The following is a 286,386-nucleotide window of genomic DNA, read 5'->3' on the forward strand; positions in this document are numbered from 1 at the left end:
AAAAATGAACCAGACTGTCTCCCAAAAAGTAGAAGCAAGCAAACAATTGAGCAAACCCAAAACTAAGCACCAAGACGTATGGTACAATGACAACTGGTCCAACCCATATGTAATGGAAGTCCCAGAAGAAGAGGGGAGACTGAATGGGGCAGAAGAAATACTTGAAGAGATGATCACTCAGAATCCCAGATTAATGAAACACAACAAACCACAGATCCAAGAAGCCCAGAGAACCCCAAACAGGATAAATGGAAAGAAAAACATAACAGCATATCACAGTCAAACTGTTGACACCAAAGATTAGGGAACATCTTGAAAATAGCCAAAAAAAAAAAAAAAAAAAAGAAAAAGGAAAGAAAGAAAAGAAAAGAAAAAGTAGCCAGAAAGATGCAGCGCCTGGATGCTTCAGTCGGTTGAGTTCTGACTCATTTTGGCTCAGGTCGTGATCTCAGGGTCATGAGATATCCAGTCCATTGTCTGGCTCTGTGCTCAGTGGGAAGTCTGCTTATGATTCTCTCCCTCGGCCCCCCACCCCACTAGGGTATTCTCTAGGAAGGAAGGAAGGGAGGGAGGGAGGAAGGAAAAGGAAAGAAGCCAGAAAGTAAAACAAATTACATAGAAAAACAAGAAACAATCTTATAAGCATCTCAACCAGATGGTTCCTGAGGCCCGGCTGTATCCCTGCTTATAGGTCCACAAGACACCCCAGGAGCATTGCAGGACGTTTCCCCATTTGGAGACTGATAGTAGCTTAGACAGGTTTCTATTACCTGCAAAACACAGTGGGCTGCCAGCGGGCAGCTTCCTGAAGGCACCAGTCCTCCAGTCCCCAGCCTGCAGCCGCTATCACTCCCCACCCCATGCCACACCCAGACCCTCCCCTCTTTCCATACACCCCGCCTTGAGCTGGCTGTGGCCATGTCACCCCTCAAAGACTGTTGACTGGCTGTGAACTGGAAAGAGGCAGAGCAGGTGGAAGCCAGACATACTAGTTACTGGCCTCACTGCCCTCAAGGGAGGCCCTGGAATCTGACTGTCGCTTCAAATCCTTTCCTCAAACAGGACCAGCTTGGAACAACCAAAGCCGGAGTCCCGCCGGGACCCCCGTCAGGGCTCTGCAGAGGGCACGGTCATGATCACTGGTGGCCATGTCTGTGAGAGGCGGAGTGTTGCCAGTAATTCAGGGTCGCCATGGGATCAGGGAGAATCAGGTTTCCTCCCCCGCAACCCCTGTTCTGAGCGTCCTTGTGTTGGCTTCTGGGGCCTCACTTTCCAGAAGAGAGGTCCTTTCCTAGAGAAGCCACAAGGAGGCGCCAAAGAGCTTGCTTCAGGCCTCAGCTGGCCAGGAGTCAGAGGGGTTGGATTTACAATATGGCAACTGCCCAAAGACACAAGTGAGGCCGGTGGGCTTCCCCTGAGAAGGTGATCGGCTGAGTGCAGAGAGCAAGCGTGGCAAAGGTAGGGGAAAGAGACAAGGGATTCCTGACTCACCTTGCACATCTCGATCCTGCAGACAATTCCTGGTAAAGCCGGAGTCCTCTCCCGCAGTGGGAGAGGAGCACTCCGGCAGGGTCCTGAGCTCTGCAGTCCCGAGAGCTTTCCTTGCAAATGATTCTGCAGGCAACTGTTTGTTAGGAACTCTGCCAGGAGGCCCTTCGCATAGACTTCCTCAAGCCTGCGACACGTCCGCATTCATTCATTCATTCATTCATTCAACAGATAACCAATTGGCCACTTACTACTGGGCACGGTTCTAGGCATGAAAGATACAGTTCTGAAGAAAATAGATTTTTTTAAGTGCTTTCATGGAGTCTACATTCCCTTTGGGGAAAACAGACTAGAAATGAAAAATGAATACAATATACTGGATGTTAGAGGGTAAAAGATACCATGGAGAAATATGCGTTTCAAGAGGGTACAGCACCAGAATAAAGGGGTTACCGTTTAAAATAGGTCACATCAGGCCTCACTGAGGTGACAGTGGAGTAGTCTTGAGGAGGTGAGATGCGAGCCATGGGGTAAGGACAGCATGCTGGGCAAGGGAACAGCCAAGATGGGAGCATGCCCACCAAACTCAGGCTCCGGCAAGTCTCCAGTGTGGCTGGTACCAGGTGAGGGAAGGGGATAGAAGGAGTGATGAGGGAGAGGTGACGGGGAGAGATCAGCACCCTGCAGGCCACGGGAAGGACTTCTTTTTCATTCTGAGGGAACAGCAGCCATGTTTATTTTGAATGAAATGGGAACCACTGCAGAATTGGGAGCAAACGAGTGACATGATCTGAGCCACACTTCAAGGGCATCGCTCTGGTACACCTGAAAATCATATAACATTGTGCATCCACTATATTTCAGTTCGAAAAAAAAACCAGACGGGGCAGGGCGGAGGGGACAAAAGCATCGCTCTGGTTACGGGGACGAGAACAGTGATGGAGGCTGGGAGGGGGAAGCAGGGAGACCAGTCGGAAGCTATTACAATTCCCATCCCATTCCGGAAAGCTTAGTAAGGGAGCTCAAGTGCCCTCCCCCCAGGAAGCCCCTCCTAATCCTCCCTAAGACCCCCTTTATTAGGGCAGTTACCTTCACAGAGCTCGCTCTCCCAGCACAGAGGGCTGTGCACACAGAAACCACGTCAGACCCTCCCTGAGGAATGAGGGATCCGGCTCCTCTATAGTTGCTCGGCCTTCTCTTACCTTAGAGGCTTCTTCTGGGCTGTGGTTCTGCCCGGAGAGCCACATCTTCGTGTCAAATGCTTTACCACTGTAACAGCCCTAATCCGGTTTGTCGGCCACACTTCACAGTCCCTCAGTAGTGCCATGTTTCCAAGACACATTTGTCACTGCCCTGCTAAGGTGGGCTCTCAGAACTGGCAGGAAACACATACAAAACATTGTTTGCCAAAGCCATTGGCCTCTCTGGAGGCTTCTGGGAGCAAATTAAATGAGTAATTATTTATTGAGTCCTTAAACATTTATCGAGCAGCTACTGCAAGGCTGTGCTCTACACTAGGCAGTGAGAGTATCAAAGTGAATAAAACAAGCTTCTGAGGATCTTACTAAGAACACAGGGTACAGACCATATGCAAAGCACTGGCATGCTCAAATAAATAGGATTAAGTCCTTGTACTGCACCAAGGACTTGCCGTCCACTCATCCGTCTGTCACTCATTCAGCAATCACCAAGGGTACTACCCTGAGTCCCGATGTGTGATGATGACCTCGAGACAAAATCCCTCTTCACACTCCAGAGTGGAGACAAAGGAGTAAATAGCGAGGAGCTGGCATATACAACAAACACAATTCGGGGCAACTGATCCAGTAGTACAGGTGCAGAGTAAAATGGAGAACAGGGGAAGGAGACGTTCTTTGCAGTGAAGATCTGGAAAGGCCTTCAGGGCTAAGAGGGATTTCAACAGAACATTGAAGGATAGGTAGAACTACCACGGCGGGGCAGGAGTAGGGGAACCAGGGAGAATCCAAGGGAACAGAACACTGTAAGCTTCCTTAGACCATGTTTATGGGCCCGAAAGTGATCCCTGGGGCTGTGGTTCACTGGGTAGAAGCCAGGTGTTATAGGAGCTAAGCTAGCCTGGGATTGAGATTGGATGGGCTTGATGATTTTCAAGGCAAGGAGTGGTAGTTCCAGATCTGTGCTTTTGAGAGGCAGCCGCAGCAATGTGGAGACATTACACAGTGGCTGCAGGGAAACCCAATTAGGGAAGCAGCTACAAAGTTTTCAACCCAAGTGGTATAAAAACCAGCTTTGATTGAATTTACTCATTTGTGCCCTTAATTATTCACAGACATATCTATTATGTGCAAGACCTTGTATTGATTGAAGATAGGGATGGAGCAGACATAGAGGAAACAAAGAAAAATAAAACCCAGTTTATGTCAAGGATATAATGAAGAGACACCATGAAAATGCTTCCACATTCTTCCCTTGACTTCTGTCCTGTGATATTTGGTTTCTCTCCCATGTTCCCTATACTCCTGTGGCCCCTCTAGAAGCTCATTGTCTTCTGCTGCCATAGCTGTGGGTTGCTCCAGTACCTGGACTCTCTCCTTTCCTCATGCCATAGGATGTCCCAAAATGACTTCATCTTCCCTATGGCTTTGAACATCAGCTATATGATCATGATTCCCAAATTTATCCATAATTCCAGTCTCTCTCCTGAGTCCTAGAGCTGTGTATCCAAACACCTACCTGAATGTGTAAACTGGTTGCCTGTTAGCACCTCTAGCTCAAGTCATCCAAATAAAACTCATCTTTCCTTCCCACTCAGACCAACTTCTCCACTGGCACTCCCTATCTCAAAGTATAACCACCACTCTCCATCTACCACCAAAGCTGGAGACCGGCCTATCATCAGGGGCTCATCTCCTGCACCTCTACACCCAGTCCATCCCCAAGCTCTATCCAGTCTATAGATGTCTTGTCTTTGGTGACCACCCTAGTTAAGGCCACTGGCTGACCTCCCTGACTGTAGTTCTACTCTTACAATCTATGTACCATACTAGGCCAGAGAGATCTTTCTTTCAAATCCAGAATCTAATACCACTGCAGAGAAATTCTTTAATGGCTTTTCAAGTTTAATCATGGCCTACAAAGATGTTTGTGACAGCTCTTCAGCCTGGTTCTATGATACACCATTGTATGGATGGGCCATAACTTTGTTGTTGTTGTTGAAGATTTTATTTATTTGACAGAGAGCACAAGTGGGTAGGCAGAAGGAGAGTGGTAGGCAGAGGGAGAGGGAGAAGCAGGTCCCCCCCACCCACCAAGCAGAGATCCCAACATGGGGCTCGATCCCAGGACCCTGGATCATGACCTGAGCCAAAGGCAGACGCTTAACCCACTGAGCCACCCAGGTGCCTCAAGGCCATCCTTATTTAACTAGTCTTCTAGTGATAGATGTTTGAGTTGTTTGTAAACTTTCGCTACTCTAAACAATGCTATAGTTGATAACTTTGTACATACTTCATCTTGTATGTGTGCAAATATAGTGGATCAGAAATTATATGCATTTTTAATTTTGACAAGTACCAACAATTTACAGTTACACCTAAGAGGGCCTACTTCCCCACAACCATGCCAGAGATGTATAATCAGATGTTTGGATTCTTTGCCAGTCTGTAGCTTAAAAATGATATCTAAATGTAGTTTCAATTTTCTTGTGAGGTTGACTATTTTTTCATATGTCTAAGAGCCATTTATCTTTCCTTTTATGTTAACCATCCGATTTTCTTATTGGATTTTTGTTCTTTTCATATCGATTTGCAGAGATTTTGTATATATTAAGCAAATTATTCCCTTTGTCTATGATAGGATTTGCAGATACTTCCCCTGCATACCATTTATCTTTGTTTATGGTGGTTTTTGCTCTGCAGAAATTATGGATTTTCATGTTGACAGAATTTGTCTTTTTTCTTATGCTTTGGGAAATTTTGTGCTATTCTGACAAATGCTTTCTCCACTATATTATACATCTATGGTTGTATCCTTTTCCATTTATTTAAACACAATTGATTCATATGGATTTATTTTAGTGTAAAAACCAAGGCAGAGATACATTATTTTGGTTTCAGGCAGTTACATAATTGTTTCAATACCACTTATTGTATAATCCATTTTTCCCTGCCGATAGACAATGCCATCTTTATCAGACACTAACATTTTAAATGTCTTGAGTCTATTTCTGGATTCTCTGTTTGGTTCTCTGGATCAAATTGCCTACATATGTGCTGGTGTCCCGTGGATTTTACTATTTTAATTATTGTAGCTTTTAATGGTTTTATTATCTGATAGAACTATTTCTCTCACTAACCTTTTCAGAATGTTCATGGCTATTCATGATGCAGAAATTTCCTTGTGAACTTTATATTCAGATTATGTAGTCTGTTTGTATTTTATTAGATTGTGTTAAATTTATAGATTAATTTATGGAGAGTTGACATCTTTATGGTAGTGAGTCTTTCCACCCCAAAATAGAATATGCTTTTCCATTTATTCAAGCCTTCTTTTGTGTTCTTTGTTAGCATTTTAGTATTGGGGAAGGATCTAGCACCTTTATTAAGATTACTCTTGGTTAGTTTACTTTGTTGCTGCTATTGTAAAGGATATATTTTATTCCCCTATATTTTCTAATTGGCTATTGTTCACTGGCTTTTTGTATATTAACTTGTACCTACTTTGCTAAAATGTCTTATTTGTATCAGTTTTGCAGTTGATGTCCTTGGATTTTCCAGGTAGGCTATGATTTCATAAATAAATAATGATATTTTTTACCTCTTTTCCAGTTTTTTTTAACCTCATTCCTTTTTCTTCTGTAATTAAGCTGGCTAGTACTTCCAAAGCAATATTAAATAAATTGTCACAGGGGCTATCCTTGTGGCATATCTAACTTTAATGGGAATAATTTAGGTATTCTCATTAAGTGTGACTCTGGCTTTTGGACTGTGATGGGTAAACCCTGTCATGTTTGAGAAGCTGGGTGTTTCACAGTGTGTCTGTGGTTCTCTGCCCTGGGAACTGCTGTTTCAGAAGGCTCCAGTATGTGTGTAAGGCTTTTTGTGGGCAGATGGTTTCTCTTCCCTTGGGAAAAAAAAGTGTACAGATATCAAGTATATGTTGACTTATTATGAATCCAAAGGTAACTTTCTGCTGGTCAACAGCTTTATTAAACTTGACTTCCTAAGACTATAGTTGAGCCAACAGCAGATCCTTTGGTCCTCTGAGTGCTCAAGAGGTAGTGGCTTCAGATGAGAGGGAAACTGGACCTTCTCTAGTGGACAGAATGGGGACAGGCTATGCTATCGCAATTTGGGTCCTATACTGATGACCTGGCAGGTGACAGTAAGACCTAAGCCCTAAGAACAGTACCAACCACTAACATTTTCAAACATTTGCTATATGCTGCTTGTTTAAATAGTAATTTACTCCTCAGAACCCTCCTATGAAGTGGGGACTATCATTTCCCCACAGATGATGAAACTGAGACAAAGAGATGTAACTTGTTCAAGGTCACAAGCCGGTAGATGATAAAACTACCAGGTTTTAATGAGATTTAAAATGAAGTTTAAAATAGACAGTTTGACTCCAGAGCCTGTGTTCTTTTTTTTTTTTTAAGATTTTATTTAATTTTTTGACAGAGATCACAAGTAGGCAGAGGCAGGCAGAGAGAGAGAGAGGGACGCAGGCTCTCCGCTGATCAGAGAGCCCGATGCGGGACTCGATCACAGGACCCCGAGATCATGACCTGAGCCGAAGGCAGTGGCCTAACCCACTGAGCCACCCAGGCGCCCCCAGAGCCTGTGTTCTTAGCCACCACTTTCTAATCCCCAGGGGGAGCAAGCAGCCTGGGGCCCTGAGTGGCTGAACAAAGATCCAGGGGAAATTAGGAAATCTCTGTAGTGTATTCAATCAACTTTTATCTCTTCTGTTCTGCCTTGGATGAATCCCTTTCTTCACCTGTGCCACCCTCTGGCTTCCACTTGATGGGTTGCCCCAAATTCGGGGGTGGGGTGGGAAAGAGCCATCTGATTGGAGAGACAACACACTCCTTGTAAAGGTCAAGAAGTTAACGATTTCTTTGGAGTCTTCTAGCACAGTAGATAACATCTAGGGAGTGACTGGGCGGGATGTCATGAACACTTTCCAAGACCACTGACTGACTCATTAAGACCCCTAGCTCCAGGGCATAAGCAACTTATGGAAGACACCTGAACACTTGGCTTTGTTCCTGGATGCAGGAATACCAGACCACCATCCCTAATAAAAACCCCAAGCCCCAATTAAGGAGAAGATTCACTCTTTGCTGACTCTCCTGGATGCTATGTCCATATCTACACTATATATCTTTAATAAACCACTCTCATTTCCTCTCAGCTGTTGTTTGATTTCTATCCTGTGCAAAGCCAAGGATCCTCTTGGCTGGTCCTGCCAAGAGGAGAGATCCTATGGGTCTTCAGGCCCAGCCATCCGGCCTCAAGGGGTCTTGGGTCAGGAGAGAGTGGGCCAATGAGACAGGGCCAGATTCTGGATTCTGAATGTAAGACCTAGGTCTTATCCTTGGAAGGGAAGGGAGGGAGAGTCCCCTTCCCTCATATCCCATATCCACTCCATCAGCAAGTCCTTGTGGTTCTAGCTCCAAAAAATAATCAAAGCCACTATTTCTGTCCATCTCCCCTTGCCCCCACAACCCAGCTAACCACCTAGACCTACCTCTCACCTGGATTGCTACAAGGTAGTCTCTTATCTGATCTCTCTACTTCCTCTTTTACAATCCTTCCCCCAAAACAGCCAGAGGAATCATCTTAAAAATTAAATCATATCACAGCAAAGATGCCTTCACTTGTTTTCCTTTAAGAGCTTTCTAAAACATTAGGAAGAAATTCAAATCCACAGCATGAACTATAAGGGCTAATGTGATCTGGCCCTGATGACCTCTGTTCTCATCTCCTTCCCTCTTTTTCTTGATCATCCTTCTCCAGCCGTATTGGGTTCCTTCCTGTTCCTCAAACTCACCAAAGTCATTTCTGCTTTGCAACTATCTTGTCCCCCCTTACTAGTTCATCATAACCAAGCTCTTTGCATGACTGACTGCCTATCAATTGTCAAATCTCAGCTCAACTGTCCTCTTCTTAGAAATTTCCATGGTAACTCTCATCTGAGATATATACCATATTGTATCTTGAAGTCTCCCATGGTCTACTCACCTCTTATCAGAAAACACAGTCTTTCAGGGAAGACAAAATAGGTTATTACTCATTAAGTAAGACCACAGGCCAGTAAATGAGGTGGGTACTTTTTTTTTTTTAAAGATTTTATTTATTTATTTGACAGAGAGAAATCACAAGCAGGCAGAGAGGCAGGCAGAGAGAGAGGAGGAAGCAGGCTCCCCGCCGAGCAGAAAGCCCGATGTGGGGCTTGAACCCAGGACCTGGGATCATGACCTGAGCCGAAGGCAGCGGCTTAACCCACTGAGCCACCCAGGCGCCCCGAGGTGGGTACTTTTGAAGCAGAGAGCTATCATACACTGTCAGAGCCAGAAGGGCTAGCCTCCCCTCTGACACTAGCATCCACTGGCAATGTCCCCATGACATGTGGTTGACACCTACATTAAAAGCACCACTAACTCCTGGACAGCTTTGGAATTGGGATTTTCCCTATTCTGTGCTGCGATATGATTCCCTGGAGCTACTATACTTTTGTGCCTTCCAAGGAAAGGCAAAACAAATAGGAACCCTCTTGAGAGGTCTGTTTGGTTTCTCATCCCCAAACTTTGCCTGTAGGCTTGTCCTCCCACCCCAAGCTTCCCTCCAGGGCAATATCCTCTGCACTTCTTTCTTACCCACCGGGGTCCACAACTGCCTCCAGCAGTCCTGGTGGGATCTGGCTGACACTGGTCTTCCTCAGGGCCTCTACCCTCTAGGAACCAGGCCCACGACCCTCCATCCTTCCCTGAGACATCAACCTCCCCAACTTGGGTACGCCAAACCTCTTGGATGGAGCGAGTTACACATCGTCTCCCTCCTTGTGTTGTGCCTAGCACAGAGCCCCACACAGAGGGTTTCTCTAAAATCGGGGGGGGCAGCAAACAATGCACAATCGCTCCCAAATTAAGATTCTTACATCCTGTGGGAATTCAGAAGCCGAAATAGAGTTCCCGGCCCAGCCCTACCCCAGACCCGCCCCTCGCCTATCCCGCCCCAAGTCTCGGCTTTCCCTTTAATCACTCTCTCCAAGCTAGTGATCTTTCTGGGACCCGGAATCCCTAACGCTTCCTCCTATGTTGTCCCAACTGGAAAACCTTTAATTTCGGTTATTAGCAAACCTGTGACTCAGTCCCCGCTGTGACCACGCCCCCTTCGTCACATTCCCGGAGAGAACCGGAAGGGATCGCGCAGCCCCTAGTTCGCAGACCCGGAAGTAGATGTGCCTCACGGAAGCCGGGTTTGGCCCTGCGGCTGCTGCCGTCGCCGCGGAGAAATTGTTGGAGCTGGCAGCCTAGGAATGGTGAGACTTCGCGGTTCGCTTCCGAGGGTTCTGAGCAGAGTTTGGGCGAAATGGAGTTTTCCAGAGTGCCCCGGGGGAAGACCCCCCACAATGTTTGGGGCCCCGCCCCAGTAGCGCCCCGAAAATCTGCGCATGCGTGGGCCGGACCGGACCAGAATTTGGTCCGAGATGTTACGCATGCGCAAAGGTGGCAAGCCGAAGGTGGGGTGAGACTTGGCCTGGGAGTTACTCCCCCTCCCTCGGCACCAGCCCGTGGGGCTTAAACCAGGGCTGCGAAAGCATCGGGGTGCACTCGGTGCTTTGCTTTTGAGTTGCAGGGCTGACTTCACCTCTCTCATCCCGAGCTCCAAAAACAGACCTGCACTAATCCCCCACCTTGGGTGTGCACTCGTGGGAGAACGGGAGCGGGAGAAAATAGGGGGTGGAGACCTAGCCTCAGTCAGCCCGTGGAATCAGTTCCTTCACCTGCTCGCCAGGTGTCAAGATTTCCAGCCGTATTCTGCAGAGCGGAGCGACTCGACTAACGCACCTGGGGGCAGGGCGGGAAAGCTGTGCGGAGTGCCGCCCTGGTCTGAAGGGGCGGGGCCCGCAAGCGCCACGCCCCAGAGCGTCCCCAGTACCAGAGTTCTCCCGGGTTAGTTAGGAGCAGGCGCCCCAGGGCGGTTGATGACTTATATCAGTTATCAAACCGCGCTTTTTTAGCTTCCACGCGGTACCACCCACTAAATCTTCAGCCAGAGCTGTGGCGGAGGGGGGCGAAAAGAGCGAGATGGACTAATCGGAGTTCTATCTCCGTTTCCCTGCTTTGGCTTGGGAGGGCAAGGGGGTGCCGCAGAACTGAGTGGGCAGCGACGATAAAAGTGAACTAGTAATCCCTTGTTTCGTGTTGGTTTATAGTCGAGGCCCTTTACCTAGCAACTCTGAGTAGAATCATAGAGGTCCATGGACCCACTAACATGCTATGTGTACATTTTTTTGGAGGGCGTAGCTTTTATATTCTCAGAGATGCTGGTGACCCTTAGAAAGCTGTTGGTTTATCAGCATCATACTGGCGAAATAGAGCCTCGTGTCTCTTCTTGTGTCTTCCCTAGCTTGTGGGATCCTGGGGGAGCCTTTCCAGTATAAGGAGGTGAGGCTGGCCCGTTGGAAACCTGTGCCTCAGGGAGCCTCATTTCTCCTTTGCAGAATCTCCTCTCAGCCTCTAAGCTCACCTGGTCAGAATCCTTGGATGAGCCTGTGGGACCCTTCCTCCTAGCCCTGTGGTTTGGAACCAGTGGCTTTGGGACTGTAAGAGGATGGACAAAGGTAGTATGAGGCCAGGCCAGCTCCCCAAACGCTCAGGCGCCAAGCATCTGCTGATTCTACCCCGTGCCTGGCACGTATGTCTTTTCATCCTGGCTGGGCATTGCCACCTCCCCCTGGGCCAGCACCACCCACGTACCTCTCGGCAGAGGCCGCAGTTGACTGACTTGCTGTTGAGCTGCCGCTCTTTGGCCTGGCTGCATTTTGATGGCAGAGGGAGCAGTTATGCCCAGAGCCCGGTGTGTCGGCATCACCAGTCTGACCTGAGCACCATGTGCTGCACGACATGACACGTGGCACCGGGAGAACTGCCCAGCGAGGAAGGTCTGGGCCAGGTCTGAGCCCAGATGGGATCTGGATGGCCAAGGAACTCCCACCAGAAAACTTCAAATGTCAAGAAAGCAGGGGAAGGGTCTGGAGGGCTGGTAGAGGGTCGGGGGAAGAGGGGCAGAGGAGGGGTCCCATGTTCGGAGGCTAAGGGCTCTGCTAGGCACTTAGGAGACCTGAGTTCACCGCTTCTTGTTTTCTAGATTCTCAGGGGCTGCTAGATTCATCTCTGATGGCATCAGGCACTGCCAGCCGCTCAGAGGATGAGGAGTCGCTGGCAGGGCAGAAGCGGGCTTCCTCTCAGGCCTTGGGCACCATCCCGAAACGGAGGAGCTCCTCCAGGTAGTAAGGGTTCAGAGGGCCAGGGTCTGGGCAACAGCATTAGGTGCTGCGTGCCTTCACCTCTGTTGGGAATGGTTGCTTGAGCCCCTATGGGGCCTGGGTATTGGCAGAGCTTTGTGCTTTTCCTGCCAAGTCCCTCTCTGTGGGATGTGGGCAAGGGAGGGAGATCTTAGGTCTTTGACGTGAAATCTGTGGTGTGGTATCCTGTCATCTCAGCGGCAAGGAATAGAGCAGTTCCGTGCCCTGTCCAGGGCGCTAGAGCGGTTCACACCCAGCCGGGACCCGCGCCATTTCAGGGGCTGGGTGTGTGTGAGTGGATACAAGGGGAAGGGACAAGGGGTGCTCAGAGGAGGACTCTCCACAGGTTCATCAAGAGGAAGAAGTTTGATGATGAGCTGGTGGAGAGCAGCTTGGCCAAGTCCTCTACCCGGGCAAAGGGGGCCAGTGGTGTGGAACTGGGCCGCTGTTCAGGGAGTGAACCTTCCTCCAGCGAGAAGAAGAAGGTGAGAGATTGTGAGATGCGGGGGCAGAAGCCAGATTTTGTGTTTCCCTATCACCTTTGCCAGCGGGCAGGAGCCCTGCAGAGGAGACTTAGGAGAAAATCTGGTGGCCCCAGCCCCAACCTCAGCTGCCTCCCTTCTGGGAGCCCTCACTTCTCCCTATTCCCCCTTTCTTCCCGCACCCGCCCGCCCATACACACACACACACACACACTGTCAGTGCGTCCTGTATCACATTCTGTGTGGGAGGCATAGAGCATGCATCTATTCTGGGAGCAGACAGCCTGTTCCCAGCATTGCTGGGTGTAAAAATAACCCCCAGGTGGCATCGCTCTGGCCCTAGACACCGTACCAGGCAGAGTGGGTTCTTGGTATGCTCCCCAGTCGCCCTCCACTCTGGGGTTGAGGGTCCCACCAGCAAAGAGAAGACCCCGTAAGGTCAAGGACCATGTGGAAGTACTTCGGGCATGGAGGGAGCTTGAAGGCTGAGCTCCTGCCTGTGGTGCTTATGGCTGGGTGGGACTGGGGTTGCCACGCATGGTACAGGAAGCTCAAGGCCTGAAGCCTGAGCTGCCCTGATGCTGGCTTTGAGCTCGTTCTCTTCCCGTTCCCTGCCCAGGTGTCCAAGGCCCCTAGCACTCCTGTGCCGCCCAGCCCAGCCCCAGCCCCTGGGCTCACCAAGCGTGTGAAGAAGAGCAAACAGCCACTTCAGGTAACCAAGGATTTGGGCCGCTGGAAGCCTGCGGACGATCTCCTGCTCATCAACGCTGTGCTACAGGTAGTGCTTCCCACCGTGGGTTGCACGGTCCCCTCCTTCCCCCAGTCTGCAGTCCCCAGGCCCCACACTAGCCCAGCAGCACCCTGGGGGTGGCAAGTGAAGGGTTCTTGCCAGCTCTCAGGCTGAGGCCAACCCATCTGGGGCATTGCAGACCAATGACCTGACATCGGTCCACCTGGGCGTGAAGTTCAGCTGCCGCTTCACCCTTCGGGAGGTCCAGGAGCGCTGGTACGCCCTGCTCTACGATCCTGTCATCTCCAAGTGAGTGAGGCTGGCTCCAGCAGCAGGGAGGTACAGGGAGTACCAGAATTTGGCTCTTGGAACAGACAGAATTATACAAGGGCCCAAGGGAGGGGTCCGGGAGGCAGGGCTCATGGGACCTTGCATCCTCTGGGATGTTATTGAAACCAGCCAGGCTTGGGAGGGAAACTTCTTCCTGCTGCCAACCCTACTGGTCTTGGCTTGATGCCAGCAGCAAGGGGATCTGGAAACTGAAAAAGCAGCATGGTAGAAAACACCAGAATGAACACGAGGAGCCCTGGTTCCACCACTGTGTGCATTGTGTTTTAGGGCAGGTCACTTCCCAACCTTTCCACACTGACCTCCCATAATTTCTTCTTCCATAAAAGGGAACTGGAACAAAAGAACACGAAGGCCCCTAAAAGTCTAAGTTCCAAGTAAACCCAGATGCCCATGCAGTACGCTCTCTTCCTCCTTACCCACTTCACTTATTGTCATCAGAGTTGGTCAGGTCCTTAGCACCTATCTTCTGCTCCACCGTCCCTGCACCCCTTAAGCTGTAGCCTGGGCCCTGATAGGCCAGGAAGTGGACTGGGCTCAGTTTTGGGAAGAGGATGTGCTGGGCAGTGGGTGACAGCTTTGGCCATGTAAAGAGGGAGGTCTTAGGGCAGCTGGTCTCGGGATGTCCCTCATCTGGCCTCTGGGGGCTGTGCCTTTGAATCTCTTCAGGGGGTAAACACTGGAAATTCGGTTGACTGAGTAGCCTGTGTTATGCTCTCAGTAAACCCATGAAGCCGCAGGTGCTGTGCTAAGCCTTGGGCTCTTCCTGTTGAGGGCCTGGCTTCTAGTTCTGAATATCAAAGGTCTCCAGGAACCCCAGATTGCTTGACAACCGCCCTTCACCCTGCCCTCTTTCTCACCCCTGCACTCCCTAGGCTGGCCTGCCAAGCCATGAGACAGCTGCACCCAGAAGCCATTGCTGCCATCCAGAGCAAGGCCTTGTTTAGCAAGGCTGAGGAACAGCTGCTGAGCAAAGTGGGATCGGTGAGGCTGAGGGGTAGGGTGGAGGCCTGACCACGGGGGAAACTACTGATACGGGAGGCCCCATTGCCTGAGAACATTCCCTGCTGGTGCTTGTGTACCTGCGGGGGCTTTTGTGGATGGGGTCTCAGAAAGAGAGTCAAGACTGGCTCCCTCTTCTGGCTCCTGGTGGGGACCGGGGGTGTGGTTGGCAGACACAAGAATGAGAAAACCCAGGTGCTGAGAACAGGCTCTTACCCTCCAGACCAGTCAGCCCACCTTGGAGACGTTCCAGGACCTGCTGCACAGACACCCTGATGCCTTCTACCTGGCCCGTACAGCCAAGGCTCTGCAGGCCCACTGGCAGCTCATGAAGCAGTATTACCTACTGGAGGACCAGACAGGTAACTGGCTCCGGGAGCTGACAGGGTGGGTGAGGGAGCCGGTCTGGGCACGGCTGCTCCCAGGTCCCCAGGTACAGATCCCTTAGTGGCCGCTGGTGTCTTGCACTTCTCTTTGCAGCAAAACCACTGCCTTCCAGAAGGAAGAAAAGTGGTTAGAATGATATTCAGGAGCATGGTAAGGGTAGCCTTCCCTGGAATCCCGAATGGGATTCCAAGTGGCAGAGTTGTATCCCACTTCTTGTTTTGTCGTTTTTGACATAGTTTACATTATGTAAATAATATATTTTTCATGAGTGACATTGAAACATGAGTAAAATGTGAAAGTTCCCTTCTTTGCTTACCCTGCCTCATTTTCCTCCCTAGAGATGCTATTGTCCTAGAGATGGTACTTTTTCTAAGACTTTCTGCCTCTTCCCTCTGTGCACATTCCTTCTCTTTCCCTTTCGCTGTTTTAGAGCCATTCAGAAATCCCCGCTGGGCCTTCATAGCCAGGCCCTCTGCCTTCCTCCTCTCCCAGGGGCCCGAAGGCCCTCTGCTTCCCCTCCCTCACCCGCAGGCTCTCCGAATGACAGGTACTGGCAAGGTCAGCTGACTAAACTGCAGGCCATTCTTCAGTTCTGCTTGGGCCCTGGGGTCAGCCTTTCATTGTATGTTATGGTACAGACACTCTCTGCTCTCACTTCTGGATGGTATTGCCCATCATCGTCTTCAGAGTTGTTCACGCTGTTCTGGAAACGAGGCTGTGCCTGTGCCCTCCACCTACTCCCAGTGTCCTACTGCTTCTGGTTATTAAGAGATACTCCTGCAAGAGGATTTTAGGAAATCTTGTCAGGGAGAGCTGTGTCTTCTCTTCCTGAGGATCTCTGCATTTAGTGGGCAGCTCTCTTTATTCCTACAACTTCCACATCTCTGCTTCTGCCTCAGGCTCAGGTGTCATTGAATTCCCACAGAGACTGGATTCTGGGTAAAGTCTATTTTTGCTGCTAGAGCTAACTTCTTTGAAAGTTATTTTGTGTAACTTCGAGATTTAATTTTTCTCTTCATGAGTCTTGGCTGTGGGGATTTGATTTCTCCTTGGCTGGCTAGTGCTGGGAGGTCCTGAGAACAGGGCTATGCGCTGCTTAGCTCTTAAGTCAGCTGACTTTAGGTTAGTGGGATTATAGACTGCTGTGGCCGGGGGAGGAGCCGGTGGGGGTGAACACCCCAGTCCCTTGTCTCCCACATGGTCTGACCTCAGGGAGTTGGGGGGACTGGAGAATTTGTGGCTCCTATGTAGCCCCCCTCGCTTCCCTGGTGGGCAGTGATGACTCCCCCTCCCCCCGGGTTTGACAAACTCCTCAACCAGCAGTGTCCTGGCCACCAGTTAGCGGTTGCTGCCACCGAATGACACTCGGTCATGGAAGCAGCTGGCAGAAGTTGTCAGAGTTTGAGGCCCCGGTCCCTTTGTAGTTTGACCAGAGAAAAACCTGAGAAACTTTCATGAAACTATCCTCAGTATATCTGATGGACTCTTAATACTCTATTCCGTTTCACATTTTTGCAAAAAATGAGAACTTACCTTGTGACCCTTAAGACGTCTTGGCAGCAGTTTGAGAGTGGCCTGCAGGGGGCGTGGCGGCTCTTCCGGCACCTCCGTGGAGTGGGGGAGCAAGCTGTACCCCTGCCTCCAGCCCAGAGTGGCAGAAACTGTCCAGGGAGTGGGTGATGTGGTAGAGGAACAGTTTGTATTTGGAATCAGGAGAGCAGAGCTTGAATACGGAGTCTGTCCTAAACCCGAGTCCCATCACGAGCCCTCGTTCCTGGAGGCCTCTCGTCACGTGTGCAGGGGAGCTAACAGCAGCGCCTGCCCCCCCTTGTTCATGCCCATGGGAGAGCCTTTGTGCTCTGAAAAACCCACCCAGGTGATCAACTTTAATTCCCTTTTCTTTCTAGACCACCTCGGCCCTTAGTTCATGTCAGGAATCCTTTGTGCCAAACTAGCTGGCGGCCTAATCTGGCTTGTGCTCTGTTACCTGTTGCTCTCCATGCAGAACTGTCTCCACAGGCCCCACCTTCCCTGTTGGTCCCCTTAGTTTAGTCATTGTCCACAGCATAGTGTGGAGTAGGAGCAGCGGCGCTGACCTTCTCTCCGTGCTTTGTTCAGTGCAGCCGCTGCCCAAGGGGGACCAAGTGCTCAACTTTTCCGACGCAGAGGACCTGATTGATGACAGTAAGCTCAAGTGAGTGCTTGGGGCCCCAGGCAGGGTACAGAGTGGGGTGTCTCCCGGGGACAGAGCACTTCGGGCTGCCCGGCCCTGCCTCCTGCCTACAGAGAACTGAGGCCAGCCCACACTGAGCTTGTTGCTTGGTCTCCTTGCTGAGCTGCCCTGCCCCTGCCCCACCCTAGGGGATGGAGGTTAGTCCAAGGCCAGAGGAGCAGCCTCCTGGGTTCCTCAGCTGAGGGACTGAGGGCCCCCAAATGAACTGAGTAGCCCCTCCTGGTAATGGCAGGTGAGCCGGAGGTGGATCCTGATTTGTCCTCCCCCTCCCCCCCACAGGGACATGCGAGATGAGGTCCTAGAACATGGTAAGTGTACCCCAAGGGGGAACAGTTAGGGGATAGAAGCTCGTGCCGGCATGGAGGACCAGTACAGGGTGCTGGTGGCCGCAGAGTGTCCCTCCTTGCCACCCCCCTCACCCCAGAGCTGACCGTGGCTGACCGGCGCCAGAAGCGAGAGATCCGCCAGCTGGAGCAGGAGCTGCATAAGTGGCAGGTGCTGGTTGACAGCATCACAGGTGAGGAAGCCAGGGCCGGCAGGGCTGTGCCTCTGCTCCCTCCTCTCCTGTGGCCCCATCCTGAGCCCCTGTGCTTCTGGGGTGGGGACCGCCCTCCTTTCCCCGGCCCCTGGATCCCTGCCGTCTGCCCCATGTCCCCAAGGGGTGGGCTCTGCCTGATTCGGTGCCTTCCTCCACCACAGGCATGAGCTCTCCAGACTTTGACAGCCAGACGCTGGCGGTGCTGCGGGGCCGGATGGTGCGGTACCTGATGCGTTCTCGGGAGGTAAGGCGGCCCAGCCCATCAACTCCCCTCCCGCAGGCGGCTCCCCTCCCGAAAGCAGCCCTCCACCGCCAGCCCTGCCCCCACTGACCTTTCCATGTCTGGTCCCTGATGTTTCATCTTTCCCTTGGCTTGTGTAGACCCATTCCTCAGGTCCCTGCCCTCACCTGCCCCATTTCCGCAGATCACCCTGGGCAGAGCCACCAAGGATAACCAGATTGATGTGGACCTGTCTCTGGAGGGGCCGGCCTGGAAGATCTCCCGGAAGCAAGGTATTGGCAGGAAGCCATGTGAGGGTGTCCCTCCCAGCCTCGCGCCACCCTCTGGCCCTGTGGCTTGGTCTCCCTGGGAACCCTCCTGGAGCAGCTGGGGTGGAGCAGCTGGCATTTCAGGATCTCCAGCTTGAGAGTCAAGGGTGCCTGCAGGCCATCTTCTGGCCTTCCCTGTCTCCTCATCTGCCTTCATGTCTCCATCCCTACAGGTGTCATCAAGCTGAAAAATAATGGTGACTTCTTCATTGCCAACGAGGGCCGGCGGCCCATCTACATCGATGGACGGCCTGTGCTGTGTGGTTCCAAATGGCGCCTCAGCAACAACTCCGTGGTGGAGGTGAGCTGGGAGGGAGGCGGAGGGAGGTGGAGGGGTCGGGATGAGAGCAGGGGCATAGGGAGCCGCGATGGGGGCCTGGCCCAATCCCACCTGTCCTTAAGCCACTCTTCTCTCCTGCCCATAGATTGCCAGCCTGAGATTCGTCTTCCTCATCAACCAGGACCTCATTGCCCTTATTCGGGCCGAGGCTGCCAAGATTACACCACAGTGAGGAGTGGTGGCAGGACCCATGTGCTCTCTCTGGCCTCAGTTTCCCCTGCCATTCCAGCCCCTTGGAGCTGGGCACTCAGGCTCCTGTCAAAACCATAGTGGGCAGGAGGAGACCCAACTGCTAGCCCATTGATCTGAGCCTCTGGGAAAGTAGGGCTGGTCCTTGGGAAGCCCCGGAGGCTGGGACCCTCCGGCTTCCTTGGAGCCAGAGCCCCTCCCCTTCTCTCTCTGCAGGCCACCGTTCTCTTCTCCTCAGATTTCCACCTTTGTCCCTTTGTCTCCAGCTGATTAGCTTCAGACTTTTCCTTTATTATTTTTCTTTTGTAAATAAAAAGCACCAAGTTCCAAAGTAGCTCTTTTTATTTATTTTTTTTTTTATATAAAAAATGGGACTGGTGAGGCAGGGACACATGCAGGGGATGGATAACTAAATGCCTCCCTGGCCTCAGGCCTCTGTCTCCCATCCTGCAGAGGGAAACAGGAGTAGGCTGAGGAGGGGCCCAGAGAGTCCCAGCCTGGGGGCTGCCCCTGAGGCTCCAGCCCACTGAAAGTCAGAGGCTGGGCCCTGAGCCAGTGGGCAGCACGGAGTCCAGGGGTGGCTGCCACCCTCCCTCTGCCCCGAGGCCAGGCAGGGCAGCAGATGACAGCATGTCTGGCAACACTGAGTTCCTGGGCCAGCAGTCAGACCCCTGTGCCCTCTTCTTGGGTCCACTGGACTGTGCCAGAGCCATGACAGCCGATAAGCACCATCTCTAGGCTATGGGGTTCCCAAGGCAAGGCCAGGCCCCCGGACCCTGGCGGGGGCTCTCCAGTGCTAGCAGCCTCGGCCTGGTGCGTGGGCTCTGGGGGCCCAGTCCTAGCCCCTTCCTCAGCAGGTGGGGAGCCAGGGGTGCTAGGCTCAGGGCAGAGTTCTCCTGAGCCCGGGGGCTCTGAGTCAGAGGTGGAGGTCCAGAAAGCTGTGGCCCGAGGCCAAGGGGAGCTCTGAGATGCCGGGGGGCCCCAGGGCCAGGGGGCCACGAGGGGCGGGGGCCCTGGGCGAGGGTGAGGCCAGGTCCCACTCAAGACAGAGCCAGCTGGGGGCTGCAGGCAGTAGGAGGATGTCCCGGTGTCCACACACAGAGGCTGCAAGAGCCCAGAGGCGCTGGACAGGCATGGCCCCTCTCCCGACACCCGAGGGCAAGGGCCCTCCCCATGGGGCGCCAGGACCTGCTGCACAGCCTGGCGAAGGGACTGCAGGCCCTCCCGCATCTGCAGCACCTGCTCAGACAGCTCTGTCACCTTTGGGGGTTGAGGGAGGAGGAAAGCACATACAGTTAAAGGAGATTGGCCCTCGCACAGCCTGCAGTGGCCACCCCTCTCCCCTCCCGCCTCCAGCTCGCCCCTCACCCACCGCCTGCCGCAGCTTATCCAGCGTGTCTGTGTTCCTTGCCTCACTGGGTCCGAGGGGGACAGCGAGCAGGCCATTCTCTGCAAACAGGAGGACGGAGTTACCAGCCGGCGCTGGGAGGAGGAGATGGTATGGGGTCCAGGCCTTGGCCCCAGTTAGCACAGACTGCATTGGCCTGGCAGGACTGGCCTGGCCTTCCAGCCTCGCCCCAGTTGGGGAATTCTGCCCAAACTGCCAGGGGACGCAGGGCGTGCTGCCCTGCGCTTTCCCCAACAGGAAGCTGCTCTTGGTGCCTGTCCAGCCACGCGACCACGCCGGGGAGCTCATTCCCTGGTCCACTCTCAGGGCTGCAGAGCCTGGCTGGGGGCCACTTATACAACCCTGCTTCCCGCATAGCCCTCTGTCCTCCCCAGGGTCCCAGCAGCAGCATCTGATTCAACACACACATCCACCGGATTACAGGCTGGAAGCTGGGCAAGAACCAAGATCCCGCTGCCGGAGAGCCGACTGCAGGGATCCAAATGCCATCTCCGGCCGCCTTCTGACAGCAAGGTGCTGGTCTTCACACCCAAACTGCCCCTGCCAACCATGTAGATTGAGAAGGGCAAGAGGGCAAGAAGTCTGGACCCTGCTGCCTTCTCAGAGGTTCACAGGGCCAAGAGGCAGCCCTGCCAACCTCCCCCTGCCCCCTCTGGGACCCGGTCCCCAGTACCTGGCCCCGGGGAGGGGCTGCTGCTGCACTCTGGACCCGACTGCCCCACACGGAAGGAGAACTTGGGCTGGTCAGAGCCACAGCCGTCCTCAATGCCATCTACTACCCTGCGGACACAGGGGCCAGGGCAACAGATCAGTCCACAGGCAGCCACTGCAGGGCCCAGCGGCCACACACACATGCTGCAGGAGCCTGGCGCTCAGGGCCTGGGACAGGTAACACAGGTAGACCCTTTCCCTAGGGGCTTGCAGTGTCACTAGGGATCTAAACTTGAGCAACATGTACATAGCAGGAACTCTAGGCAGTGAATGGCCAGGCACCAAATGGTGGGGTGAGGGGCCACAGGAAGGTGGGGCCCAAGACGGTTTCCTGGAGGAGGCAGGGATGGGTTAGGATGGAAGGATGGGCACCTGAGGGCAGAATGTGTCCTGCCGGGGCCCCAGCCCCATCCCCACCATCTCTGCCAGAGTACATCGGCCCAGGGTCTGTTTACCTGGGGCTCAGATCCGGGGGCATGTTCCATGGCACAGAGGGCAGCTGCAGACCCTCTAAGCTTCGAGGGTGGACAGAGGGGCCAGCCTCAGCCTGCGAAGCCCCTGCCCTGCCCGGCCGTCCTCTGCCCCGCAGCCTGGGCCGGGGGGCTGTTCGACGCGGGGACAGCAGCTTAGCCGCTGAGGAGGAGGAAGTGCAGCCGGGGGACAGCAAGGGGCTGGAAGGCTCATCAGCTGGGGCTGGGGAGACTGCGGGGCCCTGCTCCCCGTCCGTCTCTTTCTCCTCCAGTGTGGACATAAGGGTGTTGTCGCCACTCAGGGAGCTGGTGTCTGCCTGCGGATTGTGGGGGACAGGGAAACGGTATGTATAGCCCCTCCTGTGCCCCCCTCACCTGCCCCACCCCAACCTCATCTCTCTATAAGGAACCATCTTTGTTAAACTGGATGCCTGCTATCTCCCACCCTCAGAGGAAGAGGCTCAGGTGTGTATGTGTGTTGGGGGGGGGACAGCTTTTCTGCCACCACGAAGCCACTGAGCCCTGAAGGAATTTGCTGTCCAGCCAAGTGTGGATACACCACCCATCAACTCAGTCCCTTAGGCTCACCTACCTATCCAGAAGAACACCGTGCTAAAGACAGGTTTGGAATTAGTGGATAGAAGCCAGGAAAATTCAAAGCCCCTCAGAGCAGTTCTCCCTCATGGGGAAGAAGCAGGGGAGCCACAGGGCTCTTCAGAGGCAGCCTGGAGGACTAGTGCCTGGCCCTACCCAGGCCTCCCATCCCTCATGTGTGGCCCTCAGTCTCCACCGCTGAAGACTTCACTGTGGCCCAGGCCAGGCCATCTCAGACGGGCCAGGGAGAGCACAGCAGGGCTGGGAGCTAAAGGACAGTGTGGGTGTGAAGGGACAGGAGATGGGAGAGTGTAGACCCCCCCACAAAGTGTAGTGTTGGTACACCAGGCCAGATGTTGCCGCCTCAGGGCCCTGGTGCCCCAGCCCCTCGCACACATTCCCAGCACCCTCACCTCTGCAGGGCCACCACCGGCACCCAGGTTGTAGCTGAGCTCCCCTCGGAGGCCCCGGCTGAAGCGTGGGGCAAACTCGGGGTACAGTGCAAGGCTCTCGTGCAGCCCAGCCAGCTGTAGACACTGTAGGACGCAGTAGGTCAGCCCCTTTACATCAGCATTGGCCTTGACCACCTGCTCCCGCCGAGGCAGCTCACAGCCAATCAGATCACCCTTCCCTGGGAAGTGGAAGCACAGGTCAGCGAGCCCTGCCCCTCAGCCTGCGGACAGGGGAGTGGAGCAGAGGCAGCTGAGCTTTCCCTGCGAGTTCAGTGGGTCCTTCCTTGAGAGCCAGCGGAGAGAGGAGCAGAGGGGCTCGGGCCCCAGCAGACCCATGTTGCCTGCCTCTGGCTCCTCAAACAGTGAAACACATGGACACCCGGGGACTCAAGGCACATCTGGGATCAAAGCCACCATGCTGGACCCATTTGAATTTTAGCCCTGAGACAATTGGGCAGTCACCAGTTCTCGTGATAGCTCCGAAACCCCTACGAATGTTAAGCCAATCACTCCTAGGCCCCATCTCTACCTACGGAATCATAGTACCTATAGGAGACCCCACAGTCTGACACTTCGAGCCTCACAGGTGATTCAGGTGGGGCTTGTCCAGGAACCTGGAGGTTAGGGCCCTGTGGAGCATAGTGATGTCCAGCAGCCACATGACTTCATCTCCTGGAGCCCTGATGCTTGCAGGACAGATTTTGTGTTGAACTGAGTCGTGGTGCTTTCTGGATCTTACCAGAAGGTGTCAATGGAGGGTTTTCCCACCAGCCAGCTGAGGCTGCCACCTGGCTGACAGCATTGTAAAATGGCATCAGAGTCTGCGTCCCAATCTCAGAGATGTTAAATTGTAGGGAAAAAATGTGCATCTTAGAATCAATGAACTAGGGTGTCTCCAATAAGGGACATGTGAAGATTCAATGAGTTCATGTAGGTAAAGTGCCTGACCTAGAGACGAGCAACCAAAGCTCATTTCCTTTCTCACCCTCTGGACTAGAGTTCCCTGTAGATGACTCCCAGCTGGTGTGCTGTGGGCGCTGCAGCAGCACTCACCGCCCTCACAACACAGCTCAGTCCACAGTCAGAGTTCACAAGACTGGAAAGCCTTTCCTTACTGTCATGGATCACAGCCACCAACCCCCACCCACCCACCCCACCCTCACCCCCAGCCACGGGCTGCCTCCTGCCGCCAACATAACTGAGCTTAGCTGCCTCTTGTAAATGTTCGTGGACTTTTGCTCAGACTTAAGTGTAGAAGGCACTGCTGTTAGATCATATTTTCTTGGTTTGGGGCCATCCTTCTGGTTCCTTCTGAGAGCTGTTGGGATCTTAGTGTGCTCCTCTGATGAATGAGCTCTCTCTCCTCGTGTGTGTCATCTGGAAATAGGAGAAGTGTGTATTTTTGGTCTTCATCCAAAAGGTGAGACAGAATCGAAAAACATGACAGGACTGATGACAGAGCTCCATGCCACTGGTCTCAGACCAGAGCCCGCTCTCCAGGCTGGCCTCCTGGCTGGGACCTCTAGCTCAGCTCTCCAGCCCCCTCGGGTCTTCCTGGCGTGGGCCCCCAGTCTGCCTCTCTTCTCTTGCCTCCTGCCCCGACAGCCAACTGTGTGTACTTAGCTGTCAGTCCATACACAGAGGTCAGGGCCAAAGTAGACACTGCTCAAGGCACCCTGAGCCTCAGCAGCCGCAGCAGACAAGAAGCTGTCTGCCCCGCCCAAAATTCAGATAAGGAGGCAGGTGGGGGTGGTCTGAAGGCACAGCAGGAAACCAGCGGGTGGGGAATCAGGCATTCACCAGGGTGTCCAGACCCATCAAGTCCACAGCTGAAAGTTCATCTGGAACATATGGACAGGGACAGGATGGATCCAAGGGGCAAAATCCTGGTGCCAGGTACACAGGCAGTGAGGCAAAGGCCTGGGGCGCAGGTGGTGGACACTCTCGAGGCTCTGTCTTCATAGTGAACAGGATTCTTCTGCAACCTGGAGCCTGGCATCCATGAAGAGCCACTCTTGCAGGACGAACGCCAGCTCCCAGCCTCACTGCTGCCTCAGTTCTGAGCTGAAAACCATCTGTTTAATAATCTGGTCGACAGTCTTGACCAGTCTGCGATTGTCAAAATCTGTTTGCCCTTCTGATTCTCTCCAGTTCTCCATCACTTCTTAAGGCCTGCCAGCCCTGCGTGAGTGGCCACAATTCCACCTGCTCAGAGTCCTGGCATAAGAGGCATCTAGGTCCAGAAGCCAAAGTCACAAAAGACTCAAAGTGAAAGCTGGGACAGCCTCTGGCCTCTCTTACCTCCAAGACCCCCCTTGAGGGTATTTTTCCTGTCAGAAGATCACTCTCCTCAAGACAGAGGGGAGGGACACCCAGTAGCTACTGGGCGTCTGGTCTTAATTCTCCTGGTGAGTGACAAACTTCAGGCCCTCCAGGGCTCAGCCATCTCCACAATGGGTCTCCGAGCCCTTGGCTGAGGATTCACCTCCCTTTCATCCCCCAGGCAAGGCCCTCTAGGACCCAAGCAGATCAGAGAGTTCCCACCTGCTGGGGCCACTGCTGGGAGCCCATGCAGCCCTGTCTCCCAAGCATTGCATGTTCCTTTCTAGAGCCTTGAGTGTGCATCCTGCCACCCTGAAATCGTGCCCTTTCTTTGGGACACAGCTCTTCCTCGAGCAAAGCACCTAGAGCACAGTGAATGAAGGCTGAGGTTGATGGCCTAGGTTCTAACCCCTCCTGCCCATTCATGAACCTCTCCAAGCCTCCCACTCCTTCCACGCAAAACAGGCGCAACACCAGTGCCTCTGTCGTGGGCTTTGTGAGGTCTGTGTGTGTGGAAGCACCCAAGGGCCAGCTCAGCTGTGAGACTTAGCATCAGCGCTGTTCAGATGTCCATTCCACAACTGCGACCTCTAATTCCTTGACCAGGGACTTGACCCATCTCGGCCTCCTTTTGCCATGAAGGGAAGTACACAGGCAGAGCCTGAGCCCTGCTGTCATGCATTGGAGCCCTGGGCCTGCTGTGTGACAGGCCTTCTGGCCTGAGCTGGTGCACGGGCCACCAGGAGAGCGCTCACGGCCCCCTCGCAGTCCGGCACTCTCACCAGCGCTGCCGTTCCCCTTGACGGGGAAACTGGAAATGCTGATCCCACAACCCCTACTCAGCTACCGACTGCTCCAGCACTCAGGGAGCCTTGCACACCTGCAGGCTAGTTTCCTCCTCCTTGTGTTGCCACCTGGTGGTGGCTGGGCCTGCTACTCGCTCTGCCCGGGACTCCGAGGCTCCTCCCGACCCCATCCCTGCTGTCCCTCGCGCCGTTCTTAGGGTGGCCTTGCCTGCGTCCTCTCTCCTTGTTTCTGCTGAGGGGGCCCCCGGGCCCACCCACCTCCCACAAAGGACTGCTTCCCCTCCTGCCCGTACACACCTAGGATTGCCAGCACAGTGCCACCCTTGAGCACCTCCATGGAGCCGGAGCAGACAAAGTAGAGGGCCTGGAGAGCGTCCCCTTGGTGGATGAGGTACTCGCCAGGCGTGCAGAAGGCGGGCCGCAGGGCCAGGGACAGTGCTCGCAGGCAGCCGCGGCTCGCCGCCTCAAACAGGGGCAGCTGCAGAACCTCCTTGTGCAGGTGCATGGCGATGTCTGCCCGGAGCTCGTCGGGGAGGCTCTGCAGCAGCTGGGGAGCAGGGGATGTGGGGAGGTCAGTGGTGGCAGAATGGAAGGCAGCCTCCAGCCAGCCCCTCTCCATCCCCACAGGCCCTGGGAGTGAGGCGGAGGCGCGGGAGGGACCTGAGGCTTCACAAAGGGGACAATCAGTGAGGGGGACCGTCTCTGCCTTCCTCCCAATCATTTCAACCCGAGGCCAGCAGCTCCGCTTTCCTCCTGCAGGCCCCCAGCTGGAGGTCCGTGAGTTAGGGCCTGCGGGCCTAACAAGGGTGCAGAAAGGCCTCCAAGTCTTCTTGAGCGCCCTCCGCCCCAGACTATGGTCACCCCAGTGGAGCATGGAAGCCAGGATTCCGCATTCCTTGCCCCCAGCCCGCTGCTGGGGGTTTGAGGCCGGGCACGGACTCCTGAGGGAGCGAAGTCCGGAAGGGCCCGCCCTGAGACCCGCGCGCGCACCTCGGTGGTGTCGATGCCGTTGTTCACCGCCCAGGTGGCCTGGAAGTACTCGAGCATGCGCTGCTTGAGAGGCTTGGGGATGCGGTGGATGCGGATGTAGTCGCGCAGGTCACGGGTGCGGCTGTGGTACAGAAAGCGGCGGGCGTACATGCGCTGGATGATGGCCGTCACGTTCCCAAACACCACCGCGTGCATCAGGGCTGGGGAGGGCGGCGAGACGGGGTCACTCCGGGCCAGCCTGATGCCGCGCTGGGCGCGTGGGTCCTCTGTCCCCGCCCCCACAGGCGCCTGGGCCGGGCACTGAGTCCTGCAGCCACGTGGGCTCCCCTGGCCCTAGTTCTGTGTTCCTCCGGCCACGTCCCCCAAAGCACAAGAAACTCTAGGAAGGACTTCGGGCCCCTGGGGCAGGCGGGGAGCCAGGCCTGCCTGGGGCCAGCAGGGGAGCGGGCCTCACCGCCAATGAGCATGGTGCAGATGGAGAAGATCTTCTCCGTGTCCGTGTTGGCGGACACGTTGCCAAAGCCCACGCTGGTTAGGCTGCTGAGCGCGAAGTAGAGGGAGGTGATGTAGGCGCTTCGCAGAGAGGGGCCGCCCAGGAGCTCCAATCCGGTCCCATTGGCCTCCCCACTGACGCTGCTACAGTTGTCGCTGCGGCCTGAGCTGTTCCCCGAAGCTGGGCTCTGGCCTACCAGATAGTAGGGCGTCTCCAGGCGGCGGGCCAGCTCCTGCAGCCAGCCTGGGGGCAGGGATGGGCGCATCTAAGCGGGGGCGCAAGGCCTACCCTGCAGGCCCAGGTGTGCCCACTGTTGCCCCCTCCCGCCACCATGGGGGGACATGTGGATGCGGATCCACCCCCCAGGTTCCTCTGCTACTTGCCTCCCCTGCCGTCCAGCACAACCCAGTCTACACTGCCCACCCCACCAAAACAAGCACGGGAGGACGAGGTTATCCTCTCCCCAGCTGGGGTCTGGTGGTGCCAAGCAAGGAGCACCAGCCCCTCTTCCCTGTGGCTGGCACGACTCCCAGGAAGCAGGACCAGCTGGAGGCTGCCTCCTCTACCCTATACCCCAGACTCCTCTTGCTCTCTCTCAGCTCACCTGCTCTGAAAGCCGCTTCACCCTCACCTATCCTCACAACCACACAGACCACGCAGCCCCACGTATGCGTTCTCAGGCATGCTGACGTAGACGCGTGCATACGCACTATTAAGGCCACAGACAGGCTCCGCCAGACAAGAGGATGAGGACACACACGTGTGAGCACACTCACAGGTGCACAGCCACAGCCACTCACACGGAAAAAGCCTGCGCGCACTTGGGAGACAAGGGCACAGGGGCTGGCACTCGAACACCTGGGTAGGAGAGGCGACCACAAGCACACAGGTGATCACACTCAAAGGCCACAGGGAGGCAGGCCCCTGGAGATACACTGAGGCTCTTGAGCGCATGTGCAAACAGGGACCAGCCTGGGACACCGGCAGAAGCTGGACACTGCTCCAGTCTCCATCAACCCCATGTTCTCTGTCTGGTCTAGGCAGGAAGTAGGGCTGTGTACTAGGTCTCTCAGGAGCTTTGGCTACTCCAAGTGACTGGGGAGCCTAGCTGGAAGGTTGTGGGAGTTGTCGGGTATTGGGCGGGGATTCCTGGGGTCCACGGGGGCTTCAAGGGTCCTGGCAGAGCTGGGAGTCAGAGGAGCAAGGGAGGGAGGGCAGATCTAGAGCAGAGACACGGAGGGCAAGTGCAGAGGCTGAGGCTGCCTCTCTGTGTGCACTCAGCCCCTCCCTCCTGGCCATACCCAGCCTCCCTGAACCACACTCTCCCTAACCCCTTACACACGCTGCCACCCCCCTTGCTGGGAGCCATTCATTCAGCAGTCGCACAGACATGGGCCTCCTGCACAACACCAGCGTGCCACGTGATGGGGCTCAAGCCAACACTCTGTGGGTTAGGGCCAGAGGCTTTCCTGAAAGAGGGGATATTGGTGCTTGGTCTCAGCGGATGGGTAGTATTTTGAATCAAAGAAGCTGAGAGAAGGTTGTTCCCGATCTAGGGAAAGGCCATAGTGGGTCAACCCTAGAGATGGAGACAAGTGCAAGCAAATAGCTAGAAATTAGCTGGAATTAGCTAGAACGTGGGGTCCGCACTAGGGGTGTCAAATTCTTGCCTAAGGAATTTGGGAAGATATGTTAAGTCCTGAGCCAAGGTGAGGACTCGCCCTCCTGCTCAAAACTCCTCAGCTGCTATTCAGTTGGGCCTCTGACCTGAAGCCAGTTGTCAGGTAAGGAGGGTGGGGGGCAAGGGTGAGAAGCAGAAGGATGAGGGAAGGCGGCTGGGGGGCCTGTCCTCTGTTCTGGCTATGGGGCCCCGGAAGCTCCCGAGCTGGCGATGTGGGCAGGCTGCTCTGGAGGCTGGTGGAGGAATGCCCTGAGTGATCTCCCCTCAGTATTTCGCACCATCTTTGAAAATCGGACCCATTGCTACTGGGCTGATGGGAATCGGGGAAGGGACTCTGTGTCCACATCATGCCCACAGGAGCCCCAGAACTAAGGCAGGGAAGCCAGAGAAGGCACCTCCCACCAGAGCTGGACCAGGAGGGGCGCCACTCCCTGCTCCAGACAGCCCTTCCGAGGATGGGGTCTGGGAGGTCCCGGGTGTGGCTCTGACCCATCTGGGGAGTCCTTTCCCTGCGGAAAGGAGGAGCAGATGATGTGAAGGACTTGGAAACTCCCCTAATGTGAGCTAGAACCAGCCCACAATAGAATGAAATTACTTGAAAGCTTGGGGTCAAGGGTGCTAGATTTAACAGGCAAAACAGCCTGCCTCCCACTTGCCCGTGTTCTCCACGGTGGGATCCAAGCCCCTCCTGGAGCCAAAGATACTCTTCATGTCAGCTGAGCGCCCCCTGTCAGGGTGTCAGAACAAAGGAGCCATTTGATGCATGACTCAGAGCATCTGGGTCCCGTGTAGGAGTGAACTGACCCAGGGATCGGGTGTCTGAGCCCACTTCGGGATCAGGGTTATCTACCTTCCAGCCCACTGACTGTGTTTGCTGGGTGGCCATCTGACCCCCGGAGCCGCCTGCACCACAGCCTCCCTCTGGGAAGGGCAGGTGCCAAGGAGCCAACACTGCCTGGAGTATCCCGGTTCCATGTGCTCGGCAACTAGAGCTCGGGGAATACCCGCGTGGGCCTCGGGCCACGCACCAGTCTCCACTGGGTTTGGCAGGGGAGAGAGGGTTTGCAGGAGCCTCCTCGTCCCTGGGAACCGATCAGAGCACGTTTCTAAGGCCCACCTGCCCTCCTGCTGATCCCACCAAGGAGCAGATGGCCGGCCAGGTGAGCCGCTGGCCTGTTGCCCATTGACTAGAACAGGCACTACAGGCAGTTCCTGGGAAGCCACCAGAAGGCTGGAGGGCATGGGAGGAAGGAGGGGTGTTCGGTTTGGGGGCCTCAAGGTATGAAGAATTAGAACAGGTGGGCACGAAATGGTTTGGAATTAGGGGAAGGAGAGAAGCTGAGATGGTGTTGTGGCACCGTGGGATCACACAGCACGAGGTGAGGGGAAAGAGACAGGCCGGCACGAAGGAGGCTGGTGAGGGCCGTGTTGCTCAGGGCGGAGAGGGAGAGGAGTTCAAAGGAGTGTGGTCAGCAGGGTTGGGTGCCACGGGACACCAAGGAGATTTGGCCCCAGAAGGTCCCCATGACCTGCTAGCTGTCATTCTGGGTGGAGAGTTGGGGGTGGGAGCCTTGCTGGCAGAAGTGAAGATGTGAGTGGGAGGCAAAGAGGGGGAGGAGTGGAAGTGAGGTGAAGTGAAGGAGGAGGAGGCACCCGCGGGGCGCAGAGAAAGGCTGCATTTTAGGCCCGGGGGAGGGAGAAGCCGCAGCTAAGAGAGCGGGCCTAGAGGTAACTGGAGTGGGGAAGGGCTCGGCAGGCCAGGTGCTTGGGGAGATTGTCGAGAGGGCGGTGGGAGGGCACCAGGCCTCAGAGGTACCCAGGAGGGCAGCAGCTCCCTGCATGGCTTCTCCTGAGAGGGGTGCGGTTCTCGGCTGGGCAAGGGCCTGGAGAAGGTGACAAAAGCTAAGGCCACAAGGAGGTCGTGACGGGTGAAGAGGATTCCCCTGGCAGCCTATGGAGCTCTCACAGCTGTGCCCAACTGCTAAAGAGCAGGCCTGCCTCAGAGTGTGGCTCTGTCACACTCCTCCATGCAACACACACATGCCAGCACCCGCATTCTCCTCGCACACACACACACACACCACGCACTTGCCCGAACCCCCCAAATACCCTTGCCGAGGCCGACTTGCACGCACATCCCTGACTCCTCGTATCAGCTCAGAAACACACACCGGGACTCCTGTTTCCCTGACACACACACCACACACACACCACACACACACACACACACACACAGACACGCTCCTCTGGCACACACAGGGGACAACTCGCCCCCGCCCTCCAGGAGCCTCCAGTACCAATCTCTGGCAGCTCTGAGGCACTGCTCTCGATCTCCCGCTGGCCGATGTAGAACCAGACGCAGGCCACCCAGTGGGCGAGCAGAGCGAACACGGCCATGAGCAGGGTGAGCACCACGGCGCTGTACTGGGAGTAGCGGTCTAGCCGCGGGAGCAGCCGCAGCAGCCGCAGCAGCCGCACGGTCTTCAGCAGGTGGGGCCCCAAAGTACTGGGGGATGGGGAGAGACAGGGAGGTCATCCTGGCCCAGGCCTACCCACCTGGCCCCAAAGCACACCCAGCCCGGCTGCACTGACCACATTGACCTTGAAGGCATGTAGCAGGTCGAAGGGCAGAGCAGCGATGACATCCAGCAGGAACCAGGTGGTGACATAGTGGAGGCAGATGGACTTTGGGGGCAAACACCACCTGGCCCGACTTGGACACGAACGTGGTACGGAAGTTCAGCACGATGTCTGCAGGAAGTCCGGGTGGGACTCAGCGCCGGGTACAGGAGGACACCCTGCTTCCTGGGCTCCTGCTTCCTGGGCTCCTGCTCAGTATCTGACAGTATCTGACCATCTTACTTCGCACAGAACTCTAAAGGGTGGACACTGTTGTGCATCTTTGATGGAGGGAAAAACTGAGGCGCGGAGAGGCAATGATTGGCTCAGGGTCCCATACCCATTAGCAGTAGAGACATGTTTGGAACCTAGATTTGCTTTCAAAGCCCACAGGTCACAACAGGGGGGATGGCATGGGGGACATTTGTCAGCAGGCACGGAAGCCACGCAGACTCTTCCCATCAGACCCTGAGGGGTGCCCGCACAGGGTAGGGTGGGAGGCACGGGGCACACATACCAGAATAAAGAGGACCTCCACGGCCCAGATCACAGATGCTGGGGGCCACTGCGGGCGAGCTGGGCTCCCGGGCTGTGCTCACACACACGCTGTAGGGCACGGTGACAGCCACGTAGAGGGTCGCAAGCAGGATGAAGCCGTCCCAAGTGGCCCTTCAGTGCCCCACAGTGCAGCAGGATGAAAGGCGACTTTCGGATGGCGGCTACTTTGTACTTCGGGCAAGTTTGGCTTCTCCCCGAATACCCCCTGAGTGCGGCAGGGCAGGTCAGGCCAGAAGGACAGGAAATTGGCAGAAAGCTGGAGTTGGATGGGGTGTGGGGCAGGCATCCACCTCCTTTCTCTCCCTGCATACTCAAAGCTACCCCGACCCAGGCATTAGAGTGCCCATGTTACAGATCAGAACACTGAGGATCGGAGAGGCCACTGACTTAGCTGAGGTCACACCACTGCTTGGGGGAGGAGCCAATATTGATCTTGGCCCTGAGGAGCCAGGACCAAGATTGTATCTTTGATGGATCAGATATCTGACATTCCTTCCCTCCCTCTGTCCCCACCCCCAAAGTGCTGTGGGGCCTGGGTCGTCCCCTGGACATCCTCTCTCTGGTGGGCTTAGTTCCTCTCCTCCATCTCCTCAGCTTGCCCCTACCCTGCCCTCCAAACACACACCCTTGTGCACAATCCACCTTATTGAGCTTGTGCTGCCCTTGGGCTGTTTCTGAAGGTGCCCCGGACAGGTGTAGAGCACAGCGCGGCTCCGCCGCCGGTTGGCATTGAAGCCTTTGGCTCCTCCCCGGCCATATCGGCGCAGACCACCACCTGCAAAAGAGGGACCCATGAGGTTGATGGGGGGAGTGCCTGCACACCCCAGCCAGGGTCTTGGGTGTAGGACACCAGTTGCTGGCCCATGAGCTGGACTGACTCAGGGACCAGTTAGTCTGTTTAGAGCTGGGGGGCTCCAGCTTCCTTCATCTCTGGGGGCACTCGCCAGTGCCAGCAATGGGCTAGTCCTGTGGGTGCTTCTAGACACGCCTCCCCATGCCTGCTTCCAGCAGAAGGAGGTCTGGATCAAGCAACAGGCAGGAGAGGACTCCATAGGGAAAGGCCTGAGAAAGGAGTATGGAGGTGCTTCCCAGGGCTGGGTGGGGGGAGTGGGGAATGGCAGTACCCAAGGCATCCCCAGGGGTAAGGCCAGCTTCTGATGACAGCTTTCTGAGCTGGTCAAAGGCCTCCACCAGCTCTTGGGCTCCCAGTCAGGTCAGTGGGAGGGAGAGGAACCAGGTGGGTCTGCGCTCAGCCTCACTAATTGGTCAGGAAATGGTACTTCACCGGCACTAGGGGAGTCTGCTTGCTTTCAGTTTCTTAGTAAAGTGGACTTTAAAACCCCAACTTTGTCTCAAGGCGTCTGTTTGGAAACAAGCTTTCCATACCTGGGCATGTGGAAATGAGGAGCAGCCCAGGCCTCTCACCCAGCAAAGGAAGGAGTTAATGAATGCAAGAGGGTTGGGGGGGACCCATGAGTGCAAGCTGGGTGCGAAGGCCCCTGCCCAGGCCTGAGGTAACCAATACACCAGCCAGCTGTGGCCACTAAATCAGCAGGCCCCACAGGCACCCACCTCTCTCCTTCCAGTTGTCAGGGCCCCCTCGGTTCTTGGTGTTCGCTGATATCCTTGTGAGAGACCAGGAAGAGGGCCACCTCCCCTTTCTCATTCTTTATGGGTATCACATCCAGGAGACACCAGAATGGGAGCCCTGGGCACAAAGACAGACTCAGCCCAGCTCCTATTTGCCACCTTGCCCAAGGTGACAGAGGTCCTACTGCCAGCCTGGCCAAGACACAGGCAGGATCAGGGCTTTCCTGGGAGGGGAGGAGCAGCCTGGCTCCATTCAGGACAGGGCTTGATGGACAGGGTCAGGGAAGGCAAGGGAGAGCAGAGATGGCCATTAGACATGTGTGCTCATAGGTCTGTCTGCTGAGACGGGGACATTTTTCTGCTCGGGTGAAAAAACGAAGATCGGAAATTGAGTAGAGGCTGAGGTGAGGACAGAAGAGAGAAGCCAGGGGCTTGTGGATGGGGTGAGAAGGAAGTGGGTAAGTGGTAAGATGGGGTGAGATGGGGAGATGGAGATGATGGGGATGGAACACTGGGGACAGTAGATGGAGTGGGTGCCAGGCTAGGTGAGACCTCCAGAGTGAGGCGGGCTGGCCAGGCGGCCCCTCACCGCTCTTTCCGGTACAGGATCAGCTCAGCCTTGAACTCCTTGTGCTCATCCAGGGCCTTGCGGATCTGTTGGCGGACAAGCTCACTGGTGTCTGGCCCATAGAGGAAGGAGCAGGCGCAGCCCCGCTGCATGACCTCGGCCCGGGAGAAACCCGTGAGGTCGCAGAAGCCATCAGAGCAGTAGACCACGGGGAAGAGCCCCGTCACCTGGGCGTTGCCCAGCACGAAGTTACTGTCTGCAAGAGAGCACCTCTCAGAGAAAGCATGGGGTGAAGGGGCCCAGGGTCTGCCAACCCCCTTTCCTAAATGCCTGCAACCAAAGGGTGGGGTCACGAAGCCCAGAACTGTGTGTGTGTTGTGTGTGTGGGTGTGTGTGTGTCCAGGGGTTAGGGCAGGCGCTGTTTATAAACAGGAGTCAGTGTGTCACTTATGGACAGAGACCACTCCTAGCAGTGGAATCAACACATGTGAACACGGTGTTGGTGAATGCAGCCCTGTGTGGGAACGTGGTCCTCTGCACTGTGTCCTGAGGCAGCTTGGGGTAAGGCTAGGGTTGGGGAGGCCCAAGGGGGCCACTGCATAACCAGCTCTAGGCAGCCTCAGCCCTACTCCTACCTCTGCCAGGTTCACTCACCAGCTAGGTTACCCAGGGTGGCTATGGGGCTCCTCTCACAGGGGACTCCACCTGGATGGGAGGCCAGTCCAGGCCACCACCCATTCTGCTCTCCCTGTGTGAGCCCCAGCTGCTGGACCTGGCTCAGGAATTAGTGAGTGTGATCGAGAATGGGGGTGTAAGGATGGTAGCTGAACAGCACAGCCTGGAGCCAGGAACGTATTGGGGAGTGGGGGGCACTGAATCAGCAGGCTGCGGGAGCCAAGCGCAGGGCAAAGCAGATGGAGAAGCCAGTGTGTGTGTGTGTGTGTGTGTGTGTGTGCGCGCGCGCGCGCGCGCGCGCAGGGGGGTGCTCAGTGATGGGTTCCCACCCCCTATAAGGAACTGCAAGACCGTGGAGGACGATAGGCAGAGAGCTGGTAAGCCCCACTGGGGGTGAGTGTGAAGGAGGAGAAGAAGGGAGGGGGTTTGCATCACTTTCCCTGTGTTCAGAGCCCTGGGAACCCAGGATCCAGAAGCTCGGGTCCCTACTGCAAACTTCCGCATCTTGGTGGGAGTATCCAAACCTAGCTTTTTGGGTCTAGAGGGGCTCTGCAGGTTTAGGCTGGGGAGTTAGGCGGTGAGGGAGCTTGGACTAACAGTGCGATCCTAATCCACCTACTCTACCTCCTTTGCAAACCTCTTTTCTAAATCGGGCTTTTGAACCCTCTGGGTTCCCTGAGCACCGCTCCTCTGCCTCACCCCACCGGCCACTTTCATGGTAGTAGGTAGGGCAGCGCCAGACACAGGGATGGGGGGAGTTAGACTGACTAAGTCGGGGTGCGCGCCCTCGCCAACAATGGCATCCTGGGCCCTAACCCGGAGACTTTTGGCCGTTTTGGCCCAACCTGGGCAGACTGCACCCTGAACCTTGAGAAACGGCGTCTGGAAGGAGATGGTAGTCCAGGCTGAAAGCCGGGCGTTTGGGGAGGGAAGGTGAGAACAGAGAGAGGGCGCCAAGCCGAGATGTTCGGGGTGCGGGACCTGCGGGGAACCCCTGGCAGGAATCGGCTTCCCTGGGAGCCAGTGGGGCGGAGGTCAGACTCACGCGTGCCGTCGAAGCGCGTGGCGATGGTGTCCAGGAAGGTGTTCTGCGGCGCCAGGGTCACCGCATGGCCGGCATCTTAGGCGGCCGTAACCGCCCGCCCCATCCCTCCGGGGCGCGGGGGCTCAGCACCGGGGGAGGGCGCCCAGCTCGGCCGCCCCCCGCCGGGCCCCGCGCCCGCTAGCGCAGCCGTCGGAGGCCGAAGCCCACCCCGGGTTGGCAGGGCCCGGCCAGCAGCCGGTGCGCGAGGGGGCGTCCCGCCGTCGGGGCCCGCAGCATGGCGCGCGGCCTCTCGCGTCCCTGGCCGCCACGAATCCCGGGCCCCCGGCTCGGCGCCCGCTGCGCTCTCCGCACCTTCCGCTCAGGGCGGCGGCTGCGGCGGCAGCAGCGGCTCCCGTTTCGGCCGCGGGTCGGCTCCCGCTCGGCTCCGTTCGGCGCCGGGTTCCCGCAGCTCCCTCCGTCTGTCGGGGAGAGGCGGCAGCCTCCCTCCCTCCGGCGCCCGCCGCCTGCACCGGGGTAACCATGGAGACGGGCACACCCAGGCAGGGCCGCCTCCTTAAAGGGACAGGCCTCCCGCCTAGGGGTCCCCTCCCCTCGGGACCTCGGTGGGGGCAGGGGGAGGCGGCGGCCCCTCTATCCCCCGCCGCGGCAGCCGCCCGATCCGCCCCAAGCCGCCCCGCCCGCCCCTCGGAGGAGACCGGCGAGCGCCTGGTCCCGCTAGGGGCTGAGTCAGCGCAGGGAGAGGCGGTCTTTCTCTGCAGCATGGGGGTTCGCACAGAGCCTCGCAGACTCTCCTCCCCCGGAGGGACCAGAGGAGAGCTCCTGCGGGGGGTGAGCGGCGGGGCGGGGGGTGTGCTTAGAAGACGCTTTCCCCGAGGAAAAAATGTACTGGGAAAGGGGACTGGGCATCTGGGCGGAGGTGGGGGAAGGCCGGGAGTTGGTGGAGGTCGCGGGCCCTAGAGGGACCCCGACTGTACAAGGAAAGTCTAAAAGGAGATGGGGAGGGTGGTGTCTAAACACAGCCTCTGGGCATCCAGGCCTTTCTCTGCCTCAATTTGACCCTCATCCCTGGGAGGTGCAGCTGCTGGCGGGAGCTGTCAGGAAACTGGACGGTGGGTAGCCCTGGAAGTAAGGGTGAGAAGCTCTCGGCGAGTGCCTGTGTGTGTGTGTGTGTGTGTGTGTGTGTGTGTGTGTGTGTGTGTGTGTAAAGGGTGTCCGAGGGAGGGGAGTAGCCCTAGGTCCTTCGTCCCGCCCCTATATTTCTATTCTTTGTCGCCTTTGGCCCCTCAGGCTGCCCCAGAGGGTCAGGTTGCAAATTCAGCGGACGGGTAGGACGTCAGACACTGGGAGAACTTCCCAACCCGGTGCGTGCAGGTCCTTGCGAGCGGGGAGGGAGTAGGACCCAGCCTCCGGGCGGCAGCACCATCTCCAGTCCCCGGGAACTGGTCTCTGCGCTGTCGGTGGCCGCAGGGACCCCCTCCCGTGAGGGGGTGGGTGGGTGGGGGAAGGCCCGGGCGGCGGTCTGTAGCTTGTCTTCGCGCTGCCTCGGTCCCCCCAGGCTCGCTCTGCCAGCGCCGCTCCTCCTCCCTCCCACGATTTGCCAGCGAGCGCGGCTACCGCCCGCGCCCACAGGAGCCGCCAGGGCCAAAACAGCAATTTGTTCCCTGAGTGAAGCGGGAGGCCCAGCACCCCCACCACTCTAGGAGACATATCCACAGCCGCGGGCGTCGGAAAGAAAGGAGTGTCGCCTGCCCCATCCACCCCTCCATCAGCAACAAGGGCCAAAGCCCCAGACACCTGTATTTAAATGAGCTGGTGCTTTGGGAGAAAGGGGAGGAAGGGCCCTTCTCCGCAAGTCCTCTGAATCCTGGAATCCCGCTCCCAGGAAGAATGACCCCAGGGAACCTGCAGATAATGCTCCCCAGGCCACCTCCACAAGCAAAGTCAGCCCTCCCCCAAACCCATGAACGTGCCCTTCACTCTACTCAAACATTCTGCTAGGAGAGGGTGCAGTTCAGCAGTCAGCTCCCTTGGAGACCAGACAAGACTGTGGTTGAAACCGTGCACTTGGTCTGACAATAGTTCTGCCACTTGCTGTCTGTGCGATTTTCCTTCTGGGACCCCATCTTTTCCTCTGAAATGGGGATGATAATACATGCTAACTACCCCAGAGGCTTGTCAGGAAGATTACATGAGCAAAGGAGTTAGAACAGCGTGTGGCATTTGCATCATGTAAATGTTTGCCATCTGACTTTGAAATTCATAGGGTTCCTGGGAAACAAACAAGGTAGATACTATTTACACTTCATTCACAAATGAAGAAACAGAGGCAGACAGAGAGGAAGAGAGAGAGAGAGAATGGGCAAGGGGGAGGACTTGCTCAAGGTAATCAGGTTGGCAATTGGCAGAGAGGAAGAGAGAGAGAGAGAGAGAATGGGCAAGGGGGAGGGACTTGCTCAAGGTAATCAGGTTGGCAATTGGCAGAACCAGGGTTCCAAGCCTGACAGCCCTCCCGGTCCAGAGTCGCCTCTCCCCTCCTCCCCACCCTCGGTCCACCCCCTAGCCCAGCCACTCAGCCATCTCCCACCAGGGGCCCAGAAAGCAGCTCAGGCTAGCTGTGTGGACACTCACAAGGACTGGTTACCCAGGACTGTGTAAGCAGATCCTGGTGACCCTCCTGTCACCCATTTAAACCCCAAGTGTTCAGATTTTCAGGCTTCCAGCTCATCAGCCTAGGCTGATTTGGGGTTATTAAAGACACTGGTTTAGATATTAAGACAAACCCAAAGCAGGTATCTCGGGTCAGGGTGAGCAGGGGATAGATGGAATACAGGGTGCTGCAAAGAATTATAATGTATGTTTCCGGAGCATTAACTTTGTGCCAAGCGGGAGGAGTGGGGCTGGGGACACTGCCCAAGTCCTTCAGTCTGACCTGATTATGGCGCCCTTTCAGCCCAGAAGCAAGTAAGTGTTCAGGCATAGGGTCTCCCGCTCTCTCCCTCTTCCACCTCGCCTAGTCTCTCAGTCTTCCTGCTAGACTTGGCCTATAGGCCCCTTCGCTAACAGTAAGAGATTCCTTGCCTCCTCCTTCCATGCCTCCCCTCCCCCACCATACATTTATGTGGGGGTGGGGACCCACATCTAGGAGACGGGACAGATGGGGTTGGGGAGGAGCTGAGAAGTGAGCAGGGGTACTGGGAGGTCAGGGAGCACAGTAAGCCCCTTTTCTCTTCCATCCCCCCAACTCTTAAGTCATTGGGTCATGGTGAGGAGTCACAGGGAGGGGAAGGTCGAGGGAGCCCTGTTCAGAGACAACTCAAAGCCATTATCAAGAAGAAACTCAGGAGGCTGCATTTTGGAGCTGCCGTGGGAGGCCTGTGGGAGTATTATCTACAAAGGAACTAGGAGAGAGAGAAGGGAAGAGCAAAGCAAGGGAAAAAACGTTCAAGACACAAAAGATGGAAGAAGCACCCCGCCCCCCAAAGCGCAGGCGGAGTCAGTCACTGTGTGCAGGGGGTGAGAGCAGGTGGCTGTCGAGGAACAGAGCCCAGGGGCCCTCCCGTCTCCTCCCCTCTTCCCACTCTCTCCCTCCTTCCTGGAGGTCCCCAGGTCTGTTTCCAGCCCCGCTTTTTCAGCCTGTGGCCAGGCTCTGCTTCCAAGCCTGTGTTGAGCGGTGGGAAAATCTCAGGTTTCCAAGTCAGGCAAATCTGGATTTGAATTGTAGCTCTGCCACTGATGACCTTGGTCGGGAAAGGAGTGAGGTGGGTGTGAATCTCCAAGAGCATCTGTTCTTCATTTGTGAATTGATCTCTCTTCAAAGGACTGTTGAGATGAGTTTAGTAGGTGGTTGGGATTGTTATCAAAGTCCCCCTAAGTGCTCTTCCTGGCCGTGGGGGCTGGGAACGCAGAAATGAGCTCAGGAGGAAGCCTCCCGGAAGGTTCCCCAACTCCACCAAAACAAACATTTGGGGGAAATTTTTGAGACCTCCAGTACTTGGCCACTCCTTGGCTATCTCATTCTAAGTGATTCCTTTTCTGTTTGTGGAGGATCCCAACTTGTGTGAGTAAACCATAATACATTTTCAAAGGAGGGAATCCTGGAAGATGGATGGTTTTATGTACAGATGTGGAAAATGCTGTGTATTATATGGCTAGTAAGTGGAGGAACCAGGCCTGAATTGAGATTTGACTAGGCTGACAGTTTGTTACGTGCCTTCTTGCTGGAGTGCTTTCTTCTATCCTTTGGTAAACAGCCTATTCAAAGGGGACAGCACGGCCCTTTGATGAGTATGCAGATAGTGACCTGTCCGAGTGCCCACTGTGCCCAGTAACCCAGCCCCCAAACTATGGGGAGCTACTGCGGGGGACTGCTGGCTCCCCAGCCCCGTGGGGAGGGGACTTTACCAGGGTCCGGACTGTGTCAGGCAAGGGAGTCTGAGCCATCTCAATGTCAATCTGCGTGTTCTAGCAACACCAGAAAACGGATTTGTTTGAAAGTAAGGTATAGAGAAAGCCTAACTGGGTTAAATTGAAGAGAGACATAAAAAGGAGACCTGACTTTTTCCTTGAGGAATCAGAGTGGGTGGTATTTGTTCCTGCTGTTTTGACGGCAGTGAAGGGGCGGGGGCGGGCGGCTGGGAACAGTTGTGCTGGTGGTAGTGATGGTGGGTGGGTTTCCTTACCTGGGAACATCGTCACATAGCGTCTCCCCCTGGGTGAGGAGCAGGGCAGGTAACAAAGCAGCCTTGGCACCTGGACAGAAGGAATGTTCCCCCGCTCTCCCCTGGGCATGCTGCTGTGCAGCTGTTCACCCAGGCCAGCCTCATCAGCCTCTGGCTTGCCCCCTGCCCGCCCCCCACCACCACCGAGAGCTCAGAAATGGGGGGTGACAGTAGGCTTCTCAGTGTGTCAGACAGGCAAGAGAGGTCCAGAGCGCACTGTGCTGGGGGGATAGGCACGCAGGAGAAAAACTACAGAAGGGACAGAATAATGAAGTCATTCTTTTTTTAAACATTTTTTAACAGGTCGGTCTGGCTGGAGATAGGGGAAGTCTTTCAGACACTTTTGAACAGGGCAAGAGAGAGAGAAGCAAAGAAGTTCTGGTGAGTAAATGTTCAGTTTGTCACTGGTTAGCTCAGACACCAGGATACTGACCTGCAGCTCCTGGTTAGCTATCCCCTGCTGTCTGGGAAATAGTTACCATTGGGTCCACTTACAGTTCAGGAAGAGGCTCACAGATGGGACGTAATTTGCCCAAGGCTAGTCGGTCACAGAGCTAGAAGGCTGGGAAGCCAGAATTAAAATCCAAGTAGGTGTCTCCAAAGTCCTGGGTCTTCCCACTCCTCTGCATAGCCACCAGACACGGCTTCCAAAGGTTTAAAGAGCTAAGAGCTCTGTTTCCCTCCACCTGCAGAGTGGCTGAGGAAAGAGCTGGAACCATTTATCTTTGCCTCAGAACTCAACATGGTGCCCTGCATACAGTAGGTGCCTCAGTGTTTGAAGGAAAGAATGTGCTCCCGTGGCTACCAGAAGTCGAGTTTGACCGACGGAACGGTTCTGGCTACGAGGATTTGCTCTGGTACTCTGAACCGGCCGAAAACAGTGACAAAACAGCGACAAAACAGCTTCTTGGTGGGTGATCTCCGATTATGTGATTTGAACAACTGTTTCTTCCACAAAGTGTGCTACCTTGTGGATCTAATCCCCACCAGGTGGGAGAAGAAGGTGGGTTGAACCGTATGCATCAGGCAAGCCAGATCCTCATTTCGTTGGGTGAGGTGGCAGAATTTCCAGGGGGCAACATAACATTACTTCACTGATCTCCAAAAGTACAGGTTCATTCCCGGACTGGAGATGATGACTGCTGGCTGGCTTCTCCAGGTCACGCCCAACCCAAAAGAGCTTGTTTCGCTTTTCCTCATGCATGCTTTTTTTTTTTTTTTTTAAAGATTTTATTTATTTATTTGACAGACAGATCACAAGTAGGCAGAGAGGCAGGCAGAGAGAAAGGAAGGGAAGCAGGCTCCCCTCTGAGCAGAGAGCCCTATGTGGGGCTCGATCCCAGGACCCTGGGATCATGACCTGAGCCGAAGGCAGTGGCTTTAACCCACTGAGCCACCCAGGCGCCCCTCCTCATGCATGCTTTAAACGCTCATGACTGTACCCTGGCTGGGGATTCTGAAATTGGAAGTCACCGTATCTGTAAGCCACTGAACAAAGGCCTGACCATTCCTTGGTGTAGTCCTACTGTAAGCGCAGGTCCCAGCCCTCAGCGTGGTCTGTCCTCCGCTGTCCTCACACCAGATTGGGGGGGGGTTTCTTTCATGCAACGCTACCACCTCCTAGCATTTATTCATTGTGTCAGTTCCCCCAATTAGGGTATCAGCCCCTTGAAGGTCTGTAGTTCACTTACCTTCACCCCTCTTAGCTTCCAGCTTAACAAACTGTATAAAGCACCCCAAAGGTTGTTGATGAGAGTGTGAATCCATATATCTCTAAGAGGGCTGTTTCTTGCTTTTTCTTTTTTAAAGATTTTTTAAAATTTATTTGACAGAGACCAGTGGAGAGGGAACACAAGCAGGGGGAGTGAGAGAGGGAGAAGGAGGCTTCCCATGGAGCAGAGAGCCCGATGTGGGGCTGGATCCCAGGACCCTGAGATCATGACCCGAGCAGAAGGCAGACGCTTAACTGACTGAGCCACTTAGGCGCCCCTAAGAGGGCTTTTTAAATCACTATATGCCCAGCAATCCCATGCTAGGAATCTGCCCTGAAGATATATGCTTCACAAGTAAAATTTATATATGTATTACAAGATGTCATTTCAGCAATACTTATAACAAAAAACTGAAAACCATCATTAGCATTAGGGACTGGTTAATTATGTTAAGTTTATATAGTGTGATATTATGCAGCCATAGAAAGAACAAGGTATACTTAGGCATACTGACATGGAAGAGATCTAAGTTGTATACTTTTTTTTTTTTAAGATTTACTACTTATTTGAGGGAGAGAGAGGGAGAGAGCGGGGAGAGGTGCCGAGGGAGAGAATCCCCAAGCAGACTCCCCGCTGAGAGCCCAAAGCAGGCCTGATCCCATGACCCATGAGATCATGACCTGACCTGCACTGAAACCGAGTCAGAGGAGGCCCAACCACTTAGCCATGCAGGCCCCACAACCCTGAGATCGAGAGTCACACACTCTACTGACTGAGCCAGCCAGCACCTCTCTTCAAAGTGGTTTTGACAAACATGTGGGCCTCCCATTTGCCTAGGAGGTTAAATACAGTCCTCGCGTGGATACAGGATAGACCTCATAATCCTTCAGGTCACGTCAGTCTCTGGATTTTCTATCAAGTATAGGGGAGCAGTTAATCAGAAAAGGAGGGCTTCTCCCTGACCCCCAGCAGGCTGGTGGTGGTGTTGGACAAATGCCCCGAAATGAGGTGATCAGCCCTTTAGAAAATGGCTTCCCAGTATTCCTTGACTACTGTTTTCTTTACTGAAAGACAGACACACACACACTCGCTCTTTCTCCCTCTCTCAATCTGTTCATCCAACCTGAACCCCCGCAGCCGAGCTGCAGCCGAAGAGCCAAGGGAAGCCCCAAGGCGGCTAAGTTCTGCACCACTGCCACTCATGGTCTGGACTGCAGACTCCGGAGGAGAAAGCTCTGCTGTCATTCGATCATGGATGCTGGGGGCGGTGTAGGGTGGAGGGGTCTGGCCCCTGAGCCACCTGCTACACGCAGGTGCTCAATTACACTGTCACATTCACCATGCCTGTCAAGGGACAGGCAGCGGAGGGGAGGGCTTGCCCGGGAGAGCTGCTGGCAGCTGTGGTTTTTCTCAACTGGTGAGCTCCCTTTGGAAAGTCACTGCTCCCTGTACTACGAATCTGCTCCCACGAGGAACAGCTGAATTTGCTCATGTTGGCCTTCCTGTTTTCACCAGGTGCTGCTTGGCGGACAGATGACTTAGGAATCAGCTAGCCTCATTTAAGCCCCGAACAAGCTGCCCGACTGACTCCCACCCCATGAGGCCCAAAGAAAACCGGATAATGAAATGAAGGCATTTGCTGCCTTGAAACAAAGATGGGAACATTCACGCAGTTGTTTTTATTTATTCAACTATAAAGACCGCAGCAATTTTTTGATGGGTAACACCTTAGATCAACACTAATTATATTGCTATAAATGTGGTTGAGGATCAGAAGAGGATTCGGGAAAAAAGGGAGAACAATAACAACAAAAGTCTTCAAACATTGAAACAAAGAAATACTTTTTTTTTTTTTCCTTTAATTAAACGCTACTCTCCTGTAGGCTTCCCTAGACTGGTCTGCAGTCTAAAGAGAGAGAAAAGCCTCTGGGCATTCTGAAGCGACCGCAGGTTAAGCTACGATGCCAAGCGGGAGACTGAAACCCTGATCTGGGGGGTCTATCTCAGGCACGCTCTGGGAGCACAGGCAGATTCTCATGTTTTCTAGTGTTCCTTCCTTTTCACCAATTCAGTATCCCCTTCTCTGGCTAATTCAGTGCTGGACACAATCCCCTCCCTGCCTTTCCTGGTTATACTGTCGTGTAGGGGGCACCTGATAGCAATGTGCAGCTTCTACTGAGCCTGGAGAAGCAGCTGGACTAGCTCTGACCCACCTCCTCCTCCTCCTGAGAGCCTGAACGGGAGGGAGGTGCTGAGGAAGGCCTCCTGGGCGATTGAAAGGTCTGGTGCACCAGGAAGGGCACTGCTGACCCTGGGGAAACCTGGGCATCGGTGGCCTGTGAGTCCGGGTGGAAATGACCAATCAGAATCAATCCATATCATTGGGAAAGGTCAAGGGAAAAACAGCTTCCCCTCCAAAATAGTAAAGGGGGAATGAGGAGAGAAGAAACCAAAAATATTTAGAATGGCATAAAAAGTGATATGCGTAAACTTTTTTGTTATTACATCTAACTATAAGTTTCCTAATAAGTCCAGTTACCAAGTTGAATTGTGTGGGATAGAGGAGAGAGGCCAAGCAGAACTGCCCTCAAGAGTTCACAGCCCCAAGCTGAGAGGTCCTAGGTTTGCGCTGGGGGAGCCCCTTCTTGAATGAGGGCTTGGGTGTGCTGGGCTCCATGCTGGCTCCAGTTCCATTGGTCCCTGCAGAGGGGGCCTGGCCCCGTTCGCTAACGTTTCCTGATGCCTGGGATGTAGTGCTCTGGTACCTGGAACCAGATGAATACCAGGAACTATTTCTGTAACGACCCACACTGTCATGTCGCCCTTGGTTCATGGCATCATTGGACTTTTGGCCTTGTGGCCTGTAGCCTTGTCCTCCTCGTCTGTTCCCCGGCAATACCTGAGGATAAAAGAATACAATATTCAAAGCACTGTGGCATTATGGCACCCTGTTCCAGTTCAGCTTACAGGAATACTCTGAAATCCTAAATTGTGGTATCCCATACTCGGGACTCCGTTATCTCTCAAGACTCCCAGAACTGTGTCAGCCAATCCGACCTAGTGCCTACCCCAGAATTAAGAAGTTTTTCGCTACTTCTGCCCCACCTTCCACCCCTAGGCTCTCCACTGGAGAGGAGTTCACTTTTCTTTAGCTAGGCACAAGAAAAAAGCTAAGAAGGAGGAAAGAACATTCTCTGGGCTGTTCCAACCCTCAACTGGGTAAGCATCTTATCACGTGACTGAACTCTGTGGATCACAAGCCATTTGTAAAGATAACAAACATCTGGAAAAATAAAATAAACATCATTGTAATCTGCTTTGCTATGTATCATCAGCCATAGATTAAATCCCGCTGCTGTGACATTCAGGCCATCTTTCACGTTACAACCCAGAAGGCTTGCGGCACGGGGTTTATTTTTGTCCTCCTCTTCCAACATAATCCCAGTTCTGCACAGCACTGTCTTGGATGGCCCTGGTGTACATTCTTCAAACCAGGAAAAGAAACTATGGATCACGCTTCAGCTTCCTGGTGCTGGCCCCCCATACCACCAGGTTCATGCCGTCTCCCCGAGCTACTCCACACGGGGGCTTCTAGAAAGCCCTCCGCTGAGCTTGCCACTACACTGTGCCTCCACCTCGAGATGGGGGCATGGGTCCCGGTGACTAATTACCAGGCAATCCTACCTACAAAAGCTAGGACGGCTGCCAACTTCAGAAAGTCAGCCGTCTTGGCAACAGGAGACCTAAGCTAGCTGCTGGTTTGGAACAGACGTACCAAATGCTTTCTCTGGAACTAACTGGGGCTGGAGGGATTCAAAATAGGTGTGGAATGGGCATCAAGAGAGGAAGGTAATGGACTGAGCTGTCAGCATTCGAATGGCGGCAATCCGGTGACTTTTCTCCGTCACTGGCTCCACGGGGCTGCCGGGTTACCTCTCGATGAGGCTGATAGGGCCTGCCTCCGGAGCTGACTGGGGCTGCGGGAGTCTCTCCTGGTGCCGAGTTTTTCTTGTTAGCGCTTGTAAGGCTGGAAGCAGAGGCACAGGTGGAAGAGGAAGCAGCAGAGGCATCACACGGGCCACTCAAGGACACAGATGTCACTGAGCTACACCGGGATCTGGTTGAATAGCTGTTCTTTGGGTGGGACACTGAACGAAAACATGAGAAGTATGTCGTCATATGACGGAAAAGCATGATGGGTAAGGTTTTCCCTATTTCACTGTTTCACAATAAGCAACTTAAGATAAAGAACTGTCTACCTGAGCAGTTGTAAAGGTAAACTTATAAAATCGGTAACAGGAAGCAAAATGTCCCTTCTGCTCTCTTCTTCTACTCCTTCCAAATCCCCATTGCTTTGGGTTGTTGTTGTTGTTGTTTTTCAAGTTTTTATTTAAATTCCAGTTAGTGAATACCCACTGCTTTGTAAAGGAACTCACAGAGAAAGGAGAACAGTGTAAGAGCGGAGTAATCGTTCCCCCACCAACTAATGACTTCTCAGCGTTTCCTACTAAACTCCTGGCTACGGCTCCAGCAGCTGACTAAGCCTAGGAACAATAGTATGGGCCATATGTTCAGTTTCCTATGCAGGAACATTCTCAAGTACTGACTTCACAAAGAAAGAAAAAAAGGTAAATAGAAAGCTAAATCCTTTTTTAAAAAAATTGTATGATGCAAGATATAATCAAGATTAGTTAAACATGAACAGAACTTGTCTTTTAACAAAAATGTATCATCCCAAGGTTTTTTCTTCAAAAATAACCCCAAATTCAAAATACCAATGTATCTGAGATATATGAACATTTTCACTTCAAATTTTGTCAGAATTCAATGACTTAAAACTACCTCTTACATTTTTTTGTCTTGGTTTTAAGCCCGGACTGACGCTGAGTTCACAATCACGGCTCTAGGTTCAACCTTTCACTTTATACTGATGCAGAAAGAACAAAGGAGCTGAGCTCAGTGTTTAACTGATGTGTCCCTATAAGCTCTCAAGTTAGGGGAGGGCTCCCCATCCCCTTACAGCTATTATTTAAGCACCTATTATCTCCATTTGGGAGAGGAGTGAAATGATGCCTTAGAGGTTAATGTAAAGGCAATGATTCAAATTTGGTCTGACTCCAGAGCCCCAAAACACTGCAAATTTAGGGAGCTGGAAAACACCCATCTTCTGAGTCAAAGACTCTGCATCTGGTGATTTCAGAATTACTTTTCCCAAAAACAAGCAAACAAAAACACAAGAGGCACTAAAGACGAATCAGTGGAGAAGCCACAACTTCAGTCTCTATGAGTAGGGTCTCCCCATCACCATTGCCAGCGCCCAGAATCCTGCACCCTCTTACCTTGTCCAAATGACTCAATGTCCTTCTTTAGGGTCTCTACATCACAGGTGAACCGGGCTACTCGTCCCAGATCCTCATCATATTTGCGCTCACTGACAAAGTGCTGGAGAAAGGACAAAGGAAAGCCTCCAGGTGAGACAAGCGGAAACCGCAGCTTGCCATATAGAGATGAAACAGAATTATTTCCCGCTGCCTTCTTTTTACTGCTTCAAATTTTTGCAAAATGGCCATCATGTTACCTATGCTGGGTGACTGATGAAATCCAGTCACTTTCTTAAGGCCCAAAGAGAAATCTATTCTTTATGAAATGCTCTGTGATGGCCAAAGCCCATTAGGTATAATCAAGAGAAATAAACTGTAGAGCTAGAAGAAGAAGTTCATAGTGGAGAGGGTCATCTTTCCACTGCTGGCCACTCTCCACACTGTTCCATTTTATACAGAAGTGGAGACAGCAGAAATGCTCCTAAGTTACAACAGGGATCCCGTGTAAATAGATAGCTTGGTGTTCTGTAACAGGAACTTCCTCAGGAAACCCACTTCAGCCCTTTGTGAAGTAGGATTTGTTATAGTCCTCAAAATGGGGACAACTTCCCGAGACAGAAAATCACTCATGTAAAAAGACAACCCTGCAAATGAGAAGGGTTTGTGCTGCAAGTAATTTAATCCTTTAAAGCAGTCGAAGCTGAGAAGTAACCTTGGATCAAAACTAACCAGAGACTGTGCGACTAGAAACATGTCAGGAGTAAAGTGCTTCTGGGGTTACCCTTCAGTAAATCATCTCCAAAGTAGCCTGGGATCTTCCCCCCTCCCCCAGATGAAAAGGAAGCCAAAAAGACAAGTTAAGGGCCTAGATAAAATTTACAAGGACTGAACTCCTCAGAGCAGCCCTCTAGCAGGTGGTCTAATTCAATTTTGGATAGTCAAGGGCTACAACAAAATGCATCAGAATCCTTGCGATGAATCTAGAAGCAATAGATGGGAAAGAAGACATCAAAATTCCCTCTGAGCCTAGAAGTCCTCAGGCTTCAGAGTACACTGTGGCTTAGAAAACACCATGAACCTCTGACATAAAGCCTTCAGACATGTAATATCAGTCGGAGAGTAATTTCTGAAACAAATTCTAGGGTTTGTGGAGCCAGAGACATAACAGGAATGACGGAAATAAAATGATCTGGAAATAAGACATTTAAATTGCACAGCACCCACTTCGGTACACTGAAAACGTGGAGAGAAACAGATCCTTAGTCAGCCTGCAGAAATATTTCTAGCAGCTTTCTAACCACGTGGGAAGGAGAACAGATGAAGCCTGTGAGAGCCAGAACTCTCATCTAATTCCAAAGGGGTTTCCGGCTTCTCCCAGATAGTTGAATGAGACTGACTGGCATCAATGTGAAGATGACTTTTTATAATTTTTAGTAATATAGTTCTAGTTAATCAGAAACGGTAATTTCATCTGGGCATCGTTGTGTTATTTTACCCCAACAGAGTCTAACGGGGAAGGAGTGAAAGACTGGGTCAGGATGGTGACAAGGACACCTGGAAGGACTGAGAGGATCTTCCACCTGTTTTTACTTTACAAAAACTGTGAAACAGCCTCTGCAGCAAGTCCTCCTTGTAAAGATGGCAGGAAGTCTCATGGGTTCCGAGCAGAGGTGAAGGGCTCAGGAGGAGGGATAGCCGATTCCCCTTGTTCCCACAGCTCACAGGTTATGAGCAATCATTTAGAATGCCAGTGTCTACGACTCCCCACGAACACCTCAACCTCTTGCAGGTTTCTACACTTAATCTCAGAAACACTGTTCTTTGTATAAGAATTTAAAATGTATGATTGCTCAACCTAGGCCATTGTTCTAAACAGATTATAATAAAAGCAACATCTCAAACTGCTCACTTTGCTCTTATAAAATCAGAATTAACCAACCATTTAAATATTTACTGAATACCTACTATGTGCCAAGGCACTATGCTAGGCACTAGAGATGCGCCAGTTCCTGCCATTGTAAAGTCTGCCATTTGGCTGGGGAGACAGATCAGTCAAATGAACACTAAATGGTAACTACACTAGGATGACACAAAAGAGGGGATATGACAGGGAAGTCAGGAAGCACGAGTGGGTCATGAGTTATCTGTGTGCTGGGAGTGGGTAGGGTGTGTGTCTTATACAGGTCGAAAAGCACATGCAGTAGTCCTCTAGCAGGAGGAAACAGAATATGTTTGTGGGAAGGAGAAGCTAAGATGGCCAGAGTACAGAGAACAAGGCGGGCGTGGTGTGAAATGAGATGGTGGCAGAGCCAGACCCTGCAGAGCCCACTGGCCACGTTAAGGATTACAGTCTTTATCCTAAAAGCAATGGAAAGTTTGAAGCAGGTTACTAAGGTGTAGGAGGACTGGGGAAGGTGGGGGGCAGTAGCAAAGTGGAGGGGTGGAATCAGTTAAGAGGCCATGACAGAAGTCCAAATGAGAGATAACAGTGGCTTGACCATGACGGTGGTGGTGGAGATGAGGAGAAAAGGTCAGAGCTGAGATTCAGTAGGAGGTCAAATGGACAGTGTCTGTTGATAGATTTAATGTGGGAAAGGAGAAATGTCCTAAGGTTTTCAGCTTGGACATCTAGATAGATGACAGAACCGCTTGCAGAGAAAGGGAACATGGAAGAGGGCCAGGTTTGAGAAGGGAAGATCTTGAGTTCAATAGATTAGATATGGCCATGAATTATGGAGATCTGCTGCTTCAGTCCCTGAGGGTAAGAAGAAAGGCAGAAAAGAGAAGGAAGTTTTACCTTGATATCAGCTCTGAGCTCAACCAATTGCTCCTCTGACATTCGAACAGCCACATCAGTCATCTTCTTTAGAAGTTCGGCTTTCTTTTGTCGGCTGAGCAAAATTTCCACTGTGGAGAAAAAGAGAGTAGGACTCTTATGTTCTGCTAAATAGGATACAGAAGAATTGGAAATATGGGCCTTGCAGTATGTATTTGGACAGCCAAAGGCTTAGCTGCCCACCCATCCAGAAAATGAAATACCAAAGGTCCAGTTCCCACCTTCTTGAGGGACTCTGAAGGCAGTTAAATGGTAAACACTTTTTATGAATCATAAAGACTCATAAATCATTTGTCATTTCTCTTTCTCTTCTTCCCAGTTGAAAAAATATTCTTTTTATCAAGAAATGTATGAATTAAAACAGAAATATGTATTCAGGGTAAAAAATTTCTCTAGAATAAATGGGTGTAAGATGAAAAGTAAAAAGGTCCTTCCTACTTCTGACTTTGTAGTTCCCTCCCCAATAGAAAGCGGTGTTAACAATCTCTTGGCATCTTTCCAAAGGTATTCTGTGCACACACAGCAAATCTCTCTCCCTTTCTCCCCTCTTCATGAATGGGAGTACACATACATATGACCCTCTCCTCTACCTTAGCTATTTTTACTTAACGTATCTCAAAGTTCATTCGCTACTAATACACTGGATCTCCATCTCTGGTTACCAGCCACACTGCAGTCTCCTCTGTGGCTACCCTATCATTATTTTTTTTTTAAAGATTTTATTTATTTATTTGACAGACAGAGATCACAAGTAGGCAAAGAGAGGAGGAAGCAGGCTCCCTGCTGAGCAGAGAGCCCAATGTGGGGCTTCAATCCCAGGACCCTGGGATCACTACCTGAGCCGAAGGCAGAGGCTTTAACCCACTGAGCCACTCAGGCGCCCCTACACTATCATTATTCACCAAGTCCCCTGATGGTGTATATTTAGATTGTCTACAGCCTTCGACATGCTCCCGGATACAGAACTCAGATATGGCCATGGAAGATGAGAGACAATATGGGGGAAAATCTCTCAGAGTAGAGAACCAGGGGCTACAGAGGACGTAAGCCAAAGAAATCCTCCAAGGAAGCAGAACTAGGCGCTGCCATATGAACCAAGGAACTTTCCCTGTTAGAAGGGCAGGTGCTCTACTATTCCTGCCCGGTAAGATTAGATCACTGCTTTTCCAGGTGGGAATGTTCTACTATAATTATCCTCTTCTTTCTCTATCTGTATAACATCGGAGGAGGGGGCATTTAACTTCTAACTTATGGGACCCCAGACCACAACATGCCATATCCAGACCAGCTGAAAGACGTGAAATTACCCAGCAGTCCTGGACTTTCAGCTGAATATACGAACTAGATGAATCTTTGGACGTGTTGCCATTGAGGATGAGGGGAGGGTGTTCCCATTTTTTAAAAAAGAAGGATGTCAGGTTGCTGAGGGGTGGACTGTAGCAAAGACTGTTAGCCACTGCACTCTCCTCTTCTTCCTACAGGAAGTCTGGTGTTTTGGATACCAATCTGCTTAAGTAAAAATCTACCTTTCTTGGCTTTGCTACAGGTAAGATAGTCATGTTATCCCATGACTCGGTTATGCTATCACACGGTTTGGTCACTGAGCTCTAAGCGGAAGTCACAGGGCGGGGTTTACAGGACAGCGACAGCTCTTTAAAGGAGTCTTAGCCAGCAGGTAACATTTGGCCTCTCCTCAGCTGGAGCCTTAGGAGGTATCTTGAAAGACGGTTGGGTACAAAGACAAAGAAGCCTGGGTCCCTTGTGTCATTTTGAAAATGTCCTGCCAGCCCCGATCCCTTACCTCCGGACCTTTCATTTCATGAGAGAAAAATAAACTCACATTTATTTAGGGCACTCTGTTACATGCCGTCAAACTCAGTTCCTAACTGTTAAACATAGAATCTTGCAACCTACTTAGAAATTAGTCAGATTTGTGTTAGAAAGTAAACAGAATTTTCTAAGAGCTACACCAGGTATTCCAGAGAGCTGAATGTCTTGAGCAATTTTACTGAGCCTAACTGCTCAGTAAAAATAGGGCGCCCCTATCCATGGCAGGTGAACCTGTAAGAACACACTTTCCCAGGAAGTGAGGAATGTGCCTATAAGAGTTTCTTGACACCAAGGCCCAACAGTTACAAATGATCTACTTGATCTGGCTTCCAAGATAAAACCTGTCTGCCAGATTCACTTGCTTCTCAGCTCCCGGCACTCTAGCATTCTAAGACAAAAGCACAGATCTCAACATGAAGGAAATGTGTCAAGTCAAGATCTCCACATATATCAGAGGACCCAGTTACATAACTCAGGACCAGTCAGTTTTTCCAAAGGACTAGTTTCTTCATTTACTAAATGAAAACAAAAATAGGAAAACCTAATTACCTCATAAGGTTAATGTGAAGATCATAGATGAATGAGAGAAAATCTCTAAACTGTGAAGTACTGTGAACATGCAAATTAATAAAACGATTATGTGTAAAAAAGAAAATGAAGCACCTTCTTGATAGTATCAGTAAATAATTACATTTAGTGACACTGAGAACCAGGATTTTCAGCATGAGAGAAAGGAGATACAGATGTACAACCAATGAAACTAAGTAAAACTCTGTAGCTCTTAATTTGATAAGACTGCTCAAGAATTGATGATAATTGGGGCACCTGTGTGGCTCAATGGGTTGGGTGGCTGCCTTTGGCTCGGGTCATGATCCCGGGGTCCTGGAATCAAGCCCCGCATCGGGCTCCCCTCTTAGTGGGGAGCCTGCTTCTCCCTCTTCCTCTGCTGCTCCCCCTGCTTGTGTTCCCTTTCTTGCTGTGTCTCTTCAATAATAAATAAAATCTTAAAAAAAGAGAGAGAGAATTGATGATGATTAGTTGAAACTGGATGATGGCAGTTAATTAGCCTCTCTATTTGAAATATGTTTGGAATTTTCTATAAAAGTTCTGTTTTTAAAAAGTACCTTCTCAAAAGTAAGGACTATGTCCTCTCACTAGTTTTATTTTATCTGAAACTTCATCTTCAATATAGAACACATAGGTACATGAATGGACCAAAATTGTCACATTTAGACATTTCAGGATATACCATTCACTTTAAATGAAATCTCACCTCTGAAAAACAGTGGAGAGTACCTGTTCAACATTTCGGGTCAAAATGGAACTCAGCTCCATGTCTCCCCTGGCCCATGATCATAAACACAAATGGTTTAATTGTGAGTCATCATCTCAGCCTATTTCCATTCTTACCAGTTTGAGAGCAGGTTAAAAGAAACAACCCTGCTAATTACAAATCTAGCATTCAACACATGAAGATAAAACCCGCTGCTGAAAAGCCTGGAATCAATGCCATTGTAGAAGCTGCAACTGACATTCCCTTCTTTCCATACAGCTGTGTATCTTTTACCTAACTTTTCAGAAATGACCAAAAAAAAAAAAAAAAAAAACCCCCAAAACCAAACCAAAAACAGATCATCTGGTTCTTTGCTACAAAAACCCCCACAAATTACCCAAGTTAGACTCTACTCTTCCAGAATGTTTTAGTAGGCTTTCAAGGAACCCTAGTCATGGTATCCTACAACCTCCTTTTATTGAATTCCCCGACCTAGTGACCACAGACGCTGAGTGAAGACTGTTCGAAAACTGAGAAAACAAATTTCAGGGATCAGTAACCACAATAACGGTTACACTAATGTGTAGGGAACCTAGTGAGGTCACCTCTGATGATGCCAAACATTTTTTGCCAAGTAGAAAAAACCCCCATAATCACTGGAAGCTAAAAACAAAATAAAACAAAGCCCAGTCACCTGCGAGGATACTTTTATTTTCTGAACTGAGGCTGTGGTGGCAGAAACTATGAAGCAGTCCTCCAGACACTGCAGTTTACATTAAAACGCTGACATCCAAAAATATTAAAAAACAGTTTCTTGTAAAGTTGTTTCACCTGAAAGGATTCACATGACAGGGCAGTACAAATGCTCGAGACATACATAAACTCTTCTAGTGGCAATTGGATCGAGCTTTTGTTAAGAGATTTGAAAGGCAGATGCCTACTAACTGGTAACAGCTTTAACTACAGATCAGTCTTACTTGCTTCGGCTTTCACTTTGTCCATTTCAGCAAGCAATGCCACTTCTCGATCCATTAAACTAGGAAAAGATGACAAAGGAAAAAAATGTTGGTCAGAAACTCAAACAGAAGTAGCACACTGTTAACAGTGGAGAGAGACTTAAGACTTTGTTCACTAAAAGCATACGACAAAGTAAACCCTGTGTGGACTGCATAAAAATTCTGTCTCGCCCTCAGCAAAGAATATTTTAAGGATTCCAATAAATAGACCTAATTTCCTTTTATTTCTATGGATTACAGTAAACCAGGAGGTGAAGGCCAAGAATGGAGAACCAGTAGGTGGCAGTAGCAAGCTACAGAACAATTCCCACTAAATTTGTGCTAAAGCAGAAGTCCTTACGGAAGGAAGTTCCGTATTTCCACATTCATGCTCAAATCTTTCTTATTTTGGTCTATAAAATTGGACAGCTTTGCTTCTAATGCATTTTACAAGGCAACACCCCTTAGAGGGCACGGTAAATTTATTCACAATAAGGATCTGCATATTCCAACATTTTACCACCGTTACATCAAGTCACTGGCACTTTAGTCTATTTTTTTTTTAAGTTTTTATTTAAATTCTAGTGAGTTAACATATAGTGTAATATTTTTTTAAACTCAATTTTTTTTTTAATATTTTATTTATTTATTTGACAGAGTTCACAAGCAGGCAGAGAGATAGGCAGAGAGGCAGGCAGATGGGGAGGGGGAAACAGGCTCCCTATTGAGCAGAGAGCCCAATGTGGGGCTCGATCCCAGGACCCTGAGATCATGACCTGAGCCGAAGGCAGAGGCTTTAACCCACTGAGCCACCCAGGCGCCTCCATACAGTGTAATATTAATTGCAGGTGTACAATATAGTGATTCAACACTTCCATACATCGGCCTGCGCTCATCACAAGTACTCTCCTTCATCCCCATCACCCACTGAGCTCCCCCTCCCTCCACGTCCCCTCTGGTAACCATCAGTTTGTCCTCTATAGTTAACAGTCTGTTTCTTGGTTTGCCGCTCTCTTGCTCTATTTTTTCCCTCTGCTCATTTGTTTTGTTTCTGGCGCTTTAGTTGTCAGAAGACAAAGTAATTAAAAGAACACATATACATTTTGCTGGCATCAGGTAAACATTTAAGAGTAATCCAGAAGAGAGGAAATTAAAGGTTTCTGGTAGGCTTTTTACAGAAAAAGAATATTAAATGGGTAATTTGTATCTTCTCCATTGCAAATATAAATGGTTTGCAGGCACATAAAGCTTCCTGTGTCCTTATAAAAGAGCCAACCACCTTCAATGTACAGAGAGGCAACAAGTCTGCCCTAGTCTTCAACCTCCTGATACCAAGTAATTTCCCTTACCATATCGATTTGTTAGTGGTAAAAATAAAATCTAAAATTTTAATACCTATGTAGACATGAAAATTTCCAACTCTCTTTAAATTTGCTATTCATTCTGATTTCCCCTTTTGTTTTTTTTAAATATTTATTTATTTATTTATTTATTTGACAGACAGAGATCACAAGTAGGCAGAGAGGCAGGCAGAGAGAGAGAAGAAGAAGCAGGCTCCCTGCTGAGCAGAGAGCCTGATGTGGGGCTTGATCCCAGGACCTTGGGATCGTGACCTGAGCTGAAGGCAGAGGCTTTAACCCACTGAGCCACCCAGGCGCCCCTGATTTCCCCTTTTGAATAGGACTGTATCTATAGGGTTAATAAAAGTTGTACTCTTCTGATTGTGAAACTAATCACATACATATATAAACACATACACATATACATATAAACATATATATATATATAAATACTGATTCCATTTAGTTCAGTATGTAGTGACGTTAGCACAAAGTAGTTAATACAGAGACTACAGGGTGAGGAATCCAAAAAAGGACAAGGTGCCGCCATTCCTCAAGGAGCAAAATCCTTTATAGTGAAGTGCCAGAGAACATAGGTCTGATCACCATTACGTGTGATGTTAATAAACAGACTTGTAATGAAACAAATTTGGTTGGTATATTAATCCAAAAGCCCCAGACTGGAGAGAAGATGCAACCATCGTAGGGCAGCAGTACTCTGCTAAGAAAGCATTTCCCACACCTTGGCGGTGTCTTGCTCCAAGAGCCCTAGCAGCATTGGGCATACCTAAAAGCGAAACAAAAGCACCACGGACAGGAGCTGCCAGGCCTCAGTTTTGACATCACCTCTTTTCTGTTGCTGAATCACCTTAAGATGCAGACACTGTGTCCACCAGATGACAAATCTGTCTCTGGCAAAGCTTGTAAAATATTTATTAAAAGACTTCAGCAAACAAGTAAGCTTTTTGCAGCTTACAATCTTTATTATGAAAATGCAGAATGTCATGTGATGCGCTTAGCAGGAAAAAAGTTCTGCACCGTCACAGTCAGAATTTCTGTGGCAGTAGGAGCTAGGAAGTACATCGTGTGGGCTTTTTTTCTCTTGAAGGAATGACGAGTATCCATTTAAATAAACTCTGTTTTCCAACTGACTCACTGATGATTGTAAGAAATTCAGAGGCAGTTGCGTGGACAGCCATCCAAACTCACCATTAAAAAAAAGTTTAACTTTTTCATGCCAGAAGCCCCCCTCATTGAAAAGCAGTGGGCGCTGCTATTCCTTGTTTGTCGTTTGTAGTGTCTTGCCATCTACTGATCGCATGTACTGAGAGGTCCTGTGACGGCAGCCGAGAGTCAGACAGAGGAAGCTACTCATTCATTGAAGCCGCTGGGACCCTGTCTCAGAAAAAAGCCTGATACAAATTCCAAGCTTCCTTAAATTTTTCACAAGTCTTTAAGATATAAAAATGAACAAATGCGAAAATATAAATGCCCGACAGTTAGCTTTTCTGATTGTAACGTAAGTTCCTGAACTTAAGCTTTTGAGACTCCATTGCAAAGACATCTCAAATAAACAAGACTGCCTGCTACATACCACGGCCAGGCTGCCCCACACAGGAAGTCTCTCTTTTAGAAAGCCCCGAGTGACCCACAGAACTTGAGGGCCCTACTTTTCCCTTCCCACCCTTTAATTCTTTTTTTTTTTTTTTAAGATTTTATTTATTTATTTGACAGAGAGATCACAAGCAGGCAGAGAGAGAGGAAGGGAAGCAGGCTCCCCGCTGTGCAGAGAGCCCCACGCGGGGCTCGATCCCAGGACCCTGGGATCATGACCTGAGCCGAAGGCAGCGGCTTAAACCACTGAGCCACCCAGGCGCCCCTCCACCCTTTAATTCTTGCTCTTACGTTTTCAGTTCACCAGTTCACCAAAACCTTAGGCAGCCCACTGTCAACCCCAATCTGTGCCCTGTTGAAGCACCCTTTGTTCTGTGGTCTGGGGTGTGTTGTGTACCCTCTAGGGCATGTAAGTGATAAACCTTCAAAGTTCCCTGATGGCTGTTGCTGAGGTGTGTCTTGCGACCGTAACCAGTTACAATATGAGCTCAAATACGGGCTCATCACAAGTAATGTGGGACAAGGTGAGTGCCCCCCAACAGGCGCTCCCAGCTGATAGCATCACCACAGACAGACTGAGATGGACAAAAGACAACATAATAACACCTTTCTTGTTAAAAGCTGTTGTGTAGAATGACCTCGTGTTTAGGTCACCTATGCTAAAGCATTTAGAGGTGACATGTCATGATGCCTGCAACTTCCAAGAGTTTCCACCAAAACACACACACACACACGCACGCGCGCAGTACTATCCTTTCATCTTTTTTGTATGTTTGAAAGTTTTCATAATAAAAAGTTGGGGAGGGGGTGCCTGGGTGGCTCAGTTGGGTAGGCGGCTGCCTTCGACTCAGGTCATGATCCAGGGTCCTGGGATTGAGCCCCTGTAGACTCCCTGCTCTGTGGGAAGCCTGCTTCTCTCTCTGCCTCTGTGGCTCCTCCTGCTTGTGCTTTCTCACTTGCGCTCTCTCTCGGTCAAATAAATAAATAAAATCTTTTTTTTTTCTTTTAAAGATTTTTTTAAAATTTTACTTTTTATAAACATATATTTTTATCCCCAGGGGTACAGGTCTGTGAATCGCCAGGTTTACACACTTCACAGCACTCACCAGAGCACATACCCTCCCCAATGTCCATAACTCCCCTCCCCCCAGCAACCCTCAGTTTGTTTTGTGAGATTAAGAGTCACTTATGGTTTGTCTCCCTCCCAATCCCATCTTGTTTCACTTACTCTTCTCCTACCCCCTTAACCCCCCATGTTGCATCTCCACTTCCTCATATCAGGGAGATCATATGATAGTTGTCTTTCTCCGACTGACTTATTTCGCTAAGCATGATACCCTCTAGTTCCATCCACGTCGTCGCAAATGGCAAGATTTCATTTCTTTTGATGGCTGCATAGTATTCCATTGTGTATATATACCACTTCTTCTTTATCCATTCGTCTGTTGATGGACATCTAGGTTCTTTCCATAGTTTGGCTATTGTAGACATTGCTGCTATAAACATTCGGGTGCACGTGCCCCTTCGGATCACTACGTTTGTATCTTTAGGGTAAATACCCAGTAGTGCAATTGCTGGATCATAGGGTAGTTCTATTTTCAACATTTTGAGGAACCTCCATGCTGTTTTCCAGAGTGGTTGCACCAGCTTGCATTCCCACCAACAGTGTAGCAGGGTTCCCCTTTCTCCACATCCTCGCCAGCATCTGTCATTTCCTGACTTGTTCATTTTAGCCATTCTGACTGGTGTGAGGTGGTATCTCATTGTGGTTTTGATTTGTATTTCCCTGATGCCAAGTGATGTGGAGCACTTTTTCATGTGTCTGTTGGCCATCTGGATGTCTTCTTTGTAGAAATGTCTGTTCATGTCTTCTGCCCATTTCTTGATTGGATTGTTCTTTGGGTGTTGAGTTTGCTAAGTTCTTTATAGATTTTGGACACTAGCCCTTTATATGATATGTTGTTTGCAAATATCTTCTCCCATTCTGTCAGTTGTCTTTTGGTTTTGGTAACTGTTTCCTTTGCTGTGCAAAAGCTTTTGATCTTGATAAAATCCCAATAGTTCATTTTTGCCCTTGCTTCCCTTGCCTTTGGCGATGTTCCTAGGAAGATGTTGCTGCGGCTGAGGTCGAAGAGGTTGCTGCCTGTGTTCTCCTCAAGGATTTTGATGGATTCCTTTCTCACATTGAGGTCCTTCATCCATTTTGAGTCTATTTTTGTGTGTGGTGTAAGGAAATGGTCCAATTTCATTTTTCTGCATGTGGCTGTCCAATTTTCCCAACACCATTTATTGAAGAGGCTGTCTTTTTTCCATTGGACATTCTTTCCTGCTTTGTCGAAGATTAGTTGACCATAGAGTTGAGGGTCTCTTTCTGGGCTCTTTATTCTGTTCCACTGATCTATGTGTCTGTTTTTGTGCCAGTACCATGCTGTCTTGATGATGACAGCTTTGTAATAGAGCTTGAAGTCCGGAACTGTGATGCCACCAACTTTGGCTTTCTTTTTCAATATTCCTTTGGTTATTTGAGTTTTAAAGATTTTTATTTATTTATTTGACAGAGAGAGATCACAAGTAGGCAGAGACACAGGCAGAGAGAGAGGAGGAAGCAGGCTCCCTGCTGAACAGAGAGCCCAATGAGGGACTCGATTCCAGGACTCTGGGATCATGAACTGAGCCGAAGGCAGAGGCTTAACCCACTGAGCCACCCAGGTGCCCCAAATAAAATCTTTAAAAAAAAAATGTTGGGGAAATATGTGTATCACCAAACAGAGAAGGTGGGAAGAGTTCAAAAGTGGAAAGTATGTTAAGCATAAAGATAAATGGCAGAGGCTTTTTTTTTTTTTTTTACAATTAACAACTATAGTTAATTTTAATACAGCTTCCTAACAATGTGAAAACTTAACCTCAAGTTTTTCATCTGTTCCTAAGCTAAACGGTAGTCCCTGGATAGCTCTGTGGCCAAAAGATTCAAAAGTCCCTGTGGTTTGAGGGAACAGTTTAGAGGCCTTACTGCAAGCAATGAGTCCTCTCAGAGAGTGCTGAAAGGCTCATCCAGAAGCCCAGACTTTCTGTTACCTTGCTCCTGCCAATACAGGAGGGCAATAAGTTTGCAACTGTTTTCTCAAGGTTCTCTTGAATGTTAACACCCCAAAATAAGCATCGGATACACTCGATTCTGAAACTGCTAACGAAACTCAGCTGAATACGGCTGGAACTTTGTTTAGAAAGACAGTAGGTCTTATTAAGCCCGAGCCTCCTAACAGTGTAGAGAACTTCCAACTTTTCTTCAATCATGAAAAATGGTTTTAGATGACTTGTCACTGTCACTAAGGGAAAAGACTGGTGAATTTCTGAAGTTCTGTATCTCCTTCCCTCCTTAGCAAGACTTTCACTATCTTCCCATTTGCTCAATTTATTCTAAAGATTCTAAAGCTTTTATGTAATTTCTTTAGTTGTTCAGAATAGTTTTTCCTGTAGTATTGCCATTTATACCTCTCACATATATTGTATGTCCATCATCTGAAGCAAGCCCTTTGGTTAATATATCTAACACGTAGATTACTGATTCTAGCTACTGCATTTGATATTCCTTGGTACCAAAAAATTGTTAAATATCATTTGCTTATGGTTATTACGTTAGAAAACAATGTTATAACGAAACACATCTCTGGCAATTCCACAGCTAATCATTTTAAGGAACTATCTCTAAACCACTTAGTAATGTTAGAAAATATTTGTACTTGATTACATTTGCTGAAAACCTAGAACTTGTTTATTCTCACTCCACCAGCCAATCAAAGCAGAAATCTAAGCAAAGTCAAAGCAAACACCTTTATTTTTCCAAAGGCACTTCCTTCTCATAAAAACAATCAAGAGAGAGAACTGTCAGTAGTTTTTATTAGCAGAAAATTAATTATGTTTCATAGGTTTTGGAGAGCCCCATATTCCCAAGCACCACATGTGAGCTTACACATGTGAGCTCAGAATGAAACAAAAAGCCCCAGTTAGGTAGCCAGGTCATCCCCCCGGGTTGAATGAAAGAGGTTAAAATTAATTGAAAGAACTAGCTTACTAAATCAAATTTGGTGGGTTCCTTTTTGCTAGGAGTCCTTTACAAAGCATGTAGACATAAGATTTCATATTTCAACAGTCTGAAGTGGCTTTTAAGAAGTCAGGATGTGGGGCACCTGGGTGGCTCAGTGGGTTAAAGCCTCTGCCTTCGGCTCAGGTCAAGATCTCAGGGTCCTGGGATCAAGCCCCACATCTGGCTCTCTGCTCAGCAGGGAGCCTGATTCCTCCTCTCTCTCTGCCTACTTGTGATCTCTGTCAAATAAATAAATAAAATCTTAAAAAAAAAAAAAAAAGGAAGTCAGGATGTGAATATAAGCTGTTTGTCTGAAACAGGCCCTCAATGGGTAACTTTTCTTCCTGCTCCTTTCCAGTGGTAAAAAGTATCTCAATTCTAAAGTAATAAGTACAGACCATATAACTTGATGATACTCTATAATATATTTAGGAAAAAAGAACCAGTAGCAAAGTAGATTACTGACTACTAGTTTACTGTTCATGTTTCTGGTTGGTAAGGAATAATGGTTAGGGTGTGTTAAGCCATCTAGCCAGTAGTTGACTAAATCCTCATGTGAAACAGTATGGTTGTTTTTTTTTTTTTTTTTTTTTTAAATCCTCTCTCTCAAATTATGATAGCAATGTCTAAAGGGAGACAGGTATAGCCTAGGATGGCAAAGGCTGAAAAATAAAAGCAAACAGAGAAACCTGGTAAGACACAGAATAAGGAAGCAGGGTATAGTAGAAAAGTGTCACTTAATACCAAATATGACTTCGGGCAGATTATTTTTTTCTGTGCCCATCCTTTCTCATCTATAAAATGCGCATAATACTCCAAGTGATATTATTATACAGATGAGAGATATGTGCATAAAAGCTTCTGACATACAATAACGGCTCAATAAATGGCAACAGCAATTATTATTCTAATTTCTGTACTCATCTTGATTCCTCGGTTTCAGCAGAATATCTCCCTTAGCAAAATGCTTTCATATTAACTTTGGTAGATCCCTATTCTTTCCAGATCCATTGTTCGAAATACTTAAATGAACACGCATATACACTAGCATAGCGTAGGCAGTTATAGAGATGTGAATCAAAGATAACTTTAAGTGAAAAGAATGTTACAAAATTATGCTCACGATGATTACAATTATTAAGATTATGTATGCGTGTAGATGGGGAACACAAGGGAACACAGAAATAAAAAATTAATTATGTCTTAAGTTGGTAGAGTTACAGGACTTTTACTTCTATTTTTAAAAACTGTTATAATGATGGGATATACAGTAAACGTAAGAAAGAATCATGGAAGGGGCGCCTGGGTGGCTCAGTGGGTTAAGCCTCTGCCTTCGGTTCAGGTCATGATCTCAGGGTCCTGGGATCAAGCCCCGCATTGGGCTCTTTGTTCAGCAGGGAGCCTGCTTCCCCCTCTCCCTCTGCCTGACTCTCTGCCTACTTCTGATCTCTATCCGTCAAAAAAATTAAATAAAATCTTAAAAAAAAAAAAAAAAAAGGAATCATGGAAGCTTAAAGAAAAAAAAGAAACACAAAATTCAGATTCCTTCATCAAATGCTCTCATTTTACCTTGGTCTCTGACTTCATCCCTTATTACTTTCAACTACGGCCCCCTGAGCTGTAGCTACACGATAGAGTCCCTACACGTCCCTTCTGTGCCTCTGCTTAGATCAGCCTTCCTAAGTGCAGTGTTCTAGTCCCATCCTTTCTGCCAATGTAAATCCTATCTGGGGGCGCCTGGGTGGCTCAGTCAGTTAAGCATCTGCCTTCAGCCCAGGTCATGATCCCAGGGTCCTGGGATTGAGCCCCACCCCACATCAGGCTGCGTGCTCAATGGGGAATCTGCTTCTCCCTCTCCCTCTGCTCCCCCCAACACGTACTCTCTCTCAAATAAACGAAGTCTTAAAAAAAAAAAAAAAAACCTATCTGTCATTCAAAGCTTGATAATGATTCATTTCCTTTTAGAAATCTTTGCTAATTAACCCCACTCCATAGTTACCTTTCCCTGAATCTTCATACTTTCCCCACAACTAGGATCCCAACTGAAGGATATGTGAATCACAAGTCATTCCGTTTGGTGACTTAAGAAGAGTGATTTAGGACTTCTGAATTACAAAGTAATATTTGGATGGAATATTCTCATAGATTTATTTTATTGAACTGAAAAAATACTTAAAAAGGCTTTAATAGGCTCAGTCAAAATCTTGGTCTTCCTCATTCTAACCCTATTCCATAATGATGAAATTTCTTAGTCCCTAAATTTCCTCTGTCACATAGTCTTTATAAAAGCTGAGAAGGGGGGCGCCTGGGTGGCTCAGTGGGTTAAAGCCTCTGCCTTCGGCTCAGGTCATGATCCCAGGGTCCTGGGATCGAGCCCCGCATTGGGCTCTCTGCTCAGCGGTGAGCCTGCTTCCTCCTCTGTCTCTGCCTGCCTCTCTGCCCACTTGCGATCTCTATCTATCAAATAAATAAATAAAATCTTAAAAAAAAAAAAAGCTGAGATGGAAATAATATATGTGACAAGTATCAAGTCTCTAGCATTCTTCCCAAGCTTTAGTGAGAAGTGGGCTATCAGTGGTAGATGGGATGATAATCACAGGTTACTGGGAGTCAGAATACAGAGATCCGAACACTGAGCCTGCAACTTATGATGTCAAGTTAGACAAACTGCTTAACCTAAGATTCAAATCCCTTATAAACAGCAGGTTGGATTTAAAATTCCTACTTTGCAGGATAGAAATCCAGATAAATAAATCATATATGGCTGAATATGTTTGGTAAACTATAATTTTCATATGTGACTAGTTATTTTCACAGATGATTAAAGAGTTAAAATTTTAAATTAAAGAACATCGAAAACCATGCAGGCCAAGTACTTGTAGAAATAAGGTACCAATGTACTAAACATGCAAAAACTGAAGAATAATTTAAACTTATGGAGTGGTATGGACATTTTTTTGGTAACACATTATTACATTAGCCCATTCCTTTATTTCTATGCTTTTTAGACATTTTTGAAAATGCTTTGGTTCATAAAATGATACCTAAGTTTCCACCATCTTAAATGGACTTTAGATTTAAGCATCTAAAAGCCTTAGGTAAGACTACTGGAAGGTTAATATGAGAGGAGAAATGAAGTTCAAATAAAAGGAAGTAATTTTTCTAAGATGAATGAGGAATCAGCTAGGAAAAATCTCCATCTTAAGCATAAACTTACAATGACTTGATGAGTTATAAAATTTTAAATTTCTTATGCATTTTCTCCTTTTAGATGAGTATGTTTTGATTTTTAATAAAATAGAAGTTTTCATTTAAAAGACAAGTTGAATGTGTATCCTGTTGGCATTTTCACCTACACATTATATGACAACTATCCAAAATAACTTATCTACTTTAGCTTCATGTTCCATTCCATATCCTGTTCCTAAATAGCCTCAAACTTAAGTCAACCATCAGCCCCAACAATTTAATTCAGACATATTTTATGAATGAATAAGAAAAGTAAACTTGGGTCTAGAGGTGATTTTAAGTTTTACATACTGGAAAGCCTCTGACTTTACCTTCCTACAGGTATGTGTCAGCTTTCATTTGCCCCCAAAATGAAAGCAGTTATCCATATAATTCCCCTAGTGCCCCTTCAGGGGTAATGTAATCTTACTGTTGCAAATTTGCTAAAATACTTTGCTTTTCTTTTATACTATAACCAACACAAAAAAAATGACTCTTCCTAAGTGACATTAACTCCAAGTTCTGGTTTGGTGCCAAATGGAGTTAGCTCACCTGCCAATTATGTCCTGAAGTCGTAACTACAAGGGGCACTGAAATAAGGTAGTACTATAAAACCCAATCAGCCAGAGAGAAGGGCACCAGAAGGAAAGGGCAGATAAATCTCTTTCCTCAAGTTAAATTGACCTGGTTGCCACGTCTGCTAATCAATCCTAAATACACAGTTCCCAGGCAGGAAACCATTTCATTTGTCATTTATTGAAGGAGGCTCCCCCTGGCTGGGTTCAAAGTCAACAGGAACTCACAAATCTCTCTCCCGGAACTGTGTTTCCTGGTTCAGGCTGTTTCGGAATAGAATCAGATCCTGTGGCTAAGCAATCAGTAAGCTAAACAATCATGGAGACCAGAGGCTTATCAAAGCAAAGTTGTGATGACCTACTCTTAGCTCTTTATTCTTTTCAAAATGAGTCAATAAAATCTGATATGATAATAATCCAGGGCAAAGGGCATGATGCTTCCTCCCAGAAGGATCAGAAAGAGTAGAAACCAATTACCTAGAAATATTTCCAGAAGAAGTTAGAGCTAAATTTAAGTTTGAGAGAACTGGTTAGATTGAGAGAAGTATGAAGATATAGAAGAATATATTAGGATAGAAAAGTGGCATTAACAATTATACGGAAGAGGAAATGTGAATGTTAAGTCTTGAGACAAGTAATTTGGCTGAAATAAACATGTATGTAAAAAGAAAAACAGAAGGGGCGCCTGGGTGGCTCAGTGGGTTAAGCCGCTGCCTTCGGCTCAGGTCATGATCTCAGGGTCCTGGGATCAAGCCCCACATCGGGCTCTCTGCTCAGCAGGGAGCCTGCTTCCTCCTCTCTCTGCCTGCCTCTCTGCCTGCTTGTGATCTCTCTCTTTCAAATAAATAAATAAAATCTTAAAAAAAAAAAAAAAAGAAAAACAGAAGATATGACATTAAGTTTCTAGCTATAAAACCTGAAAGGGAAAACTTGGGATTCGGGACAAAGGATGGGTAGACTAGCAGATGAATTATCTATCTTGAAGGACTTTTTGGTTATGATGATTTAGTGGACCACTCTACATTTTTCATATGATAAAAGTAGGTGTCAGCAACTTTATGGAGGCTTTGCTCTACATCTTCATTAATTCACCCCCTCTTCAATCCCACTGGAGGACTGGGGCTAGCTACACTCTGCCTATCTCTTGTTTCCTGTGGCACGAAGTGACCAAACTAAGTTTATGAACAGAGACATGGCTGACTACAACCACAGAAAAAAGAAAAAAGGAGGGTTGGGAGGAAGAGGGGGGTAGGTTCTCTGTACTCATGAACCCTTCCTCTCATCTTTCAGATCTAGGTAGGTTTTACAAAGCAGCAGAGCAGACAGTCTTAAAACCCCAAACATCAACCTAGCTGCTTGTCTTTCCACCGCTTTACTGAATTTGGTTCTCAGGGCTTTTCTATTTTCTATTTCTTTCTTTCTTTCTTTTTTTTTTAAAGATTTCACTTAACCTATTGACAGAGAGAGAAATCACAAGTAGGCAGAGAGAGGAGGAAGCAGGCTCCCCGCTGAGCAGAGAGCCCGACGTGGGACTCGATCCTAGGACCCTGAGATCACGACCTGAGCGGAAGGCAGAGGTTCAAGCCACTGAGCCACGCAGGCATCCCAGGGCTTTTCTATTTTCAAAAAAGTTCCTTATAGGGGCGCCTGGGTGGCTCAGTGGTTAAGCCGCTGCCTTCGGCTCAGGTCATGATCTCAGGGTCCTGGGATCGAGCCCCGCGTCAGGCTCTCTGCTCTGCGGGGAGCCTGCTTCCTCCCCTCTCTCTGCCTGCCTCTCCACCTGCTTGTGATCTCTCTCTCTCTGTCAAATAAATAAATAAAATCTTTAAAAAAAAAAAAAGTTCCTTATAAAATACAAATACTGGGAAGGAGTTAGGGTTTCAGTATTAGTTAACACCTTAATATATGATAGTTAAAAGAGCTTCAGTGTTTGGGGCGCCTTGGGTGGCTCAGTGGGTTGAGCCTCTGCCTTCGGCTTGGGTCATGATCCCAGGGTGCTGGGATCGAGCCCCACATCGGGCTCTCTGCTCAGCGGGGAGCCTGCTTCCTCCTCTCTCTCTACCTGCCTCTCTGCCTCCTTGTGATCTCTCTCTCTGTCCAATAAATAAATAAAATCTTAAAAAAAAAAAAAAAAACAGCTTCAATGTTCAAAAACATTAGAATACACTTCTCCCCCGCAAAGATTCTATAATCAAATACACTTGGGAAACAGCATGATATATAGCTTCCTCTTGTAGATTTGCAGTGCACATCAGCATTGGAAAAGCACTGAAGAAGTCCAGTAGTCAGGGGCGCCTGGGTGGCTCAGTGGGTTAAGCCTCTGCCTTCAGCTCAGGTCATGATCTCAGGGTCCTGGAATCAAGACCCTCGCATCAGGCTCTCTGCTCAGCAGGGAGCCTGCTTCCTTCTCTCTCTCTGCCTGCTTCTCTGCCTACTTGTGATCTCTGTCTGTCAAATAAATAAATAAAATCTTAAAAAAAAAAAAAAAAAGGGCGCCTGGGTGGCTCAATGGGTTAAAGCCTCTGCCTTTGGCTCAGGTCATGATCCCAGGGTCCTGGGATGGAGCCCCGCATAGGGCTCTCTGCTCAGCAGGGGGCCTGCTTCCCTTCCTCTCTTTCTGCTTACCTCTCTGCCTATCTCTCTGCCTGTCAAATGAATAAAAATTAAAAAAAAAAAGTCCATAGTCACATGTTTTAAAAAGTACTTTAAAATCTCTTTAACTACCAAACCCTATCTCCCCTACAAAAGCATATTAATATATTTTAAGATATGACTATTTTTTAGAACACAGCTTGAAAAGCACAAAATTAAAACAAGTCAATGACTAGTAATAAGGCACAGAAGAGACAATTTGGATAGGCTGCATTAGGAAGGATGACAGGAGGAAGGAAAGCAAAAACAGATCTTTTCTACTTCATAACTTTGTTCAAAAACATCATGTCGGGGCGCCTGGGTGGCTCAGTGGGTTGAGGCCTCTGCCTTCGGCTCAGGTCATGATCCCAGTGTCCTGGGGTCGAGCCCCACATCGGGCTTTCTGCTCAGTGGGGAGCCTGCTTCCCTCTCTCTCTCTGCCTGCCTCTCTGCCCACATGTAATCTCTGACTGTCAAATAAATAAATAAAATCTTAAAAAAACAAAAACAAAAACAAAAAACAACCATCATGTCATTGGGGCGCCTGGGTGGCTCAGTGGGTTAGGCCTCTGCCTTCGGCTCAGGTTATGATCCCAGCGTCCTGGGATCGAGCCCCGCATTGGGCTTTCTGCTCAGTGGGGAGCCTGCTTCCCTCTCTCTCTGCCTGCCTCTCTGCCTACTTGTGATCTCTCTGTCGGATAAATGAGCAAAATCCTTAAAAACAAAAAATAACAAACAAAAAACATGTCATTTGTTGCAGGTTCCTGCAACAAGAGACAGACCCTAAAGTTAGGACACATGATCTATTCTATAATTATTTGTCCCTTTCTGAACACTATCAACCTCAGGCCCATTCCTAGAACATGAGTTCTCTGTACCAGCCATTCCCGCACTGTGACCCAAAGGAGCTGAATGAAGCAGAAAGCTAAATATACCACTGGACTTCTAAGTTCCTCCCTACTATCAAGAACAGTTAAGAGTCTGGAATTAAAGAACCTGGCGAGTGGCTGAGCATCTTCGTAAGTGACCCTTTTTGTACCGTTGTGATCAAAGGCAACTTAACTTACCAGCTCTGCAACTCGGCAAAAGCTTGTTTCATTTTCTTAATGGAAGCATCCATCTCTTCTTTAACTACAACTCGATACCGTGCAAGAGATACTGTGCAGCGCTGGAGGTCTTTCACAGATTTTTCAATATTGGAACCTTGGGGAAAAAAACCCCAAGAATTAATACAAAAAAGGAGCACAGGTAACTTGAAAGATGAATATGGACACCCACGCATGTAACATAGCAAATATTGGTGGACTAAGAATATTCCCTAAGGGGCCACACTCCTTGACAAAAAATTGATGTTTTCATAGATTAAAAACAAAAAAACAAAAAAATAAAAAACAAAACAGTATTCCTGGTCAAGATGGAGTAATAGGAGTTGGGTTTATCCTCCTGTCTTAAACAACTAAACATATACACACAGAAAAAAACATATGAAACTTGGTTCTCATAAAACAGACATTAGGAAGTACTTTTTCCCTGAGAAAACAGAAACCTGAGGACTCTGGATGCCCCACCCTACTGCCACAAAAGTTTCCAGGCTGCAGGGCAAGGAGGAGAAATCCTAATCCTGAATTGAGGGGGGAGAGTCGAGAACTGGGGAGGCCAAGGTGGGAAGAATTCTAAGGGCAGAATACTGGGAAAGAGAGAGGTACACAAAGATGAAAAAAACTGTAGAGATCTACAGAGGATTCTGAATGCATCAGTGTGAGGAAAACAACTGAGACAGGAAAAAGAACCAATGGAAAGGAACAGGTAGAACAATCCCCAGACCTCACCCAGACCACAAACAGTTCTTGTTTACACCCACCAGAATGGGGGACCAGTCAAGCACTTGGAAGGCTACTGCCTTTGTAATGAGGCAAAATTATCTCTAAAGGATACTCCAGTTCCACCTAACAAAGCTTAAAAGCAAGCCTCAGACTGTTACCAAATAATAGTCTCAAAACAAATCGTAAGAATAATTAAATAGGGCTCCTGCCTGGCTCCGCCTGCTAAACGTCTGGCTTCCGTTCAGGTCATGATCCCAGGGTCCTGGGATGGAGCCTGAAGTCCGGCTCCCTGCTCAGCAGGGAACCTGCTTCTCCTTCTCTCTTTGCCCCCTCCCCTTGCTTGTGCTCTCTCTCTTAAATAAATATAATCTTAAAAAAAAAAAAAAAGAATACTTAGATAAAACACAAAAATATCTAGCAATCAAAAAGAAAAATTCAGGGCGCCTGGGTGGCTCAGTGGGTTAAGCCGCTGCCTTCGGCTCAGGTCATGATCTCAGGGTCCTGGGATCGAGGCCCGCATCGGGCTCTCTGCTCAGCAGGGAGCCTGCTTCCCTCTCTCTCTCTCTGCCTGCCTCTCCGTCTACTTGTGATCTCTCTCTGTCAAATAAATAATTAAAATCTTAAAAAAAAAAAAAAAAGAAAAAAAAAGAAAAATTCACATGTCTGGCATCCAAGAAAAAATTACTAGGCATACAAAGAGGGGGACAAATATGACCCAGAGCGAAGAGAAAAATCAAAGAACAGAAGCAGATGCAGAGATGTCACAGATGTAGAATCAAATAAACATGGACATCAAAACAGCTAATGTAATCAGATACCATATGGTGAAGAAGACAGAGGAAAACATAAACATGTTAAGGAGAGACATGGATTATACTTTAAAAAACCCCAACTGAACCTCTAGAGATGAAGAAAAGACAATGTCCGAGATGAAAATACACTGGATGGAACTAACAGATTAGAAACTGTTAAAAAAAAAAAAAAAAAGATTAATGGATTTGAAGATAGCAACTTCAAAAACTATCCAAAATGAAATCAAACAAAGTAAGAAAAAACGCTAAAAAAATATTTGTATTTGAATATGTACCAAAGTTTCAAAACTAAGTGACAGGATTCAGTAGAATATAATTCACCATGTAGACACTGTAAAATTAATAAAACTCTCTCTGTGTAGTACAATTTGAAACATTATATGTGGATAAGCCGACTTTGTAGATAAAGATGAAATATATTTACCTACCCAACACATTCCAACCAGTTTCTAAGAGTTCTACTGACCTTTCTATATTCACCAATGTCAAAGTTATATGTACAATCGATAGGTGGAATCATGGATCTAAGTTTTTAATGTGCCAAGATACAGATTTTCCATTTTGTATTTAAATTCCTCTTGATTTCTTTCCAAATCTACTTAAAACCTTTCAAGCCTCATCCTTTTCTTTTTGTTTGACTGAATATTTTTTGATGTGCTTTTCTGCACCAAGCTGAGTGTTATACTAGATTTAAAAGGAAAGCTTCACTAATTAAATTTAGTTCATGTGGAATTAAATAATTCAATGAAGAGCTACAGGTTACAAGTGTCTTACATTTCTGTTTCTTTGTGGAGTAGACCACCTTCCTTGCTTAAATGTGTGACACTCAGAGAGGCTGTCATCTCTACCAGTTTAATTACTGCCTGATTATTTAAATGATTATTACAGTTAAAAAAAAAAAAAAGCAAAGAGCTACCACCAGTCAATGCTGAGTACTTAAGAGAAAATGATCTTGTTTAAAGCTCGAGTCTGACAGATATTACCAAGAACGTGAAGTTGTGAAGAGAAATGAAAATATATTTTTAAAATGTCATGTCAGAGATGGCAGTGCTTTTTACTGTTAAGTCAACCAGGAGATAAAAAAAGAAGGAAACAGTACAAAGATGTTGCAGTAAAGCAAATAAACAAGTTAATTTTACCAGAAAAGTCATTCTTGACCAGTAGAGTTTGACTTTCATTCACTAAAAGGATCCCCGTCATTGTAACAAGACTGCACAACATCAAAAATGCTATCAAACTCCAACTGTGCACACGGAGTTAGACAGGGGTAGTTACTGCCTAAACAACAGAAAAGTATTACCTGCTACCATTCTGAGACCTTATTTGTGGGAACAAGGAGATGATCTGCCCTCACTAGCCAAAACCAGATCTTTTTGTTTTGTTTTCTCTCAAAGGTAGGCTTCTGCTTTACCTAGCTTTTTGTTGGTGGAGGAGAGCGGAACATCTTCCATCCCCAGATTTGCAAACTGAGGTGCTGTGGTTGGTCGTGAAAGAGTTCTGGCAGCATTCCTATTTTGTTGAGAATTCTGAGTAGACTGCATAGTCAAAGACTTGGGCTCAAAATCAGAGATGCCATTCTCCAGCATGGACCCTGTCAAAGAAAGAGGCCAGTATTTTAGAGTAAAATTTAGGGGGATATCAATCAAGCTGTCTTAAGTATAAACAAACAAGAAAGGTAAAAATGTTCCAGGCAGAACTATGCCTCTTAAAGGCCGTGAACGAAAACGACTGACAAAATAGAACAAAGAAAGAAGCAGTTGGAGCGTCTGGCTCAGCCCTAAGCTGTGTCCTGAATGAAGACAAGTCTGTGTTAACCCACTGTGAGATAAGCTAGCTTGTTCCCTGTATCTTGGTAGCTCCGGGCACAAGAAGTGCAGAGAGTCAATAGCACTAATTTCTGATAGCTTCTGTAAGTTATGTTAAGGAAAAAAGAGTTTTACACTGTTCCAGGGAACAAAGAATTTTAAAAGTTTTAGGAAAAGGGCAAAGAGGAAATAAGAGAAGAGCCAGCTCAGGAAAAAAAAAGGAAGCCACTGACTGCTTTTGCTTTGTTTGACGTCAGCATAGGTGCTGTATCTTTCTCTAAGTCTCTGCGCATGAGCAAACTCCTCAATAAAAGAACATCAAAGAAGTACAGGATAATTCTTAAATCGTCATTACATTAATAAGGTTAGCAGCAACAGAGCAAAGGGAAATGGATTAACAAACAAGTAATTAAAAACCAATTTTAAAAGAGATATTCCCCGGGCACTTGGGTGGCACAGTTGGTTAAGCATCTGGCTCTAGGTTTCGGCTCAGAGCCTGATATCAGGGTGAGGAGCCTGAGCCCCATGTTGGGCTCCATGAGCAGCACAGAGTCTGCTTAGCTATCTCTTTCCCACTCCCTCTGCCCCTCTTCTAAGTGTGCATTCCCCTCTCTCTCTCAAATAAATAAAAAAATTTTTTTAAAGATTTTATTTATTTATTTGACAGAGAGAGATCACAAGTAGATGGAGAGGCAGGCAGAGAGAGAGAGAGAGAGAGAGGGAAGCAGGCTCCGTGCTGAGCAAAGAGCCCAATGTGGGACTCGATCCCAGGACCCTGAGATCACGACCTGAGCCGAAGGCAGCGGCTTAACCCACTGAGCCACCCAGGCGCCCCTCAAATAAATAAATCTTAAAAAAAAAAATAAAATAAGGGGCGCCTGAGTGGCTCAGTGGGTTGAAGCCTCTGCTTTCGGCTCGGGTCATGGTCCCGGGGTCCTGGGTTTGAGCCCCGCATCAGGCTGGCTGCTCAGTGGGGAGCCTGCTTCCCCTCCTCTCTCTCTGCCTGCCTTTCTGCTGCTTGTGATCTCTGTCTGTAAAACAAATAAATAAAATCTTAAAAAAAAAAAAAAGATATTCCCAATACCTTCCCAATATTCATCAAAATGGTTAATAAAACAAAATATGTGCAAGATATGTGAATTTACAACTAACACTAATCTTAAATCTTTACTAGAAAACAAATGTGGGGCTATAAAAGCCGACAGTCTACTGCTCATTAAAGCCATTGAATTATAGTTATTATTATAAATTCCTCACTGTGTTGAGTCTTAGAATAACATCATTGACATCAACTCATCATTTTCTTAGTAACTACACAATTAAAAAAAATTTAGGTCACCTTTTGTAATCTCTAACTACTAAGGGATTATTAAAATGGAAGATTTCCACAAGACTGACTTAAACTGGGCACCTGGGTGGTGGCTCAGTTGGTTAAGTGACTGCCTTTGGCTCAGGTCATGATCCTGGAATCCCGGATTGAGTCCAGAATCAGGTCCCCTGCTTGGCAGGAAGTCTGCTTCTCCCTCTGACGTTTCCCCCCTCGTGCTTTCTCTCTCTTCCAGATGGGTGAATAAAATCTTAAAAAAAAAAAAGGCGGGGGGGCGCAAGGGTGGCTCAGTGGGTTGGAGCCTCTGCCTTCGGCTCAGGTCATGGTCCCAGGGTCCTCTCTGCTCAGCAGGGAGCCTGCTTCCCTTCCTCTCTCTCTGCCTGCCTCTCTGCCTACTTGTGATCTCTGTCTGCCAAATAAATAAATAGAAGTCTTTAAAAATAAAAAAAAGGACTGACTTAAAATTAAAATATGAGACAATGAAATAAAAATTGTATTTTTCTTTGCTTTTGATAATTACAGTTGACCCTTAAACAATGTGGGTATTGGGGCCCTAACCCCCCCGACCGTCCCCTGCAGTTGCAAATCTATATATAACTTCGACTCTCCCAAAACTTAATAGCCTACTGTTGTTGACCAGAAGCCTTACCGATAACATAAACAGTTGATAAACACATATTTTATACTTTATATGTATTATATCCTGTATTCTTACAATAAAGTAAGCTAGAGAAAAGAAGATGCTATTAAGAAAATCATTAGGGCACATACTGCATGGAGCACTGGGTGTGGTGCATAAACAATGAATTCTGGTACACCGAAAAGAAATTTAAAAAATTAAAAATTTTTTAAAAAAGGAAAATCATTAGGAAGAGAAAATATATTTCCAGTACTGTATTGTATTTTTTGGGAAAAAAAAAATCCACATATAAGTGAACCCACACACCCATGTTGTTCAAGAATCAGCTATACAAAATGTGACTCTTTCATATAAAAGGCAACAAAAACTAAAAAGTAAAAAGCTAAAATTGAATGTAATTTGACTGCTTTCTCAACCAGGAAGCCCTTGTATTTTTCAACAGAATACAACTTTTCAAAGACCTGTTAATAAACTCACCTGTTCTATCCAGCATATCTGGTGTGGCAGACTCAGGATCTTCCAGTTCTCTGGCATCTATTGAAAGTGTCTCCATACCCTCACTGAGAGAGTCCACAGACTCAGTATCATTGATGGTGCCGTTGACATGGTAACCATTAATACCACCTTTCTCTGAAGAAGCCACAGACTGTTCCTCTTGAATGGAAACCGATTTACTGGAATCTGGGATACTGTTACTTGGTTCTGCTGAAGGCTTGGGTTTGCTTTTCTTCTTTTTGTTCTAATGATTATTAAAGATTTGGAAAAAAGAAAAGAAAAAGAACACACCCCCCGCCCCGGGCCAACGATCCAGTGTGGTAACTCTAGTTACCAAAGATAGTCAATGTTACCAATTTCTCATATGCTCTTCCAGAAACTGAACACATTTTTGTCTATCTTAAGCTACTGACTAAAATAACTACGTAAAATGCCTTGGATGAACTCAAACACATAAATATAAAAAATTTATGTATGGTAAAACCTACCATAAGCAAAATCAAAACATAAATTTTAAAATGTGAAATACATGTCCAACGTATATACAAAACATTAAATGTATACAGAGGTCTAACAAAAACCAAAGAAAACAATAACCCAATAGAAAAAACTGGTATAGGACAGAAACTTATGTAATGAAGTGGAACCTCAGTCTAATAAGAGACAGAAATTAAAACTGCACTGGAGAGGACTCTGGGAAGATGACAGAGGAGGAAGCACCAGTAATCTGTCTTGCTAGACAACAATTACATGGTAGAATCTGTCTGATATAACTATTTTGGAACTCTGGAGTCTATTGAAGGCTTGTAATTTGCAGGTGAAGACCTGGACAGTAAATTGTGGTTAATTTCAGTTAGTGTCGGCTCCTCCTATAGAAGCAGTTCCCTTAGGGGACAGGCAGCTGTGCACCTGTTCTTGGAGCAGCTTGCACAAATTATGGGAGCCAGGGTAGACAAAGAGAACCCTGTCCTCCAAATATTGGGGACCTGTGCTCTAATCACTGATTGCTGCTTTTGATCACAGAAGTGCAGACAAAGAGGCAGGCATCATTGCTGTCGCACCTCCTCCCATTGTTCCAAGCCCCACCCTCTTTGGCTGAAGGACTTCCAGGGGAATAGAAAGAGCAGTACCCCAGGAAACTAACGATAATAAAAAATAAGCAAACCCTGAGGAATGGGGAGAATCTGATTTCCAAAGTTACCACACTGTTAGATTCAAAGGTCCAGTTTTCAAAAAAAATCCCAAGGCACAAAAACCACACAAAAAACAAGTATGGTCTATTTAAAGGAAAAAACAAAAATAAAAACAAAAAACAATCAACAGAAACTGCCCCTGAAAAAGATCTCTTGGCAGATACATTAAAGACTAAAATAACTGTCTTCCTCTTAACTGCTGGTCACCATGTGGGGGTGGGGAGGGGGAAGGGTGAAATGGCTGATGTGGATGAAGGAGGGCCCTTGTGATGAGCATGAGTGTTGTATGGAGTGTTGCATCACTATATTGTACACCTGAAACTAATATTACACTGCATGTTAACTAACTGGAATTTAAATAAAAACTTAAAAAAAAAGAAATAATTCTCTTAAAGTTGCTCAAAAAAACTATAAGATGTAGAGAAAAATCAAGAAAACAAAGTATGAACAAAATGAAGAATCAATAAAGAGATAGGAAACCTAAAAGAAATTAATTAAGAAATACTGGAGCTGAAAAGTAGAGTAACTGAAATTTTAAAATTCACTAAAGAGAGTCAAGGGCAGATTTCATCAGATAAAAGAAAAAAAAAATCGGTGAACCTGAAGATGGGAGAATGGAAATTGTTGAGTCTGAGGAACAGAAAGAAAAAATACTGAAGAAAAGTGAACAGAGGGACGCCTGGCTGGCTCAGTCTGCAGAGCATGTGACCCTATCTCAGGGTCATGAGTTCAAGCCTTAAATCATGTGGAAGAGACTGTGTGGTACTCTACATACACAACTGTGTTTCAGTGTCACCGAAGACTTTTTAAACCAGAGGAAGTGAAGTCGCATATGTAAAATCTTTTCTTTCAAATATTTTTGCAGGGCCTAAATTTTTTTAATAATACAAGTGCCAATATTAAGGTCTTAAATTTAAATAATTTTTACCTTTTTCTTGCCTGTTACTGTCCATTCTTTGAGTACTTCACTGGCACTACCTGTAAAAGAAACCACTTAACAGATTTTTTTCTCCTACCACATGCCTGGTCAACAAGGAATTAGTGTCCCGGCATTATGTAATTGCTGGACAATTTCCAAAGTTCCTAATAGGGAAAGGTTAAGGTTCAAGTCTGAGCTAATGTAGTAAGACAATCACATTATACTTAAGGAATATCTCTCCATTTAGATCCCCCTTCTCCACGTAATTTCCTTAGTAAGTTCTTCTAAGAAGAGAGTAATGTAGCCTGAACATTTTGAAGATACTTTTATTTATAAAGTGTAGACAAAACACAAAGATAACTGGTTTTAGCCCAAAGATGCTATGCCCTCCCCTCTAGAAGATCATGTACCACCTTGGCTATGTTGTTTTATTTTAGTTTTATTATTGTCTTTTATTTATTAAGATTTTATTTATTTATTTGACAGAAAGAGACACAGCGAGAGAGGGAACACAAACAGGAGGAGTGGGAGAGGGAGAAGCAGGCTTCCCGCTGAGCAGAAAGCCTGGTGGGGCTCCATCCCAGGACCCTGGGACCACGAACTAAGCTGAAGGCAGATGCCTAACACTAAGCCACCCAGGCGCCCCAAGGCTATGTTGTTTTAGAGCTATACACCGCCCTAGACCCAAATACCAACATTAAAATGAAAACAGATGATGATAAAGAAAAACCTTACTGTATTTGGGTCTGTTTCTTATACACTGAAAAATCCAGAAGAATAGAAACAGGAAGACCTAATTTGGCGCTGCTGTTCAATGAAGTAACAGCTGCAGGCCAAGTTTTTCTCAAACAAGTCATGTAGAAAGTTTATAAAACACTCGTCAACTCTGTAAACTGAAAGCTGAGCTAAACACACCATTCTTCTGTATGTTCGATAAGGAAACTGGGGCTCCTGGGTGGCTCAGTTGCTTAAGCATCTGCCTTCGGCTCAGGTAGAGATCCCAGGGTGCTGGGATTGAGCCCCGCGTCAGGCTCTCTGCTGGTCAGGAGCCTGCTTCTCCCTCTCCCTGCCCCTCCCCTGCTACTTGTACTCTCTTTCTCTGTGTCAAATAAATAAATGAAATCTTAAAACACACACACACACACACACACACACACACACACACACACACACACTTCTTTAGATAAGGAAACTGAAACCCTTACATTTGAATCACTTGCAGGAACCAAACTAAACAGTCTAGAAGCCTGGAAGACAATGTTGAATCCCTGAATTTTTCATCTGTCGCTGGACTGCTGGGTGTCTGGTTTGTCACTAGGAGTTTCTTAAATTTGTATTCAACCCAGTTCCAGGCAAGTCTCCTATATCACTAGCCACACAATTTGTTCTTAAAATTAACAGAAAACATTTTGAGTAAAATGAGCTTTCTTAGCTTGTGTCCTATTCTAAGATATCATACAGCTTATGAATGAATTACTTCTAGGGCTGAAAGGTATCTTCAAGAGGTATCTTAAAAAAAAAAAAAAAAAAGCCATGTTATCGTGGGGTCTGCTGTATCACCTTTGAAACACCAGACTTCCGAATGAATGTTACAGAAGTCTGAAGCAACTTCTATTTGAACAAATACAAACTTATTTAAAAACGGAACAAGGATTACCTTCCATGAATGCTTGTACTGTTTTGTCCACACAATTATCAAAGTGCTGCAAAACCAGGATGATTTCATTATTGCTCTTATTGGGAACTATTGCACGCACCGCATTTATCTGGAAAAGACAACAGGATCATTTAATTCTAGCATCAGTTAATCAGTTGGCAGCTGACGCCTAGTACAGAGAGTAATGGAAAAAATGGTATGTATCGCTCTTTAATGTCAGTGAGAGTATATACAACCATCTCACTGGACATGACTAATAGATGAGTGATAACAGCCATAAGAAGTTAATTTCAAAACTCAGAAAAGCAGAACATTTCTAGAAATAGAAGATATGTGCTAGATTTTATTTCAAGAAAGGGTGGTTTAATTGGATACCAGGTATTAACTTAGCATCAATATTTCCTCATCTTAGCCTACCATGGAGAAAGGTAGAAAGCTGAATGTGAGTAACAACTTACATTTTTCAGTAGTATTTTTCAAAACATTATTACTTCAAAAAAGAATTTTTTTATTTCGTAACACTGCATTGTATAATAACACTATAATTTATTATAAACTGTGTCAGGCATACAAAACATAATGAACACTCACTACATGACAGTTGGTTTAATACAGTAAAGCAGACGGGCATTGAAGTCCCCATGAAGTCCCACATAAAACTCATCCCTCTCCTCTTCACAGAGATTTCTGCCTTGAATTTGGTATCATCTTGATACAGGTTTTTACACTTTTATGATGTATATATCCATAGGTAATATATACTATCATTTTGCCTGACATAAATATATCGTACATATCTATCTTCAATTTGTTTTTTTCACATAACATCTTTTTTTAGATGTTTTGTGTGTAGATAAACGCATCTCTTATTTATTTTAACTGCTACATAACATTTCCGTTGTATGAATATAGCCAGTTTATTCATTCTCCTGTTGATGGCCACTTACATTATTTCTAATGTTTGGCTATTATGAAAAATGCTGGAATGAACATTCCTTTGCTTATTTGCTGCTGAATCTTCAGTGCTTTTAACAATGTTTATCACATTGTAAGCAATTAAAGAAGAAAAAAAAATCACATCGGTGAAGAGTGAGAGAATGTCTCTATTGTGTATAATCACTAGAATTCTTGAATATTAGGGCATCTACAGATTCGTTATATAACAACAAGTTATTCTCTAAAATAGACATGCCACGGAGCGCCTGGTTGGCTCAGTTGGTTGAGTTGGAGGACTCCTGATTTCAGCTGGGGCTATGGTCTCAGGTCATGGGATCTAGCCCCTCCCAGCAGGCTTCACGCTCAATGGGGAGACTGATGGAGGTTCTCTCTCTCTCTCCCTTTCACTATACCCTTTCAACTGTTTGTGTATGCTCTCTCTAAAATAAATCTTTTAAAAAATTTTTTAAAATAAAACAGAAATGCTAATTTTGCTGGATTTATTCCTAAGGTTTTCTCTTTAATTCAAGTATAATTAACATACAGTGTTGTATTAGTTACAATATAATGATTCAATTCTATACATTATTTTTTAAGATTTTATTTATTTATTTGACAGACAGAGATCACAAGTAAGCAGAGAGGCAGGCAGAGAGGAGTGCGCGGTGGGGGGGCAGGGAAAGCAGGGTCCCTGCCTAGCAGAGAGCCCGATGTGGGGCTTGATCCCAGGACCCTGGGATCATGACCTGAGCTGAAGGCAGAGGCTTTAACCCACTGAGCCACCCAGGCGCCCCTCTATACATTTCTTAGTGCTCATCAAGATAAGTGTACTCTTTTTTTTTTTTTTTAAGATTTTTTTTTTTTTTTTAATTTATTTGACAGACAGAAATCACAAGTAGGCAGAGAGGCAGGCAGAGAGAGAGAGGGAGAAGCAGGCTTCCCGCTGAACAGAGAGCCCGATGCGGGGCTCGATCCCAGGACCCTGGGATCATGACCTGAGCCGAAGGCAGAGGCTTTAACCCACTGAGCCACCCAGGCGCCCCAAGATAAGTGTACTCTTAATACCTTTTATCTATTTCACTCATTCTCTCCCCCGGCCACCTCTGTTCTGGGAGCTTTGAGAATAACTGCATATTTTTTCATTTTTGTGTATCAATTTATTTATTTTTTAAAAGATTTTTATTTATTTATTTAAGAGAGACACAGCAAGAGAGGGAACACAATCAGGGGGAGTGGGAGAGGGAGAAGCAGGTTTCCTGCTGAGCAGGGAGCCCGATGTGGGGCTCAATCCCAGGACCCTGGGATCATGACCGAGGCCGAAGGCAGGCGCTTAAAGACTGAGCTACCCAGGTGCCCTTGTATATCAATTTAATATCCAGCAACTTTGATGAATTCTTGTAATGGCTCTTTTTGTTTGGGAGTAGTACTTAGAAACATGATCTAAGAGCTGGGTGTGCTCATTGTTACTGGGAGTCATTATTTCTAGGTTTTTGTTTTGTTTTGTTTTTTAAATATAATTTTTTTTAAAGATTTTATTTATTTGACAGACAGAGATCACAAGTAGGCAGAGAGGCAGGCAGAGAGAGAGGAAGGGAAGCAGGCTCCCTGCTGAGCAGAGAGCCCGATGCGGGGCTCGATCCCAGGACCCTGGGATCATGACCTGAGCCAAATGCAGAGGCTTTAACCCACTGAGCCACCCAGGCGCCCCTATTTCTAGGTTTTTTTCAGAGGACAGAACTAGGAGATTTTGTTTTTTACAACATGAGTTCGTAATAACATCTTCAATTCAAATATAACATTAAAGGGCTTTTTCTTACATAATTTTTTCTTATATAATTTTATATATGTATCTCTTTTCTATCCACTAAAAGTTTTGCTCATTTGCTTTATTCTATAATATTCAAAAAATATTACTAATAAACTACAACATAATATTACTAATGCTAAAACACTGAATACAATTAAAGATGTGCAATTCTTTTTGTCTTTTAAAATATCCCTCTAAATACATACAGATGAATACTGTGTTCACAAGGCAGTTGGAAGATTTGTTCTAGTTCACCCTTTCCCTGAAGGTGAAATATTTTTAGGATCTCAACTTTATATAAGACCTTAGCCCCAAATCCTAACCCAGGACAACCCTTGGGCTTCAGGGCCCTGTGTGGTAAAACGCAATTTTTATTGAGACTGCCAACAGTGGCCTAAAGGACAAGGCACTGGCCTCCTATTGAGACTGGCAAAACACATCAGAGTTACCTAGCTTAGGCTTACCAGGCTGGTTTTTAGCGTCCTCTATATCTTTAGTCCCTAGGGATATCCTTTACTTCTTGTGTTATGGTATGCATTTTAAATGATGCACGTTATTTTTCATTCTGCATTTCTAGGTATTTTATAACAGGAATGTTTCCAGGTTCTTTAGTCAGCCATACTGCTTAAAAAGGAAGTACTTTTATATATGAAGAGAAATAAAGTATCTTGTCTAAATAATAATCAGAGTCTGCATTAGAACCTAAGTCTTCTTTAGTATAATTGCTTTTATATCATTCTACCCTTTTTTTGTTTCAGGCTTACCTGAACAATGATAAGGTTTAAAACCACACAAAGTGGGGAGGTATATAATGTATAATCCAAAGAGGGCTAATCTGTAATACACATTTTTTTTTTAAGATTTTATTTATTTATTTGCCAGAGAGAGAGAGAGAGAGAGAGAGCGAGCGAGCGCACAGGCAGGCAGGGTGGCAGCAGAGACAGAGAGAGAAGCAGGCTCCCCGCCGAGCAAGGAGCCCAATGTGGGACTGGATCCCAGGATGCTGGGATCATGACCTGAGCCGAAGGCAGCCGCTTAACCAACTGAGCCACACAGGTATCCCTGTAATATACATTTTTGAGATGAGCGAAAAACTTAGTACTGATCACTATAAAATGGACTGTAGGCAAAACTTATTCAGTGATAAAAGATCCTGATAACTTAAAATGTGAAAGTGTTTATATTAGTCAACCAATATAGTATATCTATGACTTCATAATCAACAATATACTTTTTTTTTTTTTAAGATTTTATTTATTTATTTGACAGACAGAGATCACAAGTAGGCAGAGAGGCAGGCAGAGAGAGAGGAGGAAGCAGGCTCCCCGCCAAGGAGAGAGCCCGACTTGGGGCTCGATACCAGGACCCTGAGATCATAACCTGAGCCAAAGGCAGAGGCTCAGCCCACTGAGCCACCCAGGCGCCCCAACAATATACTTTTCTTAATAGAGAAAGCACATAGAGCGTTTATGTTTTTCTCAATAAAACTCATTAAGGATTTATTACTAAAAACACCTGTTTTTCTTCCAGAGGATTACTACTTGGAAGGTCTATTTCTCTTCTTGCTCTGAACTCTCCAAATGTATGGAAAGATCCTACTCAGATTATTCCTTAAAGAACATTGCCAAATGAGATACATACTTAGCCATCTACTATATATTATTTGTTATATTAACTAATATTTATGATATTAATTATACAAAATCATACTTTACTTTCTTAATGAGTTTGTGTAGGCACTGATTGTATTAGCATCTAAATTTTACTGACATTCAAGCTTACTATCCATAGTAACTAGTCATACCTTCTCTTTCATGTTCTCAAAAGCTCCTCCCTGGGCCAATACAGTATTGGACTGCAAATCAAAAATGAATCCTGATGTATCTGCAAGAATAAGAATGAAAAAATATATTCAACAAGATCCAAAACTAACATGTGATCCATCCCCCAAATGGAAGGGCCATTCCAGCTGCTTTCCTCTCATCAACAGTTAACAATTTAGTTGCTATTTTGTACATTCTATTCTATATATAACTGATAACTACACTTGAGTTAAAATTATAACATTTGACTTTAATAGAAACTGTCAAGAGCTACAAAAAGACACTAAATACATCAACTATATAAGACTGTCCAGCAAACCTTGACATCTTTGTTAACTTCCTAATTTAAAAGGCCCTTTAGAAATGTTGCAAGTGAATAGTTCCCAAAGTGAAATTTAACACTAATGAATCTGAGAATGTGAATATGAGAGCTTCTATACCATTATTAACAACACACGAAACTAATTTCCATCTTCTGGACCGCACCACACACGTTCTTTGACTAAAAAATCCCTCAATACATTCATGTTTGTATCCCCAACATATTGCTTAACAAAGCAATGTACCTGAGCTTACCCTATGAGCACAAAATGGGAAAAAAGTGCAATGTGACTGATTACAAAAAGTTTGGCTTCCTTGAGCTTACTTATAAAGAAAAGGCTATCTGCAAATTTAATCAATTTCTTTACCTTGGCTATGTGATCCATAAATTACCTCAGCTTTAACTCTTGACAACCTTGTTTTAATCTAATGAGATGCAATGGCGGGACATGGTTAGAGTACTTAAGTTCTGATGTGGATACTTATCATCTGGGGAATCTCAGGTTAAAATGCGGGTTCTGATTTGGTAGTTTGACTTGTGGCCTGAGATTTGTACTCTCAGAGGTATCAACACAGCTGATCCATGCGCCGTACTTGGGAATAGCTTGGGAGTTAGAATTTCAACAAAGCAAGCAAAAGGAGAAATTTTAAGAAAAGAGGTTGCTATGGTTTAAGCGTTTGTGTGCCCACCCCCTACTACCTCCTGCTACCACCCGGCACTAAATTCCTATGTTGAAATCCTGAAGTGCTAGTGTTGTATAACGGTATTAGCAGTGGGACCTTTGAGAGATGAATAGGTCCTGAGAATGGAGTCCTCATAATGGGATTAGTGCTTTTATGAAAGAGACCCCCACAGAGCTCTCCAACCCCAGGCCATATGGTGGGAGCTCACAATGAGAAGCAGTCTGCAGCCCAGAAAAGGACCCTCACCTGACTATGATCTTAGACTTCCAGCCTTGCAAACTGTGAGAAATAAATTTCTGTTGTTTCTAAGCTATCCAGTGTGTTATGGCAGCTAGAACAAAATAAGACAGGGGTATAAAAAATATAGTAATATTCTAGTACACTTTCTAAATTCTTTTGCTATCATTATAAATGTGTTTTAATTAAAGCCTCTTTTCAGGGATGAAAGGCACAGCATAGGGAATACAGTCAATGGTACTGTAATAACATTGCATGGTGACAGATAGGAGCTACACTTGCGATGAGCACAGCATAATGTATAAACTTGTCAAATCACGATGTTGTACACCTGAAACTAATGTAACACTCTGTGTCAGCGATACTTCAATTAAAAATAATAAATACTCATTTACAATTTAATCCTGGTTTTCAAATACTTCCTAGTTCCTATGAAGACTGGTAATTCATAAGTTAGAAATGTAACAGCATTTTGGTACTAAAAGTGGAAAAGAGGACATGAATAGAGTCGATGTTACTCCAAGAGAAACTATGACTGCCAATTGCCAATATAACAGTGAATTATTTTTTTAAAGATTTTATTTATTTTCAAGAAAGCACAGATTGAGAGAGATCACAAGCAGGGGGAGGGGCAGAAGGAGAAGCAGACTCCCCAACGAGCAGAAGCCGGATACAGGACTCAAGAGAATACCAGGACTCTGGGATCATGACCTGAACCAAAGGCAGACGCTTAACTGACTGAGCCACCCAGGTGCCCCAAAACCATGAGTTAATTTATATTTAACATCTGTAATACTGGCAGTTTTCAGACTGTTGCCTAAATTAAAAATTAGGTTGCACTTCAGGCAAACTCAGTATTTAAGTCTGAGTTTTCCAGATGACTATATAACATGGTTAACTCTCAATTATCTTCATTAACTGAGAAAAGTTTTGAAAATCCTGTATCGTCAAAATACTTTCCAGCAACCTACTCAATTGCTACAGGTTAGCCAAATGATTTAACTTGGATGTTATAAGTTCTCTCCCCTAAAGACAAATTAATGAGCAATGAGATGATTCAAAGAATGTAATAATCTCATTAAAGAATCAAACCATCAAACTCTTTTAAGGTGGAAGCAAAAGAGCATTTTGGCGTCTGTATTTAAATGAACTATCAGTATTACTAGCTCCTTACACATCATCTAACACTTTATTTTTATCCTTTAACAACACATTAGATTAGACAAAGCACAAAATTAGCATAAGTATTATTAGGGTTTATCTGGCATACATACCGGTTAGGGTAACGATTAAAAAATACACAAAGCAGTCAGGATCGCAGTAGGAAACAAATGGCACACTCAACTTGGGAAATCTGAGCAGAGTTTAATAAAGGGAACATTTTCTTTCTTTATTTTATTTTATTTTATTTTATTTATTTATTTGACAGAGATCACAAGTAGGCAGAGAGGTAGGCAGAGAGGGAAGAGGAAGCAGGCTCCCCGCTGAGCAGAGAGCACGATGTGGGGCTCGATCCCAGCACTCTGGGATCATGACCTGAGCCGAAGGCACCACCCAGGTGCCCCAAAAGGAACATTTTCAAAGGTGCTAGTAAGGAAGAGGGAAAGCAAAAGATACAGTGCAGTATTCTTGGCTAGTAAGAGCAATGCACCTGGCTACCCTGAAGTCATAAAGAGGTGTGGGGAACAAGCAATTCCTGGAACCCAGAGACTCAGGCTCTTTCATCTGTTTCATCCGGTATGGAGAGGGCCACAGGACCGTAGCTATGACCTTTGGTCAAAGGACAGTGACCTCCCTCAGGGAAAGACTGGGAAATAAAACCACCACCTCACTCTCCTCCCTGTCTCTGATCTCCTGCCTCCGGTGCCTGCCTAATGGCCAAACCCAACTAGAAGCCGAGAGCAAGAGAGCCACTGAGATAGTGCATACAGATCCAGCCTCTCACAGCACAAATGCAAATTTCATATTTATACTCTAAATCAGAAGTTCACCAAAAAGGTAAAGCAGTAATTCAACATCTTAACTTGCCTACTCACCAGCTAATATTGCCTCATTTAACTTAAACCAACAACTCAAGTAGATTCAAAACCTTGCTTCGGGGGTCCCTGGGTGGCTCAGTGGGTTAAAGCCTCTGCCTTCAGCTCAGGTCATAATACCAGGGTCCTGGGATAGAGCTGAGGATTGGGCTCTCTGCTCAGCAGGGAGCCTGCTTCCCCTCTCTCTCTGCCTGCTTCTCTGCCCACTTGTGATCTCTCTCTCTGTCAAATAAATAAATCTTAAAAAAAACAAAACAAAACAAAACAAAAAACCTTGCTTTGATGAACTGGTTTTCAAGTGCCTCTCAGCATTATAGATAAAGTCATTTTTTGTTCCCATCAATAATATTTAGTAACTTAACAATTTTCTTATTTTTTCAAGCAAAGACAGCCTAAGATTTACTTAATTCCAATGGTAGGAAATGAGGATCTCAACCTTCGATATCTATCCTATGATAGAGAACGTGTGTACTCTGCAAGAAATAAATTTTTTTATAGATTTTATTTATTTGTCAGAAAGACAGCAGGAGTGCACAAAACAGTCTCCCACTGGCAGGCAGAGGGAGAAGCAGGCTCCACGCTGAGCAAGGAGCCCATATGGGGCTCGAATCCAGGACCCTGGGATCATGACCTAAGCTGAAGGCATATGTTTAACTGACTGAGCCACCCAGGTGTCCCAAGAACTAAATCTTAAAGAACAGTTCAGTTTGGGGCGCCTGGGTGGCTCAGTGGGTTAAGCCTCTGCCTTTGGCTCAGGTCATGATCCCAGAGTCCTGGGATTGAGCCCCACATGGGGCTCTCTGCTCAGCGGGGAGCCTGCTTCCTCCTATCTCTCTCTGCCTACTTGCGATCTCTCTGTCAAATAAATAAAATAAAATAAAATAAAATAATATAAATATAAATAAATATAATAAAATAAATATAAATATATAATATTTATATTATATAAATATAATAAAATAAATATAAATATAAATATAAATAATAAAATAAAATAAAATAAAATAATAGAAAGAACAGTTCAGTTAAATACTACCCTCACATAAAGGATATATATCACATAAAGGATACCAGGAAATCTGAACTTTCTTACCATTTATTTCACTCTATTAGGAACCACCTCTGAAGTTTCTTAGAATTATTTCAAATAGCACAATTATTTCAAATAGAACATTTTGGGCAAAGTATGTTATTTACAGTATCACTGACATATTTGCAAATACTGCAGGCTTTGTTTTTATTGTTTTTGCTGGCTTCAAAAATCAGACAAAAGTTGTTTTAGGCACTGAGGATGACACAGAAATATCTGAGTCTGATAATACCATGTGTCAAACCAAACCTGAACAAGTTTTTTTTTTTTAAAAAACTGAGGTATAATTGACATATATATAAAACACTACATTAGTTTCAGGTGTACGACATAATGGTTCACAATTTATATATATTGTGAAATGATCACAATAACTGTAGTTAACATCTGTCACTATACATAGCTACGAAAATTTTTTTCTTGTGACAAGAACTCTTAAGATCCACTCTTTCAGCAACCTGCAAACATGCAACGTAAATGAACTAGGGTTACCATGCTGTATATTACATTCCCATGACTTATTTTTACAACTGGAAGTCTACTTTTTGACCCCTTTACCCATTTTCACTCCCCCTCCTCTCTGGTAACCACAAATCTGTTCTCTGTATCTACGAGCTGGTTTTTGTTTTTTAATATTTCATGTATAAATGAGATCATTGGATATTTGTCTTTCTCTGACATTCACCTGGCATAAGGTCCACAAGGTCCATCCATATTGTCACAAATAGGAAGATTCCCTTCTTTTTATGACTAAATGATATTCCATTGTGTGGGAAGTTTCTTTGTTTTTAATGCTGAATAATATTCCAGTGTGTGTGTGTGTGTGTGTGTGTGTGTGTATACACATTTTTTTCATCCATCCATCTACTGTCACTGAACGGTTGTTTTGTTATCTTGGCTACTGTAAATAACGATGCAATAAACATGGAAGCGCATATATCTTTCTAAGTTAGTGTTTTTGTGGGATAAATACCCAAAAGTGGAATGGGTAGATCACGTGGTAGGTCTATTTTTAACTTCTTGAGGACCTTCCACACTGTTTTCCATAGTTGCTATACCAATTTACATTCCCACAAAAAGTATGCAAGGGTTTCCTTCTCTCCACATCCTAGCCAACACTTTTTTTTTTTTTTTAAAGATTCTGTTTATTTATTTGAGAGAGAGAAAGAGAGTGAGTGAGCAGGGGCAGGGGGAGGGGACGGGGCAGAGGGACATGACCTGAGTCGGGGGCAGATGCTTAACTGACTGAGCCACCCAGGTGCCCCAACGCTTGTTATTTCTTGTCTTTTTGATAATAGCCATTCTAATAGATGTGAGGTGTTATTTCATTGTAGTTTCGATTTCATTTCCTTGATGATTAGTAATGTTGAGCACCTTTTTTTCCCAATAAAATTTTAATTTAAATTCAATTAGTTAACATAGAATGTATTATTAGTTTCAGAGGTAGAGTTCAGTGACTCATCAGTCTTATATAAAATCCAGCACTCATTACATCATGTGCCCTCTTTAATGTTCATCACCCAATTATCCCATCCCCTCAACTTCCTCCCCACCAGCAGCCCTCAGTTTATTTCCTATGATTGAGAAACTCTTATGGTTCGTCTCCCTCTCTGATTTCATCTTGTTTTGTTTTTCTTTCTCTTCCCCTATGATCCTGTTTAGTTTCTATGAATTCCACATATGAGTGAGATCACATGATAATTTTCTTTCTGACTGACTTATTTTGCTTAGCCTAATACCCTAGCTCCATCCACATTTTTGCAAATGGCAAGACTGAAATTTTTGATGGCTGAATAGTATTCCATTGTATAAATATATCACATCTTCTTTATCCATTCATCTGTCGATGTACATCTGGGCTATTTCCATGGTTTGGCTATTGTGGACATTGCTGCTATAAACATTGGGGTGCAGGTGCCCCTTTGGATCACTACATTTGTATCTTTTGGGGTAGATACCTAGTAGGTTGAGTGCCTTTTTATGTACCTGTTGACCATCTACCTGTAAGTCTTCTCTGGAACTGAACCTGCATATTTTTTTTAATACACGTATCTTAATAAACTTTGAAACAGTCTGAATCTGTTGATAATCTGTAATTTCACCTGAAGACCATACTGTATTGAATGTTTTAAAACTCATTTTAAAGATTTTATTTATTTATTTGTCAGAGAGAGAGAGAGAGAGCACAGGCAGACGAGTGGCAGGCAGACGCAGAGGGAGAAGCAGGCTCCCCACAGAACAAGGAGCCCAATGCGGGACTCGATCCCAGGACGCTGGGATCATGACCTGAGCCGAAGGCAGTGGCTTAACCAACTGAGCCACCCAGGTGTCCCTAAAACTCATTTTATTAAAAGTTCTGATTATATTCATACCTATCAGAATGACCATCAACAAAAGAGAGAGGGAGAGAGGGAGAGAAAAAGAACAAGTGTTGACAAGCACGTAGAGAAATTGGAATCCTCATACACTGCTGATGGGAATGTCAAATGGTACAGCTGCTGTGGAAAGCTATATGATGGTTAATTAAATGTAGAATTATTATGACCAAGCAATTCCACTTCTGAGTATACACATAAGAGAACTGAAAGCAGCAACTTAAACAAATATTTCTGTATCTATGTTTATAGCAGAATTGTTCACAATAGCCAAGATATAGGAACAACTCTTAAGTGTCCATCAATAGGTGAATGGATAAAGAAAATGCTGTGTGTTTATGTGTACACACACACACACACACACACACACACACCATGGAATATTATTCAGCATTAAAAAAGGAAGGAAATTCTGACATATACTACAATATGGATGAACTTTGACAATGTCATGCTAAGTAAAAAAAAAAAGCCAGTCATAAAATGACAAATGCTGTATGATTCATGAGAAAAAAACAATTTCAAGAGACTGGTTATTTTCTTTTAGATAGTTGAATATTGACTGGCTGTGTTCAGGCTAAAGGAAAACTTCAGGTTATTCAACTGCTCATGAGATACATTTCTGTAAGAACTGACACTTAACCTCTTCTCTTGAGTCTACCTTTTAATTTTTAAGAGGAAGTTGATACAATTTGAGAAAATATGACAAGTGATTGTCACCCTTCTTAGGTTATCTGTACATCTAGGCTTTCTTACCTGTGGGCTTACTTGCATTTAATTGGAGGATGGCCTCTCTTTGACCGTGGTGAAATATGAATAATTTTGTTACCCAGCTTGTTTTATGTATGTGTAAGGAACATCAGTGTGTAATAACAAGAATCTGAGATCCTTAGAAGAAAGGTGATATACAGGTACTGTTAAAATAATGGCAACTTGAGAACTAATCTTTGGTGAGTTCAGCACTAAGGTTGTACAGCATTAAGCCTGGACTCTGTCCTTGATTCTGCTGTAGGTTTCTTATTGTGTGACTTTGGGTAAGAAATGGTACCATGACTGATTTTTCTCATCAATGTAAAATTAAGTTAAAGTATTTTGGAAGAGATCATAATTCCATCTTTTTCTTCACTTGTCAGAAGGGATAGTGCAGTAATTTGCCGTCATCTATGTTTTTTTTTTTTAAGGATTTTATTTATTTATTTGACAGAGATCACAAGCAGGCAGAGAGGCAGGCAGAGAGAGAGAGAGAGAGAGAGAGAGAGAGAGAGGAGGAAGCAGGCTCCCCGCTGAGCAGAGAGCCCGACGCGGGGCTCGATCCCAGGACCCTGGGATCATGACCTGAGCCGAAGGCAGAGGCCCTAACCCACTGAGCCACCCAGGCGCCCCTGCCGTCATCTATGTTAATGGAAAAACATGTAAACAATCAAGAATCCTAAATTTTTAGTTGTTATATTCAAAAATACAAATTCAGTAGCTCCTATAAGAATCCATGCCTGGGTCTGAGTCCCCTCTATACTTCTCTTTACTGTAAGCAGACCAGAATGTGGGAGATAGGCTTTTCCAACAATGTAGACAATCTGCTCATAATCAGATTGAATTCACTTCAGTACTTTTCAAAGAGACTTACTGAGGGACGCCTGGGTGGCTCAGTTGGTTAAGCCACTGCCTTCGGCTCAGGTCCTGATCCCAGGATCCTGGGATTGAGTCCCGCATCGGGCTCCTTGCTCCGCAGGGAGCCTGCTTCTCTCACTGCCTCTGCCTGCCCCTCTGCCTGTGTGTACTCTCTCTCTGGCAAATAAATAAAATCTTAAAAAAAAAAAAAAACCCTAAAAAAAAAAAAGAGTCTAACTGTGTGTTCATAATATCAGCTAGCCTAAACCATTTTAGGACCCTAACTAGTAGAGCTTTTAATAATCTCCTCCTCATAGTAGTTTATTGCAGGGGACTATTATATGTATTTTGTACTGTGTAGTTTCATAAACTAATGCACTGTTGCTATCCTATTGAGATGATTTTTATTTTTTTACTGGTCTCTTGCACTAGACTATAAAACTCTAAGAGAACAGAAACCATATATGTCCTGTTCTCCAGTGTATCCTCAATGCCTAACTTGGCTCACAGTAGGTGTTTACCAAATATTTATTGCAGGAATTTGGAATCTCAGTGAAGGATCCCTACATTTTAAATTTACATTAGAAAAAATACTATTTTCTTAACATCTTTTTTAATCAGAAATTTTTAAAATTGATCTTATTTATTTGTCAGAGAGCAAGAGATAGAGAGAGAGAACACAAGCAGGGGAGAGGCAGGCAGAGGGTGAAGCAGGCTCCCCACCAGACAGCCCAACATGGGGCTCAATCCCAGGACAGACACTTAACAAACTGAGCCACCCAGGCATCCCTAATCAGAAGTACTTAAAAAATTTATTTGTGCAGAGCATCTGGGTGGCTCAGTCAGTTAAGCATGTGCTTTCAACTCAGGCCACAATCCAGCGCTGTGGGACCGAGTCTTGTGTCAGGCTCCCTGCTCAGCTGGGAGTCTGCTTCTCCCTCTCCCTCTGCCCCTCTTTACGCTCATGTGTGTGTGTGTGTGTGCATGTGTGTTCTCTCTCTCTCACTCTCAAATAAATAAATGTCTTAAAAAAAAATCCATCTTGGTTGCTGATGGCCAAACACAAAAATCTTCTCAGTAGATTGCAAGGATACAGAAAGTTTTATCAACTGGCCTTCCTACGCATCTCAGATGACTACTGTTATGTTTTACGTGTCCAGAAAAATCCACACTTCCACTATCAATCTGCTAAGTGGGTCTTCAATGAAAGGAAGTAGCCTTTTATTTTCCTGCTTCATTTTCTTTCATTTGTCATAGTCTGAACAGCTGTTTAAAAATTTTTTTTTCTTTACTTTGCCCCTTTGAGTGCTTCTCCAACTACATTCTGAAGGATGGTGTGCCTCTTCTTCTAAGACAAAGCAATTACATGGGGAAATTTCCAAACTTCTAGAATGAGTTTTAACTTTTTCAGGTAGAGCTTGCTGTAAAGTCAGGGTTTTTATTAAGGACAGAAACAAGCAACTGAAACCTACCTCACTCTTACCAACAGATTTTCCTAGGTTCCTAGCAAGTGCAAAAAAAAAAAAGCCTTTTTTTTTTTTTTTAAGTTCCAAGAATTCTTGAGGGTCTTGTTTAAAAGGTTTACTGGTTCAAATGATAAATTCCTCCATGAATGGCGATTGGATAGGAAATTCTATCCACCTTTCAGAAACCTTCTTAGTAATGTACTCTAGAGAATTGCCAGGAGGCAATGATATTGATTTTAATGCCCAGCCTCTTCTGTCTCAATGCCATCTTCCATTAGTTTGGAATTAGTTCTCCCACATATGAAATTAAATGCACAGCTTAAAACAAATTCTTTCCTACTCCTTCCTGTCCTTCAGATTCATAGGAATTCTACTAGCTTTTCCAGGAAAAAAAAAAAAAAACTGAATTTCATAAATTAAAAATTAAAGCATTTGAGAACTATGATTTTTTTAAAGATTTTATTTATTTATTTGACAGACAGGGACCACAAGTAGGCAGAAAGGCAGGCAGAGAGAGAGGAGGAAGCAGGCTCCGTGCTGAGCAGAGAGCTATGGGAAGGCGCCCCGAGAACTATGATTTTTTTTTTAAAGAACACAAATAAATCTTCAATTACTAAGATCACTACATATTCTTCGCTGATTCTAGATCATCTCTGAACTAATGTCTTAGTCATAATATATCTATAGTTCCAGAAATTACATGAATTCAGTTACTTAAAAAATTATGAAGCCACATGATGATTATTTTTATATCTATTTACAGCCAACTTGCAAACTTTTTAATGGAATGGGGCACTAAAATAGAATAAAAATTAAATATGTAGTTAAGTCTTTATTTCCAAGTAGCGAGAAAGGCTATCATGAGTTTTATGTTTCTACTTGTTAATCTCTCCCTGCTTTTGGGGAAAGGGAAAGATAAGTTGTGGAGCACCTGGGTGGCACAGTTGGTTGGGAGCTGACTCTTGGTTTCGGCTCAGGTCATGATCTCATGGTCTTGGGATTGAGCCCCACATTGGGCTCCGTGCTTATCCTGGAGTCTGCTTAAGATTCTCTTCCTCCCCACCTACCCCTCCCATTCATGCTGTATCTTTCTCTCTCTCTCTCTCTAAAATAAATAAATAAAATCCTTAAAGAAAAAAATAAATTGTGATGTGATTAAAAGATGAATAGTCAGTAAAAACAGGAGAAAAAAGAGAAAGCATGGAATCTGGATAATCTAAAAACCAGAAAATCAGTCCACAAATGAATCAAGTCTTACAAAATGCCTCTGGTGAGCTGGTCACTTAAGTCTGAAGTAAAAAAGAGTTTTAGCTACCAATGGCCTATTTTCTGTCTCTCTTACAAGTCAACCCTCATTTTTAGATTTTGATAAAATTTATCTAATTAATGAGATTGTTAATTCCTGTTTATTGTATAATCCATGCCATAGTTCTGGGCTTAAGATGGACTGGGTGAACTGAATGTACCATTAAAAAAAGAAATTAGTGGGGCACCTGGGTGGCTCAGTGGGTTGAAGTCTCTGCCTTCGGCTCAGGTCATGATCCCAGGGTCCTGGGATCAAGCCCCGAATGGGGCTCTCTGCTCAGCGGGGAACCTGCTTCCCCCTCTCTCTGCCTGCCTCTCTGCCTAATTGTGATCTCTGTCAAATAAATAAAAATAAATAAATAAATAAATAAATAAAATAAATTAGCTCCTACTCCTTACTGTCCTTCAGATTTTCAAGAATTCTACCAGCTTGGGGTGCCTGGGTGGCTGAAATGGTTAAGCATCTGCCTTTGGCTCAGGTCATGATCCCAGAGTTCTGGGATGGAGCCCCACATTAGGATCCCCGCTCAGCAGGGAGTCTGCTGCTCCCTCTCCCTGACACTCCCCCTGCTTGTGCTCTCTGTCAAACAAATAAATAAAATCTCAAGAAAAACAAAAAAAAAACCAAAAAAAACAAAAAAAACCTCTACCAGCTATCTTAGGAAAGAAACTCAATTCCGGTAAGTCAATAAAATTAAAATATTTAAGAACTATGATATTTAAATGTCAAAGAAATCTTTAATTACTAAGCTCAGTACAGACTAGATGGTAGAATTCCTGAGAATCTGAAGGAGAATGAGGAGAAATAATTTTTTAAACAGTGTGTTTCATTTCATATGTAGGAGAACTAATTTCAGTTAGATCTGAGAAGTATTCTTTTGTCATTGTAAAAGACCTTGCTTTGGATGTTCCTTCTAGCACTGTAAAACAGTGAACATCTTCCTCTTCCAGCCCATCCCAATCCCCGTGCTTCAAATGAACAAGTAATCGTAACTGTGTAATCTATCTCTAACAAAACAGCCCTTCTCATAAAATCACAGCACTGCAAAATCTGTCACTCCTTACTCATTAGCCTTCATGCAAGTAAGAATTAAATCTGTCTGCTTCTTCTTTCTTAAACTAGAAAAATCATGTATCAGTTATCTACTTTGATTATAAATATTTCTATTTCCAAACAATTGTTACAATTACCACAAGGCAGATACTAGCTTTTAACTGTTATACTTGTGAAGGTAAGACACACGTTACCTAAATAACACATTTAAGCTCATTCTGTCCTAATAGAACATCTTTTAAAAAAGTTTTTTTACTCTGGGGGTGCCTTGGTGGCTCGGTCGATTAAGCACCCAACTCTTGACTGCAGCTCGGGTCATGATCTCAGGGTTGTAAGATCGAACCCCGCATCAGGCTCCACATTCAGGAGGGAGTTGGCTTGAGATTCTCTCTCCTCTCCCTATGCCTTCTCCCCTACTCACACTCACTCTCTCTCTTGAAAATAAGTAAATAAATCTTTTTTTTAAAAAAAAGTAATAATTTTTATTGTGAAATATAACACATTCATAGTGCACACACACACAAATAAAGTATCACACTTTAATAATTTATCACAAAACAAACACTCAAATACTACTACCCAGGTTAAGAAATAAAACTGAGCCAACTGAGCCACCAGGTGTCCCTAGTTATTAATTTTAATGTAATACTGCATTGATATTAATTCTTCTCCTTTATGATTAGTACTTTTATGTCTACTTAAAAACCCTTTCCCTGGGATGCCTGGATGGCTCAGTTGGTTAAGCATATGCCTTCGTCTCAGGTCAGATCCTAGGGTCCTAGGATCGAGTCCCGCATCAGGATCCTTGCTCAGTGGGGAGCCTGCTTCTCCCTACACCTGCTGCTCCTCCTGTTTGTGAGCTCTCTTTCTCTCTCTCTGACAAATAAATAAAATCTTAAAAACAAAACTCTTGGGCACCTGGGTGGCTCAGTTGGTAAAGCAACTGCCTTTGGCTCAGGTCATAATCCTGGAGTCCCAGAATCGAGTCCCGCATCAGGTTTCCAGCTCTACGGGGAGTCTGCTTCTCCCTCTGATTTTCTCCCCTCTCATATAAATAAATAAAAATCTTAAAAAAAAAAATCTTTCCCTGGGATGATTTCAGAAACTTGCTACAAAATAATCCACTGTCGGGACTCCTGGGTGGCTCAGTGGGTTAAGCCTCTGCCTTCGGCTCAGGTCATGATCTCAGAGTCCTGGGATCGAGCCCCACAACAGGCTCTCTGCTCAGCAGGGAGCCTGCTTCCCCCTGCATCTCTGCCTACTTGTGATCTCTCTCCCTGTCAAATAAATAAATAAAATCTTTTAAAAAATAAATAAATAAATAAATAATAATAAAACTATAGTACTCAAGGCAGTGTAGTATTGGGGGAAAAAATAGACAAAAAAAAAAAAAGAATCAATGGAATAGAATAGAGAGCTAAGAAATAGACTCACATAGATTTAAGGCAACTGATCTTGGAAAAGGAACAAAGGCAATATAATGGATGTAAATCTTTACAACAGTGCTGCTAGAACAACCAGAAATCCGCATGCAAAAAATGAATCGAGATAAAGACTTTATAACCTTCTCAGAAATTAACACCAAATGGATCACAGACCTACGTGTAAATTGCAAAACTATAGAACTCTTAGAAAATAACAGGATAAGATCTAAATATCCTTGGGTTTTGGAGTGACTTTTTAGATGCAGCGCAAGGCACAATCCATGAAAGGAAGAATTGATAAGCTGGATTTCATTAAAATTAAAACTTCCTGCTCTGCAAAAGACACTGTCAAGAGAATGAAAAGACAAGCCACAGACTAGGAGAAAATATCTGCAAAAGACATCTGATAAAGGACTGTTACTCAAAATATACAAAGAACTCTTAAAATTCAACAATTAAGAAACAACACAATTTAAAAATAGGCCTAAGAGCTTAACAGAAACCTCCCCAAAGAAGAATACAGAGACGGCAAACAAGCATATGAGATGATGTTTCACACCATATGTCATGAAGTAAATGTAAATTAAAACAATGAGATACCACTACACATCTCTTAGAATGGCCCACATCCAGAACACCGACAACACCAAATGCTAGCAAGGATGTGGAACAACAGGAACTCTCTCATTCACTGCTGGTAAAAAAGCAAAATGGTATAGGCACTTTGGAAAACAGTTTGACAGTTTCTTACAAAACTTACCATGCGATTCAGCAATTACTCTTTTTGGTATTTACCCAAAGGAGCTGAAAACTTATGCCCAAACAAAAACCTGCATATGGATCGACCGATCTATTTATGTATCTTTATTATTATGTTCAGTTAGCAAACACATAGTACATCATTAGTTTTTGATGTAGTGTTCAGCAATTCATTTGTTGCGTATAACAACCCAGTGCTCATCACAACACATGCCCTCCTTAGTACCCCTATCAACTCTATTTATAATTGCCAAAAATTTAAAAAAATTGCCAAAAATTGGAAGCAACCAAGATGTCCTTCAGTAGGTAAATGGATAAAATGTGGTACATCCATACAATGCAATGCTATTTAGTGCTAAGAAATTACCTAACAAGTAGAGGATACATGTCATAAAACATTTGTCCGAATCCAAAACATGTACAACACTAAGAGAGAATCCTAATATAAAGTACAGACTTTGGGTGATAACACTGTGACAGTGCAGGTTTACCTATTGTACAATGTGTCACTCTGGTGGAGGATATGGATATGGATAATGGGGGAAGGCTATGCATATTTGGGGGTAGAAGGTATACAGGAAATCTGTACCTTCTCCTCAACTTTGCTGTAAACCCAAAACTGCTCCAAAAAACAAACTCCATTAAGACATTGTAAAAATGCTACTACGGAAAAAAGTTTAAAAACAAAAGAATACTTCCTTCTCTGGGGTTTTGAAGATATTTTTCTAAATTATCCTTTATAAATGTTAATTGTTTTACCTCTCACATTTAGGTCTATAATCTAAACCTTGAATTGCTTTACAGGTATGAAGTAAAGAAAAAGAGTTATGTTTTTTTTCCATATGGATTTCTAAGAAAAAAGGCCACCTTTTCCTCAAAGCTCTGCAGTACTACATTTTAGGTAAATAAAATCTCCATATAAGAATAGCTCTGTTTCTGGCCTCTATGTTTCATTTGTCTATATTTCCATCTTATGGTGATAACATATTGTCTTAATTACTGTAGCTTTATGATAAGTCTTGGTATCGAATTCAACGAGTTTTCTGTCCATGCTGTTAAGAATTCTTCAGCTATTCTTGGCCCTTTGCATTATCATATACATTTCAGAATCATTTTGTCAAGTTCCACAAGAAAATAACATTGGGGGGGGGTGCCTGGCTGCTCAGTCAGAAGAGCATGCAACTCTTGATCTTGGGGTTGATTTTGTAAGGATTGCATTAAATCTATAAATCCATTTCGAGGACAGTTATCTTCAAAATATTGGGTCTTCGGATCCATGAATATGGTATACCCTTTAAGTGTTCTTTCATTTCTTCCAATGATGCTTTGTCATTTTTAATAGTGTTTTTACATACCTTTCATTGAATTTATTTCTTATATTATACTTTTGGTACAATTGTAAATGGCTTGTGCTTTTAAATTTCATTTTCTAATGACTTATGCTTGAATAAGTAGGTGTGATTGATTGTTGCAGAATGATTTTAGTGACACTGTTAAAATCACTAATTCTAATAGTTTACATTTTGGGGGCTTCCTATGTAGGGTACCTACAAAAATCATACAGCAAACATCAGTATAATGGTGAATGCTAAGACCTTTTCCTTTAGGACGAGAAAACAAGACCAAAATGTTTGCTTCATTACTTTTTTTCCTCCCAAACTTACTGAGAAATAATTGACAAATATAATTATATAAATTTAAAATGTACAATGTAATGAGCTCATACACATATCTACTGTTGGAATAAAGACCAAGACCAAAACAATTAACACATGCATCACCTCACATAGTTAACTCTCCTGCTTCATTACTTCTAGACAACCGAAGATCTAACAACTACAATAAAGCAAGGAAAAGGGAAGAATATCATAAATATTGGAATCCCACTACTCAAAAATCATTTTATTTCCTCTCTTCTACATTTTTTGGGGGATTTAATTTTCTGGGGCTTTTTGCCCTAACTTCCTTAGAACTTCGCTCACTGGTTCGTAACCTATCTTCTTTTTCTCTATATACATTTAAAGCTTAAGAGCTTTAAAAACCCCTCTAAACATGGTTTCAGCTGCACATTTTAAGTTCTTATGTATAAATTTCTATTATTGTTCTATTTAAAATATTTTCTAATTTCCATTTTGATTTTTTTAATCCAACTGTTATTTAGACATGTATTCTTAATACCCAAATATTTGGAGTTTTTCTAATTGACTTTTGGATAACTAGCTTAAATGCACTGCAGTCAAATAATAATCTGTATGATTTTAATTCTCTAAAAATGGTGGAAATTTGCATTATGGCCCAGCAAATGGTTAATTTTTGAAAATGTTCTAGATGCACTTAAGAAGTAATAAACAGGTGTCTGGGTGGCTCAGTCAGCTGGGTGTCCCAACTCTTGATCTCAGTTCAGGTCTCTTTTTTTTTTTTTAAAGATTTTATTTATTTATTTGACAGACAGAGATCACAAGTAGGCAGAGAGGCAGGCAGAGAGAGAGAGAAGAGGAAGCAGGCTCCCTGTGGAGCAGACAGCCCGATGTGGGGCTCGACCCCAGGACCCTGGGATCATGACCTGAGCCGAAGGCAGAGGCTTTAACCCACTGAGCCACCCGGGCGCCCCTCAGCAGTTCAGGTCTTGATCTCAGAGTCCTGAGTTCAAGGCCTACACTGGGCTGCTGGGCACGGATCTACTTTAAAAAAAAAAAAAAGAAGAAGTAATAAACATATATATACTTGTTAGATATACTGTTCTAATTATGACAATTATATCACATTTGCTAGTCATGTCATTCAAATATCTTATATCTTTATTAATTCATCTGATTCTTTTACCAGTTATGGAGAGACCTGTATTAAAATCTCCTACTATAATTATGTATTTCTCTCCTTTTGATTCTGTAAATCTTTGTTCTGAATCTGTTATTAGAGGGGTGCTTGGGTTGCTCAGTCAGTTTAGTGTCTGCCTTTGGCTAGGGTCTTGATCCCAGGGATCAAGCCCCGCTTTGTGCTCCCTGCTCCACAGTGTCCACTTCTCCCTCCCCTTCTGCCCCTACCCCCACTTATGCGCTCCCTCTCTAATAAACATTTTTTAAAAATCTAAATCTGTTATTAAAATAATTTTTTGCTAAATTAAATGGTTTATCATTTTGAAGTGCCCCTCTTTTATCCCTAATCATGCTTTTTTTTTTTTTTAAAGATCTTATTTATTTATTTGACAGAGAGAGATCACAAGTAGGCAGAGAGGCAGAGAGAGAGAGAGACAGAGAAGCAGGCTCCCCACTGAGCAGAGAGCCCGATGTGGGTCTTGATCCCAGGACCCCGAGATCATGACCTGAGCCGAAGGCAGAGGCTTAACCCACTGTGCCACCCAGGGGCCCCCCTAATCATGCTTTTTTGCTTAAAATCTACTTTGGCTGAATATTAATATATCCACATTCAGAACAGTTTTCTTTTGTTTAGTCTCTGATTCTTTTTTTTATTCTGGTAAAAAAAAAAAAAAAGCACAGCATAAAACTTACCATCTTAACCATTTCTAAGTGTATGTAGTTCATGTTAAGTATATTCATATTATTATACAACTACTCTCCAGAACTTTCTCATCTTACAAAACTAAAACTCTGTATCTATTAAACTCCCCATATCCCATTATACCCCAAAACCCCAAACTCCTAACAATCACCATTCTACTTTCTGTGACTTTGACTACTGAAGATACTTTCTATAAGTGGAATCATGTATTTATATTTTTATGACTGGCTTATTTCACTTAGTATAATGGTTCTTAAGGTTTATTGCTTGCATGTTGCAGCACATAGTGACTATTTTTTTTTAAGATTTTATTTATTTATTTGACAGGCAGAGATCACAAGTAGGCAGAGAGGCTGGGAGAGAGAGAGGAGAAAGCAGGCTCCCCACTGAGCAGAGAGCCCGATTCGGGGCTCAATCCCAGGACCCTGAGATCATGACCTGAGCTGAAGGCAAAGGCTTTAACCCACTGAGCCACCCAGGTACCCTCATAGTGACTATTCTTTTAATACCTTCCCTGGAGATTATGATATCTATTTTTGACTTGCAAAATTCTAGTATTAATTGGCAGTTTTACCTCTCTTCCTTGATAAAACAAGGGAGTTTATGCCCCTCCTAATTTTTATTTAAGATGTTATTTATTTATTTGCCAGAGAGAGAGAGCAAAAGAGCATGAGAGTACAAGCAGGGAGAGTGGCAGACAGAGGGAGAAGCAGGCTCCCTGCTGAGCAAGGAGCCCAATGTGGGATTCAGTCCCAGGACACTGGAATCATGACCTAAGCTGAAGACAGCTGCTTAACCAACTGAACCACGCAGGTGTCCCTGCCCCTCCTAATTTAACGGCCATGACTACCATGTATATTAATTCTCTATGTGCTTTTTTAAAGTCATTTATTTAAAAAATAGTGAGTCAGGGGAGGGGCAGAGGGAGAGAATCTTCAAGTAGACTTGCCACTCAGCAGGGAGCCCCATAGGACATGGGGCTTGATCTCACAGCCCATCAGATCATGACCTGAGCTGAAACCAAGAGTTGGACATTCACTCAACTAAGCTACCCAGGTGCCCCCATCATTCTCTGTGCGTGTGTGTTTATGAAACATGTATTTTAAATTATTTATTTGTGCATTTTTACAAGAGAGAGAGCACACGCAAGCAAGAGAAGGGGAAGGAGACTCCTGTCAAGCAGGGGGCCCTACACAGGACTTGATCCCAGGACCCTGGGATCATGACCTGAGCTGAAGGCAGATGTTGAACTGATTGAGCCATCCAGGCGCCCTCTCTCTGTGTTTTTAAATCCTAATAAAACATTCTTGGGGTGCCTGGGTGACTCAGATGGTTGGGCATCTGCCTTTGGCTGGGGTTATGATCTCCAGGTTCTGGGATCGAGCCCACCACTGGGCTCCTGGCTGGCTCATCGGGGAGCCTGTTTCTCCCTCTCCCTCTGCCTCTCTCTCAAATGAATAAATAAAACCTCTTTAAAAAGTTCTTATTGTGGGGCGCCTGGGTGGCTCAGTGGGTTGAGCCTCTGCCTTCGGCTCGGGTCATGATCTCAGGGTCCTGGGATCGAGCCCTGCATCGGGCTCTCTGCTCAGCACTGAGCCTGCTTCCTCCTCTCTCTGCCTGCCTCTCTGCCTACTTGTGATCTCTCTCTCTCTGTGTCAAATAAATAAAAACTCTTAAAAAAAAAAAGTTCTTATTGTTTTATACAATCAATATTCATTTAGACCTATGTATTTGTGGTTTGCACTGTTACTCATGCATTCTTGCATCTCCAACCTTCCAACTGGGTCATCTTTCTTCTATATTCAGAATACCTTTAGGATTTTTTCAGTGGGGTTCCAATGGTAATGACTTCTTTTTGGTTTTGTTTTTGTGTTTTGTTGTTGTTTAAAACTGTGTTTATTTCGCTTCATTCTAGAATGATATTTTCACTGTATATGATGTGTGTAGAATTGCAAACTGACAGTTATTTTTATTCAGACCTTTAAAGATATCCTCCCACTGTCCTCTGACTTCTATTGTTCCTGTGGAGAAGTTAGCTCTAGGTCTGACTTTGATCCTTTCAAAACTGTTTGTTAAGATTTTATTTAGTGGGGCGCCTGGGTGGCTCAGTGGGTTAAAACCTCTGCCTTCGGCTCAGGTCAAGATCCCGGGGTCCTGGGATCGAGTCCCACATCTGGCTCTCTGTTCTGTGGGGAGCCTGCTTCCTCCTCTCTCTCTGCCTGCCTCTCTGCCTACTTGTGATCTCTCTCTGTCCAGTAAATAAATAAAATCTTTAGGAAAAAAAAAAAAAAAAAGATTTTATTTAGTTACCTGACACAAAGAGAGCACAAACAGGGGGAAGGGCAGAGGGAGAGGGAGAGGAGGGCTCTCCGCTGAGCAGGAAGCCCAATTCGGGGCTCGATCTCAGGCCCCAGGATCATGACCTGAGCCAAAGGCAGACGCTTAACCAACTGAGCCACCCAGACACCCTCAAAATTGTATATTTTCTTCCTCTGCCTGCTTTTAAGATTTTCTGTCTTTGTTCCTAGAAATTTTACTATGATGTTCCTAGGTGTGTATTTCTTTATATTTATTTGCTTGTGATTTGTAGCACTTCTTGAATCTGTGGCTTGATGGTTTTCATGAATTTTGGAAAGTTATCAACAATATCTCCTCAAATACTCTTCCTTATTCTTTTTCTTCTGGAGTTCCCATTACACATATAACATACCTAATCTCTGTTGCCTCTAAGTCTTTCACCTCCTCTTCTGTGTTTCCTAATCTTTTGAATTTCCATGCATGACTTAGGTCCTTCTAACTTATAATGCAGTTCAGATTCTTCTTAAATACAATCAGTTTTCATTTTATTTTCTTTAAAAATTTTATTTTTTTTTAAGATTTTGTTTATTTATTTGACAGAGACCACAAGTAGGCAGAGAGGCAGGCAGAGAGAGAGAGAGAGAGAGAGGAGGAAGCAGGCTCCCTGTCAATCAGAGAGCCCGATGTGGGGCTTGATCCCAGGACCCTGGGATCATGACCTGAGCTGAAGGCAGAGGCTTTAACCCACTGAGCCACCCAGGTGCCCCTAAAAATTTTATTTTTTTATTTGAAAGAGAGCGAGAGAGCACAAGCAGGGGGAGCGGCAGGCAGAGGGAGAGGGAGAAACAGACTCCCTGCTGAGCAGGGAGACCAACATGAGAGTCCATTGCAGGACCCCAGGATCACCACCCAAGCCAAAGGCAGACACTTAACCAACTGAGCCACGTAGGCACCCCTGTTTTTAAAATATACACTGTCGGGTGCCTGGGTAGCTCAGTCGGTGAAGCAGCTGCCTTCAGCTCAGGTCATGATCACAGGGTCCTGGGATTGAGCCCCACATCGGGCTCCCTGCTCAGCAGAGAGTGCTTCTCCCTCTCCCTCTGTCTGCCGCTCTGCCTACTTGTGCTCTCTGTCAAATAAATAAATAAAATCTTAAAAAAAAAAATAAAACCATACATTGAGTTCACAGTTTCAATTACTGTATTTTTCAGGTCTAAAATATGCATGACAAAATAGTTTGCCAGTTATCTGTTGAATTTCCCCCAAGTTGTCTTTATTTCCTTGAATCTCTTAAGAATAGTTATTTTATTTTTATATTTTTATTTTTTGAAGAATAGTTATTTTAAATCTGATAACTCTAATATTTAGATCTCCTGTGTATTTGTTCTATTGTCTAATGCTTCTTGTTCCATATTCTTACTGTTTCATCCCCTCATGTTTCCGATTATTTTTTTTATTGTGTACTAAACGACCCATTTAAAAAAGTGATAATGAAAGTAATCTGTGAGGATTTTCAGAGAGGATCTGTTTACTTGTACCAGGGTATCTATGTTACCTCAAACCAATTTCAGGTATTGAAATAATTTGAAACTAAGTTGCAATTCCTACAAAGGTGAGTCTATTTCCACTCATCTTTACTACTAGGACTCAGTCTCTTGGGGTCCTATGCCAGAGTAAGGGGGTGGTCACTAGTCCCCCCTCCTACCCCAGAAAGCCCTGAACATCAATCACTATTCTCTTGGCTCCAGGAATTTGTCACCATTCAGCTTTTCAACTGCTCTATCCTATTTGTTTCACCCAAGTAATTGCCTATGTTATTCTCCCTTCAAAATGTTTACTTTCCCTATCTTTGGTCTAATGGATTCTTACATGCACCAACAAACCCTTCTGGACTAATTTTGGAAAATACATGTTTGAAAAATGTGGTTTTTGTTTTTGTTTTTGTAGTAAGCTCATAAATGAGCACTGCAAGAAACAACTTAAATTGCTTCTAAGAATAACCTATTTTTTTAGTTGCCCAGAGTAGAAAGATAAGCCACATCTACTTACTTGTTTCCCACCTTTATATTAGGTATTTTAGATTTATTATTTTACTCCTAAAAGGATAGAAAAAAGAGAGAAATGTGGCCAATTACTCCCAGTTACGTTTTGTAGAACAGTCAGCTAGAGCCTAAAATAAAATGTTCTCTTCACTGAATTTCTAAAAAGAGATGACATTTTAAAAGTATATTAAGAGTGAGTAGATGACTTTCAACAAAAAGAATGTGGCTGAGAACAATGAACCTTTTAGGCCCAAAGACTCGCTTTGGTTCTGTATTAGTTTCCCATGACTGTTATAACAAATGAATCCAAACTTCATGGCTCAAACAATAGAAATGTTTTCTGTCATAGTTCTAAAGCTTAGAAGGCCAAAACCAGTTTCACTGGGCTGAAATCAAGGTAAAGGCAAGGCCACACACCCTCTGAAAGCTCTAGAGGAGAATGTGTTCCTTGCCTTTTCCAACTGCTGGCAGGTGTCGGCATTCCTTGGCTTGCCCTATCACCCCAGTCTCTGCCCTCATAGTTGTAATGCCCTCTCTTCTAACTGAAATCTCCTTCAGCCTCCCCCTTATAAGGATACGTGTGAATGCCATTTAGGACTCACCTGGATTATCCAGGATAAGCTCCCCATCTGAAGACTCGACAGATGTAGCTACACCTGCGGTGAACATATAGCATTATATATAGTTTTCTAAACACTATGTTGTACACCTGAAACTAATGTAACAATGTGTATCAACTATACTTCAATTTAAAAAATTAATTAAAAAACAACTGAGGGGTGCCTGGGTGGCTCGGTGGGTTAAAGCCTCTGCCTTCACCTCAGGTCATGATCCCAGGGTCCTAGAATCGAGCCCCACATCGGGCTCTCTGCTCAGCGGGGAGCCTGCTTCCTCCTCTCTCTCTGCCTGCCTCTCTGCCTACTTGTGATCTCTGTCAAATAAATAAATAAAATCTAAAAAAAAAATGAAATATTTTTAAAACTATAAACTAGCATAATTTGTTTCTAGACAATCTACAGTGTATCAAAGTGACAAGCTAGTTGTTGGAAAGACACACAAGAATAAAACCCAGTTATTATAACAGACTCAAGAGTCTAATAGGCCAAGAGAAACAGGCATACAGTGCATGTTTGTAGGTATCACAGATGAGGTGGGAGGCACAAAGAATAAAGAGGTCAGTTCTAACAGTTATCAAGGTTCCTTTAAATTTAAGAAGTCTATGATTTTATAAGAACAGTTTGTAGGAGCTCCTGGGTGGCTCAGTGGGTTAAGCCTCTCTGCCTTCGGCTCAGGTCATGATCTCAGGGTCCTGGGATGGAGCCCCTCACCAGGCTCTCTGCTCACCAGGGAGCCTGCTTCCTCTCCCCCACCCCCCACCACCTGGCTCTCTGCCTGCTTGTGATCTCTTTCTCTATCAAATAAATAAATTTTTAAAAAAATTTTTAAAATCGGGGCGCCTGGGTGGCTCAGTCGGTTATGTGGCTGCCATCGGCTCAGGTCATGATCCCTGAGGGTCCTGGGATCAAGCCCCACATCGGGCTCTCTGTTCAGCAGGGAGCCTGCTTCCTTCCCCTCCTCTCTCTCTCTCTCTGCCTGCCTCTCTGCCTACTTGTGTCCTCTATCAGATAAATAAATATATTTTTTTAAAATTTAAAAATAAAAACAGGTTGTAGCTCTCTAAAAGGAAGTCCTCATATCCATTAGGATAGCTATTTAAAAAGTAAACAAATAGAAAACAGCAAGTGTTGGAGAAGATGTAAACAAACTAGAACCCCGTGTACTGCTGGTGGTAATACAAAATGGTACACCTGCTACTGAAAACAAAATGGCAGTTCCTCATGAAATCAAACAGAATCACCATTAATCCAGAAATTCCACTTCTGGCTCTAAACCCAGAAGAAGTGAGAGCAGGGATTTCAAAAGCTATCTGTACACCCATGTTCACAGCTGTATTATTTACAATAGTCAGGGACTGGAAACAGCCCAAGTGCCCAACCACAGATAAATAAATAAAATGCGGTAATAGATACAATGGAATATTATTCAGCTTTAAAAAGAAGGGAAATTCTGACACATGCTACAACACGGATTAACTCTGAACACATTATCCTTAGTGCAATAAGCCAGTCATAAAAGGACAAATACTGTATGATTCCACTTGTATGAGTTATCAAGAGTAGTCAAATTCACAGAAACAGAAAACAGGAAGTAGGATGGTACTTCCCAGGGATTAGGATAAGGGAGAGTGGGGAGTTACTGTACAGAGGTTTTCAGTTTTGTGAAATGAAAAAAAAGTTCGGGAGGGCAGAGGAAAGGAAGAGAGAAACATTTAGGCAGAGCTACATAAAGCAAAAAGCAGTGAAGCAATGAAGCTGTAGCACAGTACTGAGATAGAGAAACTGTTCATGCATGATCAACTATGAAATTTAAGTCAGCTGTTTTAATGTTTCAGAGGTTTAAATATCAAATGTGAAAGTATTTTGTAGCTGAATAGTTTCACAAGTGGGAAAAGAGGAAGAGAAAGAACTAAAGCGCAAAATGAAGTCAACAAAATAAGTACAATACTTGTGAACTTGCTCTTATCATTGTAACTTGATAAATATGGTTAGACACTGACAGGCAAACACAGTTTTTATGTCTAGAAAAATATTAGCTAACCTGACTGTTGAAAAGAGTCTTTAAGTACCATTTCCAGAGACAGTGATTAAAAAAAAAAAGATTTTTTTTTTTAAATTACCACAATGATTCTGAGACTTAGTCAAGTTTGAGAGAAGGAGATTACCTGACCAAAATCAGGGCTCCTAAAATTTTAAAAATTACAAATTTGGTCTCATCCTTCTCTAGTCTCTAAAGACTATGTAGGGAGAAAATTAGATCATTACTAATCTGTGAGAATCAGAACTAAACCTATTCCTAACCTTGGATTACTCCCAGAGTTGGTTTTCTTTTATCTAGTGCTGAATTCAGACGTCAGGAAAAGGTAAAAAAGTGATATGTAATTATGCCACTACAAATTCATATCATGAAACTAACAGGTTCCCAAATATCTGCTATGGGTTCGTTCAAAAGTTCTCTTACTTGATTTTCAATATTTGGGTGCCCAACAAACACTTCAAGTAATCCAAGGGTAAGGCCCACAAAAGATTTTTGGCAGAAGCATTTCTTACATAATTAACTAGTAAGCCACATGAACCAGTAGGTTACTTAATGTCTAAAGACCTGTCTCCTGTTGCCACTATTTAATTCAGAGCTATTCAAACCACCAGGTATAAAGAACTAGCTGTTGATCTTACTGTTTTAATTTCTAATCTTTGAGGACCAGTGCTTCCATAAAATAATAAAAACTAGGCTTAAGGGTGGTGGGAAGAGGTTAAGCAAGTCTTCTTAAAACACAAATATAACACTGAATAAAATTGTGAAAAACAGCTGTTTCAGAGCTCTGGAAATCAATCAAAGGCCACAACAAATTATTGAGAAACTGCTAGAGCCTTAAGTAAGAACAATGCAGTCTCTACCCTTCTTGCCTAGGGCTGCTCCCACTCATACTTCCAGCTCTGTGGAGGAAAACAGCTTTACCAGGGTGGGGATTGCCAAAGAAGGCTAACTAGAGAGGACGGAGTTTTGCCCTAAAGTAGGCTAAAGTAGAGAACTCAGAAATTTGTTTGTTTGTTTGTTTAAAGTGAATTCTTGACAGACAGAGATCACAAGTAGGCAGAGAGGCAGGCAGAGAGAGAGAGAGAGAGAGAGAGGAGGAAGCAGGCTCCCTGCGGAGCATAGAGCCAGATGCGGAACTCGATCCCAGGACCCTGAGATCATGACCTGAGCCGAAGGCAGAGGCTTAACCCACTGAGCCACCCAGGCGCCCCAGAAATCTTTTTTTTAAAAACCTGCTGCTTTGCCAGCCTGAAGTTGAAGTCTTGGTTCAGTGTGGTAAACAAACAGGAAATTTAACAGGGAAATCCTGGAAATGAAAGAACCATAGAAAAGCTAGATTAGTTCTCTACACATCCCTAGCTAAATGAGAAACCATGCCCATGCACAGGGCAACCCAGGAGGTCAGTGGAAATTAAAAGTGAAAACAAAGTTAAGAACTGCCTGAAAGTATAGATTGCTCTAGGCAGTACTGACATTTTAAAAATGTTTATTCTTCCAATCCATGAGCATGGAATGCTCTTCCATCTTTTTGTGTCTTCTTCAATTTCTTCCATTAGTGTTCTGTGGTTCCTCGAGTACAGATCCTTTACCTCTTTGGTTAGGCTTATTCCCAGATATCTTATGGTTCTTGGTGTTATAGTAACTGGAAGCGATTCTCTAATTTCCCTTTCTGTATTTTCACTGTTAGTGTGTAAGAAAACAACTGATTTCTGTGCATTGATTTTGTATCCTGCCACATTACTGAATTGCTGTATGAGTTCTAGTAGTTTGGGGGTGGAGTCTTTTGGGTTTTCCATATAAAGTATCATGTCATCTGTGAAGAAAGTTTTGACGACTTCTTTGACAATTTGAAATGCCATCCCTATCAAAATTTCACTGGCATTTTTCAAAGAGCTGGAACAAACAATCCTAAAATTTGTATGGAATGAGAGGAGACCCCGAATTTCTAAGGAAATGTTGAAAAAGAAAAACTACAAAGCTGTGATCACCAAGACAGCATGGTACTGGCACAAAAACAGACACATAGACCAGTGGAACAGAGTAGAGAGCCCAGATACGGACCCTCAACTCTATGGTCAACTAATCTTCGACAAAGCAGGAAAAAATATATAGTGGAAAAAAGACAGTCTCTTCAATAAATGGTGCTGGGAAAATTGGACAGCCATGTGTAGACGAATGAAACTCGGCCATTCTCTTACACCATACACAAAGATAAACTCGAAGTGGATAAAAGACCTCAACGTGAGGCAGGAATCTATCAAAATCCTAGGGGAGAACATAGGCAGTAACCTCTTCAACATCAGCCACAGCAACTTCTTTCAAGTATGTCTCCAAAGGCAAAGGAAACAAAAGCAAAAATGAACTTTTGGGACTTCATCAAGATCAAAAGCTTCTGCACAGCAAAGGAAACAGTCAACAAAACAAAGAGGCAACCCACAGAATGGGAGAAGATATTCGCAAATGACAATACAGATAAAGGGCTGATATCCAAGATCTATAAAGACCTCCTCAAACTCAACACACACAAAACAGATAATCACATCAAAAAAATGGGCAGAAGACATCAACAGACATTTCTCCAAAGAAGACATACAAATAGCTAACGGACACATGAAAAATGTTCATCATCATTAGCCATCAGGAAGATTCAAATCAAAACCACATTGAGAAATCACCTTTACACCAGTTAGAATGGCCAAAATTAACAAGACAGTAAACAACAAGTGTTGGAAAGGATGTGGAGAAAGGGGAACCTCATACACTGTTGGTGGGAATGCAAGTTGGTGCAGTCACTTTGGAAAACAGTGTGGAGATTCCTTAAGAAATTAAAAATAGAGCTACCCTATGACCCTACAATTGCACTACTGGGTATTTACCCCAAAGATACAGATGTAGTGAAAAGAAGGAACATCTGTACCCCAATGTTCATATCAGCAATGGCCACAGTCACCAAACTATGGAAAGAGCCAAGATGCCCTTCAACAGATGAATGGATAAAGAAGATATGGTCTACACATACAATGGAGTATTATGCCTCCATCAGAAAGGATGAATACCCAACTTTTATATCAACATGGATGGGACTGGAAGAGATTATGCTGAGTGAAATAAGTCAACCAAGAGAGTCCATTATCATATGGTTTCACTTACTTGTGGAGCATAAGGAATAACACAGAGGACATTGGGAGATGGAGAGAAGTGAGTTGGGGGAAATCAGAGGGGGAGACAAACCATGAGAGAGTGCGGACCCTGAGAAACAAACTGAGGGTTTTGGAGGGGGGGGTGGGTATTGGTGGTGGGTATTGTGGGAGGGCACAAATTGCATGGAGCACTGGGTGTGGTGCATAAACAATGAATTTTGGAACACTGAAAAAAAATTAAATTAAATTTTAAAAAAAGAAAGAAAGAAAAGAACTCCCTGAACTTTGAATGTCCTCCTCAACCCACATAGTTCAATCAGCAGAGGATAAAAGCTTATGTATTTGAGATATTTAGCAAAAGCTCAGTCCAAATCATTGGCTGACTAATAAACACTGCAGACACAGGGACGGACAATCCCTAAAAGCAAAAATAAAAAATTAAGATTAAAATAAAAAAACTGTGCAGATATATTTGTGATGTACACATGGGACAGGTAGAGTGGTAGATGCCTCAATTTATGTCCAGGCTAATTATTTTTTTTATTAACATATAATGTATTATTTGCCCCAGGGATACAGGTCTGTGAATTATCACGCTTACACATTTCACAGCACTCACCATAGCATATACCCCCCAACAATGTCCATCACCCAACCACCCTATCCCTACCCTCCCCAACCCCCAGCAGTTTTGTGAGATTAAGAGTCTCTTGCGGTTTATCTTTCTCCTGATCGCATCTTGTTTCATTTTTTCCTTCCCTACCCCCGACAAGCCCCGGCCCTGCCTTCTCAAATTCCTCATATCAGAGAGATCATATGATAATTGTCTTTCTCTGATTGACTTATTTCACTTAGCATAATACCCTCTAGTTCCATCCATGGCTGCAAATGCAAGATTTCATTTCTTTTGATGGCTGACTATTTTTAAAATACCCTCAAGAAAATAAATTAAGAATGAGGAGTTAATATATTACCTTAATTATCCACTTTAAAAAAAAGCCAAGAAAGAAAGATTCATACATAGGAAAACCACCAATCAATAGAAACTGACTCTGAAAGGGTCCACAAGTTGGTGGACTTAACCAACAAAAACTTCAAAACAACTAATAAAAATATATTCAAGGAATTAAAGGAAAATATAGTCATACTGACTTGACAAATACACAATCTCAACAGAGAAACAGAAACTATAAGATAAAACTAAAAAGAAATTCTAATTGAAAATATAATACCCAGGGCGCCTGGGTGGCTCAGTGGGTTGGGCTGCTGTCTCCGGCTCGGGTCATGATCTCAGGGTCCTGGGATCGAGTCCTACATCGGGCTCTCTGCTCAATGGTGAGCCTGCTTCCCTCTCTCTCTCTCTCTCTTTACCTGCCTCTCTGTCTACTTGTGATCTCTCTCTGTCGAATAAATAAATAAAATCTTAAAAAAAAAAAAAAAGAAAATATAATACCCAAATGAAAAATTCACCAGATAGACTTAATATTAAATTTGAGATAGCAGAAGAAAAAAATCAGTGAACTTGAAAAGCAATCAAGAGGAATTAGACAACCTAAATAAGGAAGAACGCTATGAAAAAATAGTTTGAAGAAAAAAGAAAAATGGGGTGCCTGGGTGGTTCAGTCATTGGGCGTCTGCCTTCAGCTCAGGTCACAATCCCAGGGTCCTGGAATGGAGCCCTGCATCAGGCTCCCTGCTCAGTGGGAAGCCTGCTTCTCCGTCTCCCTCTCCCTCCGCCCTTGCTCCCCCTACTTGTGTTCCCTTTTTCACTGTGTCTCTCTCTGTCAAATAAATAAATAAAATCTTAAAAAAAGAGAGAGAGAGAGAGAAAGAAAGAGAGAAAGAAAAAGAAAGAAAGAAAGAAAGAAAAAAGAAGAAAAATGATCCTCAGTCACCTGTGGGGTAACATTAACCTTACCAATCAATACACACATCACAGGATTCCTAGCAGGGGAGGAAAGAGGGAAAGGAGCAGGAAAAAAAAATTTTTTTTGATGAAATAATGGCGAACATTTGATGAAATTCCCAAGAAATACATACCAAATTGCATCAGTCAAACTGCTAAAGATAAAGAGAACAACAAGAAAACAACGAGAAAAAAGGACTCATTGCAAACGGAGGAACAATATGACATATTCAGTGGAAAAGTGCTGAATTCTATAGCCAGCAAAACTATCCTTCAAAAATGAAGGCAAAATAAAGACATCCAGATTAAAGAAAGGAAAAGAGTCTGAAAGAATCCATTCCTGTCAGACTTGTGTACAAGAAAAACTAAATTCTTCAGGCTAAAAGGAAATAAAACCAGACACTAACTCAAATCCAGAGGAAGGTATTAAAAGTACTCAAAATGGTAAATATTTGGTAACTATAAAGACTACATATATATTTATCTCTTTTTTCCAAATTTCTTCAAAAAGCATAATATTGTTTAAAACAATAATTATAACAACATATTGTAGTTATATATGGATGTGATGTATGTGAAATAATAGTACAAAAGCAGGGGAGAGGAAACAAGACTATATTGGAACAAAGCTACTATATCTTATGAGTATTTTTTTTAAAGCTTTATTATTTTTTTTAAAAATTATTTTATTTATTTATTTATTTGACAGAGAACACAAGTAGGCAGAGAGGCAGGCAGAGAGAGAGAGGAGGAAGTAGGCTCCCCGCTGAGCAGAGACCCCGATGTGGGGCTCCATCCCAGGACCCTGAGATCATGACCTGAGCCGAAGGCAGAGAAACTTTAACCCACTGAGCCACCCAGGCGCCCCTCTTATGGGTATTAAGTCAGTATTAACTGGAAGTAGCTTGTGCCGAGTTAAAGATGCATACTGCAATCCTAGAGCAACCACTAATAAAATAACTATTTAAGAAACAGCTTTAGGGGCACCTGGTGGCTCAGAGGGTTAAGCCTCTGCCTTCGGCTCGGGTCATGATCTCAGGGTCCTGGGATCAAGCCCTCTATCAGGCTCCCTGCTCAGCAGGGAGCCTGCTTCTCCCTCTCCCTCTGCCCTCCCCCCCCACCCTGCCTGTCCTTTCTCTCTCTCTCAAATGAATAAAATCTTTTTAAAAAATTAGAGGAATTAATACACTAAGAAGAATAAAATGTAAATGTAAATATATACTAAAAATATATTAAAAAGAATGCAATAAAACAGTAGCAGAGGAACAAAAAAATAAGATGTAGAAAATAGCAAATAGGGAGCCTGGGTGGCTCAGTGGGTTAAGCCTCTGCCTTCAGCTCAGGTCATGATCCCAGGGTCCTGGGATCGAGCCCCGCATCGGGCTCTCTGCTCAGCAGGGAGCCTGCTTCCCCTCTCTCTCTACCTGCCTCTCTGCCTACTTGTGATCTATCAAATAAATAAATAAAATTTTTAAAAAAAGAAAGAAAATAGCAAATAGGAGGCATAAACCCAATCATGCTGATAAATACATTAAATGTTGAATGGAAAGAGGATAAAAACGATAATTCCTGAAAACAGTAAGTATAAGAGTTGGAACTACTATATTAATATCAGAAAAATTAAAATTTCAAAGATATATTCCCAGAGACAAAGAATATTTCATAAGAAAATTAACCTATCAAGATAAAAATTATAAATGTATATACTTAATAAGAATACTCAAATATATAAATTAAAAACTGACAAAACAAACAAAAAATACACAATTCAACAATTGCAGCTGAATATTCAATACTTTTCTCTTAGTAAATGACAGAACAATTGAACAGAAAGTTAGGATATAGACGACTTCCATCATGATCACCCAGCTTGATCTAACATATATAGAACACTCTCCCAACAATAGATCAATCCACATTCTTTTCAAGCATACATGGCACCTTCCAGGATAAATCATATACCAGACAAATACATCACAAGAACAGAAAACTACAGACTGATATCCCTCATGATATAAGTTTTAAAAATTTGTACCAAAATATTAGCAAACAGAAACCAGTAACATAAAAAATGACCAAATAGGATTTATTTATTTTATTCATGAGAGACAGAGAAAGAGAAAGAGGCAGAGGCAGGGAGAGAAGCAGGCTCTCTGCAGAGCAAGGAGCCCAATGTGGGACTTGATCCCAGGACCCAGGGATCAGGACCTGAACCAAAGGCAAACACTTAACCGCCTGAGCCACCCACGTGCCGCCCGAAGGGATTTATCCCAGGAATGCAGAATTGTTTATCCCCTTTAAATTAATCTTCTATATTAATAAAGGACAAAATCACATGATTATATTAATAGACCAGGGTTTCCTCAGCAGTATTGACCTTTGGATCAGGCAATTCTTCGCTGTGGAGGGCTGTCTTGTGCATTGTAGATGTTTACAGCACCTGGGGCTAGACCCACTAGATGCCAGTAGCACCCTGCCCCCACAAGTTGGGACCTCCACAAATGTCTCCAGACATTGGCAAATATCCCCAAAGGATAAAATCATCCCTGCTTGAGGAGGACTGAAATAAATGCAGAAAAAACATTTGACAAAAATCCCAACACCCCAGTCATGTAAAAATTCAGCAAAATAGGAATAGAAAGGAACTTTCTCAAACTGATAAAGGGCATCTACGAAAACCCTACAACGAACATCGTACTTAACAGTGAGAGACTAAATGCTTCTCTCCACACTTTTATAAGTACTTTGTACTTTTTTGTTCAACTACATTATATATATAGCTTTATCTCAGCAAAAGTCCTAACAACAAATAAACTTTCTTTTGTTTCCAACTACATGTAAATCCAGACTATGTTCAATCAAAATTTGTTAGCACTTAATGCCTATGATATGGTCAAAAATTCAAATTCTTTTTTTTTTCTTTAAAGATTTTATTTATTTGACAGACAGAATTCACAAGTAGGCAGAGAGGCAGACAGAGAGAGAGGAGGAAGCAGGCCCCCCGCAGAGCAGAGAGCCCCATATGGGGCTCGATCCCAGAACCCTGGGACCATGACCCGAGCTGAAGGCAGAAGCTTTAACCCACTGAGCCACCCAGGTGCCCCTCAAATTCATTTTATATAAAGTAATTAAATACCAATTACAAAAAGCAAAGAATCCTTGTTACAGCTCTGGCAATACAGACACAAATTAAAGACTCCAGTTTTAACAAGGTCGAAGCATTCTGCTGAAGTCAACCTTTTAAGGAAAAATTAAGTGCTAATCTTTTTATTTTATTTTTGTTTTGTTTTGTTTTTTTTTTAATTTGTCAGAGAGAGAGAGAGAGAGCGAGAGTGAGCACAGGCAGACACAGAGTGGCAGGCAGAGGCAGAAGGAGAAGCAGGCTCCCTGCCAAGTAAGGAGCCCAATGTGGGACTCGATCCCAGGACGACATGGGATCATGACCTGAGCTGAAGGCAGCTGCTTAACCAACTGAGCCACCCAGGTGTCCCAAGTGCTAAACTTTTTAGATGAAATTGTTTTATCTTAAAGTCTGGAGTCCTATTTTTACTATAGTATTTCTCATTTCTGGAGGAAAACAGATAATGTTTCGAACGTAACTGGGAAGAAAGCAAACTGAATCACAAGGATTAAGAAGAAACAAACTTTGGTTATAAAAACTTTTTAGTTGATAATCTCATTCTATAAAACAGTTCTTTAGTAATATAATCACTCCTTAGAATTCAGATTCCCTTTATACATATTTACTATACAATGAGTACAGTAACTACATACTTTCAAAACCACAAGCAGCTCTGGCATGTTATTTTCTTAAAAAGAGGTGTGTGAGTTACCAAGTCAAAATTAAGTTTAAAAGCATTTCCCTTCATACTTAACACATGACACCTGGATCTACACCATGGTTCTGAATTAAAGAACATTAACTTTAAATTGAAAATTAAATTCAATGAGGGGGAAAAAAGCCAGGATAGCTCTGGTCATTCTTTTAACAAATATATTCCAGTTATGTGTAATAGTTCAAGTGCTACTGCTTAATTTGTCCCTTTGCATTGTTGTACCTCTCTAAAAAAGGTGAAAAAGTGATTTTATAATCTTTATTGTCTTTGCCCTTCTTGAAACTATTCTTGGCATTTCTTAATTCCTTGTATCTTATATTTCACTTTAGACAAGAAGCTAGAGTAATAATACCGGAAGGAAAGCTAAAGAAGGAATTGAAAACTGGAAACATTTACTCTTGCTTCATTTCCTGTCTCCAATGAAAAAAACATCAACTCACAGGATATAGAATATCCTGCAGTAAGTTATCTCCCACCATGCCCCCAACATATGTTCACATCCCAGAGAGTGTATTTTCTGGATGCAGTTGGCTTTCCTGTAAATATATTCCAATTTAGTACGTTTATAAAAGGAGAAAAGCAACTGTTATATGAATTAGCTCCCAAACTAGTAACACACAAAACTACAATCTAATATCCACAACTTAGATAATTAAAGAGACAACAGATAAAGTTGTGAATGTTCTAAAATTAATTGCAGTCGATCGCTTCTCGGCCTTTTGGTTAAGATCAAGTGTAGTATCTGTTCTTATCAGTAAAATTAATTGCAGTCGAGACAAAGAGATAAATTATACCTATCAGTAGTACCACACTGGGTAAGGGAAAATGTAAGTGTTCAAAATACATTAAAGAGAACCTTTTAAAAATATATAGATCATTATTTCACAACTATGCTTTTAACAATTTATGCCCACATGTAATCTTACCCTTCTGGTTTTGTTTCCTAGACATTGTGGTTTCTTTGATCTCAAAAACTACAGATGGAAGTATCCTTCTGCCTTGTCTGGATTTTGACCGTAGTTATCTCTGATTTAAAAGTAGGCAACGGAAGTCTGCAGTTGGAGGTGATAAATACCAAATCGTGGTTATCTGAAATTCTGCTCACTAGCTGTTGATCTCCTTTTCTTCTCTTATATGAACTTCTTGTCAGGAAATATCATTGCAGACATTCATGTCTCTTTCCCCAGGGAGATTCTGGAGGGAAAACACACAAATACATTCACTATTATAGTAACAGCTATCTGTACAAAATTTCTAACAGATACCCACAGGTTTTGTGTTTTTTCTAAACAAAACTAGCTCTTAAAACAAAAGTTCTCTAGAAAGAATGTAGTCATAAAAAAACAATATTTTGCTCCATAAGAAACTTTAATCTTAGAGAAAGAGACCCAACCAAGAAAACTCTGAACTATGGAGAACAAACTGCCAGTTACCAGAGGGGAGGTGGGTGGGAGATGAATGAAATAGGGGATGGGGATTAAGGAGGGCACTTGTGATCAGCGCCATGTGTGGTATGAAACTGCTGAGTCACTCTATCATACATCATACATACAAACTAACGTGACAGTGTATATTAACTATACTGGAGTTAAAAGAAAAAGAAACTTTATGGGCGCCTGGGTGGTTCAGTGGGTTAAGCCTCTGCCTTCGGCTCAGGTCATGGTCTCAGGGTCCTGGGATCAAGGCCGCATCCAGCTCTGTGCTCAGCGGGGAGCCTGCCTTCCCCCTCTCTCTCTGCCTACTTGTGATCCCTCTCTGTCAAATAAATAAATGAAATGTTTAAAAAAAAAAAAAGAAAGAAACTTTAATCTTAAAATCAGACCATCTTCTTAGTGCAGAAAGAAGTTGTCTTACTCTTATCTTTTTTATCTATCTCAAAAATCTTACTACCGCTTATCACTCCCTAATAAGATCTTTCTTACCACCTGCCCTTCCTGCCCAAATCAAGGGTCTTTTTTCTGCCTCTAGAGTTTCCTGTATCTAACCTCGCTTCATGTTTTCCAGCTCAAATACACTGGAAGAAAACTAGGGAAGGGGGGGGTGAATGGGGAAAGCACAAAGGAATTTTAATAAGAAAAACTGGAAACAGCAAAATTTCAATTAGTCAATAGTGCAGGAAGCAAGCTGTAAAGATACAAACGCCATTTTTTCCCATATATTACTGAACTTTAAAAAATATATGACCAAGATTTCTAGGTAAAGAAAGAATGATCAAAGGACTCATATCTGGACACCTGATAGGAGAAACATTTTACAAGATGCAACCCAAGAAGGAAATGAGAGCAACCTTATGTAAAATACTTTCCAATACGAATGGAGGAGAATAAAGGATTAAGTAGACAGTCCTGGTAAAGTTTAAAAAAAAAAATCCACCAAGAATAAGAGCCTCTGTGGATATATAGAATAGACTGGTGGTTATCTGAGGCAGGGGTAGTAGAAAAAATGGGCAAAGGGGGTCAAACAATTCCAATTTCCAGTTATAAATGAATAAGTCACAGGGATGTCACATACAGCAAGGCGACTAGTTCATACCATATTCCATATTTAAAAGTAGCTAGGAAAGTGGATCTTGAAAGTTCTCAACACAAGAAAAAAAAATTTGTATAGTGAGAAATTTTAACTGGACTGTGGTGATCATTTTGCAATATATACAAATACTGAGTTATTAGATTTTACATCTGAAACTAATATGTTATCAATCATATTCCAAGAGTAAGATTCTCTACAAACCACTATGGGACTTGAGGAAAGACTGGCTGAACCTCTGCGGCTTACTATCTTTCGGAGAATTGAGCCAAATTGGGAGAATCAGCCAAAGCCTATGGAATTAGATGGAATTTACCACTGGATGGAGTGGATCTGATAGAAAACACTTTATGAAATTTTATTTTATTTAAGGTTTTATTTATTTATTTGATAGAGAGAGAAAGAGAGAGAGAGAACAAGTGGGCAGAAGGGCAGAAGAAAAGGAAGAAGCCTGCTAGGCCAGGCTCCATCCCAGGACCCTGAGATCATGACCCAAACTGAAGGCAGACGCTTCACCAACTGAGCCACCCAGGTACCCCAACACTTTATGAGATTTTAGAAGAACAGAATTTAGATAGATCTATCACAAAGGATTAAACTCTTCAATGGCAAGCTCCTCTCTACCCTCATGTCCTCAGCTTAAAGAAAAGAGAATGAAGGGCAGCTGGGTGGCTCAGTCAGTTAAGTGTTCGACTCTTGACCTCAGCTCAGGCCTTGATTTCAGGGTTATGAGTTCAAGCCCCGCACTGGGCTGTATGCTGGGCATGGAGCCTCAAAAAAAAGATAAAAATTGAATAGAGTGGAGGAAAGCCTTCAGAAGAAAAAAAGAGATTGCAATGAGAAAATAATATTAGAGGATTAATATGATCCAATATGAGCATAATTAGAATCAATATAAGGAACTCAAAAAATATAGAACTCAATAAAAGGAACAAAAAAGCATTCACAGATACGACACAGGAAAATTCCCTTGAAATAAGCAATCTGAATCTGTTCACTAGCCCCCCTCCAATCTATCAGAAGGAATTGGACCACTTCTCACTACCTCTCCTGCTATTACCCTCATCTAAGCCACAATCATTTCTCCCTTGCATTGCTATAATCAGGACTATAATGGTCTCTTAACTAGCATCCTGAGTCTTCTATCCTGCCATGCTTCAGCTTCCATTTCACTAAAGCTGCTTTTAAAATGATAAGATGAACTGTCTCAACTCTGCTGCTCAAAGCAGATCTGCTCAGCAGCTCATTTCATTCAGAGTAAAAGCCAGTGGCCTAAAAGGGCTTATCTGCCTTTCTTTACCTGTCTGACGTAATTTCCCACTACTCTCCCCCTCAGGTACTCCGTTCTAGCCACACCGGCCTCTTCACTGTCCCTTTTATACCCTAGATATACTCTCACCTTCAGGCCCTTAAAGTGTTCCCTCTGCCAGGAATGTTCATCTTTAGATAGCTACATGAAATAATTCCTCACCTCTTTCATGTCTTTTCTCAAATGCTACTTTCTCTGTGGCTATTCATGAAAACCTACTGAATTTGGGGTAAGAAGGGCAGGACTCTCTGGCATTATTGCCCAAGGCTGTTCCCATCACCCCCTGGTCAGTGGGAAAGGTAGTTCTACAAAGGTAGGGAAAGCCATAAAAACCAGCGGCCTCAGTCACAGAGAGGGCTGACTTGCCTTGAAGCAAAGCACAGAATGCCATACCCATCATCATGATCAGTAACAACGTGTCTTCTTGGTGGCAAATGAACAAGAAAGACAAGGGACCAGAGGATGCTGTCATAGTTGCAATGGACCAGCAGACTAGACAGAATTGAAAGGGAAATCTGGAAAAAGGGCTATAAAGGATAAGTGCTCACCATCCATACTATAGAGACCAGAGAGGACCCACAAGGAGCCTGCAAAAACATGAAAAACAAAACAAAACAAAACAAAACAAAAAAAACAACAAAACATGAGAGGGCCCAGTGAAAAGTACAAGTTTGAGCAGACTTTTAAATAAATGTCTGAATTTTGGAGGAGCTCCCCTTCACACACAAAGATCTACTGGCAGAAAGTGGAAACCCTACTAGCTCAATGTGCTTATTAGCACAATCTTTGAGAAGTGGCTAACTGACCATTAAGCTATACAGATACAGGTGTGATTCCAGGAAGACAGACTTAAAAATAAAAACAAATCAAAAAACCACAAAACACTAAGCAGGTATTAGCAGCCACACACTCTGGAAAAACATTCCACAGATTTAGTCCAGGCAACAAAACAAAACAAACCTCCAAGGGAAAAGCAAATCAGAATCCAAAGTTGCTACAACGTATTATGTAAAAGATCTAGTTTCAACAAAAATTTATGAGACATGTAAAGATGCAGGAAAGTATGGCCCAAACTGAAGAGGGGAAAAAAAACAGTCATGGAATTGGAAAGGCCTCTGAGTAGGTCCAAATGCCAAACTAAATAAACAACCAGCTTTAAAGGACTAAAGAAAAATATGAAGACAATGCCTCAAACAAACCAAAATATTAACAAGAAGAGAAATCAGGGGCGCCTGGGTGGCTCAGTGGGTGAAAGCCTCTGCCTTCGGCTCAGGTCATGATCCCAGGGTCCTGGGATTGAGCCCCACGTCTGGATCCCTGCTCAGTGGGAAGCCTGCTTCTCCCTCTCCCGCTCCCCTTGCTTGTGTTCCCTCTCTCACTGTCTCTCTCTCTCTCTCTCTCTGTCAATTAAATAAATAAATAAAATCTTTTAAAAGGGGGGGGGATTTCTTTGGCTGGAGTTCAGAAAGACGTATCTGAGAAGGGCGCCTGGGTGGCTTAGTCAGTTAAGCCTTGGACTCTTGATTTTGGCTCATGTCATGATCTTAGGATGGTGAGACTGGGCCGGACATCAGGCTCTGCACTCGCTGGGAGTCGGCTTGAGATTCTCTCTCTCCTTCTCTTTCCATTCCTCCCCGGCTCCCATGCACTCTCTCTCAAATAAATAAATAAATCTTTTAGAATAAAAAAGAGAGAAAGATAACATCTGAGAAATGTGAAAGAAGGAAACCAGAGAGATCTGAAGTATAAAAGGAATCTGACCTATCATTTCTGGCTTTGAAAGGGGCCATGAGGCATGAAATGCGGGTGGCCCCTAGAGCTCTTCAGCAGATGAATGGATAGAGAAGATGTGGTTCATACATACAATGGAATATTACTCAGCCATCAGAAAGGATGAATACCTACATGGATAGAACTGGAGGGTATCATGCTAAATGAAATAAATCAATCAGAGAAAGAGAGTTAGCATACGCTTTCACTAATATATGGAATATAAGGAATAGCGCAGAGGACCACAGGGGAAGGGAGGAAAACTGAAGGGGAAGAGATCTGAGAGGGAGACAAGCCATGAGAGACTCTTGACTCCAGGAAACAAACTGAGGGTTACTGAAGGGAAGGGGCTGGGGGAATGGGGTACCTGGGTGATGGACATTAAAGAGGGCACATGATCTGACAAGCACTGGGTGTTATGCAACTAATGAATCATCAAACACCAATTATGTACTATATGTTGGCTATTTGAATTTAAATTTAAAAAAGGGGGGGGGTGTTAGGTGAAAAAAAAAAAAAAAAAAAGACACTGGGGCCAAAAAAAAAAAAAAAAAAAAAAAAGAATGACACTGGGGCCAAGAGCCAGCAGGGAAACAGTACTACAACCTCAGCCCTACAACCATACGAAACTGAATTCTGCCAACAGCCTGAATAAACCTGTGGGGTTGGGGGGGCACCATCTCTTCAGAAAAGACTTCTCTGACTACCCTAACTAGAACAATAGTTCCTGACACTCCCATTCCCTTACCCTGTCCTATTTTTTCGACACCTCATTACTACCTAGCATATAAATTATTTCTTTATTGTCCTTCTTCCCCAATAGAATGTAAACTTTTTTTTTAAAAGATTTTATTTATTTATTTGACAGAGAGATCACAAGCAGGCAGAGAGAGAGAAGGAAGCAGGCTCCCTGGCTCGATCCCAGGACTCTGAGATCATGACCTGAGCCGAAGGCAGCGGCTTAACCCACTGAGCCACCCTGGCGCCCCAAATGTAAATTTCTTGATGACTACAACTCTTACTATCTGGATCATTCTTTTTTTTTTTTTTTTAACGATTTTATTATTTATTTGTCAGAGAGCGAGAACAAAAGCAGGGGGAGTGGCAGGCAGAGGGAGAAGCAGGCTCCCTGCTGAGCAAGCAGCCTGATATGGGACCCAAGCCCAGTTATGAGCCAAAGGCAGATGCTTAACCAAATGAGGCACCCAGGCTCCCCTAAAATACAGATTGTTACAAAAATCTACCAACAAAACCAGGAAAAAAGGGAGGACAAGCACCCCTGAAAAGACTAAAAAGTCAGTATAACCATGTTATTCAGAAATATGGAGATTAATACCAAAAGAAATGCTAATGAATATCCATGGAAAGCTAGAAATGGGAATGGGCTGAAGAGAGAGGTAGGGACTGTCTTTTAAAATTATTATTATTATACTAAAATATATTGTTAAATGAATGTGATGGAGAAGACTAGAGTTAAACTGTGTTGCATATAAATAAATATTGTATATCTGAAAGGATAAAAAGAAAGTTGCAACAGTGATGATCCACTGAAGAATGGAAACTGAAAAAAATAGGAAACTAAGAATTTTCAAATATACTTTTAATATATTTTTTTAAAGATTTTATTTATTTATTTGACAGAGAGAGATCACAAGCAGGCAGAGAGGCAGGCAGAGAGAGGAGGAAGCAGGCTCCCTGCCGAGCAGAGAGCCCGACGCGGGGCTCGATCCCAGGACCCTGAGATCATGACCTGAGCCGAAGGCAGCGGCTTAACCCACTGAGCCACCCAGGCGCCCCTACTTTTAATATTTTGACACTGTAATAGTATAAACATCTCTTTGAAAAATTTTTTTTCTTTGAAAAATTTTAATACCTTTTTTTAATGACCCCTTTCCAAGAAATTAAATCAAAGCTGAAAACTCTCAGTTGAATCTAAATATTTATTCCAAATCAGTAATCCCATCAACAGGTTCAAGAAACGTGTCAAGGGGCACCTCGGTGGTATAGTCGGTTAAGCAGCAGACTCTTGATTTCACCTCAAGTCATTATCTCAGGGTCATGGGATCAAGCCCTGACTTTGGCTCTCCGCTCAGCCTGGAGTCCACTTGGGATACTCTCTCTCTCCCCCTCTCCCTCTGCTCTTTTCCCCACTTTCATGTTCTCTTTCTCTCTCTAAAAAATAAATAAAATCTAAAAAAAGAAAAAGAAAAATGAAATGTGTCAATAAAGAACCTACAAACAGGGACGCCTGGGTGGCTCAGTTGGTTAAGCGGCTGCCTTCAGCTCAGGTCATGATCCTAGCATCCTGGGATTGAGTCCCACATGGGGGCTCCTTGCTCAGCAGGGAGCCTGCTTCTCCCTCTGCCACTCTGTCTGCCTGTGCACTCTCTCTCTCTCTGTCTCTGACAAATAAATAAAATCTTAAAAAAAAAAAAAAAAGAACCTACAAACACGAACTCTCTAGACCTGCATAATGATAATGAACCAAAAACAAGAAAATGGGAAGTTTCAAACAAAAACACTTTTTCTGATTTTTAAAGGGTTTTGGATACAAGAAAGTAACCTTTTCCACAATGTCAACAGTTTCCCAATGAATGTCATTCCCATTAGCTTTATAAATGAATACGAAAAAGGAGACCCAAAATAATACACTAATACATTCTAAAAAATAACTAAAAACAAAGATGATATCTTCAGGTCAAAAATGTGAATGTAAGACCTCTCCGTAAGTCTGTTTTCTTAACAAATGTCTATTCATTGGCACTAACTTTCTAATCAATATGCCACTTTAATCTAAAAACTCTCCCATAATTATAAGCCCTGATCACCATAAATTTTACTTTGGAAAATGAACTTTTCATTTAGAAAAACAGGTAAATTCTTTTTAAAAAAAATTAAAACCTCGATTTGGAATAACACAGAATTGGATATTGGAATAAAACAGAATTTCTGGAAGCGTATTTTAAATTTATTTATTTAAGTAATCTCTATACCCAATGTGGGGCTCAAACACATGACCCTGAGATCAAGAGCTGCATGCTCTTCCAACTAGCAGGCATCTCAAATTTTTGGAAATGCAAAATACATTCTAAGTGGAAAATCAGAAACCATGTGATACCACAACTCCTCTTTACTACTATTAAAAGACACAGGACCCTCCAAATTGCTTAACATTAGTCATCAGTGGCAGCTGTTTAAGTGTGGGAGTAGATAGGACTTGAAAGGAGTAGAATAGGAATACATATCTGTTTATCTCTTCCCATTTCACTGCTAGCTGGGTGGTTAAGAATTGTCTGTACTCTCCTCCTCAAGCAGGTGGCTGTAACCCAAACTCAATCAAGCCAAATTATTCTCAGCTGTGTAAATTCTTCAGTAATGGTTTTAAACAATACTGATCATTTCATCTGCACCCCCCCAAACACACGGAAACTCCATTTCTCCCATCTCCCCAAAGCACAGATGTGTAAGTAGCTCAAGGGAACAGAGGCAGCTACTAGGCAAAAACAAAACAAGGCAATTAAGGGCAACTTTATTCACTGATTCTAATCCATAAAAGGAGATTCCATGCATATAGAAAAAGTCATTTCTAATACCCTTGCTAACTTAAAAAATACATTAACTGATCAATTAATAAGTATTTAACATGAATTACTATGTGCTCATACTTGAAATAAAAAATTATGAAATATGGACTATTATTCAGCCTTAAAAAGGAAGGAAATGTGACACATGCTACAACATGAATGAACCTTGAGGGCTTTATAGTAAGTGAAATAAGTCAATTACAAAAAAACAAATACTGTGTGACTCTACATATATAAGATACTTAGACTAGTCAAATTCACAGGGAGAAAGTAGAATGATAGTTACCAGGGCTGTGTGAGTGGAATGGTTGTTTGGTGTTTAATGGGTACAAAGTTTCAGTTTGGGAAGATGAAAAAGTTCTGGAGATGGACAGTGGTGATGGTTGCACAACAGTGTAAATGTACTTAATGCCACTGAAACTGTACATTTTAAAATGGTTAAAATGGTCAATTTTATGTTATGTGTATGTTACCATAATTTTTAAAAATCTAAGTGCAATAAAAAAAAATTATGAGGAAAAAAATGATTTACTGTCCTAGCAAAAAACCTCCAGAAATACTGGTCAAGGAAAAAAACTAAAGCACAAATACTACTATCAGGAATTTTTAAAAATAATCAGCATAGATCTCACAGATATTAAAAATATAAGACAAAAATACACAAAACCTCATATCAATACATTTGAAAATTCAGGTAACAAAAACTTTTTTAAGATTTTATTTTTAAGAGCCTAAACCCACAGGAGAAGAGAAAATAGTAAAGATTAGGGACGCCTGGGTGGCTCAGTTGGTTGAGCAGCTGCCTTCGGCTCAGGTCATGATCCCAGGGTCCTGGGATCGAGACCCACATCGGGCTCGTTGCTCAGCAGGGAGCCTGCTTCTCCCTCTGCCTCTGCCTGCCTCTCTGTCTGCCTGTGCTCACTCTCTCTGACAAATAAATAAATAAAATCTTTAAAAAAAATAGTAAAGATTAGAGCAGAAATCAATGATATAGAAATTAAAAAAAAAAAAAAAGAACAGATCATTGAAACTAAGAGGTGGTTCTTTGAAAGAATTAAGATTGATAAGCCCCTAGCCAGACTTATCAAAAGGAAAACAGAAAGAACCCAAATAAATAAAATCATGAATAAAAGAGGAGAGATCACAACCAACACAAAATACAATTATGAGAGAATACTATGAGCAATTATATGCCAACGAATTAGGCAATCTGGAAGAAGTAAATGCATTCTTAGAAACATATGAACTACCAAAACTGAAACAGGAAGAAATAGAAAACCTGAACAGATCCATAACCATCAAAGTAACTGAATCAGTAGTCAAAAATCTCTCAAAAAACAAGATGGTCTACCAGCAGAATTCTACCAAACATTTAAAGAAGAATGAACACCTATTCTTCTGAAACTGTTTCAAAAAATAGAAATTGAAGGAAAACTTCCAAACTCATTCTATAAGGCCAGCATTACCTTGATCCCAAAACCAGATAAGGACCCCACCAAAAAGAATTACAGACCAATATCCCTAATGAACATGGATGCAAAAATTCACACCAAGATACTAACTTAAAAGGATCCAACAGTACATAAAAGGATTATTCACCTCTGACCAAGTGGGATTTATTCCTGGGCTGCAAGAGTGGTTCAACATCCGCAAATCAATCAGCATAATAGACCACATTAGTAAAAGAAAGAACAGGAAGACAAGAACCATATGGTCCTCTCAAATGATGCAGAACAAGCAGTTGACAGAGGACAGCATCCTTTTTTTTTTTTTTAAAGATTTTATTTATTTATCTGACAGAGAGAGAGAGCACATGCAGGTGGAGCAGCAGGCAGAGGGAGAGGGAAAAGCAGATTCCCTGCTGAGCAGACAACCTGATGCGGGGCTCAATTCCCAGGACCCTGGAATCATGAGCATTAAGCATTAAGCATCAAAGGCAGACGCTTAATCAACTGAGCCACCCAGGTGCCCCTATAGCATCCTTTCTTGATAAAAACTCTCTGAGTGTAGAGATAGAAGGAACATACCTCAATATCATAAAAGCCATATATGAAAAACCCACAGCAAGTATCAACCTCAATGGGGAAAAACTGAGAGCTTTTTCTCCTAAGGTCAGGAACACCACAGGGAAGTCCACTCTCACCACTGGTATTCAACATAGTACACTTAAATCCTGTAGCTTCAGCAATCAGACAATAAAAAGAAATAAAAGGCATTCGAATAAGCAAAGGAGTCAGACTCTCTTCACAGACAACATAATACTCTAGGTAGAAAACCCAAAAGACTCCACCCAAAAACTGCTAGAACTGATAGAGGAGATCAGCAAAGTCACAGCAAAATCAACAACATAAGTCAGTTGCATTTCCATACACCAACAAGGGAGAAGAAAGAGAAATCAAGGAACTGATCTCATTTATAATGGCACTAAAAACCATAAGATACCTAGGAATAAACCTAACCAAAGAGGTGAAGGATCTGTACTATGAAAACTACAGAACACTTATGAGAGAAATGGAGGAAGAAGCAAAGAGATGGAAAAACTTGCCATGCTCAAGGATTGGGAGAACAGATATTGTACCCAAAGAAATCTATGCATTCAAAGTAATCCCTATCAAAATACCATCAGCATTTTTCATAGAGCTAGAAAAACAATTCTAAAATTTGTATGGAGGCAGAAAAGACTCTGAGTAGCCAAAGGAATGCTGAAAAAAGAAACCAAAGCTGGAGGCATCACAATTCTGGACTTCAAGCTCTACTACAAAGCTGCAATCGTCAAGACAGTATGATACTGGCACAAAAACAGAAACATAGATCAATGGAACAGAACAGAGACTCTAGAGATGGACTCTCAACTCTATGGTCAAGTAATCATCAACACAGCTGGAAAGAATATCCGATGGATAAAAGAGAGTATCTTCAACAAATGGTGTTGGGAAAATTGGACAGCCATGTGCAGAAGAATGAAACTGGACCACCTTCTTTCGCCACATACAAAAATTAACTCAAAATGGACAAAAAAACTTAAATGTGAGACAGGAATCCATCAAAATCCTAGAGGAGAACACAGGCAGTAACCTCTTTGACCTTGGCTGCCAGACATGTCTCCTAAGGGAAGGGAAACAAAAGCAAAAATGAACGGTTAGGACTTCATCAAGATAAAAAGCTTTTGCAAGCAAAGGAAATAGTCAAGAAAACTAAAAGGCAACTATAGAATGGGAGAAGATATTATCAAATGTCTTATCAGATAAAGGGCCAGTATCCAAAATCTATAAAGAACTCATCAAACTCAACACCCAAAAAACAAATAATCCAGTCAAGAATTGGGGAGAAACATGAACAGACATTTTTCCAAAGAAGACATCCAAATGGCCAAAAGACACATGAAAAAATGCTCAACACCACTTAGCATCAGGGAAATACAAATCAAAACCACAACAAGAGGGCGCCTGGGTGGCTCAGTGGGTTAAGCCGCTGCCTTCGGCTCAGGTCATGATCTCAGAGTCCTGGGATCGAGTCCCGCATCGGGCTCTCTACTCATCAGGGAGCCTGCTTCCCTCTCTCTCTCTCTCTCTGTCTGCCTCTCTACTTGTGATCTCTCTCTGTCAAATAAATAAATAAAATCTTTAAAAAAAAAACAAAACACAACAAGATATCACCTCACACCAGTCAGGGTGGCTAAAATTAACAACTTAGGAAATGACAGAGTTGGCAAGGAAGTGGAGAAAAGGGGAACCCTCTTACGCTGTTGGTGAGAATGCAAACTGGTGCAGCCACTCTGGAAAACAGTATGGAGGTTCCTCAGAAAGTTAAAAACAGATCTCAGCAATTACATTACTAGGTATTTATCCAAAGAATGCAAACATAGTGATTCAAAGGGGAACATGCACCCCAATGTTTATGGCAGCAATGTCCACAACAGTCAAAATATGGCAAGAGCCCAGGTGTCTATTGACAGATGAAGAGATAAAGAAGATGTGGGGTGTGTGTGTGTAGTGTGTGTGTGTGTGTGTGTGTGTGTGTGTGTGTGTGTGTGTGTAGTAACATTCCATGATATATATATCATGGAATGTTACTCAGCCATCAAAAAGAATGAAATCTTGCCACTGGCAACCACGTGGGTGAAACTAAAGGATATTATGTTAAGCGAAGTTAAGTCAGAGAAAGACAAATACCATATGATTTCACTCATACGTGGAATTAAGAAACAAAACAGATGAACAGGGGGAAGGAAAGGAAAGGAAAGGAAAGACAAAACAAGATGAAAGCTGAGAGAGAGGCAAACCATAAGAGACACTAAACTCCAGAAAATAAACTGAGGGTTACTGGAGGGTAGGTTGGTAGGGGGAAGGGATAATTGGGTGACAGAGACTAGGGAGGGGACTTGATGTAATGAACACTGGGTGTTATATGCACCTGAACAAAATGAATCACTAAACTCGACCTCTGAAACTAATACTACACTACATATTAATTAATTTTAAATAAAACAAAATTAAAATTAAAAAATAAACAGTAGGGGAGCCTGGGTGGCTCATTGGGTTAAAGCCTCTGCCTTCGGCTCAGGTCATGATCCCAGGGTCCTAAGATCGAGCCCCACATCAGGCTCTCTGCTCAGCAGGGAGCCTGCTTCCCACTCTCTCTCTCTGCCTACTTGTGATTTCTCTCTCTTTGTCAAATAAATAAATAAAATCTTAAAAAAAAAGGAAAATTGTAATATTGTAACCAATCACTGTAAAGAATAAACATTCAATGCCTTCAGACTATATAAGCTGCTGTATAAAAATATGCCTCTGAGCGTCATTCCATGTTCTGATCTGAGTGCTCCCAGTTTGCAAACTGTCTTTTTAGTATGTGCACAATAAACTTTTACTACTACTTCAGGGATTTGTTGCTTTTAATTTTTTTTTTAATGAACTTTGACAGTTAACAGTGTCAAAAGTGGGATCTTTAGCCAACAGACCCACTGCTTGAGGCTGGTGAGCAAACCACACGTGGTACCCACAGAGCACTGTGCACTCATTGAATTCTCTCCGACTACAGACTTCTTGGTTAAGTCTTTCTAGAATTTGAGCTCTACTCTCTGAGTTACAAGCTCTCCAACTTTATTGGGCACATTTGCTTTCTGTCTCTCTTGAAATTTCTTGGTCAGCTACCCTCCTGTCTGTAAGAGGAAAAGCTCATGATTCCTTGGGTTTCAGGCAATGACAAAATTCCAGGATCCTACAGATTATTTGTTTCCAATACCGTAAAGGCAGAGATAGTTCCAACTAGTCTAAATCCTCTTTTTCTCTTATCTTAAAAAAACTCCTCCTTCTTTATTTATTACTATAAATTACTATAAATTAATAGAAAGAGCTTTGAGCCTTTCTGAAAAAATGGGATGTTACAAAGGATAATTTTGAATTGTAATGACCATTTTGGGAAGCCTACCATTTTAAAAAAAGATCCATCTTAGGGATACCCATGAGAAAAAAGCGGATCCCAAATCTCCCAAAAACAATGAAATGCACTCTTTGATTGGTTTACAGAGGAATTGAGAAGGCAGAATGACTCAAAATAGCCTCTCTAAAAGATTCATTACAATAAGACAGTGAAAAACTTATGACTAAAGCCCTGAGTCTAAAGACCTGAGTGACTCTCCAAATAACCCCTCTGTGCCTATCCTAATTCTAACAACTTGTTTGATCTTTTACTCTTTCCCTCGAACCTCCTAGGCTCATAATGCCGTTGAGAGTAAGATCTTACCATGAACCAGAGGTCCTATCCACACCAGAATTTAAACCCTGGTTTGAAGCTGAGCTCTAAACCATTATAAACAATTTTCCAGACCCAAAGAAGAATCAAACTAAATTTACAGAAGAATTTAAGATAATTCTTGGGGCTCATGACCTGGGCTCCTGGATTTGCCCAACTCGTAGGTGCTAAGTCCAGGAGATGCTCAAAGGTAGTCCATGCAGCAGACTGGAAAGATACTTTTGAAGTCTTTGAGGACAAAAAAAAAAAAAAAAAAAGACTCTGAAGACGCTACCAAGTATGCCTGAAAAGATGGAATAAAAAGAGAGAAAAGTAGGTCAATTGCTCCTTGAAGCTACACCCAGTGTTTTTCCTGTGAGAACAGATTGAGCCTTAATATACTCCTGTATATAGAAAAGAAATAAGTCAATTGCAGACCTTTGAATTCACTTAGGAGAAATATTTAGACAGCATGCTGGTCTTAGGGACTCTGAAGCTAACATCACCTTTTCTGCTTATTTTGTTAATGGGCTTCTCCCTGAGCTTAATGATTTATTAAAGAAACATAAATTAGAATGGGAGATTTCTCTCCTTTCTGAGCGCCAACATTTTGCTGAGCATTTTGGAAGAATTTTAGAACAGAAAAAGGGTTATCAAGCAAATAAACTCATGGACCTACAATTTCAACAACTATAGAACTAACTTAAACTTATGACTAAAGCCCTGAGTCTAAAGACCTGAGTGACTCTCCAAATAACCCCTCTGTGCCTATCCTAATTCTAACAACTTGTTTGATCTTTTACTCTTTCCCTCGAACCTCCTAGGCTCATAATGCCGTTGAGAGTAAGATCTTACCATGAACCAGAGGTCCCATCCACAGCAGAATTTTGCCCCTGTTGACAAGCATACTTGTCAATACTGTAAACAGAAGGGACACTGATAAAGGGACTGTCCCCTCAAAAACGTAATTATCCATGGAAAGAGAACACTCAACCTTTAAATCCTCAAGAGTAATAATCAACACTGATGGGGCTCTAAGGTACTGCCCAGTAAGCTACTCCCAGTAATTATGAACCATCTGGGTGAAATGAAATCTGAAATAAATGGAGAAAACTATACTGTGCCAGCACACTCTTTCCACTTTAAACTCCACCATGACACATCGAGAACTTCCTCAAAGTAGTAAAATTGTTTTGGTGGTCGCAGTGTCTAATCAAGTTCAAACGGTTCTTTTATCAGAGCCCACAACTTTACCCTTGGCCCCTTCTCTGCACAACATCCCTTTCTTTTTTTTTTTTTTTTTTCCACAACATCCCTTTCTTATGTGACAATGCTCCTCAAATCTCCTGGGAAGAGATTTACTTTCTAAATAAAGAGACAAAATATATTTATTTTGGAATTTTCAGACTCACCAGACTCCAAAACATTATGTGTTCTATAAGCCCAAATTAATGGTACTGAAGAAGCTAACAAACTCCATGATGAACCAAGTATTGTAGACCTCCCTGAAGCTCTTAACATCCTATGGGCTTCTTCTTCCACAGATCCAGGAAAAATGAAGAGTGCTTTCCCTATTAAAATTCAGGTTGATCCTTCGAAAATTCTTCCAAAATTGCCTCCAATATCCCTTAAAACCCTAAGCCATACAAGGGCTCATCCCCATTACAGATGATTTAATAAATCAAGGACTAATAAAAAATAAAAATTAAAAAAAAAAATAATTCAATCAAAGACTATTCCCTGCACCAGTTCTTTCCAGCACTCCTATCCTACCCATAAAAAAGCCCCAGGGCCAAGGATGGAGATTTGCACAAGATCTTCAAACTATAAATAAAACCATTAATTCTAAGACTTCCTGTAGTACCCAACCAAATACTCTACTGTCAACATTTCAACCTATTCTGAATGGTTTATGGTTGCAGATCTACGCCCTGCCTTCTTTAGCATTCTGGTAGATAGGAAATTCAATCTTTGTTTGGAAAAATCAACCATATAGACAATTATGCCTCAAGGAATCACTGAGGCCCCTTCACATTTCTCACAAGTTCTACATCGAGATTTAAGTACGCTACAATTTCCAAGAAATTCTACCCTGAATTCAGTATGTAGATGATTTACTTCTTTGCTCTTCATCCAGAGAGAACTGAAATCCACTCAACTGCAACAGCTAGCTACATTACAAGGGCCATATGGCCTCTCGAGATAAACTGCAGTTTTCACAAGAAAAGGTAAATTACCTTGGTCATGATTTATTAGGAAAAGGACTCTTTCTGTTTCCAGAGAGAGTAAGTACCATCCCAAATCACTCCAGACCTACAACTAAGAGACTACTCCAAGGCCTCCTTGGACTTGCAAGATATTAGCGATCCTGGGTCACTAGTTTTTCCTTATTGCACTCTCCACTCTACGAACTAAAAGTAATACTCAGGAACAGCTTCCTTAGGAAACAAAAGATGAGGAAGCCTTTACTGAAATGAAACAGTCCTTAAAAGCTTGCTTTGGCTTCCCTAACTATACCAAACGTTTTACATTATTCATGAATGTTGACACTGGGAGTCCTTACACAAGAACATGGAAGAAAAGACAGACCTGTAGCTTATGGTTTACAACTGGGCCCCCTAGCCAGGGCACAGCCAAATCGTTCACAGGCAGTTGCTGCAGCTGCTAAAATTGTAGAATCCTCTTTAGAACTTGTTCAAAGAAATATTTTAAATCTGCAAGTTCTTCCTGATATACAAAATTTAACTGAGCAAACTCAGCATTTCTTAGCTAGTAGACTAACATGTTAGAAGATTCTAGGGGCGCCTGGGCAGCTTAGTTGGTTGGGCATCTGCCTTCAGCTCGGGTCATGGTCCCAGGGTCCTGGGATCGAGCCCCGCCTCAGGCCCCCTGCTCAGTGGGGAGCCTGCTTCTTCCTCTCCCTCTGCCTGCAGCTTCCCCTGCTTGTGTGCTCTCTCTCTCTCTGTCAAATAAATAAATAAAAATCTTTAAAAAAAAAAAAAAAAAAAAGGATGATGATTCTATTCCTGTGTCCTTCTCACTGCAACTCCTTAAATTCTGCTACCCTTCTACCCTTACCTAATAAAGAAGAAACTAGTAATTGCATTGATCTGGTCTCTCAAAACCTGACTCCTAGACCAAATTTATAAGAAACTCCATTAGCCAATCCAGATTTAGTACTCTATGTTGGTGGCTCTTACGCCAAAAAATTCTAAAGGGAAATATCAAGCTGGATATACTGCAACCACTCGATATGAATTAACAGAAAGAGTAGTCCTTACTCGGTTTAACTCAGCCCAATCTGCAGAATTATATGTCCTCACTTGAGCATGTACATTAGCAAAAAGAAAAACTGCAAATATTTACAATGACAGCAGGTGTGCTTTTGGAGTGGTCCGTGACGTTGGCATGCTCTGAAAACGGAGGATTTTTAACATCAAATGATACACCTATAAAAAAAAAAAAGACCTCACACTGCTGATTTCCTTTCTACACTGTTATTACCTTCACAAGTTGCTATTATCAAAACTGAGGCTCAGACCCACTAATCACGCCCCGAATATCAGGGAAATGTTATGATTAACTTTCATGCTAAGGCTATTAATTCAAGAAATTCCTAATATACCAAAACTCTGTAATTTAAATACACTGTCTAAGATAGATCCAAATCACATTACTTGTGACAGCTTGTGTAACAGACAGAAAGTTGTGTCAAATAAGAGAAAATAAAAATGGCACCATAAAGGATGTGAGTTTCATGAAAAAAAGAGAACCCTGGAAGGCCCAAATGTCTGGCTGGTGCTTTCTGAATTTCTCAAACTGCCACTCTTATGAGCACTGCACCTGACTATCCACCAAGAATCAACAAAATGACCCAAATTGTGAAAAAATATTGGTGGTGTGATTGTTCTAAATTGGCATAATGGGTTTATAATCAGTGCTTAATCTGTTAATCAGATAACCCAACTAAAACTACTGAAGTAGCTTTGGGGGTTGCTCCCCCACCATCCAAACCATTAGAAAATTCATAATTGGACTTCACTGAATTATCTCCTTCTATGGGTTATCAGTATGTACTGATAACGATATATGTTATAACGTATGTTACGATGTATCTATTTTCTGGATGCATTGACTTTATCCCCTGTCAGAAAGCTAATGCTGCTACTGGAGCAAATAAATCATTACAAAATGTTTTCCCAGGAGCACCTGGGTGGCTCACGTGGTTCAGCTTCCAACTCTTGATTTCGACTCAGGTCATGATCTCTGCGTAGTGAGAGAGAGCCCTGTGTTGGGCTTTGCACTCAACAAGGAGTCTGCCTGAGATTCTCTCCCTCTCCTCTGCCCCTCTCCCTGCTCATGCGCAGGCATGCTCTTGGACTCTCTTTCTTAAATAAATAAATTATTGTATTTTTTTTTTTTTTTTTTAAAGAAGGGTGCCTGGGTGGCTCAGTTAGCTAAGCCTATGTCTTCTGCTCAGGTCATAATCCCAGGGTCCTGGGATGGAGCCCCACATCAGGCTCTCTGTTCAGCAGGGAGCCTGCTTCTATCTCTGCCTGCTGCTCCCCCTGCTTGTGCTCTCTCTCTCAAATAAATACATACATAATATCTTTAAAAAACTAAGAAAAAATGTTTTCCCACTATGGGGAATTCTAAGCAAACTTTCAAGTGATCAAGGCACTCACTTCACTGGACAAATTATAAAACAGTTTAACAACGTTATTCAGACATTGTGACACTATCATGTCCATACCATCCTCAGTCTTCAGGGAAAGCTGAACATACCAAAGGCATTCTGAAAAGCAAACTGGCAAGACTGACTGAAACCACAGGATTATCATGGCCTAAAGTGTTACTCTTGGCCGTTACAACTTTAAGGTCAACACCTTTTGGGGAACCAAATGGATACCTTATAAATTCATCACTGGACGCCCCATGCTCGTGATGACAGGACCCCATGCACATCCCTCCCGTGTAAATTCTAATGTGACCTAAAACTGTAAAGCACTAATACAGTATTCCGAAGCTTATTTTCAATAGGTCAAGGAGGCTTCCAGAGACCCTCCACCAAATGAGGACTTTGTATCCCTACACTTTGGAACCCAGAACAGATGTTTTGGAAGAGACATCAATGAAAAACAGCAATTGAATTTCAATGGAAAGGGCCCAACCACAGTACTTCACTTCTCAAATAGCAGTTAAATTACAGGGTATTGAACATGGGTCCACGACTCTCAATTAGATGGAGTTCCTCCAACTCTTGAACTTGTCAGCCTACAGCTGACTAAAAATGAAGGATTTCCAGGAGTAAGTCTTCCCCTGAAGCAAACAACAGCATGGCATAGATAGCCTCTGCCCAAGATCACAGAATAAGATACAACAGAATTCTCATTTATTTCTAGAACTTAAGTATATAACAATTGTTCTACATTACTACCTTGTAAATTAACTCAAAATGTTTAAACTTAAGTTTCTCTTTGCGTTAGAAATTTTCCCCTCCCACACTAAACACCTACTAAAGTCCACCATCCAACAAACACTTTCTTTTACAAATCGAAATTATCGTTGATTATGCAGCCATTTAAGTGCTCAGGAAGGGGGCGCCTGGGTGGCTATTCAGTTAAGCAACTGCCGTTGGCTCAAGCCCTGCATTGGGCTCCCTGCTCAGTGAGGAGTTGGCTTCTCTCTCTGCCCTTTGCCCCACACTCATGCTCTCTCACTTTCTCTCTCTCTAATAAACAAACAAATAAACATAAATAAATACACGCTCAGAAAGACTCCCAACTAATATTAGAACCAGCTTCTATACATACCTGAATGACTAATTCAGGAACTGGCCTTATGAAAAGGTCTGATATCCTTCCCTTGGCCATTCAACTAATACTTATGGCCATTTATCTGACACTGGGAAGAAGCATTAGAAGCCAAAGTCTGGCCCATAACCACTGTCAATTTCATTGCTGGTAACCTGTTCTTACACATAGAGAACCTTAATGGTACTGGACCTAATATGGGGCACGTTCCAGACTCACTTTGTAATCAAATCCTTTAGTTTGACTCAGATGAAGAAGACTAGACTCCTAAACATAATGACCCAGATTTAAAATTAGAGAATGATGATACCTTTGATTATTTTTTATACCTTTAATTATTTTACCAAAGAAATTACTGAAGCTATACACCAGTTCAATCAAAAAAATCTGTAGGCAAACGGAATGCCTCCATAATCCCATTATATAAAATAACAGTTTCACCTACTGGATAAATCAATATTTTAGGCACCACCAGACAGGAAATCAATCCTTTATCAACAAAAACATGATACATGGACTGCAAAGACAAATCCATAGGAATGTTTTTTGTTCCCATCTAAATTTAAGCCACAGCCATTAAAGATGGGAGTGCGCTAAGGCCTACAATAACAAAGAATAACCATGACGTCCACATTGCCCCTGATTGGGGGTCATGGGAATCCTAACTCTCTCTCTTAATAATACTGAGTGATTCACCCTCTGTGGTAATAACACAACACACAAAGGTTTCCCACCCAAATGGTCTGGATGATCTGGGACGGCATATGTTATACCCCAAATGACTAAATATGATTCTCTGAATGCAGCCAGATTATAAACTTAGGATGGTTTGTACATAAAGTAACTCTTCATAAGTGAGCTTCCCATGTACTTTTGAATCCTATTATTCAAAAAAGTTCTGGTTTTCATGTTTGTCAGAATATTTTTTCCCCCAGTCGAGAGTTAATGAATTAGAAAAATCACTTTTTAGTGCTCGCTTCGGCAGCACATATATTAGAAAAATCACTTTTTAGTATTTCTGCAACTATTTTTTTTAAAAAAAGCTTTAACAATACCCTAACTGCTCTTAAAGCAGTACAATCTGAAATAAATGGTTTGTCTCCAGTGGTACTCCAAAACAGGATCATTCCTGATGCTCTCACTGCTCAACAAGGATGTGCACGTGCTAGAACTGGTAAAAAATGTTGTTTCTATATTGACAAATCAGGAATTGTTATCCAAAATGTAAAGGACCTTAAATACCTGATAAAAATTTTTCACCAAATAAGTGACACCTCCTCCACAGACCTGTTCTACTGTTAAACCCCGGCTCCTGGGAATTTTTCAATCCTTGGCTATTTTTCTCTTTATAGTCATTATGTTAAACCTTCCTTGTGTGTTGCATGTTCTCTAGATCCAATGCCTGTCAGCAGCCACTTGTACACCAAATAGTATGCAGAAGGATAAAGCAACTGGATGAAATCAGCAGTAACTATAAATGATGAAGATGGTGACTACGTGGCCCTCTGGCCTGACGACTCATTTAATGGAAACAGTGAATATGTGATTCTTCAGCCTGACTACATCAACACTGGTAACTGAGACTAACACTACAGGTTGGTCCTGCTCTTAGCCTGCTGAGAGAATAACCAAAAGGGTGGGAATTATTAAAATCAAACACACATGGGGACCAGACTTGACAATGCCCTGAGCAGACAAAACCAGTTAGTCATAGAAGCAAAGCTTAATTTAGCTTATTTTGCAAGACAAGCGAGGTTAATTTGACCTGGATCATTTCTTGATTATGATTCCGTAAATCAAAAGCAAAACTTAAATGTTCCCCAAAATTGTTATGAGATAACCACTAACCATTTTTCTTTCATTTGAGAAAATTCTAATACTATGACCAATCACTATAAAGAATACTCATTGCCTTCATACTATATGAGCTGCTTTATAACCATATATCTCTGAGCCTCAATTCCATGTTTTGGTTTGAGCGCTCCCAGTTTGCAAACTGTCTTTTTGGTGTGTGCACAGTAAATTTTTACTAATTACTACTTCAATGAATTGCTAATTTTACTGTTTCTTATGAACTTTTGACAGTTAAACTTTTTCTAAAACACAGTATTTAAAATTTCTTTCCGAATCTGATACAAAGCCATGGGATCTTGGAAAAACAATAAAATGCACACTATACACAGGCATCCAGTTAAATTGAATTTAGGTATAATAGTTTCTTACCAGATTTCCTTAAAACCCATGATTGAAAGTATTAGAGAACTCTCAGTGTTAGTACTCTAAAGCTTCTCATTTCATTCATTATTCAACTAATATTCATTGAATACCTACTACATTTCAGCCTTGTGGAAGCCTGAGTGGGAGGGTGCTGTTTCAGATGCAGGAGAAAATTATGGTATATCAGAATGCAGAGGTTTAATATGAGAGCAGGTGGTGGGAAAGTGGAGGCCAAACCCCTTATCTATTCAGCTGAGAAGTGGAACAATAAAGGAATAAAAGAAATAGGGTATTATAACAAGGCCAGGCAAAAGAGGTCCCCCCCAGCCCCGGCAAAATAGGGAATACTTTTTGAAAGAAAGGCTAATCACACATACTAGGGAGAAGAGTAATACTTGCAGAAATAAAAAATATCAGAAGTAAAATTAACCTTACATTCAGATTCAATTAATCTATGTAATGCCTAATATGTTCTAGGAAATGCATTGAACAATTTCATACACATTATCTTTTTTAATCCTCACAACATCCTTGTGAGATAAACTTCTAAAACAGAAGACAAAAAGAAATAGAGATACAAGGAAGATGAGGAAAGTCACACCAAATGCCTCCAATTATTTTAGTAATGGAAAGAGAATAGAAAGCAGGAGGGCTTGACAAGAATAGATAAGAAAACTAACATTTATTGCCTGCCAGTGCCAAGCACAGTTACATCCTTCATACATAAATTCCATATAATCCTGTTTAGTATTTATTATTCATTTAATTGTAGAATTCATTTAACTGAAGAATTTGAAGAATTGTGAGAGTTTCCCAAGATCTAACAGCTAGTGAATAATGAGGTAGTGATCAAACCCAGGCCTATGAAACTACAAATGCTATTTCTTTCCACTATACCACACTGCTGCTTCAAAATCAGGAATGTGCAAGGGAATAAAAAGTCACGAGGCTGTAAAGGTCCAGTTAAACTAGACAGCATGAATTTGGAGTAGATAATGACAACTCCATGCCCTCCCCTCTGTGGGGTCAAATACCCAAGCAAAAAAGCATTTAGAATGGGACAAACCATAAGAGACTCTTAATCTCACAAAACAAACTGAGGGTTGCCAGGGGGAGGGGGTTCGGGAGAGGGTGGTTGGGTTATGGTCATTGGGAAGATATGTGCTATGGTGAGTGCTGTGAAGTGTGTAACTCTGATGATTCATAGACCTGTACCCCTGGGGCTAATAATACATTATATGTTAATAAAAAATTAAAAATTTTTTAAAAAGTATTTAGAATGGAAAGTTGCTGGAGCTGCAGTAAATTAATATGTACTTTTAAGAACTGTAATAGGGGGGTGCCTGGGTGGCTCACTCAGTTAAGTGTCTGCATTTGGCTCAAGTCATGATCTCAGGGTCCTGGGATCAAGCCCTGGCATCAGGCTCTCTGCTCAGCAGGGAGCCTGCTTCCCCCTCCCCCACTCCTCTCTGCCTACTTGTGATCTCTGTCAAATAAATAAATAAAATCTTAAAAAAATAAATAAGTAAAAATAAAAATAAAAAATAAAAACTAGGGGCGCCTGGGTGGCTCAGTCATTTAAGCGTCTGCCTTCTGCTCAGGTCATGATCCTGGGGTCCTGGGATCAGACCCCACATCAGGCTCCCGGCCCAACGGGAAGTCTGCTTCTCCCTCTACGCTTCCCCCCTGCTCTTGATCTCATTCTTTCTCTCTCACTCAAATAAATAAATAAATAAAATTTTTAAAAAATAAATCAAAAAATAAGAAATAAAATGATAATAGGGCAGGTGAATTCTACCTCCATTCAAATTATTACTAATGTTCTTTATTTATTGAATATCTACAAAATATTAAGCACTGAGTAGTCATAGGACTTGTTACCTAACCACTTAAAGCCACAATTTAAATATCTACAAATAGTTCAAAATTCACTATAGTCCAAATATTGTAGCACATATTTGAAACTTACTAAGAGAACAAATCTTTAAAATTCTCATCACAGGAAAAAAATTTTTTTTTTACTTTGTATGGCGATAGTGGGTAACTAGACTTATTGTGGTGATCATTTTGCAGCATATACATATATATATGTACATATACATATATATGTATGTATACATATATATACACACACATATCAAATCATGTTGTACACTCAAAACTAATATGTTACATGTCAATTATACTTCAATTTTTAAAAGTCCAAAATTCAACACTAACCTAAGGAAGTACTCTAATGTTGATCAAAATATCAGAAAATGACCACGTAAGAATAACTTAATTTTCTCTCATTTTGAAAACTGACTTTATTTACAAGGAATAACAGTAAGGCCCTAACAAACAATAAGGCCCTACTAACAGACATAGAATTGTTGTCAAAAACTAGAATACAGACCCATTTATTTTTGTTCTTTTATGACAACTGCAAAAGACTGAAATGGATCAAAAAGATCACTATGTATCTTCCATGGAAAACTAGGCATTGTGTAATGTGCACCTTTCCTAGATAACCGATTCTATCATATTTGCATCCTACATGATCTCTGCGCTATCACAGAACTGTAAGCTGTAAATAACTGATAGCAATGCCAAGGATTCTTGTCCATGCACATGCAAATAAATACTGTCTAGTGGAGGGAGGTATGATTTCCTTCACATCCCTATAAAATAAAGCCAGTTTTGTGTCAATCTGTAAATTCATTTCAGCATTCTTGATCCTATGAATCTGTGGTACATGAATTCTTTGAGCCACTTTTAGCATCTTACAGGCTCTCCAATTAATTAACGTGTACATTTCATATTTGTGTAAAAATCATAATTTGCCTAATTTTTAATCCCTTAATAATGAATTTCATACAGTATGTAGTAAATGCCGTGGAAAATCAACATTTTAATGCAAAAGCTCAAGGAAGGGAAATATCCTTTTTACTATATATATATTTAAGGAAGGCCAGACAAAACATGCTTTGTCACTTCTCAGTTCTGAAATTTTAAGACTCTAAAAACCAGTCATTGTCATTGGTCATTCTTGAAAGACCCTATAACTGACAAAAAAAATTATCTGAATGATATTCTCAACTTTTCCCCTGATGCATAGTGTAAATACAGCACTGTCTGAAAAACAGAAGCTTCATCATTTCAGAAATACTTAGAATCTTCTGTGTGAACTGCTTTTGTTAATTACAGTCACCAATGAAATAAATGGTACATTTTCACACTGAACTAAAAATCTACATTTAACAATATTTTTTCTTACCTAAAAGAATTTTTTTGCCAGTCAACATCTGTACAATCATAAGAAAATAAACTACATCTGTTGTTTTCAAAATAATAGTTGTATTGGTGTGTGTTGCATTAAAGGACAGAATGATTAAATAAAAACTAACTTGATCCAAATATACACATGCAGCTTTAAAAAGACAAAGCCAGAAAGCAATACCCAAACGAAACATTAAATCAACAACATGTTTTGAACTCATTAATACATTGGGAAAAGGTGTATTAATGCTCAGGTCTTCTGGCTTCCTAAGACCCAAATTAAAAACATCTCTAATACTACCAGTCTCTATGGAATTACGGATTTCACAAAGCAGCTTTTTTCCTCATAGAGGATCAAACTAATCCCCTGACACTCCGAGGAAAGAAAGAGTAAAATCAAGTTGTACCAAAAATCTTTATACTCGGCATTCATTCAGAGCCTTCCAAACTACTCCCTGGCTTATAACATGCCAGAAAAATATTGCTCTAGCAAGTAATTATTTTGTCCAAAAATGAACAGGGCAATTTAGGTTGGAAGTAATTTGCTGTCCATGTCATTCATAAATCCATGCTGCTATATTATAATTCTCAAAATTAATGCATAATGCATACAGTGTATCATGCATTAAATATTTTAAAAGATAAGGTTTCATCGAGTTGAAATTAGTTAAGTCATACTAGCGGATTTAAAAGCATGAAAAATTAACTCTTCCTTCTCCTCACCTCTACTCCCTCCAAACCAACAGGTACCCTTCATTTGGTAATATGTGCCAAATAGGGGAAAAAAGGGAATGCAGACAAACAAGTGAAAATTATAGAAGGCTAATCCCAAAAGGAGACTTGCCTCTTCCAAATTGTAACTGAAGTTAAAAGACTATATAGTGAGAAGTCTTTACATTTTCAGGAGTTCAAGATAGCTATGTACTGTGCTCCTTCTTGGGAATGTAACTCATTCCAAAATGTTCTTTCCTGACTCTTCGGAAGGTTCTTATACCACCAACAAATGGCATGTGTTTAGAGGATTCTATTAAAGCTTCATAAAAGCATCTTTCAAGTTCCAAGTAAAAAAATAACTGAATCATTTAAAATAAAAGCTTTTTCTCTCTACCCTCAATTCAACAACGTATATAAATCTGGAAACCAAGAAAAATAAAACAGGTAAGTGATTAAATACAAGCACTTGTTCTCTAGAAATGGGAAGAGTATGGCAGGCAGTTAATTCTATAACAACTTCCTATTCCCTAAGCTATCTTCTCTTTTCTGATCATCAGAGAATTTCGGTGAATCTCTCATGATGTACAAATCCAGAAAGAAAGATGAAGAAAGAAGCAAAAGGGGAAGAAAAAACAAAAAGGAAAGAAAATGCAAAATACAAAAATGCAATATTCACATTGGTTCTTCGACCATAAATAAATACAGCAAAACATACTCACTGCCACCCTCCTTTCATCTAGTGAGAAAAGGCGGCGGGGGGTGGGGAGGGGGGGAGATAACACAATAGCCTCTATAAACACATACCATAAAATACCCCAACTTTTCTGAATGTTTTAACTCCAGAGCCAGCTCACTATATAAGGTGGGCAAAATCTCTTCAGATGGGATCAGGCAGTAGGCAGTTCTAGAGACCATACCTTAATGCTATTCAAAGTCTCTTATAACCTGCTTTACCACTTGCTCTGGAGTCCTCAAATTTAAAATCATTTCTATCATTTACCCACTTTTCAAATTTTCCCTTAGAAGTATCCCTGCCAGCATTAAGAGAGCTAGCTAAACTAATCCAAATGAAATTGAAAATGACAAACAGGCACACCTACTCTTTATCCCTTATAAAAATGTTACCCAGAGAGTCAAACAAATCTGTAATGGTAGAATTTTCTACAATTTGATAGTTTTTCTTCTTTGTTTCTTTTGTTTTCTCTTTTGGGATGGAAGCACCATTACGCCTACTCTCACACAAAAGGAAAAAGAATGCGAAGTCCAAAGCTTCCAGGACTTATCTCTAGAAGAAAAGAGTTATTTGTTTCTTTCTGTAAAGAGGTGTTTGTTGCTGTAAAGTCTCCTTCCACAGCTCTCCCACACCTCCATTCTTTTCTTTTTTTTAAAAAGATTTTATTTATTTATTTGACAGAGAGAGAGATCACAAGTAGGCAGATAGGCAGGCAGAGGGGCGGGGGGAAGCAGGCTCCCTGAGGAGCAGAGAGCCCAATGTGGGGCTCTATCCCATCATGACCTGAGCCAAAGGCAGAGGCTCAACCCACTGAGCCACCAGGCAACCCCCCCCCCCTTTTTTTTTTAAAGATGTCCTTCCTTCTTTCCTTTCCTCCTTCCTTTGTCAGAAAAAGAGAAAGCACAAGCAGGGGAGCAACAGGCAGGAGGAGAAGCAGGCTCCCCACTGAACAGGGAGCTGGATGCGGGACTCCATTCCAGGACCCTGAGATCATCACCTGAGCCAAAGGCTGAGGCTTAATGGACTGAGCCACCCAGGCATCCCACAGCCGTCCATTCTTGAACATTAAATGAAGGCACGTGTTTACCTACCTCTACCCCCATGAACAGGGAAAAGAAAGCCTGCTCTAACAAAGTATAACCTTCTATATTCTAGCTTCCAAAACTTTTTGATAGGTTTATGTGTGGAACATTTTGTGTTTTAAAACAAGTTTATACATTCTTCGATCCTACTCCCATCAAACGTAGAGTCTAATTCTCCTTCCCATGAAGAAAATGAAGCAGAAGTGACACTGAGTAAGGTCATAAAAGGTGATTTTAGGTTATAAAAGGTGATAAAACTTTTGCCTGGCACTCACTCTCTGAGGATAGGAAACTTTGGACTCCGGAATCACCAACTAAGATATCCAACTACCCTAAAGCCCTCATGCTGGCCTGGGTAGGAGACAAGATGTCACAATTATAGAGATGTCCAAGAAGTGCCAGCTGCTTGAGTCTTTCCAGCCCAGCAGCCTGATCTGTGGATGAGGAATCCCAAAAGATGACTCCAGGCCCAAGTACCATCTGCCTCCAACTGTGTAAGAGAGGAAGCCTTTTAAATGATTCCAACCCAGCTATCATCTGATTGCTTACTCATGAAAAACACTGAGAAGAAACTGCCTAGCCAGATTCAAACATCAGAACCATAACAGATTGAAAAAAAAAGATGTTGTTTTATACCACTAGGTTTGCGATGATGTATTACACAGCAGTAGACAACCAAAGCAGATTTTGGTTATAGAGTTGCTTCCAAAAAATGTAAACATTTGGCTTCCAGATTAGAGGGCAGGACAAAGTCAGAAGTAGCAGAAAGTGTTAGTGAGAGCCTGAAAGGGTCTTAATGTCACTCTTAGGAAAAGCCTCAAGGAAGCTGTCAATAAAGACTTAAAACAGGGGTCAGCAAACTATAGTCTACCAGCAAAATTCAAACCGCTACCTGCTTTGGTAAATAGTTTTTCTGAAACACAGCCCCACCCGTTCATCTACATATTGTCTGCAGGTGCCTTCTCACTAGACAGCAAAGTTAAGCAGATGTGCCAGTGACCACAGGGCCCCAAAGCCTAAAATATGTATTGTGTGGCCCTTGACAAAATAAAGTTGCTGATCCTTGGCTTAAAAGAAAGTGAGAAAAGTGTTACTGAAAGTTGAAGGAAAGAAAAATCCTATTAGATAAGTGGAAAGTTTAGCAAAGCTGTCACCTGAAATAATGTTGAAAACAGAAAATATAACCAATGAACTGATGAATATGGGTAAGGAAATTTCCAGGCAGAATATCAAAAGTGGGGGCACCTGGGTGGCTCAGTCGTTGGGCATCTCTGCCTTCCAGTCAGGTCATGGTCCCACAGTCCTGAGATCCAGCCCCACATCGGGCTCCCTGCTTGGCTGGGAAGCCTGCTTCTCCCTCTCCCACTCCCCCTGGCTTGTGCTCCCTCTCTTGCTCTCTCTCTGTCAAATAAATAAATAAAATCTTTAAAAAAAAAAAAAAGAATATCAAAAGTGTCAACTGGTGTTTTTCAGCTAAGTATCATAAAGTACAGGTACAGAGATGAGAAGAATTATATAATTTTCAAACAATAGAGGAAATATAAAAGAGTCAGGACTTGGTAGGTCCAAAAATAAAACTGTTTCTTACTCCCATATAGCAAACATTTCTCAAATTAAGAAATGCCCAGGGGCGCCTCAGTGGTTTAGTAGCTTAAGCGTCTGCCTTCAGCTCACATCATGGTATGGAGCCCCACATCATCCAGCTCCTTCTCCCTCTGCCTACTACTCTCCCTGCTTGTAATCTCTTGCTATCTCTCTCTCTCTCTAATAAATAAAATCTTTTTTAGAAAACTAAGAAACACCTTCTGGAGAAAGATCAAACCCAAGGCAGTATCAGGGACACATGGCCTAAAGATTAAACATTTGTTTAGACCAAGGACTGGCATTTTCCATAAAGGGGAAGATAAATGTTGTAGACTTTGAGGGCCATATACAGTCTCTGTTGAACATTCTTCTTCTTCTTTTTTTTTTTTTTTACAACTCTTTCAAAAATGTAAAAGCAAATCTTAGCTCACTGGCAATAGCTGAGCAACCCTAGTGTAGACTTCAAAAGAGATTTAATTTAAGGTGGTACTTCACAATTCCTTTCAAACAAAAAGACTTCTAAGAATCTTAAAGGTGTTGTCCCACAAAATGTTTAAATGGAGCTGAGAGGGTTCAGGACATGCTGCCCTAAAATAAGGTATATTGACATACTGAATATTTTAAGCTGAAGATGCTTGAGAAAATGGCAGAAGCAGGAAAGTCATTCTGACCTTTCCCCTGCTCTTCTGCCCTGAAGCAGGTCATAAAACTCTCATATGAGAGACGTGGAATAAGGGAGCATTCTTACCTCCAAAGGCACAGGGACACAGAGAAGAATCCTAACAGGCCTTGCTAAATTTCCCCCAGTTCACTATACTTTCTTCATACTCTTTGTCTTACATTTCTCCACAACTGCCCACGCTTAATCAAACACAGCATAAAAATACTAAGGCTTAAACATTTCTTCAGGTTAAAAATATAACTACCCTACAACCCAGCAATTGCCCCACTAGGTGTTTACCCAAAGAATACAAAAATACCATGGATGGAACTAGAGGGTACTATGCTAATTGAAATACGTTAATCAGAGAAAGACAATTATCATATGATCTCACTCATACACGGAATTTAAGAAACAAAACAGAGGATCACCCGGGAAGAGAGGAAAAAATAAAACAGGAGGAAATCAGAGAGGGAAACAAACCATAAGAGATTCTTAATCAAAGGAAACAACAGAGGGTTGCTGGAGGGGAGTGGGCTGAGGGGATGGGGGAACTGGGTGATGAGCTTCAAGGAGGGCACATAATGCAATGAGCACTGGGTGTTATATACAAATGATGAACCACTGACCTCTACCTCTGAAACTAATAATACATTATGTGATAGTTAACTGAATTTAAATTAAAAAAATAAAGTCCTAGGAAGCAAGCAAAAAAATAAAAACATAAATAAAATTTCAGAGAAAAAAATAGAATACGAAAATACTAATTCAAAGGGATACATACATTCACCCCAATGTTTAAAGCAGCATTATCTCCAATAGCCAAACTATGGAAACAGCCCAAGCGTCTATCGATAGATGAATAGATAAAGAAGTTGTAGTACACACATACACACACACAACGGAGTATTTCTCAGCCATAAAAAAAGAATGAAATCTTGCCATTTGCAACGATGTGGATGGAACTAGACAGCAATAAGCTAAGTGAAATAAGTCACTGGGAGAAAGACAAATACCATATGACTTCACTCATATGTGGAATTTAAGAAACAAAACAAATGAGCATGGGGGGAAAAAACAGAGAGAGGCAAACCAGGAAACAGACTCTTAACTACAGAAAACAAACTGATGGTTACCAGAGGGGAGATGGGTGGCAGCAATGCGGAAACAGGGAAATAGGTGATGGGGATGAAGGAAAGCACTTGTAATGAGCACCAGAGGGTGTGCATAAATGTTGAATCACTATATTGTAACCTGAAACTAGTATTATACTGTACGTTAACTGGAATTTTTTTAATTGGAATTTAAATAAGAACTTAAAAAATAAACATTTCGGGCGCCTGGGTGGCTCAGTGGGTTAAGCCGCTGCCTTCGGCTCAGGTCATGATCTCGGAGTCCTGGGATCGAGTCCCGCATCGGGCTCTCTGCTCAGCAGGGAGCCTGCTTCCTTCTGTCTCTCTGCCTGCCTCTCTGCCTACTTGTGATCTCTGTCAAATAAATAAATAAAATCTTTTAAAAAAATAAATAAATAAATAAATAAATAAACATTTCTTCAGGTCTTCATTTACTAATAAAAGTACCCCTGCCACATAAAACTTATATTAAATACATGTGTATCCTTTTAATCAGTCTTTGTCAATTTAATTTTCAGACCCAGCCAGGATCTTAAGAGGTCAAGGAAAACTTTTTCCTCTTCTACAGAGCCTAAGGTAGAGAAAGACATATGATTGTCTGAGTGTGGCTTTTGTCTAACAGAGTGAACCCCTCAAAAGGATTCACAAAGAATTCTATGTTGAGAAACACTGTCATCTTGGACTAAAAAAGGACAGTACAAAATGAAAAGAGGTTTTTGGGACAAACACCCCCTTCATGTTCAAACCCTATGGTTTAGGAAATTACTCAGCTGCAAACAAAGGATACGTTTTATGGAAAAGGAAGGCGAATTCAAAGGGCAAAACCAAGAACTATGAAGGATGGTTCCCCGGCAATACAGCAGAGCCCTAATCACAGAAGTGATGATATGGGGCCTGGGTGGATTTCAGATTTGCTGTGGACCAGCAACTATTGTGTTCCTTACATTTTTCTTTTATTTTTTAACAGAAGTGTCCATAGTGGTTATCTTGTGCCTGTCCACGGTTGCATATTGGGTGGCTAGGGAGAGATAACATTTCTCTTTAGCTTACAGGTCCTCAAAGTCAAAGTAATGGTACCCAGGGAGCTACACATGAGGAACACTATCCAAATAGCCTAACCTGCACCGGGATCTGCTTTAGATGACAAGATCCTAGACTTCAAGCCTGAGCATGAAGACACACGAGGTAAGACCCCTCTGTTTGGCAGCACAGATACTAAAAATTGGAACAATACAGAAAAGACTAGCATGGCCCCTGCCCAAAGAGGACATGCACATTCTCAAATTTGTGAAGTGTTCCATATTAAAAACAAAAACAAAGACACATCTGAGAAGGGGTAAGTGTGTTTTGCACTTGGGAGGAATGTAAATCTGTGGCCAGAAGAACAACCAAAGTGGCTTTGAAATATGTCTGCATATTCTTGACAATCTTCCCAGAAAGACGTGGAGTCTAATTCCCTTCCCTTTGAACATGGGTTGGCCTTAATGACTCATTTCTAATGAATAAAATGCAGCAGAAATGACACTGATTCTGAATTTAGGTCATAAAAGACAATACACCACCCTTATTCTTATTCTCTTATTCAGAACAAGTGCTTTTGGAGCCCTAAGCCTCCATGTAAGAATTCTGGGTGCTATGAAGCCCCTATGCTGGGACTACACAGAAACAGAGACAGTGATGTTCAAGGAGTTATTTCAGATCCTAGTTATTTGCACTTTCCTGCTCAAGGGCCAGAGCTGTGAGTCTAGAAAGAACGCAAGGCCCATCAGACACAAGTGCATGAAAGAACTTGTACAAGAATCACTTAGAAAAGCCTAGTCAACACCCAGAACCTTAGGAGTTCTGCACCAAGTTAGAAGTGGTTTTATCCCTTGGCAATAGATAACTGCAACAGCGTGCCTGGGGACACCAGCCTGAAGTGCTGGAAGGTCACACTTACTTAGACTGCCTTGCTGTATATACCAACCAAATGACACCAAACAACATTTCAGCTCATCCAGCTCCTACCAAAATATTTGATTTGATCTTCATTTGATCACGCTAAAAGATATTTTATGACTGATCTAACATATACACAATTACAATGTGACAATTATGTTTCAAATTGTATGCCAATGTTATTTAAAATCACCTACATTTGGGCGCCTGGGTGGCTCAGTGGGTTAAGCCGCTGCCTTCGGCTCAGGTCATGATCTCAGGGTCCTGGGATCGAGTCCCACATCGGGCTCTCTGCTCAGCAGGAAGCCTGCTTCCCTCTCTCTCTGCCTGCCTCTCCGTCTGCTTGTGATCTCTCTCTGTCAAATAAATTAAAAAAAAAAAAAAAAAAAAAAAAAGAGGCCAGAGGGTCTTTTAAAATCACCTACATTTATACACACTAGTCCATGTTTCTTACTCTTTCAGTTTCATATTATTTTAGTTATTTTATAATTATTTTTGAAATGATTAAGTAATTTGAGACTGCTAGTCATACCACCTCCTCTACAACATAACACTAATTTGTAGTGTCGTCAAATGTGGTTATAGGGGCGCCTGGGTGGCACAGTATTGGGTATCTGCCTTCGGCTTGGGTCTTGATCCCAGGGTCCTGGGATCAAGCCCCTTATCGGGCTCCTGGCTCAGCAGGGAGCCTGCTTCTCCCTCTACAGCTTCCCCATGCTTGTGTTCCCTCTCTCGCTGTAACTGTCATAAATCAAATCTTTTTTTAAAAAATGTGGTTATACCAGCAACAGAACTAGAATAATCATCACTAATATATAATAACCACTGTTTCTATGGTCTCATTTTTTTTTTAAAGAGGCATTTTTGCGGGCACCTGAGTGGCTCAGTCCGTTGAGCATCTGCCTTTGGCTCAGATCATGACTCCAACATCCCAGAATCAAATCCCGTGTTGGGCTCCCTGCTCAATGGAGAGTCTGCTTCTCCCTCTCCCTCTGCCCTCTTCATGCTGTCTCTCTCACTCTCTCTCAAATAAATAAATTTAAAAAAAAAATTTTTTTAAGAGACATTTTTTTAAAGAATTTATTTAATTAATTTATTTCTTTATTGAGCACAAGCACAGGGAGGGGCAGAGGAAGGAGGAGAGGGAATTTCCAGCAGACTCTGTGCTGAGGGTGAAGCCCAATCTCATGACCTGAACCAAATCATGAGTCAGACACTCAACTAACTGAGCCCCCCAGGCTCCCCAGGTCTTTCCTTTTTTTTTTTTTTTTTTTTTTTTTTTTAGATTTTATTTATCTATTTGACAGACAGAGATCACAAGTAGGCAGAGAGGCAGACAGAGAGAGGGGGGGAAGCAGGCTCTCAGAGGAGCAGAGAGCCTGACGAGGGCTCGATCCCAGGACTCTGGGATCATGATCTGAGCCAAAGGCAGAGGCTTCAACCCACTGAGCCACCCAGGCACCCTGGTCATTCCATTTTTAAATGCTATGATCTAAATCCCAGGAAAATAAATCATCTGCATTTGAAGATACCCAATTCAATGTGTTTTAGATCACTGACATAGAATTAATGTTCACAGATTATAAACATGGTTAAGCTCACCTTCCACAGAGAAACTAAAACCACTGAGCCAAAACTAATTGGTCCCAGTAGAATGGAAGAAGATACTCTGGAACAGGAAGAACAAGGAAGCCTGAGGTGAAGACAACTTACTCTGAAAATTCTCCATTGTGAAAGCATTCCCAATTAGACATTTTAAGGAAAAAAGCCTTAATCGTCCATGCCACCAAATAACTAAAACATCCTAAATTATTTAGCAGCAGTTTAATTAACCTTTTTCACTCTTCCCTAGACTGTCAAATGTTTGATTTTTTTTTTTTTAGCAAGCAAGCACTGAGAAGAAAAAGTCAAATATAATCACAATCAGTTTGAGAAGAAATTTTAAAAAATAAAATATGTGTTCTGCTTTAGATGTGTGGGTTTTTTTTTTTAAAGATTTTATTTATTTATTTAACAGACAGAGATCACAAGTAGGCAGAGAGGCAGGCAGAGAGAGAGGAAGGGAAGCAGGCTCCCTGCTGAGCAGAGAGCCTGATGTGGGGCTTGATCCCAGGACCCCGGGATCATGACCTGAGCCAAAGGCAGAGGCTTTAACCCACTGAGCCACCCAGGCGCCCCTAGATGTGATTCTTTGACCACTGAATATTATATATACCCAAAGCTTGGGTAACTAAAAGGAAAGAGGTTAGTGTGAAAAGTCTATTTAACCCACAATATGGCTGATTTTAAAAATCAGCCTGGGTTCTAGGTCCTGATAGCATAGCTACTACAAAGAAAAAAGGTTCTTTCTTACTTACAGGGCAAAGGTTTAGGCTCTATACAAATTTTTTTTGATATTTTTTAAAAAAGATTTTTATTTATTTATTTGGCAGAGAGTGACACAGGGAGAGAAGGAACACAAGCAGGGGGAGTAGAAGAGGGAGAAGCAGGCTTCCTGCTGAGCAGGGAGCCCGATGTAGGGCTCGATCCCAGGACCCTGGGATCATGACCTGAGCTGAAGGCAGATGCTTAACACCTGAGCCACACAGGTGCCCCACAAATTCTGAAATAAATAAAGGTTACTTCCCACAGAGAATCCATAACCACTTCGTTCTTCCTTCCTCATGCAAAAGTCCCAATTCTTCAATAAAACTGACTTTGGGTGTCAGAAAAACACTAAACTTACTGAACTCAGTCACCCTGAAGAATCAATATTTGAGAGCTCCTAATCTTCCTATGAGATTAAAGACTGTAAATAGTATAATGCAACATAGTGGAAAACATTCTGGATTCCCCCTCAAAAAATTCCTTTTAAGCTCTACATCAAGAAAATGTGCCCTTCAGGGTGCCTGGGTGGTTCAGTGGGTTAAAGCCTCTGTCTTAGGCTCAAGTCATAATCCCAGGGCCCTGGGATGGAGACCCACACTGGGCGCTCTGCTTGCCAGGGAGCCTGCTTCCGCATCTCTCTCTCTGCCTGCCTCTCTGCCTACTTGTGATCTCTGTCAAATAAATAAATAAAAATCTTAAAAAAAAAAAAGAAAGAAAAAAAATGTGCCCTTCTACTTACCACCCTATCTTCCAGTAGTGAATACAGGGATAAACACATTAGTGAGCACTCAAAACTGTGCATAAATGAATCGATATTTTGCCTTTATCTCCCATGTAAGAAACTTGCTTCTAGTTCCATTCTACCACTAACAATCTCCAGAACCCTGGGGAAACACTTGCTCTCTCAAGCTTTAGATTCCAATATACAACATAAAATGAGGTGAGGTGGAGACTGGGGAGGAGGATTAGACATTAAGTCTCATGAGGGCAACAACTGTCTTATTCAATACCTCTGTAACCCAATCTAATAAAATGGCTATTGTACATTCAAATATGTACTGAATGAAGTTTCTTCCAGCCCTGACTCCATAATTCTTAATCATTTGCTTAAATTACATTTATTTTCTAAGCATGCAGTATATAGTCCAACATTCCTTCTCTATACTCAGCTCAATTAATAGTAAAGGACTTTTAAAACTAGAATACTGGGACAACTGGGTGGCTCAATCAGTTAAGCATCTGCCTCCAGCTCAGGTCATGAGCCCAGGGTCCAGGGATCAAGTCCAACATCAGGCTCCCTGCTCAGCAGGAAGCTTGCTTCTCCACCCATCTGCTTCTCTCTGGGCTTGTGCACTCTCCCACTCGATCACTACTCTCTCTGACAAATGAATAAATAAATCTTTAAAAACTAGGGGTAACCTGGGTGGCTCAGTCATTAAGCATCTGCCTTTGGTTCAGGTCATGATCCCAGGGTCCTGGGATCGAGCCCCACATCAGGCTCCCTACTCTGCAGGAAGCCTGCTTTGCCCATTCCCTCACTCCCCATCCTTATGTTCCCTCTCTCGCTGTCGCTGGGTCTTTCTCTGTCAAATAAATAAAATCTTTAAAAAATAAATAAAAATTTAAAAATAAATAAATAAATAAATAAATAAAACTAGAACGCTTCCAAAATCTTCTCCACCTCTTCACACAGGTGCTTTGCATGATGGATATTATTTATCCCCTAGATGTAGTTTTTAAAAAGGTAAGACTGCGGGGCGGGGGGGGGGGGGGGGTGCTCCTGGTGGCTCAGTCAGTTAAGCACCCAAGTCTTGATTTCACCTCAGGTCATGATCTCAGGATTGTGAAGTTGATCCCTGTGTCTGACTCTGCCCTGGCTCTCCCTCTGCCACCCCCATCATGCTCTCTCTCAAAAAAATTAAAATAATAAAAATAAATAAAATAAAAAGGTAAGATGTGGACAAAGACGGGATGCCAGAAGCAATACAATTTTCTAGATTCTTCTGAGCTGGGTTTTACAGTTTACTTTTACTGTGCTACTTAAATACACTATTAGAAGTACCTGGAATAGGGGCGCCTGGGTGGTTCAGTGGGTTAAAGCCTCTGCCCTCGGCTCAGGTCATGATCCCGGGGTCCTTGGATCGAGCCCCACATCGGGCTCTCTGCTCAGCGGGGAGTCTGCTTCCCCCTCTCTCTCTCTGCCTGCCTCTCTGACTACTTGTGATCTCTGTCTGTCAAATAAATAAATAAAATCTTTAAAAAAAAGAAGTACCTGGAATAGTGAGGCTAATCCATTGCAATCCAAAATGTATTCCAAAGTCAAACACAATGTATTATCTATTCTGTATGTCCATCCTTTAGCATAAGTGATTGAGAACTGTACACATTTATTTAGGCTCATGCTTTTCACAGTATACAACCAACAACTCCCACCAACTCATTATCTAGAGTTCTTTCTGTACACCATATAAAAGCTGGTATTTAAAAGGATCTTACACCTCTGGAACACTATCATCTCCAATTTGGGTGTAGCGTTCAAAAAGTTGGCCCATCTCTGCTATCGGGTAGTAATGCCTGCAATAAATTCAAGAACTTCAGCTCAAATAAGTTATTACAGTTGACATATTCCCAAATCATCCTAATTATTAAAATCTAGTAACAATTTTTGAAATATTAACCCATATCCTCACTAGTAATTTACAGTTTGTACCCTACCACTTAGCATTTACTTTATGTTCACTCAGTCACCTACTGTGTGCCAGATACCGTTCTAGTCTAAGGGTCAGCAAACAAAATTTCTCAATAAAAGGCCAGACAGCAAACGCTGTAGGCTTTACAGGCCATACGGTCTCTGTCAATAGTACTCAGCTCTGCTGTTGGTGTGTCAGAGCAGCCACAGACAATGCACTGATGTATGAGCGTGCCTGTGTTCTAATTCAAGCTTATTTACAAAAACAGGCAGCTGGCCATTTCTTTGGCTTACCAGTCCCTATTCTACATCTATGGGGAGACAACAGTGAAATAAATGTTTATAAAATTAAAATTAAGGGCGCCTGGGTGGCTCAGTCATTTGAGCATCTGCCTTCAGCTCAGGTCATGATCTCGGGGTCGAGGGACAGAGCCCCACTTTGGGCTCCCTGCTCAGTGGGGAGTCTGCTTCTCCCTCTCCACTGCCCCTCCCCTTGCTCATGGTCTCTCTCACTCTCTATTGCTCTCTCTCAAATAAATAAAATAAAATAATTTCAAAGTTAAAATTAATTAATTAATTACACATGCATAAGCACACGGCCTATAGCATGTTGGTAAATGCTATGGAGAAAAAGAAAGCAGGGTAAGGGAAATAGAGCCAGGACCTCACTGATAACGGTGACATTTGAGCCTTACACCTAAAGAAAGAAAGAGGAAAGGCCATGCTACCAATACAGGAGAAGCATTTCAGGGAGAGGTAATAGGAAGCATAAAGGCTTTAAAGAAGGAACAACCTGGATCTTAAAAAAAAAAGCAACAATGTCACTGTGGCTGAAGGGACATGGAGAGTAAAGAGTCATAGGTAATTAGGCCAGAGAGGTAAACTAAGAACAAACTCTACAGTCTTTTAGGCCACTGTCAGAACTTGGTCTTTTACTCTGAGATGGAAAACCACTGGAAGGTTTTGAGCAAAGGACTGACAATCTAATTTGACTTATTAGAGGATCATTCTGGATGTGTACAGAGACAAGAGCAGAAGCAGGGAATAAGCCAGAAGGCTAATTGTAGTAATAATCCAGGAAAGAGAGAATGGCAGTTTGAATCTTGGTGGTAGCAGCAGAAATGGTGATCAGATTCAGTATGAATCCTGAAGATAAAAACATGATCAGATGGGAAATGCTGCAGAGACAGAGGCATCAAGGATGATTCTCAGGTTTTAGGCTCAAGTAACTGGAAGGATAGTCTTTATGTCCTAATAATGGGGATGGCTGTGGGAAGAAGCCGGGCAGAAACATTAAGTTTCAGATGCATATTAGACATCCACGTAGAGACATTAAGTAGACAATGGAGTATACAAGTTTGAAGTTAATATACTTTTACATTATGCCTATTCCCAGTATGTTCAAACTCTCCAACAGATACAAAATCCTTAAGAACAAAAACACCTTACTTTTCACTTTACTCACAAGTATTATCCTCAAGACTATCTGCTCCTACTTTATATACAGTTCTAATATGATTAGATTTCTAGGTTCTGAATCTATAAAAGACAGCAACAGCAAATTTAAAGAAGGGAGAAGGAGCTATAACTGACAGCTGACAAGGAAAAGATATTACAAAAAGCTGACAGAAACTAGAAATGTCCAGCATTCTGAGATTATTTACTATACGATCAAGCAGCTGTATATAAATGTCAGTAAGTTAGTAGTCCCTGAAGGTCTTTTGCTATAGCACAAAATATTCCTAATTATCTTTTTTTTAAAAGATTTTATTTATTTATTTGACAGAGATCACAAGTAGGCAGAGAGGCAGGCAGAAAGAGAGGAAGGGAAGCAGGCTCCCCACTGAGCAGAGAGTCCGATGTGGGACTCAATCCCAGGACCCTGGGATCACAACCTGAGCCAAAGGCAGAGGCCTTAGCCCACTGAGCCACACAGGCGCCCCCCTAATTATCTTAAATTCAGTTGAAAAATCAACTTTTCAATGACATCATACTTTTTTTTTTTTAAAGATTTTATTTATTTATTTGACAGAGAGAGAGAGATCACAAGCAGGCGGAGAGGCAGGCAGAGAGAGGGGAGGAAGCAGGCTCCCCGCAGAGCAGAGAGCCCGACGCGGGGCTCGATCCCAGGACCCTGAGATCATGACCTGAGCTGAAGGCAGCGGCTTAACCACTGAGCCACCCAGGCGCCCCGACATCATACTTCTTAAAAATATTGCTATTATAAGTGGAAGAAATGGGGATGCCTAAGTGGCTTAGTTGGTTAAGCGCCAGCCTTTGGTCCAGGGTCCTCGGGAATGAGTCCCGCATTGGACTCCTAGCTCAGCTGGGAGCCTGGTTCTCCCTCTGCCTGCTATTCCCCCTGCTTGTGCTCTCAGGCTCTCTTTCTCTCTGTCAAATAAATAAATAAAAACCTCTTAAAAGCAGGGAAGGGCACCTCAGTGGCTCAGGTGGTTAAGCGTCCACCTTTGGCTCAGGTCGTGGTCTCAAGGTCCCAGGTCCCTGGGTCTCAGGATCCAAGGTGGTCCTCAAACTCCACCTTGGGTTCTCTGCTCAGTGGCAAATCTGCTTCTCCCTCTCCCTCTGTGATCACTTTCACTCTCTCTTAAATAAAATCTTTATAAAAAAAATAAATGAAAGAAATGGCTGGCTTAGTCAGTAGAGCATGTGACTCTTGATCATGGGATTGTGGGTCTGAGCACCACATTGACTGTAGAGATTACTTAAAAAAATAAAATAAAATCTTAGGGGCACCTCGGTGGCTCAGTTGGTCAAGCGTCTGCCTTTGGCCCAGGTCATGGTCCCAGGGCTGGGATGGAGTGCCGCATTGGGTTCCCTTCTTCCTCTCCCACTCCCCCTGCTTGTGTTCCCTCTCTCACTGTCTCCCTCTGTTAAATTTTTTAAAAATTAATTAAATTTTAAAAATAAAATTAAGGGGAAAAGGGAGGGGGAATACCTGGCTGGTTCAGTCAGAGAAACATATGACTCCTGATCTTGGGGTTAGGAGTTGGAGCCCTATGCTGGGTGTAGAGATTACTCAAATAAATAAACTTTAAAAAAAAAAAAAAAAGCTGGGGTAGGGGAGAAATAGTATGTAAGAGTTAATATCAATTATCTGAAAATTTGATGTATGTGTTATTCTCATAGTATTTGTTCCAAGGGAGCAAATGAAATTACTTACATGAACATCACTGAATAAACATTTATTTTGGACTCACCCTGTGCTGGAAATGATGGATATAAGAAAAAGCAACCTAGCATTCAAGTTTAAGCCTCTTCTTGAGGGATGGAAATATAAACAACTAATTGCAGTACAATGTGATCGGTAGACTGAAAACAGAATTTGAATTCAGATATCTGGGTTTGAATTTTGCCACTAGTCTTGGCTTATGGTTTGAATTGCTAACCATTAACTTGCCAGCCATTCAGAAGAGGTAGCAGGCCACAGCTGACCTATGAGCAGTGTCTGCCACCCCCGGTGTACAGGAATATTGGGGGTGTATATGGTGATCAGAACAGATGATTCTGTTCCCTATTTCTTGGGTAAGAAAGGTTTTGAAGTTGAAGAGACACAGAGAGTCGAGCTGTGGCTGCTGGACATGTAACTCTCCTCCCCATTCTCTTCGCCTAGCTAACTGCGGCTCGTCTTTCAGGTCTCTGCTCCCAGGTCACTAACCTGTACTCTTCCCCTCCCTACCCTACCTGAGACTAACCTTTTTTTTTTTTTTTTTTTTATTTTATTTGTTTATTTGACAGAGAGAGAGATCACAAGCAGGCAGAGAGGCAGGCAGAGAGAGAGGAGGAAGCAGGCTCCCTGCTGAGCAGAGAGCCCAATGCAGGGCTTGATCCCAGGACCCTGAGATCATGACCTGAGCCAAAGGAAGCGGCTTAACTCACTGAGCCACCCAGGCGCCCCGGCCTGAGACTAACCTGATGCTTTTACTACAGGCTTCCAAAGAACCCTCACTATAAAGCCTTCACATTAAATTATAATTTCTGGTTTAACTGTCTTTCCTGCTAGATTGTAAGTCCATGTAAATGGGAACCTTTCTACATGCTCAACACGATATCCTGAACATCTGGCCCAGTGCTTGGCGCATAGTAAGTGCTGATAAATATCTACTGAAATGAATGAATCAAACAATAGCTAAGTCTCCCGTCCAGCAACAGCTCTGTCAAAACACAAATCCTTGCAGGCACTTGGGTGGTTTAGTTGGTTAAGTGTTCAACTCTTGATTTCACCTCAGGTCACGATCTCAGAGATCTCAGATTCGTGAGATCAAGTCCCATGACAGGCTCTCTGCTGAGCATAGAGCCTGCTTAAGATTCTTTCTCTCCCTCTCTCTCTCTGCCCCTCCCAGCCAGCCCTCTTTGTACTCTCTCAAATAAATCAATAAAACAAAACAAACAAAAAACACAGAGCTTGGGCAGATTCCCTCCTTTCAGACAGAACTTTTACTCTTCCCTCCCAGGACATGGGTCAAACTCTTTCCCTCATCTAACTCCGTTTCCTAGGTCCCATTTCAGGAATCTAAAGCGAAGTCTCTCTGAAACTTCTTCCCTCCTCTCCCTTTCCAACCCTGATGGTAAGACTCCCTAATTCCTTATTGTAATTCTGCTGTCATTTCCCCAGCAAGCTAGTAACAGCATCATTTATGAGTTTCCAGAATATCTAGGCTATTTAAGAACAGGGTACTGAAAACATCTAGATGTTGTACTCTAAGTGATCAATAAAAAAGGGTGAAAAAATAGAGGCAGGGCAGGTAAACAACAGGGAAAAGAACAAGAAATTCTGGTTTTTGACTAGCTGCATTAACAGCTTCTCACTGGACCACCTTAGCCCCAGGAGCAGAGAGCAAGTAATGGAGCCGCAGCCCCTCTGCCCCTCCCTCAGGCTCTACGCCAGCACTAGCACGAGAAGGGAAGGGACCCCTTTACTCTGTGGAGCATCTGCACACACCTCTATCCCTTATCTGCTTACACTACAATTTGCCTGAGACATCAAGACTAATCTCCTTGCAATCTCTCCCTCTTTCTATCACTTACCACAAGAATCCCAGGACTCTGGAGTCATTCCAAATCCCTAAGCTCTCATTCCCATATGGCTAAGTATATCCCCTTTAATGAACTGCTCCCCTCTCCTACTCCTCCTCAGTTTCTGCTCCAGTTGAAATCAAGTTGCTCTGAGGCCACCGCTCTCTCTACAGTCCTGTCTGTGGTCGCTCCTCTGCCGCCCCCTTACACTACTGGGCCTTGGGCAGAAGAGGTGGGTATTCATGTTGTCCTCTGCTTCTGGATTATTCCCCTTTCTTCCTTCCTAAAAAAGCTTCCTGTCAGATGATGCCACCACATCCCACCCCTCTGCTGAATTCATGGGGCTATGCCTGGATCCCTTTTTCTCAAGCCTCCCAGACTTCAGTTCCTATCTCACTGGCCTATCATAATTCCAAGTGATTCACTCCCTCACCGAGGTGACAGCTGTGATACTTGGCCTCAGTTTCTTGACCTCCTCATGTGCAAACACCCTGCCCTCTACCCTACTGTAGCCACTCACTCCCTCAATCAATATCCTGTCCTAGAACTCGCCAACACAGTCAAGACAGTCCCTCCATAATCTCTACTTCATCTACACCCCACCCATCCATCACCACTCCCTGTCTTTTCAGGTTGCTCCCTCCAGCACCCCAACTCCAACAATACTTTGACCCCTCCAGGAATTACAAGCCATTCTGATCTTCATCTCCTGCCTTAGCTTAGAGTTCAAAGTCCATTATGGCTTGACTGAGGTTCACTCTCCCACAAGCACTTCAGGTGTCCTGCACCCTCCCTCGCTTCATCATACCCGCCTGGCAGAACACCTACCCTTATTAAATACAACTCCCTGTCAAACAACTAAACACTTCAGGACATTCCAGAGACAAATGGAAATTTGAAAACTGCCAGGAAACTGGATATTAAGGAACTCTTAAATTTTTTGGTATGGTAATGGTATTTTTTGCAAGCATCCATATATCTTAGAAATATGAAATATTTGTGCATAAAACATGATGTCTGGAGTTGCTCCAAAATAATATGGAAGGGTGGAAGTTGGTAAGTGTACAGATAGAACGAGACTGGCCACTAGTTTGTATCTGCTGAAGCTGTGGAAAGAGTACATGATGGCTCTATTTTTATATTTGTATTTGCATATTTTTTTAAAGATTTTATTTATTTATTTATTAGAGAGAGAGAGAGATCACAAGTAGGCAGAGAGGCAGGCAGAGAGAGAGAAAGGGAAGCAGGCTCAAGCAGGGAGCCTGATGCAGGGCTTGATCCCAGGACCCTGAGACCTTGACCCGAGCCCAAGACAGAGGCCCAACCCACTCAGCCACCTGGGCGCCCCTGTATTTGTATTTAAAGTTTTCCCTAATAACATATTAAAAACAAAAAAAATACAATTGTCTCACTACTCTGCCTACACCACGCAGTTAAATGTGGCTTTGAAATGAAAAAAAAAAAAAAAAAAAAAAATGTACCCACACATCCATATTAAACAATCTCACTTAAAATTCACAATCACTAACTTCAAGTGGTGCCTGAGCTCAACCCAACAATCCTACGACTTCTGCCTTATCCATTCATTCTCCCACACCCTCATAGGTCCATTTCATGTCATCTCCTTTCTCCTCAAGCCATCAATACCTGTTCTCCATCTTCATTGGCTGCTGCCCTTCCTTCCATTTTCTCAGTGGAAAAGGAAGTACTCACTACCACTACAGGCATGGGTTCCTGCTTGCCCGGTCTTCCCTGTTATTTACTGTGGATGAACCAACCGCTCCTGTCTATAAGGCCAATGCCTCCACTTGGATACCAGATTCTAAGCCCATTCCCCGTTGCCCAACCTCTTCCCATTCCCACCTCTATAACAGCACTGTTTCTTTCTCTGTGGACCCTCTCCATCAGCATTATATAAACACATTCTTTGGGGAGCGCCTGGGTGGCTCAGTGGGTTAGGCTGCTGCCTTCAGCTCGGGTCGTGATCTTGGGGTCCTGGGGTCAAGTCCCGCGTCGGGCTCTGTGCTCGGCGGGGAGCCTGATTCCCTCTCTCTCTCTCTGTCTGCCTCTCTGCCTACTTGTGATCTCTGTCAAATAAATAAATAAAATCTTTAAAAAAACAAAACAAAACAAACACATTCTTTGGGATGCCTGGGTAGCTCAGTCAGTTAAGCAGTTAAGCGTTTGCCTTCAGCTCAGGTCATGATCCCATGGTCCTGGGGTTAAGTCCCACATTGGGCTCTCACTCAGCGGGGAGCCTGCTTCTCCTTCTGCCTGCCATTCTCCCTGCCTGTTCTCTCTCTCTCTCAAATAAATAAAATCTGGGGCACCTGGGTGGCTCAGTGGGTTAAGCCTCTGCCTTCGGCTCAGGTCATGATCCAGAGTCCTGGAATCGAGTCCCACATCGGGCTCTCTGCTCAGTGGGGAGCCTGCTTCCCTCCCTCTCTCTGCCCGCCTCTCTGCCTACTTGTTATCTCTGTCAAATAAATAAATAAATAAATAAATAAAATCTTAAATAAAATCTTAAACACACACACTCTTATTTCTATTTTATTTTTATTCTTTTTTACTGAGGTATAATTGATACATAACATTATAGCTGTTTCAGGTATACAATTATTTCTTCCATTTTAAAAGACAACTCCTTAACCCCAATTTCCCCTCCAGTTATATATCCATTTCTCTGCTCTCCATGACAGCAGAACTCTTAGAAGATGTCTATGCACACTATATCCAAATTCCTCTCCTCCCTTTCTCTTTCAAAATCACCCCAATGGCCTTTTATTTCCTGATTATTCCACCAAACCCTCTCCTATCAAGTTCAGCACCAACTTCCAAATTGCTAAATCCAATGGTCATTGTTCAGTTTTCATCTTATTTATATACCCACAACATCTGGCACACCATATTCTTATTTTGTCTAAACGTTACCCTCTCCAGAACGTCAGCTCAATGAGGACAGGGACATTTCTTCTGTTCACAGTTACCTTTTCCCCCACATTTTAACATCTCTGAAATCCAGACACAACTGATGATATATTTGAATTGTTATATTTCTTCAAAGCACCTATGACATTACCAACCCAAAACAACCTTTTTTATTTTTTAAGATTTTATTTGAGAGAGAGAGAGAAAGAATGAGAGACAGAGAGCATGAGGAGGGAGGGTCAGAGAGAGAAGCAGACTCCCTGCTAAGCAGAGACCCCAATGTGGAATTCGATCCTGGGAGTCCAGGATCATGACCTGAGCCGAAGACAGTCACTTAACCAAGTGAGCCACCAAGCCACCCCCTAAAACCACCTTTAATTAAAATTTCTGCTTGACTGTTTTGTACACGTGAGTATCTAGTGTGAATTCTGACTGAGAACCAGTTCAAATCTCCAAGAAAAATTTTCCCCTCCTACACAACACCAGGATTGAGACATGCCTTCTGTCACTTTCTGTGTGGTGGGTTTATTTCTCATCTACATTTTCATGTAGTTTCCCAGCTTTATGTAGGGCTTTGTAGAGCCTACCCATCGTGGGCCTATTTTCTTTTTTTAGTAGTACATAAAATAGTGATGTATCTTACAACTGATAGTACCAAAGTAGCAATACAAGCATATTATTTACAGAAATAGAAATAAATACAAAAAAGTGTTAACTAAAAAAGTTAAAAGTGCCTCTGAGGAAAGCAAAATAAGTGAGGAAAGGAGCTTTTTTTAAAAACAAATTTTACAGAACTATTTGATTTTACACACTATATACACATGTAACTTTGATAAAAATGAGCCTTAAAACTTAACAAAAGAAGGGCGTCTGGGTGGCTCAGTGGGTTAAAGCCTCTGCCTTCGGCTCAGGTCATGGTCTCAGGGTCCTGGGATGGAGCCCCACATTGTGCTCTCTGCTCAGCAGGGAACCTGCTTCCTCCTCTCTCTGCCTGCCTCTCTGCCTACTTGTAATCTCTGTCTATCAAATAAATAAATAAAATCTTTAAAAAAAAAACCTTAATAAAAGAAAAAAGTTAATCTTTGTGAAAAACAGAGGAGAGAGGAAAATGTATGTGGACATGGGGGGAAAAAGCAGGGGTCAGAAGGTAGGAAGCCCTTGCCTATCTATCTAGCAAGGGCAGAAAAATGAGAAAGGACAAAAACAAGGGAAGAACAGCTTTGCAAGGAGGACTGGACACAGAGCATGCTGAAACCACAAAAATAAAAAAATAACAAAATAAAAAAAGCCAAAATAGGTTGTTTAATTGAAATTGTAGGGAATGATACAGGAATAGATCTTTTCAACTGAGCTCTGTATTTCCCGTATTACCTAATGTCCATCTCCATTTGGATATCCATTTTTCATATCCATTTGAATATACAAGTAGGATTCCATTTATTTAAAATAGAAGATACAAACTGAACTAGTAACAGAAAGCAAATCTGTGGTTGCCTGTGAGGGGACAAGGGAAGTAGAGGAGAGGGCATGACAAAGGAAATGAGGAAGTTGTGGGGGGTTATAGATATGTTCATTATCTTGACCCCAACGATAGTTTCACAGTATATATCAGAATATATCAAATTTGTCCACCCTTAATACATTAGTTTATTCTATCTCAATTATACTTCAAACATAACACCTATTGTTATAAAGTTGGTTTATGAAAAACAAGACAGGGAGACCCACAGATCAGAAGAACATTTGCAATGCCACAACTACAAAGGATTAGTATCCAAATGTATTAAGAATACGTATCAGTTTAAAGCAAAAACAATTCAAAAGAAAAATAAGCCATGGCAATTAACAAATAATACACAAGAGAGGAAACTTAAAAGACAATAAACAAATTGAAATGTGTTCAAACTCACCAACAATGGAGGAAACGCAACTGAAAACTAAAATAGTATGATTCTCATAAGATCAGCAAAAGTTATAAAGAACCAATAAAATTCAGGATTGTCATAGAGCAAAATGAATTCTTATATACTATTGATGAGTGTATTGAAACAACCTCTTTGGAAAACATTTTGATGATATCTAGAAAGTTAAACATGCATAAGCCTTAAGACCCAGAAACTCTACTCTCACTCATCAGCACAATGAAACATGTAGAAGGTTCATACTACAACATTGTGATGGTTAAAAATTGGTTAAAAAGGCCGGGGGGCATCTGGGTGCCTCAGTCTGCTAAGCATCTGACTTCAGCTCAGGTTGTGATCTTGGGGTCCTGGAATTGAGCCCCATGTTGGAGTCCCCGTTCAGTGGGGAATCTGCTTGGTCCTCTCCTTCTCCCTCTGCCCTTTCCTCTGTCATGCTTGCTCTCTCTCAAATAAATAAATTCTTTAAAAAAAAAGAGAGACAAAAAACAACAACAAAAAAAACCTTGGGGGCATCTGGGTGGCTCAGTCAGTTAAGTGTCTGACTCTTGATTCTAGCTCAGGTCACTATCTCAGGGTTGTGAGACCAGGGCCCTGTATAGGGCAGGGCTCCATGCTCAGTGGGGGAGTCCGCTTGGGATTCTCTATCTCCCTGTCCCTTGCCCCCCGCAACTTGCACACACATGCCCTCTCCCTCTCAAATAAATCTTTAAAAAAATTTTTTTTAATTTTATTTACTTTTTTTGATAGAGACCACAAGTAGGCAGGGAAGCAGGCAGAGAGAGAGGAAGAGAAGCAGACTCCCCGCTGAACAGAGAGCCCGATGTGGGGCTCGATCCCAGGACCCTGGTATCGTGACCTGAGCCGAAGTCAGAGGCTTTAACCCACTGAGCCACCCAGGTGCCCCTAAACCTTTTTAAATTTTTTTAAAAATTAAATGTAAGGGGGCGCCTGGGTGGCTCAGTCGTTAAATGTCTGCCTTCAGCTCATGATCCCAGGGTCCTGGGATTGAGTCCGCATGGGTCCTGCTCAATGGGATCGAGTCTGCATGAGTCCTGCTCAATGGGAAGCCTGCTTCTCCATCTCCCACTCCCCTGCTTATAAACCCTCTCTCAGCAGAGTGCGCAGCGGAAGCGTGCTGGGCCCATAAACCCTCTCTCATGGTCTCTGTCTCTGTCAAATAAATAAATAAAATCTTTAAAAAAGAATAATAAAATAAATTTAAAATTAAATGCATAGCCACATAATCAAACACCTACAGAAAACTTAAAATAAATTAGAGCTACATTTATTGACAAGAAACAAATCTCAAAAACCATTGCTGAGCAACAAAAAACAAACTGCCAAAAGATAAGCACAATATGATGCTGAATTTATAAAATTTAAAAATTAAAATACTATTTTCCTTCTAAGAAGCCATAGATAAGACACATTATCCGACAAACCATAAGAAAAAACTCTCCAGTTAAACTATAATCAGTTGTAAAAATACATCACAAATGCAAAGATTAAATTGGGGAGATTAAATTGGAGATTAAATTGGAGTTGGGGAAATACGCATCTTAGAACCAATGAAATACTCTTCTGTATAGTTTGTGTACATATATATAGCGAAAATTTTAAAAGCATGCAAGAGACTAATTGTCACTGAGTATGTTATAGTGGCTACCTCTGGGGAAAGGGGAGCAACATAACTGCGATGTTTTCTTTATAAAAAAGAGATCTGGGGGCACCTAGGTGGCTCAGTTGGTTAAGCATCTGCCTTCCACTCCAGTCATGATCCCAGGGTCCTGGGATCAAGCCCCACATCAGGCTCCCTGCTCAGCAGGGAGCCTGCCTCTCCCTTTCTTCTGACTGCCACTCCCCTTGCTTGTGTTCTCTCTCTGTTAAATGAGTAAATGATATGTTAAAAAAAAAATCTAGGGCATCCTGGGTGGCTCAGTTGGTTAAGCATCCGACTCTTGATCCAGTTCAAGTCTCGCTCTCATGGTCATGAGTTCAAGCCCCACACAGGGCTCCAAGCTGGGCATGGAGCATATTAAAACAACAACAACAACAAAAACCAACTCTGATGCCCAAATTGTGATCTTTAAATACCATTTCCCAATAAAGAAATTAGGACTTCTTAGAGAAATGGCTGATTCTAGATTTATAGAAGGAAATAATCAGATGAAACTGGGATATTTTCTTGTGTCTACAAACAGGAAAGCTATCCAATAGCTATTGGGGTCTCATTAAAAGAACACAGGAGTCAACATAAATGGGTCCCACTACACTAAGACAATGTGAACACCAATAAGAGTAATGTCTATAGTGCTTGAAATATATCATATACATAAAAATCCCGAATCATAATCATGCTCTAAAACACAAAAAACTCATTGGTCACTTCTGGAGTTTAGTAGGGATTAACTCATTTCCTTATTCTAAATACTGACGAAGAGAACGAACCAGAGCATTTATTCTGCCTCTTCTGTATAAATCATGTTTTACAGTAATCAAAGAGATAATGAAGGAAAATTCCACTTTATAGAAGGATTCCAGCTCATAAATACAGAATAATAACATTAGAAAATTGCCATTTTGCAAGCCTTTTTTTTTTAAGATTTTATTTATTTATTTGACAGAGAGAAATCACAAGTAGGCAGAGAAGCAGGCAGAGAGAGAGGAGGAAGCAGGCTCCCTGCTGAGCAGAAAGCCCGATGCGGGGCTCGAACCCAGGACCTGGGATCATGACCTGAGCTGAAGGCAGCGGCTTAACCCACTGAGCCACCCAGGTGCCCCATTTAGCCATTTTGCAAGCCTTAATGAAAGAATGGATCTAGGCAACAAAGACCATGGCTGCAAAAACCATTAGATAAAAGACTCATGGAAAACTTTAAGAAGAGGATGGATCATGATGACAGTACCCAAACCCACTGATCAAAAGAAGAGAGTGGAAAAGATAGATGATACTAAGAATGGAAAAAATGTTGATAATTGCTAAAGCTAAATGAGAATATATGGGAGTTCATTATATTCTTTCTGCATGTATGGAATGTTGAAAATTTCCACAATAAATTAAGTCAATTTGAAAAAAAGATATGAAGCAAATTGGCATAAGATGAGACAAAGCACAGGTGTTTCTATATTATTCTTTTTTTTTAATATTTTATTTATTTATTTGACAGAGATCACAAGTAGGCAGAGAGGCAGGCAGAGGTGGGGGGTGGGGAAGCTGGCGCCCCACTGAGCAGAGAACCTGATGTGGGGCTCTATCCCAGAACTCTGAGATCATGACCTGAGCTGAAGGCAGAGGCTTTAATCCACTGAGCCACCCGGATGCCCCTCTTTATTTTTAATCTGTGCATTTGAAATACTTTACAGTAAACAAGATTTAAAGTAAAACTAAAATACCAAACAATAAAAACAGACTGGGGTGGAAAAAAGGAATGTGAGTTAAGGCATTCTAAGGTTCTTGTATTGTTCAGAAAGGCAGGGATATTAATTTTAGAGATCAATATGTCTGCATGTTAAAATTAAAGAGTTAATCACTAAAGAGAGAAATACAATGTTCAACTTCAAAATCAATGAAAGAAAAAAGGACTCTCGGGACACCTGGGTGGCTCAGTTGGTTGAGTGTCTGACTTCAGCTCAGGTCTTGGTCTCAGAGTCCTGGGATCAAGCCCTTGCATTGGGCTCCCACTGGTCAAGAGTCAGCTTGTACGTCTGCCTCTCCCCTGCTCATGTTTTCTTTCTTTCTCTCAAATAAATAAAATCTTTTTTTTAAGATTTTTTTATTTGTTTACTTGTCAGAGAGAGAGAAAGTGAGAGAGCACAAGCAGGGGGAACAGCAGGCAGAAAGAGAAGCAGACTGCTTGCTGAGCATGAAGCCTGACACGGGACTCAATCCCAGGACCCTAGGATCATGACCTGATGCTTAACCGACTGAGCCACCCAGGCATCCCAATAAATAAAATCTTAAAAAAAAAGAAGAAGAAAGCAAAAAGGGCTCTCTCTATATATGTGTAACAGAAACCAAATAAGAAGCATGGTTAAAAAAAAAAAAACTAAAATGGCAGGCGTAAGTCTAAAAGTATCAGTAGTCACACTAAGTAAGAAAAGATTAAACTTATCAAAAGACAGACTGTCAGATTGATTTTTTTTTTAAATCCAACTATGGGGACGCCTGGGTGGCTCAGTCTATTAAGCTGCTACCTTTGGCTTGGGTCATGATCCCAGAGACCTGGGATCAAGTCCTGCATCAGACTCGTTGCTAGGCAGGGAGCCTGCTTCTCTCTCTCTGCCTCTGCCTGCCTCTCTGCCTGCTTGTGTGCACTCACACTCTCTCTCTCTGACAAATAAGTAAAATCCTTAAAATAAAAAATAAAAATCCAATTATGTACAGATTACCAAAATACATGTAAAGGAAAGTGAGCCAGAAATCTGGGAAATTAAAACATACATTCCACAAATATTAATCAAAAGAAATCTTAATATTATTACTATCAGACACAATAAGACTTAAAGCAAAAATCATTAACATGTAGTCATTAGGAGAGAGCCCACAGGATTCATCACAAGAAAACTACTTACTGGGTGCCTGGGTGGCTCAGTTGGTTAAGCGACTGCCTTCGGCTTGGATCATGATCCTGGAGTCTCAGATCAAGTCCCACATTGGGCTCCCTGCTCAGCAGGGAGTCTGCTTCTCCCTCTGACCTTTCCCCCTCGTGCTCTCTCTCTCTCTCATTCTCTCTCTCTCAAATAAATAAGTTAATAAAAACATTAAATTTTAAAAAAAGAAAGAGGGACACCTGGGTGGCTCAGTGGGTTGAGCCTCTGTCTTTGGCTCAGGTCATGGTCCCAGGGTCCTGGGATCCAGCCCCGCATCGGGATCTCTGCTCAGTGGGGAGCCTGCTTCCCTCTCTCTCTCTGCCTGCCTCTCTGCCTACTTGTGATCTCTCTCTCTCTCTCTCTCTCTGTCAAATAAATAAATAAAATCTTTAAAAAATAAAAAGAAAGAAAACTACCTACGTAATTCTGGAGTGAGACATCCCTCCCCACCATGCACAGGGGATTTATTTAAAAAGAGGGTCTAACTACTTGGAACAAAAATGTCCTTCCTGAGATCCTACCACTTGCATCAACATGGATGAACCTGAAGGACATTACATTAAGTGAAATAAGCCAGAGGCAAACAACAACCTGCACGATCTCACTTACACATGGAATCTAAAGAAGTCAAATACACAGAAGCAGAGAGTAGAATGGTGGTTACCAGGGGCAGGAAGGTGGGGGGGAAAGGAGAGATGTTGGTCAAAGGGTTACAAAGTTGCAGTTACATAGGATGAATAAGCCCAGAGATCTAATGTACAGTAAAATGATTAGAGTTAATAGCACCATACTGAATACCAGAAATTTGCTAAAAGACAAGATTTCAGGTTTTCGCATCACATACACACACAAAAGATAATTACGTGAGAAAATGGTGGTGATTACGGTAATCATCTCACTGTCTATATGTATACCAAAACCTCATCATGTACACCTTAAATACTTTAAGGGCCTATTTAGCCAGAGTGATTCCATCTGGTTAAACAGTGATTTTGTTGCTTATGCAGTAAAATGTAAACTGACCCTCCCCCACCCCTTAGGGAACTTACTTAAAAGCAGTGGGAACCCAGTCTCAGGTAACAAAGCCCAAATACAAGGGCGCAGGCCAGGTGGAGACATCCAATCAGTGGGGCAGCATACTGTCTCCCTAGCTACCAAGAAGTGTGGGTACCGCCTTTTGGGTGCCAATTCTGATCAAAGTGATAGGCTAGTTCAAATATCTACTATAGGGTAAATTGTAATTCAATTGGCCACCTGTGTGTGACCTAGCATGATTGTGCAGCTTTCTCTGTGTGTTACAATCTCATTGGTCACCTGTGTGTGGCCAGGCCCAACCACATGGCCTTTGCTCTATAAAGTTAGTCTGTAAGACAGGGAGGGGTCGCCCTCTCTGTAAGAGGCGACCCTGAGGGGCACCTGGGTGGCTCAGTGGGTTAAAGCCTCTGCCTTCGGCTCAGGTCATGATCCCAGGGTCCTCGGATCGAGCCCCACATCGGGCTCTCTGCTCAGCGGGGAGCCTGCTTCCCCCTCTCTCTCTGCCTGCCTCTCTGCCTACTTGTGATCTCTGTCTGTCAAATAAATAAATAAATTAAAAAAAAAAAAAAAAAAAAGGCGACCCTGACCCGTCAGTTTGATTCTCCATGCTTGGCGCAAAATAAAGCTTTCCTTGACCTTCGCTTTGTATGAGTCTCGCTCCTTTGATTACGGACCTAACAATACAATTTTCATTTTAAAAACTAATTAAAAATTAAAATAAGCATGCTCTTTCCTAGCACCAGGACTCCTTGCCCTTTCTTCCCTCCCAACACTTACCCCCTTAGCTCAGAATCTGCCTATCAATCCTAATCTCTTCATGTACTTTATCTCTGTTTCTGTGATCCATCAAAAGAAGCCCCAGACTTTCAGACCTCTCATCTCCCATATTCTAATCCCCAAACAGTTCTTACACATTCCCTGCTCTGTCCTCATGTGCCACACATCTCTCTCCAAATTCTGAAACCCTTCCACTACATTTTCCACTTCTACTCTCAACATTTTCTTCAACTTCTTGTTCTAATCTAGTTCTCTTCTGAGGTCATACTTCCCTCACAGCCCTCAAGTGGTTCAAGTTCTCTTCCCCACACCCTTCATACAACTGGACCTGGGGGTCAGGAAAGTGTACTCCTCGCTCCTCACCGATGCTTCTAAGTCAGTCTCCTTCCCTTTTCCCAAAACAAAAACAAAAACAAAGCATCTCCACTTTGAATATCACGTGAGGGGCGCCTGGCTGGCTCAGTTGGTTAAGCGTCTGTCTTCACCTCAGGTCATGATCCCAAGGGGCCTGGGATCAAGCCCCGAATCAGGCTCCCTCCTCAGCAGAGAGCCTGTTTCTCTCTCTCTGCTGCTCCCCCTGCTTGTGTGCTCTCTCTTTCGGTCAAATAAATAAAATCTTTAAACAAACAAACAAAAGAATGTCATGTGAACACTCTATTACCCTCTACCTGGCTGTGATGGTTAATTTTATGTGTTGGCTTGACTGGATCATGGGGTACCAGATATGTGGATACAGACCATAACTGCATGTGTCTGTTGAGGGTGTTTTAGATGAGATTAGCATATGAAATGGCAGACTGAGTTAAGCAGATGGCCCTCCCCATTGTGGGTGGGTATCATCCAATCCATTGAAGGCCTGAATAGAATAAAAAGGTAGAGGAAAAAATAATTCCTTTTGTCTCTGCCTGATTGCTGAACTAAACCACCTGTCAGTCTTCTGCTCTTGGACTGGGACTTATACCACTGTGTTGTTCGTAGTTCTCAGGCCTCTGGTCTTAAACTGGAATTTATACTGCCAACTTTCCTGAGTCCCTAGCTTGCAGACATCAGATCATGGACTTCTCAGCCTCCATAACTGCATGATCCGATCCTTATAATAAATTCCATTCTAGACAGATACAGATATAAATGCAGATATAAAGATACAGATGAGAGAGAGAGAGATCAATCCTACAGGTTGTCTTCCTCTGGAGAACCCTAACACTCTCATTCTCCACAACACAGATCCTGTCGTTAAATCTCAGTGATTTCACACACATGATCTTTCTAATACCTCATGTCTCTGAATTCCTTGATTCCAATGATTTTGTCCTCACCCACGCAGCCCATGCATGATAATGCCTCCATGATCTCTATTTCTGTATCCTACTGCCTGACCATGACTTAAAATCTTTACAGCTCTGTCTCTCACATACCCAAATTACAACACCCTTTGATCTCAATGGGACCTTCAACTCACTGATTCTACCATCTTTTCACCACCTCTTAGCCACTTCATGTCTTCCCTTTCTTACTTACCTGGTTTAAATTCCATAATTTAAATCAGTATATTATCATAATCACTCCCTTGCATATATGTTCTATTCCCTTGACCCTCTCATGTTTTATTCCACTATCATGGTAAAAATCTCTTTCTGGTTAAATCCACTCCAAACATACACCCCTCTCTTTCTGGTTAAATCCACTCCAAACATACACCCCTGCAGCTCAATATGGTTGGAAGGAAAAAAAAATACTAATCTCACTTTAAATTCATGACCACAAGCCTCAAGGGCCCCCTAGTGCCACCTGGAAATCAAACACTACTTCCCTGCTACTATCATTCTCCTACCTTCCCCTCTCTCCACAAACTTCCATCATTTCCTCCCCACCCTCACTCTCAGCTGAGCACTCCGATTCCTAACTCACTGAGAATATGACAACAATCAGAAGAAAACTTTTGCAAACTTCTACTACCAAATCAATCCACCTACTTGATGGGTGGGTCTGAGATATATTTTGCAGATGTAATCAATAAGATTTGGATACGGATTTGATGTGAGGTATGAGGAAGAGAGAGGAATCAAAGATGATTTTAAAGTCTATGCTAAAATATTACTTTTTCAAAAAGACTTTCCCTACCACCTTCAGTCTCTCTCTCTCTCTCTCTCTCTCTCTCTCACACACACACACACACACACACACACACACACACACAGTTACATGCTTATAGAGTGTCCCTTATCTCTTTTCTTGTTTTTTTATTTGGGAGGTGTTTTTAATACCAATATCACCAATTTAAATACTAAACATCCTAATCCTTTGTTTAATATCTGCCCTCCCCAACTACAATATAAGGCAAGGATTTTTATGTTCAGTTCATTCCTGTGTATCAGACAGACAGACATTCATTAAATTTTGTTAAATGAAATGTCTCTAGCATAAGCAAATAGATAAATGGTGTCATTTGCACAGGAAAAAGAATACCTTTAGTTTTTTCTTTTTTAAGTAGGCTCTATGCCCAGCGTGGAGACCAACATGGGGCTTGAACTCCCAACCCTGAGATCAAGACCTGAGCTGATGATATCCCAGAGTCAGACACTCAACCAGATGAGCCACCCATGAGCCCCCAGAAAAATTAAACCTTTAGAGTGGGAAGGAGCATGGTCTCTGTACAAAGGTGCTTGTAATCTAGTAAAAGACAATGAAACATACATTTCAACACATTAGAATTCCATAATTTGTTAAATGTGTGATAAAAGCAAAACTGAAGAATATTCTATGGTTCCATTTTTTTTTTAAAGATTTTATTTATTTATTTGAGAGAGAGACAGTGAGAGAGAGCATGAGCGAGGAGAAGGTCACAGAGAGAAGCAGACTCCCCGTGGAGCCGGGAGCCCGATTCGGGACTCGATCCCGGGACTCCAGGATCATGACCTGAGCCGAAGGCAGTCGTCCAACCAACTGAGCCACCCAGGCGTCCCTTTATGGTTCCATTTTTATCAGGTGTATGTTTTCTATGCACATACACACTTGCACACACACACAACACACACATATATGTTTCTGCTCTACAGAAAAAGTTCTGGAAGGAAAAATACCAAACTGTTAGTCCATGAGCTAAGAAAGGTAATACGCATGGGGAATTAGAGTGAAGAGAGGGTAAGGAGACTTTTACTATTCACGTACACGTTTTACAATAAACATATTACTTTTGTAATTTAAAAGAGAGAGAAAGAGGGGCACCTGGGTGGCTAGGTCAGTTAAGTGTCTACCTTCAACTTAGGTCATGATCCCAGGGGCCTGGAAGGGAGCCCCATATCGGGCTCACTGCTCAGTGGAGAGGGAGAAGCAGGCTTTCCCTAAATAAAATTTTTTTAAGAAGAGAAAGAGGGGCACCTGGGTGGCTCAGCAGGGTTAGGCCTCTGCCTTTGGCTCAGATCATGATCTCAGGGTCCTGGGATCGAGCCCCGCATCGGGCTCCCTGCTTCTCTCTCTCCCTCTGCCTCTCCCCACTGCTTGTGCTGTCTCTCAAATAAATAAAATCTTAAGGGGGCAAAAGCAGCTTAAAAAAAAGAGAGAAAGAGAAGGAAAACAATTTCTTCCCAAAAGGAAAAAAATTATATTTAACAGAGGATTAATATCCACAGTGTAAAAAACTTCCATAAAACAAACCAAAAACCGAATTTAAAAATGAGCAAAGTACAGAAAGACAATTCACAAAGAAACATAGTCAATAAACATATAAAACATACTCAACCTCATGTTCAATCAGGAAAAAAAATGCTTTCATTCATCAACCAATGTTGTAAGTGTGTAAGTTTGTTATCTACAACTATTGGTTGGAGTGTAATTTGGAAGGTTTTTTAAAGTAATTTAGTGAGTGACAAAGTAAATAATGTTACCAAAGAATAAATTCCTGAGCCCATAATGATACAATTAAACTACATAAATAAACGGGACAAAGCACAAGTTACCTTATGGAAAATTTCTAATTAGTAACGAAAGAAACAGAAAACTATTTCAGTATCACAGTAATAGCTGCTTTAGGCAAGATCACCACAGAATGCTAAAATTAATATGTGGAACTTTTAAAGAGAAATAGTATATTTGGATAGTCTCAAAATATCTCCATAAAATAGTTATTTATGACTGTGGAGGTTTAAACATGTGTCCAAATTCTTTGGTATTTCTCCCTCCAAGAAATGAAACTTAATTCTCTCCCCATGAGTGTGGGCTGGACTTGGTGGTTTGCTTTTTAACAACAGAGCATGCAAAGAGAAAAGCAGAAATTTTCCAATGAAGAAACCTAGCAGACACCAAATCAACTTATCAAGGTTAACATCATCAATAATAAAACATGTAGATATCATCTACCCCCCCCCCATACAATGCAATGAAATGGGCACATCACTTCTATGGTATTCTTACCCAAAACCTATAACCTTTGTCTGGGTATCAGAAAACATCAAAAAAACCTATAGGGATGGCCAACAAAATACCTGATCAGCACTCTTCAATGTGTCAAGATAGTGAAAAAGACACAGAAAAGACAGTGAAAACTGTCACAGATTGCAGGACACTAAAGAGACATGCTGGCTAGCTGCAACGTGGGTTCTTGGACTGGATCCTAGAACTTTTTAGGACATTAGTGGAAAAACTGAGAAAATCCAAATAGTTTATGTAATTTAATATTACTCTACCAATGTTAATTTCTTAGTTTTGATAAATGTACTACGATTATGAAAGATGTTAACATTAGGGGAAGCTGGGGGAAGAGTATATGGGAGCTCTCTGTACTATCTTTACTCTTCTGCAAACCTAAAATTATTTCAAACCAAAAAATTTTTTATTTTTTATTTTTTTTTTAAAGATTTTATTTATTTATTTGACAGAGATCACAAGTAGACGGAGAGGAAGGCAGAGAGAGAGAGAGGGAAGCAGGCTTCTTGCCGAGCAGAGAGCCCGATGTGGGACTCGATCCCAGGACCCTGAGATCATGACCTGAGCCGAAGGTAGCGGCTTAACCCACTGAGCCACCCAGGCGCCCCAAAAAATTTTTTAAAAGCAATTTGGCAGGATTCACTAAAATTTTTAGAAGAATATACCCTCTTATACCTTTTCATCCAGCATTTCACTTCCAGCAAACCAGAGAAACACTCACATAGGTCCAACAAAGAGTTTATAAACAAGTGTTCATTGATGCATTGTTAGAAAACTGCAAGAGAGGGCTATCTGGGTGGTTCAGTCGGTTAAGCATCAGTCTTTGACTCGGGTCATGATCTCAGGGTATCAAGTCCCATACCCAGCACCCTGCTCAGTGAAGAGTGCTTCTCCCTCTCGCTCTGCCCTTCCCAACCAGCTTGTGCTCATTCTCGCTCTCTCTCACATAAATAAAATCTTAAAAAAAAAAACTGCAAGGGACACACACACATATATATCCATCAACTGAAAAATGATTACATAAAATGCATATTCATATTATAGAATAAACACCTTACAGAATAAAATGGGTCTGTATATAATGATGTGAAAAAAAACCTCCAAGACATATTAAGAATAACAAAAATAATACATACCTAAAAAATGTTTTATGTAAATACATAGGTGTAAATGGAACAATCTGAAAGAGTACTCAATAGGCTTATGATAGGATTGCCTCTGGAGAGAGGAATGTTCTTGAAGAAGAGAGTTATTCTTTAGTAAGGACAAGAGTAAAGGATCAAGATAAAGGGACCTTTCATTTTTTGGTCTGTGTATTTCTATAATACTTGAATTTTTATCAACATTTCTAAACTACTCTGAAGTAAAAAATAAGGAGGTAAATAAGGATTTCATATACTATTAAATCTTGTGTCAGCCCAGAAAATCTCTGGAAGGATATATAAAAAAAGGTACTATCAGTGATGGCCTTTGGGGAAGAGAACTGGAGAAACTGTTCTCACCATTTACCTCTGTACTGCTTTATTTTGTTTAAAATTTAACCCATTTTTAGGGGCGCCTGGGTGGCTCAGTGGGTTAAGCCGCTGCCTTCGGCTCAGGTCATGATCTCAGAGTCCTGGGATCGAGCCCCGCATGGGGCTCTCTGCTCAGCGGGGAGCCTGCTTCCTCCTCTCTCTCTGCCTGCCTCTCTGCCTGCTTGTGATCTCTCTGTCAAATAAATAAATAAAATCTTAAAAAAAAAAAATTTAACCCATTTTTAAAAATTTAATGTACATTTTTTGGGGGATGCCTAGGTGGGTCAGTCAGTTAAGCATCCAACTTTTGATTTTGGCTCAGGTCATGATCTCAGGGTCATGAAACTGAGCCCTGCATTGGGCTCTGCACTGGGCATGGAGCCTGCCTGGGATTCTCTCTCTCCCTCAGCCCCTGTCCCACATTCCCACTCTCATTCTCTCTAAATAAATAAATAATAATAATAGTAATAATATGCATTTTTTAAAGTACACTATGACAAGTGTTATTATGAAAGTATGTAATAGATTTCAAAGCTCAAAAGAAGGGGTGCTTAGTCTGCCCAAGAGACTTAGGAAGAGTCACCAACAGATTTATTTAGAAAGCATTCCAGGCAGCGTTTATGGAATGGGCAAAGGGAGAGAGGCAATTGAAAAGATAGGATGGTTCAGAGCTGCAGCAAATAGAACATAAAGCTTGAGAGTATAGGGGGAGAGTGCGTTAGGCTTCTGAATAATCACCAGTCCCTGGAAGCATACACTTCCCCTTGTTACCTTTCCTAAAATAACCAAATTTAGACTTGCATATAGTTTTGGTCTGTTCTACCTAAAGCTACTGCCCCACTCCAAATCATGGCATACTGAAATAAAATACTATAAACCTGCCAGAATATATTCATCAGTTCAAGACAGTACAATTCTGACAGGAGGGTAATCCTAAATTAATTACTTTGATCTCCTAGTCTCATCAATCTTCTTTTGACTGCTCCATAAAGCCTAGTTGCAATAAACATAAAAAAAAATGACAGTATATCAGCTACATACAAGTAATCCCTTGCTTTTCAAAAGTTCGCCTTACACCACCTTCTCTTTTACCAAAGATCTATGTTAGTACCTGTTTCCACTGATGGAAGAAAATCCGAAGAGGATTTTCACTTTTACAAAAACAGGTGAAAAACAAACACAGCATTCGGCCTTTGCTTTGCAGCCAGCTCTTAGAAAAGCCGTGCACAGCCCAGCAGTGAGGATGGCATCCTTAAGCTCCTTCCTACACTCAGCATCTGAACGTCAAGCTTCCACAGCTATGAACTGTGTCTGTGAGCATCTGTGCTTTATCTTGATTTATTTTGTGTGTCCATTAGCAAGATGTGTCCTAAGGTAGCAAAAAATCCTAAGAGACGTTATTTTGAGGTCCAGAAATGCTCAAAAATTTTTCTATATAAATTAATGGTAAATGCTTCTTCACTTTATGTCATTTAGACTTTTAAAAAGTTTCATAGGAGGGGCGCCTGGGTGGCTCAGTGGGTTAAAGCCTCTGCCTTCGGCTCAGGTCATGATCCCAGGGTCCTGAGATCGAGTGCCACATCGGGCTCTCTGCTCTGCGGAGGGCCCACTTCTTCCTCTCTCTGCCTGCCTCCCTGCCTACTTGTGATCTCTCTCTCTCTGTCAAATAAATAAATAAAATCTTTAAAAAAATTTTTTTTCATAGGAATGCTCCACTTTCAGATAGAAGGGGAAACCCACAGCAGTAAATATAAAAAGAAGGTTTCCCTGACCCAGTTTTCAAAAAATTTTGATTGCGGCATTCACAACAAATGTTTCATAACACGGTAGAATGAAGAAAGATGATCTAAACCTGGTATAACTAGATGGCACTACTGCTTTATAGTTCTTAGGAATACATTAAACATTGATGATACACTGGTTTCTGACAAAGATAAACTGATTTTTGCCTAAGTGTTTCTAATTTCTTGATTTGGGGGCATCAATTAAAAGCAAAGCATCAACACTGACATAGTCAAAACTTTATTGACAACAAAGTCTTTGTTGCTTTTGCATCCCTATTTACAAAAGCTAGGCAAAGTCCCCTTCCAATTCAGGCCACAAGTAGCAAAATACTTTTAACTATATTATTAGCTACTATTTATTATTGAGTACAGACTACGTGCACTTACTGAACTATTTTCTGCCCATTAAAATTCAATGGTTATTGGGGCACCTGGGTGGCTCAGTGGGTTAAAGCCTCTGCCTTCGGCTCAGGTCATGATCCCAGGGTCCTGGGATCGAGCCCCGTATCGGGCTCTCTGCTTGGCAGGGAGCCTGCTTCCTCCTCTCTCTCTGCTTGCCTCTCTGCCTACTTGTGATTTCTCTCTGTCAAATAAATAAATAAAATCTTTAAAAAAAAAAAAAATTCAATGGTTACAACTCAACAAAAAGACAATCCAGTTAAAAACTGGGCAAAAGGGGCATAAGGGTGTCTCAGTGGGTTGAGCATCTGCCTTTGGCTTGGGTCGTGATCTAAGGGTCCTGGGATGGAGCCGCATGGGGCTCTCTGCTCAGCAGGGAGCCTGCATCCCCTCTCTCTCTGCCTGTCTCTCAGCCTACTTGTGATCTCTATATGTCAAATAAATAAATAAAATCTTAAAAAAAAAAATTGGGCAAAAGACTTCATAGGGATTTCTCCAGAGAAGATACATAAATAATCAACAAGTGAATATAAAGATGCCAACATCAGTAGTCACGAAGGAAATGCAAATCAGATTCACAATAAGAGACCACTTCAGGGGCACCTGGGTGGCTCAGTCGCTAAGATATCACCTCATAGGTACTAAGATCACTATAAGCAAAAGGAAAAATAAAAGGAAAATTCCAAGTATGGACAAACATTGCTGGCAGTTCCTCAGAAAGTTAAACATAAAAATTCTACATGGGGGCATCGGTTAGCATCTGACTCTTGATTTCAGCTCAGGTCATATCTCAGGGTTGTGACATGGAGCCCTGAGACACCCTCCCTTGCCTTCTGCCCCTACCCCATCTCCCTCCATCTTTTAAAAAAAAATAAAATAAAATAAAATAAAAAATCTACATGACCCAACAATTTCATTCGCAGCTATAGACCCAAAAGAAATGAAAACAGACATTCAAACACTGGTATATGTGAATGTTCATGATAACATTATTCACAACAGCCAAAAGTGAGAATGACACAACTGTCCATCAGCAGACAAAAGCATAAACAAAATGTGATATATCCATACAAGGAAACTGTATTCAGCTATAAAAAGGAAGAGATTCTGGTACATGCTACAACATGGACGAACCTCAAAAACATTATGCCAAGTGAAAGATGCCAAACACAGAAGATCACATGTTATACGATTCCATTTATTTGAAATAGCCAGAATAGGTAAATTCACAGAAACAAAAAGCACATTGGTGGTTACCAAGAAATATGGCAAGAGGAGAATGAAGAGTAACTGCTCAGTGGGTATGAGGTCTCCTTTGGGGGTGAGGCAAAAGTTCTGGAACTAGATAGAGTGATGGCTGTACAACACTGTCAATGTACTGAATACCACAGAACTGTATAAAGGGTTAATTTTATGTTATGTGAATTTCACCTAAAAATATTCAACAGTCATGACAACTCGGTTGTCATGGGATTACTACTGCACCAATTTTACAAATTCAGAAACACAGGCTCAGAGAAATTAAAAGACAACCAAGTCCACAGAGGGTAGAGGAACAGAGATTCAAAGCCAGATCTGTGTGCCAGATTTGTGATCTTTTTTTTTTTTTGATGTTGACAGAATATAGCCCCTCTCTCCAACAACTAATTTTATGCTCAGCTATCGTTAATCCAACAAATTAGCAACTTCTATGTGACAAGACAGATTTACACTCTTAACAAACACGTTATATAGCTTCCCTATTTTAATAAGAAATTAGAAGAAAAATAACACAACATTAAAATATTATAATTATCAGTATTAGCCTGATCATAACCAACACTATTCAGCAGATCCACATTTCAGACATCAAAAAGTTCAGCTGCCAAGAAGTTTAATAATATGCTTAAGGGCTATTTCACAATGGAAATAATTAGCCGTAAAGTGTGAAAGGATCATGTGTTCTCAGCTTTACTGTCCAATCAAAAATGTAGTCATGTAAAAACTGAATATAATTCTAATCTTACTTAAATATTAAGATTTCAGGTAACAAGTTATCAGGATGAAAAGTACGAAATATCCCTCCATTTTCAGGAGCTTTTTCTACTTCTTCAGGTTAGATGCCTAAACAAATTTGGTAATCACTGTCATTGCACTGTTTCCTATGCTCCCAAATTACAAGAACATGAAATAATAATACCTTGTAGTCTAACTTATAGAATCATCATAACATTACATATCGGCAGGCAGACAAATAACAAATGTCAAATAGACTTTTACTTCTTTTATTATATTTTTTTAGAGAGAGAGAACATGCATGAGAGCGGGTGAGGAAGGAGAAGGGGAGGGGGAGCGTGCAGAGGTAAAAGGGGAGAGAATCCCAAGCAGGCTCCATGCTCAGTGCGGAGCCCCGACATGGGGCTTGATCTCACGACCGTGAAATCATGACCCAAGCCAAAATCAAGACGCTTAACTGACTGAGCCACCCAAGTGCGCCAAATATCAACTTTCAAAAAGACAACATAGGGGCGCCTGGGTGGCTCAGTGGATTAAGCCGCTGCCTTCGGCTCGGGTCATGATCTCGGGGTCCTGGGATCAAGTCCCACATCAGGCTCTCTGCTCAGCGGGGTGCCTGCTTCCCTCTCTCTCTCTCTCTCTGCCTGCCTCTCCATCTACTTGTGATCTCTCTCTGTCAAATAAATAAATAAAATCTTAAAAAAAAAAAAGACAACATAAAATACAACATTTGCATAGTGACAGAGATGAAAAAGATTACTCAACTAAACCTTGTTTAAAGCATTGCCAACAAGGAATAAGATAACCATCTCAAGAAACCTAGTGTGTACTAACCAGTAAGATTTAACACAATACCAAGCTTGCATCTAAGCTATAGCTGATTTAGTGTGTGATGGTTCTGTATCCCTTGCCATTCAGGTACAATACTTTATCTTCCTGTAATTCTGTCTTAGTTATAGACGCATTTCACTGCTTTCATCAAATACAAGAGAGCTTCTCATGATGAGATCCTTATGCTGAGGACTTGTGCAGGACATGCAGGTAGGCAATGAAAGCAATTTACTATAAAGATTGAGAGGATGACCAAACAAAGTAAGCAGAAGAGTCACTGCCACTACAAACAAATGCACATCTCAAATCAATGTCAACAGAAGATAACCAGGAAGAGCCAGCCGTGAGCGGACCACCGTGACAGGTATCAGAGACCAAGTGAATAATTTTTTTTTAAGATTTATTTATCTGAGAGAGAGAGAGAAAGCAAGCGAGCATGAGTGGGGGGAAAAGAGGGGCAGAAGGAGAGGGAGAAGAAGACTCCCTGCTCGGGAGCCCGACGTGGGGTTCGATCCCAGGATCCTGAGATTATGACCTGAACCAATAGCAGATGCTTAAACAACTGAGTCACCCAGGCACCCCGCAAGAGGATAATTTAAAGACAAATATTGCTCTACTACTGATGGTAGCCTTAAAACAGCAGCAAATAGTTTACTACTGGACCTACCATGTGTACTCACGAGAAGAAAGATTTCAAGTTGCACAAATTGGTGTTTCCAGTCCTTTCTAAGGTCAGTGGGAAGTAACAGCATTGACAGCGTCTTCACTTACCTATTATGACTCACCTAAATCATATAATGGCCTCATCACAAATCTTTTCCTCAGGCCCAATATCCTTTAGCCAATTTGAAAGAAGAACACACACACTCCACAACTAGTAATCATGTTATATTGCTAATTAAGTAATATAAAAAAATCCTCCTTCTTACCAGTAATCCAATGTTGTTATTTAGGGTTTGAACTAGCACAAACCACTAAGTAAGCCCTAACCACAAATTAGTCACAGGGCAATGACTGCAGAAGTGCCTTTACGCTAATGGCTATATCCTCAAACCCTGCAGAATCTGTGTAGAAGAGGATGTATATTTCACGCAACCCCCCACCCTGAAAGACCACTATGGTAGATTTGAACACCCTGAGCAAAATGCTGGCCTCTGACCAATCCTTAATACCCAGTAACTTAAACGTAAGGTGTTTACAAACTTTACATCTTTAGAAATACAATGACCCTGAGTGCCCAGGTGGCGCAGTGGGTTAAGCCTCTGCCTTGGGCTCAGGTCATGGTCTCAGGGTCCTGGGATCGAGCCCCATATTGGGCTCTCTGCTTGGCGGGGAGCCTGCTTCCCCTACCCCCACCCCCGCCTGCCTCCCTACCTACTTGTGATCTCACTCTCTGTCAAATAAATACAATCTTTAAAAAAAAATACAATGACCCTTGAACAACATGGGTTTGAAGAGCATGTGTCCACTCATACGTGGATTTTTTTTTTCAATAAATACAGTACTGTGAACGTATTTCTTCATCCTTACAGCCTTCTTAATTGTAGGAATACTTTATTGTAGGAATACGATATATAACACGCAGTTAAGTATTTGGAAAGTCCAAAGTTATACACAAATTTTTCACTGCATAGGGATCAGTGCTCCTAACTCCCACATTGTTGAAGGGTCATCCGTATTTCAGAACCAACAGACCCCTCCAAGGTAAGTGTGGACTAACTCTTTTATGAAGCTTCCAGGGGCGCCTGGGTGGCTCAGTGGGTTAAAGCCTCTGCCTTCGGCTCGGGTCATGATCCCAGGATCCTGGGATCGAGCCCCACATCAGGCTCTCTGCTCAGCAGGGAGCCTGCTTCCTTCTCTCTCTCTCTCTCTCTCTCTCTGCCTGCCTCTCAGCCTACTTGTGATCTCTGTCAAATAAATAAAAATCTTAAAAAAAAAAAGATTATGAAGCTTCCAGAAAATGGCATGTGAACCTAAAGTCCCTTTGTAACACAATAATCTCAAGAAGCAAGATGCAGAGATAATTAACCTCTTTGTGACATTAAAAAAAAATGAATTGGGAGGTTAGATCTATCCTTAAGAGATAGTCCACTGCCAGTATGCAGCTACAGCAATCTACTTTACTTGGTACTACAGAACTCATTCGTGTGTGTGTGTGTGTGTGTGTGTACACAAATAAACACATATATACACACACAAATAGAAGGAAAAATGGAGTCAAATAATGACTTGAGCCAATTTTACTTCCTGCATTACAGCTACCTTCTTAAAATACGTAAAGCACATAGCAGGCACTCAAACTTCTTCCAATAAATGAAAGGATCCGCAAGATAAGTGGTAACCAGCAGCTCATACATGTAAAACACTTTTAAATGAAAAAAGTACCCTGGATTTCAAAGGCAACAAAGTGAACTGAAAATGCTCTAAACTACTGACACATTCTTCAAATGCACATACAGATAATTTTTTTTTAAAGATTTTATTTATTTATTTGACAGAGAGAAATCACAAGTAGGCAGAGAGGCAGGCAGAGAGAGAGGAGGAAGCAGGCTCCCCGCTGAGCAGAAAGCCCGATGTGGGGCTCGAACCCAGGACCTGGGATCATGACCTGAGCCGAAGGCAGCAGCTTAACCCACTGAGCCACCCAGGCGCCCCCATACAGATAATTTTTTAAGGTGATTATCCACCTTTACAGGTATGACTAGAAAGATCTATATATAACAAATGGTTCCTTCCACATTGGATATATTTCACACTTCAGAACAGATACTCTGATTTTCTTCATCAGCTGAGCTGTCTGAAAGATTTTCAAAAGTACTTTATTGCTAAGTTGAAATGTATTTTAATGTGCTTGCCAGATGTCATGATACATAAATATAAACAGGCAGAAGCTAAGAGAGAGCTGTGAAAACTAGGTAAATCATTTCCTTTTGAATCACTTCCAGTACAAATGTCCTATGAACAGTACAGAAAGTCAGTAGAGGAAACATCATCCCTCAAACATAAGGCCAAGTACTACCTTAAGGTGAACACAAATAAAACCACCATTTAAAAGTTAACAACAGGGACGCCTGGGTGGCTCAGTGGGTTAAGCCTCTGCCTTCGGCTCAGGTCATGATCTCAGGGTCCTGGGACTGAGCCCGGCATTGGGCTCTCTTCTCAGCAGGGAGCCTGCTTCCCCTTCTCTCTCTGCCTGCCTACTTGTGATCTCTCTCTCCCTCTCTCTGTCAAATAAATAAAATCTTCAAAAAAAAAAAAAAAAAAAGTAACAACAATCCTTCACAGGGTGTGCCTAGCTGGCTCAGTTGGTTAAGTGTCTGGCTCTTGGTTTTGGCTCAAGTCACGATCTCAGGATTGTGAGATGGAGCCCTGAGTCAGGCTCCACACTCTGCAGATGTCTGCTTGAAGAGTCTCTCCCTCTATCCCTCGCCCCACTTAAGCTCATTCTGTCTCTCTCTAAAATAAATAAATAAATCTTTAAAAGTAACAACACTTCCTCAAAAAATTAAACAGAATTACCATATGATCCAGAAATCCCACTTCTCAGTATATATCCAAAGTAACTGAAAGCAAGGACTCAAAAGGTATGTGTATATCAACATTCCCAGCAGCATTATTCACAATAGCCAAAAGATGGAAATGACCCATGTGTCTAAACGGATACACAAAATGTGGTACAACCTTACAACGGAATATTATGCATTCCTTAAAAAAAAGGCATGACATTCTGACACAAACAAAAATATTGATGAACCTTGAAGACATCATGCTAAGTGAAATAAGCCAGACACAACAGTCAAATATTATTATTCTACTTACATGCAATCCCTAGTCATATTCATAAACACAGAAAGGGGAATGGCTGAGGGAATAGAGGTATGGGGAGTTATTGTTTGATAGTTTCAGTTTGGGAAGACTAAAATGTTCTGGAGATGGATGATGGTGATGGCCGCATAACAGTGTTAATGTATTTAACTCCACCGTACTTAATGGTTTAAATGGTAAATCTTACGTTATCTATATTTTACCAAAAGTTTTTAAAAATAACCGAGCAAGAATGATGACCAAACCTTTGTGGCAAAAATATATCAAGAAAAGTGGTAAGAGTCTGTAACAGACATGCTTCACTGCCATCCTCCAGAGCCTAGATGACTTACCTGAAGATCAAGACCTCAGAACAGGAGGGAGGGACATGCCATTTTCATGTTGCTACAGATTTACACCAAGCAACTGAGGAAGATGAATTATATTCTACAGGAGATTATTTACTAAATAATGAATGGGCTCCCCTTCCCAACAATTAAATCAGAGAAAACCAAGCTCTTCCTTCCAGTTTCCAATGGAAATAACAAGATTGAAATAATCAGTTGTACTTCTAACAAGAAGCAGAGTAGATCCTAAAAGTGACTTAAACTTCCCAAGTTTAATACTGTAGCTCTGCAATGGGAAACAGCAAGCAATAATAATAATAATAATATATACAAACTTCCTTCACGGCTCTAAGTGATCTGTACATGTTACCTAACCTTTCTGAGCTTCATCTGAAAAATAGGGATAATGCTTACATCTACCTTGTAAGGGTTGTTTGAAGATCTTATGAAGTGATATATATAAAACACTGAGTTCAGTGCCTAGAATACATAAATGCTCAGCAAATAAATATTCCCTCCCTTCCTGCCAGGCACTAGTATCTGAGGCCCTCTGCACTCCTGGATCAACCCCCCTCAGGGCTATGCTGATGTTTTGGCCAGCAACCTATGGCTCCTCCCTCGGGCCCCAGCTGTTTCTCTCAGTTCTACTTGTTTCACTCCCGGTTTCTAAGAGGATCCTGTCTATATTTAGAGATAATGCCCGTACCAACTGTGGACTCAACAGGTGCTTGGGAGGGCACTTGAGCTCTCAGCAGTTTTCGATTGTTTTCCAGCGTTAATTGGTTCTGACTCCGCAACTGGCTGCCTTGACTTCTACAAGGAAGAGCGCCACCTAGGGACAGTACTCGGCAGTACACTAGACTAAACAGTGTGTTCACAGATCAAACCCTTAGCAAGATCAGCTCTATTATGTGGACCCCAGAAGATTTGTTAAATCCCCAGGTGCAATAAACATTTACAAACTCTACAGAAGTACCCCCACTAACCCAATATTCATCTAAATCACTATTATCAGGGTGCCTGGGTGACTCAGTGGGTGAAGCGTCTGCCTTCGGCTCAGGTCCTGATCCCAGGGTCCTGGGATCCAGCCCCAAGTCCAGTCTGGAAACCCCCGCACAGCCGGGAGCCTACTTCCCCCTCTGCCCCTCCACCTACTCATGCTCCCTCTCCCCCCACCTCAAATAAATTAAATCTTTAAAATAAATAAATAAAATAAATAAATATCAGACCTAAGTTTCAACCAATTCATGATTATACTACAACGAAGATTAGGAGGAAGGATATGGCAGGTAGAACAATCAAGCAGTGAAGATTTAAAGAAGGCATCCAACAGAGCTGGGTCTGAATGTGGCTTTATTTACCAGCTCTGTGACCGTAGTAAATTATTTAGCCTCTTCATTATAAAATAGGAGATAACCGTGAGGATTAAGTTAAATGAGATAATGCATGCAAAACAAACTTAGCACCTTGCCTAGTCCACTCTAAGAGGTCAATAAAGAGCCACATTATCACTAGTGAAGACATTCCTTGCCTTGTTCAGTTTTTTTAAGAGATAAGAAAAGTGACAATTTAGATCATTACTTTTGGATCTTTATAAAGTAGTCTAACACTACCATCCAAGACCTAGCCGGAAATATAAATGGATAAATTCCCAGAAATCTTAGGTGAGTCAGCAAAACTTAATACCCAATAAATAAAAAGATTAACACTGACTATTTATGAAGACGTAATGGTAACTACAATTTCAAAATCAGCAATCTTATATCTAGTACCACTCAATATTTGGTCTGGAAATCCAAGTATCAAGGAGATCAATGCAAAGATCATAACCCCAGAAATATTTTCCCACAGTATTTTCAAGTGACCTTTATTCAAACTGGAAAGTATAAGGCAGCCTGATAATCTGATATCAGCATCAAGAATTTCTTGAGGCAGAACCCAAACTCTCCCAGGAGCATAAAATCAGTAGCAGATGGTACATGAACATTTCTCAGTGAGAAACTGCAATTCTAACAAAGTATAGATAACTTCGATTTTATCAAGGCTTTTCATCACCTTTTAGTCTACATGAAAATAAACTCTTGGTTCTCCCCCCAAGCACCCTGAACTCTGCATTATCACTGACCTAACTCAACAAAGCAAGATGCCTCCTGTTGGTGATATGCTCTCCCCTGCTTCATTAACCACAGGTATATTACATACAGTAACCTAATGAACACAGGAGAAATAAATACTACAGGCATGCTTCATCAATGAAACGGACTATAAATGATAACCGAATTATTAAAAGAACAGCTTGTACTGCTCAGCAGAGGGACCAGCCTGAGAAAGATCCACCTTCCAAAAGAACCCAATGATCCTGGATAAATTGGAAGAAAGATGCCACTGTAGTCCACCTACCTTGTACTCTCAAACAAGATCTACCCTTCCGCTTTAAGACCAAACCACATCTATTTCATTTCTCTGCTACCCTTTCTTTACCTTATTTTCTTTTCCGTCCTCCCCCCCATTCCTAAAAATGCCTTTCTCTTTTTTTCAAATCCCACTTTGCCCCCCAAATCCTAAGGACCTCGGACACCCACGCAGATGACCTTACGCATCCCCACTGCATTCCCAATTCATTGTACTTCTCATCCCAAATGACCAATTCTTTCATTCTTTTCGATCTCGTTGTTTCTCAGAATCCAATACCCCACACACGCTCACACCAGAGTCCCCCCTTACTCCATTGTTTCCCCGGTCTGTGCCTCTGGAAACCCCCCAACTCGGACCCGTGTGCTTCGGTCCGCCCCACTGACCCCAGAAGCCTTTCACCATCTGGGTACTCCAGGTCCCAGAAGGCTCAAGTCCCCCTCCTCTCCACACCCCAACCCCCAACAACTACCCCCTCCCCCGTGCCCTCCCTCAAGCCCGCTCTCTTGCACCTCTGTGCCCCCCTCTTATCCCCCACCAACCCCTCCACCCAGAACCATCAGCCTCACCTAGCCGGCGCCCCCGCAGTTGCCGCGTCCCCCCAGTTCCGGGCTCTGCGTCCCGGACGCTCCAGGGTTTGAGAAGAGGAACGGAGCTCCTCCGCCTCCTTCTCCTCCTCTTCTAGAGCGGCCGCCGTCGCCGCCGCGCTCCTCCCCCAGCTCTCCCAGAGCCGGACGCCGCCCCGCCCCCACCGCCCCTTTCCCCGCTTCGCCCAGGCGGCGGGCTGGGGATCGCAGCCGCGACTAGGGGCCGGAATGCCAGCGGATCCACACCGACCTCGCCGGGGCTCGCGCTGTTCGCCCCGCCCCGGAGCCCGCTCGGGCGCGTGCGCGCCAGCCAGCCAGCGCACAGGGCGCGTGCTCGCGCCGGCGCGAACCCGGCGCGCCGAGCTCGAGGCCGTTGCAGCCAACCGGCGCGCGAAGGCCCGGGCGCGAGGCGGCCCGCGCGCCGGGGATCTGCGAGTGGAGAGGCGCGGGGCGGAAGGCGGGCTCTAGTCTGTCGGGTTACCGCTCCTCTCGTGACTCAGTCCCTCGCGCCTCGCACCGCCCGCCGGGTTGCGCGCCTGAGTTCAGGGAGCTCGGGCGTCGCCGGGAATTGGGGAAAACGAGGAAGAGTAGGGATTGGAGGAGTGGGGTCGGGAAGAAACTAGATGGGAGTAGGGACGGCTGAGACCAGAGCTCGTGCCCACGTGCACAACAGCCCAGGCCCAGAAAGAGCGGAGCGGCGTCAGGAGGAGGGAACTGCGCGCCGGGAGGGTGGAGGGCCCTAGCTGGAACTGCCGGAAAGAGCCGAAAGTCCCCCGGAGATTGCCGAAGGCGGACGCCTAGAGGGGAACGTCGGGAGGGGCTTTGATCTCTAGGTCCCAGGAAGGACTGGCTGTCTCAAGAGGCCTTGCAGTTCGCGGCTCACAGCTGAGCCCTGAGGACTTCCCAGCACTTTCTCCTTTCCCTCTTCCCCAACCCAAGTTTGACTCCAAAAGGCCATTTCGGAAGCTCCTGGACGTCAGGACTTCGCGACCGCTCAGCAACCTGGGAGTCCGTAGAGGCCGGTGCAGGGTCGGGGACAGGACAACCTCTGGAACCACTTGAGGGTTCTCTCCCTCGTCCGCGGGACACACTGCCCAAGCCCATTTCTGAGTCGGTTTTCTAGTCTGCTCAGCTGTCTGCATCCCTCCATGCGGTTGTGGGCAGTTGGGCCGCCCATGAATCCTTCTGTTAACTACTCTTCTGGCTTCGTGATCAGATTCCCAACCACCCCAGGACCAGAACCATCTCCAGTATTGGCGCACCTTTTGGGCCAGTGCTGGGCTTGTGTGAAGTACTCATCCCACCGTCAGCTGATCTGTAATCAATTAGGAGTGGCCAGAGGCTGGGGATTAAGATAGTTAACAAAGAAAAGATTCATCAGAATCTGCCCGGTGTTCTTAGCTTTTGAGGCCAATGCGTAAAAGACTCTGGACAGTCATCAGCGACAAGCCTGAAAGTGTACATGAGTGTATGCAGCTAGACACCATAGGCACAAGCTTGTTCACGCTTTCGCTGTTGAAGTCCCAGTACCTGTAATGGAGTAAGATCTCTCTGAAGTTATCTGGTCCTTTGTGTTTAACTTTGCGTGGGGCTGAAGAGTCAAAAATACCCTGGAGCCCAATGACCCCTGGCTAATAATGCCTGATCTAATCCAACCACATCATTTACAGATCTAAAGAAACAAAAGACAAGGTCAACCAGCTAATTAGGACATTATGCCATGTGTTGCTTACTGTTGAATCTTTTCTTAAAGATTCAAACGCGTACTTACTATTGAATATGTTCTCGAAGATTCAAATAGAAGCAAACTCTCCAAATATCTGTGCTCTTGTCATTCGTTAGATTCATAAGTACCCAGTGAGTGGTAGGCATTGTTCTAGGTTTGGGTCACTTACAAATAATTTGAATAAAACATTATCCCCAAGGAGAGTATCCAATTGTTAAAGGAGGATAGAAGCTATTAAATAATTAACTAAAATAGCATGTAATAAGTGTTGAAACAGAAAAACGCAAAGTGGTGTAGGAACACAGGAATGAATGACTAATTCTTCCACAATTTCCCTTCCTTCCCATACAGAGTAGAAATGGGATGATATGGCCCTGGTTAATGGGGAACTTCATGCTGAAGAATAGGACCTGAACCAATAGGATTTAAGATCTTTTCCATAACGACAGATTTCACCTACCAAAAGGTTTTTGGGAAACACCTTCAGTATAGGGCCTGTTGGTGCTGCAAAACCAATATACTTTCTTTGGGAGGAAAATAAAGTCTATCCTTGGAAATCTTACAGTGTTGGGAAAGACATTCATTCGATGCCTTTACTAAGAGAGCCCGTGGTCTAATGGGAGACAGTTTTTATATATAGATATCCCATATGTAGATATGTATGTAGAAGGGAGGTGAATTAAGGAGCATACCTAGGCCCAATCTATGAGAGCTGTCAAAACATCACTGGAAATCTAACACTATGGAGAATATCCTATTTAACAAGTCTCTAAGGGAGAGTTCTGAATGTGATTGAAAGGAATATTTTGCTAAGTCCCTGGGGAGGCAGTAGGTGCTTTCAAAAAAGAATTTTGTGTGTTTGTTTGGTTTTCCAAGCCATAGTCTTGTTCTGTTCTTTCATTTGGGACAAATTCCTCTTCAAAAAAGAATTTTACTCAAAAAAAGAAATAGTCCTTCAAGAAGGAGGGTGGGTCACATACATGACTTGCTAAGTGAGGTTTGCTAGAGGGATCCTGCAACTCATGGACCGCCTTCACCCATTCTCCATGCCATACTCTCTTTCTCCAAAGGCACTGAGTAAATGCTTCAAAAATATCTTTTGGACCTGCGTTATAAAGATTAATTTTATCATTGTTCTTTACATATACATTTTCCATTTTGTACGCCATACTTCACAATAAAACAATGTGATAATTGCCTGCTTTGAAATGATTGCAAATTATTTAAAGTCTATCTACTAATTATACTGGAGGACAAGAAATGCTGTAATAAATTCAATATATAATACTTGTTACATACTTTGAAGAAAATGAAAAAAACAACCAAATTTCTGAAAAGATTAAAGTAACTGCTAAGGATTACAAAAGATCATTTTGAAATAACACTGCTGTGTCTCAGTTCAGCCTTAAGGGAATCAATTTATCCCAGGTTACCTAATGACTTCGTGGCAAAATTAGAACTAAAGATAAATCATGACATAATTTTCACCTTGGCAGATATATTTTGCAAATATTAATAAGACCTAATTTGATATGTTTGAAATAGATCCTGGAGAGGGGAATTTTTCTCATATTTTTGTTTGAGTTGAATTTTTGGATCTGAAGTGTTTGATTGCCAGATTCTCTATTTTTTTTTTTTTAAAGATTTTATTTATTTATTTGACAGAGAGAAATCACAAGCAGGCAGAGAGGCAGGCAGAGAGAGAGGAGGAAGCAGGCTCCCCGCTGAGCAGAAAGCCCGATGCGGGGCTTGAACCCAGGACCTGGGATCATGACCTCCTGGGATCATGACCTGAGCCGAAGGCAGCGGCTTAACCCACTGAGCCACCCAGGCGCCCCTAGATTCTCTATTTTTATTAGGGAAAAAAAGGCTGAATTTAGACTGAGAGACACGAAAATTTTACTCATTATCTTAAAGACGGTAACTAATGACTGTAATTAAGGAACATGATCTTTTAGAAGTCTCTTGGCCAAATCTGAAGCTCCAAACCACAACAGGCACAAAGACCACCAAAGGACATCTCATAGGGGTGTACTTGTCCCTCTGATTGCCCCACTTCTAATACCTAAGAATATTCACTTGGGCAGTCCAAACTGTGTGTCTTAAAAAATTAGTTTCATGGAAAGATAAACAGATCTGAAAAAACTATCCCAGCTCCAAACATATTTGGGAAACACTGGGTAAAATAAGTGAAACTGGTTTCTTTATTTCCCAGAGCACTTAACATGGTAATGTACTTTGTTAATAATTAAATGAATGCCCTATATAGTATACAGCTTTCGCCCAAGGAAACAATTTCTTCCTAAGAGACTTCTGTATGGGATTCATGTTTCTTTGAGCACTCATTTTCTAAAGTTCGGTTAAGGGGCACCTGGGTGGCTCAGTTAGTTAAGCAGCTGCCTTCAGTTCAGGTCATGATCTCAGGGTCCTGGGATGGAGCCCCGCTCCGGGCTCCATGCTCAGCAGGGAGCCTGCTTCTTCCTCTCCCTCTTCCCCTGCTTATGCTCTCTCACTCTCTGTCAAATAAATAAATAAAATCTTAAAAAAAATAAAGTTCTATTAAAGGGGTTTGATTAGGTTAGCATTTCTCATTTTAGAAATAACAAAATGGAGGTCCAAAGACATGAGTAACATAGTCAAATTTAGCTGTGTATCAGATGTTTATGGCTAGGGCTGGTCTTAAATTATCAAAGGTTGAATTGTGATATCACAAAATTAGTGGCAATGTCAAAACAAAAACTCATATTTGAAACAGTTCAGCAAAAGTGCCTTATAAGTACATTAAAAACTTGAATTTGACCTTTTTAAAAAATATTTTATTTAAAAAAAAAACGGGGGGCGCCTGGGTGGCTCAGTGGGTTAAAGCCTCTGCCTTCGGCTCAGGTCATGATCCCGGGGTCCTGGGATCGAGCCCCACATCGGGCTCTCTGCTAGGCGGGGAGCCTGCTTCCCTTCCTCTCTCTCTGCCTCTCTCTCTGCCTACTTGTGATCTCTCTCTCTGTGTCAAATAAATAAACAAAATCTTTAAAAAAAAAAAACAAAAACAAAAAACGGGACACCTGGGTGGCTCAGCAAGTTGAGCCTCTGCCTTTGGCTCAGGTCATGATCTCAGGGTCCTGGGATAGGGTCCTGCATCCGGCTCTCTGCTCAGCGGGGAGCCTGCTTTCCCTCTCTCTCTGCCTACTTGTGATCTCTCTCTCTGTCAAATAAATAAATTTTTTTTAAAAGATGGGGCACCTTATCAGTTCAGTCAGTTGGGCATCCAGCTCTTGATTTCAGCTCAAGCCAGGATCCCAAGGCCTCAAGATGGAGCCCTGTGTCACTCGCTGCACTGAGCGGGGAATCTGCTTGAGATTCTCTCTCTCCCTCTCCTTCTGTCCCTCCCCACCCCACCACCTCGCTCTCTTTCTCTCTCTTTCCAAAATAATAAATAAATCAGGGAGCCTGGATGGCTCAGTCAGTTAAGCACCTGCCTTCAGCTCAGGTCATGATCTCAGAGTCCTAGGATTCAACCCCTCATCAGGCTCTCTGCTCAGCAGGGAGTCTGCTTCTCCCTCTCCCTCTCCCTCTCCCCCTGTGCTCTCTCTGTCCCTCTCAAATAAATAAATAAAATCTTTTTCAAAAATAAATATTAAATACATGTTTAAAAAATAAAAGTGAAGATTTTATATTTTTAAGATTTTATTTACTTACTTATTTTGAGAGAGAGAAAGTGGGCAAGCAGGGGGAGGGGCAGAGAGAGAATCCCAAGCAGACTCCACACTGAATCCAGAGCCCCACACAGGGCTTGATCCCATGATCCTGAGAGCATGACCTGAGCTGAAATCAAGAGTCGGTTGCCCAACTGACTGAGCCACCAAGGTGCCCCAAAAGACTATTTTTTAAGTAATCTCTCCATCCAACAGGACTAGAATTTACAACCCTGAGATCAAGCATCCCATGGATTACCAACTAAGCCAGGGGCCCTGAATTTGATCTTTAGTCACTTTGTGTCTATGTGTTAGACCCATAACTAATACTGATTTACTGTAAGTTCATTCATGGAATTTCAGCATGCCCTCTCATTTATACAGTCTTTCATCATTGTTTTAAAAATTGATAATGCCGGGCACATGGGTGGCTCAGTGGGTTAAGCCTCTGCCTTCAGCTCAGGTCATGATGTCAGGGTCCTGGGATTGAGCCCCACATCTGGCTATCCGCTCTTCGGGGAGCCTACTTCCCCCCCACCCCGCCTGCTTCTCTGCCTGCTTGTGATCTCTCTCTCTCTGGCAAATAAATAAATAAAATATTTTTTAAAAAATTGATAATGCCTACCCTCTGTAAAATATTTTATGGTTCATAAAACATTCTCAACACATTGTCTCATAATTGTCTCAACATCCCTGTGATGTAGGCATCATTATCCCCAGTAACAAATGAGAAAGTGAAGGCTTTAAATTGTTAAATAACACGTTCTGTTGTTTGCACTGTTAAATGTCCTGTTATTTGCATGGGGAGAAAACAGCCCCTGCCTTCAAGGGGCTTTGTTTTGGTTAAGGAGACAAGACTTACAAGCAGAAGACAGAGAATGATTATATGGCAACATGTAAGAAAATGCTTGATAGAACGACCCAAACTAGACAAGAATGCTGAAGGAACTCAAGGGGGAAAGATTACTGGAGATGGAATTAATCAGTGAAGGCATCGTTTAGGGATAAACCTTAAGCTGGATGTAAAAGTAGTGTAAAGATTTGGATTAGCAGAGAGGGGGAAAAAATTGCAGGAAAGAAGAGTGACATTACCAAAGGCATGAACACGAGAAAAGGAACGCACTGATGGAAAAGAATTAGAGTTGGAAAGGAGGTAGGTCTAAAATGATCAGTCTCTTAGCTATGCAAGAAAAGTAAACTGCTGAGAGGCAATGAATTCCCAGTCACTGAATATGAATAATATGGCACCATGTGGCCAGAAATAGCAGCTATTTGCTTCCCTATCCAAATTATGCAGAAAAGCAGTAAATTTACGCTCTCTGCTATGGGCCCCATGAGTGAAAAGGAGAAAGTATCAAGAGAAGCCAAGTCCAAACTAGTGGTTATGGGTATAGAGGGAGAAGTAAAGGAGTAACAATGAGCCTCACTGGCCCTCAGATCTGTGCCTTGGAAACATACGAATAGAAGACATTTATTTCCCCCATATCCTTCCCGTTCCTTTCTTTACACTAATTCATCTGAAAGGTGCCTGACTTATTGGTGCTAGGAAAAGTGTCCCTTCAGGTGGTGCTTGCTAGCCAGGCTCTTGTGCTAACTCAGTCACCACCCAGATGACAATGTTCCCCAAAACCTTTCCCAGCCCAGAAAAGGGACTAAGGTCGGGCACAGAATGGATTTAAAATTATTCCCTTCCAACTTTCCCACACAGAGCACTGTTGAAAGTTGTCAGTGAGGTTTAAATCCAGAAAAATCAAAGGTGACACTAGAGTTATAATAGTTAAAATAGGGGCACCTGGGTGGCTCAGGTTATGTATGCTTTCAGGGTCCTAGGATTGAGCCCCAGATCCGGCTCTCTCCTCAGCAGGGAGCCTGCTTCCCTCTTTCTCTGCCTGCCTCTTTGCTTACTTGTGATCTCTCTCTGTTAAATAAATAATAAAATCTTTTTAAAAAATAGTTAAAATAGTTGGCAAATAAGCAAATATGGGCTATGGAAAGGGTGGATGAGAAGTGAAGAGAAAGAAGAGAATTGGGAAGGAAAGGAAAATGAAAATAAGGGGAGCAACAAATTATTGAAATGAAATCCCTTTCAGCAGGACCCTATGAAAAATTTTCACTGTTGTGGTTCAAAACCCACCTTCACAAAACAAATGAACAAAATCAGGCAGTTGAACATGTTTCAATCTTTTACAATGACCAAGAGAAAGATGGCAAGGAACACAAAGAGAAACCAACAAAATCAGCTTCTTAGGATGTACACTTCAAAAGCCAAAAACTCAGTGGCATTAAAGTGTGTTCAAGCAAACCTCTCACGTGAGACAGACTGCCCCAGAATCCCCCGGGAGATCAAATGACATTTAGGAAACATGCTTCCTTTGGAGCTTGCCCTGAATAACACCCAAATCCAGCTTCACAGCTGTTCTTTCCTTCCCAACAAAAGGGGAGGACTGAATTATGGTAATGAACCTGCTAAAGAGGTACCATTACCAGATCCTTACAAAAAGGGAAGGGACCTATTTGACCCTTGCGACAGCCTTAAGGCGCCATCTGCAGTTCTTAGCTAAAACTGCAATAAACCCAAAGCTCCAGCTTCTTGTTCGGACCACATAACAAGAGAAAACAAAGACATACTAAATTCAAGTCAGAGAGTCCTGGAAAGCCGCCTGGGTCCTACAGTAGATGCAAGCGTAGCTTTAAGACACAGTGCCTAGGAAAAGATCTAAAGGCCTTAGTTGGCTATAAGCTCAATGAGCAACCAAAAAAAACTAATAAATTCTTAGACTGCTTGATTTAAAGGATGATATATTGTCCAGACCTTGAGAACTTAATAGCCCCACAGTACCCCGTTCTGTCTGAACACATCTGAGAATTGCATTTAGTTCTGGGCACAATTTAAGAGCAATATTGACAAGAGCCATAAAAATGTTCATACCCTTTGACCCAGTAATCCCACCCATGGGAATTTATTCTGAAAAAATTCAAGAGAATAGATGAATTAGAAACATGAAGATATCGATGCAGCATTCTTTATAACATACATATATATATATTTATGAGTATATATATATATAATATATATTAATAGCTTAAATGTCTCCCAAAAAGGGAATATTATACAGCATTAAAATATAATGACAAGCTATTTGAAAAAATCAAACAAGAAACAGAATGCTAATGCATGCTACAACATGGATGAATCTTGAAAACACTAGGCTAAGTGAAAAAAAAGCCAGACACAAAAGGAGACATTGTATGATTCTATTTGTATAATGTGTCCAGGATAGGCAAATCTGTAGAGACAGAAAGTATTAGTGGTTGCTAGCGGCTGGGGGAGGGGAGAACAGAGAATGATCACTAATGGGTACGAGCGTTTGTTTTGAGGGAGGCAAAGAACATCTGGAATTAGATAGTGGGGATGGTTGTGCAACCTTATGAATATACTAAAAACCACTAAACTGTATACATTAAAAGGATGAATTTTTGCAACAATGAATCAGGGAACACCTAACACAATACAAAAAAAAAGGATGAATTTTATGGTATGTGAATTCATCTCAATTAAATACATGTATGTCTTCATAGTAACATATATATACACACACATATATGTCTTCATAATAATATATAAAGTGCATATGATTCAGTGAGGGGGAAAGCCATACCAAATTGTGTCCGTGATATGATTCAATCATGTAGAAATTAATTATGTACATTTATGGATGAGGACTACATGGGAACATGAAAACACGAAAACAGTTTAACGTAGGTGAATTTTTTGTGTGGGCGGGGGGGAGGTGGGGGCCATTATATGGTCTCTCAATCAACTGAATATTTTATTTTCTTCCCGGGGACAGTGTCCACAAGAGGGCAGACAGAAGATGACAAAACAGAACTATTTAGCAAAAGCCTTAGCTGAAAAGTTAAGAACCCAGCATCCAGTATGGATAGCAATCTCAAAGGTCATCTAAGTCTGGCTTCCTCATATCATGAAGAAAAAACTGAGGCCCGGAGTGGTAAAGCAGCAGGCTGGTCCCACAAGAAGTGGAGGGAGCAGCCTATCTCCTCACTTCTCCATCTGTCTCTTTCTACCAAACTGCAGTGCACTTCCACAAACAAGGCAATGTTTAAGACAGAAAAGGGAAGATTTAGAGGGGTAGGAAATGAAGGGCAAGTTCTTATCAAGAAAGGGGTTTTTGTTGGGTTTTGTTCTTTGTAACAAGAGATGGCGGATCTAGAAAGAAATTACAGGGAAGCAAATTTTAGTCCAGTGAAAGAACTTAACAATTAAGGATGCCCAACAGGTGAAGCAGGGAGCAGATTTCCAATTGAGTCAAAAGCTGAAATAGAGGGCGCCTGGGTGGCTCAGTGGGTTAAAGCCTCTGCCTTCAGCTCAGGTCATGATCTCAGGGTCCTGGGATCAAGCCCCACATCGGGCTCTCTGCTCAGCAGGGAGCCTGCTTCCTCCCTCTCTCTCTCGGACTGCCTCTCTGCCTGCTTGTGATCTCTGCCTGTCAAGTAAATAAATAAAATCTTTAAAAAAAAAAAAAGCTGAAATAGAAATCTTTAAGGAAAGCTGTTCTCAAGATTCTGCACTGAACGAGTACTTGGCATAGAGGTCTTCTCAATTCCCTACCAACTCTTTAAAGGGTCTACACATTTTTTTAATTTGTGGGAATGGGAGAATATGAAATCACTGGATTTTATTAAATCTACTCAGGTAGAGAATAAGGAAGACCTCACACTTCCTAATGTCTTAGGTTTATATAAATATATAATTATTTTACAATGGATTTCTACTTTCAGCTGATTTTTGCTATATCAGTGCTTTGGGAAGGAAGATAAAATCCAAATATGGTTTAACCAGTCTTTCCTACTGAGAGGTAAACATTCTTTAGTCTCTTTCTCACTTCTTACTTCTTTTTTTTTTTTTAAGATTTTATTTATTTATTTGATAGACAGAGATCACAAGTAGGCAGACGGGCAGAAGCAGGCTCCCTGCTGAGCAGAGAGCCTGATGCGGGGCTCGATTCCAGTACCCTGGGATCATGACCTGAGCTGAAGGCAGAGGCTTTAACCCACTGAGCCACCCAGGCGCCCCTCACTTCTTACTTCTTAGTGCCCCAGCCCATACCCACAAAAATCTCTCTTGTGCAAAACCAATCCACACTAACATGACCAATGTGGCTTGGCTGGGTGTGAGATGGCCATGCTTTAACACCTGAGAAAGTGTAACACCTCTCTGTTCTTCATAGAAGGACCGAGCCTCCAGATGTCAGGGAATAGCATCCCTAATCGAAATGAATGTGCCAAAGGATGACAAGAGATTTCTACAAGGAGAATCTGCAGGTGAAAAGGGCCGTCTTACAAGCAGTTTCCCAGCTCCCTTCCCAAAGATTCATCTCACCCTCAGAGTTGTCTCACTCTGAGGACTTCTACGATCAAACTGGCCCAGATGAGCTCTGCCCCATTTTGAAACTACAGCCCAAGAACAGCCAAACCCAAACCACTTCCCTGGTTCCCGATAAACAGCTAAGAAAGGCTGGAATTTTTCTAATTATAAAACGAGAGAGAGTCTAGGAAAGAATGGGTGAAGAAGCGGGACTGCTGGGAACCCCTACCATCAACAACACAACCAACCCGTCATTCCTATTTACTTCTTTCTAACCGTTATCTGTGAGCATTACAGAGATATGCAGGAAATCAAGAGGAAAACTTTTTAAAAATAGAAAATATACTATATACTCTAAGAAAATTCAGCCTTACAAGTAGAACCTTCATTCCATACCAGTTAACTCCCTAGATACTCAAGCCCTATTTCCTTATGTGGGCTGAAAAGGGGAAAGTATTTTTTTTTTAAAGATTTTATTTATTTATTTGACAGAGAGAGATCACAAGCAGGCAGAGAGGCAGGCAGAGAGAGAGGAGGAAGCAGGCTCCCTGCTGAGCAGAGAGCCCGATGCGGGGCTCGATCCCAGGACCCTGAGATCATGACCTGAGCCGAAGGCAGCGGCTTAACCCACTGAGCCACCCAGGCGCCCCTGAAAAGGGGAAAGTATTATACTGAATTATTTGTCCACTCTACATATGGTAGCTTCTTTATCCCAGCAATCCTTTAAAAGTATATACTATTGTTGGGGCGCCTGGGTGGCTCAGTGGGTTAAAGCCTCTGCCTGTGATCTCTTTCTGTCAAATAAATAAATAAAATCTTAAAAAATATATATTAAAAAAGTATATACTGTTGTTTAACCTGAATCTAAATGAAATCTTGGAAGAAAAAAAAAGTACATACTATGGGGGTTCCTGGCTGGCTCAGTTGGTAGAGCCTGAGACTTTTAATCTCAGGGTCATGAGTTCAAGCCCCAACTGGGCTTAGAGCCTACTTAATTAAAAAAAAAAAAGTACACACTATTATCTCAATTTTTAGGGGAAACTAAGGCTCTCAGAGACCAAAGAAACCCAGGATCACAAACAGCTAGAAAATCATGGAACCAGATTCAAATCCTAATACTAATCCTTCTGATTCTAAAACCTATGGTTAAAGTCAAAAGACAAATCATAGACTGGAGAAAAATATAAATCTATGACAAATGGTTAAAGTTCCTAACAAACAAGGATACCAACAAAATAGATCTCATAAAGACAAGTAGGAAAATAAGTTTGTTTTTGTTTTTTTTTTTTAATTTTTTAAAAGATTTTATTTATTTATTTGACAGAGAGAGAGATCACCAGTAGGCAGAGAGGCAGGCAGAGAGTTGGGGGGAAGCAGGCTCCCCGCCAAGCAGAGAGCCCAATGCAGGGCTCAATCCCAGGACCCTGAGATCATGACCTGAGCTGAAGGCAGAGGCTTAACCTCTGAGCCACCCAGGCACCCCAGGAACATAAGTTGTTTTTTTTTTTTTTAAAGATTTTATTTATTTATTTGACAGATAGAGATCGCAAAGTAGGCAGAGAGGCAGGCAGAGAGAGAGGCAGGCAGAGAAAGAGGAGGAAGCAGTCTCCCTGCTGAGCAGAGAGCCCGATCTGGGGCTCGATCCCAGAACCCTGGGATCATGACCTGAGCCGAAGGCAGAGGCTTTAACCCACTGAGCCACCCAGGCGCCCTGGGAACGTAAGGTTTTTTTGTTTGTTTGTTTGTTTTTAATTAAAGATTTTTATTTATTTATTGAGAGAAAGGCAGTGAGAGAGAGCATGAGCGAGGAGAAAGTCAGAGGGAGAAGCAGACTCCCCGTGGAGCTAGGAGCCCGATGCGGGACTCGATCCCCAGACTCCGGGATCATGACCTGAGCCGAAGGCAGTCGTCCAACCAACTGAGCCACCCAGGTGTCCCGAACGTAAGTTTTTTTAAGGGAGATAAGACTTTCAGGCATTCACTGAAGAAGAAATGCAACAACCCAAGAAAAACTTGAAAAGATGCTGAACTTTAGTATGAGTCAGGGAAAGGCAAATTAAAGTAATCAAATACTATTTCTCACCTATCATTTTGGCAAAAATTTAAGAGTGGTTAACAGTCCATTCCAGTTACAAGGAATGGGCCAGTTTCTTACACTGTTGGTAGACGTGTAAACTGCTATAATCTTTTCCACAAGTAACCTGATACAGTATCAATGAAAATTTAAAATATACATTCTGGGGGTGCCTGGGTGGCTGAGTTGGTTGAGCATCTGACTGGCTTAGGTCATGATCTCAGAGTTCTGGGACTGAGCCCCAAGTCAGGCTCAGCTCTCAGCGGGAGTCTGCTTGTCCCTCTGCCCCTCGCCCTGCTCAGGTTCTCTCTCTCTCTCTCTCAAATGAATAAATAAAAGTTTAAAAATAAAAATAAAACAAAATAGGGGCGCCTGGGTGGCTCAGCGAGTTAAGCCTCTGCCTTCAGCTCGGGTCATGGTCTCAGGGTCCTGGGATTGAGCCCCGCATTGGGCTCTCTGCTAAGCGGGGAGCATGCTTCCCCCTCTTTCTCTGCCTGCCTCTTTGTCTACCTGTGATCTTTCTGTCAAATAAATAAATAAAATCTTTAAAAAAAAAAAAATAAAATATACATTCTGATTGACCCTACATTATCACTTATCGGACTCTACTATCAAAAAAACAAAAAGCACCAATACACACATTTAAAGATATTTATTGTAGCATTGCTCATGTTGAAACAACAGAAACTGCTCATTGATAGTTCCTATTTGAGTAAATTAAAATGTAGCCATATTTTTGTAACAAAGCTCATAACAAAATTTGAGAACAGTAAAATTATTTTCCAAATCAAATAAAGCCCTTAATCATTCTTTTGTTTCTTCTTTATACACTATTTTCAATATATTTACATTTTGCAGAAATAGTACTACATATCATGTTAGTAAGTTACTAATCAATACCCTATGAAAATGCCTCATTAAAATTCCATGTGATAATCTGACAAATTGTGTTTTTCAGAAGAAGTGTATCAATTTTTGGCAACTTTAAAAAGACGTAAAAGTTAATTTGGTCTTAAAATCATAGCATATAAATTCATTGACAAAATTTTTTTATTTTTTTAATATATGAATACAAAGGAAAAATTCTACCAATTTCATTCTTCTCCATTGATCAGACCATATTTTGTTTTAGTCTGCAAGAAATACTAGCCAAAATAATTCTACTTTTTAAAAAATATATATACCCTACTCAGCATTAATTTCCAGGAAAAAAAGGAAAAAAATAAAAAGCTTGAGGCATGTACACAAACACAAAAGAAGAGCAAGAAAGCTAGAGTAAAGGTTTAGAATTTTAACATCACATTCCTGTTCTCCAGTGTCCCTGTGTATCCTAGACTATTTCTTCCACACTTGGCTGGTTATATAGGAATGAAATAAGACCCTGTTGACATGCTCCTGGTTCCCTAGGGTTTCCCCAAAGTCCCCATAAAGGCATATGAGATATAAAATCATGAATTTTGGGGTGCCTGGGTGGCTCAGTGGTTAAGCCTCTGCCTTCAGCTCTGATCATGGTCTTGGGGTCCTGGGATCGAGCCCCGAATCAGGCTCTCTGCTCAACGGGAGCCTGCTTCCCCCTCTCTCTGCCTGCCTCTCTACCTACTTGTGATTGCTCTCTGTGAGATAAATAAATAAAATCTTTAAAAAAAATTTTTTTAAATCATGAATTTTCCCATGAGTCCCTATAAAACAATGTCATCTGTCCCTTCTCCAATGTTCCAGTACACTCTATTTATGCTTCTTATGACACTTAGTTCAAAACACTGAAGGAGGCGAACTTTGAAATCTGTGTCCATTGTATATGCTATATCCCCCACCAGACTGTAGGCTCCTAGGCAGCGGAGTATGTAGTTCAGAGTCATACCCCGAGTCTGGGGGACACCTGAGAACTCAGCCAGTCCAACCACGCACGTAAAATCTGAGGGCTCTCTACAATACTTCATTAAGCAGAGAAGTTTGTGATGGGAGTGCTATCCCCATCCCATGGCAGCTTGTTCCTTCTTGGGAAAAGTGTAGCTCCTAGTAAAGCTCTCCTATAAATGGAATTAAGATATTTTTCTGGGGGCACCTGGGTGGCTCAGTGGGTTAAAGCCTCTGCCTTCGGCTCAGGTCATGATCCCAGATCCTGGGATCGAGTCCTGCATGTGGCTCTCTGCTCTGCAGGGAGCCAGCTTCCTCCTCTCTCTCTGCCTGCCTCTCTGCCTACTTGTGATCTCTGTCTGTCAAATAAATAAATAACATTTAAAAAAAAAAAGATATTTTTCTGAAATTTTTAAATTTAACCCCTCTCTTACCCATTGGTAATCTGTAGAATAAATCAAATCCCTTCTGCACTGGATAGCTTGTGAAATGGTAGAACCTTCATATTTTTCCTTCAAATCTCCTAACTCTGGGAAAGAAAGAGAGAAAGAAAGAAGAGAGAGAGAATGGAAGAAAGAAAGAAAGAAAAAGAAAGAAAAGGAAACAAAGAGGAGGGGAGGGAAGGGAAGAAATTGATAAAACAACCTTCCTCCATCACTCATCAGCATACCAGGGCAGAGCATGGTAGTATATTCTCTAAAAGATATTTTACTGGTTTTTATAATATGCCTTTCATTTCACTATCTGATTTTAAGAAGAAATTGTCAGGAATACAATAATGAGAATTCAGAAATTTGCAACATAAATACATTCTTCTACCACAAAAGCTTTCTTACCCCTTTAAGTTGTTGTCACCCCCACTGCAAGCGGACAGTTTCTTTAATGCTATTGGGATGACCTGAGTAGGCAAATCTGGGCTGGGACAAGCTGCTTCGTTCTGCCAGAAAGAGTCCATCCCCAAGGGGAAATTTCTTCTCACCTCCAGGATCCCCTGGGCTTTCTGGGCTGACTCAAGACTTCATATGCAGCCTGAATCTCCAGGAAATGCCTCTCAGCCTCCTCGGTCCGGTGCCTGTTGTGGTCAGGGTGCCAGATCTTTACTAGCTCCCGATATCTTTGATGTATTTCTTCATTTGTTGCTCCCTCTGAGAGACTCAAAACCTTAGGGAAACAGAAGCTGACGAATTAGAATTCCATAAGTTTCAGAGCACCTGAGCCTCTCCTGCTTCTTTGCTAAATCAGGCTGTGCTATCTCTGGAGTTGACTTCTACTGGCCTGAGAGAAAGGCCCAGAGCCTCAGATTAGAATTCCAGCATGGGGGACACCCGGGTGGCTCAGTTGGTTAAGCAGCTGCCTTCGGCTCGGGTCATGATCCCAGCGTCCTGGGATTGAGTCCCACATTGGGCTCCTTGCTCGGCAGGGAGCCTGCTTCTCTCTCTGCCTCTGCCTGCCTCTCTGTCTGCCTGTGCTCGCTCACTCTCTCTCCCTCTGTCTCTGACAAATAAATAAATAAAATCTTAAAAAAAAAAAAAAAAAAAAAGAATTCCAGCATGGGCTAGCCTGGATCTCATGGCAAGAACCAAGATTTGCCTTGAATCGCAGCAGCCCATTTTCTAACCTGGGACTTCACATCCCTGACAAAAGTCTCCTCCTTGCAAGAGAAATAAGCATATATATCCACCAAAGACACATACGAGAATGTTCATAGCAATTTGATCAGAATGGTCCCAAACTGGAACTAATCCAAATGTCCACAGACAATGGAGTGGATAGATAATGTGTAGTATATTCATACAATGGGATATTATGCAACAATGGAAACAATTTATCTGCATGCAATAGTATGAATAAATCCCACAAACATAATGTTGAATGAAAGAATTCAGACATGGTGTGTCTAGCTGGCTCAGTTGGTAGAGTGTGTGACTTTGAATCTCAGGGTTGTGAGTTCAAGGCCCATGTTGGGAATGGAGGCTACTTTAAAAAAATAAAATTTTATATATATATATATATATATGATATAAATATGATATATATGATATATATTATATATATATGATATTTATATATATGATATAAATAAAAATAAAAGATAAATAAAACAAAAATAAGTTAATTTTAAAAAGAAAGAAGTCAGACATAAAAGAGTACATACTGAATGATTCCATTTATCTGAAATTCAAGAATGGGCAAAACTAATCTATGGTAACAGAAGTCAGAATAGAGGTTCCCTCTTAGATTTGAGTGGTGGTTACATAGATGTATAAGTACATAAACTTTATATACTTTATATATGTCTCAATAAAAGTTAAACAGTATATATGTATCCTTTTCCCACTCACTGTTAGAGCCTCTGTACCTTCACCCATTGCACACAGAAGCCCAGAGAAACCACGACAGCCTTCTAGGGCCCGACCCAGCAGACATGAAAACAGTACTTCCACATAAGGCTGCATCATTTCCAATAAAGCTTAGCTGAACTCCCAGAGCTGCCCCAGCCAGGAAAGAGAGGGAACAAGGCCTTACCTGGTAAGCCAGCTGGCGCTTCTCATCCTGAAAACTGCTAACAAACTTATAGAGCTTCTCCCACTCCTGGAAGTTGCTGCTGCTGAAGCGAGGATCCCCCATCAGCAGCCTCCAGCCCCGGTAAGGCAGAAGGAGGACAGACTCCATGAGGGGGCCAATGAGGGGAAAGAAGCTGAACCAATTCAAGAAGGAGCCAAGGGTTTCTGCTACGTAGCTGAGGGTGGCAGCTGTGTTGCAAAAGGTGCTGTAGGCTAGTGGACCTGTGAAAGCCAGGTAAGCCAGGCCCAGACGATAGAGCCGAATGCTGAGCGTCTCTGACCCAATGGAAGCTTTATAGCGGCGATGCTTCTGGGCTGTAATGCTGGCAGACAAGCTAATGGGCAGAATGGCTATGGGGCGGCCATAGAAGAGAGGGGAAGTAAGAAATGCTGCCCCTAGAGTATTCTTAAAGTCTGTGGTCTGGTTGCCCACAGCAGCCACCAGCAAGACCCCTAAGCCAACTGCCAGTGGAAGGCCCACAATATAGAAGTTGGCCATGAAAGAAAGGCCAATGAGAGCCACCAGGCCAAAATAGATGCCCACTATCATCTGGGCGACAAAGCGAGTAAGACTCAGAGGGGGTGTCCTCCCTTCCGATCTCTGCCTCTGCCCCTGGGTTCTGTTGGCCTGAGCTACAAAGCTTGGGAGCTTCCAGAATTCCCAGAGCCAGCCCAGCCCACCACCCCCCAGGGTAAGCATCCAGAGCAGTGCATGACTGTCCCGCCCCAGGTACAGGTGGTGGAGCCCAGCAGGGCCCCCTACAGCCCAGAGGGCATAGGTCACCAAGAGCCCCTTGGCCATCCTCTAGGGAAAGCGTGTCAGATCAAGTTCAGTGGCACCTGACATTGCCCAGAATGCAGAAATCTGGGGTCATCTGTGAGAGTCATGGCTGTCATGGTCCCAGAGTTATCCTTAGACCCTAAGAGATGGGAAAAAGCAGTGATAAGACTATATCCAGATCCCAACCCAGTAAACCATTTCTCCTTCCAATAAGAATCAAGTGCAGATCTTCCTGAGTGTGCCTGAAATGCTGATTCTCCCATACCCTTTGGTCTGGCCCCTCATTTCTGTTTTCTTTACAAGCATAGCAACTCCAAATTTAGGAGTAAAAATGTTTTTAGATGCTTTCAGTTGTGGAACTCAGCACATGGACAAAAAAAGCCGCAGCTTAAGTTTCAGACCACCGATTGCTGGAATGGCTTATGGGGAATGGAGTGAATAGAATGACCTTCTAAAGTTCCTACACGTTTTGAAAGTCCTCTGCCCCTCCCAGTGCTCCTCAGCGTCACACTATGGCTGCCCTCAGACACACGGCGGGGGTTTCAGCCCCTCTCCAGCCTTCCCATCACTCCAAGCCATGCAATCCTCCCACAAGTCACACCTGAAAGAGGTCCTGAGGTCCCTTCACTTAACAGCTCTGGAAAACTAACATATTTTGACCTAGACCCTGGCACCCCGCAAAGGTGGACTTCAGTCTCTACAAAGAGGTCTGATGAACACCAAACCAGACGCCAACATGTGCCTGCCAGTGTCTCCCCGCTACGCAGAGCGGGCCTCAAGACCACCAGCCAGTTACCCGCTAGTCCCAGGGTGGGCGGCCGTACCTGGGTACTTCGGCTCCCAGACCCCGTCAGACCAGTCATTTCCTTTAACTAGAAAGTCAAAATGGCCCCTCTCACTCCGTTCCCACTCGCATCCAAATGGACTTTGTCTTTCTGCGTTTGCTGTGTCACGGAAGTGGGGCCGTCCGGGTCAGGCCCCTCCCTAAACAACCTTCTCCACCCGCCCCAGCCTCTTCCGGATCACCTTTCGGCCTCTGGGCTCCTCTCGCCCGCCCTTTGGGGAGAACTAGGTGTAAGCCTTTCAGGGCGCACGCAGCCTCCCCCGGCTCCAAAGGGCTGGCGCAGCGCGGCACTCCAGGCCCTGCGCGCCGGCACGGCGGTACCGCCACCACGAGGTGGCGCTGCCGCCTACGGAAGGGCGGGGTCGGGCGGGTCTCCACAATCACCTTGTCCAGTTGCGGGGGCAAAGCTTCCTAGAGCTGTTCCCTATAAACGCAGAAATGGGCCTTGGTCGCCCCTTTCCACCCCTACAGATGAGAGGGTGACTTGTCTTTCACCTCAGGGTGCGCTCTCTTCCTACTCAGTTGTCTTTCAAGACCGCCTTGCGTGGCTCCACTTCCAATTCCTCTAAGGCTGACTCCAGCCCTCAGAGTTTGCCTCATCTGCCCCACCTCCAGGCCTGCCAGTAAGGGGGATTACATCTAGACCTGAGCCTGAGACCTGAGGGGCCTCCAGATCTTGCGGGAGCCCCAATTCCGCTGTATCCTGAGGCCTATGGGCAAGAGGCAGAAACAGTAGCATAAACGGATATGGGGTGAGGGGCGTCCCAGCAGGAGAGCAGAGCGAGAGCGAGGCCGCCGCACCAGAGCAGTCTGCCTTCCTCCCACCTCGATGTTGGGAAGGAGCTGGGATGCAAGATGCCTTCGCTTCACGGCCCTGGGCTCCAATCCCTGTTCTGCCCAATGACCTTGGCCAAGTCACGCCGCTTCTGGGGCCTGTAAGGGGAGGGAAAAGCTTGGATCTCCAAGGTCCCCCAGCCTTGACTCGGGGGTAGGGAGGGCCTGGTGGCCCCCACGCCGGTCTCCTCCGTGTAGCGGACAGAGTGCTTCTGTTCCTCCACACCGCCAGCCCCCCAGCCCTTATCCCGGCCGGGGGAGAGACCGCGGCTCGCTTAAGGCGCCTTAGGGCTCACTGAGGGGCCAGGGCTGGGAGGGGCCCCGCAGCGACGCTGGAGCCGCCAGCTGGGGGGCGGGGGCGGAAGGCCGCTGAATAATGAATGAGACTTAATTGGGCCCGCTCTGCAAGGCGGCGCGCTAAGCTGGGCAAACAGCTCGGGCGGCGGTGGCCGCCGCTGGACAAACAAACTCACTCCCGGCGCTGGAAGCGGGGTGGGGGAGACAGCAGCGGAACGGGGAGGGAAGGGGAAGGGGAAGGGCGCCTGGCCCCTGGGCCGCAGCGCGCCGCCAGCTCTGAGGCAGGAGGAATCCAAGACTGCTGGGCGGCGCTGGCCTCCCAGAGAGTGGTGGTCGGGGACCGGGTTCAGGGTTCGATTTTAGGCAGCGAGGGCTGGGTGGGGAGAGAAGCGCATTGTGCGGTGGAAGCCAGGGGCCCAAGGGCTACAGGAGTGTGCGGAAAAGATGGAGAAAGGAATGCAGGGCGGAGGAGAGAGGGAGAAGTGAGGGAAGAAAAAGCGCACCGCGGGAGGGGCGGCCGGGGTGGGGACGGGAGAAGGGCCGTTACCGAGAGGAAAGGGAAGAGCAATGGAGGAACAAGCGAAGGGAGGCGCGAGGGGCCAGGAGAAGAAGAATTGGAGAAGAGTCAAGGAGAGGGATGGGAGGTGACCGGAATGAGAACGAGAGGGCGGCGGGGCGGGCAGGAGGCGCCCCTGCCGCCGCCTCGCCCCGCCGCTCTCCCGCCCTAGCGCTCTCTCCAGCCGCCCGCACTCACTTTGTCACAATTACGGGGCCGTCACTCGGCCCGGATTGTTTTCCCCAAATTGTTGTTCTATAAACTGGCGAGAGGTGGGGAGTGGGGGGATCTGACAAGCTGAAGCGGGAGGGGAGGGCCTGAACGGCGGTGGGGGACGCCGCGGAGTATCAACCCACAAGCGGACCAGGGCGGGCAGGTGAATCCAGAGACCCACGCGGGAACTCTGGTCGGTGCCTCAGCCTCGCTGCCCATCCCGCTTTTAACCTTCCTGGACCTTCCCAGCTTTGGCTGCCTCGGTTTCCCCAACAAAGAACTGGGAGGATTGGAGGGCAGGGACTGCGAGGCGGTTGTAGGTGGGGCCCAAACTTCCCCGCTCTCCCACTCTCTTTTGTTCTTGATACCCGGGTCACAGCAGAAGGGGGTCTATCCCAGCTCGGCAGTCCCCAGAGCGCCCCTCGGGTGTCTGCTCAGTCCCGCTGGATGACCGGACTCCCACCCGCCACGGGGTTAGGCCACCCTTTGCCCCGCCCGCGCCCTCCAGCCGCTCGGTGCCCCCACACCACCTTGTCCCTCAACTGCGCAAACATCTGTTGCGCGCCCACTGTGAGCCGGAGCCGCGCCAGCCTTCCTCCCCCCGAACCTCTCCCCGGCCGCCCGCCCCTGCCGGCCCGCCTGGCCTGTCGGCTTCGTGACAGCCGCAGCCGAAGCCCAGGCCCCGCGGGAGCGGCCTGAGAGGAGCCGCCGCGTGGCTGGCTCCGACACCGGCCTCCCCGGCGGCTCCAGGGGCAACGGAGGGTGGCGGCCGCTGAAGCGAGACGGGAGCCGGCCCGCAGACTTGGCAGAGCTGGGCCGGGGAGGGGGGAGAACCCCTGGGCGGGCCTGTCTCCCTGTCTCTGAGGCCTGTCGGTCTCCTCATTCCATTGCCCTGGGGTCGGCCCTGGACAGGAGACCGCCTGACTCCGCGCGCCTGGGACGCTTTGGCTCCGGTGCCCCCTCCCCCAGTCCGGGTGATTTACACGCGGGCTCCGCGCAGCGGCCGCTTCCCAATCAGGAATATCGACCCCGGGCGGGGCCCCCGGGCCGCATCGATCCCTCTAAGGCTCCGGATTTAAAAATGTCAAATTTGCCTTTTCCAGGCGGGCGGAGGGGCTTGGGGGGGGGTGCTGGAGGAGGGAGGCTGCGGGGGTGGGGGCGGACAGCGGGGCATCGACCAGGTGCTTGTGCCCAGAATGAGAAGCGACCCGGTCTTGGCCATCCTAGGGTTGCAGTTGCCTCTAGATAAGGGCAGGAAGGAAACCCTGATCCCTTTCCCATTCCCATGGACCTCACCGTTGCATTGGCGTATCCCCAAACGGAGAAGCCACAGAGGAACAAAGACATACCCCAAAATGTAGGGAGACAAATTTGGAGGCGATCCCTAAACATGGACACAAGAAGAGGTACAGAAACAAAGATACAGAGGCTCAAAGAGATTCCCTAGCTATGAGGAAGAGCAAGGCAAAGGGAAGGTGGCTGAAAGACACATAGAACAAAACGGGAGATCAGAGATCCAGAATCTTCCCCAACTCTGCCCTATAGACCCAGGAGATTCTGGACTGGAAAAGAAGTCAGGCTTAACCTTTTGGTGTGTTTGAGAGTGGGGGAGGACAAAGCCAGGTGAAGGAAGAGAGTTATTAGAGAGAGGAATCAGACTAGAATTAACATTATTCTCCCAAGGTGTCAACTAGTAACTGGACCTGAGGAGCAAAAGATAAGGGTCTGAGGGGCCCCTAGCCCAGGCCCCAAAGAGGTGGGTTCTCTTGGGAGTCTGATGGTCTGACTGCTGCCTGAGACCCACCTCCTTCTCTCTGACCACCACTAGACTGAGAAACTAAGACGTGTTGGAGATCACATCCTGTATGTGATGAAGACTGTATATGTAGGGATGTGGACTATGGAAAACTCTAGTAGCCACTTCCTTCCCCAGGACTCAGCAGCTTGTGTCTCCAGGCTTTGGAAAAAGCATCCATTACTTTCAGGAAGCATAGGAAAAGGGTGATATTTGGGGTGGAGATGATGAAAGGAGCACTTGTCCAGACCAGCATCCTCACAGTTAACATCTATCCCCCCCCACCCCCACCAGCATACCTCAGCTGTCACTGTGCACACTGCCATTTCCTACAGAACTGGAGAGAGAGCTGACAGCAAGTAGTGTGTGTGGGGGCTAGGGGCAGCACAGACACGAAAGAAGAGGCTGCAGCTGATCCTCAGACACACACAACACACACCAGCACTGACAAAATCAGGTCAACACATTCCTAAAACTGACCTACACTGTCACTGATTTCCAGGTGTGATTCACACTCATCAGTCCCTGTCACCCACGCCACCTCTGTGCGCACGGACACGCACAATTCCTCCCAGGCCAGGCTGAAGCGCCCAGTCCTAAACGTCCATACACTTTCTTGAGGTTAGACCTTAAATCGCCTAACCCAAGGAGAGGGCTTAGGTTCTCGCCCTCGCTCCCCAAATTCTACAACCAGAGCCAGCTCCAACGCCTGAGAGGCCAAGCTCAAGGAAGTCAAGTACCGGGATCGAGGCGAGGAATTGGGAGCTGACCTGTCGGTGGGGCTATTAAACGCCTCCCTGACTCTCCCTCCTGCCACTGGCCTCTTTCCCGGCACGTCCACTCGCTGCTCGCCGGGCCCGCCGTCCGCCTGTCAGTCGAGTAATGAATGCGCGCTCCGGGCCCCGGGCCCCCCCGGAGTCGTTCATCACTGCCAGCCACCGCCCACCTCTCTGCCGCCCGGGAGGGCTAAGCGGCCCAGGCGGCGAGAGCCCCTCTCCCCCCACCTCGACCACTAATTGTCAGATTGAGATGTTGATTTGTCTGCTGGGAGCTAGCGCCAAAGAATCCGCAGTAAAACCCGGACTCCTTGAACTTCCTTTCGGCGGCGTGCGAGTTCTCCCAGCCTTGGAGCTTTTCTGGATTTGACGTGGATGGGTTGGATCTCACTTAAGAGATGGGGGAGTAGGAACGCAGTATCACTCTATTCCGATAGGAGGAGCACCAGACTACAGACCCTCAGTTTCCCTAGGAAAGCTCTTCTTGGGCGCAGTTCCACCTGTAGGGACCGGATGCCCTTAGGGCTTCGTCCCTCAGTCTCCCAGCAGGGGGCGCCTGGCCCACCACCCTCTTCCCTTCTACAGCTAGATCCCTGCTTCGGCACTGGAAGCCCCAAGGCAGCTGTCCCACAGTCCGCCTTCAGGTCACGCCCGGGGCCATATCCTGCCCTCTCTCTCCTGCAGGTGCCTCCCGCCTCCCGCAGCCTTCAGTTCTCCCCCAGGAGGTGCCCCTGTTGCAGGTCCGTCCTCGCCTTGCCCTAGGCGCCTAGGCTGTAGTCCTACCCCCGCCCTCTCCCCAGCCCGGGCCCCGGAGCTCCCCGGGCGGCCGGCTGAGTGACGGGCGGCCGGTGATTATGCGGAGGGGGGAGCGGGGTGCGCCGCGGGCGGCAGCGCTGACCCTTCACATTTCCGATCCGCCGGGACCCTCATCCATCCGAAGCTGCTCTTTGTCTGGCCGCCTAATTGCCGGCGGACAGGATGGATGGCGGGACCGACAGCCGCGGAATCCCTAATAAAGGCCGCGGCCGCCGGGGAGGGAGCGCAGAAAGGAGGGGGAGCAAGAAGGAAGGGATGGAAGGAGGTGGGAGGAAGCACGGGGCCGCGGCCGCCGACTCAGAGCCACTGCGCGCGGCGCACGCTGTAGCCAGGCCCGCCTAGGGTGCAGGACTAGCAGTCCCGGGTGGACCCGGGTCCTGGCGCGGTGGATATGGGGCTTGTTAAATCTCCTGCTTGGAGAAGAGGAAAGAGCCATGAGCAGAAAGAACATCCCAGGGCCAACCCCGCTTAGCCTTGCCCTCGAGGCTTGGAGCTCAGGCGCTGCCTCCTGGGCTCTGGGCTCTCGCCAGCTGGCGCCCCTCCCTCAGCCCCCCGCACACCCCCTCCTTTGCTCACCTGTCGGTCTCCCAGCGCGGATCCAATATCCCCGCGGAGAAATGAGGGGTCTGACAGCTGTCTGTGCGGCCGCTCGCCACATTTCATTAACTGGAGGCTGGAGCGGGCGGATGGTGGGGGCGAGGAGGGGAGCAAAAGGAGGCGGAGAGCGAGGCCAGGGCGAGGAGACGCCCCTGGCCAGGGGTCAAGGGCTGTGGAAGTAAGTCAGCAGCGCGATCTTGCCTGACAAACACCTTGGAAACAGGTTCTGCCCTCCACGTGGGAACCAGGAGCCTACCCTCAGTCCAGTGGGCGCTCGCGCAGCCCTTTGAACCCGAGGCTGCCCGGAGCAGCGGTGCCGGGAGGAGTGGCAGCCCTAGGCCCGGTGGCATATTGGCCCTGTCCCTCTGCGGGGAAGGTCTGCCGACCCTCCGCGCAATGGGGCAAAGTGCGAGACTGTTTTCCTACAGATGGTGGGAGAAGGAGGGGGCCCTCAGCGCTACTCCCCTGCCTGGGCCAGTTTTCCTCCCTTTAGCCTCTTGAAAACAATTTTCCTCGGATTCATTTTGTTTCCTTCTCCATCCCTATTCTCTGCCCACTCCTCTTCTTTTGAACAGCTGCTCTCCGTAGCTAACTTCCTCGACCCACCGTTAGCCAAAACTGGAGCATCTGTTGGGTGTCAGGTCCCCCAGAGCATGGGTGGAGGATGAAGGACACTGAGCCTAGGCCCTGCCCTCTCGGCCTCACACACATAGATCTCCTCTGAGACCTGTTCAAATCTCGCTCCTCACTCCTGCCCTGCTTCTCTCCCCCTTGCACTGTCTCTGTCTCCATGTCTCTTCCCTGGGGCACTGAGATCAGAACTCTAGTTCCAGGCCTGCCACTTACAGGGTGATACAGAACAAGTCATTTCTACTTTCTGGGCCATTCCCTCATCTGTAAAAATGGAGACAATATATCCACCTCTTATGGGGTGTTGTGAGGATGCAGTAAGAACTTGTATATAAAAGCCCTCAAATACAGCAAATACTCAGTTATATAATTTCCATTTCCATGTTATCCCCTGTCCTCTCAGGCAGGCAAAGTTCCTTCCTCGTCATACCAGGGGCTTGGTACGAGGCAACCCAGGCTGTTTCCAGTTCTGTGTCCTCTTACATGTGGGAGCTGGAAGCCAGCATGTGTGTGAGGGGTTAGGGACCACACTATGAATTACCCCAAAAAGTGAGGAAAGAGAGAGTGCAAGCAAACAAAAGTGCTTTCTTAGATCTTAATGTGACACCAGCCCATTGGTTTCTCTCCTTTTACAAATGAGGAAACTGAGGCTTATGGAGGTTCCCCAGCTAGTGACAGGGACAGGCCGTAGTGCTAGCATCGTTCCTCCCATCAGCACTCTATTGTTCATCTCCTCACTCCTCTTCTTCCCTTGAGGGGGTCTGGGTCAGTAACAAGGAGTGTGGGAGAAGGAACAAAAAGAGAGAACCTTCAAGGAGCCAGGACCTTTCCACTAGACTTCATAAAATTTTAACACAAAACTTCCTCAGAGTAGAAAGCCTATATCCCATGCAAATAATATGCTAATCACATGCTAATCCAAAGTCTGGTCCTCAGAACTCTGATGCACACCTGGCTGTAAGTTCTGGAGGAAATTCTTGGGATATCCCCTGGGTTCCAGGACAAGACAGATGAGAGATGTGCTCCATTTAGGCTCAGGTTATGGAGTCAGAATTCATTTCAGGACTGGAGATGAGTCAAGTGCATAATTTGGGATTAGGGTCAGGGTTAGTGCAGAGTCAAGGGTGGAGGTTAAGGTAGGATTCAGCTTGGGCTGTACTTTTATTTTACTTATTTATTTTTAGGTAAGCTCCACACCCAAAGTGGGACGGGAGCCTGAACTCACAACCCCAAGATCAAGAGTCACATGCTCCTCCAACAGAGCCAGCAGGGCACCCCTGGGCTGTGCTTGTAAAGAGGGGAGGATAGGGAACTCTTTAAAGGCCTCCTTTCCCTTCCCTTTCCCCCATCAGACTCGTCCCCACCTTTACCGCTCTTGGCTACATTCTGTAGCACACCCTTCTCTGCCTACTTCCCATTCCCATCCACACCACCTCCCTGGGTCCTCCCAATTTGGCTGCCTGGGGAGCTCTGGATAAATCGTCCCAGACCCCAGCCTGGGCCTCAGCATTTCCTCTTGAGCCCAGACACTTGGCTTCTGGCCCCAGGAGCACTGGCTGGCCTTGACCCTACCCAGGTCCCTCATCGGCCGAATGTGACAGCTGCAGGGGAAGCAATAAGGACCTGGTGAGCTGGCAGCTTCATTCCAGAGCGTGGGGAAAGAGCAACAGAACATGAATAAATTCATGGAGCTGGCCCCTCAGCTCCCTGTGAGCCAAGCCTGCTCCCCCCACCACACAGACCTGCTGCTGCCTGCAGCCCTGCTGGTCACCGCAGCTCACAGCCTGGGCTGGGGACGGGAGAAGGGACGCTCCAGAGAGAAGAGGGCTGGGACCTGAAAGGGGCTGAGGTGAGGGGCTCAAAAAGAGGGCCTCGGTGAGTAGGAGAGTGGGGTGGGGAATGAGGGTGAGCAGTGAAGGCCTCTGGTCAGCGGAGGGAGGGCAGGGGAGGGGTGTGGAGGAAAGAGAAGGATGGCAGGACCTGAGGACGATGGGGCTTGAGGACCGGGCAGGGTAGGCCAGCGTGAGCACCGGCCTGCTCTCTCCTCTCTGATCCATCCATCATCCAGCCTGGGGGAGCAGTTCTGGAATTAGACATGCACGGGGCCGACATGGCCCTCAGCCCCCCAGGAAGACAAATGGCGACAAAGACCTTGAATAAAATTTGTATTTATGGTTGGAGGAGGAGGCCCCTCCCCCACTGACTGCCAATCCTTTCTCTCTCAACCCTTTCAAGCATGAGGGGCCTCCCTCCACACCGGCCGGAGCCTCAGCAACCTCTTTCTTCCTGCACTGTTATGGGCTGGGAGGTTCAGGAAAGGGGTACAGAAAACAAGGTGAGGTGAATAACTTTCTACCCAATAACCATGCCTTGGTATGCCCTGTGTCCTCCATTTTGCACAACTTATTCCTGTATATTACAGCCCTGGCTTATCCTAGTCAATAAGACGTCCTTTGCATCTGTCCACCTCCACGGTCTCCAAACATCGCCACCTTTGCCGGTCCCGGAGCTCCTTTTCCAAACCTTTGGCCCTGGGGTCCCTTGTAGGCAAGAAATTTCCTCCGGAGGTGCCAGACCCTAAGGAAAGATGGAGCCACAAGCTTTTTTCCCCGGACCCTGACCCCACACAGAGAGGGATCTATCAAAGCTTGTGTCCCCTCTTGGTCGCTCCGAATGACAGAAACAGAATGACAGAAACAGTCACCTCTCACAGGAGGGTGCCCAGCATTTAATCTGCATTTTAGTTGTGTTAATTTGCATAACCAACTTCAAATCCCTCCCTCCAACATTTACTATGTGGGATCCAACTTCTTTGGGTTTCCATCTAACCACAGATTTTTGGGAAGGGGAAGGAGGCTGAGATGCTGCAGCTGGACAAGGTCTGAGACTGGGGCAGGGGTGGTGCGGGGCTGGGCAGGGGAGGGCCAGTGAGAGACTACAGCTGCTTTATGACTCCTTCTCCCCAGTAGATTCTCTACTCTTCAGTCCTAAGATAGGAAACATGGCATTCATGGGGCCCCACATTTAGGGGCTAAGAGGAAACCAAGTAAAAAAGCCTCCCTTCAAACAGTCCTCCCCACTGCCCCCGCCACACACACACAAAGACAACACACAATCCACAATCCCACTCAACCAGAAACACACAAGGCCAGGGTACCATGGCCTGGTCCACACTTGCCAGCACACTGTCACATCGCACAGACCCGAAGCCTACCACTCTGTTGGAAGAACCGCCCCGCCCCCGCATCTTCCCCACAGTTGATATGTCACATTGGAGTCCGAACACGGACCTGGGTGTCTCTCTGCAGCGCGCCATTTACATTTCTCTCTTGATCTGTCAACCTGTCTCCGCTCTTGTCTCTCTCTCTGTCTCTGTCTCTGTCTCTGTCTCTCCCTCACCCCCTTTGGGCCTGTCACTTAGTCTCTTTTCGAAGCTTTGTCTCTGTCTCTGCGTCTCTATCTGGCTTTCTGTCTCTTTGATTTCTCTGTCGCTTCTTCTCTGCTTTCCTGTCGGTTTCCTGCTCACTCCTCAAGCCTGATCTGTTTTTCCCTCTGGTTCCTTCACCCTCTTCGCTGCTCTGTGCCCCCCAACATTGGGGGTCGAAGGTAGGGGTGGCTGGAAATTTGCCTTTTCCAGGTCAGGCCAACATGTACTTGTTGAAGCCTTTACCATGTGTTATTGGGTCACGGCACTGAGGGTCGTGGGGTGGTGAATTTCAATCTCTTATCGCCCTTCCTGTTTGTGGGCCTTTCTTTGGAGGGGGTGCTTTTTTAGCTCTGGAATCCACCTCTGTCTGTCTTCTTTCTGTGTGTGTATGTCGACCCCTTTTTATACCATATATATTTCTGGCTTCCTCTGGGCTCTGGGAATACCAAACTCAGGGTGGGGTGAAAGTAAGGATAGGGTGGGGGCAGTGAATTTCTGCAGAATCGGCTCAGAACAGGCAGGAACCGAGAAGCTGGGGGGACGCGGCTGGGGGCCTCTGCCTGCCCCGCCCCCGCGCTTCCCACTCTGGGCGCCAGGGGTCGCTCCGTCCCGGGCCGCTTATAGAGACTCCCGCCGCGCAGCGGCTCACACCACCCGCACTGCCGCCCCGGGAGGGAGGGGAGGAAGGTTAGGGACGCAGAGAGGGAGAGCTCCAGCTGGAGAGAAACGCGGGTCCAGGGCTCTAGCAGGGGCTGGGGCCGCGGCTGGGGTAGAAAGGTGCGTCAGTGCTCGCCAAGAGCCAGAGCGCAAACCTACGAGGAGGTCGAGTCCGGAGGGCGCCACCCGCAGCGCCGAGCCTGGGACGTCCAGAGCGCGGAGAGTAGTCCCTGGCTCTGGCCAGGAGCGATCCGTCTGGGTAGCCGGGGACCTAGGCGCCGCCATCCTTGAGAAAACAGCTGTCCGGAGAGCAGGCATCCTAGATCTGTAAGAAACCGGCCGTCCGAGAAGCCGCTGATTTCAGGCGCCCGGGAACGTTAGGCTGAACGGGAGGGTAATAGAGGACCACGGGTTTTGAACCGTCGGGAGCCCCCTGGCCCAACCCACGGCGGGGGACCTCCGCCTTGACGGAAGGTTTGGGGAACGGCACCGCTGAGGCGGGAGCCCGCAGGGGCGGGGGGGCCGGGCGCAGCCGTCGGGGGGGTCCCGACCCAGGCCCGAGCCCGGCCACCGCCTCCGGGGCCCGCGGAGAGCCCCGGGCCTCCGCCGCCATTGCGCCCAAGAGTGAAGAGGATCTGCTGGCCCTGGCCGCGTCGCGGCTGAGCCGCCGCAAGCGGGTGGCAGGCGCGGCCGTCGGGGTGGCCATGGTGCTGCTGCTGCTGGTGGCCATTCCGCTGCTGGTGCACAGCTCCCGCGGGCCGGCTCACTATGAGATGCTGGGTCGCTGCCGCATGGTATGCGACCCACACGGGCCGCGAGGCCCTGGACCCGACGGCGCGCCCGCCTCCGTGCCCCCCTTCCCTCCGGGCGCCAAGGGAGAGGTGGGCCGGCGCGGGAAGGCAGGTCTGCGAGGGCCCCCGGGTCCCCCAGGCCCCAGAGGGCCTCCAGGAGAGCCGGGCAGGCCAGGTCCACCGGGTCCTCCCGGCCCAGGCCCTGGCGGGGTGGCGCCCCCTGCCGGCTACGTGCCTCGCATCGCCTTCTACGCGGGTCTGCGGCGGCCACACGAAGGTTACGAGGTGTTGCGCTTCGACGACGTGGTCACCAATGTGGGGAACGCTTACGAGTCGGCCAGCGGCAAGTTCACCTGCCCCATGCCAGGTGTCTACTTCTTCGCTTACCATGTACTCATGCGCGGCGGTGACGGCACCAGCATGTGGGCCGACCTGATGAAGAATGGACAGGTGAGGTGCCCCTCCCCGACCCAGGCCCAGAGCAGACCTGGCAGCTTTCTAAATCTCCCTGCACTCATTCCACCTGAGGGCTGCATACGAACCCTTCCCCCCAACAGCGTCACTGAGTCCAGAAACGCCAGGCTGCCAAGAACTTACAAATTGTTTCATTTAGCCGAAGAGGAACTGGGGCCAGAGAAAGGAAATGACCTGCCCAGGGTCTCACAGAGTGTTAGGAATGGTGTCAGACTCGGAACTTAGGACTCAAAGCTTAATGTCTCTGCAGCTGCTATCCTCACTCTCCAACTACAGGCAACCCTACACCAAAACTTCTTTGGTGTCTCATCCTGCCAGTTAGTGTCTGTTCTTGCCCTGTCTTGGGCCACCCTCTCTTCTGAGGCAGCCTTTCTGGCTTTTTGGTTTCCCAGCCTCAGGATGGGTGAACTACCTGGAGTCTGGCTCTTTTGAATTAGCATGGAATCCAGGTCTCTGGCAATGGGCAGTGGGCAGCTGTTCTCGTTGGGGGCATTCAGCTTGTATTTCCGAGTAAAAGGCAAAAAAGAAAGACGACACTCACCCAGGGCCTCAGACCATTCTAGAGCTGGCCTTACCCTTAGCTAATACTGAGTCAGTAGGCAGAGGTGGAAATCGTGTGGCAGTTCACCGGCCAGCTGGGCAGCATGATGAAAGGGATTTGGAAGGGGAAAGAGGCAAAGAACAGATAAGGCAGAAGCTTTGGACCCTGGGCTGGTTCTGTAGGCCCCACATCTTCCCTGGCAACCTCTGGCCTCCAGGTTCTGCTGCTCCTGCCCCTGTGGTCAGAGTTGGAGTCACTGCCACCTTGACTTGGGAGAATAGCTCCAAGGACTCAGCAGGAGGACTGGGACGTGCAGAGAGGGAACGAGAGGCCGGGGAGTGGGGGTTGGGCAAGGCACCTGGGCCCCACAAGCTGCAGGGGGTAAGACTGGGGCTAAGCGGTGACCTCTGAATGCTCCGTGCGCCAGATGTGGACCGTGGCACATCAGGCCTGCTGGTCCTGGAGGTATGGACCCGGGTCCTGCTCCAGCTGCAGCACCCTCCTGCTCCAGGACTAGTAGGCATTGCACTGGGGTCTCCTCCCAGCAGGGCCGCCCCAGGGACCCAAGGAAAGAGAGACTCTATGTGTGCCTGCATGGGAGAGACAGCCGTTTGTGTGTAAGGGAGTGAGTGTGTGTGTGTGCGCATGATGCGAGTGTCTGTGGGTGCGGGGTGGGAGAATGGATTGGTGTCTATCTGCATGGGGCCTTGAGTAGGTGTGTGTGGTCTATGCAGGGTATCTGTGAGCAGGAGGAGGGGGCGACTGTCTATCTAGAGTGTGCCGGTTTCAGAGGGGGGTGGGGGGCCGCGCGGCTCCCACTCTGTATTCCGCGGCGCGGTTGCTGCGGCCCTGGGGACGGTAAATAGTGATTAGAATAATGATGAATAATTAATGAGTTAATAACCAGCCCCCGCGGGACACGAAGAGGGGGGCTGGGGAAGGGGCTGGCGGCCCTAGGCGACCAGAAGCGAGGCCAGAGGGAAGAAGAGGTTACCTGTTGGGGCGGAAGGCGACCCCTATGTCCTGGGGCCAGTGGGCCCCAGAAGGGGAAAGGGCATCCAGAGGCGAAAACGCATCATTGCACCTTCCCATGTCTCGCACCCTCGCTCCCAGGCTACAGACGCACCTGTGCCCTATCACTGAGGGAAGGGAACGAAACTTCAGGAGGTCAGAGTGGGTTCAGAATCTTAGCAATTACCCTACAGGCTAATTTTATTGTTTGAATGCTAATAATAGCAAACCCTATAGAGCGTTTTCTAGGTGCAAAGCGCTGTTCTAAGTCACTTCTTATGTACTAACTCACTTAATCCTAACAACCTTATGAGGTCGGCTCTATTATGACCTCCCATCTTCTAGTTCAAATTGAGGACCAGAGAAGGCGTGAAACTTGTCGAGTCGCACAGCTGGGGAGTGGCAGTGCCTGAGAAGCTCAGCGGTCTCCTGCGCGCTCCTTCTCCTCCCCAGCCCCTGCAGCGGGTTCCCCTCGACCCGCCTTCGCGGGCCCAGGGCACCTACTCCGCCCAACGCTTCTCCACACCCGAGCTCCGCACAGGGGCTGAGCGGCGTGTTGTATTCTCCTCCGCCAGGTCCGGGCCAGCGCCATCGCTCAGGACGCGGACCAGAACTACGACTACGCCAGCAACAGTGTCATCCTGCACCTGGATGTGGGTGATGAAGTCTTCATCAAGCTGGACGGCGGGAAGGTGCACGGCGGTAACACCAACAAGTACAGCACTTTCTCCGGCTTCATCATCTACCCGGACTGAGCAGGGCCCCATCCCCCGCGCCCCTGCTCGCCCTTCGCCTCTGCTCCCCTCTCCACCCACCTCCAGCCGACCCCACCCAACGTGCCCCCCCTTCCTTTGAGAGCCTGGCGGCGGGGCGGATCCTCCCGCTCCCGGAGGCAGCCTTGCTGGGTGGACTCTCCGCGATCCCAGGGGTCGAAGTGGCTGGGAAGAGGAGGAGGCCGTGCTGAGGAGCAGAGCGGCTCCAGAAGGGTCCCCCGGGGTCAGAGTTCGTGCCTGTGAAAGCGGAGGAGACCATCTCTACTGCGGGGGGCTGGGGAACAGCTTTACCACCCGGAGCTGCAAGCAGAAAGGAAGCCCCGGCATTCGGGGGTGGCCCTGTGTGCGCGGGGGTGGAGAGCATAAACAGGAGCCCATCCTGGTGGGAGGAGAGGAAACGTTTGGCTGGCGCTTGTTCCCTGTCACAACTTTCTCTCTCCATCCTCTCCTCCCTTCATCTCCATTTTCAGGCTCCAGGCTCCGGCCTAGCAGCCTTCCTGTGAACTGGAGGAACCAGTGAATTCTTTCCTAGCATTTATAACTCATTCTGTACAGTCCCCATTTCCCGCCCATCCTGCCTAGGCCCTGGGGTCACAGCTGCTGTTGCCTCGCCCAATAAAGTGAAGTTGGAGAACGTGTGTGCTTCTTAGTGCCCAGAGTGGGGGAGAAGGACTGACCCTTTCCCTCACTGCTGTCAAGGACTCTGGTCCTACCACTCTCTGCCAGAGGCAAAGGTTTACTTATTCCTGGCAAGTCCTGTCTCTGGGGGAAGAGAGGAGGAGAGTAGCCCAGGGCTTCTACTCTGATATGGAAAGGGAGGCACATAAGCTTCCGGAGAGCTTTGAGACCTCCTACTGGCGTGGAGACACCAGCCAGAATGACACTAACAAGGGGGGTGGGGGAGTTCCAGAGATATGGGTCTGGTGCTTCTGCTTTTTGCCTGATGCAGAGGGAGCTGTAAGAAGATGAGCTCTAGGGCAGGAAGGAGCTGCTGATGGCTCCCGAGAGGGGCATTGATCTCAAAAAGCAAGAAGAGCAGGTCCGGAAAGGTCCAGATTTGCCCACACAAACTCCTACAACGCGCAGGGGCGGAGGTTGGCGGGAGTGGGATGCCTCTTTAGGACCGTTCTAGGTGAGGGAGCCTGGGGAATCCGGAGAGCCCAGGGCCCCCCTCTAAGCTGGAGGACACTGCCACCGTGTGGGCAACTGGAGAACAACAGCTGTAGCTGGCCTAGATGGGCCCAGCGGGAAACAGACATTCCGATGACAATTAAGAAACTTTATTGAAGAATAAAGGGAATGGGCTCCCAGTCTCACGGGGTGGACAATAAATAAGGGCTAAAAGGAGCAAGGAACAAGGCAGGGCAGGAGGTGGATGCATCATGACAGAGAGTCCTGTGGGGCAGCAGAACCAACTGGAATAAAACACTGGGGAGAGAGAAGGCTGTCACAGCCCAGAAGCCATCCTTGAACCATAGCCAACCCTTCCCCACTGCCCTCCCCAAAGGATCAGAGGCTGGCCCCCCACCCCCACTCTCTCCCCAGCACCCGCACCACCCCATTTTCCAGGTGTGCTGTGCAGGCACAGCCTGGCTGTGGTTGGGGGGCTCACCAGGGCATCCTGCCATTCAAGTAATGTGGCCACAGGGTTGGTGCAGACCCGGGAGGATCCTGAGGGCGGGGCTCGGCTGGTGTAGAAGGCACATTCATCATCCAGGCGGGCCTCATGGAAGCAATGGATGGCGGTCAGACATGCTTTAAGGCGCTGCCTCAGGGCCAGGGTTCGAGGAGCGAGACTGCTGGGACCTGAGGGCCAAGGACCAAAGAGACTTCAGGGCAGGCTCTGGAGTCCTCTTTTCCCACCATCTAAAGCCCTTTCCCACTACCTTGCCCCACCACCCCCAGGGGCCAAGCCAATTAGGAGCACAGAGCTTGAGGGGCAACTCCTCCCTTCCTTCCCAAGGAGTGCTAGGCTAGGCTAGGGGAGCTGGAGGAAAGCATGGGACCACCCAGTGCAAGGTAGGGGCCCGCCTCTAGTGAGAGATGAGGAATCCCTTCTAACCTTTGTTCAGAATCCCTTCTAACCAACTCCTTACCTGCCTGGCCTGTTGGGGGTCTCAGAGACTGGAGTGAGTGAATAGGGGGGCTGGCACAAAGTGGGTGCTGGGAGGAGAAGATCAGGGTGGTGGTCTCTGGAGCCCACTGACGGCGGCAGGGCTGTGGGCTGGACTCCGGACTTCTCGGTTCCAAGAAGCAGGCCTCAGATGCCCCAGGCTCTATCCTAGGGGAGGGCTCTAGGAGTCCAGTGTGCCTATGGGAGTCAGCCTGCAGGTGTCCGGGCTCTACTGGAGGGCAGGGCTCTGATACCACAGGCTGTTCCTGGACAGAGGGTTCTGGTATCCCAGGCTCCCTGCTATGGCTGGACTCTGGGGACCCTGGCTCTGATGCAAGGCAGGGCTGAGCTGCCTCCGGCTTTGCTCCTGGGCAGGGCTGCGCTTCCCCACACTCCTCTGGAACACAGGGCTCTGGTAGCCCAGGGCGCTGGAACAGTCCAGGAAGGTGTAAGGCCCCTGAATTCTGCTCTGGGGCATTCCAGGTTCTAGAAATCTCAGCCAGAAAGGGCTGAAGTTCAACCATTTCCAGAGAGGAACCTCCATTAAGGGGGGCACACTTGCCCCCAGCCAGCCCTTCCACCTCTTGTCGCAACAACTCCTGCAGGATACTGATGCGCTGTGGGGAGGAGAAGAGCCCTCAGGGGGATGTCAAGGTGTGGGTTCAAGTCTCCACCCACACTGTCCTGTTCGCATCCTCTGTTGCTGTCAGGCAGGCATCAGGCCCACACACAGACCCACCTGCATCTTTAGCTCCTGGAGCGTGGCGGGTGTACTAGGGTCAGAAGCTGCCACAGGGGGTTTCCCAGGCCCCTCCTGCACCCTTGTACAACTTTCCTGGTCAAATAACCGGACTGCAATCTGCTCCTGGCACAGGGAAGGAGAGGGGCTGTGTGAGGAAGCCCGTCTGGGGCAGGAAAGAGATCACCCCACACCCCATACCAGGAAGGGCTCAGGTTAGTCAAGAAGCCCTAAACTTAAAGCAGGAGGCACAGCCGAGGAGCACGGAGTGTTGGAGAGTTGGTAGCTTCTCTGGGGAGCCTGCCTGCCTCAGACTGCTGGGATCCCAGCACCGAAAGCCTTCAGATACATACCCAGGGCAGGGCAGGCTCTTCAGGGCATGACTGAGGGGAGAGGCCGCTCAAACCCTGGGCCTGGGACAGAAGGGGGCATTGTAACTCTCCCTGTTCCCATCCATTCCCTTCCTCCCCCGCCCTGGCCTAGGTCAGCTACCTCCCCTGCTCTCTCTTACCTGCTGAACCCTGGGGGCCGCTCGGATGGGTGTGAACTGGGTTTTGGGACGAATGGCAAGGCGCCGCAAAACCGAATACGAGGGCTGGGGAGAGAGGAGGATGGCTGAGCAGGACCAAGAGCTAGACCTGGCAGGGATCCCAGCCAGAATGTTCTCCCCTTGCCCAGCAAGCCCCCCACCCTCTGGAGTGGTGGATACAAACTGGAGCTGAGGGGCCAGGAGAGGGTATGCGCTGAGCCCGTCCAAAGGGTGATGGGTGGGTGATGGACGGTGGCACCACTCGGCCAGGGGAGGATATCAGGTGGGAGGCACTGTTGTCCTGTGGGGAGGAACAAGGTGGAAGAGTGATCGCTCCCCCTCTGCATTCCCATGTCTCCTCATTCCAGCAGCCAGTGGGATTCTTTTAAGAACTAATCAAATCCTGTCTCTCTCTTGTTCATCACCCTGCCCCATGGCTTTCCACGAATTCCAAGGAAAAGCCGAGGCCTCACACTGATTCTAAATCCTTACCCAATCTGATCTTGCCATCACCCTAACCTCACTTCCTGTTGTCCTTATTCTGCTTCACCCTGGCTGGAGTCTCCTTTCTGCTGATCCTCAAACACACGAGGCACATTCCCGCTTCAGGGCCTTTGCATCTGCAGTTCAACTGGCCTGGAACATTCTTCCCCCAGATATCTGCATGGTTCACTTCCCCATCTCCTTTTGGTTTTCACTGAAATGTCATCTTCTCAATTAATTTCCCTGACCAATCTATATGAAATTGCTATACCCCCTCCCCTACTTCCACACCCCCTTCAGTGTCTACTTTGTTTTCACTCATCACCACCTGACAGGCTACATATTTTACTTTTTTTTTTTTTTTTAATGGTCTCCCCTTTCTATAATGTGAACTTATTTGCTACTGTGTATCCAGAACCTAGAGTACTGCTTGGCACATAGTAAGTGGTCAACAAACACTTGTCGAGTCAATGAATGTCAGATCTGCCTTGCTCTCGGCACTGATCTGCTGTGTGACACAAATAAATGCCAGACTGTGACCTCTCAGCCCCAGGCTCCAGACAGCTGGTAAGCAGAGACTAGACCTACTCTGGAGAGGCCTTGGGCCCGTGGGGCAAACAGACTCAATTTACATCCCGACCCCCACCCACAAATCCTCAGTGCTGGCCAATGCCAGAGAATTCCTCCCAAACATCTCCCCTTCTCCCCCCATCCTAGAAGGATCTCATCTCACCCTGGTGTGGGTTATCTCTCTTAATGGTACCCGCTGGGCCAGACCTAGGGGGCCCCCTCCTCCTTCATCTGAGCGAGTAACAACTTCATGTTCTCCTTCAGGGAGAGAGGGAGCTAGGATGAGACAGGAAGTTTGCTGTAGTTTTTTTTTGCTGGCACACACACCAACGGCTGGCATAGGGTTTTGGAACCTCCAAAGAGGGTAAGTCAGCTTGACAGCCCCCACTGTACCATCAGTGGGACCCGCCTAGCAGCCCCTTGGAGCCCAGCAACATCTCAGTAATCACTTACTAATCTGAACACCCCAAGTAGGCCAGGGGTGTGATGGCGGCTCTTAGGGCTGAGGACAGAACAGTGAGTGGAATGTAAATCTTAAAAGGAAGTGGCAGAGAAAGGGTTGAAGTGGGGACCACCTCCTTTGACACAAGTGTAACTGGACAACCTCTGGCCTATTATTAAGGTCCCTTCCTTGGTGGCTCCTCCTGATGTGGCCTTCCCCTCGAGCCCCCTCCCCACCCACTGAGCTTTCTCCAACTTAGGCAGCCCATCTGCCCCTCTTTTCTCCCCGTGGCCAGACACACTCACCAGGCGGGACTGGGGTCTCCAGGAGTAATCCTGAGGTCTGGCTCACTGAAGTCCTGACGACAATAAGGACAGCAGCTAGCAGTCACTGAGTACCAAGTGTGAGCTGGGCACTTTGCTAAGTGCTTTACAAACGTCATCTCATTTAAGTCTTTGCACAACAACCTCTAATGATACAAATGTTACCCTCATTTGACAGATTAAAGAAACAAGCTTGAGGGGCGTAAGGTAAGCTTACTCTAGTAAGCGCTGAGAGTCAGGAATCAAACCCAAGTCCCATTTATTGCCATAGTCTATGCTCTAGCTAATAAACAAAACAGACAGCATTTCTCATTTCTGTTCCTTCTTCCCCCCACAACCTGAAAAAAACTGATGTCATACGGAGGCCTGGCTGTGGAGGCCTGAACCCTCTTCTAAGGATTCAGCCTGGGCAGTCACAGGTTTCCCCCTTCCCCTCCTCAGTTGCTGGGGAGTCTTAAAGCTACAGGAAATCTCTAGCTCTGAGGGACCCCTGTATCAGACATTGGATCATTCTTTTCCAAATGATCCTCTCCTCACCGGCTGCTGCCACCTGTCACTCTTCTTAGCTCCTGGAAACTGGGGTGAGCAGAGGGGTGAAAGGAAGGTCCTGAAGGTGGAATCTAACCCACGGGAGCAAGAGAAAAGAGCAGAGTCAGCCATGGGCCCCAAACCTTCAGGCCTCACCACCAGCCCCATCAGCCTCCACAACCGCTCAGGCTCGTCAGGAAATATCTTCCCCCTCAGGGCCAGCTTGGTCCCAGGGAGGAGCTCACAGAAGAACCGAGGATCCCAGCCCCTCAAGAGCACTCACCAGGGCCTCTAGCCTCTGAGAACACAAGGTCCAGCCACGGGGTCCTGGTCCCTCCAGCCTCGAGAAGCAGGAAGCCCTGGCAGGGTCCAGTCGGTGGGCAGGGGTTCTAGGGGCTAAATATGCAGAGGCGCGGGCACCCTGACACCACAAATGAGGTCATCAGCACTGGCTCAGGACTCCCTCCTCCGTCCACACAGGCCTGATTTCCTCATATCCTGTCGCATTACCTGGCCCCTACGGGTGGTGCCTCCCTGGCTCCCTCGAATCAGGACTCTCTGAGCCAGACTGGGCTGGCGCCCCAGGCGACAGCTTTTCACCCCCTCACCTGACAGGATGGTGGCCAGGGCTGCGGGGTCGGCCACAAACTCTACAGTCCCTGGAGCCTCTGCAAGAGAAGAGGAGAAGGTGAGAAGAGGAGGGAGGCTGAGGGGACCCGGGGCTGCCACGTAGTCACCCTGAGGTGCAAGAGTGAGCTAGAGACTCATATTATTGAACTCGGCTCACAGAAGTTCATAGAACGTTTTTTTTTTTTTTTTTTAATTTTTTAAAGATTTTATTTATTTATTTGACAGAGATCACAAGTAGGCAGAGAGATGAGGAAGCAGGGTCCCCGCTGAGCAGAGAACCCGATTCAGGGCTCGATCCCAGGACCCTGGGATCATGACCTGAGCCGAAGGCAGAGGCTTTAACCCACTGAGCCACCCAGGCACCCTGAATTTTACTTTAGGTAAGACACTGTTCCAGGTACTGGGATTCAGAGATGAATGAGAAAGCCCCCAGCCTCAAGAAGTCACCATCACACTCTAGAGAGGTGACAGGCTCAAGTCAAAGTATGACATGCTATAAAAGAAGAACTACAAAGTATTAGCACACATGGCAATTGATTGTGACTGAGGGAGCTGGAAAAGGCTTTAGAAGAGGGAGGGGCGGTTTCTGGGAGTAGAGAGATGTCCAGGAGCAGGGTTCAAGACTCTGCTTACAGTATGCAGGAGACCAGGGTAGTGTGGAAAGCTCCCAAGCAGACTGCACCCACCCCATTCCCCCATGCCCACGTAAGGAAACTGTGTGTTTTCAAACCTCCAACAGGTACCTGTCTGGGGAGGGTGCCTAGGCCCCGCATTTTGTCCCCCAGGGCTAGGCCTCAGTTCCTCCAAGGGGTTCCGGAGCCGAGTGCTCCCCACCGATCTCTCTGATTTCTCTGTTTGATGTGTGACTTTCCGCCCGGGGCCTGCTGAGTCGAGGTTGGGCTTCTGCACCAATCTCTGGGGGAGTAAGACAAAAAGCGGGGGCTCAGCTCTGGGGTGCATTGGTGGTATGTAATGTCTCCTTGCAGGTACTGTCTTCACCCACCAGGCCCCTCTTACCTTTGGATCTTGGTTCTCCTGGTCCAGGGCGCAGGGTTTGACTGTGGGGAGAGGCGGGCGTCTCTGAGAGCGTACGGGAATCTTGCTAGGGGTAGGAGATACACCCCTGAGGAAAGGATCCTTCGTAGCCTGGAGGGTAGTCATGACTGCTAGAGCTAAGATGGGAAGAAAAGCAGGACCTGCGATCAAAGGTCAGCCAGTTCGGAGCACCAGTTCTGACATTCCTGAAGCTCCCACCTCCGCCCAAACCCATGTGCCCAGAAGACCTGATGCTTCCAAGGCCGCTCCAGGAAGCCGCTCCCTCCAGGCATTCCGATCCTACTCTCTCGCTCCAGGGCCCCTAGCGGCCTCTCCTCCCTATTGAGCCCCGCAGCCCCCCAGTCCGTCCAAGATTTCCACGCCGCACCTTCCTCGGAACCACTTTGGCTCACCCCCGCAACTGGATTCGCTTTTTCTTGACTGGCTTCAGCTGCAGCTACTTCCCCAGTTTGTAAAATACGCCGAGCGCCTGATTGGCTCTTCTGCGCTCCGCGGAGGCGCGTGACACCTGGCTGAGCAGCCCAATCCACAGGCTTCGGAGGCGGGGCCAGAAGGCGGGGCTAGTTGTCGAGCCGCTTTCTGGCCAGGAAAAAACTGACCCGACTCAGCTAGCCAATCAGAGAGCGGAGCGCGAGGTGGGAGGCGGGAAAAAGAGAAAGGAGGGGGGCGTTCGGAGGTCGGGGAAGGCGTGGCGCTCCGAGTCCTTCCCACAACGGGCGCTGCCTACTCTCGCGAGGTCTGGAGATTGCAAGGAGAAGGAGCATTATCGCGGCTTCGCGGGGAGAGTTGGCACTCTCGAAAGAAGCTAACGGTGTTGGAGGCTGGCGGGATCCCCAGACCGGGCTCTGACCTGAGAGCGCCCAGACCCGTATAGGAAACGTCTTCTGCCTTTGTGCCTGGGAGGAGAAAGCGCCTCCAAACGGACAGAGGAGAAAGCGCCTCCAAACGGACGGAGAGGGCTGGAAGGAATAGAACTGAGCCTAACGATAATAAAAATAAACCATCTTTGGGGCACTTGGGTGGCTCAGTCGGTTAAGCCTCCGACTCTTGATTTTGGCTCAGGTCTCCATCTCAGCGTTGTGAGATCTAGCCCCACGTGGGGCTCTGCACTCAGTGGCGAGTCCTCTTGAGATCCTCTCTCCTCTTTTTCCTCACCCCCGCCTCACCGGCCTCTCTCTCTCTCTAGGTAAACAAATCTTAGACAAACAAACAAACAAACCATCTTTTTCTCACAGGATCTTTGCAACCCTTGAGGTGTGGTCTCCATTTCACGGATAAGAAACAGGACTCAAGGGCGCCTGGGTGGCTCAGTGGGTTAAGCCGCTGCCTTCGGCTCAGGTCATGATCTCAGGGTCCTGGGATCGAGTCCCGCATCGGGCTCTCTGCTCAGCAGGGAGCCTGCTTCCTCCTCTCTCTCTCTGCTTGCCTCTCTGTCTACTTGTGATCTCTCTCTGTCAAATAAATAAATAAAATCTTAAAAAAAGGGGCACCTGGGTGGCTCAGTGGGTTAAGCCTCTGCCTTTGGCTCAGGTCATGATCCCAGGGTCCTGGGATCGAGCCCCGCATCGGGCTCTCTGCTCAGCAGGGAGCCTGCTTCCCTTCCTCTCTCTCTGCCTTGCCTCTCTGCCTACTTGTGATCTCTGTCTGTCAAATGAATAAATAAAATCTTAAAAAAAAAAAAAGAAAAGAAAGCTTAAAAAAAAAAAAGAAAGAAACAGGACTCAAACCAGTGTCACTGGAACTCAACACCACAGGCCTGGAGGACTGGGGAGAGGAGGGTCCCCAGCCTGTTACCCACAGGCAGGGGTGTGAAACTGAGGGAACCTACACTACCCGGGTTACAATGGAGTGGTGACCTCTAATGGACGTTGGGAAAATGGGCTATGGTTTCAAGTGCACAGGACTGGTAGATTTTCTCCGTGACTACAGTGGATTCTGCTAGTCAAGAACCAGGAATTGTTCTCAAACCCTACTTTTCCTCCCCTTACAATCTCTCATTCACTCCTAGTATTTTTCATTCTTTGCAATTCATTTACTTTTTCCCTGTTCAGTACCACCACCCTAATCCACTCTACTCTCACCTACAGGATTGCAAGAGTTTCCCACCCTCCCATTTTCTCTTGCCCCCCACTTTAATACATTCACCATATAGCAGCTAGAGTAATTTTTCCAAAATGGCAAATCTGGTCTTGTTACTACTGTGCCTTGACTGTTGCTCACTCACACTCCTCATCTTATTCTCTGCTTTCCAACTTCATTGCCTCTTTCTTTTTTTTTTTTTTTTAAGATTTTATTTATTTATTTGACAGATCACAAGTAGGCAGAGAAGCAGGCAGAGAGAGAGAGGAGGAAGCAGGTTCCCTGCTGAGCAGAGAGCCCGATGCGGGGCTCGATCCCAGGACCTTGAGATCATGACCTGAGCTGAAAGCAGAGGCTTTAACCCACTGAGCCACCCAGGCACCCCTCATTGCCTCTTTCAATTCCTCAAATCCTCATGCTCCCTCCAGTCTCTCTGTCTGGAATGCCTTTGTGGCTTCCACTTTGCCTATTCATGCCTCCAAATTGATATTCACTGTTACTTCCTTTAGAGGCCTTCCTTAACCCCTCTACTCACAACCCGCCCTAATTTTAAAAAAGATTCCTTGGTTCTGTGCTCTCAGAGAATAGTGTTTGTTTCCTCAGAGCATGCATCTCAGTTGGTAATTGATTATTCATCAATGTGAACATAATATATTGGGTTTTTTAAACTCCGTCCCCCTGCTAGACGTCCATGAAGGTGGTGACCTTTTATTTTTCGCTTGCCATCATATTTTCAATGCCTTGCTTAGTGCCTGCCTTGTAAAATGCTCAATATTTGTTGAATGAGTCAATGGAAGGATGAATAATTGATCAAATGAATGCATGGAGTGACAAGGAAGACCTCCAAGAAGTATTACTTGAACTTCTTCTTTTAAAAGAGAGAAGGCTGTTCAACAAAGACAAAAAAAAAAAAAAAATGAAAGAATATAGAGTGTTCAGAGAATAGTGAGGTCTTAGGGGTAGATGGAATGTAGGAAATAGAAGGAAATTAAACTAGAAAGGTGGTCTGAGTTGAGGGAAAGAAGGTCACCTCCTTCCACCGACAGGCACTGTGAATGTGCCAGATCTAGCCACTAGATCCACAGGGATGGGTCTTAGTAACAAGCATTGTGCACCTACTGTGTGTAAAGCCCTTTGCTAGGGGTTTGGGATATAGGGAGGAATAAGACCAAATCTGAAAGATGGGGAGGCACCAAGACAGAGGTTGGCTCTATAGTGATTTTACATGGGTTTAAGGCAGTCAGCACAATGCAGGTCTGGTCCTCAGCTTCATAAACCTGGAAACATGAGTTTGTCAGACCACTCGGAGTAGATCTAGGGACTGACTCATATTAATCAAATTCATAAGAGAAATGGAATGATTTACCAAGAGGACATACCTTTCAATGACCAACATATTTATGTCTGCTCTTGAGGGCATCACCTTCACAGAATCAAGATACAAGGGAGACTGATTTTTATATCAGAGAAGTCTTTAAGAGAGCCACTATCAAGAATATCTGTCATACCTATCAGAGCATCCAATCTGTTTTCTACACAGCAGAGTGGCCTCCTTCTGTTCGTCTTTGCTAGACCTTGTGTACAGGGGGCCGCAAGCCACCTCTCTTGTTTATTCTATCATTTACCCCTTATTTCTCTCCTATTCCTCTGCCCTGCGGACAGCACTCTAATGTGACTGAGAGAAGTTCTTGACTATGCACATGTGCTTATAAAACATGTAAGGTTGCACATCAGTTTCCTCTTGCTGCTGTAACAAGTTGCTGCACATTTAGTGGCTTCAAACAATGCCAGTTTATTCTCTTATGGGTCTGGAGGTCAAGAGTCTAAAATCGAGGTGCTGAGACAGCTCTGTTCCTTCTGGAGGCTTCAGGAGAGAGTCCATTTCTTGCCTTTTCCAGCTTCTGGGGTCTGTCAGAATTCCTTAACTTATGGCCTCTTCGTCCATCACTCTAACTTCTGCTTCTGTCATCACATCTACTATCCATAGTGATCTCTTGCTTCTCTCTTATGAAGACCCTTGTGTTAACATTGAGTGACCCATAAAATCCAGGATAACCTTCCATCTCAAAGTCCTTAACCACATCTGCAAAATCCCTTTTGCCATATAAGGTAACGCTCTCAGATTCAGGGGATTAAGACATGGACATCTTTCAGACTGGGTCATTATTCAACCTACTACAGTTGTTTAGGGCAACTGTTTTTAATTTGCGTAAGTGGCATCACCATATGATTTTGGTTTTACTTTTTTTTCAGCCAACTCTGCTTCTAGGCTCCATCTTTATTGCTGTGTTTAATCTAGCTCATTGCTTACAACAATCGCATAGCATTCCATGATAGGCATCCCTCACACTTTACTTATCCATTCCCAACTTCTATAAACAATGCTAGAGAATTCTCTTCTTAAATGGTCCCCTGTGAACCTGTTCAAGAATTTCTCTGGGACATATATCCAGGACTGCGGTTTCTGGATCAGAAGGCTTATACAAACTTAACTTCACTGAATACTGCTAGATTATTTTTTAGGTTTGTAGCTGTTTACACTCTTACTATTACTTGAAGTCCTTATCACTTCTCTCCTTTCTAACACTTGATGTTATACAATGTTCTAACATTAAAAAAATATTTTATTTATTTATTTGACACAGAGAAAGAGATCACAAGTAGGCAGGGAGGCAGGTGGGGGGTGGGAAGCAAGCTCCCTGCTGAGCAGAGAGCCCGATGAGGGGCTCGATCCCAGGATCCTGGGATCATGACCTGAGCCGAAGGCAGAGGCTTAACCCACTAAGCCACCCAGGCACCCCTAAAATGTTCTAATTTTTATAATTCTAATGGGCATTAAGTGGACTCTCTGTTATTTTCTTTCTTTTCTTTTTTTTTTTTAAGATTTTATTTATTTATTTGACAGACAGAGATCACAAGCAGGCAGAGAGGCAGGCAGAGAGAGAGAGAGGAGGAAGCAGGCTCCCCGCGGAGCAGAGAGCCCAATGTGGGGCTCTATCCCAGGACCCTGGGATCATGACCTGAGCCAAAGGCAGAGGCTTTAACCCACTCCACTGAGCCACCCAGGCGCCCCATTTTCTTTCTTTTTTTTAAAGAGGGAGGGAATGGGTAGGTGCAGAGGGAGAGAGAGAATCTTTTTTTTTTTTTTTTAAAGATTTTATTTATTTATTTATTTGACAGACAGAGATCACAAGCAGGCAGAGAGGCAGGCAGAGAGAGAGGAGGCAGCAGGCTCCCTGCCAAGCAGAGAGCCCTATGCGGGGCTCGATCCCACGACCCTGAGATCATGACCTGAGTCAAAGGCAGCGGCTTAACCCACTGAGCCACCCAGGTGCCCCGAGAGAGAGAATCTTAAGCAGGCTCCATGCCCAGCAACAAGTCTGACTCGGGGCTTAATCTCAGAACCCTGAGATCATGACGTAAACCGATATCAAGAATCAGACCTAAACCTAAACCGATATAAAGAATCAGAGGCTTGGGGCGCCTGGGTGGCTCAGTGGGTTAAAGCCTCTGCCTTCGGCTCAGGTCATGATCTCAGGGTCCTGGGATTGAGGCCCACATCAGGCTCTCTGCTCGGTGGGGAGCCTGCTTCCTCCTCTCTCTGCCTGCCTCTCTGCCTACTTGTGATCTCTGTCAAATAAATAAATAAAATCTTAAAAAGAAAAAAAAGCATCAGAGCTTAACTGACTGAGCCACCAGGCACCCCAGACTCTTGGTTATTTTCAACTGCATTTTTCTGATCACTAGTGAGTTTGAGTGTTACCTTGTATTCTTGTTAGCCAATAGAGCTTCTTTCTCTCTAAAGTGCCTCCTCATGTCCCTGTGCATTTTTTCCTATTGGCTTTCCTGTCCTTATTCTTGTTGATTTATAAGATTTTACTGTATATTCTGCATATGAATCCCATGTCCACTTTAGACATTGCAAATATTTCTTTTACCTACAGAGAATAGAATTGCTTTTCTTTCTCTTTCTCCTTCCTTTCCTTCCTTCCTCTTTCTTTCTTTCTTTCTTTCTTTCTTTCTTTCTTTCTTTCTTTCTTTCTTTCTTTTTTTCATAACTAATCTCTATGCCCAATGTGGGGCTCAAACTCAGGACCTCAAGATCAGGAGCTGAATGCTCCACTGACTGAGCCATCCAGGATTATCAGTCCTATAATTGATTTTTCCATCTGGTAATTGTAAGGAACTCTTTTCTGTGTTCCTAGCCTTTCTACTGATTTTCCTGGGTTTTATATAGAGATAATTATATCTTCTGCAAATGAAAACATTTACATACATTCCCTTTCAAACTTTACACCCTGCTGGGGTTTTCCTGTTATTTTTTGTTTGATTTTTGTTCTTACATCATTGCTACATCATTACAAAACTTCCAGTATTATAGTAACACAGTAGCAGTGCCAGGGGCAACACTGAAACCTGTCGTGGGAAACCATCTAAAATTTTTCTCTTTTTTCACCTTCTTTCTGTGAAACAATCTCAGACTTACAGAAAATTTGCATGGGTAGTACATAAAACCTTTTCTCAACTATTTAAGGGTAAGTTACCCATGTGTTGCCCCATCTCCATCCAATGCTTTGGTGTATATTTCCTGCTAACAAGAACATTCTCCTACATAACCACAAAACAAGCATCAAAATCAGGAAAAGAATATAGATACATTCTTTCCATCTAATCTTCAGACCCCCATTTAAGTTTCACCATCCTCCTCCTCCTCCTTCTTCTCCTCCTCCTCCTCCTTCTTCTCCTCCTCCTCCTCCTTCTTCTTCTTTTTAAAGATTTATTTATTTTAGGGGCGCCTGGGTGGCTGGCTCAGTGGGTTAAGCCTCTGCTTTCGGCTCAGGTCATGGTCTCAGGGTCCTGGGATCAAGGCCCACATCGGGCTCTCTGCTCAGCAGGCAGCCTGCTTCCCCCTCTCCCTCTGCCTGCCTCTCTGCCTACTTGTGATCTCTGTCTCTCTCTCTCTCTCTGTGCCAAATAAATAAATAAATAAATATTTATTTATTTATTTTAGAGGGGGGTGGGGGAGGGGCAGAGAGAGCGCCTCTCAAGCATATTCCAGGCTGAGCGTGGAGCCCGAAGCTGGGCTTAATGCAGGGCTTAACGCAGGGCTAGATCTCACCACCCTGAGACCATGACCTGAGTAGAAATCAAAAGTCGGATGCTTAACAGACTGAGCTACCCAGGGCGCCCCAGTTTTGCGTCTTCCAAGTGACATCCTTTATAGCAAAAGGATCCAGCCCAGAAGCAGGTGTTGCACTGAATTGTCTCCTTCAATCTGGAACAGTCCTTCATTCTTGAATTTCATGCCCTTGATGTGTTTAAGGCCCTTTATTTGCAGAATGCCCCTCAGTTTGGGTTTGTCTGCTGTGCCCTCATGACAAGACTCAGGGTATGCATCTCTGGCAGGACCATCATGGAAATGATGCTGTTTTCTTTCTAGAGCCTCCTACCTGGGGTTGCCCACCTCCATATGTCCTGTTCCTTTGATTACTTCATTAAAGAAATGCCAGATTTCTCTGCTGTAAATCATTCTTTCCCCTTGGAATTTTTATTTTGTGTGTGTTGTGGGGGGGAGTATGTTGAGATTATATAAATATTCTGTTCCTCATCCAACTTTCACTTTACTTAAGTACCTCAGTATGCACTCATACTTTCCTGTTATATGCAGTGGATTAGTACCCAGTTACTAATATTGTTTATTTTTACATTCAGGCTGACTCTGATTTGGTCATTTGGGGCCCTTCCAAGTCATCTTCTGTGTCCTGTAAACTTGCCTTCATCCTTTCAGGATTTATCAGATTTTAGCATTTCTTCTCTTTCTGGCATAGCAACACATTTCGGGCTCAAATTATACTTTCCCTACATCAGCTCTGGAATCAACCATTTCTCCAAGGAGCTCTGGTTCCTTTTATTGGAGTAAGTTATTTAGAAACCAAGAGCTGACCCAAATGAGTCGAAAGCTTATGTCCACATAACAACCCACGCATGGGTTTTTTTGGTAGCTATATTCATGTTTGCCCAAACTTGGAAGCAACCAAGGTGTCTTTCAATAGCTGAATGGATAAACAACTGGTATGGCCATACAACAGAATATTATTTAGTGATAAAAAGAAATGAGATATTATGCCACCAAAAGGAATCTTAAATGCATATTGCTAAGTGAAAGAAGCCAATCTCGAAAAGGTTATATACAATATGATTCCAACTATATGACATTCTGGAAAAGGCAAGAGCTAGCAGGAAGGAAAGTTGCCACGGGGTAGGGGAGAGGGAAGGATAAATAGGCAGAGCAAAGAGAATTTTTAGGGAAGGGAAACTATCTGTAGGATACTGTAATAGTGAACATGTGACATTATGCATTTGGACTGTCCATAGGACAGTCCAACACAGAAAATGATCCCCAATGTAAACTACGGACATTAGTTAATAATAATGTATCATTCGTTCACCAATTGCAATAAATGTATCACACCAATATAGAATGTTAACTATATGGGGAATCGTTTCCCTCTTAGGGTAGCAAAGGGAAAGTATTTGGAAACCTCTGTGCCATCTCTGCAATTTTTCTATAAATCTAAAAATGCTCTAAAAAGGTGAGGCTCCGTAGCTCAGGGGTTAGAGCCCTGGTCTCGTAAAAATGTTCTAAAAAATAAAGACTGTTAAAAACAATGAAAAGAAAAGAGGGGCACCTGGGTGACTCAGTCAGTTAAGTGTCCACTTTAGGCTCAGGTCATGATCCTGGGGTCCTGGGATTGAGTCCCACCTCTGGCTCTCTGCTTATTTGGGGAGCCTGCTTCTCCCTCTCCCTCTGCCTGCAGCTCCCCGTGTTTGTGCTCTCTCTCTGACAAATAAATAAATAAAATCTTCAAAAAAAAAAAAAAAGAAATTAAGAAAGAGAAGAAACGAAATGAAACCAAAAGCTGAACACCAACTGTGCTCATTGTTATTAGGATACTGGTGTCCCAGTTCCTCTTAGTGAACAGAGAGAGCTAGGGAATCTAGGCTACACACAGAGAAATAGAGAGTATATGCACACACACGTATGAACACACCACATTTACATCTGTATTTCTGTATCTAAATATATTGAAAACCATGAATTCAAGACTGGCCTTTAAAAACCATGTCATTGGATGCCTGGGTGGCTCAGTGGGTTAAGCCTCTGCCTTCGGCTCAGGTCATGATCTCAGGGTCCTGGGATTGAGTCCTGCGTTGGGCTCTCAACTCGACAGGGAGCCTGCTTCTTCTTCTCTCTCTCTGCCTGCTTCTCTGCCTACTTGTGCTCTGTCAAATAAATAAAATCTTAAAAAAAAAAAAAGAAAAACCATGTCATTTACCTATTTTAAAATAGTTCAGTTTTTCTACTGGCTTTAATAAATATCTTAGGAACTTCCCAAATTAATGTGGGCTCTCTTCTATTTGCCAGATCCAATTAATGAATTGAGATGGAAAATTTAACAATAAAAAAAGACAGAGATCAACCAAAAAGGGTTTTTCTATAGTTCCTTTGTTTTTTTTTTTTAAAGATTTTATTTATTTATTTGACAGAGAGGAATCACAAGTAGGCAGAGAGGCAGGCAGAGAGAGAGGAGGAAGCAGGCTCCCCGCTGAGCAGAAAGCCTGATGTGGGGCTCGAACCCAGGACCTGGGATCATGACCTGAGCCGAAGGCAGCGGCTTAACCCACTGAACCACCCAGGCGCCCCTAGTTCCTTTGTTTTAAAATTCATATACGCAGATGTTAATAATCAAACCTAACCTAGAGGGCTTTCTTTAACTCTCTGCTGGTGAGGTTTATTTTCTCATTTCTTTTTTTTTTTTAGATTTTATTTATTTATTTGACAGAGAAAGATCACTAGTAGATGGAGAGGCAGGCAGAGAGAGAGAGAGAGAAGCAGGCTCCCTGCTGAGCAGAGAGCCTGATGCGGGCCTCGATCCCAGGACCCTGAGATCATGACCTGAGCCGAAGGCAGCGGCTTAACCCACTGAGCCACCCAGGGGCCCTATTTTCTCATTTCAAATATTTGAGACTCATCTGTCTTGAAAGGGGTAGCAAAGAGAGGTTCATCTATGGTCAAGTTCTGTGGGTGTGGCCTGTTAACTGTTTCCTAGAAGAAAGGTGTCAGTATTCCCCTTGTAGAATCTTTCCCAGTGCACAGAAGACTGACAACGATGAAAACCAATTGCAGTTTTTCTTTTCTTATTTGAGGTACTAAGAAGCAAGCATTTTCTAGTTCCTAACAAACTTTTTTCTTTTAAAGATTTTATTTATTTATTTAAGAGAGAGGGAGAGAGCACAAGCAGGGGGAGGGGCAAAGGGAGAAGCAGGGTCCCTGCTGAGCAGAACCCGCCAGGGGGCTCAATCCCAGGACTGGGATCCTGACCTGAGCCAAAGGCAGACGCCTGACTGAGCCACCCAGGCATCGCTCTAACAACCTTTTTTTTTTTTTTTTTAAAGATTTTATTTATTTATTTGACAGAGAGAGATCACAAGTAGACGGAGAGGAAGGCAGAGAGAGAGAGAGAGAGGGAAGCAGGCTTCTTGCTGAGCAGAGAGCCCGATGTGGGACTCGATCCCAGGACCCTGAGATCATGACCTGAGCCGAAGGCAGCGGCTTAACCCACTGAGCCACCCAGGTGCCCCGCTCTAACAACCTTTTAAAGTAACAAGCATATGGGGCGCCTGGGTGACTCCATCGGTTAAGCGTCTGCCTTTGGTTCAGGTCACGATCCCGGGGTCCTGGGGGCAAGCCCCACATGGGCTCCCTGCTCAACCGGGAGCCGGCTTTTTCCTCTGTCACTCCCCCCGCTTGTGTTTTTTTTTTTTTTTCCTCTCTCTCTCTCAAATAAATAAAATCTTTTATAAAAAATTAAAAAATATAAAGTATCAAGCATGCAACTCTGAGCAAAGAGATGTAAGTATTTTGTTTTGTGGGGGTGCCTGGGTGGCTCAGATGGTTAAGTGTCTGCCTTCTGCTCAAGTCATAATCTCTAGGTCCTGGTATCAATTCCCATGTTGGGCTCCCAGCTCAGCGGGGAGCCTGCTTCTCCCTCTGCCTCTCCCTCTGTTTGTGCTCTCTCTGTCTCTCTCTCAAATGAATAAATAAAATAAATAAAATATTTTTTAAAAAAAAGAATTTTGTTGTGTGCTACAGAATGTATAAATTATCTTTTGGACTAGAGAGACCTTCATCTAGTAACCATAGTGATAATTTGTCAATTCCATTTCTTCTTAAGAAAAAGAAATATTGTAACATCACTCATTCTAAAGAGTCCTTTGCAGTTGCAGTCAGAATTGACCAGATTTCCCGGAGTATTGTGGCTTCCAAGGCCGTGCACGATGTCCTTCCCTGACTCCTCTCCATATAGCTAGATCAGTTAGGTTAAACCCCATTCAATAGTGGCTTACCTGATATACAGATTTACTTATTTATATTTTCCTTAAAAATCCAGGGGCACCTGGGTGGCTCACATGGTTAAATGTCTACCTTTGGCTCAGGTCATGATCCCAGGGTCCTGGGATCAAGTCCCACATCAGGCTCCCTGCTCAGTGGGGAACCTGCTTCTCCCTCTGCCTCTCTCTCTCTCTCTCATGAATAAATAAATAAAATCTTTTTAAAAATCCAATAGAACGCTGTGGTACAGGATAATGGTGGAGTTGTATGTGTGTGGGGACTGGGAGTGCTGTGGACTGAATTGTATCAGTACCCCCTGCCCCTGCCCTGCCAAATTCCTATGTTGAAGGCCTAGCCCCAATGTGATGGTATTTGGAGATGGGGTCTTTGTTTTGTTTTTTAAGATTTTATTTACTTATTTATTTGACGGGGAGAGAGACTGTGAGAGAGGAAACCCAAGCAGGGAGTAGGAAAGGGAGAAGCAGGCTTCTGGCTGAGCAGGGAGCCTGATGCACTGCTCCATCCCAAGACCCTAGGGTCATGACCTGAGCCAAAGGCAGATGCTTAAGGACTGAACCACCCAGGTGCCCCAGGAGGTGGAGTCTTTGGGAAATTATTAGGTTTACATGAAGTCATAAGGGTGGGGTCCTCATGAAGGGATTAGGGCCCTTGTAAGAAGAGACACCAAATAACTTGCTCCCCACTACCCCCATGTGAGGACGCACTGAGAAGGTAGCTGTCTACAATCCAGGAAAAGAACCCCAATCAGAAACCAACCAGGACGGCACCTTGAACTTGGGCTTTTCACCTCTGAACCTGTATAGTTTAAGCCACCCAATCTATAGAATTTTGTTATGGTAGCCTGAGCTGATTAACGCTCTATACTTTCTACTCAATTTGCCATGAACCTGAAACTACTCTAAAAAATTACAATTATTAATAATAATTTTACAATTCCAATAGTAGGCAGTCCACGGCTAGTAGGGCAGCATCTTCCAGCTTACTACTCCGTGATCGCCAGGTATGGGGCTGGCAGCATGTGAGCAACAGACAACAGGCTGGAGGAAGGAACAAAGAACAGGAGGAACTGGGCTCTGGCCAGCTATGCCTTAAGGAAGAAGGGTGCAATTTGCCACGTGATACTTTCGCTTGCATCCTATTGGCCAGAACTTAGTCACATGGCCCTCCCAGCTTTCCCGGAAGCTAGGAAATACCGCCTTTATTCTCAGCAGTGGTGTGTCCCCCGATCTTTTTTGTTTTTTTTTTTTTTTAAAGATTTTATTTCTTTTTTTTTTTTTTAAGATTTTATTTATTTATTTGACAGAGAGAAATCACAAGTAGGCAGAGAGGCAGGCAGAGAGAGAGAGAGAGGAGGAAGCAGGCTTCCCGCTGAGCAGAAAGCCCGATGTGGGGCTCGAACCCAGGGCCTGGGATCATGACCTGAGCCGAAGGCAGCGACTTAACCCACTGAGCCACCCAGGCGCCCCTAAAGATTTTATTTCTTTATTTGACAGAGAGATCACAAGCAGGCAGAGAGGCAGGCAGAGAGAGAGGAGGAAGCAGGCTCCCTGCTGAGCAGAGAGCCCAATGCGGGGCTCGATCCCAGGACTCCGAGATCATGACCTGAGCCGAAGGCAGCGGCTTAACCCACTGAGCCACCCAGGCGCCCCTCCCCCGATCTTTTTGACTGTGCTGGAAAGGAAAACTGATTTTAGAGTACTGGTAGCAGTATCTGCCACCGCTGGCTTTCCTTTAGTTCCTGAAACATTGAGCGTGCTTTCTGGACACTTGGGCATTTTCCCACGCTGGCCGACTCCTTCCCAACCTCAGCACTGAGTGGAGCTTCCGAGGTTAAGCCACCTGGGTTCAAATCCCATCTCCTCCTTACCAGCTACGTGAACTGGGAGCAGTTCCGTGAATCTGTGAAACGCGGATAATAATTGTATCTACCTAATAGGTTGTTCTGAGGACTAAATGAGTTAATTCTTGAAAAGTAATTTATTGAGTAAGCCCTCAATAAATGTTAGCTACTGTCATTTTAAACCATTACTGGGATGCTATATTCCCTCTCACTTCCTCTGAAAAGATCTTCCCTATTACTCCCTTCACTACTGTTTCCTCTCACAATGCCTTGTTTTTTTCCCTTCATGGCACTTCTAGTTTCTAGTTACACATTTAATTGTCTGCTTACTATCAGCATCAGAATTTTCTACTGAACTGTAACCCCCATGAGTGAACAGTTTATTTTGCTCATCTTTATACCCACAGGGCAGCCTTGTCCCATAGCTGGCCTATGATGTGATACAGAGAAGGTGCTCAATAGATACTAGCTGATAACTGAAGAGATAGACAGAGGGAGGACAGGCAGGTGGCTCTAAGTATCCACACAAGATGACCCTCATGGCTTTTGTTTTTTTCTTATCTTGAAAATATTTTGATTTTATAATTAGTATTTATTTAGATTTAAAGCTTCAGTCCTTTTGCTTTTTATTACCCTTGCTTTTCATATCCCACCAGTTTCTTCCATGACTACTTTCATTTTTTGTTTAATTTTCATGTCATATTCATTAACTCTGCAATCCTGCTAGACTCGGAGGGGAGCAAGGAAAATATGGAACCCACAAAAATGCAGTGAGAGCAGGGAGATTATAAAACACTTTGAACAGATAGGGGTGAGGGGGTGCTCTCCTGAGCTATGAAAGGAATGGTCTGGTAGTTAATATGAAACACAAGTCAAATTTATTAGATTTGTCCACGTTCAGCAATGGTGATGTTTTGCTCGTCTTGCCATTCCTGGACCCAAAGCGCTCCATGGCTTCCATAATATTCATAATATTCCATAATATTCATGTCGTCCTTCACCTTGCCAAAGACCACACACTTGCCTGGCAACCACGCAGGTGGGCAGTGCAGATGAAAGACTGGGAACCATTTGGGTTGGATCCAGCAGGTGTCGGGGACAAGATGCCAGGCCCTGAGTGCTTCAAGATGAAATTCTCAACCTCGGATCTCTCCGCATAGATGGACTTGCCGCCAGTGTCTCGATGGCGAGTGACATCACCGCCCTGGCACAGAAATCCCCGAATAATCCTGTGAAAGCAGGGACCTTTAGAACCAAATCCTTTCTCCCCAGTGCTCAGAGAATGGAAGTCCTCTGCCATCTTGGGAACTTTGTCCGCAAACAGCTGGAAGGAGGCCAGGCTTAAGGGCCGGCGGCCCAAGGGCATGCGGAGGGAGATGGTGAATGAATTGACCGTGGCTGGGCTGTGTGGATGCTTAGGCTGCTGCGTCTGCCCTACTCCTTGGCTTAACTTCCTATCTGGAGTAGCTCCCCTAAAGATGCTATCAGAGAGAATCTGTGGGTGATAAAATTCTGAATTCTTCGTCTTAAAATTTCATCAAATCATTGAGACTTTGAGGATAGTATTCTAGGTTTGAGACGATGTCTCAGCGTGTTTGCAGTATTTCTCTGTCATCCTCTTGTATCCCGTGTTTCTGATGAGAAGTCTGACGTTGCCATGATCCTTATTCCTTTGTAGGCATTCTCTGGGAGGGGGATTTTCCCTTTATTTTTCATGTCTTGAGACTTGAAATGCAGATTCCAATTCAGTGGGGGCTGGAGTGGGTCTGAGAGCCCTGAAATCTAAATGTAACATGTCCTGGTATGTGTTTTGATTTATCTGAAGGAGCACTTGAAGGGCCTTGCAATTACACCTATCTTCTGCGTTGGAGAATTTTTATTAAAGTCTGGTTCATGGCTTGGCGGCACCGCCCACCCAGACCCACGGAATTAGAATCTGCATTCTAATAAGATCCTGCGTGATCTGTATACATGCTGAAGTTCGGGAAGTACTAGTTTATTTTATTCTCTCCCACTGAAACTCCTACTGGACAGATTTAGGAATTTCTGCATCTATTTTCTATTTTTAAACTTTTCTTTCATACTCTCTATTTATCCCTTTGTAAAATCTGGAACAGTGCATCCCTAAATTAATCTTCAATAGGAGCATTCTGGAATTCTTCAGATGATCTGGGTATCATACATATGTATACATACAGTTGGCCCTTGAACAACATGTTTGAACTGTGCAAGTCTACTTATATGTGGATTTTTTTCTATAAAAACGGTACAGTACTATAAATGCATTTTCTTTTCCTTATGTTTTTTTTAAAATTTTATTTATTTATTTGAGATAGAGAGAGAGAGAGAGAGCAGGAACAAGGGAGCAGAGGGAGAGGGAGAAGCCGGTTCCCCCCTGAGCAGGGAGCCTGACTTGGGGTTTGATCCCAGGACCCTGGGATCATGACCAGAGCTGAAGGCAGACGCTTAACTGACTGAGCCACCCAGGCACCTCATCCTAATGGTTTTCTTAATAACATTTTCTTTTCTCTAGCTTACTTTATCATGAGAATACAATCTATGATACCATATGTGTATGTATTATATCATGCAAAATATGTATTAATTGGCTGTTTATATTATCAGCAAGGCTTCTGTCAGCAGCAGGCTCTTAGTAGTTAGGTTTTTGGAGTCAGAAGTTATACATGGATTTTTGACTGTGTGGGGTCAACTCTGTGTGTGTGTGCGTAAATATATATATTTAATTTTCAGTATATTATGGTGCTTTGACATCCTAAAAAAGAAATTAAAAAAACACAAAACTAGAGGGAGCTGCCTTTCCAGGGCTAACTGGCTCCTAGGGCTTGCTGGCTCCCATGGCTGGCAGAGGACTCAGCCAGGAGCATGCCTTTGATATGCAAACTAACCTCTCCAGAGCCTGTCTCTTCTGTCTGGCCCCTATACTCCAGGAAGTGACATTCCGCTGTCCTAATCATCCCAGGACCAGGTATCAGGCAACTAGGCATCAGCCCTGTAGTTTAAAGCCTGCCCCTAAAATCCACCATTTTATTTTATTTTTTATTTATTTATTTTTAAATATTTTATTTATTTATTTGACAGAGATCGCAAGTGGGCAGAGAGGCAGGCAGAGAGAGAGGAGGAAGCAGGCTCCCTGCTGAGCAGGACCCTGGGATCATGACCTGAGCGGAAGGCAGAGGCTTTAATCCACTGAGCCACCCAAGTGCCCCCAAATCCACCATTTTAAAGTGAACAATCCAGTGGCATTTAGTATACTCACAGCATTGTATAATGACCATCTCTATCTGGTTCCAAAACATTTTCATCCCCTCAAAAGGGATCTCATATCCATTAAGCAGTTACTCCTCATTCCCCTCCCCTCACTCCCTGGCAACCATCAATTTGCTTTGTGTCTCCCAATTCCAGATACCTCCTACCAATGGAATCATATATATGTGACCTATCGTGTCCAACTTCTCCCACCTAGTGTAATGTTTCCGATGTTATCCCCCCCCCTTTTTTTTAAACGATTTTATTTATTTATTTGACAGACAGAGATCACAAGTAGGCAGAGAGGCAGGCAGAGAGAGGGGGAAGCAGGCTCACTGCTGAGCAGAGAGCCTGATGTGGGGCTCGATCCCAGGACCCTGAGATCATGACCTGAGCTGAAGGCAGAGGCTTAACCCACTGAGCCACCCAGGCGTCCCCAATGTTATCCCTTTTGTGGCGTATAGAAGTATTCCATTCTTTTTATAGCTGAATACTAATCCATCGTGCGGCTAGACCACATTTTGTTTATCCATTCATCTAGTGATGAACATTCTCATTTCTTCCACCATTTGGCTATTATGAACGGTGCCCTATGAACATGCATGTTCAATTATTTGTTGGAGTACCTGGTTTTCATTCTTTGGGGACTTCTGGGACTATACTGAAAACAATAAAACAGGACCTTTTGGGGGAAAATAATTATCTTGATTTCTGGACCTGTAAGAATGCTTTTTGTCTGTTTGTTTACTTGTTTCAGGGTATAGCTAAGTATGTGTAATTTGCTGGTATATATTTTCCATCATTTCTAAGGATTTGCAGTTTTATGTGTTGACCTGGCTGGGCTATCCCCAAACACAAATGTAGTTGTTCTTGTGAAGGTTTCTACATGTGATTAAAATCCACAACCTGGGGGCACCTGGGTGGCTCAGTGGGTTAAAGCCTCTGCCTTCGGCTCAGGTCATGGTCTCGGGGTCCTGGGATCGAGCCCCGCATCGGACTCTGCTCGGCGGGGAGCCTGCTCCCTCCACTCTCTCTCTCTGCCTGCCTGTCTGCCTACTTGTGATCTCTGTCTAATAAATAAATAGAATCTTTAAAAAAAAAAATCCACAACCTGGGCACCTGGGTGGCTCAGTGGGTTAAAGCCTCTGCCTTCGGCTCAGGTCATGATCCCAGGGTCCTGGGATCGAACCCTGCATCGGGCTCTCTGCTCAGCGGGGAGCCTGCTTCCTCTTCTCTCTCTCTCTGCCTACTTGTGATCTCTGTCTGTCAAATAAATAAATAAAATCTTAAAAAAATTAAATAAAATCCACCACCGTTGAACTTTAAGGGAGATTATCCTGGATCAGCTAGGTGAGCCTGATTCCATTGGCTGAAAGGCCTTCAGGGCAGAGCTGGGGCTTCCTTGATTGTGGACAGCAGCTTCCACAACTTCCAGCAACTGATGTTCTGGCAACTTCCGGGTGGGAGGGGGCAGCCCGCTCTGTCTCCTGGCCTGCATTACAGGGTTTGAATTTGCCCGCCAAGCCCCCACAATCGTGTGATCTATTTCCCTGCAACAGATCTCTTAATGTGTTTCCTGCCGGTTCTGCTTCTCTGGTTGAACCCTGACCCATGCAGGTTTTGGTACCTGGAAATGGATGCTATTATAACAAATACCTAAAAATGTGGACGTGACTGTGGAATTAGGTAATGGATAGAGTCTGGAGTAACTTTGAGGAGGATGATAGGAAATGCCTAGTTTGGCTTCAATAGACTGTTAGTAGAAAAAGGAAATGTTGCCGTCTGCTAGTGAGGGCTCAGAGCGGAGCGAGGAAGCGCGCACAGAATACCTAAATCACCACAGACAGACAGTTGGGAGAAACACGGACGGACGTTAAAGGTGCTGCCGGCATCAAGGGCTCAGAAGGAAACGAGGAATGTGTTATTAGTAGATGGAGGAAAGGAGAGATTTTTTTATACAGTAGCAGGAAGCTTAGCAGAATTGTGTTTCACAGTTATGTGGAAAGCAGAATTTGTAAGTGTGAATGGGGGTATTTATCTGTGTGGCCAGGTGTTGAAAGTGTGGCTCGATCTTTTTTTCTTGCTTGGTTAGTGTAAAATCTGAGAGGAAAGAGGCAGAAAGGCATCCAAACTTGGTATTTGAGGAATTTTCAGCCCACTCAGATGGCAAACAATGCAGAAATTAGTCCATTCGCCTTCAGGAAAGTGTGCTCTGAGGAGAAATCCGAGGACGTACCTGGACAATCTTTCACTAGTGGCTAGGAAGGATCAAAGGTCAGAGTACTCGGGGCGCCTGGGTGGCTCAGTGGGTTAAGCCGCTGCCTTCGGCTCAGGTCATGATCCCAGGTCCTGGGTTCAAGCCCCACATCGGGCTTTCCGCTCGGCGGGGAGCCTGCTTCCTCCTCTCTCTCTGCTTGCCTCTCTGCCTACTTGTGATTTCTCTCTGTCAAATAAATAAATAAAAAATCTTAAAAAAAAAAAAAAAAGGTCAGAGTACTCAATCACACGAAGGCCCCTTTGGAGAGATCAGCCATATGACCCATGGATTTCCTCAGCCATGTCAGCAGAAACCAAGCATAGAAATGGGATTGTCTAAAAAGATCTGTGGAGGCACCTCTTGTCTAATGGAGTGAATCCCAGAGCCATACACAGGAGACCCACACGATTCTTGAGAACGTCTTGCAAGCAGACACTGCCCGCTAGTGCTGAAAGAGCCACTAGGAGGGTCAAATGAAAGCACGCCGTCAGAACCCCCACCCCAGTATGTACACCCGGGAAACGAATAGCTCAGGTATTTTGAAATGGGTAGGCCAGAGGAAGGCCAGACAGTGAGGCCAGAAAGGGGAGACCAGGAGCCACAGAAGATCATTCCTAGGCCTTGAAACCTTACGTTGTTTTGCCAGGTGGATTTTAAATTTGCTTCGCAACCTTTTTCCTTTCAGCTCTCCCTTTCCGAACGGGAATGTCTGTAGCTGTTACCTTCTGCCTGTTCATTGTATTTTAGGAACAGATAATTTGTCTTCTAGTGTCACAAGTCCACAGAGGGAGACGAGTCCCCCCTCCCCAGGATCTGTTTTACCCAGAGCCTGTAGGTGGTTTAAGTGATAAGATTTGAGACTTCTGAGCTGATGACATCTCGATGAGAGTTTGCCCTTCAGCTGATGCTATAATGGGTTGAGACTTTGGGGGGACCCTGAAATGGGGTGTATATATTTTGTAGATGAGACCAACATGAATCTTTGGAGGCCAAAGGCCCGAGGGTAAGCATAACAATGCCTTTCCCCTGTCTGCATCCCAGTGCCCAGAGCCTGTGACTATTTTCTTCCATCACAAAGGGACGTTAAGGGCACAAGTTAAAAGTTTTGAGATGGGGACGTTATGCTGGCTTGTCTGGGTGTGCCCAATGTAATGATGAGGATCCTTACCAGAGGCAAGCAGAGATCAGTGATGGGGTCACTGGCTTTGAAGATGGAAAAGCCAAAGTCTACCAAATGCAGACAGTCTTTAGAAGCTGAATAAGTCTTCTCTAGAGCTTCCAGCAGGAACACAGATCTGTCATCCCATTTCAGACTTCTAAACAACAGCACTGGAAGATAATAAATATGCTGTTTTAGGGGCGCCTGGGTGGCTCAGTGGGTTAAAGCCTATGCCTTTGGCTCAGGTCATGATCCCAGGGTCCTGGGATCGAGCCCTGCATCGGGCTCTCTGCTCAGCAGGGAGCCTGCTTCCTCCTCTCTACCTGCTTCTCTGCCTGCTTGTGATCTCCGTCTATCAGATAAATAAATAAAATCTTTAAAAATAAATAAATAAATACGCTGTTTTAAGCCACCATATTTGTGGTAATTTGTTACACCAGCAATAGGAAATTAATACAGTATGAAGAAAAGCCACAGGACATGCTCAGGCTGTCCTCTTGAAATGGAAAAAAACCTCTGAAGAATAAGTCAACTGAGATCCTCGGTTTATAATTTATGACCATCCCAGGCCACTTTGCTGAGGGAAGCTGTATGGGAGGCCATATTCTGCACCATGTCCCCTCATTCCCCTGCCTACAGGATAGCCAAGACGGATGAACCCTGCCTGAATCATCTCATTTATTCTTCACAATAATCCTGCGAAGGCACCTGCTACAGTTGTCTCCATTTTACAGGTGAGGAAACCAAGGCAAAGAGAGGCGAAGTATCTCTCCCAGAGAAAGATACTGGATAGATCTTTCGTGCATCTAGTAAGCACAGATCCAAGATTTAAATGCAGATTCTTAATCACCGTGCTGTTTAAATTAAAATGGTAGTTTTCACATTCTTTGAGGAGTTTAAAAAACATCTGCTGGAATGGTGGGATCATGTAACAAATACAGCCAACAGCTGTTCCGCATTTATCAACATCTGTTAATGGTGGGCGGGGAAGTGCCCAGGTGGCTTGAGCAGCCCATCAGCCCCAAGAGCTCCGTGTGTTGGATCTGCTTAGGTCCGTCTCACAGAGGGAATGGGAAATGTCAATTCATCTGATAAGGCTAGCAAGTGGGCATTTTCCGTGCAAGGACAGGAGCCGCAGAAGCTGTAGAACCCTCCATCAGGGAGCAGTGGGCTCCTGCTGCTGAGGGGCCTTTCTGTCACTTCTCAGGCTCGGTGGGGCCTGGAGGGCTGCAGAGCGTTCTTCCTAGGAAGCCAGATGCCCCCACACCAACCCTGTGTTTCCGGGTTCCAGTGAAGCCACTCCCACTCTCAGTCCCCTTATTTCCAGGTGTCAGGTCACAAGTCACTCCCCTTTGCCTGAGAGGTTTGGTGCGTCTGTTGTTCGCAGTGCAGATCACTGAGCTCCTTCCACCCGCGATAGGCGGCCCCTAAGGAATCATCCCGCCTACCATAGCGGGCACCTCCCTGGGGTCCAGGACACCTGCCCACATGCCCACCACGTCTGGTTCCTTCTAGGACCTACCCCAGGTCACCTCCTTGCTTTTGAGATGACATTCTTGTAGATGTCATGGGAACTGGCTCCGTGCTTCCTGCAAGCTGAGTACGATAAAATCAATGTGGTATAAGCTTTCTTAATTACAATCAAATCCCAGCCCTGTCTTCCTGAGGTTAGCATCTGATCCCCCCTTGGTTGGAATTGGATTTGGAGTTTTCCTAAAACTCTTCAATCACAGCCAAGTTTGAGTTGGTGTCATTTCAGCAGATGTCTGGATCCACCCATGACAATTTGATTTTTTCTAATTCTCTCCAGCATTTAAACATGTACAAGTATGGGTTTTGTTTTTCTTTCTTTTCTTTTTTTTTTTTTTTTTGCCACAATCCAAGATTTTAAAAATGCATTTTAGGGGCCCCTGGGTGGCTCAGTCGTTAAGCATCTGCCTTCAGCTCATGCCTTCAGGTCATGATCCCGGGGGCAGGGGATCTCCCTCTCCCACTCCCCCTGCTTGTGTTTCCTCTTTCACTGTGTCTCTCTTTGTCAAATAAATAAATAAATAAATCTCAAAAAAAAATGTGTTTTATATGACAAGCCAGTACACATGTATATAAAATTGAAAAGTTTCACCACACTCCAACACTTTCTATTCTTTTTCTTTTTAAATGTTGGTCTTGACCCAGTAATTTATATCACAAAGCTTTCTTACCTATTGCTTGAAAATTACTGGTTTAGTTTCGCCTTTCTCCAAAATTTCACTTCTCAAATGCAGGTCTTCCTTTGCTCTGGTTCTTTCTTTTCTTTTTCTTTTTTTTTTTTTTAAGATTTATCTTTTTTTTTTTTTAGATTTTATTTATTTGTTAGAGAGAGAGAGAGAGAGAGAGAGAGAGAGAGAGCACGTGGGAGCAGAGGCAGACAGAGTGTCAGGCAGAGGCAGAGGGAGAAGCAGGCTCCCTGCCAAGCAAGGAGCCCAATGTGGGACTCGATCCCAGGACCCTGGGATCATGACCTGAGCCGAAGGCAGCTGCCTAACCAACTGAGCCACCCAGGCGCCCCTGGTTCTTTCTTTTCTATGCTCAAGTATCTCAAGAGAGTAATCCACTCTCCACTCCCTCACCTGGGCTCACTCTTCAGAAGCAGTGTTTTTGTCTCTGACACTGCCCTGCCCTGAGGAGACCCTTCCCTTAGTCTCCCTGGTCTTCCTTGTTGATAGAGCCCAGATTTTCCAACTCTTATCTAACCTATGCTCCCAGCATCCTCTGGTGTGGCCACCACTCCCCCTTGAAAATTTTCTCTTGCCTTGCCTTCCTGAGGCAACTCCAAAGCTTTCGTCTGTTTCTGGGTAGTGATATTTCTCCTCTGGGATAATAAGTGCCACTGAGTGAAAGGGAGAGAAAGCAAGAGGTATAAACAATGTGTGTATATGTGTGTCCATGTGTGGCAGGCAATGGCGTTGAGAAGCCTGCACAAAATTTGCAACAGACATTGTGGTTGGTTCTCAGTGTCTATCCCATATCAGATGATTAGCTTTCCCTGGCTACTGTTACTATATATTCCAAGATTGGGCACAACAGTGGCCTTAGCCAGATAGTGTAAAGCAAAGAACTTATATCTCATACCTGGGAGGAGGTTTTTGTCTTTTCTCCATTGGATGTGAAGAGGGAAGTATAGCACAGGAGCTGCTGACAGCCATCTTGGGACCATGAGGAGAACTATCTCAATCTTGACCAGAATCTAAGTCCTTGATGACATCATTGAACTACTGAATCAACAGTCCTCAGCGCCTGCCTACCACTGGCTCGTTACATGAGCTATTTCTTTCTTTTTCTTAAAAAAAAAAGAGATTTTTTAAAAGATTTTTTATTTATTTGACAGACAGAGATCACAAGTAGGCAGAGAGGCAGACAGAGAGAGAGGGGGAAGCAGGCTCCCTGCTGAGCAGAGAGCCCGATGCGGGGCTCGAACCCAGGACCCTCTAACTCTACTCCATCCTGCCCTCGCCTTCAAGTCAAAATCCATTTGAGTTTGTTTAAAGATTTTATTTATTTATTTGATAGATCACAAGTAGGCAGAGAGGTAGACGGGGTGGGGGTAGACGAAGGTTCCCTGCTGCAGAGAGCCCCATGAGGGGCTTAATCCCAGGACCCTGAGATCATGACCTGAGCCGAAGGCAGAGGCTTTAACCCACTGAGCCACCCAGGCGCCCCTGAGGTATTTTTTTTTTTAAATGAGATATAGATATCTAGCATCCTGATAGATTCAGTTTCTCAAAATATCCCATCACACCTGAACTCCAGACCTATGGATCTGCCTGCCTGTCAGCTCTTCCTCTGGGCTGTTCCAGAGCATCTCACACTCAGTAGGCCTAAAACGGACTGTTGTCTGGACCCCCTCCTCCCCTCCTCTCATCTTCCCTATTTCTGTGAAAGACCCACCATCTGCCTGACTCAAGCCAAAACCTTCGGTCATTGCTATTTATTTCCCTTCGGCCCCCCAGAGGCACTGTCTCCTTAGGTGTTGCAGAGTCCCCCCTCCAATATTTCTCAGATCCACCCATGTCTCCGCTCACTATCACCTCTTGCCTGTTTCACTGCAAAAGCCTCTACCTGGTTCTCCACCTCCTAATGGCTTCTGCACACCATGGCGGGAGTGATCTGTCTCAAATGAGAATCTGAATACTTCCCCCTCTGATGAAACCACGTTTTTTCCCCTTTCCTTAGGATGCATTTGGAAAGCCTTCATATGGCATGTGAGGTCCTGCACGACCCAGCCCTTGTGTCATCTTTCCAACCTCAGTGCCATTCCTCCTTTCTGTCCTTTATTCCAGATGAGAGAAGTACTTCCAGTTCGCAAACTGGCTTTCTGTCACCTCCCAATGGACTTACCTGCCTAGAAAGGCCTCTTCCTCTCCCTGCTTTCCCTGAATAATTCCTGCTCATTTTAGTGCTCAGCATGGTGGGGCCACCTTCGGGAAGCCATGCCTTTACTGTGAGGCTGGGTTAAACGCTCTTCCTCATGTCCTCACAATGTCATCTTCTTTCCCAGTCATAGCACTCTTTACAAGGCTGGAACAACCTGCTGGTAAGTCCCAGACTGGGGGCTCCTTGAGAGCAAGGACTCTGGCTTACTTCCTGCATGTAGCACAATAATTGAGTGAAAAAGATCATTTTAAACAACTCAGAGGGGCACCTGGGTGGCTCAGTGGGTTGAGCCTCTGCCTTTGGCTCAGGTCATGATCTCAGGGTCCTGGGATTAAGCCCCTCATGGGGCTCTCTGCAGCAGGGAACCTTCGTCTACCCCCACCCCGTCTACCTCTCTGCCTACTTGTGATCTATCAAATAAATAAATAAAATCTTTAAACAAACTCAAATGGATTTTGACTTGAAGGCGAGGGCAGGATGGAGTAGAGTTAGAGGGCATTGTAGAAGGAGACATTTTCAAGTGGGACAGGAGTGATGGTGGCAGAATCTGATTTGCTAGGCAAGAGTGTCAAGTAGGTTTAGGTGGGTGGCAGGGCTAGGCCAGGGGAAAGAGATCCGTGAGGGAGATAATGGATCCAGGCAAACAGTGGGTGGACTAGGGTGGTGGCAGTGGGGACAGGGAGAACAAGACTTGAAAGAGTTAAGAAGTAGATTTTACAGAATTGGTGGGTAGGTGAAGAAAAGAAGGGGTAGAAGATGAGGTGTTCTAATTTGGCAGTCTCGTTCCCCTTAGTGGTAACCTCTTCTAGAGTGGGAAACCCCAAAGGAAGAACACGATGGCAGGTAGAGAGGGAAGTGCGGAGCACTGTCTGGACACGCTCAGCTTGAGGGGCTAGGGTGCACCCAGAAGGCACCTGGACATTCAGGGCTGCCGCTGACACACAGAAGTTGAGAAGCAGCGGATGTAGAACTAGGAGAAGGATAGATAGAGGAGTCACAGATGCCAAGATACGGGATGCAGGAAAGAAAGGACTAGAGACAAGGGGAAAATACTGCTGAGCCCCATCCCCACAGCCACCCCCACTTCCATAGAGACAAACGCACTGGAGAGGTTTCTCTTAACAGCAGTTTTATTTGATTCAAAAGTGGAACTCAGATCCCGGCCCACTCCACTGGTTATGGGATAATGACTAGATTTGGAGATCGCCGGCCTCTTACTAGGACTCGATAAGGGGATATATAGATCATATATAGGGCATATAGGTCACAGATACGTGCCAGGGCAGGGAGAAAAGGGCCAGCTATGGCTGGCTGGGTAGGGCTTGGCCACAAGCTAGGGAAGGGGTGACTTGTGGCATCTCTTAGACACATGCAGAGCCAGAGAGGACTAATTCAGTACTGGTGTTGGGGTCTGGGACTTGGAATAGGGCTAGGGCAGGGTCAGGGAGCTCTGGACCAATGGGTTCAGTAGCTGTGAGTAGAAGACTTGTCCAGCTCACTGCGCTGCTCCTTCTGGGACTCGGTCACCACCTGTTGGGGCAAGGCATGTGAAGGGCACAAACCACTCAGCACAACCCTCCTGCGATCTCCTTTGGCGTATGCTGTCTCCTTCTCCAGCAAAACCAGCAGAGGCTCCTGACTGACCATCCACCTCCTCTCTGTCCCTCCTGCTCCAAAGACCACTAACCCGCAATACTCTAAAATCAGCTGCAGCCAGGTTGGGGCCTAGAAGTAGTATGGCCAATGATGGGGTCCTGGGTTCAAGTGGTCCATCTCACCTCTCCGTCCCGTGTCTCAATGGTCTTGATCAGAACCATCTTCCTGCTGTGGCTGTCCTGAGGAGGCTCCACCTCAGGTACTGGAAAAAGCAGGATGAAGGGGTAGAAGAGAGGATTGTGGTGTCTCTCCTTCTAAGCCCTGCCTCTCATCTATGAGGGAAGGGGAGGGGAGTGGCAGGGCATGAGGAGCAGGCCTGAGTATAGACTAGGACCCAGCAGTTCATGGACAGAATCGATCCCTGAGCAGGGGCAGAGCAAGAGTCTGGTCAGGGCAGAAGTGGACAAGGGGACAGGGAGGTTGGAAGCCAGGCATGGGAGACTCACCAGTCGTCTTTATACTCAAGGATGCAAAAGAATGGATTGGCACAGAGATCCTGGGAGTGAAGCCAGGGGTGAGCGACTCGGCCCAGGCCCCACCCCTTCCCTAAACGCCCAATCCCCACCATCCTCCCACCCCCAGCAGCCCTGTCCCCCACCTGCTCTCCTCGCCCTCCAGAAGCTTCCGGTAGGTGGCGATCTCAATGTCCAGGGCCATCTTGACGTTGAGGAGCTCCTGGTACTCGCGCAGGTGCCGTGCCATCTCCTCCTTCAGCTGTCGCAGCTCCTCCTCGAGCCTCGCGGCGCCTGCCTGATACCCGCCCGCCTCCAGGGCAAACTGCTCCTCTAACTCCCGCAGCTGTCTGAGCAGCGCCTCGTTCTGGGGGCAGCAGGGGGTCACTGGGGGAACAGCCTCCACCCCCACCCCCTCCCGGGGCCCGAAGCCCGAAACTCACCGTGCCGCGCAGCCCGTCCACCTCACAAGTCAAGCTCTGTATCTGGCGTCGGGACTCGTTCATCTCCTGCTTGGCCTGACGCAGGGCCTCGTGGTTCCGGTTGGCGGCGTCGGACAGGTCCGCGTACTGCGGCGCGCGAGGCAACCCAGCCGTGAGCTGGCGGGACGCGCCCTCCCCGCAGCGCCCCACTCGCCCAGATCCTCCCTCACCCTCCCGGGCTCTCGCACTTTGGACTTGTACCACTCCTCTGCCTCCTGCAGGTTCTTCGCCGCTATGCTCTCGTACTGCGCGCGGATGTCCCTCAGCGCCGCCGTCAGCTCCGGCTTCACGGTGGCCTCCACCTCGACCTGCTGCACCTGCTGGCTCTCCACGCTCACCTGCAGGTCTCGCAGCTCCTGCCGCCCAGGACAACAAGTTGTTGAGGTTGCCGCGCGGATCGCACGCGGGCCTAGCAGTTCACGCGCAGAAAAAAGAAACACTCGAACGAACAGATGGGGGCGCCAGGGAGCACAGTGCGCTTGGTCTGCGCGTCCTGCGCCCCGGTCCGCTCCAAGGCCGCGGCCAAGTTCCAGGGTGCAGCTCTGCTGCTCGCCACCAGGTGGCGCAGGGGTGGGAGTCAAACCACCTGTAGAGGGGTGTTAAGGGGCTGCGTCTACCCAGCGAATCTCACTTCTCTTCCCCAGGCCAATCCCTCAGCTGCAGTCTTTGCCGCCGCCTGCGTTTCAGCTCCAATGCGACCACCTGCAACCTTCGAAGCCTACCCTGACCCTTGGTCCACCTACCTCCTCATGTAGCTTCTTGAGGAACTCAATCTCATCCATCAGAGACTCGATCTTGCGCTCTAGTTCCAGGCGGGACAGAGTGGCGTCGTCCACGTCCTTAAGAGGGTGACCGAGGGGGTTGAAGAGCAGGGAGGGGCTGCTCAGGCCGGGGAAGGGCCAGGCCCTCCCTGCCTGTCTTTGGAAGCTTCTGGTCGCCTCCTGGCGCCCACCCATGTCACCCTAGATACGCAGGCGGGGGTAGACGTGGGGAGACTGGGTGACGTGGGGCCCGGGCTCACCTTGCGGAAGAGCACGAGGTTGTGCTCCGCGTCCTCCCTCTTGCGCGTCTCCTCCTCCAACCTGGCAAGAAGGGTGGGCAGAGGCTGAGAGGCAGGGTCATCGCCCAACCATCGGGCCACGCACCCCAGGGTCTAGATTAGAGGCTGCTGCTGTCCAGGGCTGAGGACCGGTCTTCAAGAGGCCCGATGGCCTCGCCCGCTTTCTCTCTAACGGACTGGGAGATGAGATGGGACCCCTTTATCCACAGGGGAGACATGGTAACTCCTCCTCCCTCCCCTCCCTAGAGAGGCAGCAGAGTGGTAGGAGGAGGGTGGGGGGGGGGTGGCGAGAGCCCGCGGGCGAGCTTGCTCCCCGCGCACGCCTGTGTAGACCGAGAGGAAACACTCCCCCAGGCGACTGGTGGGGAAGGGAGCGGAGCGAGGAGCAGCCGCCTCGACGGCCGCCGCCCAGACCCGGCCCTGCCCCCTGACCTCTGCTTGAGCGCCGCCAGGTCCTCCGCCAGCCCGTCGCGCTCCACCTGCACCCTGTCGCGCTCGCGGCCCAGCAGCTCCAGCTCCCTCCGCAGCTCACGCAGCTCCTGCTGGCACAGCTGGTCGGCGCGCGCCGGCTCCTGGCCCCGGGCCTGGCTCAGCTCCCCCCGCAAGGCCGCGTTCTGCTGCTCCAGGAAGCGCACCTTCTCAATGAAGTTGGCGAAGCGGTCGTTGAGCTCCTGCAGCTCCTGCTTCTCGTTGCTGCGCGTGGCCAGGAACTCCTGGTTGAGGGCCTCGGCCATGGAAAAGTCGAGGCGCTCCGAGGGCAGGCGCAGGAGGGCGCCCGCTCCCGCCCGGGGGCCGCGGAAACTGCCCAGGCGCACGGAGGAGCCGGTGGACGCCGAGCCCAGCAGGCGACTGCTCGAGAAGCGGGAGCTGGATGCATAGGAGTAGGCCCCGGGGGACAGTGAGGGCGGTGGCCCGAAGGTGCGGCGGTAGGAGGTGGAAGCGACGCTGGCTCGGAGGCCCGACGGGTGGCTCATGGCGGCCGAGGACTGGCAGTCACCGCGGGCAGAGCTGGTCCGGGAGCTGGGAGGGAGCGGCGGACCGCTGCGAGGCGGCTTTATAGGCCTGCGGGCTCAGGGGGGGCACGGGCAGCTCCTCCCACTGGCCTGACGGCGGGTCTCTGTGGGGAGGGGGACGCCCCACCCCTGCGGAGCTGCAGGAGAGCCGCACCCTCCCTCCAAGGTTGTTGGCGCCCTGCCTACTTGATTCCCCCTGTTGCTAGCCTGGAAGGAAGTGGCCCTGGCGACTACCCGCAGGCCTGGGCTAGGGACTCAGCTGGATGGATCCTTCCAGCAACCTACAGAGCGGGGAGCCTAGGACGGGAGGGTTGCTGGGGTTCCTGCCTGCAAGAGCTGGTAAAAATCGATGTACAAATGTAGAATCATTATCCACCTGAAATTAATATGTTAGGACAGTTATACCTCAGTACAAAAAAAAATGGGGGGATAGGAGGCCTGGAGGTTAAAGGGCAGGCTGCTGGCTCATGAGCGGTGAGGAGGTGGCCCCGGAGAGTTGGCCTGGCTTAGGCCCTGGGGCCTGTGCCCCCACTTGTTCCCTGAAGGCTAGGCCCTGCTTTTACCTGCTGTCAGCTACCGGTGTTACCACACCCAGGGAGAAATAGGGGACAGGAGGGCCGAGGGAGCTAAGGAGGGTGGGGAAGGGCTGATCCTTCCGTAATCCCCAGGGCCCAGTGGAGGTCTGCTGCCTGGCGCCAGTTCTGCTGCTAATGGACTGGCCATGTCCCCTCCCCCTCCTCTGGACACTTGGCCAGGGGGTTGCCTGCTGATGTCTCAGCCTTAAAGACACAGCTCCCAAAGCTGGACATACAGCAGGCCCCTGCTGGGTGGGCCCGGCAGAGGGTGCAGAGGGTGGCTGGGCCCAGCTCGGGGGTCCCACACGGGAGGGTGGGTGCCCTGCCAGGGGCTGAGCTGAATGAGGTGGTTGTCCGCTGTCTGGCTTTCCTGGATTCTCCCTTCCCCCAACCAACTGCTGCTCAGTCATGGGCCTTACGGGAACCAGAGCGATTCCTGAGGTAGGAAGGGGAGGGGGCTGAGGGGCGGCAGCGGCTGCCAAGGCTGAGGCATGAAGAGACTGGCAGGAACCGGTTACCAGTATGGAGGAGTTGCAGGTACCCAGGGATGGGTAGGGCTGGATGGGGAAGAGATGGGGAAGGAGAAAGTGCCCATTGCTAGTGGTCCAGGGACTGAAAGAGGAGAGAGAAGGCCCCAGAGCAGATCCACAAGCCTATGCACACAAACAGATGCATCCGAGTAATGTAGCACGACCTTACCTATACGCACACACATCATACACACACAACCACACAGCCCATCCGGCCCTCCCCCGCCCCAGTTATCGGGAAGGCTGACGTCTGGCCTTTGCATGTCTGCGGCTTCCAGAACTCAGGCACAGGCCGCCCCGGAGTGGACAGAGGCAGCTCAGGTGGTCTGCAGGAGCCAGGCTGCTGAAGCCCGTTGGATTTGCCAAGAGCCAGGGGGCTGCTGCTGCCGCGGACTCCAGGGCTTTCCAGCACGGACAGGTCCACCTCAGACAGGCCCTGAGGACCAGAGCTGGGCATCTGGGGAAGCAGGTTTGGGACTCCAGGCTGGATCTCTAGGTGAGGGGGAGAGGAGGGCGGCTCCTTGGCCAGCCAGCTCCTCAGCATTGCAGGGCAGAGGAACCTCCCCTCCTTTGTGTGTCCTCTGAGATGGGCCAACGCCCGCCCGCTCACATCTACCGCCTTCCTTCATCTCCTCTCCAGGCCCCTCCTTCCTTCCGGGCCATTAGTCTCTCCCTGCACAGCTGCCAGGTCCTTCTCCTTGATGGATCTGGTTTGGTTGCCAGGGGAATGGGAAGAGGGAGGATGGGATGGGGGGACAGGACAGACAAACCTAGGCTTGTCCCCCTGACTTCTAGGAGAGGGGAGGAGTAGGGTCTGGCTTGGGCAGTGGGTAGGGGCTTGGTGGCTGTGTGTGTATATGTCAGGGTGGGGCAGGATGCTGGGGAAACTTTGGTGCTTTCTGCCATAGCCCTAGGCTCTGAGACCCCAGCTGCCATTGGCCAGGACCCCCATTTACCCCAGCCTAGGCCCTGGCCCGTCCCTGTCTATTGTCCATAGGGAGCAAACTGGGAGTCTGAGCTGGTCCTTCCCTGACTCTGTCTTTATACCGAGCTGCTGGTAGATCTGGGCCTTTGAGAATCACATAGAGGCCCCTTGGGCTGGGCTCAGGCAGTTCGAGGTGGAGTTCCCACCTCTTCGCTGCTTAAGCTCCCAGCTCAACACGCAGGTACCTCAGAGGAGAGGGGACCAGAGCCTCCTCGGCAGGGCTCTGGGAGCTGTGGAGGGAGTGAAGCCGGGGCCTGGGTAGGGGAACCAGGCAGGCTAGCAAGTCAGAGAAGACTCCTCCCCCTTACTCAGAAAGAGCTGGGCCTGGGAGATCTTAAGGCCAGAAGAAAGGTAAGAAAGGTCATGGTTGAGAGCCAGGGCTCTGGCATCCAGTGGCCAAGCCTACCATCTGACTCCAACATTCTGTGTTGTAGGAATACAGGCAGGAATTTACAATGTCCTTCCATGTCCCGCAGTGAAATGTAGATCATCGTAACTTCTACCTCACAATGTTGGTGGGAGGATTCAATACTTAGGACACATACGATAATGGCTGAAAAGTAAGTTAGTCTTACTATTATCATTACTGACTGCCCAAGTGATGCTGTCAGCTGCCGAACGCGGTGAGGATCTGGACTTCTTTTGGATTGCCCCTGCTAGTGGCTGAGAGCAGTTCTGGACCCAGGGTAGAAGGAGCCAAGTACTGCCTGGCTGATCTTTCCTCAATGTACTGACGAAGACATGGACTCTGGGCAGACTGCCTGGGTCCTCAGTTTAATTAGCTGTGTGCTTTTGGGTCTGCGTGAGTGTCTTCACCTCTGTTCGCTCCATTTTCTTTGTCCACAAATGGGGCAATGAGAATTGTACCAACCTGTGCTACGGGAGGGTTAGCTGAGTTACCATATATGAGGCACTCAATGCTAATTTGTGCTGGTAAGTACTAGCCAGTATTAGAAATACTCGCCCCCTTCTGCTGCTCTGGTGAAGGCTTGGAGGGGAATGACAGATGCGTTCAGAGGTTTGCAAGGAAGGTGATCAATGAAGTTTACTGGCAAGAGTGATGCCAAATGGCAGGCCATGGACTTAAAGCTAGATGAGGAAGGGGTGTGTGGGCAAAAAGGCCGATAGCTGGCCTCCTGGGCAAGGTCAAATAACACTCCTCATACAGAGGAATTGAAAGAGGCATGGGGTGGGGGGGGTGGGCAGTGGGAAGTTTTTTCAGAGAGTGAGATGCAGGAATTTGTGATTCTGGAGCTGTGGTATTTATGAATGATAAGATTCCCAGAGTGTTTTTAAGGAAGTGGGCAATGGAGGCTAAAGTCGAATGAAGGAAAAGGTCATAGGAGAAGAGATCAGCCCACCAGCCTGGGCACTTCTGAGCTGTGTGACCCTGGGCAACTTACTTGTCCTCTCTGAGCTTCTGTTTCTTCATCTGTAAAATAGGGATAATGACCCCTCCCTCCCTGGGTGTTGTGATATCTAAGTGAGATCTAAGTACTTCATGTATTACTTGTACACGGAGTAATTAGCATGTCATGAGGCTCACAGCAGGTGCTCAGCACTACTGATGGCCTTCTTCCCCTGCTCTGTGATGGAGAGGAAACTGAGACACAGAGGAGCCATGCCATAGCCCTAATTACTTGTAACTAAGTGTCAGCTGGGGTCCCTCTGCCCTTCGGAACCCTAGGACTGGCTTGACCTCCAGTCCACATCCTGGGGGTAGTCCAGTGTCATCCTCAAGATCTCTTTGCCTTCCTAGGGCTTCCCCTTTACACCCCTAGCTCCAAGTCCTGCTGCCCCTGAACTAGATGACTCTCCAGCGGACTCTCCACAGTGCCCGGATGTGGGACTTGGCACCATCCAGTGGTTCTGTGGTCTCTGTCCCCATCACTTAGGTAGAACTCAAGGTTCAGAGGGACAAAGTTGCCTGTCTGAGATTGCACAGCAAGCTAGGAGTGGCTCCCTCTGCAGGAAGGCACATCCTGGTGGGTCAGGCGCTGCTGATGTTCTCTGGACTCTGGCCCCATAGAAGCCAAGAGGAGCCTCAACCACAGTCATTCCAGCTCCACACTTCTCAAAGTGGCTTCTCTCCCAGGCGACTGGTCCAGCCACAGGGTCCCCACTGACGAAGTGACTGCACCAGAGTGGAATCCCTTCCCCATTATCTCCATCTGGGGTCTCCACTCCTCCCAGTTAGAGGGCACCATCCCACCCCTTTTCTCACTGTACCGGACAGTAATAGCTAACATTTCCTATGTGGCATACATTCTACACACATTATCATTTTTAATCCTTCAAATCACCCTACAACATAAGGACTATTATGATTCCCGTTCTACAGTTGAAAAAGCTGAGGCCCAGAGAGGTTAAGCAACTTGCCCAAGGTCACACAGCTAGTAAACTAGCACCAGTCTGTTTATATGTCTGACTCCCCCATCCCTGACAATATGATCTTTGAGGTCATGGATCAGGTTTTAGTCACCTTTGTGACTGTGGAGTATAGCATAGGATCTAGTCAAATAATGTTGGTTAAACTGAAGGGGAACTCTGAGGCACCTGAAAAAACATCCTTCCCTTGAGAGGTGGTCCAGAAAATAGAGAGAAATGTGTTGCTGCCACCTTCTGGTCAGAAGCTAGAATGACATGTCTGCAGTCGGTACATCTAAGACTCCTGGTTCGTGGAACATTGAAATTTGGGGAATTCACCGTTATTGGACCTTCTTTCTACAGCTGAGAAAAATTCATAAGGGTGTGTAAAATAGAACAGCAACACTGGTATTAGGAGTTCAGAACCCTGACTCCATTCTTCACCTATCTCCAGGAGCTGCCCCGGCAACTCCCACCCTCAAGCAAAAAGCCGGGGAAGCAGGGCAAAAATCCATTCACTGCCTTCCGACACCACCCCCAGCCTCCTCATCGTCTACTATGCTCACAATCTCCAGCCCTGCCCCATCATAAAATCCCATCTCCACCTGCCTTCCTGACCTTTCCAACCAGCTACCCTACCCCTCTGCTGGAGAACAGGAGAGCAGCTTATGGACCTGGTGACTTTTTCTCCTCAGGGCATGGCCTGAGGGCTTGACAGTCACCTGAGGGACTGTTAAAAAGTAGATCCCAGTGCCCCACCCAGGTCTTCTGAATCTCTAGAATCTGCATTTTAACAAACTTCCTAGGTGATTTTGAATGTACGTGGAAATTTTAGTATTCCAGATGAAGTTTTTTTCTTTAAATTGTCCATCTATTCCCCCATTTTATTTTGAAGAGTTTCAAACCCAGAGAAAGTTGAAAGAGGCCCGCTGTAAACACCACTATACCCTTCTCCCAGACTTACCAGTTGTCAATATTTTGCCATGATCTCTTTGAAAGTATGTTTCAGGCATCATGATATTTTACCCCTAGACTTCAGCATGCATCTCCTAAGAACAAAGACCTTTTCCTACAGTACTATTAACCCACTCAAGAAGTTTAACACTGATAGAGCAATATTATCTAATAAACAATTCTATTGGAATTCCCCCAATTGTTCCAAGAATGTCCTTCCTAGCTATTTTCCCCCACCTGGGATCAAAGATCAAGAATAGTATTTGCTGGGGCGCCTGGGTGGCTCAGTGGGTTAAAGCCTCTGCCTTCAGCTCAGGTCATGATCCCAGGGTCCTGGGATCAAGCCCCACATCGGGCTCTCTGCTCAGCAGAGAGCCTGCTTCCCTTCCTCTCTTTCTCTCTGCCTGCCTCTCTGCCTACTTGTGATCTCTGTCTGTCAAATAAATAAATAAAAATCTTAAAAAAAAAAAAAGAATAGTATTTGCTTGTCACCTGGGCAGAGGGAAGAGCCAGAGCTTAGGGGTAAGTCTGGGATGAGCTTGGCATGTTTGAGGGGTTAGAGAAAGGTCACTGAGGCGGGAGCAAGATGGGCTAGGAGGAGAGAGGGAAAGATGAGGTTAGAGATGTGGGAAAGAGTCTGGGCACGCAGGGCTTTGTAAATCAGAGTTAAGAGTTTTTTTTTTTTTTTTAAAGATTTTATTTTTATTTATTTGAGAGAGAGACAGTGAGAGAGAGCATGAGCGAGGAGAAGGTCAGAGAGAGAAGCGGACTCCCCGCGGAGCCGGGAGCCCGATGCGGGACTCGATCCCGGGACTCCAGGATCATGACCTGAGCCGAAGGCAGCCGTCCAACCAACTGAGCCACCCAGGCGTCCCCAGAGTTAAGAGTTTATAGCTTATTTTATTTTAATGCAATGAAAAGCCAGGGGAGGGCTTTAAGCAGGGGAATGACTAGATCTGATTTATGACTTTAAAAGGTCAATCTGAAGACAATTTCAGAATTGGGACATTCTATAGTACAACAATTCCAAGACACTTTAAAAAGTCAGTGTCATTTTTCTTTAAAGATTGTATTTATTTATTTGAGTAAGAAAGCACAAACAGGGGGAGGGGCAGAAGGAGAGGGAGAAGCAGGCTCTCCACTGAGCAAGAAGCCTGATGGATCCCAGGACTCTGGGATCATGACCTAAGCCAAAGGCAGATGCTTAACCAACTGAGCCACCCAGGCATCCCAAAAATGTCAGTGTCTTTTTTTTTTTTAAGTGGGAAAATTCATTTCCTAGGGATGTCATAAGAAATCACCACAAACTTGGCTTAAAACACCAAGAAATTCATTCTCACAGTTTTGGAGGCTGGAAGTCCAAAATCAAGATATTGGCAGTTCTGTACCTCCAAAGGCTCTAGGGGAGAGTCCTTCCTTGCCTCTTCCAGTTTCTGGCGGCTTCTGGTGTTCCTTGGCTTGTGGCTGCATCTGTAATCTCTGCCTCGGTCTTTACATGGCCTTCTCCTCTGTGTCTATGTCTTCTCTTTTCTGTCTTATAAAGACAATTGTCTTTGGGGACCCAGCTAATCCAAGATGATCTTAAGATCCTTAAATATTTTTTGCAAAGACCCTTCTTCCAAATAAAGTCACATTCACATGCTCCCAGATGTTGACATATCTTTTTAATGGGCTACCACTCAACCCACTACAGTGGGAGATTGTTCTAGACAAAAAAGAGAGAGAGAGAGAGTGAGAGAGAGAGAGAGATATCAGGATAAACAACAGCTAAATGCAATATATAAACCTAGATTGGATCCCGGATTTGAAGAGGGGGGAAGTGATATTGTAATAATTTGTGTATTATATGCTATGGAATGAGTATTCTGTTTTTAGGGATGGTATGTGTAAGGAAATGTTCTTGTTCTTGGCCGGTGCCCACAGGAGCACCTCTAAGAGTAAAGTGTCATGACTTCCCAGACCTTTCTAGTAGGTCAGTCCCACTGTCTTTGATACTGTTGTGGGGCAAGGCAGAGGCTCTGGCTATCGGGTGAGAGAGACCAAGAAGGAGCAGTTACAGTTAGTCCCACCGCTGGTCAGAATAGAAACTGGGCTTCTCCTCTTGGCCTCCACTTGACTCTGCATCTCTTGGAAGAGACTGTACCTGATGAGAGCTTCTCTCCACTCCCAGCAGAGGATGTTGTCTCCACAGTCAGAGAGACTGGAGCAAAGACTTCCCTCCTCTCAGCCTATGGTCTCCACATGGAGCCAGCCTTGTCAATCAAACATGGGTGCATGGGGGTCCCCTGAACTTAACCTCATTTCCTAGCATCTCCCCGATGGGCTCAGTGCCTTTCAACTAGTTTACAATTGGTAGGTCATTCATTGGTCAGTAGGTCCCTGCCTGGGGGGAGCGGGGCCACCCCCTGTGAAGGGACGAAGGACATCATGGTAGGTGTTCTCTCTGGGCTAGCAGATAACGAGCCCTGCAGTCTTGAACAGGCCTGTTGCTCTGGTCCAACAGCTCCACCAGTGAAAACAGACTGTGCTGAGTTGATTCAAAGGCCTTGAGGGATGGCCGGGTTTTGGACGGCTAAACTCTAGGGAACGTGATGGAGAACAGCAGCGCCTTAGTGAGGCTAGGGCTGAAGAGGTTTGTGGGAAGGCTGTGGGCATCCCGAGCGGGTGGGACTGGTTTATGGAGGGTGGAAAAGTGAGGCAGAGGGGTTTACACGCAAGATGTCTCAGGTTGCAAGGACAGAGTGCCGAACCACTAATCAAGCAACTGGGTCCCAGGCCTGGGCCAGTTACTGGGCTGTGCCATCCACAGAGTTAAAGAAAGGGGTTAGCTAGGGTGCCTGGGTGGCTCAGTTGGTTAAGCGACTGCCTTCGGCTCAGGTCATAATCCTAGAGTCCTGGGATCAAGTCCCACATCGGGCTCCCAGCTCCATGGGGAGTCTGCTTCTCCCTCTGACCTTCTCCCCTCTCATGCTCTCTCTTGGTCCCTCTTTCTAAAATAAATAAATAAAGTCTCTTAAAAAAAATAAAGGGGTTGGCTTAAATGATCTCCAACATTTTTTTCCAAGCAGATATGTTGTTGAGTAGGGGACTCAGGGAATAAAAGAAACATTTCTTAAAGATCCTGGTGGGTCTCAGGGCACTGCTCCCGGGAGCTTGAAGCTCCTCCTTCATGGGGTGATGCGCCAAGATTCTCTGGATAAGAAGGGGCAGCAGTCCCTGTATGGAGAGGGGAAGCGATGGGGGAAGTGGTGGCAACACGTCCTGGGCTCGCTTGTACCAGAGCTGGAACACACGTGTGATCTCATCTGCAGCTGAAGGAGCCACTTTCAGAGTAGACCACAGTCAGGGCGTCCTGGGGGGGGGGCAGTGATGTCCTCCCGAAACCCCAACTCTGGTGATTCAGATTGCCCAAGAGGAGGTGTGGGCTTGATGCTGGCCCACTTGGTGGACTCCCTCCCTCCAGACTACTGCTATGAGCCCTTTAGTCTGATCCAGGGGAAGGTTAGAGCAGGAAACTCTGGGACACGAAGCTCCCCTTCCCCACACAAAGAAGATGCTGTGGTGGGAGGCGGTACTTACAATTCTGTGGGCTGTGAAGAGGTGGGACCTTGGCTCGTGGCCTCAGCTAGAGGACCCCTGGGTGCCTCCTCTCTAACCAGGCACTGGCTGGAGCACATGCACGGCCCTGTGAGGTGTCAGGACAGGGGCTGCTGCCCATCAGGCCAGCTGCCAGGACGCTCCTTTCTGCAGTCATGACACTCTGCCATCCATCCCGCCCTACCTCCTGTGCGGAGAGGCCTGGTGACAGCTGAACAGCCAAGTTCAAAGAGTCTGATACCTACAAACTGCCCTGCCGGCCCTCTGCCTTCAGGCCACGCAGACACTCATCTGACAGCGGGGCGCAGCTGGTCCTGCACTCCGGGAGCCTGCGAGTCATCTCCCAGCCAGAGAGGGCCATTGTCGGTGTCGGTTAGAGGTTTCACGGTGTGGCAGCGTGAATTTTCACAAAAAATTGTATGACAGTGTTACTAGCAACCAGGGTAGAAATAAAATATTACTTGCACATAAAGAAGAAGGAGGAGGAGGAGAAGGGAAGAAGAAGGCAGGGGGAGGAAGGGGAAGAAAAAACACCTGTACTTTAGGGGAATGCTCTCGGTAGCACTCCTGTGCTGAGGTCTGGCTGGAGAGAAGGGAAGCAGTAGAGGACACGGAGATGGGGAAAAGAGATAAGTGGGAGACAGAGGGAAGGGGGACACAGAAGTGGAGAGAGGAGAGGATGAGGGGTGAGGTAGATGGGGAGACGCGAGAAAGTGTAGGGGAAACCAGGTGGGTGAGAGAGGGAGAGAGGACCTTGCAGGCTTTTTCTTCTTAAGGATTCAAGGGCCTTCATACTTGGGAACAAGCAGCAGAGTGATCCCTATCCACAGCCTGTAGCCCGCAGAATCTGGTTTGGTTCTTGTCTTAAGACCCAAGTTTGGGCGCCTGGGGGGCTCACTCAGTTAAGCCTCTGCCTTCTGCTCAGGTCACGATCCCAGGGTTCTGAGATCGAGCCCCACTTGCCAGGGAGCCTGCTTCTTCCTCTAATCCTCCCCCCTGCTTGTGGGCTCGCTCTCTCTCAAATAAATAAATAAAATCTTAAAAAAAAAAAAAATCATCCTCAAAGCTCCCTAGACTCTGGGAGAACTGGGACTGCCCTGGGTCCTAGGCTAGGTCCTCTGGCTAGGCTTCCTGTGGGGAGGTGATTCTCCCAGAGTGGGCCTCCTCGCTCTTCAATACCACTAGCAAATCAGACTAGGGCTCCATTCACAGTTGCATGTAAAAGGATAGAAGGTACATTTTTCGAACCTGCAGATGTTCTCTGGGCACTTTCAATTTATGACTTTAAGTTCAGCCAGGGCTCCTGGGGAGCAGAGAATCTGTGGTCTCCCAGGGGCTATGTTTGCTCTGGAAAACAGGATATACACATTTAAAAGGACCTTAATATTTTTATTATTAATTATTTTACCAAAATTTTCTATGAACTATTACATAAGGTCTTTAATATTTTTTTAATTTTAAGTAGGCTCCATACCCCACATGGGGCTCAAACTTACAACCACAAGATCGAGAGTTGCATGCGACTGAGCCAGTCAGACACCCCTGTTGTATCATATGTATGCTTTTTGGCAGGAAGAAATAGAAAACCCAACTCAAAATGTCCTAAACAATAAGGGGGTTTTTAAGACCTAAATGTGAGACAAGAATCCATCAAAATCCTAGAGAACACAGGCAGCAACCTCTGTGACCTCGGCCACAGCAGTTTTTTTGCTAGACATGTCTCTCCAAAGGCAAGGGAAACAAAGGCAAAAATTAACTACTGGGACTTCATGAAGATAAAAAGCTTCTTCACAGCAAAGGAAACAGTCAACGAAACTAAAAAGCAACCTACGAATGGGAGATGATATTTGTAATATCTTATCAGATAAAGGGCTAGTATCCAAAATCTATAAAGAACTTATCAAACTCAACACCCAAAGAGCACATAATCCAATTAAGAAATGGTCAGAAGATATGAACAGACATTTCTCCAAAGAAGACATCCACATGGCCAACAGACATATGAAAAAAATGGTCAATATCACTTGGCATCAGGGAAATACAAACCAGAACCACAGTGAGATACCACCTCGCACCAATCAGAATGGCTAAAATTAATAAGGCAGGAAACAGATGTTGGTGAGGGTGCAGAGCAAAGGGAACCCTCCTACACTGTTGGTGGGAATGCAAACTGATGCAGCCACTCTGGAAAACAGTATGGAGGTTCCTCAGAAAGTTGAAAATAGAGCTACCCTATGACCCAGGAATTGCATTACTGCATATTTGCTCCAAAGATACAAATGTAGTGATCCAAAGGGGCACCTGCACCCCAATGTTTATAGCAGCAATGTCCACAATAGCCAAACTATGGAAAGAGCCCAGATGTCCATCAACAGATGAATGGATAAAGATGATATGGTAAACATATGATGGAATATTACATGGCCATCAAAAAAGGAAATCTTGCCATTTGAAACAACCTAGCTGGAACTAGAGGTTATTATGCTAAGTGAAATAAGTCAACCAGAGAAAGACAAATATCATATGATCTCACTCATACGTGGAATTTAAGAAACAAAACAGAGGATCATAGAGGAAGAGAGGAAAAAATAAAACAAGACAAAATCAGAGAGGGATACAAACCATAAGAGACTCTTAATCATAGGAAACAAACTGAAGGTTGCTGGAGGGGAGAGGGATGGGGGATGGTGTAGCTGGGCGATGGGCATTAAGGAGGGCACATGATGCAATGAGCACTGGGTGTTATATAAGACTGATGAATCACTGACCTCTACCTCTGAAACCAGTAATACATTATATGTTAATTAATTGAACTTAAATTTAAAAAAAAACACCAAGGGGATTTTTAAATCTTGGATAATGAGAAAACAAGAGGCAGAGAAGTTTCAAGGTTGGTTAATTCAGGGCCTCAACATCCCACCAAGAAGCCAGGTTCTTTTCCTTTCTGCCCTGTCATACCCAGAGTGTTAGCTTTTGAGTGTTGGGGTTCGTCCCCTCATAGTCATAAGATGGCTGCAGCACCGTCCAGCACCATGTGCTCACGCAGTAATACCCAAGTACTGCAAGGGACAGAAATCCTTTCCCTGCATTCCTTTTCAAGAGCAAGGAAATTTTTCTAAGGACATCCTCCCCCCAGCCCCCAAGCAGCAGACCTTACCTCCCTTCTCATGTCAACAGCATCACGGGCTGCTTCCTTAGCCAATCGCGGGCCACAGAACTGGAATTACCTCCAGCAGCTGAGACCAAGATTCACCCCGGTGCTGGAGAGACCCAGCTTCCCCGGCGCCCGTGGGTGCCCCACACCTAAATGGAGCCGGGCTGTGTCGGCAGGTGGAGCCACCCACCGGGACGGCTTTGGGTAGATGTGCCATAGTGGCTGTGACATGTGACAATCTCTTCAGACATGGGGCCCATACTGCCTTGAATTAGGGTCGTGCCTCTGTGATCTGTCTCTACAGTGTGGGGGAGGGACCAAAAAAGCTAAATATAAGCCCTACAGTATCCGGCACAGTGACTTGCACCAATTAGGTTCTTTGAAAATACTGAGTGAGTTAAACTGAAAAATGGAAATGATTGTTATAATCATATAATTGGATGTGATTACCTTGGCCAAGGGCATTTTAGTATTAGTTTACTGTCAGGCTAGACATCTCCTGTGAGCCACATGAGCTATTTGGTAAGAACAGAGTGTGGGGAGGGAGGTGAAGGGTGACAGCAATGACACAGAATTTACACCCACCCACTCACCCTCAGTGAATCAGACTAATGCGTGAATATAGACAAAACTCTCTCGTGTAATTAGGATAGCTTTACATTCTCTTCTCATTTGAAAAAGCGAATGAAGAAGAAACCTTCTGGTGGTGAGACAGGTGTTTAAAAGCATTCTCTGTATTATGACCCAAGGAGACAAGCCTCTTTCCCTGAGTGTTTCTCTTCTGCAGCAGACTCAGAGGGGATGGGGGACGAGGAAGAAACCATTTTCCCAGAACCCACTCAGGACTCACAAACTCAGAGACACCAGGCTCTCCAACGAAAGGGACAGTGACCGGCTAATTAGAGTCCCAGTAAAGAGGACTTCCTCCATGGGGGAGAAGCTGGGAACCTTCTCCACCCCAGCATGTGGGGGCTCTATTCCCTTCACCTTGTGCTGCCCTGGCATTGGACTCCAGGAGCCATCTGCCTGGGCCATCTCTCCCGGCTTTACCTCGTGGCCTTGGCTGACAAGAGCTGACCATCTTGGCCCTGGTGCTGGGGGCGGGAGCTGTCCTGTCCACCTGGCAGCGGGTGTCTTGTCAGCAGGAGTCCGGCTGGATGGTAGCAGCTACCGGAAAGGATGCTATTTGTCCACGATCTGGAAATGGACTTGCGGAGCTGGGGAGAGGGGCCCAGACACAAAAGCCCTTTCCCTGGAGAAGCTACAGCTTGGACGGTGGGAACCAGCTGGCCTTGCCACCCTGGGTCACTCTGCTGCCACTGGGCCCGGGAATGGGGCTCCTAGAAAGTCACATGACCACAGAGAACCGGTGCAAGGGCTGCCCGAAGGCCCCACATGCTCCCAGACGTGGCCCTTGTCCTCCCTGGGTGCTACTTGACAAGGTAGTGTGAGCAAGGGCTTTGGAATCGGAGTTCTGGGATCAAATTTCAGCTTGACCATTTGTTCTGTAGCCTTAGGCTAGAGATTTAAGCTGTTTCAACTTCCTCAGCTGTGGAAAAGGGTGTAACATCACCTCCAAGGGTGTTGTGAAGATCATGAAACACTCCCACCCTGACACAGCCTCCCCTCCCTCCCACAGCAACAACCCCACTCTGAGTTGCCACACACTTTCCAGAAGTCAGAGGCCCGAAGACGGGCTCTCTCCAAGCTCGATCCCACTTGGCCACCTCTGGACCAGCACTGGGCTGTTTGACAGATTCCTACTGGAGCAGAGGCATTTGCCGGTGGCTTCCCAAACACAGAACAAGTGGACAGCCCATACACATCCCTCCTGGTCATTGGCTCCTCATCCTAGCTCAAAGCAGCTGTGCCTGGGCCCACAGGCCCTCAGTGGCCAGCAGTCTCCATGGGGCAGAAGCAGATGGCTCCTCTGGTCAGGTCAGCTGAAGGTAGCCTAAGCCCTCTGTCCACACAGCCAGAGTCTGAGGCTGCAGCCAATCTTAGCCTTTCTCCATTTATCCCCATCAAGCTTCAGCAGCATCAGCCATGGCAGCCGTTCTGAGTCCAGACTTTCCATTTGTGCTCAAGGGCAGATCAGATGATTGTCAGCCACAAAGCAGTGACCTAGACATTGGGGTATATTTGTTCTTGCTGCAGGCTAACTTCTATTCACTCTCACCCCAACACGGTGGGGGCGGGGGGAGGGTGAGAATCATTGCAAGGACAGATCCCTCATCCACAGGCACTTTGTTCTCCCAATCCCCAGGCTCTGTTCCACTAGAATATTTCTTCTCAACTAAATTCTTCTTTCATCCCCACACCATTGTGGCTGCTTCAAGGTTTCCAACCTTTTTCAAGTCTTGGCACACATAGAGAACAATTTATCTGTAAAGGCTTACTGAGGTCATTGGAGGGGTTGTTCCTAGTCAGGGGTGACTGGCCCCAGGGGCTCCGGGTTATCTTCAGGACCTTGCCCCGAAGGGCGTTGAAGACCACAGCTGCTCTAACAATGAAAGCTCTAAGGGCCTCCCAGGATCCTAAGTTGAAGCACCTTGGCAGGGGGCGGTACTGTGCTCGCAGAGAGAACGGGCCTGTTTTTCAGATGCTTTCCTTCCTCAGAGTCAGGGGTGAAAACACCAGCGGGAAAAGAAAGAGTGAACGGAGCCCCAGTGGAGTACGGTTAGTCACGGAGCAAAGGCGGACACATCTGCAGCTCTGGACCCATTCCCTGCCACTTGGGTGGCATTCCCGCTAGGACCGGCACCCAAGCACAGGAACTGGTTCCTCCTTCCCGCCGGAGGCCCAACCCTTTCCACTGGCTCAGCTCCACCTTATTAGCCATGCTCCTAAGGGTCCCTGACTACCCATCACACAGCCATTTGGCCTCACCTGCACCTCATCAAGAACCACCCTGCTTCTAACACGTACTTGGAAGAGGGTCCCAATTAGGGGATCTTCCCTCTCCAAGCTTTCCTACACGTGCATCACGCCCACTGGGTCGAGTACCAACACTCTTAAGAACTTGTGACTACTGCAATTTTGTGTCTTGGCCAGCTCTACGTTCTCCGAGTGGTAACTTCTTCAGGCACAATCTTATTTGCCACTGTAGGCTTTGCTAAGTATGGAACAAATCAGCACAGTTCTCAGCCCTTCCCACATGACTGTAAGTCGTTCTTAAACCCTGACAGCAATGGTTTCCATACCCTGGCTGGTTCCTTGAATCTTGGCTCTACCACCTACTAGGTAGGTTCCCTAACCCCCTTGCTACTTCACAGGCAGTCCTAGCAGACCAAGAGCAGGAGCTGGAAGCTTGTTAAAAAAATGCATTATTTTCTAAAGCTCCCCTCCAGACCTACAGATGAGGACCCATATCTTAATACCTATGTGTGATTCACATCCACACTGAAGCCTGAGAAACACTGGCCCAACCTGAGCCTGTTGCCTTGCTGGCAATAGGATTCTATCCCTGCTCATCAATCGGGTCTTCAGTGAAACAAACAAACCACTTAGCACAGTGCATGGTACCCAGAAGCCACCTACAGTGTTGCTCCAATGATTGGGGAGAGCCTCTGCCAGCCTCCTCCACTCCCAATTGGCCTTAAGTAAGTAGGGCCAGTAATTACCATGATACAGAAGCCAGCTTGATATTTAAAACAGAAACATCACTTTTATTGACAAGTTAGGGCCACGGACAGACAGCTTCCAGAACAGAAAAAAGACAGTCCCAAGACAACGGAGTGTAAAATCATAGCAGACAGCCTAATACTCTTCACCCTCATCCTCTCCCTCAGCACTATCTGCTCCGACCTCCTCATAATCCTTCTCAAGGGCAGCCATGTCCTCACGGGCCTCAGAAAACTCTCCTTCCTCCATGCCCTCCCCCACATACCAGTGAACAAAGGCACGCTTGGCATACATCAGGTCAAACTTATGGTCCAGGCGAGCCCAGGCCTCAGCGATGGCTGTGGTGTTGCTCAGCATGCACACAGCTCGCTGGACTTTGGCCAGGTCTCCACCGGGCACCACAGTGGGAGGCTGGTAATTAATGCCCACTTTGAAGCCAGTGGGACACCAGTCCACAAACTGGATGGTACGCTTGGTCTTGATGGTGGCAATGGCGGCATTGACATCTTTGGGAACCACATCGCCACGGTACAACAGACAGCAAGCCATGTATTTACCATGGCGAGGGTCACATTTCACCATCTGGTTGGCTGGCTCAAAGCATGCATTGGTGATCTCTGCTACTGTAAGCTGTTCATGGTAGGCTTTCTCAGCAGAGATGACAGGGGCATAGGTGGCTAGAGGGAAGTGGATACGGGGATAGGGCACCAGGTTGGTCTGGAATTCTGTCAGATCAACATTCAGGGCTCCATCAAATCTGAGGGAAGCGGTGATGGAGGACACAATCTGGCTAATAAGGCGGTTAAGGTTAGTGTAGGTTGGGCGTTCGATATCGAGGTTCCTACGACAGATGTCATAGATGGCCTCGTTGTCTACCATGAAGGCACAATCAGAGTGCTCCAGGGTGGTGTGGGTAGTGAGGATGGAGTTGTAGGGCTCAACTACAGCTGTGGAAACCTGAGGGGCTGGGTAGATGGAGAACTCCAGCTTGGACTTCTTGCCGTAATCGACAGAGAGACGTTCCATCAGCAGGGAGGTGAACCCGGAACCAGTTCCCCCTCCAAAGCTGTGGAATACCAAGAAGCCCTGAAGACCTGTGCACTGGTCAGCCTGTAAAAGAAAAGTTTTAATTTTAGCCTTGGTGAAAGCTGCAATGACTTCTTTCAATCCATAATTCCATTGATCGAGATTTTTTAAAAAATTATTTTAAGTTTTTTTAAAGTAACCTCTACACTTAATGTGGGGCTCAAACTCACAACCCTGAGATCAAGAGTCGAGCACTCTTCTGAGCCAGCCAGGTACCCCCGATTGAAATTTCTTTAATCTTTTTTTTTTTTTTAAAGATTTTATTTATTTATTTGACAGAGAGATCACAAGCAGGCAGAGAGGCAGGCAGAGAGAGAGGAGGAAGCAGGCTCCCTGCTGAGCAGAGAGCCCGATGCGGGGCTCGATCCCAGGACTCTGAGATCATGACCTGAGCCGAAGGCAGCGGCTTAACCCACTGAGCCACCCAGGCGCCCCAAAATTTCTTTAATCTTCTGAACAGTATTTGCTAAGACAGCAATTATAACGAGCTTCTAAGAGCTCAAATTCAGGGAAACTTTTCACAGTTCTTGGAAGGGGGGGGAAATCTGCTAAACAGCTATTTAAAAATGAACTATCCTCACTTCCACAGAGGAATCAGGAGGGCAAGGCCCAAGTTTCAGTTGCTGGGAGGGCAACCTCTGGCCCCCTTGTCCCTTGCGGTGACTACAGGCAAGGGAAATGTCTCACAGGTGGAGAGCTACCAAGCCAAGGACAGGCCTGGGACCACCAGCCCCTTACAATGGAGGTCTTATAAAGATCTGTCAGCTGCTTTCCAAGCTGGAATATGACAGAAGAGCCAAGTTCCAATGCCCTGGTGTTAGGAGTCAGGCTGGGTCCGGATCCGGCTCTACCAGTTCCTTGCTATATGGCTCTGATCAAATTTATTTCCCAATCTCAGCTTTCGCATTTATCAATGGAGAATAGTAACCTACCTCGTGTTGTTGAGAATTAAGTGAGTACTTGTCAGAGAGCCTGACACAGTAAACACTAGTTATCAGAGAAAGTCTACGGATTCTGCAAAAGCTGACATGCTACCACAGCTCCACGAGGCCTAATGTCACTGGGGCTTTCCACCGCTTCACTGCACCATTCTTGTTAACAAGCTGCCATTCTATGAGACTTTTCAAAGTTCTCACCTGACAATCCTCACTTCTCAGAAGTGCTGAGATTTGGGGTGCCTGGGTGGCTCAGAGGGTTAAAGCCTCTGCCTTTGGCTCAGGTCATGATCCCAGAGTCCTGGGATCAAGCCCCACATCGGGCTCTCTGCTCAGCAGGGAGCCTGCTTCCCTTCCTCTCTCTCTGCCTGCCCCCCTGCCTAATTGTAATCTGTCAAATAAATAAAATATTAAAACAAACAAACAAAAAAAGTGCTGAGATTTGTGGAATTCTCTACCAATCCCTCAGTTTACTTGTCCTGCAGGTCCATACTCTGAATGGGATCAACGTTACAGGGCAGACTCACAGTACCAACTAAATCCACTAATCCTCCTGCGGACACAGTGGTAACACCAAGGACAAATACAGGTGTTCTGGTAGTTAATCAACTTTACTCCAGGACCCTCAATGGGTTTTTACTAGGTTTATTTGTCCCTTAAAGGCAGGTCCTGATGTTCCAACTTAGTGCTTGTAGCTGAAGCTTATTTGTAAACAGAGGAACCAGAACCCCAACTTTGTCAGGAAGACTATGATAAACATCTGGAGAAGTCTGAAAGGTGAACGAAACAAGGCCCTTCTTTTTAGACTAGACCAGTTGTGGCTAGGCTTAGAATGTGATTTTCCTGACAAGCTACTCTACCCAAACTTTTATTCTTGATTTTTGGTTAATTACTTATAAGCTGCCCACATGCCTGAGGAGCAAAGAGTCATGGGATTGCTGGACTCTTAATTAAAGTGACCCAAACAAAACACTTAATCACCTGTACGGATGTGAATACTGTTGCCTAAGATTTTTCTGCCACGGTGCCACTCCACATGGCCCTGAGCTCTAGTGGAAAAGAAAGCCTACCACTCCCCATGATTAGATTTCAATACTTTCCAACTTTCAATAATGGATAGTAGCTTCTGTTAATAAGGGAGCTCCCGAGATTCCACTGTCAGTGCTGTTAGAAGTTTCCAGTGTCTGCCATTTCTAGTCAGGGTTATGCTGGCTTCTTGTGCTCTGACCCTTCTGTCTTGCTACAAAGCACCAAACCTAAGGTAATCCAATATTGTTTTTTAGGAGCCTGATCAGTACATGTCACAGTCTGCCACCTACTCAATGTGACTAAGATGACCTAAAAGGGGGCATGGGAGCTTGAAGCAGGGAAGCTGATTACTATGAACCAGGATGTTTAATGATCTTAAACATCAATTAAACTGTTAAAAGCCTCCTGGGTCCTCACCTTGACTTTAGGTAAATTGCCCTAACTGCCTCGAGCAATTGCCCAAGTCTGCCTTATAAGACAGGGAAATAGGCAATGGAGCACTTAAACCGGCCCCAAATAGTTGTTGCGTAACCCAGGACCATCTGGTTCAAAATCCAGTTCCTTAGTGAGCACTCAACGGCTCACTTCAGTGTGCAAAGAAGGATTCTTACAGCTTTAAGAGAGACCAAACTATAAGAAAACGCTCACCCCACTTTAAATAAAACACTATGTTTACCAGCTTCCGAATTCGGTCCAAGACAAGGTCAATGATCTCCTTGCCAATGGTGTAGTGCCCTCGGGCGTAGTTGTTGGCAGCATCTTCCTTGCCTGTGATGAGCTGCTCAGGGTGGAAGAGCTGGCGGTAGGTGCCAGTGCGAACTTCATCTGGAAAAGGCAAACACAGCAGCCCCCCATCACTCACCACCTGCACAAGCCTGCTCAACCTCATGGGGTCCCTGGAGCCTCAAGACAGACCTCCTGTTCCAGACCCCCGGGGGAGCTCACCGGGTTACGGAGGCGGAGGCCAACTCACCAATGACTGTGGGTTCCAGGTCTACAAACACGGCCCGGGGCACATGCTTGCCAGCGCCCGTCTCACTGAAGAAGGTGTTGAAGGAGTCATCTCCTCCCCCGATGGTCTTGTCACTTGGCATCTGGCCATCGGGCTGAATGCCGTGCTCCAGGCAATAGAGCTCCCAGCAGGCATTGCCGATCTGGACACCAGCCTGGCCGACGTGGATGGAGATACACTCACGCTGTGGGAAGAAAGGAAAATACCAGAATAGGACAGATCAGATGGGAGGTTTAGGAATGATTCACACCTAAATGACTAATTAACCTTCAGGATAGATAATCACCTTTCTGGAAGTCACTCCTGCCCAAGGTTATTTCACAAGCAAGAGCCTTTGGTGACTAATTCGGAGAAAATGCTTTGCAAAACTAAAGATATGTTAATGAACTACTAGGCAGGACCAGAGATCAGACCCTTGCTTTGTAGTCACATTAGATATTCAAGGTCAGGTTTCTACCATTTTAGAAAGACAGAAGCTGTGCTAAAGCAATACATTTCCCCCAGCTCCAGGGAAATGTGCCTGCCACGATTCCTTAAAGGCATGCAGAATTCCCCTTTGGAGCTCTGATTCATTCTGTGTAATTGTGTTAACTATTGAGCTCATTCTGGTCCCTCTTTAATCCTATTCTTTAAAAGACAAGGGTTTCTGCCTCTCCCTTTAAAACCAGCTTAAACCAGCAAACCACAGCCATGTGACTCATGGAGAAAATGCCAGATAAGCAGCAGCTGGCTGTATTCTAAAAACTGTGGTCAGAGGCAGCTTTTTAACCCTGTGGAAGAACTTAATCTTAAGGAAGAACATTTTCCCTATACTATCAACACATCTTGAATAGGGAGGGTTGAAGACACGTGGAAATAAAAGGCAGAAGTGTCAACGAGACTTGACTAATAGCTTAAGTAGTTGTTTCCTACCAAAACGTATACAGAGATCTCTGGTACTGTGAGGAAAAAGCCTTCGGCATCAAGAATTTAACGATATTGGGAAAATGTCTGTTTTCCTTTACTTGATGAACAAGATCATTTATAAGTTTCCAAACTCATTCCTGCCTAGTAAAGCAAGGCCGTGAACACAGAATCTTTGCCTTCAGATTTAAGAGGAAGACAAAAAATGGTGCTTTATTGTATTTCACCGTAAGTCAGACTACTTTGCAGACTAGTAGAGGACTTTCAAAATACTGACACCAAATATCTACCTCCTTTTAGGTTTTCCCCAAATATGAGGGTTTCAAGTTTTTAAAAGCTGCTAACAGGAAACTAGTTAGAGAAAACACCACCACTAAGATCTCAAAGGGCCTAGTTTCGTAAGCTGAGATAATTAAAAACCCCAATCATCCAGAACCTTTGACCTATGGTCCTCCCTCCCGCCTACACTCCTCATAAAACTCCCATGGTCTCCTCACCACATCACTGAGCTCATGATTACCTGCATTGACTCGCCCAGCTCTAGGGTTGTGGGAGAAAGGGGAGTTGGTTGTTCTAATGAACCTATGACTATTTACCATTGCATCATGTTTACCTTTAACTGGACTTTGGAAATTCTACAGCCCAGGAAAGCTGGAGAGAGTGCGGTTCCTGACAGCTCCAGGCCCAAGGAGTCAAAGTATTTGAGAAAAGCCTTTCATTCTAATGAAGTGTTTCTTCTATTGACTTATGAGCCCAAAACAACTTTTGCTGAGCAACATTTTTAAGATTTTATTTATTTGGCAGACAGATCACAAATAGGCAGAGAGGGAGACAGAGCACAAAGCAGGCTCCCCGCTGAGCAGAGAGCCCCATCCCAGGACACTGGGATCATGACCTGAGCGGAAGGGCAGAGGCTTTAACCCACTGAGCCACCCAGGTGCCCCTCTTAATTGCTTTCTTGTTTAGACCATGGTCACTACCTGCCCTCCACTCTCTCCTGGCCACTCAGGAGATGAAGACACATGTGATCAACTCACTTAGTCTAGCTTTCACTGGATAAGCAGCCACCTTAAAAAAAAAAAACTATTAATATAGCCAGTGCTTGCCTAAATCCGTGTGCTGTTCTTGCTCTCCTGCCCTTCTTTAAAAAGCCCCACTATAGCATAACAAATAGCATGGAGGACAAGGGGAGATGGAGAGGAGAAGGGAGTTGAGGGAAATTGGAAGGGGAGGTGAACCATGAGAGACTACGGACTCTGAAAAACGATCTGAGAATTTTGAAGGGGTGGGGGGGTGGGAGGGTGGGGGCACCAGGTGGTGGGTATTGTAGAGGGCACGGATTGCATGGAGCACTGGGTGTGGTGCAAAAATGAATACGGTTATGCTGAAAAAAAATAAAAAAAAAAAAAAAAGCCCCACTATTTTCTGAATCACTCCTTGACCAGTATCTTTCCACCTCCCTTGCTGAAATGCACTCAAACAATGTTACAGCCAGACTTAGTTTTGACAACAGAGGTAGTCTCTGAAGAGGGTGACTGGTCTGTTCACTGTATCCCCCTTTCTTTAAAGATATTATTTTGAAACATTTAATACACAAATCGTGGCTTAACAGCATGACTTCTTTTAGGTAGACCTCTAACAGACCTTCTCTAAGAACACACTGTTAGTACTTGTTTACTCAACGGTTTTAAGAAACTATCTTTTTATAGACTAGTTTTTAAAAACCTGGCCTAAGCACAAAGCTTCAGCTATAAACATCCCATTGCATTAACATTAGAATTGCAAAATTAGACAAAGTGGCGGTTAATAATTCCCTTAAAAGGAGCAGCCTGCCTACATCCTTCAGGTGGACTGATGCAACTGGAAGCTCTCCCCGGGGACAAGACCCAGGTGACTCAGCGGGGAGTCACTGGACGCCGGAGATGGGCGCCAGGAAGTGGATGCACCTTCAGGACCGGAGTGCTAAGGCACCGGGAAGGTGAAGTTATTTAGAGAAATGGAGGGGAGGGATTTTTTTAGTTTTCACAAGTCACTGGGGGCCAATGTGACGGCTCCCTGGTCTGCCTTCAGTTGTGGCGAGCCCTGGGGCGATGCCCTCTTACTGGGATCTAGAGGGCTTTCCACTTCCCCCAAAGGCAGCGTCCTGGCCGCCTTTTCGAGCCTGAACATAAGTTTGCCGGTGAACTCGGCTTTCCCAACCCGGTCATCAGAAGCCAGTTTACTCGCAGGCGTCCGGGACGCGGCCCCACGTGCACCCGGGCTCCACCGCCCCTTTGGGCTGTTCTCACCTCCACGTCACATCCCCAGGACCCCTCCACTCACCATGACTGAGACTTATAGGGTTCGTTGGGGCTGGAGGAGTCGAGGGGACGGCGACAAGGTTCTCCCGCTGACAGACTACCAAGGAGTCCGGGGGAGAAATGGTAAGTGGGAAGAACGCCCCCGAGGCACCCTATATACCCCTTCCCCGGCCACGTGGCCTGGGGGCGGGCCCCTGACCCCGCCCCGGCCGCTGAGACCCCGCCTCCGAGCCCTGGGCCCCGGGCAGGACGCCGGATCGCACCGGGCCCCGGAGAGAGGAGGGCGCGCGGCGCTGATTGGTGGGTTCAAAAGTTCAAACCAAACTCTTCGGAAGGAGCCGGCGCTAGGGAGGCAGGAGACGTCCTGGGGCCTGGGAAGGGGCGGGTGGGGCGGGGAAAAGATGGGGACGGCGACTGGAAGGAAAAGGAAGGCGAGGCATCTGCCGGGTTCCCAGTAGGTTCCGGGAGAGGGAGAGGGGTCGTCAGGTGGGTAAAGCCGCAGGAGTTAGGGGGCAGGTGTAGGAGGCGCAGCCCCTCCCGCAGCGCGCCCCGCCCGGGGGGTCTCCGGACCCTCGAGCTGCGGCCGGCGAGACCGACAGCCAGTCCCTGCCGCACGCCTCCCGGTTGCGAGGCCCCCGCTCCCGCCTTGCAGAGCCCTGGCGCCCGCTTCTCTGGCGGCCGAGGGATTCCGGAGAGAGAAGGCCTTGCTCCCCGTTCCAGCTCTTAATTACCACCAGCCGGCCTGAAGCCCATATTCTCTTCTTTACTCGTTTTTCTACCTTCTTTTAAATGAACCTTTTGTCCCTAACAACCTCCTTCCAGTTGGTGCAAAAGCAGTTTCATCCGTTCGTTATAATAGCTTCGAATTTTTAGTGCTATTTCGAGTAGTTGGTTTTTCACACTATATCAATCTCGTTTCATCCCTACGACAAACCCTGTGAGTTATCCCCATTTTACAGATGAGAAAACGAGGCCTCAGAGGAATTAAACGAGTTTAAGTTCGCACAGCTGGAGTCATGGAGCTGCCCATAAGCCCTCACTACTTTGTACAGCCTGATGGTCAATAAACCGTGCTGACCGTCTCTGCCAAGGTTTATTTCTCAGAAGCAGCCTTTACTTCAGTTGTTTTTCTTTCTTTGAAACTTTATCATGTTATCTTAGCTCCTCACCCTCTCAGGGTGATAGAGTTTATGGAAATACTCGGAGAACAAAAGTGACTGCTCTACAGAATAGAAGTTACAGGACTTTTTCCTGAAGTAGAAGGAGGCAAAATGAAAAGGAAAGTGGGTTTGGGATACAGAATAGGCAGAATTCAAGATACACCCCAACTGTTACACACAAAGTAAACGCTGTGGAAATATGCACAGACTCCTTTTCAAATGACAGTACCCCGGGTTCGGTCATCAAATATTTATTGAGAACCTACTGTGGGGCAGGATATTCTGAAAGTTGGGATAACTTGCATCGTAGTCTGTTGCTAAATATTTTAGTGTTAATTAATAAAACTTTTCGACTTTTTAATTCATTCCACCAATATATTCAGCACAGTTTCTGAGTTCTTGGGAATACGCATGTGAACAAAATTGACAGATCTCTGCCTCATAGAGTCTGTGTTCTAGGAGAGATAGGAAGAAAGAGAAACAATGAACACAGTAAATAAGTAAATCATAAAATTCATTAGAAGGTGAAGAGTGCATAGGGCCGCTATAGGAAAATACTGAGCAAAGTGGAATGAGAGTGCTGAGAGGGTGGAGTAGGGGGAGGGGTTGCCATATAAACAAGATGATGGGGTTAGCCTTAATAATACCTGAGATTTGAACAAAGACTTGAAGGTCATGAGGGGTTAGCCAAGTGGTTAACAGTAAGCAGCTGGAACCCAACGCCAGCCCCCCTCCCCAAGCAAGAGTGAGCCCTTAGTGTTCCTGGAAGGAAGAGCAGGGAGGCCAGCTTGGCTGGAAAAGGTTAAATAGAAGAGGATGAGACTGGAGAGGAAACAGGAGCCAGATCTTATGCTTTTTGTAAACCACTGCAAGTCCTGTTAGTTTTACTCTGACATGAGGAGCTAATGTAGGGTTGAAAACATAGAAAAAAATCTGACCTAATTGCCTTTTTTAAAAAGATCACTTTGGTTCTTTGGTTGTTGTGTTGAGACTAGATTACAGTAAGGCACAGGTAGAAGCAGGAAGACATCTTAAGGTAACTCATTGCCATAATCCTTTTGAGAGATTATGAAGGCTCTGACCAGAGTGGTAGCAGAGGAATTAGTGAAAAGTGGTTAGAGTTGGCTACATTCTATAGATATGGCCAAAGTCTCACTTGTGAGAGAAAGAGAAGCCAAGGATTACTCTAGTTTTTAGCCTGAATGAGTGAGAGATGGATTTGCCATCAACAGAGGCAAAAGGCTGAGAATGTGGCAGGCCTGGAGGGTGCTGATATCAAGGGTTGTTTCTGGTCATGTTAGTCAAGATGTTGATGTCTATGTAGAGGTGGAGATGTCCAGGACACAACTGATTATGAGAGTCTGGATCTCCAAGGAGAGAGATCTGGGTAGAGATAGACATCTAAATGCCATCCTCAAGTCATGACATTGGGTGAGATGTGACTGGAGTGAGTGTGGAAACACGAGAGAAGAGGACCAAGTACTAAACTCTGGGAAAAGAGGAAGAGCCAGCGAAGGACACTGAAAATGAGCAGCCAGTAGGTTAGGAGGAAACCCAAGAGTGCGAGGTCCTGGAAACAAGGAAAAGGGATGATTAGCAGGGTCAAATGCCATTGATAGGTCAAGAAAGCAGAGACCTCAAAAAGGACCATTTAGCCACATGGCGGTCATTAGTAACCCTAATGAAAATAGTTCAGTGTGGCAATTTAAAAATAATAGGCATTTTATTTATTTATTAAGATTTTATTTATTTATTTGACAGAGAGAGAGAGGGAACACAAGCAGAAGGAGTGGGAGAGGGAGAAGTAGGTGCCTCGCTGAGTAGGCAGCTCGATGTGGGGCTCCATCCCAGGACCCTGGGATCATGACCTGAGCTGAAGACAGACGCTTAACTGACTGAGCCACCCAGGTGCCCTGGCATTTTATTTTTAGATTATGTTTCTTATATGATTCATTTAATTACCTTTATTTTCCTTCTCAAGCTCTACCAACTCATATTCAAGCAGCTAGGCCCTGAGGAACTTCAATATGTTTAAGTGCTTTGCAGTCCTGATTACCTTGATTTGGATTCTGGTTTTTGTTTTTGTTTTCTAGCTGTGAGTCCTTAAGCAAATTTTGTAATCTCTCTAAATCTCCT

The 286,386-nt window shown here is 45.5% G+C and overlaps 8 protein-coding genes, 1 non-coding gene and 1 pseudogene across 16 annotated transcripts; 4 read left to right on the plus strand and 6 right to left on the minus strand.

Annotated features, from left to right (window-relative positions):
• Window positions 1-9,838: 9,838 nt before the first annotated feature.
• MCRS1 (microspherule protein 1) lies at window positions 9,839-19,135 on the plus strand. Of its 3 annotated transcripts, XM_047740506.1 has the most exons (15): window positions 9,901-10,014; window positions 11,200-11,319; window positions 11,847-11,985; window positions 12,350-12,488; window positions 13,105-13,263; window positions 13,415-13,524; window positions 14,439-14,547; window positions 14,789-14,927; window positions 17,071-17,146; window positions 17,465-17,493; window positions 17,610-17,702; window positions 17,885-17,967; window positions 18,149-18,236; window positions 18,446-18,573; window positions 18,698-19,135. In XM_047740506.1, the coding sequence occupies exons 2-15, from the start codon at window positions 11,310-11,312 to the stop codon at window positions 18,782-18,784; spliced, it is 1,389 nt and encodes a 462-aa protein (XP_047596462.1). In that variant the 5' UTR covers window positions 9,901-10,014; window positions 11,200-11,309; the 3' UTR covers window positions 18,785-19,135. The 3 variants fall into 3 exon arrangements, with proteins under 3 accessions (XP_047596463.1, XP_047596462.1, XP_047596461.1); XM_047740507.1 differs by lacking the exon at window positions 11,200-11,319 and having other exon boundaries at window positions 9,839-10,014; XM_047740505.1 differs by lacking the exons at window positions 9,901-10,014; window positions 11,200-11,319 and adding an exon at window positions 11,409-11,651.
• A 6-nt stretch (window positions 19,136-19,141) lies between these two features.
• KCNH3 (potassium voltage-gated channel subfamily H member 3) lies at window positions 19,142-36,450 on the minus strand. Its single transcript, XM_047740510.1, is given in 22 exon segments — window positions 19,142-20,061; window positions 20,174-20,250; window positions 20,883-20,989; window positions 21,376-21,707; window positions 22,398-22,615; window positions 25,862-26,111; window positions 26,555-26,754; window positions 27,009-27,290; window positions 31,026-31,221; window positions 31,223-31,234; window positions 31,321-31,419; window positions 31,421-31,500; window positions 31,886-32,018; window positions 32,020-32,076; window positions 32,078-32,110; window positions 32,548-32,564; window positions 32,567-32,680; window positions 33,478-33,517; window positions 33,519-33,630; window positions 34,085-34,319; window positions 35,784-35,843; window positions 35,846-36,450. Coding segments are annotated over 22 exon segments (3,264 nt in total). The 5' UTR covers window positions 35,859-36,450; the 3' UTR covers window positions 19,142-19,464.
• A 7,422-nt stretch (window positions 36,451-43,872) lies between these two features.
• Window positions 43,873-190,715, minus strand: SPATS2 (spermatogenesis associated serine rich 2). Of its 2 annotated transcripts, XM_047740503.1 has the most exons (13): window positions 190,407-190,715; window positions 117,859-118,126; window positions 83,159-83,238; window positions 78,612-78,720; window positions 76,964-77,013; window positions 74,825-75,086; window positions 71,987-72,166; window positions 69,008-69,143; window positions 54,451-54,509; window positions 50,332-50,441; window positions 47,553-47,655; window positions 46,147-46,361; window positions 43,873-45,112 (listed from the first exon to the last, which is right to left on the minus strand). In XM_047740503.1, the coding sequence occupies exons 2-13, from the start codon at window positions 117,881-117,883 to the stop codon at window positions 44,801-44,803; spliced, it is 1,641 nt and encodes a 546-aa protein (XP_047596459.1). In that variant the 5' UTR covers window positions 117,884-118,126; window positions 190,407-190,715; the 3' UTR covers window positions 43,873-44,800. The 2 variants fall into 2 exon arrangements, with proteins under 2 accessions (XP_047596459.1, XP_047596460.1); XM_047740504.1 differs by lacking the exon at window positions 117,859-118,126.
• On the plus strand, window positions 117,636-117,803 carry LOC125108160 (uncharacterized; annotated as a pseudogene).
• On the plus strand, window positions 150,246-150,347 carry LOC125108103 (U6 spliceosomal RNA). The gene has a single exon (XR_007129789.1). It is a non-coding gene; the product is annotated as a U6 spliceosomal RNA (small nuclear RNA).
• Window positions 190,716-205,844: 15,129 nt separating the features above from the next.
• Window positions 205,845-209,457, minus strand: DNAJC22 (DnaJ heat shock protein family (Hsp40) member C22). 2 transcript variants are annotated; one of them, XM_047740508.1, is made up of 3 exons: window positions 209,326-209,457; window positions 207,683-208,640; window positions 205,845-206,317 (listed from the first exon to the last, which is right to left on the minus strand). In XM_047740508.1, exons 2-3 carry the CDS (start codon window positions 208,520-208,522, stop codon window positions 206,132-206,134), a joined length of 1,026 nt encoding a protein of 341 aa, XP_047596464.1. In that variant the 5' UTR covers window positions 208,523-208,640; window positions 209,326-209,457; the 3' UTR covers window positions 205,845-206,131. The 2 variants fall into 2 exon arrangements, with proteins under 2 accessions (XP_047596464.1, XP_047596465.1); XM_047740509.1 differs by having other exon boundaries at window positions 206,203-206,333.
• A 10,498-nt stretch (window positions 209,458-219,955) lies between these two features.
• C1QL4 (complement C1q like 4) lies at window positions 219,956-224,281 on the plus strand. Its single transcript, XM_047741630.1, has 2 exons — window positions 219,956-221,184; window positions 223,336-224,281. Exons 1-2 carry the CDS (start codon window positions 220,648-220,650, stop codon window positions 223,513-223,515), a joined length of 717 nt encoding a protein of 238 aa, XP_047597586.1. The 5' UTR covers window positions 219,956-220,647; the 3' UTR covers window positions 223,516-224,281.
• Window positions 224,282-224,797: 516 nt separating this feature from the next.
• Window positions 224,798-231,444, minus strand: TROAP (trophinin associated protein). Of its 4 annotated transcripts, none has more exons than XM_047742892.1 (15): window positions 231,314-231,444; window positions 230,908-231,062; window positions 230,634-230,805; window positions 229,771-229,928; window positions 229,544-229,681; window positions 229,270-229,352; window positions 228,715-228,767; window positions 228,131-228,243; window positions 227,099-227,215; window positions 226,897-226,980; window positions 226,739-226,798; window positions 226,386-226,511; window positions 225,630-226,263; window positions 225,146-225,339; window positions 224,798-224,961 (listed from the first exon to the last, which is right to left on the minus strand). In XM_047742892.1, exons 2-15 carry the CDS (start codon window positions 231,049-231,051, stop codon window positions 224,914-224,916), a joined length of 2,124 nt encoding a protein of 707 aa, XP_047598848.1. In that variant the 5' UTR covers window positions 231,052-231,062; window positions 231,314-231,444; the 3' UTR covers window positions 224,798-224,913. The 4 variants fall into 4 exon arrangements, with proteins under 4 accessions (XP_047598848.1, XP_047598850.1, XP_047598849.1 ...); XM_047742894.1 differs by having other exon boundaries at window positions 230,908-231,086; window positions 231,314-231,406; XM_047742893.1 differs by having other exon boundaries at window positions 231,174-231,314.
• Window positions 231,445-256,492: 25,048 nt separating this feature from the next.
• On the minus strand, window positions 256,493-260,236 carry PRPH (peripherin). The gene is made up of 9 exons (XM_047743473.1): window positions 259,459-260,236; window positions 258,988-259,048; window positions 258,710-258,805; window positions 258,155-258,322; window positions 257,928-258,053; window positions 257,631-257,851; window positions 257,479-257,528; window positions 257,155-257,234; window positions 256,493-256,906 (listed from the first exon to the last, which is right to left on the minus strand). Exons 1-9 carry the CDS (start codon window positions 259,998-260,000, stop codon window positions 256,841-256,843), a joined length of 1,410 nt encoding a protein of 469 aa, XP_047599429.1. The 5' UTR covers window positions 260,001-260,236; the 3' UTR covers window positions 256,493-256,840.
• A 15,606-nt stretch (window positions 260,237-275,842) lies between these two features.
• On the minus strand, window positions 275,843-283,258 carry TUBA1C (tubulin alpha 1c). Its single transcript, XM_047739913.1, has 4 exons — window positions 283,113-283,258; window positions 279,849-280,071; window positions 279,552-279,700; window positions 275,843-276,935 (listed from the first exon to the last, which is right to left on the minus strand). Exons 1-4 carry the CDS (start codon window positions 283,113-283,115, stop codon window positions 275,961-275,963), a joined length of 1,350 nt encoding a protein of 449 aa, XP_047595869.1. The 5' UTR covers window positions 283,116-283,258; the 3' UTR covers window positions 275,843-275,960.
• Between the last annotated feature and the right edge of the window lie 3,128 nt (window positions 283,259-286,386).

Source organism: Lutra lutra, chromosome 8 (genome assembly GCF_902655055.1).
Source record: "Lutra lutra chromosome 8, mLutLut1.2, whole genome shotgun sequence".
In the NCBI taxonomy this organism is placed as follows: domain Eukaryota; kingdom Metazoa; phylum Chordata; class Mammalia; order Carnivora; family Mustelidae; genus Lutra; species Lutra lutra.

Bases quoted from the DNA above. Each gene is read 5' to 3' on its own strand.
- MCRS1 (XM_047740505.1), top strand. From the start codon at position 11,603: ATGACACGTGGCACCGGGAGAACTGCCCAGCGAGGAAGGTCTGGGCCA. The intron at 11,652-11,846 runs GTCTGAGCCCAG...CTTGTTTTCTAG, and splicing joins GCGAGGAAGGTCTGGGCCAG to ATTCTCAGGGGCTGCTAGAT. The intron at 12,489-13,104 runs GTGAGAGATTGT...TTCCCTGCCCAG, and splicing joins CCTCCAGCGAGAAGAAGAAG to GTGTCCAAGGCCCCTAGCAC.
- C1QL4 (XM_047741630.1), top strand. From the start codon at position 220,648: ATGGTGCTGCTGCTGCTGGTGGCCATTCCGCTGCTGGTGCACAGCTCC. The intron at 221,185-223,335 runs GTGAGGTGCCCC...CTCCTCCGCCAG, and splicing joins ACCTGATGAAGAATGGACAG to GTCCGGGCCAGCGCCATCGC.
- DNAJC22 (XM_047740508.1), bottom strand. From the start codon at position 208,522: ATGGCCAAGGGGCTCTTGGTGACCTATGCCCTCTGGGCTGTAGGGGGC. The intron at 206,318-207,682 runs GTAAGGCCTTGT...TGTTTCCCTAAG, and splicing joins AGCGCCAGCTGGCTTACCAG to GTTTTGAGTCTCTCAGAGGG.
- SPATS2 (XM_047740503.1), bottom strand. From the start codon at position 117,883: ATGTCTAGGAAACAAAACCAGAAGG. The intron at 78,721-83,158 runs GTATGACTAGTT...TGTCTTTTCCAG, and splicing joins TTGAGAACATGAAAGAGAAG to ATAAATGCGGTGCGTGCAAT. The intron at 69,144-71,986 runs GTAAAGCAGAAG...TTTTTCCCCAAG, and splicing joins CTCCACCAACAAAAAGCTAG to GTTCCAATATTGAAAAATCT.
- TUBA1C (XM_047739913.1), bottom strand. The intron at 279,701-279,848 runs GTGAGTTGGCCT...TGCCTTTTCCAG, and splicing joins CCTGGAACCCACAGTCATTG to ATGAAGTTCGCACTGGCACC. The intron at 276,936-279,551 runs GTAAACATAGTG...TTTCTTTTACAG, and splicing joins TGGACCGAATTCGGAAGCTG to GCTGACCAGTGCACAGGTCT.
- TROAP (XM_047742892.1), bottom strand. From the start codon at position 231,051: ATGACTACCCTCCAGGCTACGAAGGATCCTTTCCTCAGGGGTGTATCT. The intron at 229,929-230,633 runs GTACCTGTTGGA...CTTCTCTTGCAG, and splicing joins TAGGCACCCTCCCCAGACAG to AGGCTCCAGGGACTGTAGAG. The intron at 228,244-228,714 runs GTGAGTGTGTCT...GTCTCATCCTAG, and splicing joins GGAGACCCCAGTCCCGCCTG to CTCCCTCTCTCCCTGAAGGA.
- PRPH (XM_047743473.1), bottom strand. From the start codon at position 260,000: ATGAGCCACCCGTCGGGCCTCCGAGCCAGCGTCGCTTCCACCTCCTAC. The intron at 257,529-257,630 runs GTGGGGGACAGG...CTTCACTCCCAG, and splicing joins CTGGAGGGCGAGGAGAGCAG to GATCTCTGTGCCAATCCATT. The intron at 256,907-257,154 runs GTGAGATGGACC...TTGCCCCAACAG, and splicing joins TTGAGACACGGGACGGAGAG to GTGGTGACCGAGTCCCAGAA.